The 236,363-nt window shown below is 38.6% G+C and overlaps 6 protein-coding genes and 2 long non-coding RNA genes across 24 annotated transcripts; 5 read left to right on the forward strand and 3 right to left on the reverse strand.

The window, feature by feature from the left end:
* The first annotated feature begins 8,688 nt into the window (after nucleotides 1–8,688).
* On the forward strand, nucleotides 8,689–96,366 carry fndc3ba (fibronectin type III domain containing 3Ba). 2 transcript variants are annotated; one of them, XM_041971149.1, is made up of 27 exons: nucleotides 8,689–9,230; nucleotides 29,820–29,965; nucleotides 33,043–33,118; nucleotides 50,907–50,983; nucleotides 52,793–53,024; nucleotides 53,155–53,326; nucleotides 53,755–53,882; nucleotides 68,066–68,124; nucleotides 69,695–69,846; nucleotides 69,942–70,001; nucleotides 70,146–70,284; nucleotides 70,760–70,813; nucleotides 70,948–71,072; nucleotides 71,774–71,948; nucleotides 72,459–72,545; nucleotides 73,701–73,836; nucleotides 74,027–74,098; nucleotides 74,640–74,758; nucleotides 74,941–75,046; nucleotides 75,701–75,873; nucleotides 76,598–76,711; nucleotides 77,051–77,200; nucleotides 77,778–78,058; nucleotides 80,929–81,147; nucleotides 89,558–89,724; nucleotides 90,701–90,828; nucleotides 91,711–96,366. In XM_041971149.1, the coding sequence occupies exons 2-27, from the start codon at nucleotides 29,849–29,851 to the stop codon at nucleotides 92,020–92,022; spliced, it is 3,630 nt and encodes a 1,209-aa protein (XP_041827083.1). In that variant the 5' UTR covers nucleotides 8,689–9,230; nucleotides 29,820–29,848; the 3' UTR covers nucleotides 92,023–96,366. The 2 variants fall into 2 exon arrangements, with proteins under 2 accessions (XP_041827083.1, XP_041827082.1); XM_041971148.1 differs by having other exon boundaries at nucleotides 8,689–8,823.
* Nucleotides 17,173–25,230, reverse strand: LOC121630720. The gene is made up of 3 exons (XR_006008582.1): nucleotides 25,220–25,230; nucleotides 23,242–23,244; nucleotides 17,173–17,600 (listed from the first exon to the last, which is right to left on the reverse strand). It is a non-coding gene; the product is annotated as an uncharacterized LOC121630720 (long non-coding RNA).
* Nucleotides 96,367–98,249: 1,883 nt separating the features above from the next.
* Nucleotides 98,250–101,464, reverse strand: ghsra (growth hormone secretagogue receptor a). The gene is made up of 2 exons (XM_041971111.1): nucleotides 100,597–101,464; nucleotides 98,250–100,423 (listed from the first exon to the last, which is right to left on the reverse strand). Exons 1-2 carry the CDS (start codon nucleotides 101,432–101,434, stop codon nucleotides 100,110–100,112), a joined length of 1,152 nt encoding a protein of 383 aa, XP_041827045.1. The 5' UTR covers nucleotides 101,435–101,464; the 3' UTR covers nucleotides 98,250–100,109.
* A 3,886-nt stretch (nucleotides 101,465–105,350) lies between these two features.
* On the forward strand, nucleotides 105,351–130,832 carry pld1a (phospholipase D1a). 3 transcript variants are annotated; one of them, XM_041971481.1, is made up of 27 exons: nucleotides 105,351–105,516; nucleotides 114,231–114,446; nucleotides 115,043–115,212; nucleotides 115,376–115,518; nucleotides 116,374–116,485; nucleotides 116,671–116,736; nucleotides 117,175–117,233; nucleotides 117,405–117,497; nucleotides 118,164–118,316; nucleotides 118,773–118,922; nucleotides 119,979–120,062; nucleotides 121,299–121,380; nucleotides 121,941–122,051; nucleotides 122,216–122,401; nucleotides 123,006–123,219; nucleotides 123,426–123,554; nucleotides 123,820–123,938; nucleotides 124,392–124,505; nucleotides 124,776–124,886; nucleotides 126,469–126,557; nucleotides 126,720–126,833; nucleotides 127,000–127,049; nucleotides 127,142–127,276; nucleotides 127,742–127,895; nucleotides 128,125–128,242; nucleotides 128,706–128,974; nucleotides 129,140–130,832. In XM_041971481.1, exons 2-26 carry the CDS (start codon nucleotides 114,263–114,265, stop codon nucleotides 128,928–128,930), a joined length of 3,165 nt encoding a protein of 1,054 aa, XP_041827415.1. In that variant the 5' UTR covers nucleotides 105,351–105,516; nucleotides 114,231–114,262; the 3' UTR covers nucleotides 128,931–128,974; nucleotides 129,140–130,832. The 3 variants fall into 3 exon arrangements, with proteins under 3 accessions (XP_041827415.1, XP_041827414.1, XP_041827416.1); XM_041971480.1 differs by having other exon boundaries at nucleotides 128,706–130,832; XM_041971482.1 differs by lacking the exons at nucleotides 128,125–128,242; nucleotides 128,706–128,974; nucleotides 129,140–130,832 and having other exon boundaries at nucleotides 127,142–127,301; nucleotides 127,742–127,872.
* Nucleotides 130,833–133,118: 2,286 nt separating this feature from the next.
* On the forward strand, nucleotides 133,119–191,037 carry tnika (TRAF2 and NCK interacting kinase a). 14 transcript variants are annotated; one of them, XM_041972103.1, is made up of 37 exons: nucleotides 133,119–133,514; nucleotides 142,746–142,811; nucleotides 159,710–159,766; nucleotides 160,813–160,938; nucleotides 163,254–163,364; nucleotides 164,582–164,672; nucleotides 165,115–165,245; nucleotides 165,407–165,461; nucleotides 165,943–166,021; nucleotides 166,135–166,310; nucleotides 167,941–168,007; nucleotides 168,115–168,313; nucleotides 168,999–169,115; nucleotides 170,536–170,622; nucleotides 171,542–171,730; nucleotides 172,037–172,594; nucleotides 176,314–176,478; nucleotides 176,882–177,148; nucleotides 177,744–177,850; nucleotides 178,069–178,184; nucleotides 178,930–179,030; nucleotides 179,186–179,209; nucleotides 179,548–179,556; nucleotides 180,084–180,152; nucleotides 181,505–181,611; nucleotides 181,787–181,889; nucleotides 182,098–182,247; nucleotides 182,330–182,426; nucleotides 182,584–182,754; nucleotides 182,868–183,011; nucleotides 183,244–183,378; nucleotides 184,087–184,187; nucleotides 184,347–184,496; nucleotides 185,775–185,792; nucleotides 186,666–186,825; nucleotides 187,840–187,979; nucleotides 188,460–191,037. In XM_041972103.1, exons 1-37 carry the CDS (start codon nucleotides 133,455–133,457, stop codon nucleotides 188,541–188,543), a joined length of 4,587 nt encoding a protein of 1,528 aa, XP_041828037.1. In that variant the 5' UTR covers nucleotides 133,119–133,454; the 3' UTR covers nucleotides 188,544–191,037. The 14 variants fall into 14 exon arrangements, with proteins under 14 accessions (XP_041828037.1, XP_041828038.1, XP_041828039.1 ...); XM_041972104.1 differs by lacking the exon at nucleotides 185,775–185,792; XM_041972105.1 differs by lacking the exon at nucleotides 179,186–179,209.
* Nucleotides 153,859–174,941, reverse strand: LOC121631296. Its single transcript, XR_006008715.1, has 3 exons — nucleotides 174,866–174,941; nucleotides 164,841–164,845; nucleotides 153,859–153,870 (listed from the first exon to the last, which is right to left on the reverse strand). It is a non-coding gene; the product is annotated as an uncharacterized LOC121631296 (long non-coding RNA).
* Nucleotides 191,038–191,480: 443 nt separating the features above from the next.
* On the forward strand, nucleotides 191,481–197,498 carry slc2a2 (solute carrier family 2 member 2). Its single transcript, XM_041972118.1, has 12 exons — nucleotides 191,481–191,591; nucleotides 191,872–191,967; nucleotides 192,326–192,531; nucleotides 192,719–192,843; nucleotides 192,970–193,085; nucleotides 193,177–193,339; nucleotides 194,642–194,748; nucleotides 195,665–195,745; nucleotides 196,008–196,112; nucleotides 196,503–196,604; nucleotides 196,802–197,005; nucleotides 197,114–197,498. Exons 1-12 carry the CDS (start codon nucleotides 191,577–191,579, stop codon nucleotides 197,303–197,305), a joined length of 1,512 nt encoding a protein of 503 aa, XP_041828052.1. The 5' UTR covers nucleotides 191,481–191,576; the 3' UTR covers nucleotides 197,306–197,498.
* A 1,635-nt stretch (nucleotides 197,499–199,133) lies between these two features.
* Nucleotides 199,134–203,157, forward strand: LOC121631295 (eukaryotic translation initiation factor 5A-1-like). Its single transcript, XM_041972119.1, has 5 exons — nucleotides 199,134–199,215; nucleotides 200,488–200,662; nucleotides 200,785–200,889; nucleotides 202,244–202,375; nucleotides 202,782–203,157. Exons 2-5 carry the CDS (start codon nucleotides 200,501–200,503, stop codon nucleotides 202,842–202,844), a joined length of 462 nt encoding a protein of 153 aa, XP_041828053.1. The 5' UTR covers nucleotides 199,134–199,215; nucleotides 200,488–200,500; the 3' UTR covers nucleotides 202,845–203,157.
* Nucleotides 203,158–236,363: the final 33,206 nt, after the last annotated feature.

Genomic DNA, 236,363 nt, shown 5'->3' on the forward strand with positions numbered 1-236,363 from the left:
ACCCACCAGAGGGTTTTAAAGTTTTGGCTATTTGGTCATCAGTCATCATTCCTTCCTTGTGCACACACACTGCATAGTGTGTCTGCATTGGTGTTTTACATGATTGTCCTCTCATGGATTTAGTTTAAAAATACTTGATATTTTGATGATCTTCGATTGGAAATATATTTTATTTTCAAAAGTATTCGCAGTTGCATGTGACTCAGGCTGTGCATGACAAGTGGTGTGTAAGCGGCTCAACATGACAACACTGTGGACAAAAACAGGGCTGGCTGTCGTGGCAAGTTTTTTGATTGTTCCTGTGTCAGGAACTTTACTTTTGTTGAAGTTATGTTTTTCTGGATACAAACTCAGCAAAAGGAGTTAAAGGTTCAATGTCATTTCTTTTGCAATATTTTTACTCTCACCACTTCCCAGAACAATTTGATCTTTTTACATTTCCATGAACAATTAAATAGTATTCTATACTCTTCATACACTTTTGTGCATGTGTCTGGTATGTTCTTGTTAAATCTATTCAGTTCCACTGGTGTAAAAAAACATCCACATTAATCATTTATATTGTAACAGTTTAAGACGTGTATTTATTGATTTGGTGTGGACCCCAGTACAAACTATTTCCCAGTGCTCTTCTGAAACTTCCATTTGTAGGTCTTTTTTTCCATATATTCAGCCACTTCTATGTGTTTCCAAATGAGTATATTGTCAAAAAAAATGTCTAAACTCTGAAATAATTTCTTGGCATGTCCTGTGTCAGAATTTTTTCCAAAGCCAAATAAGAGGGTTGGGTGAGAGCATTGTTCTGCATTGCGATTAAGAAGAAGGACATCATAATATTTCAATGTAGTAACAATAAATCTTAGATCTTTTAAATTTCTCTTATATTCCATAGTTTAAATGCTGCATCTGCTCTGTTTTTATTTTATTTTTTTTAGATGCTGTTTAACATCACACCATGTCCTAATCATGTGTTTTAAAAATGGATTTTTGACTTGCTTCTTTCTTTTATTCTCTCAGAATGAGCCTTTTCTATTTACTTTCTATGTAGATACTTTCTATCTACATGCATGGCATCTGCCATATTAGTGCCACCATTTTTACTACAATGTCTCTGAATAGATAAACAACTCTGTATGAAGTGAGACCCCTCTGAGCTTTTTAACTACCTATGTTTGATAGGTTTTAGAGCACCATTTGGAATAAGAAATGGCTTAAAAGGCACATCAAAGAACACAGTATGTGTACTGAATTTTGAAGTAGTTACCTGTAGTGCAGTCCAAGCTTTACCTGAGGCCACTGGATCCACTCACAGATGAAAACATGTTCATGTTTAGAGGAATTTTGACTAGTGATGGCCTCTGTGCATTTACAGCTGTGCTTGGTGTTTTAAGTCCTTGCTGTGCCCATCTTTGCCACAAGATGTCAGTAATTCTTGCACACTGCACTTTAACGCAACATGCTAATATACAAGATCTGCTCAATGAAATATAATCCAGAAACATGTTTTTGTTAGATTAGACTCTCATCTAAAGAAAATGTGTTGTATTATAATTCCCTTGCAGAGGCCTTTTTTAAGCAATTGATCATACTGCAACCCATTAGAGGTTTTTTTTTTTATTATTTTTACATTTTTACCTTTTTTAAAATATTTTTCAGTGATCAGTGTTAATCATCCTACACATAAAAGGGTGGGTAGGGCAGGAGATATTGAAATGCTTACAATTAGCAACTGCATCACTGAAAACAGGCCAACTTAAAGAAACTTTTGACTTTGGGTGATTGCAAGCAGGAGTTTCTTCTGAATGCTTATTGTTCTGAAATGCAACAATTGTTCTGGGAATGTTGTAATAGTTGGCATGCACCCATGCTGTGATTAGTCCATGAGCAATCTGCCTCCCATCGAAGGTCAGAGTGGATTGGTCATTGTTTGAAATAGCACTCTGCTTGTTTTCCAGAAATGTCAGGGGACAAAAAAAATTAGCTAGCCAGATTGCTGTCCTACCTCCTGGAGTCACTGGCATTCCACTGACATGTTTGTCCACACCCACCACCCGATGGTGGTAGTGTGATTTGACCAGTGTGATATCACCCGCTGTGATGTCATGACTAGAGGGTAATTTGTAAGAAGGAACATATGACATGATTGGCAGAGAGAGAACAAACACAGATAGAAGCCAAACACTGAGCTTTAGATAAAGCTATCAAGAAAACCCACAAAAATGTCAAGGGAACAACTGGACCATCTCATCAAGGAAAGAACAAGAGAGGCAGAAGGATGTGCTTGGGCACTGCAGGGTCTTGAATCAGGCAGAGCGTTGTGCTTGTTCCACACATACCAATGATACCAGAAACATGAGGTTTGGGTTTCAGCTGTCTGGGAAAAATCCTGAAAACAAATGGAAACACTTCATCAGAGTGACTGAGGCATAGAAAGATTTCAGATCAGCTGCTTGTTTCAGATGTACCGGAGAAACAAGGTAGTATCTTAAATACTGGTACCAAATGTTTAAAGGAACAGTACACCACAAAAAAAAAAAAGAAAAAAAAAAGACTCGAGCAGCAATTATTTGCTCAAATATGAAAGTGACCAACTCCTACCTTTCAGCAGGTGTGATGTGGTCTTGATTGATTGGCTGAAAATCTCTGACAGGTGACTGAGCAAAGACAGAGTGAATTTATTGAGTCTGATGAGAGATTTTTTTTTCAATAAATAATGTAGCTGCATTTCTCTGTCAAGTCTGAAGTCATATGTTTGGGAACCAGTTACAGTTACTTTGGCCAGACAGCATATTTTACTGTCAGCTGTTGTCGGCATGATGACCATCAACACTAGAACCAGAAGAGGTCAGCATATATGCTGATAACAACAGTCATACCAGGACTTGCTAGTTTTTCTTTTTCCATTGAATTTGTACACATGTACTTACCTACAGTCATTCCTCTGCTGTTCTAATGAAATACCTAACGTACGGCATGCTGATACAAATGCACATCATATTCTTTCTTTACTATTCCCTTCAAGGATTACCACCACATATAATCTGCCTCCATCTACCACTATTCTTTGCCCCCTTTTCTCCTACACCAAATAACTTTGTGCTTTCACTACGTCCATAAATCTCCTCTTTGGTCTTTGTGTCCAAAACATCAAACATGTGCTGTCCATCTGATGTACTCACTCCTGGCCCTACCCATCCTTGTCACTCCCAAAGAGAATCTCAGTATTCAGTCTCTGCTACCACCAGTTCTGCCGCCTATCTTTTCCTCAGGACCACTGTCTCCAAACAATAAAATGATACAAACAAACACATCAAAGACAGAAAAACATAACTTTTGACTTTTAAGCTCTTCAGAATTGTAAAAAGTTCATTTTTGCTCTGTTCACTGTCTTTCTGTTAATGTTTGCATGTGATTTAATTAACTGTAGCACCTGCTGTATGTCCTGTTAGGTGGAGGGGTGTAAGTGAGGCTAACAAAGAGACAGAGCCACTGAAAGAAAGAAGAGAGGCAAGTCTGTTCTTGTTGGTATGCACAAAGCTTTGGGTTAACTCTTTTTTAACTCGTGGTAAAGTAAAATCCATCCATGAATCTATGGACGTTCCTTATACACACACACATATACACACACACACACATTCGCATATATGGCTGCATGCATACAAAAGCATGCACGCTCCATAATGTTCCATCCTATTCCTCTCTACTGTCAGACAGTTATTATCATCCATCCTCTGCTGTCTATGAACATTTACATACACACAAGGATACATGTAGACACAACATACACACATGAATGCATTCATAAACACACACACACAAACATACTTGTAAGATGTTAAAGCTGAGGAAGGTCATAATTAGCATCTAGAAAACCACTCTGTAGAGCTGGCAGTGATCCGATAATCCTTTTACCGCTTTCTCTTCATTGCTTTCTATCTGCCATAAGAATATACAGTGCATCCTATCATATGGCTGGACACATTCCACCTACTTCAAAGACCTCTGGTGAACTGAGAGTGCATGATTATAGGGAGGACTCGCTTTAAAGAGACTTGGAGAAAAAAAAAGAAAAAAATTCTAAGAAGCGAGATGAAGAAAAAGAAGGAGCGAGTGAGAAAGCAGCTGGGTTGGTGGTAAACATCTGGTGGTTGTTGGGGCCTGGACCTCATATACACGGGAAATAGCTGCATGGCTGTTCCACGTTCTGCTCCCTCCAGTCTTTCCCCATCCGCTCTCCTCCTCAGATCTAATCTAATGTGCCTGGCTGTCTGTAAAGGTCCAAGAAGTCACCCAAAGTTGCCCCACTTTGCCCAGACTTTTTCAGATCCAAAAGAGTTTTTGTTTCAAATTCCCAACCAAGTTGTACACTCTTTCCCCTGTGCAGAATCGGGGTGAACATCTTGTTGATATTGAGTTACAGACTCAGCTGCACAATTCACATCTCACTTATTTAAGACTTTCTAAGCCCCCCCTGACTCATTTGCTTCTTTTCATTTACATCTCCTCCGTTGTGGTGGTCTATAGAATTAAGACAATAAAAGTCTTCAAACATACACCGACTGTCTCACTGACTGACCCTTTTGGCACAAACACTTTGCCCAACTCATCTATTTTACAGGGATAAGGTACCCCTTTTCTTTTGGGGATTAAAGTGCAGTGGTCACTTAGTCTTGTAAACAGGTTGTTGGAAGCCATTTGGATGGCTAGATGACCATTATTCCTTAATACCCAAACAAAAAGAGCACTTGGGATGACCAAGTGCTAAGGCCAAGGTCAGGGATTGGGCCATCATTTTGCTGAGGTTCTTATGGTGGTAGACTGTATTCCAACAGCCAGTGGGCGAGGGACCTGAACAGATCACCAATCCACCCCAGTGGTTGCAGCAAAAAAACAAAAAACAGGGGTGCTCTAATCAGTGTGACTGTGGTTTAAGCAGAGATTTGTTGTCCCATCAGGAGATCAGTGGTAAAGTCCCCATGTCTAAAGTGTGCATGCATTTGCAACTGACAGGTTTGCAATTATGTCTAGCAACATTATGGAAAGGATCCAACCTTTACTGCATCATACCATGACAGTGCTTGAAATACATCTTGCAAGAACATACACATTACATACCATTTATGTACACATGAATGCAAACATTAAACAGACATAGCAAATCTGCGAGCAGTTTTCCATTTTCTACTAGCTAGTTGGATATTGTGGACATATTTCTGACTACCCCCAAGTGGCAGTAACATGTTACAAGGGATAGATGTGATTTAATGAAGCTTTTTGAAAACCAATGGAGCGTGATTGCAGCATTCTATCGGAACAACTGAAATCCCATTAGATTTTGGAGTGGGACTTTTCCTTGAATGTCTAATAGATGATCTCAGATAACTACTCAAGCAGCAAAATCAAATATAGTAAAAGCGAAGTTTAAAACAGATCTAAATTTTAAGGGAATAACCAAGTAAAATTGACTCTGATCCTAAGGTGTATTTATATTTTCATGGAAACATCAGCCTATGTTGCTCTTAGCCGCTGCAGGTGGATGTTTTTAAACAAAGAGATTGAGGCTCAGTTCTCCAACAAATCTAACAGCGAGTGGGCTGTGGAGTTGATATACTGTTGGTTGGAAGTTAGCAGAGGCTAACAACAACCAATTAAAAAAAAAGAAAGTAAAATACAAAAAATGACAAACAAAAGATGAAAATCAAGGACTACAGCTGCACTACACAATCCTCATTTACACTTCGTTTCACTCCAAAAAGGAGACAGCTGTCCCTTTTTAACTCTGTCTCTTCTGAAGCAGAGCAAAGTTAAAGCATTAACAGTACATCCAAGCAGCTCAGATTGTTACATGTTATGTGAGTTCTAACATATAGACATGCATTCATTAGTTTCCTGTACTGCTTAAACCAATTAAGGTCGTGGGGAAGCTGGAGCCTATCCCAGCATTTAACAGGCAAGAGGCAGCGTACACCGTGTAACAGGTTGCCAGGCCATCACAGGGCCAACATAGAGAGACAAACAACCACTCACACTCACTCCTATGGAGAATTTAGAGAGACTAATTAACCTAACATGCATATCTTTGGACAGTGGGAGGAAGCCAGAGTACCCGGAGAGAACCCACGCATACACGGGGAGAACATGCAAACTCCACACAGAAAGGCCACTGCTCCAACCTCTCCCCAGCCGAGGCTCGACCTTTTTACTGTGAGACCGCGATGCTAACCACCACACCACCGTGCAACTCAACATATAGACATGCATTTGCAAATCCCAAACATGGTGAGCTTGGAGAAGCATGTTTGGGTCTTGAACCATTGTTTATTGCAATACTTTCCACCCATTCAGTGAAGAAAAACATGGTAGTTCACTTTCTTGCATCCACTTACAGTTACACACATGAGCACACACACACAATAGACACAAAGCTTATCAAGAATATAAATGCAATGTTATATCCTCACACAGGTTGTGGTTGGTTATTGCTGTTTGAAGGTTTGAAGTATCATAAATCTTTGAGAAGAAGAGATGGTTTTCCAAAATATTACCAGATAATAACAGTTGCAGTTATAAGAACTTTTACACCCTTTTGCATGAAAACCCCCCAGTTATTAGATTACAGCTGTTTCATTACAGTCCATGGCTTGTTTAGTATGGGTTTGATGCCAAAGATTTTGGTGTCTGTCAAGAACTCATATGAGAAATGGGGTCTAGTTTGGAAAATTTTCCTTTACTAGCTCAAAGAAAATTCTTGCAAACCTTTATTCCATCATCTCATCAATCCTTGATAGTTCCAGATTCATTTCCAAATATTACTCAGAATTTTGACTGATGCCATGTTTTGGAGGACTCATTTATATTAAAAATATATTTTAGAGACACCAGCTGCAGATCAAGTTTAAATAATATGAGCTTGCACATGCTGTGTTGATGTGGAAAAACCACATAGTGCATTTCTGTGTGAGTGTGCCACTTAAAACCGAACATTTATTGACTTAAAAAAACAGACTATGTGACACAAAATGTTAATTTAAAAAAATACATTGTAGATGCTGTGTGAGACCCAAAGCAATTATAAGGGATAATAAAATAATAAAATAATAAGAATGGAATGTGTGACTAGAGCGGTGAATAAACATGTTGCTGACAGTTTCAAGTGAAGCAAGTACTTCTGAGCATTTTCCCCGGTGACAAACCCTGTTCCTTTATTACATACAACAAAGATGTATACAATAAACACTCTGGCTACTGTCATCAACTGTGAGATTATTGATTTTAAATGGTGCAAATTTTACCACATGATGCATTCAGTGAAGAAAATGCATTTAAATTTGATTCTTCATTGTAAAATACATCATTATAACACTATCAGCATAATAAGAGACAACAGAATAAATACTTAAATACAGGAAAAGGCATAATTCTATTAAACTTTTAATTAGTAGCACATTTGTAAACATGAATGAACACAACAAAGGTCATTTCAATGCTACAGTACTCCTTGTGAGGGGCTTCACATTCTACCTGTGCTCACTGTACTGATCATGATATGGCTGATTAGTTTTCATTTAACTAAAATGAATTCAGTTTAATTCCTTACAGAGAATTTGTTTTAGTAAGGAATTACACCAGGGGCTGTTTTCTTAGCTCAGTTGCTGGAATGTGCGCTTCTGTGTGTTTGTTTTTGTGTGTGTGTTAGCAGAGAGAAACCTAGAACTCAGAATCAGTGAGCATTCGGCTATGCAATATGCCACAGCTGATAATTAGTATTCAAGTCAAATTAATTTAATCTAGTCATTTTTTTAAAAAGCTGCTTTCATTAAATGGCAGACATGTGGATCTGTAATGTAAATATTTTAATTATACATCTATCACCGGCATGTTTACTACTACATGTACAGAACATGTCTGCATTAATGTTTTCATTTCAAGCACCAACACGCCCGTATCTTCCGCAGAAGAAGATTACTGTGTGAAACGTGCAGTCAGATATAATCTGGCATATATTCTTCTGAAATGTATATAACATTCACTTTACTTGTACCAAAGCCAACATAGACTGATTTTAGTTATAATTTATTTTAATAAACCAGGCCATAACAGGTTTTATTGGTTTTCGTTTTATTTTTAAAATAATAATAAAAATAAATAAATAAAAAAAACAAAAACACTGAGCGTAAGTATCAGACATGTATATAGCAGTCAGCTGGGGGATGCTGGATTCCATAAATGAAATTTTCTCCTGCTTTAAAGGTCCCAGGCCAAAAAGTATACTAAATGAGCGGATGTAACGAATGTAATGAGAGCGAGCTCAGGGTGACACGGGTCAGGGTGTCAAAAGCAAACCAGAGTAAACTGGATTAGGCCTGCTTTTATTTGCAGAAAAGTTCACCCACCTTTTGTAAGTCGATTCTTTTTCATTTACATATATTTAAGTAGTACAAACTTTTCAGAAGAAGGCATGATTGTCAAATGCATTGCATAATTTTTTGTCTTGGTTGTGTTCACCAGGACAATGACACTCATGACACATATCTTGCTAACCTTATTCATCTAAGAATGTTAAACCGCTTGCTCTAATGGCAAAAGAGTGACTGAGACTTCTGTTTTGTCTCTTTGAATGCGCAGTGTATTACGGTAACGGGGGCGGGATCTGACCTCCATGTGCGTCGCGTTTTGATTGACATGGCGGAGTCTCCCAGTACGCGTCGCGCCGCGCCAGCAGACAGGCAGGACCCGACCCTGGGAATTAAAACAAAAAAAAAAAAAAAAAAAAAAAAAAGTAACGCACAGCCCTGTGCTTGAAGATTATTTTATTACAGCGAGGTGAGTTCTTTTACACTTCTTTCACACTACGAACCAACCCGGAAAGAAATCAAATCGAGGCCAGCAGACTCGATGTTTGGAAAAAGTTTTCGAAGTGCGTGTCTGTGTGTGAGTTTGGAGAGCTGAGCGCTGACGCCGGCAGTCTGGGCCACTTGGCCAACGCAAAGGAAAAAGGAAAACTGCTTCATAGCTGTGGAGTGGGGGTGAATCGAAACTTGTGGACAGATTTTCCCCGTTTATTCTCAAACAACAAGGAAGAGCACAAAACACTGGGGACGGCCGTGCTGGTTCTTCAACACCAGACGGGTGAATGTGTCGGGCTGCGCGCTTGGAGTCTGCTCTTTGTGGTCCCGATTTCTCAGCTTTCACGAAAGAATGTGTTTTTGTCTCCGAGGACTTCAGATGGAGTGAGTGCGCAACAGGAGAAAACCTTTCCCTTTTCTCTGATTTCTAACAGATCACAGAGCATTGCGCTTCGACTTGTATCGGGGAAATTGTCGGGTGTGTTGGTATCTGCGTAAAACTATGAAGGAAGCGCTTTTAATAATACTTAAAAATAAGTTGGAATAGAAGATGCTGATGCAGTCAGATTTGACAGAGGAGGTTGCGAAATCACTGAATCGACACTATATGAGGTTATATTGCATTGGATAACTGTTGAGAAACGCTGAAGGGAGTAGTGTGAAATCGTCTATCTGTGGAGTTTTTGTGCGGTTACAAAAAAAAAAAAAAAAAAAAAAAAAAGCTTTGGAGAGGAAAAAAAATCCCAACTCCAGCATATCCTAGCATTCCTTCCAGCCAGTCTGTCTCCCTCTCTGTCTCTCTCTCAGAAACGACTACGTGTCTGTTTGTGCAGAGACAAATCCCTCTCTCAGCTTCTGTGATGCAGACGTGGAAATCAAACATTGGCCTCCTGCCTGAAACGATCGATTATCTGACTTGTACGTACCTCAAAGTGAGGGCAGCTCACTGTGGAAGAAGAGCCTTGCCCCATCACTGAAAGATGGCCAGAGAATTAAACATGAGTTGATTTGCAGATTTTATATTTGATTGACAGTTTTTCTTTTCTTTTGATGAAGGGGCAGAGATGTTAGTTGTCATGCTGACATCATTGGTGAGTAATTTGAAATTTGGAGTTGCGCATCTCATGGATCCAGTGGGCACGTTTGGACAATATAGGCTTTGAGGGTTGGTATGGGAGTTAATAACACATTATATACACTTATACCCCTACTTTTTCATGCGTGGTGGTGGTGGGGTGACTGGAGACTCAGAAATCTGATCCTAAATATATGACGTCAGATGACATTCCTTTGGTAAAGGCTGATGTGGTCATGCAGTTTTTTTTTCTTTTCCTTGGAAAAATCTGATTTCAGACTTTTTTTTCTTTCTTTCTTTTGGTGGTGTTGGGAGGGGGTGCTGGAATTGGTTGGGGGATAAATGGGGTTGGCTTCCAGCTGAAAAGGTGTGTTTAGATTTAGAGTGCAAAGGAATTCTCCCTGTGGTGCATGAATGAGCAATTTATTTTGCTTTCAGAAGTCAGGAGCCTCAAAAAGTCTGAGCATCAGAGGATTGTGCACAGTACAGGACATCAGGAAAGCTTTAAATAGGATTCATTTTAGGGAATCCTCGAGCATCTGTAAAGTGATTCATTCCCTTGACTCGTTCTGAAATACTTTCTCAGAATTCCACCTTCTAACTGTGATCCTAACTCAGATTTCAGGAGTTACTTAACAGGTAAGATAGGATTTCTCATGGGATTTGGGAAGGCCCCGCTCTTCAGCCGCAGGATGTTCCTGTTTATATTCAAGATTTTTAACAAAGCCTGCAGCTTGCATTAAACCTTTTACACCTGAGACTAATTCTGAAATCACTGTGGGATTCTGTAATTAATAAATCACTGCAAAGCAGTGGAAATAGCGCATCAATGATGCTGTGATGATCACCAGTATGATCTTTATTTGCCTGTGAAGTGCTCCTGATAAAAGCTGAATAAGGTTTATATCTATTCTTTTCTCTCTTAACATTAAACCTTTGTTGCCTTCAACATTTATACACTAAAAGAATGTAAACAAAGCTCACAGGTTTGTATTTGAAAAGTTATGAAAGCTGTTGATCTTCTGTTTAAAGCAGATTAAATGAAAAGAAAAAAGATCATGGTTGAAAACCTTCTATTTGGCATCTTTAGATGATGTCCTGTCTTCTTGAGTTTTTCCTCTTAATGATCTGTCTGAGAGCTAAAGATGTGTAACAGCATAATTTAAGCAGGTTTTTGGAGTTGAAGTAATGCTGCTGACTGCATGGGACTGTTCTTTTTATTTTTGGTTTAGTTTGCGTGTCATAAAAGTTCCTTTTTCAGGTTTGAATCAAACCCACTGAAATTATATAACAGCAAAAAAAAAAAAAAAAAAAAAAGGAACAGTTGAGGCTGGAGTCAGGTTGAAGGGTAGCTTTTGTTGTTCTGGCCTTTCTGCAACTTACATGAATAGGAAAGGGGTTTGGTTTGAATAACACTTTATATAAGTTAACCTGTTCTGTGACCATTTCAGCTTTCTCACACACACTTCAGTGATGGTGTGTCATATGCCTAAGGGGTGAGAATGTAATACAACGTCTGATCCCATTTAAATGGTGTATCAGTTTGTTTTCTTTCAACTAAGTGTTTGAATGTGGAACTAATTAACAATTTCTTATGAGTAAAAATCTGTTTTTATCAGCTCCTTCCATTAAAAAGAAACAAAGGACTGACGTAAACTTATCCAGGTTTAATTGAGAGGCTATGTTTTAGTGGAAAGGGCAAAATGTTTTCCTTAAATTTTTTGTGGGGATGATTATTCTGGGCACAGTGAGGAAGTTATGTTTTATAAGGACTTGTGTCTCTGGCTTAACTTGGACAAAATTTGCATTCTCTGCAGTCTACCTGCACTGGCTTGAAGTTTGCTACTGGCCCAATAAAACCTTCTGGTACGCCTGGTCAAAACGGGGTCAGGGAGCGGGCAGGATGATACTTGCCTTTGTATGTACATACTTGTGTATCTGATGGTAACCTAGAACATGTTATCCAATGGGTAATGTTACTAAGCAGGGCTTGTGTATCATGGACAGAAGCTGGTGAAGTGATAGAGTTACACAGTCCAAACAATGCTGTCCTGGAAAGTGTGTGAGAGCATGTGAAAGAGCTGATGAAGAGCAAGAGGAAAAAAATAAACTCATGATAAATGCCTCTAAAGTTTTCAGGAATAGCTCTTTGGGCTTCTTGAAGAACATTACAAAGCTCTTCTTTGGATGCTGGCAGCCTATTGTTCTCTTCTCTGTCAAGATGATTCCAAACTGCTTCAGTAATGTTGAGATCTGGGCTCTGGGGAGGACTCATCTCTCCATTAGACCTGTTGCCACAGATTTTTGCTCCAGTTCTTGTATATTTGGTGTACTTTAGCCTTTTATCCTTGTTTTCCCTTTTTTAAGAATGTGTTCTTGACAGCCATCCTTCCACAGAGACAATGTCTGTTGATGTTTTTGCCAACGGTAGAAATGAAGGCCCACATGCATCTCTCAGGCCCTGTTTCAGGTCTTTTGCTGGATTTTTTCCTATTTCTTAAGGCCATTTGTTATTGTTTTGTCCCTCTCCTGTGCAGTTTCCTCAAAATTTTTAGGGACACACTACACACAATGCTGAGATATGCTACGTTCTTGACTGCTAGATATTTGGGAATCAACTTGTGGCTAAACTGTTTTATATTTGTCAAACTTGCAGAAGAAAGGAGCAAATAATGTGTATTAGTGAAGTACCTTTTAGTAAAATGTTAAATGGGTTCTTTGCAAAAATTGTTATGTGCAGAGAAAATAATGGTTAATCCCTGGAGTTAGGTAGCTTTTCGTTACTTAAATGATTCCTAAGTTGGTGTCAAAGCTTAAAAAGCAGAAAAGCAAACTTTAATAGAAATGGTCAATACAGGAAAATGTACAATGAAAATGAGAACAAAAGCAGCCAATGTCCAAAGAAAAGCCTGGAGAACTGTTGCTCCAGATCACTTTAAAAGGTAATAAGAAAGCCTCAGTAGAAGCAAATTACGGAGAAATGAGAGTTGGTGCCCTGCAATGGACTGGCGACCTATCCAGAGTGTACCTGCCTCTCGCCTGCTAGTTGTTGGGATGGGCTCCAGCTTCCCAGCGACCCTGAATTGGACTAAGGGCTATAAAAAATGAATGAATGAAGTTGGCTTAAGATTTTTGCACCGATGCTGTTATTTTTATTTTTATTATATTTATAATTACTGATTACAACCATTTGAAACTTGGCTCGTATCAGCTGTTCGTATTTGGAGTATTTTATCCCAGATATTGGTTCACTTTTTAGCCATGTCTGCCGTTTTATAACACCTGCTGTCAGTGGTGCCGTGCCATCTGCTTCTCCAAATGCAACAGGTGTCCTCAGAAAGATTGCTGCCTTCAGTATTACTGTAGCTAAAGCACTGTTTGGGTCAAAGTGAAAAAGCTGCTTCCTGCTTCCTTGTGTGTGATGAGAGGTCTTGGAGTGGATGTGATCAGGCGTTCCTCTCCTGTGAGGTAAAGGCATCACACCTGGAATGAAGGAGGAGGACGACTAAGGCAGTTTCTCTTCTTCTTGTCTCTCTGGTCTCTTTTCCTAGTGGAAGATTATAAAGCACACAGGTTTTCCCTGTGGTGAACCAGCTTGTTGCATAAAAACTGCTTAGTTGTGATTTGATGATTTGCAAAGAAGCTCTGGAAGGTTCACCAACACTGAAATACTTGCTTGTTTTTACCAACAGTAAATGAGAACTGCTGGACTTAATACTGTATATGCATAGCAGTTTGCATTAACAGCGTATGATCCATGTTTGTATGGATGTTTTTTATTCCTTCAAGATAAGAGGTTGTGTTGCATTTCCAGTTCACATAAACACACAGAAATTAGGAGCTGCATGGAGATGTGCCTGAGGAAAAAAAAAAAGCTTTGTCTCGCCTGTTACCTGCTGCATGATGCTTTCACTTTCGATTTCCCAGCTTTTGACTTCTGTTTGCTGTTGTCTTTCTTCTTTTTTTTCTCCCCCTCTGTTTCTCAGCCCTCTTTTCTCTGCCATATAAATGGAGACTTTTTGTTGAAGTATCCCAGCATCCCATGTTTGCTTGGCATAGAGATGTAATGTTTACCCTCCTCCTCTCTTTTTTCTGTTTCCCTGCCATCCTCTCTCCTTCCTTGTGTCTGCGTCTCTACAAAGTCCCATTTCCCCCCTTTTTTGTCTCCTTTGATAATTTCCTGCATTGTTGGCAGTGGGTTTAAGAGGAGATAAAAGAGACCTTTCAACTTATTATCCCATCCATCTTCCTCAGTCTACCTCTTATTTTTAATTCCTAACAAAAAACTAATGTTTAATTTAACAATGAGTCTGACCTTATATTTTATCAAGTACTTGTTTAAGTAAATAATATTCATAACAGAAATACTATTTAAAAAGGGTTTTGGTCCATAATGATAAATTAATGATTGATTTATTATACCCAATATAATAAATAGTTGCCATATTTAAAATAGATGACTGATGGCTTACTGTTCGGGACAGCATTATTTATTAGAGTATACAGTAAGTATTTGTCCAAATGACAATTTTTAATAGCTTATATGCATGTGAATAAAGCATGTCTGTCTAAGATGTGACTACACCAAAAACATTGCTCCAGCTGAATGGTGATGAAAGGAAAAGGCAGTCAGAACATGACTGCAGCTGTATAACAGATATTATGTTGATCAGGCTGTCAGGTTTTCTAATCAGTTGGTGAAATTTTGTGGACATCAGCATGTAGAAAAGCTGCAGAGATTCTGATATGGTTTATTGCTGTTGGGTTGGCCCGCTCTGCTTGTGCCCTTGTACAGTTTCTCAGGGGAGTCATTCATGGCAATGACTTGCTGAAGAGCTGCCCACTGCTCTCTCTATGTGTGTGTGTGCGTGTATGTGGGTGGTTGAAGGGATAAAGTGTGCACCTGTACATACACAGCTCTGAGTTAACACACATGCATGAAACATACACACACACAGAGTTAGCTTTACGTGCCTGTATTAGCATGCCAGGCGTGTTGTTGCTGCTAGTTGGCAGGCCCATGGAAAGTTCCGTCTGTCGTTAATAGCTGTTTTTATGCCTGACTGTGACCATGTTGAGTGTGTATCTCAAGCGTCTTGAGTCTGCAGGGAGTTTGGGTTCTCCTGTTTGTGTGTGTGTGTGTATGAGTGGTTAAGTGAGAGAATTGAATGTCTAAATGATTATATATCTAATACTAAGCTGTTTTGACTGGAATTGAAAGTTATACATGCACATAGGTTTAAGCATGCCTCTGCTTTATGTATTGCTCTCTTTTTGGATGCAAGTGATATAGTTGTGTGTGACAGTGCTGTAAATGCAGTATGCACATGTTGAGCAGGCAGGACCAGAGTTGGGGGCTCAGTTGAAGGAGGAAGTAGGTGCTCTTTAATAATGCAAACCGACATTTTTTTATTGCTTTTCCTTGTTAAACCACCCTCCCTTCTACCGCTGCTCTGTCACTCCTTTCATGGCCTGCAGACACTCTCCCTCCCTTGCCGCTGCCATGTCTACCCCCCACCCGCCTCAACTCCACATACCTGTCATTTTTTCCTCTTTATTTTGCGTTTACAACCCACATCTACTAGACTAATGAATGCAGATGAAAATGGAAAATACGGATGGAGTTATTAATGCCATTTACACTGAAATTAATTAATTAAAACTACAGCCTATTGTTTTGTATAAAATATTCTGTTTGATCATGAGTCTTAAAAGATCCCTTTAAACCACAATGACAACAGTCAAATCACATTTTTCTCCTCTTTTAAGGCCACTTTTTAAGATTCAAAAAAGCATTTCTAGAGGCTTCTTAGATTTCTCTGTACATGGTGTAGACACGGCCTCAGGTCTCCTTTTTTTCCTTCACATATCCCCTCCCTGCCCTCAAGCCGGACCCCCCACAAATCACCAAAATATCCCAAACTTACATCCCCACACACATACACATGCACACCCCTGAACTAGTGTGTGAAATCCTGAGGCTGATTGAGGAGGAGGAATGTGACCTTCTGACCCTGTGCTGTGGGGAGGGGTGTTATAAGTGTGTGTGTGTGTGTGTGTGTGTGTGTTTGATGCCAGGGAGCAAGTGATTGTATGTACACTTTCCATTGGCTTGCTATTTCCAGAAGTGTCTTCTCTCATTTTTCAGCCACATTTTCTTCTAATGGATTAAACACTGACACCTGCATGTTCCCTCTGTCTGTGTCTCAAACACACTCACAAACATTCATAAATAAACCATGAGCTAGTCATGGAATTAAGCATGTAGAAAGGATTCATTCATGATTTGCGTGCTTTCTTGTACATTTAAAGAGTGTGTGGATGCAGAGGATTCTGTGGGTGTATGTATGTGCACATCTCTCAGACCTGATTGTTGTCTTGTCTGTGAGGGTAGACAGGTTTCTCATGTAGGTGTGACTAAATAGTGTTTCTCTCTCAGCACCCACACACACATGCACACACAAACACACACACCACCCACTGAGCAAGCTTTTTCATGGCCCATAAAACTGATGATCTGAATGTCTCTTGGGGGTTTGTCTGCGTCTTCATGCTCCTTCATCCAAAAAAATAGTGTCTCATGCATCTGCGTGTGTCTGTGCCTGTGAGAAGAAGGGGGGAAGGTAGAATTCACTTTTTGACTCGGCATAGCTGTCTTAATTAAGACTCATGGCATCCAGCCCTGATGGAGCTCGGCATTAGTGGCAGAGGCATGCTGTGTGCAGGCCTGGACGGCAGCAGGTCCACTGGCAGTGAATGTGGGCTTATTGTCTGGACTCTGTGGTTGTCCTCCCTCACTCCTCTTTACAAGCCGCTTGTAATGTAGAGCTGATTACAGTGATTGTAGGTCATTGCACTGAAACACATGGTAATGCCGAGGTCTTTGAGCCAAAGAAGCTTTAAAGCAAACTTCGCAGCTGAAGCCAAAGATTGAAAATGATTTTAACAACTAAAGCTAAGTGATAGTCACACAGTTTTGTTATAATATTCTGCGTGTATGTGTATACCTTTGGTTCCAACATGCTTAAAAAATAGAGCTTTTACTCAACCATCATGCCTGTAGCTCCACTGCAGAGAATACATTAATCACAACAAAGTTGTTAGTTTAACTAAGAAAATGAGCAATAGACATGTTTGTTGTGTATGTATGTTCAAAATGGCGTAGTTTCACATTCCATCACTATGAATTGTAAGATGGTCACGTATTTGTAAGCCATTGTTTTCTAAAGAGCAGCGCTTACTGATGAACAATAAAATGTGTAAGCTGTAACCATGTAGGCTTAATAACTCCCTATCCTTGCATTTTCTAATGTTTAGACCTAAGCATGTACATTAATTGTAACCTTAACTTTTCAAAGGTGAGAGAACAGTAGAAAAGTAGGAGTTGGGAGAAGTTAATAAAAGTTCAAGGACTGGAACAATGCACGTGACAAGTCTCAAGCTAGTTATCTGTTGTATGGAGGTTCATGGATAAGAAGCATTTAAGACCATATGAACCCTCTCGATGTATTGTGACATGAACTGTTGACTTGTTAAATGAACTAACACCAAAGTTGTATGGAAAACGTAATTATGTAATTTTTGTGCTGTGGACCAGTGTTTCTACTTCATGGTCTGTCATGACATTGGGTTGCACAGTATTGATGTTTCAGTTTCAGAGAAGACTCCTAAGCTAAAGGCTAAATATATTGTGGATTATGGGGTTAAAGTTTACACTTTGTGCATATAAAAATAAAATGTATATACATTTTTCTTTATGATCATCTGTGTAATGAGTAATTTTGTCAACAGCCTGAAACTTAAAGCTGTAGATTTTTTTTGTCTGTAGAGCAATAATGAAAGTATTGTCTGTTGCCTGTGAGGGCATACATTCTGTTGTGTGTATGTGTTCATATTTTGTCTACCCATGCTTGTTTTTGTGCATCAATGTTCAAACATGCTCAGTAGATTGTGTGTGCACGCCCGTCTGTGTGTCGATGTGCGCAGTGAGGAGGAAGTGGCTGTGTTTGTTTAAACTAAGCACGCTCAGCCATGTGGGACAATTTAGCGGGAATGAGCGCCTTAAACTCCCCCCTCCTCTCAGCCTTCTCCAGTGCTACATTGCACTCCTCCTCCATCTCACCCCAGCCCAAAACCCTTCTGAATGGGCGGCTGTCTTTTGAAGGCTGAGGGGTTGTTTGGGAAGTTGGGCCAATAGTGTGCGTAGTGGGGGAGGAAGATGAGATGAAGAGCCGAGACAGGTTAAAGCTGGAAATAGGGTGCAGGAGGAGTATAGGAAGAGGATGGAGGCAGTTTAGGAGCTGGTGCTTAGAAATCAAAGTGTAACTAATGTTCATTACCCACTGATCCTTTCTTGTGAAAGGCATGCAACCACTAAAGTTATACATAACACACTCTCTGCTTTCTCTGAGTTGCTGTTTGGAAATGATCCAGCTACACAAGGAAAACACCATATTTGTGCTAAAGGGCTGTATTACATGGAACCAACTGTATTACACACTTATAAAGTGGAAGGACATACAGTGGAGAGATGAATGAGGATGTGTAGCTAGTTCTGTATAATGTTAAAGTAGAACAATATTGTCATGGCTGGGATGCAAATGCATTTCTGATGCCTTTGTAAGGTCTACTGAAAGCCCACATAGTGGATTGTTTTGTATTGATATATATATATATATGTGTGTGTGTGTGTGTGTGTGTGTGAAGGACAAAGAATGAATGTTTGAACTTGAATCCACTCCTTTCTTTAAATCACTATGACAACAAGGATAACGTACTATGGATTTTGTATAATGTCACACATTACGGAGCTTAAATAGAAACACAAATGTGTCAAAGAATAAAGTTTCACAAAAATCTTAAAGTATTAATCAGTTCTGTAAGTCTGAAAACTACAGGTCAGTTCTCCAAAGAGAATACATTTGTCCCATTTCTTTTTACATGTCTAAGTACCTAATGAACATACTCAGTTTGGCACTTTAATTAATACTACCCCCGAATGTGGTATTACTTTTCCACTTGGTACAAAGTTTGGTTGCAGACACAGAGGCCAACCCCCCCCCCCCTGTACTGTTAGTGATTAGATAAATCTGATTGGTGAGTCAAAACTTTGCATCATTGGATATTCAATCAGGAATGAAAAGGGTGGCATAAAAGTTTTGTCCTTGCAGAACTGACTTGTATTTCAGACTTGCACAATTGATTAGTACTCAAATTAAGTTCAATTCATCTTTATTTGTAAAACATCAACTGACAACAAAGTCATCTCAAGGAACTTCCAGAGATACAGTTCATTGTAATTAAATCAAATTGAGAATATTATCCATGTTAGTGCAATTATTGATAAATTTGTTAATGTAAAGCAGATCAATTTTAAAAAAGGATGGCTAAGGAAACCAGTTGATTGTATTTAATCTTCTCTTTGAGTCAATTCTGTGATGAGCATGCACGAAGTTGCAGGTGACAAGCTGGTTCCCAGCAGAACCAGCTTTAGGAAGGCTGGCCATCTGCCTAACCTGGTTAAGCACGGTCCTTGTAGACTTGATAGATACTGTACTATATTGGTCTATAAAGTTCCACCTAGTTCCTCCACAGAGATGTAAGGTGAGGTGTTATAGCACCTGGAGAAAACGGTCTTCTGTGCATGCAAATCATTTCTCCTATGATTCATACTCACTGTATGAGTATGAGTATTCATTTAATCTTGTTCCATTGCTTCAAGTTTTGTGAAATCTGGACTGGAGTTTTTTTTTCCATAACCATGGTGAAAAGAATCAAAATATTCCTCCACCAGCTTTCTTCATGGCGGAGGAAAAAAAAATCATGACTCTGTTTCGTTTTCCTTTATAACTGTGTTTTTTATGCTTTTTGTCTGATCTTCTTTTTTATTCTTTGTATGTTGTGTATAACATAAAGAGACAAGGTGAAACATTTCTGTTGCCTAGCATAACCTTCATTTATTCAATCTGAGTTATTGCTTGCACAACAGAAGCTTACCTAAAGGCATGCATAGTTTTTGGTCAAAAGGTTAAAGAGCAGTAGGGTAAGAATTTGGGAAAATGATGTATGGATGTTAAGACCGAGTAGATTTAAGCTGGTCACTTCTAGGTAGTATTATCTACAAGTTAACCACTGGAAAGCAGTACGCAGACTGTATGTATGTGCGTACAGCCTGTCATGCTACCAAAAGTCAGCCCAACTTAGCATTTAGTCTCCTGACCTGTAAGACAGGCTTTCTGCGTGTGGCCAGACTGATCCATGAATATCCAAGGTGTTAGGAAAGGGTTAGCTGTGAGCTCTGCTCGAGCTCAGTGCTCAGTGCTCAGCGGAGAAAATCTTTTACTGTGGTGGGCCAGGAGGAGGAAGGGGAGGGTGGTATGAGTTAGGGAAGGAGAGAGACGAGAAGGAGGGGGAGAAAAGGACAAAAGGAGAAGAAAAATCTGGAAGCACTGCCACGAAGAAGAGTGAGTCATGTTCATGCGCTTGTGGGAAAATAGCCACTTCCTCTGTTTTAAACACACACAAACAGCAACAGAATTCGGCTTGTTCTAAGGGCAGTCTGCCATATTGGTCTTAAGAGTAATATTGAAGATGAAGTTGGAGATATCATAGATGGAAAAGATGTTATAGATATTGATGAGTCTGGTGGATATAACAAGGACAATGACTGACATGAGTTTTACCTCACCTTTACTACTATGATAATATGGGGGTGGGTTTTTGTTTTAACCAGTCTGAGTTGTGTTTTATTGTATATATGTGTATGGTCATCTGATTGTGATATCAGGCTGAGTAAGCTGGTAAAGCTCAGATACTCTCAGTTGGCATAAAAGAGTGCCACTCTGGCTGCTAATCGAGATGAAACCATATTATAAAGTCAGTTTGTGTCTGTGTTTGGCTGCTGTGTTACTTGTGGTTACTCTCAAACTCCCACACAATGACCCACATTATTTCACTTTATTAGTTTCTTGCTTCTTCTTGCATCCCCCCCCTCATACACTTGAATATAAATCTGCTTTTCCCTTCTCTCGTCTGTAGTTACGTCGTGGCTACGTGGCAAGCGTTGGACTGTCAGGGCCTCTGCTGTGGGTTTACTGCCTACTGGCCCCCAGCCCAAACACACACACACACACATACACACATGTCCAACTCATAGTTGTACTGCTGCAGGAGGGAGGGTTAGCCTCTGCAGATGTGCACATTTGCTGGAGATAGCGGCGCTGTGCTAATGTGGAGCTAGCTAGCTGCGAGCACAAAACTCAACATAGACAGTGCAACATAGAGCTTATTGTCAACCCTGTTCTCTTATGAAAAGTGAAGAGCGTGTCTTATACTCTTGGCTTGATGCTTAATTTGCCGGACTCATTCAATTTTCTCTTCCTCTCTGTCACACACACAAACATTTACTGCCTGCTGTCTGTGGTATGACAGGCAGGAATAATGTTTGCTCTGCAGCAATAACACAATTAGGATTCCACACATTTCTCCCTCCACACACACTCTACCTCTGGGCCCCTTGTCTTCCTATTCCAATCTTCCCCATTCTCCTCTTTTCCTCCCCTTTCCTCTGGTATTATCTCTTTACCTCCCTTCTTCTTTCAGCTATACTTTGTATCTGACCTTCTCTTCATTAACAGATTACTGTCAGTTCCATCCTGTGCAGACAGGCAACTAATAATATTGATATGATAACACCTGATTACTTTGTTTTTCATAAAACTGCAGAGCTGTGTCAATCATGTGTCCCTCTGTGTGTGTGTGTGTATGTGTGTGTGTGTGTGTGAATTGTAGTACTGTTACAGTCTTTCTTTCCAGTCCACTGCTCTTCCGCTTGGGGTTTGATGCAGGTGATCTTCCACCAAACACCAATTAACCTTTCTCTGTCACACACACACACACACACACACACACACACACACACACACACACACACACACACACACACACACACACACACACTTAACCGGAAGTACTCTCCCACAGTTCCTGACCTGAGTGTAGTCATTTCCCCTTTATTTTGTTCCCAAGGAAAATTGATGCTTTAATTACCCCTCCCTCTCAACTTCTACTAATTTTTCCTCTACTCTCCATCCACTACATTGTCATCTTTCTGACCCTGTGTTGTGTGTTGCAGGTGTCATCTTGATTCTGTGTGCATATATGTGTTATGTAACAGCAGTCTCTCCCTGGGAATGGACTGCTGCCTCTTTGGGATCAGCTTTTTACTTCCACCCACCCAATACTGTGGCAACTGCCTATGAGGGAAGCCGATGGTACACCATCAGCCACTTGGAGAGGGGAGCTGCATTTTCACAGGGTACTGGAATGTAATGAAGGCGGGGTCTTTCCAGGAAGTGGATGGCAAGAGTCAGATCCTGGATTTTTTTTTCTTTTTGCCCCAGTTACTGAGTAGGCACCTTAAAAAAGGCTGATTTTTTTAAAGTAATATATGATTAATTTAAAGTTATTTGCATTGTGTATAATGACAGCTACCATAGTAATGTAAGAATAACTTCTAATCTTAAAAAGCTAATTGTGGTCAAAAAGAAGAGAGAGACAAAGAAAGAACTGATTTAAAGTCACTGGGTCATCTGTTTCTTTGCCCATGTCCCTGGAAACTTGTCTTGATGAGAGGATTGGCTGGATGGATGGACTTAGATGGATGGATGGGAGGATGACAGGGGAAAAAGGCTTTGCTCAGGGTGCTCATCGTGTATGTGTGTGCGCACACATACACAATGAGTGGAGTAGAGAGGAGTCCTGAGGGTGTCGTTTACCAGTCATGACTTGCCTGTGCTCTGATGCCCGGCATTTGGAGGAAACAGGGAAAAAAAATGAGACAAGGAAAGAGCGAGAGAAAATGAAAGAGGAAAATAGTTTGAGCAGGAAATTTGGACAAATGGAGTAACCGACACTGGTGTTTTATGCTCTCTAATCTTGAATTAAATAAATTCAGAGTGATAATTTTGGATTTAATGTGGAGTGAAATACAATGACAGCAAATTATGCCACGTGGCTGCAAACAGAAAAAAAAAACATTATAAATTGTTGTAATCATACAGGAGACAAAGGCCTGTGGCAATAAAGTGTGAATATTTTAAACCCATAGCCAGGCAATTATCTTATCTTTGCCATCAGAATGCTTTTTTCTGTGCAGATATTCTCAATTAAGCAGGTTTGCAAGGCACAACAGGTTTAACTAGTTCATTCTCACTAAATTTGCGCTGAAAATGTGAAGTAGCATGCTGAGGACATATCTACATCTAATAAAATAGATTAGTGTGCTCATTTCATTGAACAAGGACTACATTGTTTTAGCACCCTCTACTCACATAGTGCCATCAAGGTTAAATTACCTGATTAAAAGTTTAAGATGCTTGTTAAGAAAATTGAAAGTTCTTAAAGCAGCAGCTGGCTGGTGGAGATTTTAACACCATCAGATGTGTTTTCTTTTTTTTTTTTTTTATGTGCTGCATGTCAACTGTTTAGGAGTAAAAAAAGGTGCCTTAAAGTCTAAAGTTTAGGAAGTTTGGAGAAGAGCTTGTTCATACACAGTTTGCAAGGGAAACACGTGTGCACTCGTATGTGTCCATTGCATTCCACCCCACCCCGCTTTGAGTTCTACTTCTTGGATGACATATCATTACAGCAATTACAGGGCAGGAGGACTTCAGCCATACACACGCGCTGAGGCGTGCACACATAAAGGTGCTGTACAAATGCATGCACATGCATATGCAAGCCAAATGCAAATTGAAGAACAAACTGAAATGCTGAATTTTGACTCTTTGCTGTCCCTTACTTTGGGCCGCTCGGTGCCCTCTTGCTCTCTTCTCTTCTTGGTCTCTTGCGCTATCTCTTTCACACACACACACACACACACACACACACACACACACACATGCACATACCGTCTGTATATGTGCTGAAAGCTGCTGGTCAATGTGGGAAGCAAAAGAGGTTCCATCATTTATAAATCCCCTCTCTGTCGCTTCCAAGTGTGTGTGTGTGTGTGAGTGGAGTGTGTATCAGTGGAAGCCATGCACAGCATTCCTTTTTTGTCTTCCTCTCCACCCTACTTTTTCTTTTCCCACCCCTTCCCTAATTTTTAGCATCTTCCCTTTTTTACTCCACCTCTCTCCCTCCTGGTGAAAAGGTACCAACTGAGTCTATGCATTTTTTCTTTTTCTTTCTTTCTCTTTTTTTTGTGTGTGTGTGTGTGTGTGTGTGTGGTATTAGAAAGAGGGTGATTGAGAGAGAGAACCCAGGTCTCTCCTAGACTGAATAACTTTTGTAAAAGGAGCTGGGGTTGAATGGGAGTAGTGTTGGCAGCAGTTTCCCACCATATTTAGAAGCTACCCCCATTTCCCAAACATTCATGCACAATTGCACATTTCAGTGCATCTGTGCATGTATTAAATGCCATCACAGACTGTTATTGTCAGCAGATAAGATGAGTGTAAAAGGCCCTGGATCAGTCCTAACCATGCTTTGTTTAACTGTGTTTGTGAACGAATAAGATTTTGTGTGTGCTCTGCCATGAAAAGTCATTCAGTTAGTTCTGAGTACGGACACATGAGAGCTTTCCTATTCCTAGCTAGTCAACACACCCACTTTGAGAAAGTGGATACCTTTTACCTGTTTCACTTTTCTCTCTGTTATCTCTCCTCTTCTATCACTTCTACATGCACATGATAAAAATATGTTATTTTAATCCAAAACAAAGCATAATGGATGCTCTGACTTAAACAGGAAACACTATGAATGAAGCATTTCACCTCCATTGAAAATGTATTCATTTTTAATGGACAGGGTGTTGCAGTTGGTTGGTGACAATTTAAAAAAAAAGAAAAAGAAGATGTATTCATCCTATTTTCGACACACTAATTGGAAGCTATTGTCCCAACTTGATTTATGGGTCATCACTGAGATCAGTGCAGGAAAGTTAGATCTGAACTCATGACTAATTAACCACACAGTGACGGACAATAACATTGACTCCCAGATAGAGTTCAGTTTCAATTCTCCATCTTGCTCACTCATTTCTCCTTTGTCTGATGTGCCTCTAGTAAAACCCACTCTTAGTAAAGTTCTCATCTCTAACAGAGGCAAGAAAGTCAGGCAGTATTTGCACTTAGTTTTTCCTCCACTCTATGTATGCTTTTTACATGCATAGAAAACCCAACAAGGCTAAAATATTGGGTCTGTAAATGTGTACAACTTTTATATTGAGAATGTGTCGGGAATCGTGGACATTTTTTTAGCTAAACTGTGTGTGTGGTTATTTTTTGTGCTTAACAAACATGCATGCTAGAAATTTACATTAGCTGACAGCTGATTGACAGCTTGGTGTTTAAGGGTTTTCAGATGCAAAAATGACAACGTTGAAGCGGCCTTCTTTCCTGTATTTAGCATTGTGGACAGGTGGGACCCATTAATTTTCAGCTTGATGATAGTAACTTGGTTAGGAGGCAGTTTTACATATCAGTCTAGATGTTTTTTTTATCTTTTTGCTATGCGTAGTTATGCTGCAAATGCTAAAACAACACTTTAAAAGACACACCAACCAAGCTATTTAAATACACCACATCTATGCAAATATTCCTGTGTGACAATTACAGATAATCTCTTTCATGCTACTTTGTCACACACACCCTCAGATGAGAAATCAAGGTCACTGCCCTCTTGGACATTAAATGAGAAAGGTTCAGCCTTCTTTCTGTCCAGCTTTTTAGACATTTATAGATTGCCATCTAATCCACTCCTTCTCCTTTGATAATAGATATTTTAAGACTGCGGTATTACATCTTAAAAATCAATGCTTGTCTCTTTTTGTGACACAATCACTTTTAAAAAGCGCTATGTCTTGTCAGTCATGATTCATCATCCTCAACTAAGAAAAAATAAAAATAAAAATACACACTGACCAAAAGCTAAACCTCTAACAAACTTTAGTGATTCAGTTTGTGATGTTGGTCACATGTTCAGATCACTGTGGACTGCACAGAAAAATGCCAAAGTTACAAATAAATTTATGATGAGCCCCTAATGTGACAAAGACCAGCAGTTGTCTGTTGTAATTCTTATCAGGGCTTTGATTTGTCATTCAGAAATCATTTCTTTACATCATGAACAAAATATTTGTGGCTTAAAATAGAAGAGGAAGTGGACATGTTCAGTTTCTCACAGTCTTTATTTAGAGTTTTTGTTTATATGATGGTTAGAATTGCTTCATCACCGCAAGAAGGTTCCCTGTTTAAAACCTTGACTGGTACCTTTTTGTGTATCAGTATAATGAACTGGCCACTGAAAGGAAACTGGAAATGCCCAATTATAGTGGGTGAGATAGACTCCATCTGACCCTGGGCAGCATAAAACATGCAGAAAATGGATAGATGGAGATTCTGAATGAGTTTAATTAGGCTAAATTCAATTAAAGTTTCTAAGATCAGACATAATAAGAGCCAGTAATACAAGCCATCACATATTTTTATTGTTTAGAGGTTGCTCAAGTTTGTGTGTGTTTTGGTTTCTTTGGCTGTGTGAATGGTTGTAGGGAGACAGAGGTGTGAAGCAGTCGACTGGAAATAAGTCAGACAGTCTGTTAGGTGGCTGTGAATATCTACTATGCTTCATCAGGATGGACAAACTGGAGTCACTGGGTGTATATGTGAATAACGAATGGCTGTATGAGTAATGACTGTCGTGTTATGAGGTCAGAGCTGCCACTGGGGCTTCTGTATGTCTGTCTGTCTGTGTGTGTTTTGCATCTTGGTGTGCGCTTTACTCTATGCATCTTTTATGTCAGAGAGGCAGTTTTCACGCTTATACAAGGCTTTCTGTTTAATGACAGACACGTGTACATGCACAGAAACAGTCTTTCAAACACACATTCACACAAACATTCATACACTCATACAAGCGGCTGATTGTTTTCTGCATCCAACATGGAACGTTGCAATTTAACATTTTATCCCTTTTGGGAATCAGCACCTTATTCCTCCAACATTCCACTGTGGAACGGAAACCACTATTTTTATATATATATATATATATATGTGTGTGTGTGTGTGTGTGTACAACTGTATAATTGTAAAGATGATGATTTTGAACCAGCCCTGACTTCAGTTAGCATTCACGTTTATTACCACCTCTATCAGTGTGCCTTATGAAACACACCATTAGCAACCTTTATTAGTGTGCAAATTTGTACTGTTTGTATGTACAAAGTATTATATATACATTTGGTCATCATTGCTTTGAGGTTTTATGCTAAGCTAATTAGCATGCAGGCTCCAGCTTTGTATCAAGCAGACAGGAATGAAAGCAGCATCAAACTTCTAATTTGAGACCCAGCAAGAAAAACTATAAAAGTACAGAATTCTCTGTGTATGTATTACATGGTTGGGCTCACTCAAATTATGAGTATATTTTCTCATTTTGTCTTCAGGGCATTTTCCCAGGCATATAGAACAAGTCCTGGAAAAGTGCCAGACCAAAGTAAGAAGACTCAGATTCTTTGGTAGAAGTTTGTTTTTAATCTTTAAATCAAATATTTTTTTTATTGTGGGAGAGTTGTTAAAACATTTTCTACATGCCTATATGTCCCGAGATGTATATGTGAAGTTTAAAACATCTACTTAAAATGAAATCTATTAGAGAAGTTGGTGCAAAATCACATCAGTGATGTGCATTGTTGGTTTTATTCATTTCCACTTGTGATTTGAGGATGTAATTATGAGTAAAAAGATTATATGAACCATTTTAATCTGGTAAACACTGTGATTTAAAGAGAGGTCTTTGACTGCCCTATTTTATCATGAGCTACTTACTCCCACCATCATCCCCTCAGATTTCTTCTCAAACTTGGTCTCTTCTCTTTTTCCTGGCAGAGCTGACAGTGGTATTACCATCTGTCTGTGAAGCATCCTGGACGTGTGTGTGTCTGTGTGTGTGTGTGTGTTCAAGGTAGGATGGCCAGGCTGAGCCGGGAATGGGGCTCAGATGGAGAATTAAAGAGGAGAAGAACAAAGTCAGTCATTTAAAAGAAAAGATTGATTGAGAAACGGTAAAAGATGTTGAAAGGGCTGTGTGAGTGTGTGTTTGTGTACAAGCCCCAGCTGTATGAGGCACTAACCCTTCCAGTGACCTTGTCAGAGCTCGAAGAAGACCAGCTGAAAGAAAAGACACACAATGACACACAGCTGTTTTTGCAGAAATGCTCTGTACTGTGTGTGTCAGTGATGGATATCTAATGGCTTTCTTTTTGTTTACCAAGATTAAAAGAAATCCCTAACACATACATGTGTGTGTGCATGTGTGTGTGTGTTAAAAGCAGCTTATAGCCATTAATCAGTAGATCTTTAGCAGTGGTTTCTTTCACCAAACACCTATGTCATATAATAATCTACATCTGGCAATGAATGTGTGTGTTTGAATATATGTTTGTGTGTGCAACTGCAGACCACTTTTGGCAGCAGTTCTTAGCTTACTCGTGTATATATTTCCCTTAGAAGACAGCATATGAAGCTTTTGTGATTTTAGTGTGTTTATCCGTGTGGTTTTTGCTGTGTGTATGTGTAAGCACACACACTTTGTTAAAGGTTTTGTTTAAAACCCTGATGAGGACCACGTGCACAGCTGACACATGCCTTTTTGGTTTCTTTGTGTTCTTGCCCTATAGCCGGTTTGGTGATGCCATGTTATTTTCCACTTAAGATGAATGGCATTGGTTGCTGTTTTTATTTTTATTTTTTCACTGTGATGCTGTTTGGTTTTTACTCCTATTATTATGCAAGCAGAGAAGCATCGGCAGATTTAGCTTCCACTCACTCCGCATAGAGTAAAAACACAACTGACCCCAGAGAACCTTGAAAGACCTCTTGTTTGCATGTTTGGGTGAAATACTCGTCTTGTGTTGTATTTCCAAAGCGAACAGCGGGTGCAGTTACCTCAATTCACCAATAAACTGAGACCTTTTTGTTATCCTGTGTGTTTTTTTTTTTCATTAGTTTTCTAAGCAGGATATTTAACATAATCCCTAAGACTATTGTTAATGATGAAAAGCTTTGGCTTTATTTCACTCTCATTTCTATTTTATTCTTCCCCTTTAATCTTATCTTTTATTTCATATTAACATGATATGACTTGTGGAGCTTACAAAGGCTAATGTACCCATGCAAACCAGTGTACAATGAGACACAACAACTCAGACACAAACTAGAAGGATTAGTGTATTTTTCATTTTTTTTCCACAGGTCTACGTGTTCACCTTTGTTAAAATAAACTCTGCATGTTATTCATTGTCATTTAACATAAATGTGCATATCCTGTATTTCATTCTCTTCTATAAGGCTGTTACATTTTGAGTTTATCAAAATTAGGTTGAAAATTGCATGACTGCTGTAAACCCATTGGAAACAGTGAGATGTGATAAAAGCTCATCATCAATGCAAACAAGCTTTCATGCTCACATGAAGTGGAAAATTGCTTTGTCATTTAGAAAATTGCATCATACATACTGTTGGAAACACATTGTCTGGTGTAATAGAGGCATAGCATAATCTAGATATAATTGCAGAGTCATTTTTGGAAATAAGACTTTCTTTGTTGTTCAGTGAATGTTTGATCGATGATCAATATTACGTTTGTGTCTATTTAGTATGTAGCTAGCAGCTGTAAGCAAGGTGAATCTGGGCCTTTTTACATTTCAAGTTTTGTACAGGAGATTAAAGAAGATTTAGTGCCAAAATTTTAGATTTTTGACTGTAACACCTATCCATCTTTTTCTTTTAGTTTATTATAAGGTCAAAAAGATGCAGATGTTTTTCTGACATTTACTGCCATCATGACTGAACAATAAGAATGCCCTGTTTGTGTCTCTCTCTGTACTTTCCCAGGTAGGGAAGTTCAGTCAATTTCTCCATGAATGTACGTCACAATGATGATGACAGACCAGATTCCACTGGACTTGGCTCCGCCCCCCCTCCTGAACGGGGAAGTCCCTCTCATGCCTCACATGGTTAACGGTGATGCAGCGCAGCAGGTAAAAACAAACAAACAAACAAACAAAAAGCAAAACAAAAACACCTTCTCACACAGGTGTACATTTGCATCCAGCTGCAGGGTGAATTTGCAAATGCCTCAAACTTCTTTCAATATTCAGTACCCCTGTTGCCTTTCACATATTCTGAGTCATGCTAGAATACACATGAAGCTCATTTCTTTGTTGCCATTTCATCACAAGCACCCAGAAGTAGCCACTACCAGGAACAAGGCTGAGTACTGAGGGATAGAGATTTATTAACATTCATACAGTCCTAAAGATACGTTTTAAGCAGCTTAAGCTCACTTGCTCTACTGATGGTTCCCAAGTCTGAGCTTTAAATACTTTGGAATTCGCTGCTTCTGTGACTGTTTTATCAGATGCTGCAGAGCCAGCTGGATCACCATCAAAGTACAAAACCCCACCCGAGCTGTGCACAGGCAAAAGGAAGCAATCAATGTAATTAAAAGCAACACAGTCAGTTGACTTGGATTTAATCCTTTTGTCACAGATACAGTTTCACATTGTGTGCTTTTTGTGGATGAGGGATGGTAAAGTTTTTTTTTTTTTAATCAACCCTGGCCTCTTCCTCACAGCCAAGAGGAAGCATGGTGGGAGCGTTTTGACTGTGACACATAACATTTATGGGGTTTTTTGGCTGTTGTACACAGCAGTTAGTGAGCCCTTTTTATTGTAACACCCTGCAGTTTAAACTTGGTTCCTAGTGTGGAATCACAGATCTTGACCGATGATTATAAAGATTTGAGTCAGCAAGTGTGCGTCCACTTGTGTGTATATTTGTTTCTTGGTCTGTCATACTCTGTGTGTATAAGAGTATATGTGTTTGTTTCTTCAGCTCTTTCAACATCTGTGTGGGCATACTAGTGTCTGTGTTGAGTCTGAGTGTTTGTTTGCTTGTCTATGATCTTTCCTGTCTATCTGCATTTACTTGTCTACGTGTGTTTATCTGTGTCTGTTCCTGTAAAGGATTTTTTTCAAGTGAAATATATTATTTAGATATACAATTGGAATTTTAAGCCCAACCGATAATCTGTATTCATTGAAATTGAAAAGCTGTTTTTGGTACTCAAAGTTGAGGTGGTAAAGTACTATTACTTTTTACAGTAGACAAACCTCCATAACTCACATTTGTTGCATTTTGTTGACTCAGCATAAAATATTACCAAGCAAATGATGAGTAGAAGAAGTCATTTTTGTTACGTTGATAGAATTTAGTTTTTCTGCCTTTGACTGTGTTTTCTCTATGGCCGTCATGGCTGGGACCCATGGTAACACTAGTTTAAAAAAAAAAAGAATATTGGAGTTTGCAACATAAGGCAAGGCAATTTATTAATTTGGCAGAATCCAACAAGGAAATTTAAATAGCTAGAGAGCAAATATAAGATGTAATAAGACATATTATCTCAACAACAAAATAAAATAAGATAAATAAAAGTATGAGGGACAATACAGTAGAAGTCACTAATCAAAGTCCATCAATTTCATTCAGCCACTCGAGTGCAGTGGCAAACATGAAAGTCTAAAAATTGGATTTAAAGAAGCAATCATTGCAGCAAACCTGCTGTTCTCTGGGAGTTTGTTCCACATATGTTGTGCTTAAAAACTAAAAACTGCTTCTACTTGTTTAATTTTAATGGTGGGGACAGAAAGCAGACCTGTTCCAGATGACCTAAAAGTGCCTGTAAGGATCAGATATTAATTATATTTGAGCTGTAAACTATTTAAAACTTGGCTTTTAACAGAATATGAAGAGTCAATGTTACATACTACCCAGAACCCCATATTGGCTACATAACAAACTTTTGCTAACTTTTTTTCTTAACACTTGCATCATAAAATACATACTGTTATTTATCTGCCTGACAGAAGGAAGGATGGACAACAAAATCAGCATCAGTTGTAATTTATTTTTATTCAGGGAAATCCTGGAAGCCAAGGTTGATGTTGTTTTTATGGAAAAGGGTAATTTAAAAGGGGTGTGACATATCAGGGAAAGACATGAACCAAGTGGTAAAGCGAAATCATGGAGTTAGCGTCGGTATGGATATCAAGCTCTATAAAGTATTCCTCTCAAAACGTTGGTGTTTCAACATAAAAACATAGTTTTAACAGTTTCTAAGGTTAAAATGTCTTTTTCTTATGGTGCTAAAGTTTTTAATCTGTTAATCACATCTCTTGTTGATTGATCTGTACTGACTGCATCGTCATAATGATTTTAAATACAGCAATACAGATCTTAGTGCGTGCAGGTTTAAGCATTCCCTTCACACACTCATACCCACATGGTCCGATATTGGGATTTTCTCAGTCTTTAGGTCGCCATGTACTATGCTGAGGTTGCATAGCAACAGCAGCCGCTGCAGCAGACAGAGCAGGAAGTATGCGAATGTGTGTGTGTATGTGTGTGTCTGAGGGAGAGGATCAGGTTAGTGCTGAGATGGGAAAAGATGCAGAGACAGCAGGAGGAGTGAAGGACATGAGACTTCTACAGCAGCACACCTGTGGAGCATAGGCAGAGCTGTGTTTGTGTGTGCATGCATGTGTGCCTAGATATATGTGCAATGGAGGGTCACCTGTTTCATGTCTACAGCCACGTGTGCACTCTCAACAGTCTGTACGCGGAGAATATGACGGTAGGGAGCATGCATGCTTTTTTTTTAGCCTCGCTCAGGAAACAACACTCAGAAAGCGAAACAATGTCATTTTGGTTTCATCTGTGTGCATGCTCACCTGTCTCTGTGTTCACTTAAGATATAAGCGCCTCTGTACATTTTGTTTCTGTGTACTGGTTTACTAGCACAGTTCAAAGAGAAAGGCTTCTCCTCAGATCAAGATATTTTACCAGTGGCTTATTTAACACCACATTACAAATGTGTGAACTCTCAGTGCACGCCCTACTCCAAGATACAATGGCTATCATGCCACCTCTGCAAGATGATTTGCTGCACAGTAGGGACTCTGTCATGTTGTGTTGTTGTTTATTGCCTAATTTTTATTTATTTTGTATTATTATCATGTTTTCTTTTTTCTAATAATGATGTTTTTGTGTTTGACAGGTGATTCTGGTGCAGGTGAACCCCGGGGAGACATTTACTATCCGGGCAGAGGATGGTTCGCTGCAATGCATCCAGGGTAAGTCTCTTCTTATATTATCATGTTATTATATTACCATGTGACATGCTCACCACCCATATTTGAACTTTATGCTTGCTGCATGAGATTTTTGGACTGAAAATGCATTAAACAATTTGCTGGTTATTTATTTTATTTATTTTTATTTGTTATTTTTGGAAACCATTGGGCTCCATTGATTTCACTTAATAAAAAAAAGCCACTGCTAATGCAGCATTATCTATTGATTAATTCAGGGCAACTTCTGCTTCCTCCACATAGTTGTAGTTTGCTTCCTGCATTTGGTTGAATTGAAGTGAACCGAATTATGTTTTTAGGTGAAGCAGACTTTACTTTTTTGATGCACAAGTTTGTGCATTGACACCTCCATCAAATGAACTTTACTTTTCAAGCACACCAACTAAATCAAGAGTAAAGGTGTCCAGAAAACCTCAGAATTCCAGTCAATAATGCAAAAAGTAAGGGTGAGGAGAAGGAAGAGGATGGGTTGGCATCAAAGGGTGTAATCTCCAAATTAAAAACTGCTACTTGAAAGCAGTTTGCTTGACGGCAAACTTGGTGAGACTGGGCGGCCGTGGCTGAACTCAGGCTACGTCCCATGCCAGCACATGAAAAGACTGGAAATGGGAGCCACTTAAAACCTCTTAAGGAGGAGGGAGGTGACAGTAACATGGGATTTCCCCCCAACTTTTCTTGTCTCACTTTGATGATGTCAGAGACTGTAAGCTGCTGTTCAGAAACTTTGAAAGGATGTCTTTGTTTTCCTTGCAATCTCTTTCCTTCTCTGACTTAGTTCAGTCTTTCTTCGCCCTCTCAGTTGAGAGAAAGCAGTTTTGGCTAATACTACTGTATAATTCTATTTTCACTGAAATCAGAAGGATTGCCGCAGGTGGACCTACGGGCAGAGATAGTGGAAATGGTGTGATGGGATGAGTAGATGCAAAGATGTGCAGATACAACTAAAGATATTGGATATGGATAATTGGCTTGTGGAAAAATGGTTAAAAGATAAATGGTAGAATGCTTTCATTCATACCGGGAACAAATGAGAGGGGGACCAGGTTTTGATTTGCTATAAACTCACAGTATTGACACAGTTCTGGTCTGGCTCTGGTGGTTTTTCTGTTTATTGTATGGTTCCATGTGTGCAACTGTAAGCAAAATTTAGCATCGATGGCACAGTGTGCACATGCTTGCCTGTTTCTGATGCCTTTTACTACAGTTGCAGACAGGTAATTGGCTGGAAGGTTGGTGGCTAGAGGTCAAATTTGAATGCAGATGTTATTAATGTGGAGCCACACACAAACACGCCCACACACACACACTTACACACACACACACACACACACACTCCACTCCTTCAACCTTCCTCCAAAGGAGGTCACTGAGTTTAATGAGAGGTGGAGTGTGGTGTGTTTTGAAGACGAACTGAGCCGCTCTTTAGACTGACTTGGTGTGATTACTGAGACCTCAGAGCTTTGTGTTTGCACATGCTTGTGTACTTGTGTGCTTGTGTGTGCGTTAGTACTTAGGGTGCAAGTGTGTGTGACTTTACAGAGTGAGATTACAGAGACCTCAGGGCACAGCCGGGGAGCAACTTTTATATAAAGTAACCTCTGTTTAGCTGCTACACTGCGGTGCATGCATGCAAACGTGTAGACACACACGGATGCTCTGCCACGACAGATCCAGTCTGGAGACATCAATTCAGCAGCCAGAAGAGACGCTTTCATGTAATTCTTCAACTCTTATACACTCTCCACCCAATATCTTCTCCATTAGTCTCCTCCTGTTTTTCTTTTCCTCAATGCACACCTGGAGCAGAATAGAGGATATTGTATTTAAGGTATTTATGCTAAACATTAGCTCCATCAATGCTAACTGCTTCTGGATCAGTTCAGCTCACCATCAGAGCTTAAGAAAGTTTTAGGAATCATGCTGACATGTATGTGATTAAATAATTCATTTCTTTAGTCATTTAAGTAAATGTCAGTGAGCTGCTGCGACCTTCCCTCTTCGGTAGAGATTGCTGCCTTCCTTTGTTTGTCATTGCTTGCATCTTTTTGGGTGTTTCTTTGTGTCCTTTTTAGTAGTGAATCACTTTATCTTAATCTTATCCTTTCCTGTATCAGTCAGCTAATTAGCATTTTCTCTGTGTGTTTGCAAGTGCCAGCGTGTCTCCATCCGCTGCTTAAACAGACTGACCTGTCAATGCTCCAGGGGTCAACTTCAACTAGCGCCCCACACACCCTCAACCCCCCTTTTCAGCTCCCCCTTCCCATTTTCTCTTCCTCCCCCACTAAGACCATTCCCCTGAGCTTTCCCACACTCACATCAAAGGGCAAGACTCTAGAGGGTGTGTTAGAGCACCCTGCTCTGGAATGTGAGTGTGTTACCATGAGTTTGTGGGCTTGCAAGTGTCTATGTGTGTTTTACAAGGCTGTGTTGGTTTACTGTGTTGTTTGGTCTTTGTTGAAATTTTATGGGGGGATGATGAGGCCAGGAGGTGAAGCGCAGGAAGGTGTGCCCTGCCAAGGAGGATATGACATCATAAGTCTTGGGTGGCAGCAGCTACATTTTTCATGCAGCTTAGTAATAGGTTGTGGTTTGGTTAGTCATAGCTGTCTGGCAGCCTAGCTATAAGTTCTCAGTTTAATGGATATAAAATATGTATCTATGTTTTAGATATATATGGAGATATGTATGAAGCTATGCCATATTTTCTCAAAAACTGACATTTAATTGTAGCTTTTATACTTTAAAGGTGAATAGAAACTAAATGTAGGGGGATAGACTCGCCACATGATGTAATTTCTTTCCACTGATGCCATATTAATTTACTCCTATTTTTTTCAGTTGTTTGTATGTAACTATACCTATATAAACATATGAGCAATTATTAAGTAATTACTAAATAATTATTAAACCAAATTTAAATATACACTAACAGAAAATTTTGATTAAATTTGGGCTTGTGAGGCAGATTGATGCCTTAGTTCAGTCTCAGTGCTGCTGCATTGCAGTGGCATGCTGGGAAATGCAGTCCTTCTCTCTGCTGCAGTCCTGTTTGCTTTGGCCATTTTTTCTGAATAACACATGGTTGTATTCAACACTGCCCGTGTGACTTCTGTTGTGTGCTGCTGCACTGGCTGGGTGCGTGGTATCCTCATGTCATTGAACAGAAAGGTGAGAATCAGGGGTCTGGTTTGTGTTTTGCCAGCAGATGCGTGCAGTTTTTGCTCACTTTTCTCTCTCTGATTAATGTTCTCTGTGCTTGTCTGGGTGCATCCGGATTCTGTTATTTCACGTCTTCACGCTTCTCCCAAAATCGATCAGCCCTGCTGTCATAAAAGATGTTCCGCTGACCTTAATGCTGCTCAGAATGGCTTTGATAAGACATCTATGAGATACTCCTCTTGTAATAGTAATGGGAAGCTGTACTGTAACCACAACATGACAGCACTTACCAAAGAAGTCATCTAAATGAGAAGTGGTACAAGAATTTGTAGTCTTTATGGTTTTCATGGAACTTGCATTTATTTCATTGTTGCATACTCTAACCACCATGTATGAACCACAGACTCTTCTTGAAATGTGGGTTCTTTGCAGGTTATACAAAATTATTTGGACTACTTATGAGGCATCATTGTGAACTAGACTGTTTGATGATTTGTTCAAACTCATGGGCAAACTAAGCAAGAATGAGAAGATTAGAAGAATTAGAAGAAGCTAAACAGAATGTGGATATCTCCCTTTTTTCCCTTCTTTCCTAGTGCTTCTCTCTTCTCCTCCCTTTGTTTCACTTGGTTTGTCTCTACTTTTCCTTGCTTCACTGTTTACCTCAGTTGGATGGACAATGCTGATACTGCTCTTGTTGGGTGCACTGCCTTGCTACAGAAGTTTGCTGAGGTTTTCTTTGACTAGCCTTCTGCCAGAGTGTGCACTTCTACACTCTCAGCCCTTTGATGTAAATGGAAATTGCTGGTTGAGAGAAAAACGATGGAAAGTCTCGCGGCCTGTGTTTACTTCGAGCCAGATGGCTCTAAACAAACTGGGGTAGAAGACACAAATACATTTTTTTCAGAAGGGCTTAATTTAGTGTGCTGTTTTGGACAGTCCTATTGCTGCTTGTAACCAGAAGTGGTTGTTTTAGGATCTTTTTCAAACCTACTTTGAAATCCAAATCCCACCCATATGGGGCAGTGTGACTGGGTCGCTGAAATTAAAATTGCTGTGCAGTAGACAGAAGGGTGGCTGATGTCTATATTCCAGTCAGCTGAAAGTAGCATATACAGAGCATATGACAAATCAACTGTATTTTAATCCCTTTTTTTGTGAAAATGAAAATAAAGTCCCATAATCCCAAAATAGAGTCCCATTTTCTCTTTGCTTGTCATTATGTGTAAAGAGGTGTGATTAGAAACACTAGTGGGTGCTAATGTTAACGTCAGATTCAGTTTAAGCCGCAGAAATTAATCTTTTAACCAACTGAATTATATTCCAAATATATAGTCATTGTCTGTGGTTGCTTTGCTTTCAACTACTAACATTATTATCATACTGGTTTATTTGTCCAATAAAACTGTTTGTCTAATATCAGAGCTTCCCTGGCACTAAAGAAAGCAGGGCTGTTTTCAGCTTTGTGGTAAAGGATTTTTTAAGATAATCAAATGGAGTTGGGAGCTGAGAATTTAATTCATCAAATTGAGTTGAACAATTTTCAGTCTACTAACAAATACAAATTTCCAGCTGCAAGATTTTCATCTGGAATCCGCACACCCTACATAAATGCTTTCCTAAAACAACCAGTTCACCATATTTGTCAAGCTCATTCAAATGAATTTGCAGTGATGTCTCAGTCATAAATGTGTTGAGTAACTAACACTGCTGCAGATTATTTTCTCTGCTTAACATTGCATCTCGTTGACTTCTGCTGAGTCTGTGTTTATGGTGCATGCTTCATATCATGTTGGAAAAGAGGAATAGGTGGAGAAGTTCATGGCAGAAAGAGATCAAATAATGGAGAAATCCTGTGTGTGTGCTGTGTGTATTTGGGTGTACATATGTCTCTGTGTGTACTTAATATTTATGTAGTCTTGGCTTGACAGCCGGTGAAGAAAAATCTTTTTGCAGAAGATTTACTTGCGAGATTGTATGCCCTCAGGGCAACTTTAAAACTGGTCTGAGGGGCGTGTTTGGCGCATATATCTTAATTTTGTGTTATGTCCCATTGCATTTGGGAAACTGGTCACCATGGTAACTGACTCTCACTCCAGGTGGTGTGTAATGGAATGTGATCCCTCAGGGCACAGTTTATGTGTACTTTGTGCATGTGTGTTTGTGTGTGGCATACATGACTTTCTCTTTTTCTTCAACCAAGAATTTTAACCCCAAAGGAGTTTTTAAGAAAGAAAGAAAAGGACAGAGATGACTGGGTTGATGCAAGGTAGTTAAAACCTATACTTCAGTGTGTGTGAGGCAGAGAGAGAGTTGACTGCTGTTGCATGCCCTGCCCGGCACTTAATTATAAACTCAATGCCCTCACTCAGTAAGGCATGAGGAGGCAGGGCAAGGATGGGAGAGGGGAAGGAATGGAGTTTAAATAAAATGACAAAATGTATGAAGGTAAATAAAGGAGGAAAGGCAGTAAGAGAAAGAGGGGTAGAGTAAGAATAGGAGAAGTAGACGTTGCATGTCTGGTCGTGCCTACTGCCATGCATTCCGGGTGAGGCCACTTCCTCTATGCGATGACCCCAGTCACCTCTGTGCTGCAGCTGAGCCGGTCTAGTTTGCCAGCTCATAATTTCTGTTGCGACTGGCCCACTTGGGTAACTTGGGAGTGGGAGTGGTTTGGAAGGGTAGAGGAGGGTGACTGCAACCCTTGAGAATACAGTGTCTGTGCAGAGGAGAGCATTTGCCAATTTTTCCAGACATACAGAGGGAGAAGGAAAGATCTTTTCCAGGGATGAAATTCTTGGCTCTCTTGAAGCTCAGGGTACAGCTGGAGCACTTCTCTCCCTTTCTACACCTTCAATCCCTCCTCCTCTCTTTCTCGTTAACTCTTCCACTTCCTCCCTTGCTTCCCTGTCTTCCCCTTGTGATAAGTTTTGCTGATATGAAGGCTGTTTTTAAACCTAATAGCACTGTGCAAAGGTCTTGAGGCCCCTTCCTTAATTTATAAGTTGTCAGGAAAATGGAAAATAGGCGCAGTGATTTAATAAAACATGCACAAATATAAACGAAAATACTAAAGCAGAGTTTTTGTTTACAAGCCGTATAACCATTAAAGTCAATAATTGATATAAACACCTTTATATTTTAACACAGCCTGAACTGTCTTACACAAGCTTTCTTTTGTAACTTCTTTACATTGTATTAAAGAAAACTTCTGCAGGCTTCTTGAAGGATGCCCTAAAACTTTTGCTCTGCATTCTGTCAAAATTATCCCACACTGCTTCAATAATGTTAAGGGCTCAGGGATGGATTCATCACTCCAAAAGACCAGTTGTTACTAATTTTCCATCTAATTTTTGTATAATTTGGCATTTAAAACAAGCCATTTTTCACTGTTCCCTTCCTTAAGAATGGCTTCTTAACAGCCACCATTTTTAATCAGGTTTAGGCCAACAGTAGATGGATCAGGCGAAGGGTCAGAAGCATCTCCAAGGTCCTGTGCCAGGTCTTAGCTGTTTTGTCCCTCCCCATTTCTTAAGGATATCACTTTCAGGTACTGTTCATCTGCCATAGATAGTTTTTCAGGTCTGACACTGATTTCTCAGTTCTTTTAAAAATATGCTGCACATCATGCTGACATATTCCAAATTTTCATCTAACAGCTCTTTGTGAACAAATTGTTGGTGCAAAAATATTACTTTGATTGTCAAACTATGTCTATATTTTAGTATATTTCATAGATGCAACCAAAGATACGAGATTAACAAAATATCTTTGCAACAGGATTTTGCCAAAAGTTTCAACTTAAAATGTTTTGCTTAGTTATATGTTATATGTGGACACAGTACTGATTCATCCCTTGAGTCAGGTGTCCTTTTAAACCTAAAGGATTTATAGTTCATAATATTAAGAAGCTTCAATAAGCAAAACGTTTCTTTAAGAGTGGTCAGATACAAGGACTGGTTTTAAAAAAATGAATGAAAACACGGCCAACGTCCAAAGAAAAAACTTCAGATAACATGGAGACCAATTGCTTTAGGCGATTTTTAAAGATTATAAGAACATCTTTCTTCTTGACTGCAAAATATAAAGAAATGATAGTTGTCTCAAGACATTTGCAGAGAACTGTAGCTCCTGAGAGTCATTTTAAAAATGTTGTATCCCCTTATACATGCTTACACATGCTGCTGTGTGAATCATAATAAATTATTCATCAAATGAGACCATTCAGGCAGCAAATTCTGATGATACACATCAATGAGGAGTCTGTATTTATCAAAGGATGAAGCAAGTGTGCCTGAGTCCTCTTGCACAGCTGCACAAGTTCCACATGTGATTGTTTACATCATGTGTATTTAGATTTCACAGGGAAGCCCTGTTTTTTTCTTTTCCTGCACTGATCTGATTGGATGGGTAGAAGTGTGTGTCAGTCTATGGGTGGACTTAACCAGGGAGGTCAAGGAATGGTTGGAGACAATGGCCTGGAAGAGAATTTAATCTGACCCAGATACTTTTCCTTATTTCTATTCTTTTTACATATAATTGCAATGTCTAGCATGTCTTCACTTCCTCTCTTGTCAGATCATCTAACAACTATAGAGCATGCACACGCACTCGTGCACAGGCACATACTGTTGAAACACATACAAAAAGAGTGGAATTCATAGTTGGAGAATGGGGGAAAGTCCCTGCTAATCTAGGACTTCCAGTCTTGCCTCCTGTCTTTCCACTGACATTCACAATTCCTCTTCTCTTCTCTTCTCTTCTCTTCTCTTCTCTTCTCTTCTCTTCTCTTCTCTTCTCTTCTCTTCTCTTCTCTTCTCTTCTCTCATCCACACTTTCTCTGCTCCTTGTGGTGGTGGACACAGACTTGGTGCTGTTCAGACTGTGACTCATACCCCAGGAATGCCCCATATTAACATGTGGAGAGATATGAGAAAAGTAAGGGGGAGAAGTACAGCTGCTTACAAACACAGCACATCGAGTACAGAGGGGGAAAAAATGAGTAAAAAGTACCAGAAGCTTTGCTATGGCTCGATTTCAGGATTTTTGGCATCCTGAGGATTTCAGAGAGTGGGGAGAAACAGCAATGTGTAAAAGAAACAGAGCAGAAAATGATTCCATGACTTAGTGTCTGTTTACACACCAACAGATGTTGCACTTCTTGTCTGTCTTTCTCTCTTTTTCTTACTTTCTTTTTTCTAGACATGTAGAGTTAATTAGAGAATGAACACAATGAGTCACCAGTGTCTGGATTGTGTATATTATTGTGCACAGGTGCGTGCTTGCACATCTTTGCCAGGAGTTTGTGCACACAGCCAAATGAATTTGTATATTTGTGCTAAGTGAAGTATAGTATGCCAGAACCATGCAGTGTATGTTGCTTTGAAACCAATTCTAAAACATTTGTATCTCTGTGTCTGAGAGTAGTCTCATGCGAACAAGTAGTAAGACTGTGTGTGACTTGTTATGTCCGGATTTATGCCACACTAGCCTGAATGTGTATTTGACTGTTGAATGTTGTTTGAGCTAAGGTGACCGTGATTTATGTCAGTGTACACTATCCCAATGTCAGTATGTTTTACAAGTCAGTTGTGTCTCTTTCATGTCAGTGCAACATCCAAAGAGTTCATTCACATATGTCCAGGTGTGTATCTCGAGACTTTACTGCAGGTTGAAATTTATTCATCATAGTGTGTGTGTGTTTGTGCCTTGGGAGTATGTGTGCAGCTGTTAGAGTGTGTGTTTGCACATGTTTAAGATCTTGAGAACAAAGCATGGCTGGGCTCAATGTCCCTCCAGACATTACGTTGCTCTCTTCTGGGGCAGATCCAGCAGCCGAAGTAGGTCAGCTGACAACACCCCTCCTCTAGGTGGGGGTGAACTGGAGAGAGAACTGGGCTGGGTGGAGGTATAGGCTGGCACCCATACAACATGCTCAACACTTAACAGATCAAGGTTTGTATGTTAGCAGGGTATTTACACAACAATCAGGATAAAATGAAAATAACATCATAATAAAAGAAATGTAACGTTCTTGGAAAGTTTGGAAGGACCATCTCCATGAGGAGTTGACTAAAGTTTATTTGCCTAAATAGGAAAACCTTATTCCAGAATAACTGCAGGAATCCAGTTTTATGAAAATTTTTTTTTTTTTTTTCGAAGTCTACAAGTGAAAAATTTAATTACTGTATCTTTTAATAGCGATGATGTTTATATGTTTATCAGGAAACAAAACCATTTGGAGCAAAATTTTCTTTGGCACCTGGCTCCATCGTGAGCGTCATTGTTTACATTTTTGCTTGTGTACTACACTGGTTACCATAGGACTGATTTTTTGCAAGTCAAATTCAACTCTCAAGTCTTAGAGTGGGAAGTCCAAGTCAAGTCACAAGCTGCATTTAGTTGTAATGTGTAATCTGCCTGCAATGCCTATCTGTTCTGTAGACCACTGCATTTTAATATTCAAGGAATTTAAATTCCATACACACCTTAACATTAAATGTAACAGCACTGATCTACCATTTATTACCATGTGATATATTAAAATATTATAATATGGTTTTCTGCTTCTGGGTATCTATTAGGGGACATAAGACAAGTATCAGATTGTGTTCAATAGGATTTTGAGCAAAGTTTATACCATAAATTGAAGCAAAATGTCTCAGAAACTGTATGTGACAAAAATGTCACATCAGGCTCTTATGTGTTAAGGTGGTAAGTGAAGCTGGGTGTGGTGGATCCAGTGTCCTATATTTTTATGCTGCAGACGTTGCAGTTTGTTACTCTTTTATTTGTCCCTTTATGAAGTTTTCAATACCTGAACGTTACAATGACAGATTGTTTTTACTTATTGTGGATGAAACATCTGTGTATGTGTAATGTTACGTCACCATTACATCTGGGGAAATGACAGCAGACAGGAGATCAGACAGAGAGAAAATCATGAAGAAAAAAATGAACATTTTTTTTACTAGTTTTAAATCACAAGTCTGAGTTGAGTCTAAAGTCTTTTGAGTGCGAGTCCAAATCAAGTCTGAAGTCAATGCAGACTAAGTGCAACTTGGGTCCAAGTCCCAGACTCAAGTCCCTATGTCTGCTGTAGGATTCCACTAAGGGGCACATTAGAGAGCTTAGATAGAGTTGCCAAATTTGTTGGGTGTAAACAAAACAATAAACATGTTGACAATGAGGAGGTTGCATGTATATTTAGCCTTTGATGGCACTAATGGCATGTGTCAAAATACTGAGAAAGAAATTTTAAGTGCTGAAAAGGGAATGTTATGCCGGAGGTCCTCGGTTCAAATCCCGGACGAGCCCCCGAATATGTTACTGTTCCTAAAACATATATAAAATATAACATCCCCTCAAATCAGTAATAATGAAAAAAAGTTTAATATAAATAATTACTTGACAAACCAAAACTATAAGGGAGAAGAAAGTCCATGCCAAAGCAAACAAAGGTGAGAGCAGACCACAAACCAGCCACACAATGAGCTGTAGGATCTGAGTTGCCCCCCTAACATGATATCCAAAACTATTGGAAAAGAATAAAAAACAACAACAGAATTACTGGTGACTCCCAACTCAACTTAAATACAACCATGAAACAAGAGACGACAACATTATCAGGCTGGTGTGGAGACTGCCTCTCTGCGGCTTTTTTCAGTCATGTGAACCTTTCCAGCCAATCACCAAAGATGGAGAAGGCAAGACTGGTTAGGCACAGGGAAAAACACATTGAACACACCTTGACAATGGCATGTGTAACAGGAGGCAAACATGTATAAAAATTACAGTAATTACAAGTTTGATTAAGCCAATCAACCAGTGGTGTGCTTGAGAATGTCAGTGCACAAGTTTGGCTATTTGTCAGCAAGCAAACCTCCCTGGTGGCTGACTCCATGCAGCATTTAACATGGAGAAGTGATTTTGCACAAGTAAAGATTCAAACTCTTTGGTACTCCCCCCCATCATCTTCATAGAAAGGATCCCAGATGAGATTAAACCAGTGGACCAGTAAAATACAGTGGTGATCTTACAAACCACCAATGCTGATGTTTGATGTTGGTGAGATCATCACACTGTTGATAGTTCCATCAGCTGGCATAACAGATAAGAACTTTTGCTTGTTTCCTTATGACGCAGTTATGCAACATTGAGCTTATCAGCTTAAAGTAGAGTGGCTTACTCATCCTAAGAAACATGTTTACACATACCTGCATAGAAACACAAACACGCACACACATAAATACACACAACATATACATTCAGTAAGGCTCTGTGCTCAGACGTTGCAATTCTCAAGCTTATGGTTTACATTCCACTGCAAATCAGCTGCCCGCTCAAATTACAGCCTGTTGAGCAGAACATAGATTTAAGATCCAAAGTGTGGATTTGCACTTCTTTACACTCATCTGAAGGTGTTTGTCACATTGGACACCAGCTGTGTGTCCATTTATCCATAACTATGTATGTGTGCTATATCCTACCTCACTCTGTAGAGTGTCAGTGTCATGAGAGCAAAGGACTAAAGGCAGGGCGGCGCAGGAAGTCCTCACTTCCTTCTCGATCACCAAGCCTCTGCCTGCCTAGGGCAAAGATGTCCGTGGGATTTGACTTAAAGCAGATAAACTGGAGGCCTTTGAATCGTGTGCATTATTGTTTGTCTATACACATATAATTAGCATCAAGTGATACAGGTTGTGTGTATACTGCACACTGACTGTGCTATTTTTAAGTTGTCTCCCATATTTCCTGCTGAAAACAGTCTCTCCATCTTCCTCACTCTGTTTCTCCTTTTATTGTTTCCCTCTCCTTCATTACACTTCCCATTATGCTCCATACTTTGTTCCCTCTCTGAGCATCTAGTAGCTAAATCAGCTGACTGAAAGATCCACTGGGATTTGTTTCATTTTTATATAAGGCATTCATCTTAGAAGTGACAATAGACCATGTGCTCCCAAGTGTGTATTTTGTGTGTGTGTGTGGATTGGCTAGGCAGTAGAGGAAGCTGTCGTGGGAGTGACTTGCTCTTGGAGCTCCAAGGACAGATAACATTACCCTGCTGATGCTTACATAACTTCCAGGCAACGCCACGTCACAACTGACCCAGACGCACACACACACATACAAATGTACAGATGAACACTTAGATATACACACATACAGGAATACAGCTTCCCATCTAGACTGAGTATCTACCTCCATGGGGCACAGCTAGGGTGAACAAAATTTGTATTTTTGTGGGAAAGTTGTACTGTTGAAATAAAGAGAACATATTGTTTCAACAATACAACTTTCTTATACTTTTTAATTCTTTTGTTTCTGTGTTGTTGGGAAATCCATTTGAGTCTAGGTGGTTTGTATGTAGGTCAGCTCACTAACAGGCTCTGACACTCGACACACACAAACAGACACATGCACACATGCTTTCCCAAGAGGGTCTGTGTTTCCTTTCAATGTGGTGACCACATGTGCCGAGATGAAGGGAATGAAGGGAAAGACAGAAAGTCCTTTGCCTTTTCTTGAGGGGGCAAGCAGGCACAGCTTCAGGCTGATACTCACAGTTGGCATATATTGTCTGATCTATAGGTGTGGATGAGCGTGTGTGTTTACATATTGAGCATTACAAAGGACGCAAGTAATTTGGTGTGTGTGAGGCCACTTTTTCTGTGCCGTGCTTTGGGGGCCCTTACACAGCTGTCTTTGACAGCTGCTTCATGGGAAACATCTGATGAAATGTTGCTTCATCTCCTCTTGTCTGTGTATGTTTATTACTGTATTCATGGGTACATGTTGGTCCTACTTTTTTATTTATTTATTTAATCATTGTTTAAATTGATTTGATTTATATATTGAATGAGCCAGTTGATAAGCAGGTTTGCTTCCCGCATGAGTTTGTATGTTTGTGCCTGTGTGTGGTGGTAAAGTCTGAGACAGGATGTTTACTGTGGACATGTGTATATTTCTTGTGTAAATCTTTAGCACCAAAAGTTTAACTTTGCAAGGTGACACTTAAATGTTAAATATTAGCGTGAACATGTGGCTGTCGTGGGTTTCCTGTTGCAAGTTGTAATTTCCAGTTCCAACCAAAATCTTTTATTTTTATTTTAGTGATTTGCTTCATGACAATGGAGTTTTATCCCAGCTGTTATAGAGCAAGAAGCAGGGTGCAACACAGTAACAAACAGAGACAAACAGGATGAAAAACCACACACATTCACACCTATGATCAATTTAGAATCACTAGTTGTAGTTGCGAGTAGAAACCAAACTCTCCAGCTGAGATCTATCTTGGTGTGTCAGTCCTAACCAACATACCACCATGCCACTTGACATTGCATGTGATTCACATAATAAATCAAGCCATTTTTTCACACTTGCATTGCTTCCCATTAACATTTATGTAAAATGACTTGTCATGAGGAAAATGTAGGATCGTTTGAAACACCTTTCTGGACCTAAATCATAACAGCAAGATGCTCTCGATGCAACGTATGAAGCTCTATTATGGCAAAATCTACATGTCTCTGTTCAGACTTTTTATCTTACCAAACTTAAAGGATGAATTAAAATCACAACATAAATATTATTTGAATTTAGCTTTGTAATTTAAATTAATTTTATTGTCAAAACATGTAAAAAAATATTGCTCCAATTGTACCCATCCTTAGTTCTTATTGTCTTTTTTTAAGAAAAGATACAAGCAGTTTTTGGGGGGAGTCCAGAATCATTCATTGTGTGGACCGAGAGTAATTATGAGAAAAGCTGGACTTCAGATTACAAGTGCTGATGTGCAGTAACAGTGACATCATGCTAAATGCAGGAAAGGACCTCATTACTGGTCCTCTGATCTACCTCCTCCAGCAGTCGGAAGCGGAAGAAGCAGCAGATGGAAGATGAGTGCAGGGAGCACACAGGGGGAATGGAGTTGGTGAACTGTGTTGTCTGGGATTCCAACAGGATTAGGCAGAGGAAGTCAGGACTTTATTTGTGGTGCTTAAAGGGTAAAGCTGGAGACAAGACCACAGAGTGACGTTTCTACAATGCGGATCAAGGACCACACTCACTTATTTGACTTATCTGACTTATGTGCACCCACACATGCACACAATTACAACCATTTCGATGCACATGTACAAACACTCGATTATCCTGAGCTGTTCTAAATGGAAGTCAGTCTAATATTGTATGACTTACAGCTGTGTGCGTATGAGGGATAGCAGGACAAAGAGTGTCTTGTATTTTTGGGAGGGGTTGGGGGTAGTTGGGCCTGTTGGGTCCAGTCCTGGGGGCCATGGATGGGAATGTTCCCTTAGTGTGCGTGTGTGTGCGTGAGCAGAGGAATGCTGCTGTTTGCTGAGTGAAGAGCACAGAGGCAGCAGAGACTGTCCAAACACACGTCTGTTTGCCAAGAGTGTGTGTGTGTGTCTTGCAGTGTGTGTGCAAGCAAGAGGGAAAGTGTGCTATGAACAGGGATGGAAAGAGGTTTAGGGGAAATCTGTGTGTGTGCTGTGTGTTCTCCCTAAGCTATGACCTTCTCCTCAATGAGCACTTTCATATCCACTCCTGGTCTCTATGCTAAGGAAGCAGATGGGACAGAAGAGGCCTGTCTCTGCTTACCTGTGACCCACTCACTACACACACTAGTCCACATTTCAGACTTTGCTAAGGTTATGTTTGCGTGTGTGTAGGTGTGTGTGTATGTTTACTGTACTGTTACCTGTTTGTTTGGCCGATGAGTGTGGTCAGGCCAGTGGGTGAGATGTGGAGGAGTGGAAGGGAAAGCTGATGGAATGAAGTGAGAAAGAAGGATGAGAATTAATGGGGGAACAAAGTTAGTGAGGGTGAAGTGAGTAATATTTGATGTGAGTGAGAGATGGAGTAAAAAGGGTTTCATACTGGAGGAATTCTTGAAAAGGAGATGAAAAGATGGAAATGAAAGCAGGATCAAGTGAGTGAAAGCAGAGGAGTGAAGGTATAAGAACTGATAGTGAGAGAAGCTGTTAGCGAGGCCTGTACTGAATGGAGGAAAAAATGGATGAGATAGAAAATAAGAACAGGATCAATGGAGAAATACCTGAATATAATATTTTTTGAGGGAGGATTCGTTCCACTCCATAAACCTCCATAAGACCTGTTTCCACTGGTTTCCACAGTCCAGTTCTTGTGTGATTTGGCATACATCAGCCTTTTTCTCCCTGTCTCCCTAAGAATGGCTTCTTGACAGCCACTTTTGCATATGTTTTATGATGAGGCTTTGGCAAACAGTAATCCAGGTCATCTCGGGTCCTGTGTCAGGCCTTTCATGGATTTGTTTTCAATTTCTTAAGAATATCACTTTCAGATCTTGTTCATCTGCATCAGATAGGTATTTTAGCCTTGCCACTTCTTTTGTTTGTCCTCTGCTCATCCAGTTTTGGCAAACTTTTAAGGTCACAGGGCAGACCATGCTGAAAAATGCCAAGTTTTCAGCTAACAGCTCTTTGGGCATAACCTTGTTAATGCAAAAGTACTATTTTGTGCCTGTCGCACTGTGTTAGCTTTAGTATTTTTCATATGCAACTAAAAATATGGGAACAAATTATGTCTTTGCAGCATGTTGCAAGTAACAACATTCATAAAGATAAAGATACTAATTTAAATAGGTTATTTGCTCATAGTGTGTTATGCAGAGACACGGTACTGCCTAGTTGTTAGGTATGAGGACTAGACTAAAACTGGATGAAAAAGTAACCAATGTCCAAGGAAAACCTTTAAAAAAATATATTCATTAAGACCACTTTAGGAGATTATGAGTCTGGTTCCTTGGACAGAAAATTTATACTATTCTGCTATACTAGGTGAGTGATATGCTGCCTTATAGCTTGTTCATTTTTTCGCTTTTCCAGATAGGTCACATCACAGACTAAAATAACTGACAATCTAGTGAAAATTTTGTACCATGTCTAGCAGAACTGAGCAGCTTTACAGCATTGTATATTTTGTACCTATTGTTCCAGTAAACGGCCCATCATGATTTTATATTTCACAATATTCTTAGCATTGTTGTTAAAGTACGCTTCTCCGATCATACTTGTTTAAACAAAACATTTCCGTCTGGAAATAGACTTTTATCCATCTGACATCAGGATTTGTAAATATTTGAGCCTCTCGGGGTAACTAGCAGATGCTAGCTGCCTCAGGTTTGTGTGTAGTAGAGTAACTGCAGCTAGCTTAACTTTGATTTACTGTACCTTACTGCAACTGTTCCTTCATTGATTAATTACTGTGTTCTCAATAAACAAATTAAACCACATCAGGATTTAAAGTGTCTGGAATCTTGATAGTTATTTCCTAGCTTGCGATGTGATCCTTTACATTTATATTGTTGTCTCAGCTGACTTTTACTCGCATTTTGTTAAGTAAGTATGTAAGTAAAATTTTACGCAATGGGCCTGATTTACTAAGATTCCCAATAAAGCGCACAAAATTGCCATCGCACATCGATTGCATGTGTTGTTTGTTTATGATTTGCTGGTGATCAACTAAGAATGTTTCTTTTGTATGATTTTAGTTAGACGAGGGGTGTCCCGCTGCGGTCCTCGAGGGCCACAATCCTGCAGGTTTTTGATGTGTCCCTGCTCCAAATCCACCTGACTCAAATTAATGAGTAATTGTGCAAAACTTAATTGGCAGTTGGATCCATTTTACTCAGACTAACAGACTAACTTCCAAAATTAAGCAAAATCATGACTTGTACCACTAGATGAAGTTGTAAAATATATATTTTTTTGTTTGTTTGTTTGTTTTAATGTGTGACAGTTACTTTTAAGGTAGAACAGACTGAAGAAATAATTTTCAGTTATTTAGCACATGTCAACACAGACAGAAAATATTAGTGTGTCTCCATACTTGCATGTGTGTTTGTAGTTAGTGGGGGCCTCGGTTCGTGTGTGTGTGCTTGTGCGGGTATGTGTGCCTGTACTGTGTGATTTATTTTGAGGCCAGGTCTGCCTCCAGCTGTCCCAACAGGGTCCCAATGACTTTAACAGCTTCAGACCTCCATCACAGGGAAACGGAGGAAGAGAGAGACGGAGAGTTTTGGGAGGAAGAGATATGGATAGTGGAAAAGTCAACATAATTTTCAGTCTGCTACTCTATTTAGATTTTCTTCCTTTTCCTTTAGATTGTAATTGCAAAGTTGCTATGTATATATATATATATATATATATAGAAAGATAGATATAGCTCATAGATTTGTCATCTTGCCATTGTTGAAACACATGGTTGACTTCAGCTGCTTGGACAAAATGAGGAATAATGTACCTACATTTGTACTTAAATTTGCATGTGGTTTTTTGGTTATGCAGGCAGGTTTTAAGGTAACTGCTTTTTACTTAAACATCACACAAACTCATACAATTGGGAAATTTCTAATTATACTAAAAGTATGAGAGAATTCATTGCAGCAAAAAGCATTGTAATACAACATGTTGCACATTTGTGTTGCACTTAATACTTCATTCAGTGTGTAGGCTGTATTTGTGTCTCTGTATGAAAATTCTGTATTATAGAACATATATATATAAATATATATATATATTTATTTATTTATTTTTGTCCCTTGCAGGTCCTGCTGAGGTTCCCATGATGTCCCCAAATGGGTCAATCCCCCCTATTCATGTACCTCCAGGATACATCTCACAGGTTAGTCATTGTCTGTATGATTTTCTTCAATTTGATGCATTAATCATGTAGTGGTTATCTTTTTTGCCTTTTCTGATGGATTAGCTTTGCATTATTTAATGTGTAATGCTCACAATTGCCACATTGCTACAGCACCTCTTTAAATACAAATGATACACTATTAATTTTTGAGGAACAGTCAGTGTGGTGGTCATCACTGAAAAATGATAGACATAAAAAAAGAAGTGAGACCATTTATAAACAGTGTGTGCTCAAATCACACACATAGCATATACTAGGCATTCCACCTGTCCTGTCAGTTTTAGTTTAAAAGCACGAATAACCATGGCTGCTTCTTTCATCAACAGCAACAAGAAGGAATGTGCTACTTTTGGGGTCTCTCACATGTATGTGTGCCTGCATTTGCCTTTAAATGCTCCTGTATTTATGAAGAAAAGACAAAAGTGGGGTTTGAAAAATAACACAATAAACTGTCCTCACAAGTAGAGTGTTACAAATACATCTGTGGGTTGTTTGTGGTGGGATTGTGCTCCTACGCCAATGGAAGTCAGGTCATTGGCTCACCATGGGTGTGTGTTTGTCTTTGCATGTGTGTGGGTGTATGTTAGTGGAGAATGGGCCAAGCATGAGCGGGAAACAGTGTCACTCTTACATAAACAAGCCTGATAGGGGAGGCAGGCGTTCACTGGGCAGTTCTTTTGGTGGGGGGATGGCTTGAAGAGGAGATGGATGGAGAAAGTGGTGCAAACACAAGATGGACTTTGCATGTGTCTATATCTATGTGTGTGATGTGCACATTTGTTGTTGCTTTGTGTTTAAATGTGTGTGTGTTTGTGTGTGTCATTTCCAATAAAAAATTACACGTGGTGCTGGTATGTGGGCCAGTTCCACATGTACTTGTGCAGGAACTTTGCTCTTGTTTTCCTGTAAACATTGCCTTTCTCCTCTTTAGAAGTGAAGGGCATGAGGGGCCTCCCCTTCCTTCTCATCTTATTCTCCCCCACTCTTTATCTTTCTCACTCTGATTAATTTTGCAACCCTCTTTGTCTCCTCCTTCTGACCCCCTTTTATATACACATGCTTCTTTCTTTTTAATCTGTCATATCATGAAAGCCTGTTACTTCTCAGTTTGTGTTTGGGGTTTCGGGGTGGTGCTGTTTGGTGTGTGTCTGATAGTGTGTGTTGTTGTTGTCAGGCTCCATATATTGCTTCCCCTCTCTGCAGGGAGTGTGTGTTTGCTCTCTCCTTGGAATGCAGGCGTGTGAAAGTGTCTGAATAGTTGGAATGTGTGTTTCCCAAACCATGAATGTGAAAGGGAATACGTGTATGGAATCTATGGTAATTTGAGGCAGATATTTGAACCTTGTTGTTATTGAAATGTGCCCATATCTGATGACAATGTTGCACTTGTTTGCACCAATTTAAGGGACAACACATCCTGTTGGCACACCATCTTAGTTGTCAAATGCTTTCTGCAATTAATTCCTTCACTCGGTGTCCTCATTTCAGACACAGAACACCTGCTTTTCACTAAATAAAGGCCAACTTTATCCTGGGAAACATTTACTTCATAATGAATAAAGCAATCGTAGATTCATGCCGTTTTCCAATAAAACAAATGTTTGTGGGCACGAAAAATCTTGATTTTCCAATCACATACACACAAACACATACACATGAATTGCCTTTGTTTAGACAGTCTGTATGTGTTTGTGTGTAAAACAACCAAGTGAAGCATTAGATGTGAAAGCCTATGTGCTATATTGTTTTTAAATCTCTTATTAGTTTTCATTCTTTTTTATCCCACAGGTGCTGGAGGATACAACAGGGGTCCGCCGAGTGGTGGTGACTCCTCAGTCTCCAGAGTGCTACCCTCCCTCCTACTCTCCAGCTCTGTCCCCCACACACCACCTGCCCCCGTACCTGGCTCACCCTCACTTCATCCCCAACTCTCACTCTTTCTATCCCCCTGTAAGCCCAGGGGAGATGCCACCCCACCAGTACTACCAGCACCACCTTCCCCCCATGTATGGCGATCCAGGTACTCACATGCTGATCAACCATCATCTTTTTATGATGAAACGAAGACATTCTGTTAAAATTGTTATAAGTTATAAAAATATGTTTTTAAGATTTTTTTTTGTTTGAATTCTTCTCTATTCTCTCCTCAGAAATAATTCCAGTTTATGGGATGTCAAACTACATAGGCAGAGAGGAGACATACAGTAAGCCACAGCCTAAAAAGATAAAGGAACAGAGACAACTAGAGCGACAGAACCGACTTAATTCCCCTCCCTCCACTCTCTACAAGGGCAGTCTGGGGCCAGCACACAACGGATACAGGTGATCACATTGCGTCTGGGATTCTTGAGATGGGCATGAAGATTAGTTTATTGATTTAGAGATGTTCTTTAATGGTTTTTTTGTAATAAAATCACAAGGATTTCAGTTATTATTTACCTTATTAAGTCATCACACTATATCAAATATAAAAACACTTCACACATGTCTATCTATCCATCTGTTTAATCATTTTTTTACCTGTTTGTTTTCTTTTATAGCTAATGTTTGGAGCAAACTTGCTTTTTTATAAACTTAACTTCTTTCTTGGTCATGACTGTCACTGTTCTGTTAAACTGTTATTGTTTATACTTAATGTTCAAGATTAATCTTGTAATCACAGTTCCATGTTTTTCCACTTTTTTAAAAAATTTTTTATTAAAATAATGTTTTAATAAAGTGAATTCTGTTTAATTTTGTTTGCGATGCAGCAACAAATCACACGCCCCATCGCTGGGGTCAGTGGGGTCAGGCGGAATCAGCAGTCCAGGGGGCAAGAAGCCAGAAAGACGACTCCGCAGCAGTCCTAGAAACAGCGAGCCAGAGACACACACACAAGGTAGGACATTCACACATGTGCAAAGCAGGGAGGCAGACTGGGAAGGTTTATAGGGGCTTAAATGCCTTTTTTTGCTTTTGAATATTGAAAAACTCAGACTTGTCCCAATCTATTATTGCAGTTATACACTTGCAGTTATATAACTTGAATCAGTAACTCTCTAATATACAATATGTTAATTTCTTGATTTGACATGTCTGTCAATAGACATCTAAAAGAACTGTGGAGCTGTTTTATTGTCGGAATAATGGACATGTCACCAAGCAACAAAGTCACCCCTTATCGCTTTGTGGGGGAGTAACCTATATTCTTGCTGCCCGGTCTTTCTGTTGGTCCCTGTGTGACTGGCTGTGTTGTCTTCAACCTCAGTGCCTCTCTGCATTCACAAAGGCCAGATAAAACACACCTTTCGTTCCTCTCTTTCTATTCCCCTCTATCTTTTTTCCTGCACAGAATATCGCCTAAAAAAATGAATGGATGAGGAATGAATGCAGCTTCACTGAGGTGAAGAGCTCAGAAGGGGGAAGGGGGAGGGCCTGAGGTGGGAAGATGGGGAAGGGGGTAAGAAAGGTTGTCTGGGTAACCACATAGCTGAACCCGTCCCTGAGCGCTATCGTTTTACCCCACACTACAATACTGGCCTTGTTACTGAAGGCTCAGCCACAGAGAGGGGGGTTTGGTGGGAGAGGTGTGAGACAGATAGGGGGAGGGGGGAGTCACATACCTGTAGAGTCCTGCTTGGGATGAAGGAAACCTTTGAGCTTAGGGATTTAGACACCAAGGTTCAGCTTCATCACTTGCACAACCATATACACACGAGCACATGTGCTATGACAGCGCTCACACACACTTACTTGTGGTGCCACTTTTCTTTAATAAAAAGTCTTTTTCACATTAAAGTTATGAAAAACAGCAGAATTATGGAATGTATGTGCTTACACGCATAGCACACAGGGGTGTCTGTGAAAGTGATGACAGAAAAACATGAAGAGACATCTATGAATTCATTGTCTCACTAATTAGATCTGTCAACTGTAAATTTACCGTCCCATCAAACAACGGTTAGTCCTTCATTTATCAGATCAGAGGAAGAGTCCAGCTGGGACAGGTGTAGGTAATGTGTTTCCCAAAGTTTGTGATTGAAAATGACAAAAGACAAACACAAGTATACCTTCTTTATTTACGTCAGATTTTCACAACACAATATATCACAATAATGACGTCACTGTGATTGCAAAAAACTTCAATAAAATATACCGCTATCAGGCTAAAACCCACTAACATCTGGCTCAAGTGCAGTGGGAAAGTGTTTAATTAGCATTTAGTCCCACGTCAAATAACTGCAGCAGACGTGGGATTTAATTGGCTCCAGCTTGGCGCTGCATTAATAGGAATACACCACCCAGGTATACTTTCTAATTTTAAGTAAGGATGCTGCGGTCAGGGCGACAGACACGTGTCTTCCAGCTTTAACATCTCCCAAAGTCTAAAACTAAGAGCAACACCTATAGGAGCAAACGATGTGTTGAAAGATTATTGTCTGTTTTACTGTGTGAGGTTGATGATGATACATCAAAAATAGTAAACTAGCCTACACGGCTTGTAAAATACACTAATGTTGTTCTTTTGTTGTCACGCGACAGCTATACTCTGGGACGTAAATGTATAATGGATATATAAGGTTCTTCCTTCAGCTCACTGATGATGAACATAAGAAAGGCTTTCATTTGCTTGTACCAACTTTAAAGGCAATATTTTTATTAAAAAAATGTAATTTACTTTTTTTTCCTCTCTACTCTTTTTTGATTGGCCGTTTTAAAAACACTCAAAATGTGAAGTAAGGAGCTGTAAAAATGAACGAAAACCCATTTTCTATTCAAGTGTTCTGTAAATAATCCACAGAACACAGTTAAGTTTTCTATGTACACGTTTATGAACTAATCACAACTTTGTCGACATGCACAAACAACTGACCACTTTATCAGGTGTTATTTTTTACTTTCTTTTGAATAAGAACTCTATAGGCATTTGCATAATTAACTCATACAGTCCATATGGTCACAAGGGGGGCCTGGTGGACCCATACAATTGCAGATGACAAAATTTATGTTGCAAAGGCATCAGAATAATCTTAAATTTATCTTAGTTTTATTTTATAAAAATTAGTGTGTTGACAAATTTAACATGAAATAAGCATTACACAAATGTCTTTAAATTGAACAAAAAATTGTGCTAATATAAACAAAGCTCAAGTTTATGTTACACAGACTATGAGAAAATGGGAAATGTAGTAAATGCAGCTAAGAGTCTTTCATGCACACGCTGGTGCAGAATAGATGCATTGTTTTTGTTTGCCAGTATTTTTCCATTAAACAAACAAAACGGTGCATATTTAGGTCATTATCTTTATTGTTCTTCAGGGCTTTGACTCTTAAATGTTCAGTTTCCCCCTGGATGTGAATTAAGAAAAACCCAATTCCAATTGAGACAAGGCAAAATAGGATCATAGAGGATAAATATTCTGTAGTAAAGTTGCAGAAAAAAAGGCCAAGTACCCAAGATGATCTGCTTAAAAGTTACAACAGGAAATAAATTTAGTTACTTCCATCCCTGAAAGTCATTACTTGCTGCCCCTGTGTCCATAATGAGGTCTGTGGCTTATCCAGACTAACTGGAATATTGCTTCTCACAAAACACAATCCTATTTTGTAATGCTTTAGAAGGTAACTGTTTGGGCACAAATAAAACCACCAACCAAAGTTTTAGGTAAACAAAGCACCTATGACGTACTATGAGGTTTAAATGGACCTTTCAAACATACTTCTCTCTACATTATACACACTAAGCTTACAAAAAAGGAGAAAGAAAGCAGATTTCACAGCTAAACCTATGAATTTCATAATTTCTTGTGCTGCAGACTGCAGTGCCCAAACAGCAATGACACACATGACAAAAAGGAACATGTCAGCATGTCATAGATTGCATGTTCTGGTCTACCAGGGTCTCAGTACAGGGCTGGAGATCAGGCTGACTCAGCTAGACATATCACACAACACACACACATGTACAAACACCCTGTGACTGAGTTTTCTGTGAAACAATTGGAGCATGAGAGTCCAGAGGATAGGAGGCAGCCAGAATGAGAGGAGGAAGGCATGATTTGATGGACACATGAGAGAGGAGAGAGATGGAAGGATTATGAAGCGCAAAAAAACTGATCCAGAACTCCTACATCACAAAGAGAGGAAAGATGGAAAGGCAAGAGAGACAGAGAGCTAAAGAGCAGAGTACAAACATTCCGACAAAGTTGCTGCTTGGCCCAGCAGATCCAAGTACACCACACACATGCACACACACACGTACGCACACATAGCCGCCTACGCTTTGCCCCTGATGCCCTCTCTTTCTCTGTGTGTGTGGCGATTGCCCCCGTGCCAGTAAGGCAGCAGGCTGACTTGGCCAGAGCAGTGTCCATTCCCCAGTAAAGCCAGCTCTACAGGCCTTTTTCCTCAGAACTGAATTGCTTGCTGAGGAGAAACAGATGTGTGCTTCGTCGTCTCTGTTCCTCCATCTTGGCTCTGCATCACCACCACCGCAAATCCTGTCTCTCACTCAGAAAACTGGGATTTCAGCAGAAACAGATGGGCCGGCTCCCCCAGCCCCTCCATCTTTGTTGCTACGTCATTGCCAAGTGCTGTGAGTTGTGGAGAAACCAGATGCGTGCTGTGACTGCTATGTCTGCCATGTTGGCTCAGTTAGTGGATAGAAAAATAAGGATGGCTATAGATGTAACAATGGTCTGAGATGTTATGGTATTAGAAAGTGCAACCACATGAATCTGTTACACAAAGGAAAATATTCTTAACAAACAAAAAAAAAAAAAAAAAAAAAAAAGACTTTCCAAAAAGTCAATTTTGGCTTTCACTGGAATTTTTGAGGTTAAGCTTAACTTGCACAATCCTCTTGGCAGAAAAAGAAAAAAAAAATTGAAAAAACATTTCACGCACCCTCCTTGTTGACATAGAAAACCCAAAGCAAAGAAATGACTAAATATTTTTCTGTAATTGCCTCTCATATTGACAGCTTTCCAAGACAGATGTTTTGAAATGAGGAAAGCACGACTGGAATTAAATGTTTTCTCTGTGGCACATTCTCTGCTTAAGACTCATTTTCATCTAGAATACACACTTCTGTCTCATTCCACTTTCACCTCAGTTTTCTGATCAGTTGTGTCTAAGACACTACAGAGTGTGTAAATTCTCTTTACCTTCAGATTTTCCTTCCTCAGTCTTCTTGAAGCATGGCTAACTTTAGCTGAACTGTGGCCAAGCTGCAATTACAGGGTAACTGTAAATGCTTAAACATATGGTGCAACAGTAACATAAGTAGAGAGGAGACATAAAGTCAGTGAACTGGGTCAGTAGCACCATTTACACATCAAAATCTAAGTTCACTGCTTTTCTGTTAACTTAAACCATAAGATATTGTTATTATCCAACCAAATTAGATTATGGCATGATATCCAGAATTTGTAGAGTACAGGTTTGTTTTATTAGCTCAATATTTTTGGAAGGTAAGAATATGTTAAAGTCCATTTTAAAGTAAATGACTTTCAAATGAGGCAGTTTTTATTACCTTTTTAGCTATTTTTACTAGTTTTAAAATTTAGGAATCGTGTATCACAACTTTTTCTAGTTAGTTTTAGTAATTACTGTGGAAACCATTTGTTGCCAGGACTGGAAAAAATTTACTGAATCATCATTGGTTTTTAGAGTGGAGTCATGACTCAGCAGTTAAAGTAACTATTAAACTCCTCTCTCACCTCCTCCTGCTGTGACCGTAGTAACAGGTCTAGAAATGTGCAAAGGCACTCTCACTCTTTTCTTACCAGACTGTTTCAGTAAATCACCATGGTGATAATCTCAGTTCTCCCCGCACCCCATCCCTTTTCTTCCCGCACACAAACTCAAACCTGTTCCCACCAACCCAAATACGGCCATGTTCATAGGGCTAGATGGTAAGATGCAGGGCAGTGAGGTGGAAAAGAGACACTGGAAGGAGGGGAAGTCTGGAGACGAAAAGGCAAGAGATAAGACAGAAAATTAAAAAAAGAGGGGGGGAGAAAGAAATTTTGGAACTTGAGTCAAAAGGAAGCATGTTCAGAAAATAAACGGGGAACAAGGGATGGATTTACGAGCAGAGGAATGCCTTTCCTGCTCATATCATGTAACAGGACTATAAGGGGATTAGAAAGGGAGGTTGTTCGCAGCAGTCACAATGGGTTTTACATCAAATCCAACTGAATGAATCAAGTAATAAACTCACAACACTATGGAACGGCAACACCTTACAAGTGGGTATTAACCAGAAGTGGGTTACATAATATCTTATGTGGTAAAACATAGTTTCACTCAATCATAATTTACTGTATAAGTGTAGCTTAATTGATTCATGAACATATTTTAATGCACTGTATGTAGGAAGATGCAAAGTTGCACTTCATTATATGTCTGAAAAATAGAAAGAGAGCATGGGGCGTTTTTCTTTCACATCATACAAACACAAATCCAGCTTTTGTAATTCATGGAAGACGATCTTAAAAGCAGAAAAATTACTTCTAACTAGGGACAGGCATTTTAAGTGATCTTTGAAGTCGACTAGTCAGGCCAGTTAAAATCAAGTAGTTGATTAGTCATGGTGTTACCATGACGTTATCGGTAATGGAATGAAAAATACTTCATTCCAAAAAGGAAATTGGACATTGTGTAAGAAATTTTTATTGTCTAAAGCTGCAGCTAGTTTCAGGGTTAACTCCCTTCACTTTACACAACAGTGGTAAAGCAGACACAGGACTCTGCTTGTAACCAGAAAAGCTGTGGTATTTCTTTACTGAAACCTGTAGCAAAAATTGTACATTTACTGCCTAACAGGCAGTTTCTCACAGCTAACTTTCTCCGTGCTAACCCCTCGCTCTGATCAGACCAGCACTGTCAGACCAGCTGACGTTCTGTAATTCTCTCTCTCTTTGTAGTTTACTCTTAAAGGGGCCGTGCCATTCTTTTAACACATCACTGTAAACAGTTCTGCCTCTTTGTGCAATGAAATATAACTCTCCTCCAAACAAAACAGTTGACTGTTAAAAATAACAGTCGACTTTGTTCGCCATCATGACTAGTCGATTAATCGATTGGTTGTTCGCATCCCCAATCCCAACTTTGAGTGAAAGCAGTAATCCATCATGATGGAAAACGAATAATTATATGACAATAATTTTGTAAAATGTATCTTAAGAATATGCTGATGCTCTGCAAGAACATACACATTACACTATGCTTTTTTAAAGAAATGCATTATGTAGCAAGTTAAAGTCAAGCAATATTTACTCTACGCAGATTGTTTTGGTTAGCAACAACTGGCATCCATTAGGAAATTTGTAAGAAAATACATATGATTTGCAGCAGGTTTTACTAAACAAAACATCAAATGATATCTATGAAAGTGCTCTGTTACTTACACATGCATCTGCACTTTTTAAATGAAAGTCCAAAATGAGCCCTAGAAAACGTCAAAGAAGCAAAACAAATCGTTGGTGTTTAGCATGGACAAACCACCAGAACCAGAATACAACAATGTAGATCTGTTTTATTACTCTACCCCTTATTGTTCGTTGCAGTTGGAGCTTTTAAATGTTTGCATTTCAGTCTGTAAAGAAAGATTGATCTTTGTTGTCAATAACAGCAGTTTGAAATGAATGGCAGCTAAAAACACGGTAGATATGTTATTAATTTGTTTTGCTTTAGTGTGGGCCTGTCTTTGGTCAATCTGTCTGTCTCATCCCTTCTACCTACTGTGCTCTTAGTTTCTCTAACTTCTTTTTCTGTCTGTGGATTTGCTTTCTACAGTCACTCTCAAGATTTTTTTTGGCTGAGCAGGGTTGAATGGGGTCAGGGTTCTGAAAGCCGCATCCCCATAATCATTCTTGGTCTGGCTGTGCCATTCATAGCACACACACACACTAGCACAAACACACATGCATACATTTGCAAAAATTCATACAGTGTTGTTTTTTGCCACTCTTGGCAGCTGAAATGCTTATTTCTGTGCTGAGTGAAAGGGCTGCAGTGGACGAGGTCTCTGTCTCTGTCTCTGTCTATGTTTATATGCACACATGAAACCTAATTATTGAGGGAAATCAGTTTAAAACAAGGAACTTGGGAATGCAGTTATATGCGTATATACTGCCACTTATTTGTTTTAGTTTCAGAGCAAGTTGAAATTTGAAATCATTGTGTCTATTTTGGACATATGTTTTTTTTTTCTTGCTCTGCTCTGAAATGCTGACTTAAAAAATTATGTCTTGTAGTCTTGCATACAAAAACATAGTGAAACTTGGATATATGTAGCCTGGAAAGCATGCCCCATCTGCATAAATCTAACAATTAACCAGATACAAATAAGGAAAGCAATAACAGAGGTTCTTATTTTTATTAAGATTTTTTTCTCTGTTTTGCAATTGCATTTTTTTTTAGTTTTAAGTCTCTTTCTTACTCTATTTAACAATTTCTCTGTGCCAGTCTCTCTGCCCACGTCTGCCTTTCTAATCCCCTCTTTATAAACGATTAGGGCCCTGGCCATGAGAACCAAACCTTCACCATGACAACCACAATTTCAGGCACGTCCCAACAACTTCTCCACTGTGTGTGTTTGTGTGAGTGTGTGCGGCCCAGCTGTGGAACACATGGAATGCTCACTATGCAGCAGATGATAATAGTGTGGGATTCAAGGTCTGTACCCCTTTCTATCTTCCCTTTTCTCTTACCTCTCTCCCTCTTTCTCAGCTCTGTCCCCACATCTTCCTTTCGATTCTCCACTTAGTCTTGCATCGTTTTCTTTTTCCTTTCTTTTCCAGATGTTTCCATCACTTTGCTTTGTTTTCACTGATCAGATGCTTCCAAAGATCACATTGTTTCCTTAGCGCAACACACCACACGCACCCTGTGGCCCAGTATTTGTGTGGAGTGGGGGATAAGTGAGCGGCCGTTACCACATTTTTCACATTTTTTTCTCCAGGCCTTAAAGGTCTTTTTCTGTCCCAGTGCAGACAGACTAAGGAGACACGCAGGCCGTCATGCAGGAGGAATGCAACCTTCTCAGTGTCAAAGTTATACATTTTTTACTGAAACTTTGATACTAAATCAGAAATTTCTGTTTGTGTGATATAAAATATCTGTATGTTATTTGCTTATAAACCCATGAATATGAATAGGAATGAAGCAAGCAGGTTAGGGCTTGATGGAAATTAAAGAAATTAATTTGACTGAATTAAGCTAATTCTACACATTTGAATCTGTGCCTCCTTATCATCCAGTATGTGTTTGGGTCATTTCATGTGTCTAGGGTTTTGGAGAATTTAAAAAAAAAAGATATTTTTATTTTCTATGCAGATGAAGGCAAATTCCTGAAAGAAACACTTCACTTTCAGTAACATATATTGGGGAAAAGTAGAATTACTCTGTGAAACAGCTAAATGTCACCACTCTAGCTAGTTGGCACCAAGTGATGTCTGAATTTATGAGTATAGTAAACAATGAAAAACATAGATAATCACTGGTAAGCCAGCATGTACATACTATACTGCATTGTGCATTAAACAAAAAGTGTGACTGGTGCAGAAACACTAGACAAATACACAGGTTGTGGTCCAAAATTTAAGTTGATGAATGTGAAAAAAGCAGTACATCAAAACACAAACAGCTCAGGGAATTTTGAATTTATTTAATTGGGAAAACTGGTAAACTATTCTTGATGTTTTAAAAAAAATACATACAGTACCAACCTGCTTTGTTAAATGATTTGATGTCAGCCACATCATTCATTACAAAGAAAATAAGCCTGTTAGTGGCCAAAAGCAACAATTATGTAGTCGTTTTTAATTAATCTCCTTAAATAAGTGTGTGATTATAGACACGGTGATTGTGTTAGTATTAACAGGTAAAACTAATGATTAACAGTTATATAGTTAAGGTGATGAAAACCCATCACCACCTCACTCTAAGGCCTCAAATTATCTTGCAATGATTAACCAGCAAAATAAAGTACAAGGTAAACTACATTTTGTAGAGGCAACGCAGTTTATTAGGATTTATTAGGATATTGATTTTAAATGCTCTTTTAGGTTAAGGACTGTTAAGACATTTGGGGATAAAAACCTATAACTGTCAAGATTTACATTGATATCACTGCAATAATTATCAGGCTCTGCACTGCAGATGCTTCACAGTAGCTTTACATACAAAATGGCATATGTCAGTGTAGATTCTCGGTCATCTGGGTCATAGTAATCCTAAGTACTTAACTGGAAAGCAGCTGGACTTCTTTTTTGGAGTGAGCCAAAAGAGAAGACCAGCTGTCCTCCACTTAGGCACATAGCAGAACAGCTGGAGGCAAGGGTAACCTTACTGTCACTTGTTTGTCTGCCTAACAATGAGATTTCTAACAGTTTTGGGTCTAACCACATATTTAGGGCTCTTCAACCTTACCAAGAGAACAGGAAAAAAAAAGTTGCAATGGTTACACCAATGATGACATTAAAGTCACTTTCTATTGGGGAAGAACAAAGACACCATCAGAGCAAACTTTGAAGTGGACATTTGCTACAATAAATGCATATTTTCAGTATGTTTTTGTGACTATAAGGAAATTCAGCCTGTATTTGTAAGCAGTGATTCATACAGTAACTGTATTGCACTTTAACTGCACTACTACTTTGAGATCAGTGGCACTCATCTGCTCTGGATATTCTGATGATGTCACTAAAGTTAGTGTAATCCTCGCCTCACATCCCCTTAAATCCTTTCCCCCCTTTACCCTTTCATCCTTTCCTTTCCCCTCCTCTCTGTTGATCCCTGGCTCGCTCTTTGTCTCTCAATTTCCTTGTGTTTTTATACCTAATCTCTTACCCAGACTCCTCTTACCCGTCCTTTTTCTTTACACTCACTGTCCTTCACTGTCTCTCTTTCTTCCTCTAAATTCCCATCTCGCCTGGTTTTGGCTTAGCCCGACCACCCCTCCCTCCCAAATTCTCCCTCGTTCCTCCTTTTTTTCCTGCCGTCCTTTGCACTCCCTCACTCCGTCTGGCTGTCCTCAATAACCAAACGCAGGCGGTCAGAAGCAGACAGGATGTGAGGTCAGACGAGGAGAGGAAGTAAGGGAGCGTGGGCAGCACAAAAACAGACAGAAAGGACATGAGGGACTGTGTGGATAAAGTGTGGAGTAACACAGGGAGGAGGTTCGATTTCTGTCTCAGCCGTCAGCATCAGCTCTTTGTGGTTGATATCTATATTAAACACTTAAGCAGCTGGACTCAACATCCACAGCGAGTCATACCAGTCAGCTGTGAGGTAAAGCAGAAATTTTAGACCTGTGTCTTTGGTCTGTCACAAGTTGAGCTTGTGGGTTGGCCATGTTTATTCACTCTGCTGAAATATTGTTGTTTTGCCTACAACTGTTAGTGTCATAACTATATTCTACCTCAAATTCAGAAATATTGAAAGAAAGAAATAAACCGCTTTAATTTCAGATTCAGTCCAAGATAAGGAGCAAGTCACAAAGTGGCATTTGGAACTTAATTTCTTCACACAATGACGTCTCTATCATTGTGTGATGTGGGTGTTTCTGAATTGGGATTAATCAGTATTTATTTAAATGACAAATGTAGAGATCTACAAATTTGTAAGATGGGATTTCTAACAAAATGTCAAGTCTTGTCTTGGAGCTTTTGGATACACAGCTCCGAGCAGACTGTGTTCTTCTTTGTCACTGAGCCTGTGATAAATGTGTGGAATAAGCTGGCTCATGTCTGGAGTCGGGAATGTGTGTTTCTGTGTGTGTTTTCATCCCATAAAAGACAAAAGGTTCAAAATAAATGAAAGAGGACAAGTGCACAAAAAAAGAAAAAGAGGTTTAATGAGTTGATGTGTTGAGCAGTGATGCAGAATGTGCTCTTCACCTCATGCACTGCTTCACACACACACTTAGACACACACACACACACACACAGTAGCTTAATTCTCCTCCTCCTGTTGCCCATCACCGATCTCCTGTAACTTGATACCAAGATACACAGTCTTTCTTTTGCTCTTGCTTTTTATTCTAACACACACACTTGCAGGGAGGTCAAGTTGAGGTTGTGATTCCATGACATCACTGTTGCCATGACTCATAAGTGAACCCCCAGGCACAGTAAGGCCCTCTCTCCTACTGAACCTGTCAGAGAGACTCACACACATACACTCACACAATTTGTCATTCATCACTTGCACTAAGTATACACCCGTCACAAACTACTTTGTATAAAAATACACTCAGCATATTAGTACATAATCAGTCCAGGCGAAGGTTTGAACACACCTGTTCACAATTGTGAATGAGTTAATGTGTAAAAACCTATCACTGGTATCGTATTAGTGTGTGCGTTCATGTGCACATACACAGTGGCATGTAAAGATTTAGTCACTTACAGTAACCATTTCTGTTTTCATTAATAGCTTAGTGATTAAAAAAAGGAAAGCTGACTTTACAAAGATAACCCAATATTTTCAACAAGATTACTACATCATATAAATTACTTTAGTTTAAAATAGGACTGCCCAATACATAGAAAATGAAACACTACTGCGGTATCAGTACTCTTCCATCTTCTTTACCTGCTTAGTCCAGTGCTGGGCCACAGAGGGGCTGGAGCCTATCCCAGCAGCTACAAGGCAAGAGCCAGGATGCATGTTGGACAGGTCACAACATCAGTGCAGAAAACAAGACGTCAAGCTTGAAAGAGGTCAAGCTCAGGTGTATCAATGAGGGTGGCTTTCAGTTAGTCCTGCTTTTGTACATGTTTTACAGCCACCTAGCATCAACAGGTGCATGAGCAGAATGCAGCCCTTCTCAATATACCTTGGATTAGCACAATATATTGTATTATATGTATTGTATATGTAAGTTTATATAAGGCATGTCATATTAGCATTTCAAAATTCAATCAAGATGTCTTATATTTTATGTTCTTCTAATATGATAATGATATAATTCGATATTTATTAGCAATCCCCTTTAACATAACATAACATAACATAACATAACATAACATAACATAACATAACATAACAATTCATTCATTCATTATATGTACCGCTTAGTCCATTACGGGTCAGCCTGTCCCAGTATTTTAACAGGTGAGAGGCAGGGTACACCCTGGACAGGCCACCAGTCCATCGCAGGGCCAACACAGATATGTACAAACAACCATTCACACTCGCACTCACTCAATATAACATAATAATATAAAACAAACAAAAAAAAATTTTTTAAGAATGTGTAATCTTTAACGTTTTGGAGATTAGTTCTTATTCAAAATTTTGATGAGAAGTGGACAAATATTTTCAAGCCACTGTATGTACAGTTGTGTGTAAATTACCTGACTGACAGTCTTCTCAGTCCTGTGACACACTTGTCAAAATCCTTAGTTTCTTACTTGTATTACTTACTGTACCTTCATCACACACACAGACTCACAAGCACATCCTGTTTGAGTTAGAGCAGTCAGATCGAGAAAGCAGGTCTCCTCTGGTCGGAAAATCCTCAGCTTGGGGGATCACACGGGGGAAATACTTCCATTACCCACACATGTGCACACACATATGTTTGTGTTGGCCCTTATAACAACCTGAAGCATCCAGTAAATCACCTTCAGACATGTGTCAGTAGACCAGACCTGTGTGTGTGTGTGTCTGTGTGTGTAGATGTGTGATTGTGTGTGTGGATACGCTACAGTCTCATTCTGAGGCTGACTAGCACCCTGTGGCACAGTCACCTTTATGGCACATTGGGCTCCAGCTATTAATCATTTCTTATCTTTTCAGGAAAACAGTTAGTATTATCTCTATAAACCATATGAAAACAGCTTATCTGCTTCTCCTGGAGCCTGAAATGACCCTCCTCATATTTCTTGTTTTTCCCAGTCCAACAAAGCAAATCAATGCTCAGTGCAATCAAATGAAAGGGAGAGAAATAGTGAAACTTCAGACCAGATAAACAGGGACAATGTAAGATTGGTATTTTTCTGTTATAAATTACACGAAGCGTGAACATTTCTTCAGGAATTAATTAACTTTTTTAAGCCTGTAAAGAGTTTTATATAATTATTATGCTGAGTTCCAGCAAAACATATATATAGCAGCACAATCGTCACAAACATACATCATTGTACTGCATAATGGAAGACCTAATAAGCTGTATGGAAAAGCCACAACAACAACTCTGCTTACGTCAGATATTTCTGTGAATTATCGTTCAAAGGTGTGTATGGACAGTGGCTTGAAAATGATGCGTAATAATGACAGAATAATGATTTCCAGGAAGAAATTATATCACAGATAATTTATAGTTTCTATGTACAGAACAGAACACACTGCTGAATATAAGTCATGTGTTACGCTTTTGGGATCGCTGTGTTATTCAATCTCAGAAACGGGTGAATAATGCTTTTCCGCGGCACATTGGAAAATTTTGTGGTTTTCTATTTTTCCCCCCCCCCCCTACGAGCTGTGTTTACTGCAGCTTGATGAGATGAAATAGGTACATGTCGAAGAAAACAAGCGTTGCATCACACACCATTAGTCAAAATGCTCTCTTGAGAAAGTCTGTTTTTAGCGGCTCCAGTTGTATTTTTTGCAGATGATTGAATGACGATAGAACATATACAGTCAGTAATAGGGTTGATGAAGATATTTTAATTGCTGTTTTTTTGGGGGTTTTTTTTTGTGTTGTTTGTTTTACAGTTTCACAATCAAAGTGCAGCCTTTGGCTGAGCTTGGAAAAATAAATGTGTGATAGATTTTTGGATATAAGAAATCACAGCTTTGGGCAGGTGTAAGTTAATGGCCCTTTTATACAGGAAAACTGCTGAGGTGCTGTTTTGAAACTTTGAAACTTTTCTTTTTTAATTTAGTGAAGAAGTCACCAAACAGAATTATATTCAAGGATGCAAAAAAACAAACAAACAAACAAAAAAAACAAATTCCTCCCAGTTCATGCACTGTCCGTCCTCTTTGCTTTATCTTTCATTTGAACTATTTCTTCATGCTGATTTATTGTTAAATACTCTGTTTTCTCTCTCTCTGTCTGCTCAGATCATGATTCAGAGGGGAAACGTGTTCAAGAAATGTTGTCTACAATCGACAAACCGCAGGTTGGTATGCATACCTCTTCCCATTAAATGCACACATACACACACACTTGAAACCACTTCCATCAATCAATCTTGTTGTCTGATGAAGCCATCGCTGGAATGAGCATTAATGTCTTCTCCATATGTGTATCTTGTCTCATCAGTTCATTTGAAAATCAAATGCTAACACTGACAATAGTAACTTCAGTGGCTTGATTTTATGTGCTGTGCCTCATCTTCAAGTTATTTCCAAGAGTTTGGCAGCAGACATAACTGATCTTTTAAAGCTGCGCTCACTGTAGCCACATGAGGGCAGCATCCTCTCATCACTGCCATTCACTTGTCACTGTACCTCCATCACACTGTAAATGCTGTTACATTTTTTTTTATTTTATTTTTTTTTGGCCATCCTAATAGGGATGTGAATGATTGAGCCCATGTTGTTCAAGCATACATGGTTTGGTAGAGAGGAATTGCTCACTTCCAGTTAAAAGAGTTTGGGAAGCAGTCTGTGTAATTGGATTATTTAACATAGCAAGTTTGTAACACGGGTTGAAATTGACACAGAAAATGCAGTACTGACAGATAGAGATGTGTTTGGGTAACGGGAGATGCTGAGAAAGACTGGAAATTTAGTAGTTATTTGTCAGTTTGCATGTCCTCAGCTGACCTCTGAAGTGATAAAGCCTGCAGATGTGAGATGGAAAATAAATCGTAAAAGGAAGGAAAGAAAGAGTGGAATTAAAAAAAAAAACTGCTTTCCATTTCTTTGGTCACTGTCACTTCACACTTAATAGTGAAGAAACACAGACAAAGTGTAAAGAGCCAGATTACGGTTGAGCTTTGTCAAGATATATTTTCAGAAGTTTCTAGATAAGGATCAAAAGTGTAATACTGTACAGAAGGGTCAAAGTATCCAGTGTGATCAGACTAGCATCATTCATGCATGGTGCATAAATTTAGCCACTGAACTGATTTCTCTCAAGATCGTTTAAATATGCAGTTTATTCTCTCCACATAATATGTGACCTTTGTATAGCAATCCATCAGGTGGACAATTTGTCTTTTAGGACTGTAGAACAAATGATCCGAAAACCTCTAAAAGGTTCCCTTCACCATCATCTGTTCTGACCCTCTTTTTCTCATAAACTCTTGTTTCCTGGTGCCCTTTTCTTGATGTTCTCTGCTATAAGCGCCTCATCTGTCTCTGTCTTTGCCTCTCAGGCTGTTGTAAAGTAAATCATCACATTTATTAGCTGTAAGTTATGGCACTGCGTTACTGCAGCCACAATGTACGTATTGTATTAGCAAACAGATTTGTAGAAGGAGTAAAGGTGTTAACGTAGATCTGTGTGAATTTCATTGAAGATACAAGTTTGGTTTCACCCACAGTTTTTTGTGTTTCTGTGTTAATTCCTGTTCATATTCATATAGGTTCCTAGCACCAATGCACTAGAGTTCTTTTATTGTATTTTCCCTGTTACACACATATATTGACACTTAAAATTAAACACACATGAACATTTTTTTTGCTTTGTTTGTGAGACTAATTTGCAGCATTTGTTTTTTTTTGTTTGTTTTTTTTTTACAGGCGTCCAATGTTCAGGCGCGCTCTGCTCGGCTGTCCTGGGTCCCCCCAGCTGGGCTGGTAAACAGGCATAATAACGGGATGCCAGTGTCCTGCTCTTATGAAGTCTCTCTTTCAGATAAGGGAAAGGATGGAAAGTATCACCTTATATACAGGTAAAAAGCCACTTTAAGCTTAAATAACACACGGTTAGCTACAAATATGCTTCATATACTTAAAGTTCTTTATGCTTTGTCTGTGTGTGTTTCAGTGGTGAAGAATTGGAATACCATCTTAAAGACCTACGGCCAGCGACGGACTACCACGTACGGTAAGGAGTCAAGCTTTTAGATGTTAATAAATATCATTTCTGTGACTTTACTTGTCCTGTTTAGAGTTTCAAGTCATGCAGGACCAGGAATTATGTGAGCGTTATGGAAAATTGTTGTTTAACATATGACTTGTTTTGCATCAGGGTGTCAGCAACATACAACTCGGTTCGAGGTTCATGTTCAGAGGCGGGCTCGTTTACCACACACTGCAGCGTCCCTGATATTCCGTTAGCCCCAAAACTCACCCACCGCTCCAAGAGCACCCTCAGTCTACAGTGGAAGGTACAACCAAATGTTGGATATACTAATATCATATCACTATATTAGATATCAATCTAATTCTGCGAAAATCTGACCACTTATCTGATAAATGCCTTCTTTAGAGTGATGTAGTTGGAGGGGAAACTTAACTCTTCAAGGAAAGTCAACAGAAAGATTTGCTTCTCCTGGTTTATCTTCTAGCTTAACTTTATCAGGCCTGCAGCACCTAATAGAAATTCTTGCTTTCTTGCACAGTGCTGTCAGGGTGCATCCCTGATGTCCTTTCTGACCTCTCCTGCACAAGTAATTTTTATCCACTCACACTGCCGCTGATAAAGTGTAACATCAGTCACTCAGACAGGAAATTAGGTCAATCCTGAAAACACAGCGGGTATTTTGTCAGTCTCCTTGTCAAGAGTCTTTCATCCTTGGCTAATCTCTCAATCTCTCTTGCTTCTCGCCGGCCTCACTCCATCCGACTCTCTGTCATCTGCAGCCCCCAGGTGACAACGGATCCAAAATCACAAACTACCTGCTCGAGTGGGATGAGGTAAGTCTGCTTTCACCCCTTACTATTAAAAAAAATACAACAACAAAAAACAGACATCTTGTAACGAGTGTTGCTACAAAGCTCCTCAGACAAAATTCCTCTTCTTCTGTTTTCCAAATTGCAATCCTCATCAGGGAAAGAAGAACAGTGTTTTCAGAGAATGTTACTTTGGGAGCCAGAGACACTGTAAGCTGACACGACTTTTCCCCGCCTGTGGCTACACATTCAGAGTGGCCGCACATAATGACATTGGCACAAGGTACTGTATCCCTATTGTTGAATATGCAAACACATATGTTATACTGTATATACATATGCAAGCAAGTGAAACATGCATTCATGCACAGCTCTTTGTTGAGCTTCACCATACACCGACATGAAGATTGACAGAGACAGAAGCACACAGCCCATTTAACGCTATTATTCTTTATGTGGCAAGTCGTTTCCCTCTTTCCCATTTTTCCTCCATTTCCCCGCTCCTCGCCTTCTCTTTGTCATTATGGCGGGGGACATGAAGCCTGCAGTAACTAAGGTGACAGAGAGGATGGAGGAGGTGATAGGGGGAAGTGAAAGCAAGAGATGAGATAAAAGCTGCTTTACAGAACTCAAACTAACCTCAGTGTAGCCTTATTTAAAGCTACGCACAAGCAAACTTGCACAAGCCTACCATTATTTTTGCTTGATTAAAAAAAGAAATGTTTTCCAGGTGCACCCTCCTCCCATTGTCCTCTCCACTAGGACTCCCCAACATCCTCACCTGCAGCCCCTCACTACCCTTTCATCCCTTAAAATGAGGATAAATACACTTTTTTAAAAAACATATTTTCTCCTCCTTTTTTCCACTGCAATTGCAATTCATGACACGTGAAATCTTTTTTCTCTTGCCTAGGTTAGTCTTATGCTTTAGTTTTTTGCATGAACATATAGGATAGAAATTAAATGTAAGTGTGTTCTTTGCAGTGGCTTCAGTGCAGAGGTAGTGTTTTATACCATGGGCACACTGCCTGCCCTGCCTCTGGCACCACGGCTGGTCAGGGCAGGTGTATCCTGGGTGACCCTGGAGTGGGGGCGTCCTGAGGGCAGTCCCAGTGAGGAGCAGCTGAAATACACACTCGAGATCCAGGAAGACAACAGCGTGAGTACCACAAACACACACATTAATATTTTTTTTCTTTAGCGCCACATCTAAAACAGAAAGTAATGGTAAACAATACATAAAAAACATGATCTTTCAGTAAATGGAAAATATTGATTTTGCTTTGATCTTTCAGATTTCACAGGGCTGTGTTTTATATAATCTATGGCTGTCAGTCATTTAATTCCCCCAGGAATAAAAAAAAGAGAAAATTAGAAACACTGGAAAAACTATCAATTGTAAAAGCATTTAAACAAATATTAAAAAATACATATAGAATAATCCACTGAAAAGGAGTTTGGATGAATAGACAGCATGCCCAGAGCTGTAAATCCTATAATACAGAGGCATATTGTGTTTGAGCCAGGTGCTCCTGCAAACGAATTCTGTATCTATAAAATCAGGACGTTTATTACATCCATATGCTCAGTGTGTACAGTGATGTTAATACACAAAGAAGGAAAGAAACCCCAACACACACAAGGTGTACTTACAATGTATCTCCCACAGGGAACGGACTTTCATCCAAAGTACACTGGAGAAAACTTGACCTGTACTGTACAATGCCTGAAGAGAAGCACGCAGTATAAATTCAGGGTAAGAGACATAAATGTGTCTTTTTTTATATATATTTTCCCCATGTTGTTATAATTTCATAATGTGCAAGCTGAGAAAGTTATTTTTTCACAGTGTCACACTCTAATATAATTATTATATTATATTATATTATATTATATTATATTATATTATATTATATTATATTATATTATATTATATTATAAAAATAACTATAAGTAACTACAAAATGGAAAAAATATTTCTGCTTTGGCATACAGTACAAGTAGGATTTCATACATAGGATATAATACAACAAAATCTGCAAAATTAAGCTTGAACTGTTAACCTCACCAGTTAATACAACATTTAGAGTGTGAAACAATTAATTAAATGCACGGTTTAGTACATAATCCAACAGCTGTGCCTGATTACTTTTTTAACTAGCTCAAATTCAAGTCAGTTTCTGTTTCTTCCTGTTAGATTTAAAAAAAATGTTTCTAAAGAAGATAACCCATCCAGGTGTCGTTCCATGGTAATGCAACAGCTATCAATCAAAGAATGAATACGACATTTTGCCACCAGAGAATTGGCTGCAGTTTAATGGAGGAAACAAGGCAATTTAGCATCCATTTATCAAGCAGAGAACAGGCTGGTTCCACTAAAAGCCTTGATCAAAAATGTTCATAATGAGAGGACACTGTGAAACATGATGTACCTATGGTTCCCCTCCGTGAGTGTGTTTGCATGTGTTTTGTAGTGCATTCATCTCCAATAACACTTCACATGTGCATTCACACGCACTGCTATATAAAGCTTCAGATGTTTGAAGACGCAGACACACATGATTACACACAGAGGCGAGTGTGTTCTTTCTGTGTTTTCCACCCTGTGCGAACATGTGAGAAGAACGCAAATTGATTGCCTAGTGGATAGGGTAATGGAGAGAGTAGAGTGAAGAGAAATGAAGGGAGAGAACCAAAAGAAACATGAGTGAAGGAGCAGAGAGTAATAGCTTCTATTATTTAGGACAGCTAGTTTGCCTTTTGATAGATACCTCTGTGTGTGCACTTCTCTACTTATTATGCTGGTGTCTTTTGACCAGCACACCACATCCGTTCTGTTTGTCTCCTTGCTTCACAGAGGCTTTCCTCCATTATTCTCATGTTTTTGACCCTCTGCTCTGTCCCCCTACAGCTCATAGCATCAAACACAGAGGGAAAGAGCAATCCCAGTGAAGTGTTGGTGTGTACCACCAATCCCGACAAACCAGGCCCTCCATCTACACCCTGCATCACCGGAGCGACACCCTATGGCTTTACTGTCACATGGGGTAAATACTAGTCAAAACTTGTCCATTCTATGGTGATGTATTGAGTTATGTTTTTGCTTTAAGTAATAATAAATCAAATCTGCACCGTCCACCAGATGTAAATTTGTTCACACCCATTTTTTGGAGAATGAAAGAGCTGTTCATGTGAAATTATTCCAAACTAAAATCTACCCATCAATTCTTCCAACAGATCCTCCCCAAGACAACGGAGGCTCAGAGGCTCTCACGTACCTGCTAGAGATCTCAGAGGGATGCTCTGAAGGTACGATTCCACCTACAATTTACTCTGTCTCAATAAGTTCATGTGACTGTATGGAATATGTTTATTTCAGCTACTTCAATATTATATTTATTCAGTAACACCAAGAAAACCTAAAACAGATGCACTATTAAACAATGTCTGTTTGATGAGGCATATATATAATATTATTTAAACTTTATGGAACCAGAATATGTAGATAACCGAAGCACATTTATAACGCAGCCACAGTACAAGTCACTCCACCAAACAATTTCCTCCTGCACCATGATGCAAACAGTGACCTATATTTCCATGACATAATCGCTGCATTACACATGGAGTGTTGTGTTTTGCTGGCCCATACTTTCCATCAACAAGCTAACACCAATACAAAGTGCTGTGTGGGTATCAATTAGGTCAATGGGATTCTTTTTCTGGGGAAATGTGTATGCTAACTACAAAAATACATACAAAACAGCAGGAGATTACTTGAATGCACTTTAACTCATGAATGTGATCAGTTGTATAATTGTGCTTTCTGCGTGTGCACATATTTTTGCAGGGAGCCAGTGGGATGTAGCGTACAGTGGTCCAGCAACAGAATGTGTGTGTGAGCGGTTGACACCTGGGACCTTATATCGCCTACGCGTGTGTAGCATCACTACAGGAGGACACAGCCCGGTAAGACACACATGCTTGTGCATGACTCCCAAAAAGTAAACTCTAAACTTTGTAAACCATGATGATCTAGCTTGTTTGGACTAACCAAAGTTAAAATATAGCTTTACTCTGTTCTTAGTAAGTTTGATGTATTATAGAATTCCTTGTCTTTTGACTTCCCATCTTTATGTCTGCCTCTGAAGTGCACCGCCAGTGTTCCGGTCCGTACATTAAGTGTCCCACCAGGGGCCTGCCAGCCGCCAAGGATTGTTGGGAAAGCCAAACATAAGGAAGTGCAGTTAGAATGGGGTGAGTACAGACACATGCATACACTGATTTACCCCAGCAAATTTAAATTTTTATATAAGACTGCTAAATCACCTTCTGGCTGCCTAATATGTTTGGCTGGACTGCTCTAATGTAAGCTAAGTCAACAATGTTTTAGTCTAATTGAGCCCTAATTCAAGCCATTAAATTCCTAACCTACCCTCATATCTGGCTTAACTCACCTAATGTCAGTCCATTATTGCAGATTAGTACTGTTATCTCTTGGCAGCCCAAAGTCTCGCAGTTTGCAGTGCTGGGGAAGTTCTTTCCTTAACCAGTTTGATACAGCTGGTCACATCCCTAATCAGCTCAAATTTAGGCAGCGGGGCTGCAATTACTGGCTCAAGTTGAAGGTCAGGCATAATATATTGAAGGGTTTTCCCCAGTGCTCTCATCATTCCCTATTTTAATCATTCTACAAGCGAAGTGAAGCAGATGGTGGAAAAAAAAATGTTTCCTAAAAGCTAACTATCATATAGAACTAACCAGTCCTGAATAAATGTTTAAAAGTTCAATGATAAACTATGCAATACTATGATATCTGCTATGCATCCTCACATTCTTTTAGAGATTCTGTGATTTGACTGGTTTGATTGTAAACTAATTGCACCTTTTTTTCAATATCTTTTATTTTAGACTCCGTTGTTTCTGAGGGAGTGTGTGAAGAGTGTGTGTACAGTCTGGAGATGAGTGAGGGAGACACCAAACCAACAGAAGTGTATCATGGCCCGGAGCTTCAGTGCACCGTTGCGAGTTTGCTACCTGGTGCAACATACAGTTTCCGAATGAGGGCTGCCAACGAAGCTGGGGTGAGAAGTTCACCTAGAATATAATCAATAATAACAAATACTGCAAGTACAAAAGCTCCATTAACTAGTCATTTTTCAGGCAAGGCTGTTAGCACTAATAATTAAAAAAAACTTCCCACATTTAAAGTAGCACGAACATCACATCAGGTCAGCCTGTCAAATCACAAAAGTAATTTCTGTCTTCTGCACACGAGGACCAAAAGATTGCGTTTAATGTTTTTTTTTTTCTTAAAGCCGCAGAGTATTTAACCCTGGATGCTCTCAAAAAAATGCAGTTTTAATAAAAAGTTAATTGAACTTGTAGCAGCACAAAAAGACACAAAGGCAGAAGTAATCAGGCCAGAATGTCCTAGGCAGTTTAACCAGAGATGCATTTGGATACCAAAATGCTGAACAGTATGAACAAGAACATCTGGCTAGTTTGATCATTCACTCAGTGAAAGGTGAGCCAGCACTTAAGCTGGCGGATCAAAAGCAGGCACAAACACATTAAAAGACAGAAAGAACAGCTCTGACATGCACAGACAATTAAGTATAATTTGTACTGTCTGTCCAGCTTGTGTTAAATCCATGCAGAGCACATTGCAAAGATACTGAATGTGTGATCTTGTGTGACAACGACAGCATGAAATCATTGTTCTCTAACAACTCAAAACACCATTTTTTGTGAGGTTTTTGACACTTTTGATTAAAAATTCTAATAAAGCATATATTTGTCTTGCAGTTCGGGCCATACTCTGAGCCAACAGAGGTAACGACGGCAGCCGGACCTCCTGGTCAATGCGGGGCGCCGCTCGTAACACTCACGAGTAACACCTGTGTAACGCTGAACTGGGAGGTGAGACAAAAACACTTACCTCGTGATTTATTAGAAATAGAAAGAAAATTTCATTAAATAAAAAAAGAAAAAACTTTAATTTGACATGCTTTGAAGTGGCACTAAATTGTTCTTTTACTCTCTGCTTTTTAAAGACTTTAAAAAAGAAAACCTAAGGGTTTACTGGAAACTACCAACTTAAACCTTTTGCCCGTCAGGCTCAAAAGAAAACTAAAAGTCTTGATAATGATAATCAGCCTTGAACGTTTAAAGGTTGCACATGATGCACCAGGTCTGAATGGGTTAATGTCAGGATGCTATTGATTCCATGGGTTGATTGTGTGTTTCTTTGTGCTGTAGAGCCCCGAGGGTTCGGGTACAGACATCTCTGAGTATAGATTGGAGTGGGCGAGGGAGGATGGATCCATGGAGCTCATCTACTGTGGGTCTGCCACGCAGTGTGAACTGTCAGAACTGACGCCTGCCACAGATTACTGCTGCAGGCTACAGGTAACACATACACCAGAAGATAAGAAGGTGGATAAACGCTTCTACACAGTAAAAATATACAGTAATACGGATAAATGCAATAACACAGAAAGAACTAAAATGCAGGAATAAGACAGAACACATCGCCTGGAGGAGCATCAAAAACAAAAAGACAGACACAAACACGCAGGAGACCAGTGATTATAGCTGATTTAATTTGTGCTCCAGTTGTTAATGTGGTGCATAAATAAGCTCCCTTTCTTGTGTGAGTGTGTGTATGTGCGTGTGTGGTTGTCTAACACAATCATGCACATACTCTCCCTCACTCGCTTGACGTGTTCTCCGAAACTACGAATCCAATAAGCATGTTTTATGGCTCCCGTCTTATTTGGCTCATTTATTAACTACACAAGGTCAGCCTAATGTCCTCATCACTGCTATTGTGTTTTTTTCTGTGCGCTATAATATGTAGTGTGTACATACGTGTTCATATATTTGACTTAAAAAGACTCCAAGAGAGAAGAGACACTGTTTTGGTTGAGCTCCTTATGATTCCTTTCTCTACTGACTTAATATTTGTGCTTTGTGTCACACTCAGGCAGTGAATCAGGCAGGTGCTGGTCCATACAGTGAGAAGGTGAATTTCTGGACCCCAGCCACAATTCCTGACCAGGTCTCATCCCTCACCCTCCTGGATCTCCCGACCTCCTCAGAGTCTGGTCACTCCTCGTCTACCTGCCTCCTCCTGAAGTGGGAAGAGCCAAACAGTAACGGTGCAGAGATCAGCTCCTACATTATTACTCTGGATGACCAAACCATCAGTGTGGAATCTGGGACAAGTTATCTTGTCACAGGCCTGCAGCCAGACAGCGAATACAGGTACTAACTTACAGGCAGCAGAGCTGATAAGCATAGAAACTAATCTTTCCTTTCAGTCAAAGTTTGATTTCTTCTTTCTGACCACCACATCAAGGGGTTATAATATGTTGCTTCCACAATGGCCACATTTACATGAGAGTTTTAGTTCCCCTTTAATTCAGAATAAAATTGAAATCTTCTTTAAAAAGATTAAAAACGCCCCTGTAAACATCTAATTTCGAATGAAAACCATTTCAAATTAAACTTAAATATAAAGGAAGTGGCTGGTTTATTCTGATTTTAAATCCTAATTGAATAATTCCTTCATCATGTATTCAGTCAGTCTGCCTTAAATTAATTCTGGTTGTACTGTGCATGCTCGTTCCCTTGTCCTGTTGCAGTGTCGCACATACAATACTCTATCGCCCTTCTCCTCCTCAGCTAACAAAAGTGAAGTAGTATGATAAAGTAGAGCTGCTGCTTCAAAACTACAATCAAAATCAAAACGAAAATGGTTCTTGTGTGATCCTCCTTGTTGTAGTTGAAACAAAAAGAAACCAGGAATTGGAGTTTGTTTTGTATACTGGTAGATGTAAATACGTCTGTCCAATCGGAACCCTTCCCAACCCCCAGATTTAAAAAATGCAGTTTAACATGTTTTCCATGTAAACCTCCATTCGGAATTACTATTTCCATGTAAACACGAAGGAGAATTCTTTAATTCTGAATTATTTAATTCAGAATACGAAATTCCAAATTAAAAAAATATCATGTAACCGTGGCCAATAACAAGTTTCTCATATCATTGTATTGGAAATGTGTCACATGTGTTATAGAAGTGTGCAGGCAGCTTCCTTAAGATCCCAGCACAACATTACAACCAGGTTCAGGTCTGGACTTGAACTAGATTTTGTAACATCTTAAATCTTTTCTTTCTTATATTTGTATTTGCTGATCTGTTTGGGATCATTTTCCAGCCTTTACCTTTCAGATAAATGGACTCACATTTGACTCTAAGATACTTTGGTGTACTGATGAGCAAACTTCCAGTGGAAGCATTGAGGCTATACATAGTTTTTTCACACGCTGCATCTAATTTTTATTTTATTTCTGTTAGGTGTAAATATATACCATTTTGTGTTGCTGTTCATCTGATGTTGTTTTTACCTAAATTTAAGACCTGATAAGGACCCAATAGGCCTGTGCATTTGATATTTACAGAAATTGTGATGTGATATACCTAAGAAGCAGTAAACAAGTTCTCAGTCATCTGTCACCTTCTGTTGTGATGCCTCTGAGAAAACCACTTCATGATTACATGTCATTGTACGCATGCATATGATTGTGTGGTGAGTTCTCTGAATTGTGGTTTAAATAAAAACAGGGACAATGCCTAAAGTAGGGTAACATGTGAAGAGGCAGGATGATCACACACTATTGTTTTCACTGTGAGGTTGTTTATGTCCCAGTGTCACTCTGCTCTGTTGCATAATGGCTGCCACTGAGAGTGTGCACATGTTTGTTTGTGCATGTCAGCATGCTTGTATGTGCGTAAGTCTACCTGTGGGAGTTTTTGTGATTGCCAATGGCTGTAATTTTGGTTGTTATGTATAGTGTGGAGTGGCACTGCATGTTTTATTTAAATGGCCTTGTTATGCTTTGCTGTCTTACATGCAAAACAAACAAAAGATGCATTTCCAAGAGAAAGATAGTCATTTGGATTTTTTATTTTACATTTTATGCACATTCAATATTACGTCAGTTTGTCACTAAGATAGATGTGTAAGATACATGTACTATAAAATTTTTATCAGTCTGGCTTGTGCTCATTAAGTTGATGTTGAATTGAGTGGCCAGCAGGAAGGTTCAGTGTTTTGCCAGTTACATAATTACCTGAAGATTGTAAAGGAATTGCAGACGTACTATTTGCTTCACTTGTTTTTTTTATTTCACCATTAAACACAATGCAAAGTGACAAAAATCTATTACAAACTTTGACACAATACCCCATACTTGACTTAATCTGACCCTTTATCAAAAGTGAAACTTATTTACCTTCCATTCTCCTCCTTCTGAACCTCTCGTCATCTTTTATCCATACGTTAATTTCCGAGTGGATGGATGAATATTGCCCTTTCTCCCCCGTCTTTACTCAGCCACATGAAAAGGTTACAGTTACAAGGAATCATTGGTTAAATGTCAGATGGTAGATGTTCTGTTGTTCCGATGCTAATCAGCTGATCAGACAGGCTGACAGAACAAGGGTGGAGAAGGGAGGGGAATTCGTAGAAGTGAGCCAGCGGGAGAGTTTGAGGGAAAGGAAATCTATTTCTGGCAGTTCTTTTTAATAAACTGTAGATTTGTGTCTTTGTGTGTCTCCATGCAAGTATGTATTTTTTCATGATATTGGTACATGTGCATACACACTTGACACTGTTCTTTAATAAGTGCATTGCATGGCACAGATTTTGGTTTGTGAAATGAAGAGTCTCCCTAGCAACCAGTATAAAACATTATCGGTCAGTGAGTTCACTTTGTGAGACACATTTAAGTCTCGTGGTGGTGAGTACAATGAGTTGTAATGGGGGAGTGGAAATGGGAGAAAGACTCTTTGCTGAAATTTACCTCCCTGCATTAGATAAAAAGGTCTGCCAATACCCTTAAAGCATAGTTACCTGGTACATGCAGTTTCCAACATTTTCATGTGGATGTACCTTTTGGTTATGATCAAAATCCAGTTGTACGTTCCTGTTATCTACAAATCCCGACTTAGCTTTTATTTTCCCACTGAAATATTACCCTAAATTTTAAATCTGTATTAAACAATAAATGTATAACATGATTTTTTTTTTTACAGCATGATATAACACGTCTTTTCTTTTAACCTTTAGTGTGCAGATCCAAGCAGTGAATGCCATTGGTTCTGGTCCATTGAGTCTGCCACTGCTAGCAAGGACACGCCCCCTCCCTCCAGCTCCGCCTCCACTTGAATGCTCAGCTGCTGGCCCTCAAAGCCTGAAGCTCAAGTGGGGTGAAAATGCTGGACACACACGAGCACTGCTTGCTGATGAAATGGTCTACACACTACAAATGGAGGACAAGAACCATAGGTAGAGTACAAACACACACACACACCAAGGTACTGCAGGATAGGTTGTTGCAATAACTTTGTGGTGTGGCATAAATTAATTCCCCAGGTGCCAAAACATGGCAGTCACTGCTCCTTAATAAATATAGAGATGGGTAAAATGCAGAGGGTAATCTCCCAACAAGGCACTTTGGTTACTTGCTACATTTACCCACTTGCAGTTGAATGACTTTATACGCATAGACCTACGCACACACACTCTCTCTTATGCCACTTCTGACAGCCTCACCTTATTTTAGTAACAAACATATAAACAGGAGTAAATTGCCCTGCAGCATCTTTTCCTATTTCTTAAGTTTATCCAGACCAGCTGTTGAATGGTTGCTGCTTGTAGAGTTATCAGGACATCTCTGCTGGAAGCTATCCATCACAGACCTTCTTTGGAGGAGGAGGACTCTCTGAACCTGGTTTGTCTCAGGCTTGTCCTGAGAACCATCACACACACACACACACACACATATATATGTATATATATATATATATATATATATATATATATATTAAACTTTGCTATACAGAATATCAGACTATAGAAATTCTTTATGTCAAAGTTTCATTTCTAGATAGATAGATAGATAGATAGAAGTACTTTATTCATCCCAAGCTGGGAAATTTAGGTGTTGCAGCGGTACAGTCATTTAGCAGTTGTGCTTCTTAAGGTAGCAAAAAAAAAAATAGAAAACAGTATAAAAATTTCAATATTTACAAGACTTATACAAGGAGATATTTAGCTATACACAGTAAGAGTGAGAATAGCCAGCAAATAATATAGTCCAGTGCAATGATTAGTAGTGAAGATGAGGAGTTTAACTGTGCAATGTTGATCCAGTCAGTGCAAAATTCACCAGTTACAACAGTCACTCATATTGTTATCTCTGACACAACAGTCACTCATATTGTTATCTCTGACTCTCTATAGTGTTGTCTCATGAAAAGATATACTAAAATATTTGCAAAAATATGCGGGGTGTACTCACTTATGTGAGATACTGTGTATATTCACACAAACACACACACACACACACACACATATATATATATATAAATATAGTTGGCAAAATAGAGAAGAGGGACTGTAATTCATAGGGATAAACTAAAATCAGGCATAAAATGACAAACATTCATACAAACATTCATACAATTAAGCTGCATTTAGAAATTATATGCTTATTATGTACCTCTGGTTGGTTATGTAAAATTTCTAACTGAGACAAAACTTGTGCATTCATCATTTTATGAGTTGACTCATAAATTTATTTACTTATTTACTTTTAAATGTATTAAATCACTATGCAATGTATTTTTGAGCATTTCATATATATATACATATATATATATATATATATATATATATATATATATATATATATATATATGCAAGTACACTTTAATTTATATTAATACATGAATATTGTTTATTTTTGGGGGTATTTTTGGTTAAAAAAAAGCAGCTTATAAGTACTTTAGTTTAGCACATATTTTAAACCTAAAACCTAAAATCTTGAAAAATCATCTGTCACAGGGCATTGAAACAAATACTGTCTAAGTGATTTCAGAGACACTGCTTGCCAATTTTCTCTCAACCCAGTGCCAGTCAATACAGCAAATCAGGAGCTAGGTCAATACCACAGATACACCAGTGAGATGCAGGACTATAGTGGCTTGAGGAAAGCTGAGGAACTGCGAGTGTGCAAGTGTAGTTAAAGGTAATTGGGCAGATCTCTAAATTTGTGTGCATGTGAGTGTGTGGGGAGCAGTAACTACATGTACCCATGAATAGACATGTTAGGGACATTTGCAGCCAGCTGGGAAACAGTCTCCAATAATCAACTCTCCACTTAACCAACCGACCAGACAGGAGTAAGAGACAAGGAGGGGTAACAGCAGTCTGAGGAGGATTGGAAGGATGGGATATAACCTTTAATATTGAGTTAAATACACAACTAGGAAGAGTACAAGTTATTTATTTATTTATTTAAAACTTAATATGTGTTGATGCTAAGAGAATATTAACCTCATGAAAGTAGAAACAGTGTACTAAACAGCAATAAAGAGCCACTTCTATGAGCTTTCTGAACGCTTTCTGTCAGATTTTCTCCCCCTTCCTCTGTGCAGCCTTCTATCGTTCCCATCGGCATGTCAGGGTTAAATTAAAGCTTGGCTGGCATCATGTTGGCAACAATATAGCCTGGCAACACTGAGATGGGACAGAGTGCAGAAAGCAACAGATGGAGACAAATACAGCAAGCTGGGTTCTATTAACCTCTGTAACACACATATTCACAAATGAAGACAGAGGACACACACACATATGCGCACACATTATTGCTAGCCAAATGGAAACAGCTTTCACAGTTTAGAGAGTTTTATTTATCTTTTTTTTTTCTTCTTTTAAGCTGGCACCATGATTTTATGTGACTTGGTGACTATGTTAGAAGCATTGGCACATATTATCAATACGGCTGAATGCACTAGTGTTTTTTTTGTTTTTTTATGGATCATTCTAGCATCTGTTGTCACATTAAGTTAAGTATTTAGGTGTTTTTTTTATTATCTGTCTTGAACAATATGCTGCTTATATAGCTGTATCTGGCACAAAATAAACAAAAATGCTTAAGGTATTCTTAATGACTTTGTTAAGTTTGCAATTTCATAAACAATGATGTTAAAAGATTTTTATTCCTCATCCTGCACTAATCTATCCAATGAAAGGCTTTCTTGAATTTTAAGTTTCAGCTGAGAAGCAATCAGCACACCACTTGCTGAAGAAAACTTCTTATGGAAGTAATAGGTTGAAGAAATGTTAGATACATTTAATTAAATGAAATGAAAATAAGTTTATTTATGCCCTAAGGGGAATTTAACTGCTGTAGTAGTTTCTTCTTCTTCTTCTTTCTAATTAGAAATAATCAATAATTAATTGACAGTCCAACTGTTGTTGCTGAGTGCGATGGTTGTTGACAGGAACAGTCTCCTACCTTTCAGTCTTGTAGTGTACTTAAAGAAACCTCTCATTAAACACTGTTATTTCTTCACTGTGTTATGTAGAGGGTGTGAGGAATTATGTTCAACTTGTGCAGCGTTCTTTACTGGACAATCATCTCCAGCTGTTCCAAAGTTACCCTCAGCACAGAACCAGCCTTCTTGATCAGTTTGCTGAGTTTCTTTAAGCTCTGATTCGGCCGCCCTACCACATGGCTGCAAAGCATCCACAGCAGACAATGGAAGATATGCAACTTTTTTATGCAGGACCTTAGCCTGAGAAGCAGAGTGTGCTTTATCTTTGCTTGTAGATGGTATCTGTGTTGCATTTCCAGTCTAGTCTGTCATCTATTTGAACTTCAACTTGTATTCCTCCACTACCTCCACCTCTTCTCCCAGGATGTAACATGGCTTTTCTTACTCCTGTTCCTCCTGAAATCTACAATTATCTCTATTGTTTTATATGTGTTCAAGATGAGGTGAACACATATAAAACAACAGTCACAAATTGACTGATAATTTCTCAAGGTTCAGGGAATCTTTATTATCCCGTGAGAGTAATTTGCTGTACAGCAACTAGTAAAAACAATCAGTCAGTGTACAATCACAGAAACAACAATAAATATCTAAAAAGACTATGATAAAAACAGGAAGTAGAGCTATTTGTTTAATTTGTTCAATAGGGCAAAAATTTGTGTCTGTTTATCCTGAATTGTCCATCACTGATACACCTCACAACAGCAGAATCATCACAGTATTTTCATAGATAAGTGGACTCAGAGTTTAGAAAGCAACTTGCTTCTTATGGGAGCAATAGGCTGGAGAAAAGTTACATGCAATTGATAATCCATTTAACATTGAAAACATTCAGTTCCAACCCAGTTCAGGTTTAATTAGAATAATGATAATGCATTTTCCTGTCTTTGTTTTTCTTGAAAAAAATAAAAATAAACAAAACAAACAAATAAAAACCCAACTGTTAATTTTTATAAAAATCTTTTTGTCCTTACTGCTATATTTATCAAATCATAGATGTTGTATTTATTATGATTTTTAATAAAAGACATAAAATGTTCAAGACCCCAAAATAGGGTTTTTCCTTTCATTCGAATAAAATGCAGCTTGGTCTGAGAATAGATTTAAATTGGAGACCAATTTATTCTGTGTCTTGCTAGTTTATTTCTGTCCTAGTCTTCATGTTCCCTCTTGCTGTATTTTAATAGACTTGGGAGGGATGTCAAGCTTTTTGTCCTCTCAATCCAATCACCTAAAAAACCAATGCTTTTCCAAATAGCTGTGTGCTTCTTAGAGAAAACAATCCTGAGTTAAGAGCTCTATGTTGAAGCTTATAATATAGTCTATAATTAACCCTGCTATATAAATCAAGATAGAGCTGCAGGTTTTAGAGTGGTATGTTTGGCAAGGAATATAATAATAACTCCACATTATATTAAAATAAATCATTCCACTGTGACAACAAATATCATTAAGTGCAGAAAATTAATTAAAATTTTCAAAACATTGCCTTGAGAAAAGCATTTGAAGTTATATACATATATATATATATATATATATATATATATATATATATATATATATATATATAAAATCTCCAAAAACTCATTAGAAAACATGCAAGGAACTCCTACAACTACTGTAGTCAAAGTGCACCAATCCATCATAAATGCTCCCTATCCATGAAGTATGTCAGCAAAATAATTTCAGAGCAAAATGACGGTTTGGAAGTGAACACAGAAGCAGAAAACCAGCCCTGTTTCAAATAATAAGGTCTGGACAGACACTCAAAGTGTTTTAGGAACATTTATTGGTCTTATACTTAACTGAATCACTCCTTAATAACTGTGTTCATGGTTGGTTCAACCTATTCACCTCTGCCTGAGAGTCATTAGCTGCAGTTGCTGCTGGGTATGAGATGATGCATTTGGTTGTGTTAGCTGCTGCATTAGTGGCGCATCATCATTTGGTGAATTGTGTGTGTGTAGAGGTAGACTGTGTCAACAGATGAATGAGCAAAGCTGGTTTCCAGTGGATGCTCCTCATCTTTCCCCTTTGCACTCTCATCACGCTCTGTAACAGATAAATTAGCATTATTGGTTTTTTGTCTTTTCTTTTGCCCTTCAGATGCTGCTTTGTGTATATTATGACAAGAAGGATTATTTCATAGAACAGGAAATTTAAAATCTTGAAATATTTAGTTTGTAAACAAACATATTGAATATCCAGCTGTAATTTCCGCTAATATAATTTGGGATTTTCCATAAACCTAGTTGTCTTTGGCTGTCCTCTGCTCTCTGTCTTGCTGATTTCTCGTTCTGTCCTCTGATTTAATTCTTATTTATTAATCCCATTTTATTTGTTGGCAGGTGACTTCATCAGAACCTCATGGGAAATAAATGTGCCTTTCATATTTCTTTCACTACTCATCCTTTACCCACCTTGTTTTTTCTCCTATTACACCAGCAGTGTCTTTGTATTATGGGTTTATACGATGATAAAGAAACCTGTTTTCTTTGCTTTCCTTCCTTTTACCTCCCATTTCTCTTTTTGCTTTCATTCCTTTGTGAAGACTTGTAGTTCATGTTCTGACCTCCCACTACTTTTTCATGTTTTCTCATTTTCTTTATTCTAATGTTGCCCCCATAAAGCTGGATGAGTTCATTTGTTTTTTTTCATTTCACTTTCTCCTTATCTGTAGTACCCAAAATGCCTTCTGGCAAGGCTATTTGGAGTTGTAAGGATGCCATGGTAACTGGTGGCAATGCCGTTTAGAGAAGGAAGGCTTTAAGTGTCTAACACAAAGAACCAACACGCAATTCCTGCATGTTTTTTTTTCTTCTTCTGTCTTTAATCCTTTTAACCAACATGTTCCTAATTTCTTTGTCCCTTTTCTTTGTAATTGTCCATTTTAATTGTGTATTGCTGTCTGGAAAATCCCATATTCTCCGTCTCTAATGTTTATCTTATCAACAAGAACCAAAATGCTAAATTATACCATTTATATTAGATTAGACATTGATTAGTTGCAAAATAACTGGAGCACTTATATTTATTTTAATTATTTATTTATTTATTTACTTTTGCTTGCTTTTGATAAATAAAATGCTAAAACAAAGATGATGTTTTCACACTGCTTACGTGTCAAAAATGGATTTCCACTTCTCGCAGTGAGCAGTATGATTGCAGGCCCTTAAAAACAAGACTTTAAAAATTACTGAGTGGTGCAAAAAGGCTGACTTTGAGCTTGGATTTAAGGTTGAAGAAGAAAACTTTGCTGTTAAAAGAATTTTAAACTCCTTTTAAATAATATTGCATGATAACTCAAGAGCATTGGAAAGCATCAAACAAAGCAGTAGCCTGTCCTTGTCAGCTGCTTTTTGTGGTCAGTTGGTTGGCTTTGGCTCTGAATCAAGGATGCAAATTATCTCATTAGCTGTGTCCTGGTGATGTGGTGGAAGGGTGTTTATTGTCTGTGCCATATTATGTGTTAATTGTTTTGACATCCTGCCTCTCAGCTTTATCCAAATGAGAGAAGAGGTCATGCCTCCTAATGAGGGAGACTCACTGATATATTTGTACTTTTAGATATCCAATTGAGAGTATACAAGGAGAGATTCAGATGCATGTTACATCTACACTGGTACTCAGTCAGGTTATTGTGCTGTAACTGGGTGTGAGTATTTACTGTATGGTCTAGCAGTGAGGCAAAGGATTAACAACACCATATATCAGCCATGGAACCACATCAACTTCCTGTAGTGCAGCGACATAAAGAGCTCATCTGGAGTTATAGTCTTCTACTAAACTGTGACCTCTCTCGTTTCACTCTCTCTCTCTTTCACTGTCACTGTCCCCCCTTGGATTCTCCATCTTTTCTTTCATATAATTAACAGCCACCCCCCTTTTTCTGTTCCCTTCTTTTTTCATTGCCTCTTCTCTTCTCATGTGCCCCATCATCTTTGTCTATATATCACTTTTTCCTTTCCTCCATAACTTTCATCCTACACCAGACCTTGACTTTATTTTGCTGCAGAATGGATGCAGAGATAAATCACCCCTCAGATCTACTGTTCTTCATTTTCCTACGTATCATTTCTCCTTCAATTCATCAAGCTGTTCCTCTAGCAACCTGCAACAACTTCTTTGGTTGGTTTCATGAGATTTGTGACTATGATCCATCAGTATGTGTTAGTGTGTGCCAATAAATAATCCATTTCAGGGCCAGCAAATGGCCAAAAAGAACTAACAAAAAAACAAACATGCATACTCACGCTCATTCTAGGGTAAATTTAGAACCACCAGTTATAACTTAACATACATGTTTTTGGACTGTGGGAGGGAGACAAAGTATCTGAATGGAAGTCACAGAGAGAACATGCAAACTCCACACTGAAAGCCCCAGCTGACATTCACACTAACCTTTATGCTGTTAGGGTGCAGTGAAACCCATCATACCACTGTGCAGCCCTTCGTAAATGCCCACTTTTTATTTCTTTGAGATGTGCTCTTTTCTGCTCCTGCTGATTTTGTTTTTCAAGGTCTCCACTACTTATTTCTCAAGCATATGCTTACCCTGTGTGTCATACACTGCTGAGCTACTGATGAGATTTTCCTTGTAATGCTTATTGCATTGTCACTGAAAGTCGAGGAAAACTGTGATAACCTAGTGATAAACTAATGAATGAATCATACTTATTAATCCCTGAAGGAAGATTATATCCTTGCAGGATAAATTCTGAGGGAAAAATAGTTCATTAATAAATACAGAACAAAATATAACGTTTGTTCCCTGGTAACAACTTAGGTGGGGGCAAGATGATGTCATGGTAAAACAAATATTTCTGCATTCCTAATATTTTCACTATGCTAGATCTCTTACTCTTCATGACTTTCAAAGGAAGATATGATTACACTTCCAGTTCCTTGCTCTCCATTTAGTTCCTGCCATTCATCCATGAAGTCTCCTCTTTAACTTGTTTTGATTCAGGATCTTGTTTGGACATGGAAATCTCAATCAGCTACTCGCACAAGTGAACAACTGCCCTTGTTGTCATGGTTACTCATCTTAAGAGATGATAGAAAGAATCTGAATAACCATCAGGAAGAATTCCAGTACCACAGTGGCCTTAAAAAACTTCCACAAATCTGTATTTCCATAGAAAAAAAATCTCAGTAGAAAATTTACAAAGGTATACAAATAAAGACACAATATATCCAGAGTTACTGCAACAGGTTGACAATAGTGTGGCACCACTATAGAACTTTAGACTCTAGAAATGGGTTTGTAGCAGCCACATATAGTTTAGAGCCCAAATTTGTCCAGATTTGTGACGCAGTGTTTCCTCCTTCTTCGTCTTTGTAATTATTTTTAGGTTTGTCACTATCTATTGCGGTCCCAGCCACACCTACAAAGTCCAGCGATTGATTGAGTCCAGTAGCTACAGCTTCAGAATACAGGCCATCAGTGATGCTGGCGAGGGTCCCTTCTCTGATTCATACACTTTCTTCACCACCAAATCTGTGCCACCTGCTCTCAAAGGTAAACCCACCCATGGAAAATGTCTTGTCTTGTTTTGCTGCTTTTTGTAATGGCGATAAGTTCTGTCTTCTCAAACTACACAGATAGAGTAGAATTTTAGTTAAAAACTGTATCATGATGTGTATGTGTTTAAATGTCTGTAGTTCTTCAACTGAAAAGAAACAAATAATCTTATGTATTAACTAAAGGGGAAAACAAGACAATAAAGGTTTTTCTTTCAGGCTGTTAAGGATGGCATGTTTACTGTAACCATGCTTGATTATTGGCCTCAGTGTGTGGGTATGTGGTCTTTGCTGTAAACTAAGATGAACTACAAAATACAGCAGAAAGGAGTATACACTCAGGTGACATTACCTTAAAATATTATCAGTATTACTGGAAAGCTGTAAGTGTGCAGCACACCACTACATATCCATAAACAGCCTCAAGGGTCCACACAGCTTTTCTAAAACCCTCAACAGTGCGTGCACCTTCAGGATTTTAAATCATAAATGTTTGTGAAACTAGTTTCTTCAAACTGGCATTCATTTGGAGCTAAAGATGTAAATAAATCATTGGTTGACTACAATATGCGCTGTTATTAGCACATGAATTAATGCCATCAGATTTGTATTATCTGTTGCATTTTAGTGTAAAATTACGTTATTCCCAGAGGATGTTTCTGCCATCCAAAACAATTTCCACAATTAGTAAAACAAAATGAATGCACATGGAAAAATTTCTTTCATTTTAATAAATACTGCAGCTCCTAATCTAAACAGCCTTCCATTAACAGCCATTAACAACTGCAACCATTACAGCTAAAATGGAGCAATCAATAGATTCTCACAGGGACGTTGCAGGTCATAAAGTGAGTAACAAATGGCAAAAATTTACATTTGAAGGGGGATTTATTTCTGGAGGAAATGCTCCTCATCTGTTTTGTGAGCCTTTTCAAATGTTCGATATAATGCTGAGATGTGTTTCATTCCAACAGCCCCCAGGGTGCATCAGCTGGAGGGGAACATGTGTGAGATCACATGGGAGACTATCCCACCAATGAGAGGAGATCCTGTGAGCTACGTGCTCCAGGTGGTGGTGGGACGTGAGTCTGAATACAAACAGGTTTGTCTCCCTCTCTCTCTCTCTCTCTCTCTCTCTCTCTCTCTCTCTCTCTCTCACACACCCACACACACACACAAAGAGAGAGAGCCTTGAAGAGGTGAATGCAAGTCCTTTAAAACTTATTTCTAATCTGCAGATGGGTAATTTTAGTTTTAAATAGAAGGCAGTTAGACCAAAAATGAACAAAAATGTTTACAGTTTTTACAAAGAGGTTTTGTAAGCCTTGTTATTTTTATTAGTTGCAACACATAAACAGGCAAAGAACGTTTTGCATGCACTTTTAAAATCTGAGATTGGATTGGTGGAATTGTAGGAGGAGACGAGAAGACAAGAAGTCATTTGTCTTCATGACTGTCATTGTTTTCCGTACCTGAATTAGGGAATGGCTGGATGGAAGGGCTGTTGATGGTTTATCGCTGATAAAACCACAGTTTTGTGGGTATGTGTGCGAAGGAGATGGGTATCCAGCCATTTCATTCCACATGCACGTATCAGATGTCAATACAGAAGTCAACAGTGCTTTTTCCAGGATGCATGTTTTCCTACTTTTGTGACCTATGAGTTCTCACAAAGATGTATATTTTTCTTCACTTTACAAACTGTAAACTGAATCCTCTTTAAATGCTCAAAATCTAATCCACATTTCATTGCCGTTCTGCTGCAAGAAAAACATCCAAACATATGTAGTTGTGGCCTTAGCAAGGATGCAAGTCTGTTGGCTAATAACGCATCGTATAACACTGGACGTGAGAGGAATATTCAGTAACACTTAAAAAAATCTTCACACTCGCTGTTCAAGCTGTTGTATCAATTGAATTCTCATTGCTCAGGCATTTGCTGCACAACTTGACAGTTAAACTTCCATTTGACCTCTCCTTACAGGTTTTTAAGGGAGAAGAGGGTGCATTCCAGTACTCTTGTCTCCAGGGAAACACAGACTATCGTTTCCGCGTGGGTGCCTGCCGCCGTTGCCAGGACACGTGCCAGGAAATGTGCGGACCACTGAGCCCCTCAACTTTGTTCACGCTGCGTCGCCAAGAAGCAGCATCCTCGGGAGAGCAGTGCGCCATGGAAATCGGCAAAGGGGCAGGCCTCATCTCGAGCGACGAGCGCTTTGCGGCGCTGATCGTGTGTGTGTTCGCGGTCCTCTCCATCCTCATGGCCTGCTTGCTACAGTACTTCTTTATGAAGTGAGGGAATTTTTACCTATAGGATAGAAAGAGAAAGCAAAATCACAGAAAAAAAAAACTTTTTCAAATGTCTATGAATGAACCGAATGAAATCAAAACACTTGAGATGTACTTTTAAGGCTATGTATGTTTTTTCTCTTTCTTTTTTTTCCTTAGTCAAAGTATTGATTCAGACTATTCCTGTTTTATTCTGCCTTCACTCAGTTTGGTCTCATTTTCTTCTACTTCACCGTTGTCTTTGTATGATTGTCATTTGTTAAGGATTTCTGTCAAGGGAAGCCTTGTCTTGGCTGTACCTTGGTTGGGAAAGAAAACTGATAATCAAGCCTTAAAGTAACTGTGAGCAAAACACTTGCTCCTCATACTGACTTGCATGTTTTTATTTTATATAATTTTAAAACATACTCTTTAGAGAAAGTGTATAATTCTTGACAGTCATTGCCTTACTTTTTTTTGTTTTGTTTTCCTGTGTTTAATTTGCCTATGTTTTAAAACTACAGTCTGTATTCATTCAGCCATATTCAAATGTAGGCCTTCAAAGCTTTAGCTGTTCATACTTGCTCAGATTTGTTACTACTCTACAGGCTGTCGTCAGTTCATGCAGTCCGCACCTGCTCTCACATACAGTCTGACAAAGACCCAATGCACAGATGCACATGCAGACCTCCGTATGTAATCATGCACACATATAAATTTACTCTTGCAATGACAATGAGAAAGACACATTTCCTCCGAAGAATTCAATCACATATCTGCTCAGCTTTTACCATTCAGTCACTCACTTTTTCAGTTACCAAAGTGATGCAATCCGTGTGTGGTGTTAGATGCTGCTATCCTGTGATTTTATTATATCTAAGAAAGAACCGGTTATCTAATATATACATATATACAATATATGTATTTTATAGCAAATATCTGTTATGCTATAAATGATGTAATATAAGTAATGGCAATGTAAGGATTTGAAGTATAGATAAAAATAGGAGGAGTGAACTAAGTGCTCGTAAACAGCAGCTCTGAGGTCAGTTCAGCAGCTCACACAGAAGGAGCCATTAAACACTGCTCTTTTATCAGAATCTGAACCTTCATCTGTAATTATACGCTGGGTTTAAATTGGCTTTAGGAATCCAGACTGGGATCATGATTGGCTACAAATTACTGAGAAAGGACTTGGCCAGACATGTGTTAGGTCTTTGGTCAGGCTCTTCATATTCTACCATCTTAGACACAGTTGCTCCAGCCTATTTACCTCTGGCTTTAGTAATGATATGTCCACAGTGTCATGGACCTAGAGATGCTAACACTCTGCCAGCTAGCCGCCCTTCTCAGAGCTGTTTGTGTAAGCCATTAGGAGTTAGCTTAAGCTTTACCCTGCCTGCGATTTATCCAGTTGCCAGAGCAGCGCTGAAGCTGTTTCTTTTTCCAGCTCATCTGTGAATCGATGCATTTGAAAACTCTTCCCCTCGTTTCTCATCTCCTGCCCATAAATATCTGTAATTACCATTTTGCTCTGGCTGTTTCTTTTGTATCTGATCCATTCCATCTCTCTGCCCGTGCACCAATCTTCCTTTCCCCTCTACTTCTCTCTTTAAAAAAGGTGCTGTATTGACATGTAATCAGAGCAGTAGCAAGTCTGTGATCTCTACTCAGATGGACATGTTCTCTGAGGACTTGAACTAATGTTCACTAACCAAACAAGCCTTTGACAGAACACAACTCAACAGAACAGGGCATTGTGACAGACAAAATACCCCCCTCTGACCTCCTGTCCGAGCTCCACATCCGCTTCCCCCCCCCAAGCCTGAACATCAAAGCCAAGGTACAATCCATTTCATACCCTGATAACCCAAAGAAGTCACCCTGACCTGAGCAATTAATGTGTGACATGTCCACTTCTGTCGGGTGGGGTGTGGAAGCGGAGGGATTGATGGGAGACAGAGGTAATGATTATCTCATGTTGGCAGCCTGTAACGTACCTCAGGGATAAGGCCTTACAGAGGGGATATCTAATCCTGTCATCCCCATTGCTGTCATCATCATCATTGTCATCATATAAGTGTCTCTTCTTCTTGTTCCTCCCTCTTTTTCTCCTTTATTTTTTTCTTTCTTTTTGATGCTGTATCTTGTCTCCTGTCTTTGCTGTGCCTTGCTCCTGTGTGTGTCAGTAAGCAAAGTGGTTTACTAGCTCAAAAAAAACAAAAAACAAACCTTTGCCAAAGTTGATGGGAAAGTTAAGGTAGAGTTCTTTTCTAGGTTTTATTTATACTATATATTTGCATACAGTACTTTACATGCCAATTACAGTGCAATCTTCATTTATTTATTGTTTAAAGATTAAGAGACAAGTGTAGTTATATACTAATTTTTTCTTGTAGCATGTTTTTTTTTTTTCTTTTAAGATTTTTTTAATGGATGTATGTTAGATTGTATGATTAAGGCCAGCATTCCTTATCTCAGTAACCCTTTAAGTATTTCTCTTACAGCTGTTGGGAACCTGTAGCTTATCAGTCCATGCATTGCAATCATCATTGCTGTTTCAAACATGTAACCAAATGTATTTAGTTGTGTTCATCTCCTGTTTCGGCCGTGCACAGGCGAGCAGTTCTTGTAACGCTTAGAAAGACATGTAGCAAGCCAGGCCTTAGGGTCAGTTCAAGTCCTCTGTATTGGGATAAATGTTTCTGCCTTTGGCTTTTTTTTTTTTCCTAAATAGTGTTATAATGAAGCTTCTGATACCGTTTTATTTTTTACTGTTTTAATGCCAAAGTGCAGGCTTTTTGTGTCCACTAGATGTTTGCAGTTGTCTAAAAGGTTCTGTGATGTTCTTCTGTAACGACACAGCATTACGATTATTATTATTACTCTTTCAAAAGGAAAAAACAAAAAAACATTAACTTGATCTGTGATTATGCTTCCTTTCATATTATCTTTTATTATTTTATTTTGTAAAGCAAAATGTGCCATTTTTAAATGCGTAGCCCCTTTTGGAGGAGAGTTTTAAACACAAACTGATTTCACACTGAAAGATAAAGAAGGCAAAAAAAAGTTAAAAAAAAAAAAATACAATCATACAATGACTTCCGGCGGATGTCGACCATAATATTCCTTCTTCAGGCTAGTGCTGGTATAGCAATAGTGATTGTTTTGTATCCCGTATTTTGCTATGAGATGATATACAGAGATATCTATAGAGCTATAGAAAGAGATGGTAAATGCATTATGACTAACAGATTTGAAGCACTTTTTTGTTTTTATGCCGAGCATTAGACGTGATGAGGTAATGAGTGCGAGGAGAAGGATCCTTTGCTCCACCAAACACTACTGCCAATGATTACTGTTACATTATTGGCATTATTCTGTCATTGGCATCACTGTGACGCTGGCATTACTAGAGTGTGTTTCTGTGCTACCCAGATGGCACCCTGCGCCCTGCAGAATGCAAAAACAGCACCAAGGAAACTACAGTTTATAGGGGTACGGTGCCTTTGCCAGATGTGCTTATTGTGTGTCTACTTAGCCTGTTGCATTGTAATTGGCTGGTGGCATGTAACGTGTCCTGTCCTTTAATCCACAGATGTTATGTTGCCCAAACTCAACCCCTATTATCACCCTCTCTTCAAGCCTTAATGCCCAAATGGGAAAGCAGAGGTTTTTTTTGTCATTGTCAGGCCAGTTATATTCGTGTTAAATAATCTGAAGTTAACCGAGTGTTAACTGAGAGGCTTTGTGTTTGTGGGCTGGGTACTCTCCCTATCTTTTTTTTTTTTTTTTTTTTTTTTGTGTGTGTGTGTGTGTGATTTTTAAACAATCCCACTCATAAAACCACCAGCCCTGCAGGTCCTGCACATTTGGTGGCCACGTCAAAAAAAAAGAGACAATGTTTTGCCCGGCAGCCCCACGTCTGTGCCTTCTGATCAGTTTCATTTCTTTCAATTGTTTCGTTTCTTTGTTTTTTTGTATTTTTTTTTTTTCAATGTACATTTTACAGTAAGTAGAGATTTTTTCTGAGAGATTGGCGATTTGACAAACGTGCAAGAGCCTCATAGGTTTTTAACTATTTTTTAAGCAAGACAAATAAAAACAAAACATATTTTTACCTCACGATTTAAAAGTGAACATTCCAATGTTGTCATGGTCTACGATTTGACAAAAATAATAAAAAAAAGAAATTCATGCATTTCTTCTTGTATTGTAAATGTTAGACAATTTCATATGCATTATATAAAAGAAACTGCCATATCAATTTTAATGTATAGATTTTTGCAAATACTACCCTATGTATGTAAGACGTAACTGTATCGGTAGCGTATATATAATATATTTATGCCCAATAAATGTTTTAATTTTTTTCTGACTTTGATTGCAACATTTTTTTTTACTGTTTGTCATTTCTCACCAAACCTTGTTGAAACATCTAAACAATTTTAATGTAGTCATGGGTTTTTGATGACTCCCATCACTTTTCTGTAGGTAAATAGTGAAAAAAATTATATTTTTATAGCACCAGGATTGCCACAGTCAAAATCAGTGGACAAACACTTCACCTTACATCCACTCTTATGTTGCAGTATTGATTTTTATCATCAAGATTTAATAAGAAAATTATGATTCTCCCTTTAACTGAGGATAAAAAAAAACCCCATAAATCAATATTTATGGTTTTAGTGTTGAAAATTGAATCAGTCCATTTGAGTTTTTTCAGATCAATTCCATTAAATGTCACAGATGCATTTAATACTTTTTGGCACTTGTGGATGTAGAATGAGTCTAACTGTGTGTTTGTGAAGATTTGTCCTTTAGATTTACTTTCCTTTCGACAGCTTGAAGCCAGATAGCAATGAGAAGAGTAATCACATGTATTATTACCCCCCTGCTGTCCCTGAAGGCGACAGCACAGACGACACAACTGCACACTCAACCTAAAGCTACCAAAGAACCACAGAAATGAGTCTCTGTCTGTGGTGCATGAACATCCTTTCATTTAAATGTGTGGAAAGGAAACAGCTTCCACTAAACCCAAGTGTCAACTGTACCCAACTGTAACAAAAAGAAAAAAACTGTGTTGTCATGAGATAAATCCTTCATCCAGATGTGAGGACCGTGATAAAACACTGACTGCACCAGGTGGCTTTGGGAACATGGATCTACTGGGGGAGGAAATATTTAGCAGAGTAAAGTCCTGAAAAAAAATACTACATTAGTTAATGTTGAAGTAATAATATAAAACTATGTTTTTTAATCTCCTCTGATTGATATATTATTATGTATTACATTTATCCATCCATTCATAGCAGTATTCGTTTGAGCGGTGAACAGCTATGGAATTTGAAATGTGATCTCAGACATGTAGAGTTGAGATCATGGACATCATATCATGCAGACTAAAGAAGAGGAACTATCTAATTTATTACCAGCACTAATGATAAAGTCTGCATTTCTGACACTATGTGGTGGCAATAGTTTCTATGGAACTGGCAACTTGCACATCTGGACAAGCATGATCAATTCTGAAAGGTATTTAACGGTTTTAGATCAAAGCTTGCCAGTATCAGCAAGACAATATAAAAAAAAAATATGACATCTATTATGACAGCATGGCTTTCAATTATAAAGACCCGCGTGCTGGACTGGACTGGTTGCAGTCCAAATCATTGAAATGCAAAATATGACAAGATCCACACCTGATGAGGAGCTATCATCCTTTATCAGACAAGATTTCTCTCCCAAAGGTGCATGAACTGGTCTCCTCAGTTCCCAGGTGTTATGGACTTTTGTTAGGGAAGAGTATATGCTACACAGTGTTAACCACGACTCTGTCCCCAACTCTTACTGAGACATGTTTCTGTCATCATATTCAAGATGAGCCCATATTTTTTCATGAAATGGTAAATATTTTATATTTTCTGTTGTGTTTGTGAGTAAAATCATGTTTTGTGAGAATTGCAAATGATTGCATTATTTGATTCACTTTAAACAGCTTCCCAACTTTTTCTGGAATTGTGGTTACAGAATCTAATCTACTGACTTGGGTTAAACCCTAACTTTATATAACAGGGTATAGGATGACATTAGCAAACATGTCCCTGTGGCTAAATATAGTCATATTAATACTATATTAATACATATTAAAAATATAAATACTGCAAACAAGAGAAAAAGAAAAAAGAAACTAGCCTTGCCTTTTAAGTTGTCCTTTTCTTTTTACTTTTACAAGATTTATATCATAGACACATACATTAACCAGCAGATGCACAGACATTAAAAAAGACATAGTACCTTATCATTTTTTACAACTTTTAATTATTATACATTCAGTAGATCAATTAATAGTCTAGCCTGTTGCCAGTATGTTCATTTAAAAACTGTCTTTTTACAGAAATACATTCTTCATTGCAGGAGGCCATGTTTTAAACCTATTGCAGATGAGAAAATGGACTTAGTGAGTGTTAAGCCTTGCAAAGCATCTATTTACATTATCTTTACAGATTGTTCACTGGTCCTCTGAGTCCAAAAAATGACACACAGATGACAAACTTTTCCAAATATTTTTTTATGTTTAGCATTTTGCTATCTTACACAAGGTTAAAGGCAGAAGGACTCCAAAGCAGTTTCGTTGAGCACAATTGTGACATTTGGTATGAGTTGAGCACATTCAAAATTATTTAATTTTGGTCAACGTTGCTATTTACTGAATATTTTACATCAGACACAGCGAATTATCAGAAAGGATAAGTCATACAGTGTGTTTAAAAAAAAAGTGAGGAACACGCTTGTTGTGGTTAAGCACACTGACTTCTGTTAATAACACATCCATGTTCTGAGTGCCAAGTGACTTACCAGAAGCATACTATTCCTATTTAGCTGTGAAAAAATGTTTCAGTACTGAATTTTAAGGTGAGTGCCATTTACCTGATGACATCAATAATAAATCAAGAACGTTTCAAGAATGAACAGATCCCAAGATGCGGAGACAATTAGGGGTTTCATCACTGAAGTGGTGATTTATATGGTAAAACTTTTTTATTGTATCTCCTAAAGTGTTGTGCATTTTGGTGAAATTGGACTATACTTAATTTGACTTATATTGAACTTTTTTACTTTTTCTGAACAGTGCCCTGAGATGACGTTTGCTGTGAACTAGATCTATACAGTAAACCTAAATGGAAATCAAGGAAATCAACTGAACTGAAATTCCAATTTTTAATGCACTGGATAATGAGAACTGACCTTTACAAAAATAATGATGATAATAAGTGACACTCTATCAGAGGCACCTTATTTTGATACTGACATTAACTTGGTATAGTGAGCGAGATGGCCTCAAATTGGATGGTGTGTATTTAACACATAACTATAGCGGCTAAAAGCAATGACTGATACATTTTTAAAACGTTGTAAACTCCCGGTCACTACAAAAACCGCTGCTGTCCTCCAGTCCCAGTGACCCCTGTTGGCAGCATCACTACAGAATGGAAATGTTTTAATACAAGTCATTGATAGGTTAAAAAGTTGTTTACAGAGACATCAATCACACCCCATTACACAACACACACTGTGCTAATGTATCTCTCAGGCACACAAACACACACACACTGCACCTCTGTCCCTCCCTGAAGGAGAACAGAGCAGTGCCACAAATTCTACAGTGCTTTCTTTGTCATCCAGAATGCGAATTCAATATAAGGCAGTTGTAGATGTCTGTGATGTTTATGTACAGTAGGCCTATGCACATGAGTGCATGAGCACTTCGGAGAGGTGTGTAGGAATTTGCATCCCATCTTGTTTCTCAAATGTTACTGATTGTGTTGCATGGACAATGTATGGCACTTGCTGAAATGATGCGTGTTCATCCCTTTTGAGTCAAAATAAAGAGGAGAACTTGCATGGGTATTTTCCCTCTTTCTTTCTTTCTTTCTTTCTTTCTTTCTTTCTTTCTTTCTTTCTTTCTTTCTTTCTTTCTTTCTTTCTTTCTTTCTTTCTTTCCTTCTTTCTTTCTTTCTTTTTTGCCCTTGTTTTACAGAAGTGATGGCTTTCAGGTGAGTAGTCTAACAGTCAGAACTCTACAGACCGACAGTTTTGATCGACATGCAGTCAGAAGCTGGCCATGGATTCCGTCCAGCCGTTCGAACCGTCTCCCTTCACAGTGCTGGCTGTGCGGCTCCGTGACGGCTGGTTTTCGGTCAAGCCGAAGAGGCGCGCTGCTGCGCTCCGGTATTTCCAGGACATGGTGTTGTAGAGGATGGGGTTTATTGCCGCACTCAGGTAGAAGAGAACCACTGACACTAGGTTGCAGTACTCAGACAGCACAGACAGCAGTGGAGATGGTGCGTCCAAGAAGCGGAACTGCAGGTATCGACCTACGTGGAACGGTAACCAACACAGGACGAAGGCCAGCACAACCACCACTTGAGGAGATGGAACAAAATAAACAGACGCATGATAAAGATCAGAACATGTTGGTGCAAAACTTTTCCTTCTATGAATGTAGGCATTGAAAATATTTTAAACCCTCATTTATATGGCAAAAAGACCGAAATAATTTATACACTTTGTGTATTTTGTGCACCTGTGAACTTACCCAGCATCTTGATGGTCTGTCTGTTGCTTTTATCCCTGTGAGCCACACGGGAGCTCATGTTTGTCTCCCTGTGTCTCTGCCACAACCGGCGGCCTATAAGGCTGTAGAGCACAGTCAGACAAAAAACTGGCATGAAGAAAAAAACTGAGCTCAGCCACACCATGGCCCCCATCAGGCCTGATTCTACAGCGTACTGCGTCATCCTACACTCCCGGGTGTCCGCAGCTTCCAAAAAGTCAGTCTCATTCATCCAAGAGTTGAAATGTTGTGGTTCCATACTGTCCCTCTCAACCCCCACTAGGACAAATACGGGGCCTGCGCTCAAAAGGGACACTGTCCAAAGGATAAAGATTAAGGCGCGCACACGCCTTTTGGTAACCAGAGCCTTTGCGCGCAACGGGAAACAGATAGCCAGGTAGCGCTCCACTGAGAGTGCAGTGATGCTCAGGATGGTGGAGTATGTGGATGACTCTGACACGAACAGGAAAAGTTTGCAGAGTGCGTCCCCAAAGCGCCAGGGCCTATACTTCCACATGCGGTAGAGATCCAGCGGCATGCAAAGGAAAATGAGTAGGTCTGATACAGCCATGCTACACAGGTACAGGTTAGTGGTAGTGCGCATGTCCCGGTACTTGCTGACCACCAGGATGGTCATGACGTTTCCAGCCACTCCAACCAGGAACAGCAGTGTGCAGGCAATGGTGATGAACGTAAGGACTGGGATTGAATAGTAATTCAGGGGAGGCAGAGAGTGATCAGCGTTATTTGTGGTGTTGTACGTCTCTTCCCAGCTGCAGTTATGGGAGAGACACTTCGAGTCATTTGGCCAAGAGGGCATGCTGTCGCCGCCCGGTTATTCGCGGGGCCGCGCCTGCCCCCGACTGCTGAAGTCACCTCTAGTCTGAGACTCCTCATTCCCCTTGGCGCTGCTATCTCCTATGTTCATCACTATCTAAGTTCTGTAGTAAATTGCAAAGCTCAGGGGAAGATGGCACGCGTGCGTAAAACCAAAATTCTTGGCAGTGTTGCATGCAAAACGTGTCTTTTCTATGAAGGGGGGATAATTCTCTAATTTATAAACTGACAGAAATCACCTCAAATTATCCGTGAAACAACATTTTTAGCCTCTAGGACAAGACTAAGGCTTTATTTATGGTTTCAACATATTAAAAAAAGGCATTCTGTTTTGGTCCGAAAGTACCTTACAATGCAAGGCGCTGGTGGTTTAAGAGAAAGAAAAAAAGTATAATTTCAAACATTTAAATTACATACTGGATAGTTGTAAGCTACACAGCGCTTGTTAAAATATAAGTGGATTTGTTTTCCAGAAAAAAAGGCCTACATAAGAAAAACACTGCACTGATATATTTAGTTTTTTAGTTTAATTTTACTTACAATTTATCTCCTGCATTGCCGTGAGAACCAACAATAATTTAGAATCCTTTATTCGTAAAGACTTTCTAAAGAGTTCCCATCGCCACCGCCAAGTTCCCGCAGGGCAGACCAAAACAGTGGATCGGTTAAAGAACAGGTGATGGTGAGTCAGACTCGAGGTCCTGTGATGCGGCAGTAGAGATCAACATCTATCCTGGGAAAGACACCGAGGTTCAAACTCACCCGAACACAAACGGATAAACAACCACCACCGTGAAAATAAAAACCCTGTGACGGAAAGGTGTCAATTTAATAAAACTCACAAAAATGACAAAGGAGCGACGCATTGTCAACATATTCAGGAAAAAAAAGGCAAAACTTCACAAGATTCAAGTCAAATAAATTTTAGACCGAATAAGAAATCCAGACTGATGCTCAGTTTCGAGGCTTTAGTTATGGTGCATATCCAGTGTGTGGATCCTGATTCCCAGTGCGCACAAACATCATAGCCAGGTGAAGCGGTGCTGCTCAAAGGAAGGAGGCGCGGGGGTCTGCAGTGAGCCCGACGCTGTGACACCACCTACTGGAGCAGTTAGGACAGTGATGACTTGGAGCTGACTAAAAAACAGTTTCAGCAAAGCTTTTTTAGCGAGATAGTTTTTAAGATGGCACAGTGGGAGGAAAAAACTGAATTTATTTTTTCAGAAAGTTTACTTATAGGAGACCACAGAGCAGATTCTGGAGCTGGAGGGATTATATATCCCTTCTGGACTTAGAACACCTTGGAATTCCCCAGGAGGATCTAAAGATATCTTTCAGAAAAGGGATGTCTGTGTCCTTCCTGAACAAGTTGTCTCCGTGAAATGACCTTGGATAAATGTTTTTTTATTCCTTTATAAACCTGAGCCTCTCCCTCATGACTATGCTCATCATCCTATCTAAAAAGAAGTGAACCCAACCACACTCTGAAGGAAGCTTATTTCTGTTTGTCTTTGTGATCTCAATCTTTTGATCCCTATCAACCACTCACGACTGCATTTAAGGGCTGAGAACGTGGATTATCTGGTAAATACAAAGCTTTGCCCTTGGGCTCAGCTTTCATAACAGACTGGTGCAGCATCAACATCACAGCAGATGCTACCCCAATCCTCTCAATCTCATGTTCCATACTAGTACTACCGCTTATGGATGACACCCTGAGACACTTAAACTCCTACACTTGAGGCAGCGACTCACTCCCAACCTGGAGAAGTCAATCCAACCTTCTCCTGTTAATCAATCATGCTCTAACTGGGAAGTCCCCATTATTTGGCTGTGCCTACAAATTGTGTACTTAAATTTTATGAACTGAACATACTGATTGGTCAAGTTCAGGCGCCTAGCAACGTCCTAGAGAGGGTAATAAGCAGATCCAGTCTTGTATAACTAGGATGGGGACATCGTTGTAAACCTCGTCAGACATCATAGTCTCCATAGATGCTAAGAAGTGTAACTCACCTGTGGTTGTATGACATCCCCTGGCCCCACTTTTAAAAAAGAGGGACAACCATCCTGGTCCATGTCAACCTTGGCAGTTCAACAACATTCAGAGGCTTAAGAAACATAGGCCACACATGTGAGGCTCAGCCGCCCTTAGGTTTGTATATTCACTTCAGTAAGATCAGTCCCCAAGATCATCAAGGCTTCAGGTCCATGGCTTATGCTTCCATTATGGAAGGTATATCAATCAAGTTGAGAGACTTCTCCTGAAATGCCTGATGGGTCCCTTTGAGGCAGATTGAACAAAAAGAAAGGCTGGCTTTAAATTTCTAAATAGCTTTTGTACCATAGGTTGTAATGTCATAGGTGAAAGCTTAATAGCCAAGATTGACATTTTAAAAATGTGTTTTTTTTTGCTAAAGCAAAATGCCAATGTCAATACAAGTGTGTCTGGTCAAAATTTGACTTGCATCACATTTCTGTTTTTATTGCACTGATGTAAATCTCCTGTTTCACATATTATCTCTCTGCCCTTTGTGCTGTGTTTAACAGGAGAAACCATTATGTTTATGACCAGCGAGTCGTGCTGTGTGTGTGTGTGTGTTTTCAGGGTTGGAAAGAAAAGAAATAAAACGAGCAAGAGGGAGATCTGACATTAGCAGGGCACTGGACAGGACAGCTGTGCATTTAATAAGATCTTTTCATCGTATCTGGTATGTACAGTATCTGCATGTGGTCATGTATATCCAGACTATAGCATGTATGTGTGAGTGTGTATGTGTGTGATGTGGCCTTTTTTTCTAGTTTCTTCATAAATATTAGACATCAATACTGTTCAACGAAGTTATACTTCATAGAACTGAGCTGTTTGTGGGACAATAGGGGATGATTATAGTTGTGATGAAAGTCTTCCCTGTAACGCCATGGCTGTACTTTGGTTTGGGAAGCCATTTTTCTCTTTCTCTTATGGCTTTGAGTTGAGTTTTTCATATGAAAATGAAACATCTTGTTGTTTCCAGCACTTTATGTCTGTGTCTGATCTATAATTGCTTTGCTTTCTGTTCATGAATTGCATCTGCCACCTCATTGTCTCGGTCCATTATTTCTTTATTTTTCTCGGCCTAGTGAATGTGTTGGAGTATGCTGTGAAGAGAAATCTTAAGGTATAATTTTATCTGAAATGGGTTTCCAAGGTGTGGTAGATTGCGGGTTAAAGTCCTTGCCATGCGAATACATGTAGAATCCATGTTGATCCATGAACCTTGCCTGATATGTGCTGCAATACTTTACTTTATCCTCTAGATGGAGAAAGAGTTCGGTTTTATTTTCCATGAGTTGAATTTGCGGCTTTGTATGTGCATTTTTGGAGTCTGCCAGACTAATGAATGGTTTAGTAGTGGAGGCTGGCTCGAAATCGGAGCTCTCTCAGTGGAAACACAGACTCTACTTTAGGTAAAGACAAAGCCTAATCAAATTCTTATTGATAATTATTTCTATTCATAAACTCTTTTGGGTGGGTATTTAAATGTTACAAACACAATCCAAAGTTGTTTGTTTTTTTAACTGTTTCATTGTTTTGTTGCCAAACCTGAAAGGGTTCAGTACTTATACATGTAAATGCACAAGCATACACAAAAACACATGCGGGTAGACACACATACCAACACAGAAACAAACCCTGATGGTGTCTGAGTGTGAAATGGTGAGAAAATGGGTAGGACCCTGTTAGTATTTTTTCCCAGTGGACTCCTCCTACCTCACCACAAGCCCAACACTTTCTGTAACCCAATGATGAAAGCTCATGGGGAGAATCTTGTCCTGTGATTGGTCTAGAGTTTCAGAGAGCCCTCCCTTCCTGAGGAGTTGGAGAGTTCACTGTTAGTTTTTCTCAGCCACACAACTGAGTAGCAGAAAAAGGAGAGCAGAGAACTGTCTGCTACTTCCATCCACTGCTTTGTCTGCTCAGGCGGAGTGTATGTGTGTCTCAGTTTTGTCATCCATTCAGTGAAATCAAGAGGATTGATCAGACTAGCCAACATGTGGACTGCGTGTCCACAAAAAGAGCAGGTTGGTAATGTCTCCCTCTGCCTCTCTGTTTGTCTCTGTGTCAGCTCTGTTCTATTTGTGTCCATGGACTTTAAAAGAAACAATCTGGGTCTCTGTGACACTTCTTGCTTTTGCTTTGTCTACTGAATTATGTGCCAAGCAAATGTTAAAAGGTATGCCTGAGTCTGCCTTTAATCTTGCTGGTCCCAGGATTTGGATCTTTTGTTGTTGTTGTCTTGTGCATTGCAAGTATATAGATAACAGGACTTGTGTATTCATTTCTCAGCATAGTAAAAAGGGAAGTATTTGTTTAAGAGTTGTAAATATCCGTTACCAGATGGGTGTACTGATAGGTTTCTGAGTTCTTTAATAGAAGATTTGCACTTTTTTTTAAACTAATGAAGTACTGCAACAAGTTGTGTGTTACCTGTTGCACAAGATAGCATAGGTGTGTGTTTGTCCTACTGTTGCCGTTTCTCATGCCCTGTTGCGAAAGGCTTTTTGTGGAAGCTGGAATGTCATGGAAACGCTGGAGATATTTTCCTTGGCTGATCATCTATACGGACCCAGCGTCCCCCTGCTCTTCTGTTGTCTTTGCAATTTATACATATAATTTCGACCTCTGGCATTTTGTAATCTTTTGCACATGCAGCGAAATAGAAATGATCTCAGCACTTTCTATTGTTGTGGTGCCAGTATGGTAATACAGACTTTATTACTGTTACTCCTGCCTAAGGCTTTAAGTGTGTGAATGTGTACCTGGTTGATGCAGTCAATCATAAAACTGGACAGCAGCTGGAGAGATTTTGTCTGTGCCACCAAATGTTCTTTTATATCCATGCAATAGTATGATGAAATTTGCATTCATGCAATGTTTTTATTTTCCCAAAAGATGTTGGAAGGATATTAAAGGTTTTTATCGTGGAAGGCAGCTTCTGAACTGTAAGTCTATTCCAGATGTGTTCTGCAAGCTCATATATTCTAGCAAAAGTGAAGTGCAAGCAAAAACTGACAAACATCAGTTTGATTTTGCAACCACTGATGCGAGTTTTAAACCCCCCCCCCCCCCAAAAAAAAAGTCTAAGCTTGTCCAGCTTCATTGTACATTTTGGCTCTCACACTATGATTTATTGTAATATATCACACAGTAGAGCACATATGCAGCCACAGTATGCTAACACTTTCAATGCATGAGTGTGTTTTGTGTAATAATATGGAGGAACAATCCCTTTAAGTCAAGAGCACAAAATATCCTCTACTGCTATAATCATGAGTCACTTTTGTGGTTTGTGCACAAATTCTAGATTTTGGATTTTCCAAGCTGAAATTTGACCACCCTGGTCGAGCCGAGTCAGGTTTGACAGAAACAGACAGAGGGAGCAGTTCCTTCACTCCGTCAGTACAATGATGGCCTGTGTTAGAAGCAGCAGAAACCACTCTGGCAATGATGACGATTGCTTTCTCTCTTTTTCTGGCATCTACTGTATGTCTTGCTTTCTTTGCCTCTGTGACGGTCCCAATCCCCCTATCCATGGTGTGAAGGATTAGATAATAGGCAGCTTTAGTGTGGGCAGAGAAAAAGAGGTGTCACAGACCTCTCTTATTGCCTCCCTCCCTCCCTTCCTCTATCTATCTTCTCTCTCTTTGTACCATCTGCACCATGAGGAGGTTGGCACCACACAGTCTATAAATGCCAAGTGACATTTATGTTATCTTTGTTGTGATGTATGTGTGTGCATGTGCAACACAGAGTGTGAACACTTGTTTCATACACAAAGATGGTGTTCATGTGTGTGGTCATTTAGAAAATGGTTTAAATATTTTGCCTTAGTAAATGTCAGGCTTATTATTACACATTCAGGAATAGGTGACACATTCCACAAGTTACCTATTTTTCTTTGTGCTCGATGGTTAATCAGTGACAGTACCTCTGTTGACATTGATGTTAACTTCCTCACTGTACGTTTCAGTAATTTGACACTTTAAAAATGGATTTTAAGCATCTACTTCAAATTATTCACATAATACAAGCAGATATATTTTAATAATGTTTTAGAACATGACATTTCCCATGCATGCAGCATTACATATACTGGACATAGTCCAGCTGATATTAAAGTGCTGGTGAAGATTACTGGGAAAGAGCAGACGCCATTAACCTGAATATGAAGTACGCCTCGACCCCTAATGACCTTCAACATCCAAATATTTTTTAGCATGTTTGAAATCTGACACCTCTCCGCACAGCTCTCTTAAAGGCATTTAAGGTTTAGATTTTGCTCTCTTGCTGTGAACCCAGCCTAGCTCCCAGAGGTTTCCACAGCATGTTGAAGCCCTGCCTGGCAGAGCAAACTAACTTGCTGAGGGGAAGATAACAGTGTTTACAGACCAGCCCAGAATGCTTATGTTTTTTTTGTTTTTTTGTTTTTTTTTGGAAAGTCAGTGAAATCTGAAAGGAAACATTTAAGTCATACATTGTTACAATTAGTTAAAAAGGAAAGTAATTTCAAAAAACACAAGTCTGATTATTTTACATTTGAACCAAGCTTTGGGTCTTCCTACACAGATCCCAAAAGCTTAGCAAAGAGTCAAAGTTTTGGCTGCAAAACTAACACATTTCTGGCTTAACTCAAATTTGGACAGCTACAGCCACAGAGCTGATATGAAATGCAGACTTTTTCCCTCCTCTGTAGTGGTTGTAGATACACATGGCCACAGTGACCTCGTCTTCTTTCCCATCTGTCCCTAATGGGCCTCATCATGCAACAGAAGCAGGGCAAAATAATAAGTTAGACGTGTCATCTGCTTATACTCTAAAACTACAGAGGGAAGTGATGCAAACAGATTTGGTATTGTAAATTTAACATAGTGACTCATGATAAACACACGCTGAATAAAATATACACTTACTGCTGTTCCTGTTTCTTCCTCCAGCTTCTTTTTTTGATATTACTAACTATAAAGTAATGTGTGAGATGAATAAATCAACTGTGTGATGAATACAATATTGAATAGCTTTCTGTAATCTAGAGTAAAACTAATAATACCCATTAATGTATTATACATTTTATACAAACTACTCACAAGCAAGGAACAGTGCAGCACCATAAGCAATTCTTTAAATCATAAATTGCCGCCTTATGGGATGCATTAAATTGACTTTAATACACATAAGGATAAGTGGCAGCAGTTTTTATCAAGTAGACATATTTTTCAGCAATGATTAACATACATTGATCCAGATGCCCCGCAGCTCTTTTCCAGAGGCTCAGAGGACAAATACCTGTTTTTTATTATTATTATTATTATTATTAATAAGCTACAGACAAAGGAAGTGTCCTATTTAGGGAAAAGAAACACCAGCCAGGATGAGTCTTTCCAATATGGCCACTAAATCTTGGTATTTGTCTAATCCACAGTGATCGAGTTAGTCCTGTTAGAATGGTTTATCCCTGCAGGATTCTTTTTGTCACTCTATGGTGCATGGCAAGATTTAATTTCTTGAGTCATGTTGAAAAGCTTGATGAGTTCCCACGTTACTTTTTCTGATTCCTCTTGCTTTACCACGCTCTACTTAAGCTCCACCATCATTCTCCCACTAATTGACATTTTAAGGATGTTAGCACATGAGGGGAGAGGCGGATATTCCTAGCTGCTTCTGTTGATATTTATGTATAGGCAGCACATTAGCTGTTGAAATTATCTCCATGACAACATGACAGGAAGCAGGAAATATGCAATGTTTTAGTAGAAAGGAATACAAAGATAGCTCTTCTCTCAGGTTGCGTATTGTGGAAACTGATAACCATAGCCACTATTTATTTTTCTTGTATGTTTGTATGAGTGTGTGTGTGTGTGTGTGTGTGTGTGCATCTAAGGCAACCTCTATAAAAGCAGAAGTTGTGGCAGTTTTTTCCTCTGAGGCATTTTTGTCCATGTTAACACTATACTGCGAAGGAAATTAAACCGGAAAGGGTTTTAGAGATTCAATTGTTAGCTGCCTATCAGTGTGAGGAAAGTTGAAAGGTCATTTCAAGTCTATTTGAAGTGCTTCATTCTGTCCTGAGAAAGTTCAGAATTAGAAAACATTCTCAGCAAGTTCTCCCAAGGCCAGACCGTGCAATGTTTAGAGCAACTGCAAAAACACAAGAACTACACTTCAAACTCTGCAGGCCTTAAATAGCATGTTAAGTTTTGAAGTTCTTGACAGTAAAATTATAAAAAGGCTGAACAAATAGGATTTGTTTGGAAGAGAAAGCCTCTTCAATGGAGTTAGGTGACTAAACAGCATGAAGTGTGTGTACAAGTGAACATGCATGCATAAAGTTTTACCTCATTACTACCAGTTTTATCATTTGTAGTCTATGTCTTATGATATAGGCTGGAAGATTTAATAAAGTTTATAACTTTATTGCAACTTTATTTCTCCATTTGAGGTTCAACTGATTCTAGACACATTCATAATTTATGGAATCAATTTCTCCACTACTCCATGGATTCTGGCAGGACGACCTGACATTTTTTTTGATTAAATAAAATTCCAGATGTCATATAATGTAGAAACCCTAACCACAAAATCACACTTCATATTTGTAATTTTTTCAAAGTTGTAAAAAAGTTGATGCTGTTCTTACAGACAAAACACACCCTAACCATTTTATATGTGATTTTGCTTATATAAGAATATATACTTTAGACAAATATGCATGTATATTTATGTATTTATATATTTATACTATTGTCTCTGAAAAGAACATGGCAACACAGTTGACATTTGAAAAAGTTTAATCTGAATAAAGAAGACCTCTGGAACTATCTTTCAACAAATGAGATGAAAGTGATGATGTTTTGTCTACAATGCACAGCACCATGACCTTTGAAAACTAAATACAGCATATCACAGTCCCACAGTTTTTTAATCACCACAACAAAACGATCTGAGCAGAAAAACCTCAAAAAAAATGTAACCTACATTATCCATTTAGTTACCAAAAGTACTGATAACATTTGGAAACAGCAAATATCATCATTATTTCGAAAGTCTTTAAAAACAGCCTGAATGCTTAAAAAAATATCAGCATTCAGATTTATGCAGAAAATGTATAGTTTTATCGGAACAACGACTCAGTCAGACATGTCACTGCAGGGAGGGACCGCCGGTGACTCCTGCATGTGACTGCTAGTCAGATCTTGTTCAGAGGAGTGGGAATGTTTATTGTCAGACTGTTATCTGTTGGTGTCGTGATCATGTGTTGCCTGGACATTTTTAGCCCCAAACTAAAGAATTTAACGCTTTTATAGGAAAATAAAAAAAAAGTCTTCCTTAACTGAGTAAAGTACATTTTATGTGCCATTAAAACTGTGGAAATTTTCAAATGTGTTCAAAATAACTTGATAGAAACGACTTATTTGACCTTCTCAGTTCATCTTTTCTCATACAGAAAAAGGTCTCATCTTCAGGTGCCGTTTTTCCTCCCAAAACCCCCCTTTGACTTCTGTTCATGGCTGTGTAATTAGTGTTTGCCCTTTTTTTAATAAGAGTACTATAAGATATTTCCATATAAAGTCATTTCTGCACCCTTTTTTCATTACTTTACATAGACTGTACTCTTTAACACTGTGATCTAGAAGTAGATAAAAAGGGGAAATGCTTTTTCTGGCAGCAAACACTCACATGTAAATCTTGTAGACAATTAAGCTTTGCTTCATTAACATTATCTGAAGTAGTGCATAATACATTCTAGTCAAGTTATTTAACACACCCTGTCAGATATTAGATTTTTTTGGGAACTAAAACACATTAGAAATACAACACATAAAAAACCCCAGGGGATTAGCTCAGAGTGCAGTAATGCAGAATAATAGGTTTAGAATGTAAAACGGAGAAAGCTCCAGTCATCCTACACTGCCCATCACTTAATAGTCTTTTCAGGGTTTTTCAGTTGGATCAGATTCCTGCCTTCTTTCCTTTTATCCCTCCTCTTTTCCTCTTGAATCTTAACATATTTCTTCTTTATCTACACTCTTAGGGAGGTTTGTAAATGGATCACATGTGAATGGGTAGACTTGGATGACTAAGCGTGTAGCTCAGGGGTATTGCACACATCTCCCTGTCAACCCCAAAGCCTATCCCATATCCTGACTCATATTTGGAAATAAAGACACTCTGTTGGGACTGAAGATAAAGTTGATGTAATTAGACTATGGGAAATTTTTTTAACGGGTTTAACAGGTTTTGTTTTCCAGAATTCATTCTGAAACAAAATTGAGTGGTTTCTTTAGATTTATTTGTAAAACACAAAGAAAAATGGAAACATAAAACAAGTAAGAAGCTACAACATGTTCCAAATTATTCTACATATGCTGTTTCTGTTCATTTCTCCTAAATAAGCATAAATAAGCATTTTTTACCAATCACTCAAAATATAGTGTTCCAAATAATTTTGCATAACAGTTTCAAATCGTTAAATAGATTGTAAAAATAGTTTCTTCCTGGATCTCGTTCAAGGAAACCAGATTACCTCCCAAAGTTGCTGTTTAGGTATACTGCCACCCACTCTTGTAGATCTTTCCTTTAAGGATGCTGTACAGCAGGGGTGCCCAAGTTCAGTCCTTAAGATCTACTATCCTGGAACTTTTAGATGCAAACCTTCTCCAATACACCGGAATCAAATGGCTCAATTCTCTTATCCACATGTCATTCAGCTTTGCAGACACCCAGTAACGAGCCATTCATTTGATTCAAGTGTGTTAGGGAAGGGTTGCATCTAAAAGTTGCAGGATAGTAGCGATTGAGGACTGGACTTGGGCACCCCTGCTGTACAGGTTCTCTACAACATTGAGGTCAGGAGAAGTTAGTGGCCACACTATGAGTTTTTCTCCCTTTTATACCCAAAGCAGCGAAAGATTTATTGGTATTTCTACAGCCTCGGATAGTGCATTGTCTTGCATGAAAATGATTTTACTGCAGAAGGCACACTGCATGTCATTTGCAGGTCATTTTGACACCCTCAGATTGATGCTGCAGCCCTGTTGGGATGTGGTGGTCATCCACCAACCATCTAGAACTCTATCCAGTGTAGCATGGCATTCATCTCTATGTATTTCTGAGCCCACTTCAAACATTTCTTTTTGTGAGCACCGGTTAACGGTGGCCCAAATACAGCTTTATGCACAACTGCAAGCCTCTGGAGTGTCGTGCATAGAGAGGTTCTTGGGATTCTATAAACACAAGCAGCTTCAAATATCTGCTTGGTTCTCATCACTGTTTTTTTTTACTGCTGCTGTCTTAATACAATGCATTTGCCAGAGGAAGTTTCCAAGAAAAGTCCAATGTTGTCATTCCTTTCCCAATGCATTGCACATCTTCACCTCTTCCTCTTGTCAACTCTTACATTTTATTGTTTTTACCTCTTCAAGTTTTGTTGTTTTTATTATTGTTTCTATTATTCTTTTATCACTTCTATTCTGTAAAGCACTTTGTGTTGCTCTTATGTGCTTAATAAAGTGCTATTTAAGTACAGTTGAATTGAGTTAGTAGTTTCCCTTTCATTAAGCTTATCTGGGAAACTTCATCTAACCTGTCTGAGATTGCTATCAGTGATCTAAACAGACAGGAGAAACAACACAAGCAAAATCTTTCACAATAAAACTAAAACCCATTTTTTTTAACTGAAATCTTACATGTAGAAAAAATATGGAAAACGGTGTAAAGGGAAAGGTTAACTTGACTTCTAGTTAGAAACATGCTGTAAATGACTAATGTATTCAGTTGCTAGACCTGACTGTATATTACAACATCAGACTCATGATTATACTCTCTTATTTGGACAGGAAAAAGGATATGAGATCATTTTCTTCTCTTTGTGTCTTTGTGAGTGTGTGTGTGAGTCAGTGCATGAGTGTGTAACAGTAATGAATGAAACTTCATGAGTAACTCTTGAAACAAACAGTATTTTAACGGTTCACTGAGGCCGATATGATGAAAACACTCATTAAAAACTTCATCTATTTCATCTATATAAATAAAACCGGTAGCGTTAAAACTGCAGGTTAGATATGTTGGCGTGTTAGAGGTATTAAGTGGGGAGATATTCTCGAAGAATGGCCTAGATAGAGAGGGAATCACAAACAGTCTGGATTAGGAATCCCTTGTGCCAAATTTACTCAGAGGATCATAGTTGCTGAAAAGCACAAGCCTGTATGACTGAATTTAGATATTTGTCTGAAGAGCCTGTAGTTGCTCTGCATGAAAGCATTAATGACTAAAAGCCTGTGGAGTTCAAGAGTAACAGAATGACATGTGTCTGTTTTGGTTGATCAAACACCAGACGTGCTGCCACGTTTTGGACCATCTGTAGAGGATTCAGTGTGCATGCTGGGAGACAGTAGCTGTAGCTGAGTGAAAAATAAGTCAAATACAGTCAGATTTTATTTAATTATTATTTTGACATAACCAAAAGACATATACACCATGGTATGATCATGGTACTGTTATTGCAGTTGTGTCCAAAGTATATGTGTCTATTTTTGGACACGTTTGTTAAAGCACCTGTATATTTGCTGGTTATCTGACTCGTTATTGAACAGCTGGGACAGAATTTGGTCATCGGAAGGTTAGAGGTCAGATGACTGTCCCTCCCTGTGGGAGTGCACACTCCAAAAAACACTTACCAAAAACTTAAATTTATTGCAGCATTCACTTCTACAATGTCATGATCATCTCCTCACTCTAGGCACACCCTGCTCCAGGGTCTAACTGCTAAGCATGCTGGGTAAGGCTCAGCCAACTACAAGTAACCTCAGCCTGGTGAACTCTGAAGTTTCTGATACTACGTCGGCCTCAGACATACTCGACGGTATCAACATGGCCGACCTTGTGGAAAGCCTGGATGCCAGAGAACTAGACATAGAGGAGGGAGAGGAGATGGACTACGATGGAAACTACTTGGGTATGTGTGTGTTCATGTATTATTTATTTTATGGTAGGATATAGAGTATATAGTATAATCATACACTGACTTCTCCAAGTATCTAGGCAATACCTAAAAGACAGCACAGTCTTCAGTTAAGCAAGCAGCTGAGAAACATGGTCAGTCTGAAGGATTGCAAAGTATCAAACCAGTTCCTTATTCATAAGTAGACGAATGTGGTCATATACTGTACGCCACAAAATGGGCCTGCGACCATCCCCACAATCTCCAGAAATGTGAGAAGTAGTAACCAGCCAGGTTAGGGTAAAGTGGGGGAACAAAAAGCATACCCCTTCTAAATTCATTGAGCTTCCAAAGTGCGATTTAAGACAGCATATGTCTTAAGATGGATGCTGCCTTTACATAATTTAGATCTCTCAAACTTAACTAGGGAATAAACATAAATATTTGCTCTCACACTGAAAACCCAGTGAAAAATAGTGCACAAAAAATCTTGAGCAAAAGCCGGTTTCTCAGAAACGCAGCCTACTCGTTCCTAAGCAGCCTGAGTAACTCCTACACATGCAAATTCAAAAGAAAATCACACTTACCACCCGCCTGGATTTCTTTCCCAGGGGATTGTCGTATCCCATTTTCAGCCGTGTATGCTACAGTGGGCTTCAAGGAGGCCAATGCTAAGGTCTACCTACCCACTGTGCCCATTACTGTTCGGATCCTGGAGGTGGAACGGTTCACCACAGCACAAGATCGTTTCAACGTGTCACATCACAGGAGTGTCAACAAGGTACTGCGCACACCTGTCTAATTACAAAAACAGTCATTTCTGCAAAAACCAGAATAGTAGTCCCCCTGTTTATTCATGGCAGTAGCAAGTAAATATGAGAATTCAAATAATGCTCTTATGTTCTGCTCAGAAATGTGTACATTAAGCTTGTGTGTGTTTTCAGTCTCTGCCAGCAGTGTTTCGGATTGAGCTGAAACATGGAGAGTTTACCTGGGTGGTTAAGAGGAAAGAGAAGCATTTCATGGAGCTGCACAGAGAGCTGAGGACGTACAAGACCTTCATGAGGATTCCACTGCCATCCCGCAGGTTTGCACCCACACACACATAAACACAAATACCACTCAACAGATAAACACACACATATGGACATGCTCATGTACAAAGAGCAGTACACAAAAATGCACATGCATCCACGTTTTTGAAACCCACTCATTGAGATTTAAAAACAACAAATGTGCTTTTCTGTAGAGCCTGCGTTCTGGGAGCAAGTACATTTACTTTTAGCTGAGGTACTGTAAGCTCAGGTAGTAGCTAACCTCTGTAGCTTCATGTTTGGCATGCAGACAAACATAAAAGTGGTATTGATTTGTTCATCTGACTTCTGGCTAAAAAGCAACACATTTTGTAACATGGCAAACAATGGAGAGGGCAGGAGTTTTCTGGTACTTAACATTTTCTGGTTCTAATTTATTCATTTTCCAACACATTGATCATTTTTACTGAAATGTTAATTAGCATTCTTTTTAAAAACTTTTATTCTTTCTTCTCAAGTGTAAAAGTGTAGTATTTGTATCATCAAACTGTTTTTCTATCATTGTCTCAATCCATCATGTTGACTTTATCTTGTGTTATGAATGAAAGGAGGTGCGTGCTGTCTTTCTGAGATAGCTTCTTTTAATGTAACAGCCACAATTAAATAGCTTTGCTGTTTTCAAACTGAAAAACAATGAAGGGACTCAGTGTTTAAGCTTTTAATTAGACTTTCTAAGCACCTATTGAGAGGAGACTTCATAGAAAATTATGTTTTAATTTCTGGAGCAATTCTTTCTTTTCTTTCTGATCTTCTGGTCATGTAGTTCAAAATGTAAATGTGTGAAGTATTCTTTTGAAAAGCATATTTATACTTTTTCTGATTAAGTGTTTAAATTTCCTCTCTTCCAGTCATACAGTGAGGAGGAAGACTGTGAGGAAGAGCGAAGTGAGGGAGATGCCCTCCCTGCCCAGGGGGGGAGGAGATGAGCTGGTGCGAGACGAGCAGGTCTCCAGCAGGAGGGTACGTCACGTTATTATATCTCAGCCTCATTGCATGGAGCTCTTCTTACAGTCTTTTGTTGCCATGGCAGTCTATGCCATGCTAGCATGTTTTTTCTAAATCTCCCCCTGAGTGTGTGTTTCTGTGCATGGATTTTGACATTAATGTACTCACAGTGGTCAAATATAGTGTATGTGTTTCTACAGCGACAGTTAGAGGACTATTTGAACAAGCTGCTGAAGATGGCCATGTACCGTAAATATCACCATACTGTGAGTAATTATATTAAACAACGTAAACACTTACAGCCTCCAAATCTTTGTGGGTTGTGCTTCTTTTTAGTTTAACTTTAAACGAATTTCAGTCAATATTTTCTTTCTGTCAGCCACTGTGGGAAGTTCTGTCTAAAAGTAAATTATTAACAGGATTTTTCCACTTGTTGCCTCAGCCTTTATGGTTGAATGTTTAATTGTAACAATAACAGGGGGTCATAATGCTTTGCCATGGCACCGGGCTTGTGGTGTATTAACAATAAAATAATAATATGATATCATTTCAAGTCAATATTTGAGATGATAAAACACAATTTCACGAGTCACATTACCCGTCAGAGTGTGTGGATCTAACACTTGCCTGCTGTAGTTGTATATTTCACAAGTTGTGGTTTATCTATGCAAGAATGACCCTCATTTCCACCTATTTATTCTCAGATGGAGTTCATTGACGTCAGCCAGCTGTCGTTCATTCATGATTTGGGACCCAAAGGACTGTGAGCGTTTTCTTTTTTTTTTTCCCACTTCCTCATTTTTTTTCAAATCCTATAGGATCAGTGTCACAAACAAGTTTTTCTTTCTTCTCACATCTGCAAATGCAAAATTCTAGTTGTAACACCTCATGATGTAATTTGTAGTTTAAAAAAGTTTTTTTTAATCTACTGCAGGGAAGGGATGATCCACAAGCGCTCAGGCGGACATCGTATCCCTGGACTGAACTGCTGTGGTCAGGGTCAGGCTTGCTATCGCTGGTCCAAACGGTTTGTTTATGTTGATATTTCTCTTTAGCTTAGTTCATGTTTATTCTCCCACCCATTGTTCTAGTTGTCATGTTAACATGACTTTTATCACTGGTTGTGGTTGATTTCCTTATTGTCACTGACTTCATTTACTTTTTGATTTATGCAGATAAATTGGTTCTTAACACTTCTTCACCACTTTAGTAAATGAGGGAAATTCCTACATGTTAATGGTTCTAGAATCACAATGAGACGATCTGAGATGTTAAAGTTACATCTTACATTTCTATACAGTCACAGTATTGACCAATTAATGCAGATATTAAAATATGACAGTAACATCTTAATAAATGTCATGCAAATAGTTTTTTACAAGTAAAATCAACCATTCACTTCTTCTTTATCTAAGGCAAATTATTATGTGAGCAGTTTGTATAGTTATTTTTCTAAAGACATGAACAAAAAAAAAAAAGAAAAGAAAAATCCCACTTGTTTGAAACGATCAGCATCCACCTACATCCTCATGATGGTTTCTCTTCCTACACCCTTTCCTTTAAACAAGAAGAAAAAGAAGTGCTCCACAGCAATCAGTTGACAAGTCCAGTGTTTACATAAAAAATCCTTTTATGATAAATATGTTGCTGATAATTGTGTGTGTGTGTGTGTGTGTGTGTGTGTGCATTGTAGCTGGCTTGTGGTGAAAGATTCATTCTTGCTGTACATGAAGCCAGACTCGGGAGCGATCTCCTTCGTCCTGCTTGTAGATAAAGAATTCAGCATCAAGATGGACTCCAAAGACACAGAAACCAAACATGGAGTCCGGATTGACAGCCTTTCCAGGTTACATTTTAACCTCTGTGTGTTTGTATGTGTGTTTTGGTGTTGTAATTGTTGCCCACACAGTAAACACACAAAATTTGAGTCAAGCCTTCCATATCACACATTATTTCATATTATCCTGATATTACACAAAGACAATCTAGTCCCTGCAAACCTCAGTCTGTCTTCAAAAAATAATGAGAAATGCTACATTTTAAAGCTAAAAAAACTTAATATGTTAGTCTATAACATGCTGTTAATACAACAAGGACTAGTTATTTTTGCTTCTGATTTTCCAACACTAGTAACCCAACCCTGATTTTATTTTAGGAATAGTTTCTGTTTTGATGAACAGCTCTGTGTATCTTACTTAGATTTATGTATGTTTTCACATAATCGACTGAACAACATGCATCTGTGTGTTAGCTGAGCTTATTTGACTCCATGTATGGTTATATCTGTATATCCTGCCGGCAGGACCCTTGTGTTCAAGTGCAGCAGCTACAGAAATGCACGTTGGTGGGGTCAGAGCATTGAGAGCTTCGTGAGGAATCATGGGAAGGCGTTCCTCCGAGAACACCGCTTTGGATCTTTTGCACAGGAACAGGAAAACATTCCTGCCAAATGGTAACTCTGCTGGGAGAGAAAAAAAGCTTGAGCTGCTACTTATGTGTCTTATGCTCATGTGAAACTGGAAAGATTGACAGACAACCCCCCCTCCCAAAAAAAAAGAAAAAAAAGAGGGTTTTCATCAGTTTCAAACTGCCAGATTAATTAAGAGATACATTTACAATATTTTTTTGAAGCTTTTAAATCCTTCAGCTTCCTATATTTTCACATATACAATATGTAAAACATAAACACACAAATCCTATTAGCAGGTAAAGCTAATTAAATTCATCAGATGTTTTGGTTGTGTAAATTGACGCAATACTACATGTCAGTATTATCTTATCTGTTTACCTGAGCTATCTTTCTCAACTTTTAGGACCTTTAAGAAAATTGTTTATGCTTTTCTTATGTTCAAGAACAAATATAGATGATCTATTTATGTTGGGTTCACAAACTTTCACCCACCACTGTGATTTACAGCTTTAACAGACTACATCTGGTAATGACTTTTCAGTTGCACAAAAATTAGTCAAATATGTGCATTCTTTTTATTTAATGGGACTCAAGCCAGCTTTCTATCTTGGTTCTTCATTGGTAACTATGGAAACATTTGACAGCACTGAGCTGTTAACTCTCTTTTGGCTGTGTTGTCATTTTTCTTTATTTTCTCTCTCTCCCCTTCAGCTGGCAGATTCTATGATACTGAATCATAAAATCATTACATTGTCTTAATGCTCCGTACACAGGAAAAATATGCTTTAAATAACAGTATTGCCATTTTGAGCTATTGGTGTAGAGTCAAGGAAATGAACAACTTCCTTTGGTCACCTTTCAAACCACTTTTTATTTTATTTTTACCCCACAGATAACTTAATTGCTATTTAGTGACAGTTTTGAGGCAAGCTGTGATCACAGAGAAGGCTATAAAAGGAGGAATAATTACTCGTCGGCTGTTGTTAGTCAAAATAAAACACACTGCTTTTTAACATGTGTGTATGTAACAACACAACCACAGCAGGTAAGCTGTGTCTATTTTCAGTTCCCCAGTGTGACTATGATTATCCTTTGCAGGTATGTTAATGGAAAAACATACATGGAGGATGTGGCTGATGCTTTGGAAGAGGCTAAAGAGGAAATCTTCATCACTGACTGGTGGTGAGTTTTAGTGTATTAAAACAGAGAAAGTGAGATTGGTTAAGGAGTGTCCCCTGTCAACCCCAAAGTATGAGAATTAATGACTCTGTCAGTTTGGGTCTGTTAAAATGAAATGCTTCTAAATTTCATGTAGCCTCAACCATTTCCAATGATGTAAAATAAAAAAAAGAAGTAAGACAAAAAGACAAAAGGCATCCAGTGATCTGTGTAGAGCACACGGGCTATCTGACCTAATCTCTTTGAAGCTGTAAATCCCCAGCCATGGTGTTGATGGCTGATAATGATGACTAGTAACACATAAAACATGTCTTTAAAAACCTAAAAACTTTTTTATAAGAACAGGACTTTAATAGTAAAAAGTCATTTTGTCTTGGGTCAAAGATAGGCACCTACAAATGAGGCAATAAAAATATTTAAATATTCTAATGTGTATTTTTCAAAATGGCAACTAGAATAGTTGTAATGGCTTATTTATGTATGGTTATCATCCTGCTGCCAATTAATGAGAGGACTGTTTAACTCTGGTTCCAGTTAGTGTAGCACATGTTATTCCCCATTACGTTGCACATTACCCTCACGTCTGGGCCTGTCAGAGAGCCATGATGTGCTACTGACTCCAATTACAGCCACAAGCCTAGAATAGTAATACACAGACAGTCTCCATATCTATTTACACATCTGGTACAACCCCTATGTATCACTATACTAGAATGGTAGCCTATACATTATTATACCCTGAGGGTACTATAACATTTCAAATGGTTAAAGGTCTCTAAAAAGTTTTCTAAGGGTGCTATGGGAAATAACACCATATTTGTCATTACTAACATGGCTCTGATGTCCCTATGTCTGTCATTTTAAACATAATAGTTTATAGTCCCATAGAGCCAAATGTGGAAATGTTTAATGTGGCTGAAACACCCTGTGTTCCAAGGCTATAATCACTGGGCTTATGGTCTTTACCAATGAGGTGTTAGCCTGTGTAATCTGAGCCAATGGTATTATAGATGTGTAAGCTTGGGATGCCAATGTGAGTGACTCATGAGGTTATATCATTATGTCATGTCTGTTATACTCTATGTAGAGATATGCTGGTGACTGATTTGTGAAAGTTAGCACCCCTTATGTATGATCAATGTAGGTAATGACTTGCATTTCTTAATTTGTTTGTTATTCTTTACATTTTTCTCAATGCTATTTTTTCTTCCTTTTTGGCTTTGTTTTTGGATTTGACAGGCTGAGCCCAGAGATCTTTCTGAAAAGGCCTGTTGTAGAGGGCAACAGATGGAGGCTGGATTGTATCCTCAAACGCAAAGCAGTAAGAATTCATCTGTAAATACTATAGAAAAAAGACAATAAAACCAAGTAGTGAGCTCTTTAAACTGTTCTCATTGTAAAAAGATCAGCCTTTTCATGAAAATATGTTCTTTTCTTTCAGTAAAATGCAATAAAATACAGCTACCACAGTTTGATTTGCAGTACAGTGACAGATTTTCCCACAATGATCAAAGACTCCAATTTCTCTCACTATTTACACATTTTGCTTCATGAAACTATTGGAACTTGGAAGGCTTTGCATTAATCTGCAAACAAATAAAAATAGAAGTTGTTCAGCTTGTAAATAAGTTTGATTAATGATGTAGAAAGTAGCAGAAAATAACAAATAATTTGTTGTACCCTCTAGAAGCCTGATGCAAATGTTTAGATCATAAATTAATGCCATACATCTCATTCTTTCAAAATGATGAGTACTTTAACTTCATATTTAAGGTTCACATGCCAGTACTTCTTACTTTTACAGATTAATCACATTCTTAACATATTTCAACCAATGTAATGTGTAAAAATAATATGTTTATCTCTATTATTTGTCCATAGCAACAGGGAGTGCGAATCTTTGTAATGTTGTACAAGGAGGTGGAGCTTGCACTGGGCATTAATTCAGGCTACAGCAAAAGAACCCTCATGCACCTGCACCCCAACATCAAGGTAAACTGTTGTTTTATGGATATAGCATTATGTGTTAGTTAGGGGAACATGGACTGTCACATAAACTAGACTTTTGATACAGTTGCTGTTTTTGTAATGAACAAAACACACGCTATGTCCATGTGGATGTGTGCTGTTTTTCATGCTATTTGTTTGCATTCCAGGTGATGCGTCATCCAGATCACGTCTCCTCCTCTGTATATCTGTGGGCGCATCATGAGAAGATTGTAGTTATTGACCAATCAGTGGCCTTTGTGGGCGGGATCGACCTGGCGTACGGTCGCTGGGATGACAGAGAGCATCGGCTGACGGATGTGGGCAGTGTGACACGCTCCGTGGCCCTGGAACAGGTCAGACATGCCCCGCTTAATAAAATGTTCCATTCATACTTTGGATTTATGGGCAATAATCTAAATCTCATTTCCCGACAAATCAGAGAATATAGAGAAAAAGTAGAGGAGAAGAAATGGAGAAAAATATTGCACTTGCAAATACTTGCAGACGGGGAATGAAAAAGGAACACTGTAGTATCCTCAGTCATATCCTGCAGTAACTGTGTGTACAGTGCAAACACTATCACATATTATGTTGTATATAGTAACTAAGTTTGTCAATCCAAACACCACCTATGAGGCAACACTGCAATTTTTTAAGCTAATGAGAAAAAAAAAACAACCTCATTGCGAGTAATCAGTTGATGAAGTTTAATACAGATTTCTGTCAGGTGGAAATTTACTATTAAATACTAGTTTCCAGTAAAAGGATTTGGGATTCCACAATTAATTTCTTCAAATGACATTTTCCATCTTTTTTTATTTATTTTTTTAGTCATATGTATACTTAAAATAACTACTGCACTAACATTTTAAATTTTTAATATGCTTAAGTATTAGTATTAGTATTAGAAATCTGTAACATAAAATTTGTATCTGACTTTCTCCATGTTTTCTTTAGTCTGGCTCCACCAACACACCATCTGGTAAGGGAGTGTCCTCTGCTGATGCCGTCTCTCAGAGCAATGGGCGAGGGACGGCGCCCAGTGAACCTGTGGAGTTACCGAAGTTGAAGGGAATCGGTCGCAACAGGATGGTTCGCTTCAGTCTGTACAGACACCTGCACAAACACACTCTGCAGCACGTGGACAGCGTCAGCAGCATTGATAGCGCAGGTGTGTGAAGGCAGAAGGAACAGAATTACTGAATATATGTGATTTCTGTTATTTTATTTATTTATTTATTTTTATTTTTTACCAAAAACATGCTTTACTTTTACTGTTTTTTTTTGTTAGTTTGTTTTATGTATATAAGTGGTGAATATATCCAATGTGAGGCTTTTTCTAGCATGTTTATATTCTTCATATGTGCATGTGTGTAGGGAGTGGTTCTGTCAAAAGCCTTAAGACTGGCATTGGCGAGTTACAGGGAAACACTCGCTTCTGGCATGGAAAAGACTATTGCAACTTCGTCTACAAAGATTGGATCCAGCTGGAGAAACCTTTTGATGGTCTGGTACACAAATATATACATGCATATAGTCCAACATTAGCTCTAAAATGCTTTCATGCTTCAGTTTTATGTAGTCCCCTTTAAAAGTTATACAAATTAGAAGTGAGAAAACTTGCAGCATTTGTGACACTTCTTTTTTTCATCCGCCCTTTAACTGTCAAATGTACTTCCATCTAAAATCCATCTTTTAGCTGTTCTCTTTTTCTCTCCCATTCCTTCACACATTTATATTTATTGATATTTTCTTGGTTTTCTTGGAACAGACTTTATTGACAGATACACCACTCCCAGAATGCCTTGGCATGACATCGCCTCAGTGGTTCATGGGAGAGGTGCTCGGGATGTGGCGAGGCACTTCATCCAGCGGTGGAACTTTACAAAGGCACGATTTGCTCACAGTTAACACTAATAAACACATAAAGATGTAAAGCAGGATCAAAACATGAAGCTTGACATTTCCTATTAACCTTTTTTTTTTTTTGCAGTTAGAATTTAGCTGCATTTTTAGTCTGTCAGACCTACTGCAATGATTGAAGTATTTCTAAGTCACAGTTCTAGTGGCTGCAAGTCACTGTAAGCTGATGGAAGCTTTAAAGGGAGGTGGTGATTTAATGGCAGGAAAATAAAACTGGAAAATAAGCAGAAAAATGCCGAAAACCTATTAAAGGTTTAACTGGAGCAATGGAAAACATATGTCAGTCCTCATGTTCATACTTTCCATTGCACCAACTTTTTACTGCTGTTCTCCTGTTTTTGACCCTATCCAAGTTTTCCTCTCTGTGGCTCCAAATTGACCCATTTCTGTTCCCAAATTCTCCAAATGTCTATCATACAGATCATGAAGCCAAAGTATCGTTCTCTGTCTTATCCATTCCTGCTGCCAAAGTCTCATTCCACAGCCAGTGAGATTAAATACCAAGTTCCTGGATGTGTTGATGCCAAATTGCAGGTAAGAAAATACCATCTGCCTTTTTGTTAATTGTGTCTGCGTTAATATTGAACATTTGTACAAATAAGGTAAACCTTACAGATTTTAGGGTCCTTCTTTTTCTAGTTATATAAAAAAGTTAATTCTGTTACTAAAACTAAAGTACAGAATTATACAGTATAGCAAAAGAAGTTCAAACAAAAATTTTTCAAGTAACAATATAACGAAACGCATATGTATATTTACATGGTGAGAAGTTCTTGTAATAACTCAGACCTCTTTGTGTACTAGGTGTTGCGGTCAGCAGCAGACTGGTCAGCGGGCATAAAATACCATGAGGAATCCATCCATAATGCCTACATTCAGGTCATTGCCAAGAGCAAGCACTACATCTACATTGAGGTATGGTAAACCATCAACAAAGTTTTACTAACATGTAAAAAAAGTACATCTGGTCCTCAGTTCTTAACATCAGATAAATACACCCTTTTATCAACAATAACAAATTAAATATTCCACTGTGTTTTATTTCTTACTAAAACTAACCCAACGTGAGGAAACAGTATGTGAAATAATAAGGACATGTTTACTGCTTCCATTGGTATTAAGAGGTTTAGGATCAGTCAGGTGCTGCTAATGAAAGGCTTTTGATTAATTAAGTGATCACCAGTAAGTGTGAGTACCCCTGTGAAAGCAGACGTTTTGGCAGTTTGCTGCTCTGGATCTTCAGATGTATGTAAACACAGTGCTGAGGAGGACAGACATCAGCAATGATCATAGAGAAGCAGCTGTTGCTGCCCATCAGTATGAGACTATGAGTCCATCATTTTGAAGACAAGGATTATTCACAGGCAGAAAACATTCTAGATCGATCAATTGGAAGGGAGCAACAAAATGTATTGATGTAAAGAGTTGGAAAATGTTTTATGATTAGACTTTGATGGGATGTCATGCAGACAATGCATTAATAAAGACAGGGATAGGACAGGACTCTTAGAGTCTAGATGGTGGTGGATGAGCCAAGACAAGGAGATAATAACTTCCAATGAGGCACCTCCTTTCTGGAGGTGGAGATTCGAGGAGGTGGGTTGCATGAAAGCTAGTCTGGAGGAAAAATGATGGAGCAGGAGAGAGATTTTAAAGAAAGGGGAATGAGGGATTGGCTCTAAAAATCTGTGCAAGAAGATTACAGGGTAACAGCAACTTAAGAATTAGATTCATTTAAGCTACACAGTCTGGATGCTTTTCAATTATCAAGTCAACCATATGCACAATATAGTGTGCTGTCTTTAATCTGTTGCCAGATTTTAATTATTTTAAGACCTGGTTATGTCTTTTTTTTTTTTTCTTTTCACTTTTAAATAATGTTTTGACAAATAATTCCCTAAAAATGACAGAGGATTTTTATGAGTGAATCTCACCACATGGATCAGTTTGTTTTCATATGACAACACTCTGGGATACTAATGATCAAAGGAAAATTGAATCTTCCAAGGATTGCTTTTTGCTCCACTTCAACACTCTGTTACACACTGAACCCAACTCACACATAACAAACAATGCTGCCCAGATAATAACCCACCGCCTCCCCCTATTATATCTGTCGGAGCTGAATTATAGAGCCATTGCACACACTGAAAATACAACTACACGGGACATCAAACCTCTCCTTAAATAACAGTTCACCGCAGTGCTGCACTGGACCATTGAAGCAGGTTCAGGCCTCGCAGGTGTAGAATTGCTCTCTTTGTCAGAAACATTGACCCATGTAGTCATAAAAGTCATAAACACAGTTTTCCATTTCCAAAACAAGACCCCTTGTTTTGCTATTAGGTTGTACCTATAATACAGTTTTTTTTTAGATCCTTCTGTGATGAACAGATGGTGTCCATTTTAGCTTTTCTACCCTTTTTATAATCTGTCATAGATTCGTTACTATTTTCATTTTTTTATTTGTGTCATTTTTGTCTCAATCCCTCCTTAGAATCAGTTCTTCATCAGTTGTGCTGACAACAGGACGGTTTACAATAAAATCGGAGACGCCATCATCGAAAGGATCCTCAGGGCACACAAGTACTTCCCTCAAATTATTTGTTTATATAAAAAGCATTTGATTTGAGGAAGGATATTTGTAGTGTATATGCACTCTGTTTCTGTTTACACACATTTTCTTTCTTCTGTTTCTTTCAATGTTGCACTCAAATCTTTGTGCAAATGATGCACATTTGCTTCCAGGGAGGGTAAGACGTACCGTGTGTATGTGGTCACGCCTCTGCTTCCTGGCTTTGAGGGCGACATCACTACAGGAGGAGGGAATGCCATCCAGGCTGTCATGCACTTCAACTACAGGTACATCACACAATTCTTTTGATACTGAAAGAGGAAGAGAAATGGGAAATGAGAAAACAGATGAAAAGGTGTCATCAGAAACTGAATACATTCTGTTTCTAACTGACTTTGGTTTAGGATCTATTATCATATACTTTATGATGGGTTTTTACTTTTGCTTCCTTAGAACCATGATCAGAGGAGAATATTCCATCATCTCCCAGCTGAAAAAAGAGAGTAAGTTCAAGATGTTAAGGTTAGAGCGTGAAAAGTGCTATAATACTATTTTATCATGTATTTTTCTGTTTCTTTTCTTCTCCGTTCCCCAGTGGACAACGAGTGGATGAAGTACATTTCTTTCGCTGGGCTGCGGACTCACGCCGAGCTGGAGGGACGCCTGGTCACAGAGCTCATCTACGTCCACAGCAAGATGCTCATCGCTGACGACAACACAGTCATCATCGGTTAGCCTATCACTCGTCACAGCCTGTAATTTTTCTTTCTTTGTGCCGTTTTCACCATCTATTATTTGAGGCAGCTACTCTGCCTTGACACCATCAAAGTGTGAGAAAGTGGAAATTCTGGAAACATTTCTCAGCCTTGTGCCATGTGTACAGTATGTGGTGAATGTTTCATGGCTCTGCTGTGCCCTCTGCTGGTAAAAGAGGGCATAGCAGTGCAACATACCCACTTAAAAAGCTAATATCTTCCTAAAAATGCCACTCTCAAAATGTATATTAATTAGATTTTAGAGGAATTATGTAATATCAATAAGAGGAATTTAAAAAAAGATATAGAATTCATAGTATAGGTCATTAGATTAGCTTAGAGCAAGCTTGTTATGCTTTGTATAACTAACAGACAGTATGGACAGCAAATCCTGTCAATATATAAAATAAGTTCAGTTTGATGTTTTGTTCTTTTTTTAGGTTCAGCTAACATCAATGACAGAAGCATGCTGGGTAAACGCGACAGCGAGGTGGCAGTGATCGTTGAAGACTCAGAAAAAGTCGCCTCAGTGATGGATGGACAGGAGTATGAAGCTGGACCCTATGCACTTCAGCTACGCCTCGAATGTTTCAGGTTTGGCTTGAATTGAAATGTTGTGAACATTTTTTTCAACAAAGTAACTATTTACTTTAAATCTGGCTCAACACAATTCTTAAGAACAGAAGAAGAGAAAGAAAAAGAGCACAATTTAAAAAAAAAAGTGTCTGAAACATTCAAACTTAACTTTTATTTATAAAGATTTCTTTCTCATTTACTTATTTTTTGTTATCTGAGCTTTTTATTCCTTTTTCCTACTAAACAGGACTATCCTTGGGGGACACACAGACTCTAGCATTGACCTGTCTGATCCCATCAGTGATTCTTTCTACAAGGAGGTGTGGATGACTACAGCTGGCCGCAATGCTACCATTTATGAGAAGGTAGAGTGGATGTGTTGATTTTCAAGGAGAAACAAAACTGCATTCAGTTGCAAGCAGCATTCAGTAAATTATGATGTAAAAAGCCAACTGTTTGGCATTTGACAATTCCCAATTTATTTTCTCATATTCTCACATGTTACATTTTCTCCTTTAAATGCTGCAAAACTTTAAATTTATATTCAAAATTTAAGAAGTATTTTTAGACCAGGTTTGCTTGACACTGGCAAAAATCATAACCCCTGATATTTTCTTGAATAATGCTATTTAACATGATTACTGACTGACTTTGGAAATATTTTCTTTGGATCAGTGGTGAAGCAGTGGATTTGTCTGTGGATGTTGTTGCCTGAATCAAAAGCATGCATCCTTTATAGAAGCTGTTGTATCTGCAGTATTTTAAATGGCACATCTCAGATGGAGGCAAAAGCAGAGGAATAAAAACTGAATGTGTGTTTTTCTGCAGGTATTCCGTTGCCTGCCTTCATCCCTGGTGAGAAACATGGCAGAGTTGGAGCAATACCAGTCCAAGCCAGGCTTGGCCCAGACTGACCTGGCCCGTGCTCAGGAGGAACTGCGCAAAATCCGAGGCTTCCTCGTCCAGTTTCCTCTGGACTTCCTGTCTGAGCATAACCTCATGCCTTCTGTTGGAACAAAGGAAGCCATGGTCCCAACGGAGATCTGGACATAAGGAATGTGAACCCACATCCTCTAGCTTTCACATATGAACTTTAAGTATGTTTCTTGAGTGAAGTCTCTGGATTGTGATGACCTTTGGGAGATCACATTTAATTTACAGTCCTCTTTTGGCCTCATATTCCTGCTGGGAATTGACAAATCTATTAAATCAGTTTAAACTGAAAACACTAAATTGTAAAAGTTCCTGTTTGTTATTTGCAGGAGAAAGGACATCAAAAACAGCTAAAGTAAATGCTTGGTGACTACATTTAAACTGAAGAGAACTGTGGGTTTTGGGAATCAGCTGCACCTCTGGATGCTGAGATATTTAAACTGTGGAAAGACAGCGAGCATTTCTACGGGACCAGGTTGAGAAAACAGAAACTTCTTTTCACGATGCTTACAAATATTCAGATCTCCATTGAATTATAGATTATAATGCATGATGCACTGAGCTTGTGATGAAGATTGTGCTATATGGGCCTGCGTATATGCTGCTTTTGACAAATTCCTCGAGTTTTAGGGCTTGTCCACTCAGTTGTATCATGAAGATCTTTCTTTTTTTTAGTAGAAGGAATTATAAAATTGATCCACCTTTGACTGTGTTGCACAATCACAGAGACAGTTTTACTGGTAGGTTTTCCACAAATCTTAACACGACTGCTATGATACATGTCCCAAATGCAACTCTTTATTTCATAAAGAAACTGCAGACATTATATTTCTTGTTTAAGATGTATTGTGTCAGATTTGTCTCCAGTGTGAGATTTGGATATCCTCTAATGATGCAATCAGAGTGAATCAAGAAAACCAATTGTGGTGGCTTTTATTATTATTGTTTTAATTATAAAATTTGGAGGGTAAGATCAGAGTGAAAGCAGCAGGGTAGGACAATCAGGCTGTATGTTGGAAGGAGTCATTTCCTGTTTGTTCAGCAGATGGTGCTATCTACAAAAAAATTCAGTCTGCTTACAGTCAAACAGAAAAAAATTATCTGGAAAGTTTTTTTTTTTTTGTCTAATGGCGGTTTTTATAAGAGTAAAGTTTCTGTTAGAAGTAAAAGTAGAATAAAAGAAAAAAAAAACTACTCATCTCCATTAGGGACACATCTCATTATTTGTAAATTGTCACAGTCTGAGGAAATTAGGAATTTCCACTCTTAAGGTGCGACTCGGTCATTAAGTGGATGTACATGTATATATCACATGATTTGAGTTTAAGATGAAATCGAAGACTACTTATTTAGAAAAGCCCTCGGCTTACTGCACATTAAAGACTGCAGGAAATACGTAGTTAAAAAACTTCACTAAGGTTATGAAACAATAAAGTTTGACTCATGCCAGACTGGATCATGTCAATCAACAAAATAATTGGCTTCTTTTGGCAGAGAACATCTCTGTCAAAAGATCTACATCACACACCCAACACATGAATCACTGGTATTTCTGTAAAAGAAAACAACAAAACAAATGGCTGTGGAATATTGCAGGATCAGATAAAGAAAATTGAATTTTTTGAACGGGACCATGAAATGTAAATGAAGTGTTAAAGGGCAGAAAGAATAGTTTTGTTTCTATAAAGACACTATTTTTGCTTTTCCTTTTTATTGTAATAGATAATGTCTGTAATGTTTACCTTTGCTGTATTTGTTTTATTTATGGACTATGAAGAATTTAACAGTTTTTAAAGGTATATTTGAATTAATAACATGGTTGTACGGCTGGTTGAGAATTTATAATTTAACTTCTTCTTCTGTTTCATTACCACCGCGCACCTCTTTTTTGTCTGTTAACTCTGTGTACTACTGTCTCTGTGCATGTGCAATAACGTTTTTGTAAAGTTGAAAGTATTTCTAATTCCATTTAAAACTGTGTAATTCACATGGCTAAAGAGTAAAATTATCTTTGACGTTTTACTTTCTTTCATCCAGTGTGTAAAATATTTCAGAAAAAGTAAAAAAGTATCAAAATGGATGACTGTGTGTTCCTGTTTGAAGCTTTTATATTCATTTCAAAATCTGAGTTTCACTTCTCTTAACTAGAAATTCAAGCCAAATAAAGATGGTAAACAGTTTTGGTCACACAAGGAAGGTCATGTTTAACCTGTCTGACGAGGAATATCCTTTGATCCAAATTAAGCCGACAATAACCTTTTATATCAGTTCATGCTGACAGACATTTATATGTTTAGCAAGAAGATGTTCATTTATCTTTTTAAATTTAGCAAAACAAATAGCGGCAAGACAATTGGCATTAAAACTTTATTTATCCTGTTTAACTTGTTATTTTGATTTCTAATGAGTTTAAAGCATTAACAGAGGAACTCTTAAGAAGGATTTTGTAACATTTGAATTTGATATGAACAATACAAAGAGCACAAATGCAAAAGTTACTGTTTTATAACAGAGAAAATGGCATCTACAGCTTAAATGGGAACGCTTGAAGAGAAACAAGACATAGTCATTAATGTGATTCAATGTCAGACCGTGATTATGATATTCTGGAACAATTTGTCTTGCAAACAGCTTAATTGCTTACTGTGGAAACCCTTAAGCAAGGTGAGTCACAAAGGAATCCAATGTCGGTGCCAACTCTCAGGTTATGAAACTTGGGAAGCGTTATATAAAAGAACTCCTGGGAAATTCTTACTATACCTGAGGGTTTAAAATGTCACATTTTACTTAAGCTTACCCAACTTTCCTGAAAAGTGTTCAGTTATCAATCAATCAAATTTTATTTATGAAGTGCTACAGTTGATCAAAGTGCTGGACAGAAATAATAAATAAAAAAAAAAGAATAAAAAAAATACAATATGCTTATAAATGATTCTGATTAGCTCATTTCATAAGTGACACCACTCTCAGGTGTCAGAGGCTGATCTAAATAATGGATCTTCAGCCTGGCTTTGAACAGAGGAAGGTCCATGATGAAGTGCAACTCCAGGGGCAGAAAGTTCCAGAGTTTGCCTTAATTATCTCTTAATTAAAGCTTTAAGATTGTAGGTATTTGTACTGTTTACTAGCATATACCACACCCATCATATAGTATTTTAAGCCTGTTTCCTTTGAATATAATGACGTGAGGGAAGATTCCTTTCTTTACCAACGGATTAATGTGGAGATTAAACTTGTTTGGACTGTCAAACTGAAACTGTCATCAACTGAAAACAGTCTTTGTATTAGCTTTGTTTGCTAGGAAAGTTAGGCTCATGGCATACCTGTTGTAAATGATTGTAAAAATATTATTTTTGTGTGCTTAACACACTAATTGGTTCAAATCCATTCCCAAAATCTCCCCCTAAAGTTTAATGAAAGTGGTTCAGGAACCACTTAATATTTAATTTGATCCTGCATCATAACAGTTTGATGGAAACAAGGTCAAAACAATGACTTACCCCATGAAGACAGCATTACTCCCCCCCCCCCCTTCTCTGGAAAGAGGATTTCCTTTCTTTTAAAGGGAAGTCCACTTTTGATACAATCATCACAGGACAACAAAGGGAAAACTACCTCTAATGTATTTCATGTCAGGATATAAGAACAAATAACGACACCCTTTCTAGGTCTTAAAATTAAATGACAAAAGCTTTATAAGCGAATCAAACCAAGCTCTAGCTGTCAAAATGTCAAACATTGTCTCACATTTGAGTCTAAAATACTTTGGAATTCATGGTTTTGTTAGTAATTGTGAGGTGTTTGGATTCCGTGGTGTGAAAAACAACTCATAATCATTACCCTTCCACCACTGTGCTTGACAGTTGACATTAGCTGCTTGTGCTGCTTTTAGATTTCAATAAAATCTCCTTTAATCCTCTAATAAACATTGTATTTCCAATAAATTGAGGGCTGGTTTAGTAGTGTTACTTGTTATGTAGTTTTTTGTTTAATTCTGTTGTGACTTCCCTCTTTCTTGGAAAATGAAATCAGATAAAAAGAGATTGTTTCCATTCGAGAAAAATAGATGTAAATTAAATAAATTTATTGTCTTTATCTAATAACATTAAAAACAGGGCAACACCTGTCATTCTGTATAAGGTTATTGCTTATGTAACAATCCTTGCTCGGGTAAAAAAAAAAAGTTTTTGGGTGTTTACAGCCTCAGCTTCAGCAAACCACGCCCGGTAACAGGCGTGGTTTGCTGAGGCGGTAGTGCGCTCCGCTCCTATCTCCCTCCCCCTGCATATTTACCGAGTGGCTGTGACAGCAGCAACACCAACAGGAGCAATCCATCCTCCGCAGAGCTTCACCTTCCTCTGTACTGTCTACATCCCGCAGACATGGACGTGGAAGTGCTGATGTGCACGGCGCTCTTGCTCTCCATCCTGCACGCCTTTGCGCTCTAGCCGTGCGCTCCCGGTTCGAGGCACATTCCACTGCTGACCAGAAAGGGACTGTTTTTTATTCTTTGCTGAGACATCACTGTGTAGGAGAGAGAGGGGGGACAGCAGAGAGCGAGCAGCAAAGGAGACCACACTGTCGGTCGTGACAGCAAAGGCCGTTTCAGAATATCTGGCAACTGAGAGTGGCTTTTTATCCTCCATGATGGCGAGTGACTCTCCAGCGCGGAGTCTGGACGAAATCGACCTATCTGCTCTGAGGGTGAGATGATTTCAGCATTGATTTCTTTGAAAGATCTAAGAAACAGATGTGTGCGCGGTCTTCCTTCTCGTGCACCTGACGGTGCGCCCTGAATAACAACCGGCGGGAGAGCAGCGAGAGCTGCACAAGGCGGATGTTTGGGAGACGGCCGCCACAACGTGTCAAATAACGGATCAAATTAGAAATAAACTAACATGACGGGTGGTTCGCAGACTTGAAGCCCCGTTTATTCATGACAGTGATAGAAAGGCTGATAATATGGATGATGCTGAACTGAGGCTGTAGCTATTATTTTTGCTGACCTGGATAGGGGCTTGTGTATCTTTATTCTCTGAGCCAGTATATTATAGGCTTATCAGCTTTGATTCAGAGTTCAATTGAACCTATTTCTACCACTTACTGCACTTACTTCTCTTGAGCCACACAGGAAACACAAACTAGTTTTTCTATCTTGTTTTGCTGCAAACAACCTACCTGTGGTAACTGTAACCCACTGAATGAAAGCTGAAGCCTTGCATGCTGCAATAGCCAGTTCTTTTGTTCATCTGCTGTGTACTGGGGGTTAACAAGACAGAAAAAAACAAAACAAACAAACAAACAAAAAAAAACAACAACACCAAAAACAGAACAAACATGCATGTAAACAAAAAACAAATAAAAAACAAAACAATATACACAGTCATACATACAACCAGCTAACGATTGTGTTCATGCGTGGATACATTTGTTTTTACTTCACTGGGCATTATCTGTGTTATTCCAAGTCTTTTGTATGTGTTTCTAACGTGTGGGTGTCTGCCAAGCTTACAGTCGGCTGCATACAAGTAAAGGATGCTGCACATGACAACAAGGCTTTAGCTTAAGATCTGTTTTTTGCTTTGAGAAACAAAAAACACATCTCCTCTGCTCTCCCTCACACACACAATGCAGTTGTGTGCCTGCCTGCATTCACCAGGCTCCTCATCTGCTTGATTGTACCCATATGCCCATTTTTATACCCTCACTCCGTCTTCTGTCTGTGCTTGTTTACTTCTCTTTCATCATGCTTGCTTGCCTTCATTTCTGTTTCAACCACAGCTGCTCATCCGTCCACCTTCATGCAGTTTCATCCTTTTTCTTTTAATTCCCCCCCCCCCAGCATCTTGTTTTGCCTGTCTGTCTGACTGACTGAGTGCACCACCCTGTCTATCTGCCAGCCGCCTTGTCTCTTAGCATTATGTCTGTTTGCCCACCTCCCTGCCCTGCCTGTGTAAGAGTAATGTCTGTTTCTTTTGAGCTTTGCATGTAGCCAGTTTACAGCAGTGAGAAGAAGATTGGCACAGACAGAATGTAACAGAGAACACGAAACAAGAGGAGAAGGATGTGCAGGGGTTAAAACTTTGTAGGGATGAGGAAGAAGGAGGGGAAGTGTCCATATATTCAGAGTCATGCATATCTTGTTTTTTTTCCGAGGTATGACACTAAGTGCTTGTCACTCACTGTGTCTCAGAAGCAGCTAAAGGAGACACATGCACAAATGCAGTCTCTTCCTTCGTGATCATCTAACAACTTCTCTTATCATGTGATTTTTGCATGTTTGTTTATTTGCAAGTTAAGCATGTTCTTGGAGAGAGAATGATCCGGTAAGGTTTTCTGGTTTGTTCTCTTTCCTCTTTAAACACATCTTTGTATGGAAATATTTATAGACCCAGACTGATCTTAGGCAAAGATAAGTTATGTTTTAAGAGACGTTTTAAGGAATCCGAGGTTCACTCCTAAACATGTCTAAATAAGACCCATTCTATCTATTTACATCAGATAAATGCCCACACAAAAATACAGACACAGTCAAAGATGAGAGTAGAGTCAACAACTGGACTGGCTAGACAGGAAGTAGGTCAGCTGTCTCTGACGCAGTAAGGGGGGGGGTTGGTAATTATAATACTGACATTAGTGGGGATGATGGGGCATTGTGCTTTTGTGGCTATAAGTGTGTGTTAGTCAGCCTTAACATCATGCAGTCTAATACACATAAAGACACAAAGAGACAGACAAAACTGAGTGGGAAGTACAGTGGAGAAAGAAGTGGAAGTGGTTTTTCATGTTTGCTGTCTCTGCACTTTTTCTCTCGGTCTTACTTACCCTGCGGCTTTTTTCTGTGGGTCTTGTCTGCTGGCTCTCTGCGACATTTGCTGCTGTTGCACATCAAACCCCATCAGCACCTGTGTAGATGCAGCATGTTTTGCTTGAGTGGGAAAGGCCAGACTTAGTAGGGGCAGGCTGCTGTTACCTACCACGACGTGACTCACAGTGACAGCCAAAAGACACAAGGTCGAAACACTGCGGTTTTCATACAGACAGTGGTTTTTATGTAAAGGGATGCGAGCATGCTTAGGTCAGAGGCATCAGAAGCACGGGCTCATGCAGTCAGCTGATGAGAGCAACAGATGGCAAACCAGCAGGAAGTACAGCCACTGCGTTATGCACACACGCACACACACACACACACACACGTACTGGCAATAGAGTTGTGTGCTGTGCAGGGACTCAGGTGTGAGAGCTGAGATGAAAGAGAGGAGCAGGTGAGTATGAAGGGATAGTAGCATGGTCATGGAGAGGAGAAAGAATAACAGTAGATGAGAAAATGAATGCAGCTCAGAGAGTGTTTAGAGTTAGAGTGGGAGAGCAGAAAGAGAGGAAGAAAACAGCAGAGGCTGGGCTCGGGCCAAAGGTGGAGATGTGACCAGTGACTAAAGTAGTCCAATGCAAAGACCCCCTCTCCTGAGCTTCTCCCTCCCTCCCTTTCTTTCCCTGTTGCCCAGTAAGGCCACATTCCTCTGCCCTCACCATGGACGCCATAGTAACGGGGCCACCACAATGCCCAAGGCTTACATAGAGCTTATTCATGAATAGTCTATATACTGTATGGCAGTTTGTCGCTGAGAAATGACGCTCTCCCTCCCACCCTCTCTTTCACGCTGCCTGCCTGCTTCTAGTTGACCTATTTTTCCCCCCTGAAGTCACTGATGGCGTTTTGCTAAGTGTTTAATTCTCTGCTATGCAACTTCAGAAATGTGTAAGGGTGTTGTTGGGCATGTTTGGTTAAATTCTGTTATAGGAACTGAAATAGTTTAATATTTCTAAAAATATCCGTTACACGCCACAGCGTCTGATTTACACATGACTTTTTGGGGGTGTTTAACATAAACAATACAGTACAGTATGCCAAAATATTAAAAGATAAGACAAAGTCCAACATGTTTAAAAGGCATTTAGAGTTTTGATAAAACCTGAGGATGTACAACACCGTGCCACTGTCTTTCTTCTACTTTGTCCTCAAGTACACACTTGCACTCGATCAGAAGTGCTTGAGAGAATCATGCACAAGTAAAAAAAGTTCATAGTGGGAGCCGAATCCCTCCTTTGTGCCTGAATCACATGACACAGTGCAGAATGTTAAGAAAGATGGATTGAAATGACAGAAGGAGAAAGTGGCAGTCAGAAATTGAGAAGAAAAGATGAATGATAAGGGCGACAGATGGATGGGTGAATAGATGACAGGGAGAGGTGTGAGATGACAAGTTGGCATAGACGGATGGAGAGAGGCGCAGAGCGGATGGGTTGTTTAGCATTGCAGAGCAAACCCTGCAGCATGTATCGTCTTCAACAGGCTGTAAATCTGTGATTAAGAGTTGACTGCTGTTAATGTAGTGTACATGTCTGGATGGGATGTACTAGGAATTAGGCTTCCACCTCATCTCCTTGTAAAAGCAAGCTGGGGTGAGCCATGTCGTTAGGTGTAAGTGGTTTTATAAGAAGCAGACCCAGCCCCAGCATGACTCCTATCATCCTCTTAGGGTCTCTAATTTAATCCACCTCACTTTTCTGAAATTCACTTTCTGTAGATGACAACTGCATTCACCTGGCTTTTGTCTAATAGGCAGAAACATATCTTAAAGATATACGGTAAAAGTCTTGTTGAATTTTTGTCCAAAAAATGTGAAATGAACTCTCTACTATGGCAGCTTGGGGACAACATAACGCAAACTTTAATTATACAGTATTTCTGTCCATTAAATATATACCAGCTGGCTTTGAACCATCTGGAGAACATACATCTGATATTCACCCCCTTTTGATCGGTATTTTGAATTTTACAGCTGCGTAAAATTAGCTAGTTTCTGACTTTGTTTATCATTTAGTGCTGGGATGTTAGTGTTTTTACAGCCTTCTGGAAAATAAGATGATAAGGTGATGATAGAAAGTACCTCTGCTACACTGCAAAACGTTGTTCAGAAATGTCTTGGGATCAAGGTGAAGAGTTAAAGAGACTGACTTGGCTGCAGGAAAAATAAGTGCATTTTACAAAGGCCCCATCTCATAACATAAAAGATTTTAAGTATCTGCCACTGACTTTTGATTGTCTGAAACTGCAGAAGACCTTAAGAGGTCTTGTGAGTCCATGCCTCAGTCAGAGCTCTTTATGTGCAACAAGTGAGATGTACACAATGTAAAACAGGTGTTTTCTTTATTTTAATCTTGTGGCTGATGGGTTTCTAAAATCAGATAAAATTTCCATCTTTTTCACTTCCTGTTTTCATTGTAATTGTTCATTTGAAATAATTATCTTTATGTCTCCACTTATTTTTCTTCTATAATTTCCTCTTAACTTCTGCTTCAGATGATAAAATATTTCCTTGTGTGGCTTGCATGAAAGAGCTGCAAATGCTGCTTAACTGAAAGGAGATTCCACAAGGAATTTCTGTGGAAACGATGTTGTGTTACTGGTGTTAAAACAAGTTCCCACGCCCATGCCACTCCTCTCTGTAAAATATCACTTCAGGAACAACAAATATTAAATGCATCATACTGTTTCTGTAGAACTAAATCATGTTTATACCTGCCATAAGTAACCAGGACTATGAAGGGTTTTGTTCTGGTTGTAGTGTTAAGGTTTGAACTTAGATTACCGGTAGTTTTTTTTACACTTAAGAGTTAAGGTTAGAAGTGTAGCGGATGGGATTGGAGCTGGTAAAAGTCTCTACACGTTATAAAATGGCTTTAACAAGAGCTGCAGCCCTACACTCTTAAATCCATTATTAATGACCTATACTGCCCATGGACCAATATTCCCTGTTTGGAGAAAAGAGTGGAACAAGTGCTGTAGTCATCTCAGTGCCCATGTTAGTGCCCAAAGTGAAATCAATTCCAACTTACTTGTAAGCAAAACCCAGAGGAATTGGTGTTGTGTCCAAAAACCAAAAGAAGGGGAAATCACGACACATCCTTTATTTTATTAATTTATCTTTTTAGTGTAGAGTTGGACACAACAAGTCCAGGTGTATTAGTGAGACCTGAATTTCACGTACAAGCTCTGCTTTTTGTGCATGAGTAAAAGCTAACCGGCATGCTTGGGTGCAGAAGTGGAATTCAGTCCTCATTATTCATAAGCCTTCTGCACTGTATTTGTTTATATTCACAAGTCATATTATCATTGCAACACTCAACAGTAATATTGCACCTTTATGTGCTTTCCTAATATTTTTCTATCAAATGTTAGCATAAAATGGAATGGAAATTAGTCATGTATGACTAGTCAGAGTCATGCTTTGAATGTTGCAATGTGTTTTTAGAAAAATGAAGGAAGTTGGGGTTTTTGTTTCTATGTTTGGAAAATTCTTATATGTCAAGTCTGCCATGAACCTATTTCATCAGTACACAAAGTAAGAAAAAAACCCTAAAAAAGAACCCTGTCATCAGTTTTATAGCAAATCTTCCTTGGATATGTTGACATTTAGGAAAAGTCATGTGTCTGCATTCTTACATGATGTCTTAATTTGATGATTATCATTCTTTTCTCTTTCATCTGGGATTACAAGGAACAGTAAATCTAATGGCTGATGCTTCAGCATCTATATGTAGACACGCACAATGATTCACTGGCCATCATTGAGGTCATGTGGCAGTCATGTGGCAAAAGAGAAAAAGAGAGAGAGAATACGTTTCTTCAGTCATTTGGAACTTTAAAGCAAAGACACAAACATGCATGAACACACACTAATATAAATGCACTGACAAAGGCTGGCACGTGCTGAGAGCTCATTCTGCAAGTGGCCTATAAAATATGAATGATACTGCACTATATTTTTATCAGCCAGCCTAAGGACATACATAAACTGGAACACAAAAATACTCAGATTCTTTGTCTAAAAAACACTCATTCTTTGTGACGTGGATTCAAGAGAGGCTCATGTGTACCAGCATGTGTCTTCTGGTGCTTGAAGTTCCTGTATACATTTACATTTACAGCTATTTCTTTTTTGCATATGTGCCAGACTATTTTTCTAGAGTGTTTCTGTTGAGTATAAAGGGAACAAGAAGTGCATCTTCAGATATGTCCTGGGAATTACTGTCAGAACTTTGTATGCAGCTCTGAGAGTTAATTCACACAGCTGCCAAATCCTCATACACACTCACTTGCAGAAAAGCAACTGATGGGCAAAATATATATATATATATATATATATATATATATATATATATATATATATATATATATATCTACCTGCCTCCTTGGAAGCCATGCTAGTGAGGTAAACATCTTACTGTCTGCTAACAGTCCATATCTGACTTCACACACGTACTTGAGATTGAGAGAACGTTTGTTGACGTCTGTGTTTGAATGTGAGAGGAAGTGCATGTGGGTTGGCATCTGCAAAACACAACAGAAGATGAGGGTTGAAAAAAAATGACAAAGAAAGGAAGGAGAGCAAGAAAAGCACAAGACCCTGTCTTCAGAAACAGCTGACAGGTTGACAGGTCTGCTGAGACCAACAGAAACAAACGCATGGAGACAGAGCAAGAGAGCAATAAAAAGAGGGAGGCGGGGATGGATTTAGAAAAACTGGAAAATGAGAGGGGAATGAGCCAAAGTTCAAAAATATTCCTTTCAAAGATATAAACAAACACATGAAAACACAAAAAAACGTTCTACTATGCCATCCAACTACTGTTTCAAGGCGCTCTTCTTTTAATTTGACCATACTTTTATATTATTTCCCGCAGTGTACTGTGGCAGCACAATGATAACTTAATGCCATTAAAGTGGTCTGCAAGTTTAACAGCAAACCTGCAGAAAAGACGTGTGACGTGCAGAGAATTAGAAAGCGGAAGTGACTGATGCAAAAACAGACAGGCTGTGAAACAAGAGAGAGAGGTGGTAAAGATTGAGAGGAGATTGAAAGAGAGTGCATGTGTAACTTTTCAAAATGGAAAAAAAGCTCTATTAAAGGCTTTTGTCATTTTTTTTCAATGTAGCTTGTACAACAATGTTGTGTATTTCAGTGAATCAGTAATTAAATAATTCCTAATAAGTTGTTTGTGGCTTGTCCCTGCATGCACAATTATTAACCAGATGCAGCATTATTTCTATGTACATTTTCCAACTGAAGTCAATAATAATAATAGGTGAAGGAACAATTAAAAGGCCAGTACCGAAGGAACTCAGGATCCACAAGGGCTCATAATTTAAAAGCATGTCAGATTAATAAAAAAAGCCCAAGACCGCTAAGACATTCTGAACCCAATATTTAGGACCTTAAATCTACCTGGTAAGATGAGTAAGGCTGAAAAACAATGAGTCACAAGTTTTAATATCAAGATTGGGCCACAAAATACCTCAAAATACCTCATAATACTTGACAGACTTTACAAATATTTCATGGACTGATAAATTCTGAGTTATACTGATGAGCAGAAAGGTGGGCTCATGACTGGATAGCAACTGAATGTAGGAGACCAGTTCAAATCAGGCACCACTGAAGTGGAGGATGACTGGTATTGGCTGATATTCTTACACCTATGTACAGTTTCTGGAAGATACCTCCTTCAAGTAGGTGTGCTTTTGCAGGATAATGATCCATCACATAAATCCTAATACCGTATGTAATTTAAATCCTATCAAAAGATTCAGACTTTATTTGATATGAGATTCAAAGATGGCAACTTGAACTGATGGATGGTAATTCATGAAATGAGAGGATGGCTGTACTGGTTACTGAATAATCTTTTTTTAGTCTGCATCACTTTTTAGATCTACATACCCTACCTACTTTATATTTAGTACACAGAATTTGTTAATGGTAAGGACACGAAGAGACATAGCAGAAACTGTTAAAAGGTCCTGAGTGTTTCTGGGAGTTGGAGAGTCATTCACTATTGGAATGAGAGGAGTGTTGGCAAGAGGAACATGTCCTGGATACTGTCAGGAATGAAAGAGGATTGTGTAGATAAAAGAGGGAGTGAGAGAGACATAGATGGACTTGGTCTGGTTGGAGAACAGAAGCTGGTGAAGCAGAGAGGATGTGGAAGAAGGAGAGAAGGAAGGAGAGGGTAAATACCAGCTATTGTTGGAATGCCATAGCAACATGCGACAGAGGGAGGGGGAGGTGTGTGAGTTTGTGGGGGTCAGTGGGTTTTATCATCTGTTCGAGGTGCTTTCAGTTCTGTGTTGGCAACCTAGCGACTGTGGGCTTGAATTATTAGCTAGTCTGGAAGGAAGCCTAAAACAATCCAGCACTGCATTTCAGAGCAGTACATGAACACTTGGAGAGCTTAGTAGGTATTGCATGCTGCTGACTTAACCAAAGTCCAGTTATTTTGGGTAAGCAAGATAAGGTCCCTAAGCAAATTAGTAGTAAGAGAACCATAACAGCTGTTTCAGTGCTTAATGGAATATAAAACCTAATGTATATTTGGTGCTTTAAACACTATGCCTATGTCTCCCAGTTTGGCTGTTGAAAAACAGATCATTGGCTTTTAGGAAGGGAAAAGGAAGAGGCATTGCCATATAATTATAATTGTTTTGGTTCTTCTTCAGGTGGTTTGCCTGCTCTTTTCAAAGCCCTTTATATGTCCAGCATCGTTTTGAATACCAAAGTCCACTATTACTACTAGCCTATTGCTAGTTATGCTGCACCAAAAATCAGCCTATTCCCCTGCTTTCGCTGACGGTGTCGACAATGTGATATTTAGCAGGTCTTGTGTTTCTGTGTTAGTTTTGTTTTTTATTCTGTTAACACTTGCTAATTGGTAATACCAGATTGGTCTAGCTTTGGCTGAATTCTAGTCATTTTCCTAGCATTTGATCACAAACTCTTAGCAAAGCTTATTGTTTTGCTTAGTTTGCTAAGGATTAGCCTGTCTGAATGTCTAAATCTTAATAATTCCATCGTGTTTCCTTTGCTTTTGCAGGATCCTGCTGGCATCTTTGAGCTGGTTGAGCTGGTAGGGAATGGCACCTACGGGCAGGTGTACAAGGTAAGGTACTCCCATAAACAGACTTTGATACCCATTAGTCTGCCATTCTTAAAGCATGTTCCTCCAGTCTACAAGCTTTTACTGTTACTCTTATGACATGAAGAAAAGAAATAAGACTGAAGGAAAACAACAAACTGGAGATAAAAGCAGCCCACAAGCTTTGGTGAAATTGAACATGAAAAAAAAAGAAAAAAAAAAAAGAATAGCAGAATCTGCAGGCACATCTTCCAGAAGATTTCACTTGTATTTTTATCTTTTTTTTCTCCTCCTGTCTCTATCTCTACTTTGGCAATTGTTTTCTACGCCAGCTCTTCCAAATATGGCATTTTAAGGGGAAATGTTTCTTTGGGGTTTAGGAAGATCTTGTTCTAAGTTGGTCTGCAATTGTAACATCACTGTGGTTTGAGCAATGCAGCTGTCAACTGGTCTCAGCTGTTTCCTACAGTTTTTTAACCAGTATCTCAGTCCTAGTCACTGGCTTCCTCTTTTATTTGTGATAGCCTGTCACTTTCTAGTCGAGGCTTTTGTCTTCTACTACACAGCATGAGGTAGCACCAGCCTTTTTCATTATTTCGGGCTGCATTAAACATGTGTTTGTTTAGATACATGTGGCTGGATTTGACATATGTAAACTCTGTGCACAGATGTATTTGTGTGTAAGAAGGTGGGTTTAATGGGCTGCAGAGTCAAGGTCAGGTGGTGATGAAGAGGAACTGTTCTTACAGCTGATTGGAGCAAATGAAAGGTCAGACACAGGTCGAGCATGCATCTTCATGCTTAAAAAAAAATAATCTGACATGCTCACGTGTGCATGCATGCTTGTGTGGGACAGAAAGGAGAATAAAATACAGAGAGAAGATGGAACAGGAGCATTAGGTGTAACCACTTATTGCTGACGTGAAAGTCATGGTTAATTTATTGGCTGATATTCTTCCAGTAGCTTATGTTACCGAGTCACAGAATGGCACTTTCATTACTTGCCTGTTGAGTCTGAGGCCCTTACAGTTGATCATCACCACTTTCTGACTGGGTGCTACATGCTCATCAGAGTTATGATAAAATTTATTTTCTTACTGCTACTCTAATGTAGTCTAAAATTTAAGAGGAACATGCAATCATTAAAATATTTATTGTCATTTGTGATAGGAAACAGAAAATTCTCATGTTTTAAAGCACAAAATGTGGGTAGAGAAAAAAAAAGACACACCACACACTTGGTAGTCATATGTTTCCTTTCACTGCTGTAGATAAACTGTTGTAAACCAGAAAAGTCTGCACTCATACATACAGATAAGGAGCCGAGTCACTTGAGCAAAAATGTCATCTATTTAAAACCTTTCGAGTGGTTGAGGTCGCTCGTCTAGGCGAGTCACCTGAAGAGAATCTCTGACTCACTGAGATGATAAATGGACCCTCAGCCTGCTGGGTATTAGTGGACAGGAATTGCTTGGCTTTCTCAGAATCATTTTCACGCCTGTTATATCAGAAAAATAACATGCGAGAATATCTTTCGGTATGATCTGTGGCAACTCAAATGTAGTATTCTCATTCTTGATCTGTGGTTTTTTGTCAGTGTGCTGTGGAACAGGCGGCAAACATTACTTTGCTTTTGATTTTTTTTAAATTAAATTGAAGTTTCTTGGTGTCTAGTTACCAATTTTAATGTGATGTTTATGTTGTCATAGACTGTGAGTTAACTCCGTTGTAGGTGTTGATTGCAGCCTTTTAAAACAGCATAAGCTGCCGTTTGTGCCAAGCTGAATTTTAGTACTATTGACTACAACTGTCCAAACTGCAAATTTACACTTTCTCTTTACCTCAAAATACAATAGCAGTTCTGTTAGGAAAAAGGTAGGCGATCTTTGAGCTTATTGAAACTTTAATAAGCCTGTTGGATGAAGTGGAATATGCATCAGTTAAAGCAACACCACCTAACGTTCCAACCTTAAAACTTCATACCTTTGGACTTATTGTGATGTACGCTGGCATTTTTTATGCACATTGGAGCTGTCATTGCCCTGCAGCATCCAAAAGGCTGAGAAACAGCTTTTCACAAGTTTTATTTCCAGCCCACGGCATAACGTGATAGTTGCGTTTTGCTTTATAGCACCGCGTCACTACTGGATATTCACATATTGACTGTTTTGAATGGCGGCATGACTGATTTAGCAAAGAAACGCATAAGGACATTATTGGAAGAGGCAAGGAAAAGAAAGAGAGAAAGTTACAGAGCAGCAGATAAGACAAGAGTCAACGTAAGACTGACTTTTACTAGCACCAAAGTGCACAAATATGTTTCAGTCAGGTAGAAACTTTTGACATTTCACCTACAGTGAACATATAAATTACTTAAAATAACATACAAAATATTTTTTGCCCAAAAATTAATGTAGTAGCAGCCCACCTAAACCCCCCTCAGTACTGTTAGTCCCTGTATGTGGGATAAAGCCAAAGATATGCAAGTTTAAAAATGCTTGCCTTCTTTGTTCTTTGTATATGTGTGTAATTGTCAGCACAGTGTTTTATGTTTTCACTGATAAAAGCTCAATAATGTGTGTTGAAGCTGTACTTTCATGTGTCTGGGTGCAACAGATACCAGGTTTATCAGTTATTCCATTACCCCCATCTAGTTAAATGATACAGATCTGCTCTTAAGTGCTCTTTTTTATCTCTGTTTTCCTTCCTATGTGTAACTAAAATCTTGTTTCAGTTAAAAAAGTCTTAAAACATTTTTAATTTTGTTACAAATTCTATGTCAGCAAAAACAGTAAGGGGTTAGGAACAGGAAAAGTGAAATAGCTGCAGTCAAAAGGTTATTTTATTTATTTTTCATTTTGCCTCTTCCTGGCAGCCATGTTTCCTTGTTTTTCCCTCTTCTTCCTTGTCTCTTTGTTCACCACATTTTTCATCCTTTGTTCTTTCTATTTCTCAAATCAATAAGTAATCACATTCTTCTTCTTGGATCTCCTGGTTTTTTGGGTTGAAACTTCCCCTGTGAGTTGTGCTTATGGGAGCAGCCTACAGTATAAGTATATATAGCTTCTACTTGCTGCTTTAAAAGGGCCATAAATATAGAACATGGGTAATGCTGAATAATTAAACATATTCTATCTCCACTCCCTCCCCTGTCTACTATTCTCTGTGTATTCACTTTCTTTTTCTCTCTGCTGTTATCTGCCTTTCCATTGCTCCCTTCTACTTTTCCATTTATTTGACTACGTTAATCTTCTCTATGTTCTCTCTTTTTTCATTTTATCAAGTGCCTGCTTTTGTAATGCGTCTTCCAGTGTTTCTTTCTTGTAGATGCCTGTGAATATGGGGTTGATGGTTTTTGCCCTTTTCTAAAGTGAGGAAGCTCTTGCTTGTTTCACAAGGTGCAATGGTGGGAGAAAGAGCAGAAATAATCCCTGTCCAGCCATTGGCCGAAACAGCTACTGACAGGCTTATTGATTGGCTAATTGATTAATTACAGATCTTTCATTCTTATTAGGAGAAATAACTTTTTTTTTATGGCTTTAAGGACGTGTTTAAAAAACTGCTAATCTGGGAAACTGGGAATGATGACACATGTAAGCTTGTTACATACTACGCAAGAAGAGAGAACTTTGCTCTTGTTCTCGAGGCTGCATGACCAAGAAAAAAAGGTTTGTTTTAATCCGATCAATTCATATTCCGAGACAAGGTTTGCTCTTGACGGGGCGGAGATTACTGCGGAGAAGATGTCTGTATTTATGCGCGATGAACAAATTCACGTGAAAGTTTGTCTGTGGCAGGGCAGGGTTGTGCATGCGGTGGTGTCCGTGCCTTTAAATGCCACATGCAGTGTATACATTTTTGTACTTTCTCAGCACCTTGATCAGCTGTTCATTAATACTATCCATTAAACCTTGCATGCGGAAGTGACAACTTTCAGCTTCATGCTTTTTCGCATTGACCATACCCACCTCAAATGTCCAACCAATCACACGCTACCTCTCAGAGCCCCACAAGATAAAAATTCTGCTCGGCATTAAGAATATGTCGCAAGATGTCCCCAACCATGGCTTCGAGAAAAAGAACAAAGTTCTCACTTCTCACGGAGTGTGTAACAGGCGTTAGGCCCTCATCTCATCACATCTCCCTTCAGGTGCTCAGCTTTAACAACAATAAACCAAGATTGTCTGTGTGCGAATATTTGTGTGTATGTTGTCTTTGCATCCCACACACACTCTTTCCATCACTTTACTGTCTCCATGCAGCAAAGAGGCAGTGGAAATAAGTGGAGAAGAGGCTACTGGTCTCCCTGATGACAGGGAACACTCACTGAGCTCCTCCTTGAGCAAAGTGCTCCACATTCTCTTTAAATATTCACCAGTCAGTCTAAAAGACAAGCTTTCGCACATATGTATATACACACATACAAACACACACACTGAAGCAGAAGTGGCCATTGGGGATCAGGGCCATGTGGCTTTTATACAGTATGCACCCGCTGTGACAATAACCCATTTACTGCTGTGAAATCTGCAGGTGTATCTGAAAAACTGATCCAACTTCGCCCAGTATGCCCAGTTATTTTCTTTAAAATGAGAAGATTTCACAACATGTAAAACAAAACTGAGATGTTTGCATTTACAACCTCATGTCATTGTTGTCATTATGACCTTGCGGCCATGTCAGGCTGCTGATGTAAACAAGCAGATGGGATGTAGATTAGGATTAGGGTTTAAAGGAATACTTCACCTGTTTAACCAGTCACACCTGTATATTTCTCTTTCTGTTTATCACCATGCCCTCTAGCTGTTGTTTACTTATAGTGCTGCACCTGTTTTGCACCAATTCTCCACTCTCTGTTTTTGCTGCCCTCTTAATAACTGAACAAAACTGAAAGTTTTTCCTTTTCTACTAGAAGTCTCTCTGCAAAGGACCATGGGACATTTTTCTCTCTGCATGCCTGCCATGTCTTTATCATATATATATAGGAATGATTCACATGCTCACTTTACATGCACATACACACACAATATATGTACATTTTAATGAAGCAGTGTGATGTCAAATCCATCCATCCATCCATGCATTATTCTCTGTGTAATAAGCAGTAGAAACTGACAGAATGATGTGGAAGCTCTCCCCAGTCACATCTTCTAAGTCCTTTTGGAGGACACCAAGGCATTCTCTAGCTAGCTGAGGGACGTGTCCTTGATCTGTCCCAAGGCCTCCTCCAGTAGACCGGTACAGCATTCATATCACTGTAGAAGTTGTCCCAATAAACCTGTCAGTCTCATGTCTTCTACAATCAATCGTGGTCTTAAACTTTATCATTTGAGGTAGCATCTTATTACCAACACAGAGAGGGGAATCCATACATTTCCAAATAGTGAGCATTGCCAAGGACTTAGAGGCACAGATTTTTCATTCTATCTGTAAATTGCTCTAGTGTGTATTAGAGGTAAATTGGACCACATCATCTGTAAAAAAAGCAAAGAAGCAGTACTAATCTTGACTGTGAAACCCTCCACCCCTTGGCTGTGCAAAGAAATTCTACAAAGCTTGTATACATCAGAAACTAGTGTCAATTACTGCAAGGAGCCAAATGAGTACAATTTAAAGCAGATTTTAATCTCATACACATAGCCTAAAATCCCCAAGAAAACAGTAGCTTGTCATATTTTATAAACTTAAGATAGTGTGAAAACATAGTGAAGGAAAAATTAAGAAGTCCGATTTATGTTAGTGATGATGTTCTCATAGGGTCTCAGCTGTGGCGCCTGCAGGCTATAGGGTTCAGCTATAATTTGCATTTATCCACATCAACAACAAGACCACGCATTGTATGCATGTTACCATATACAAAAGCATCTCACTGTTGCATGGGCATTGTTGCAGCTGTTCACATTGTGTCATTGCTCGTCTTTATGGCTTAATTTTTCTGTTTGGCTACACACAGTGGCACAGACACATGCACACTTCAATCTCTGGAGTCTTTATGAATGAACTGTTAACCGTGACTGAGGTGGATGTTGCCTGTTACCGTGGGAACAGCAGATGGACTTGCTCTGCCCAAATTCGGGGACACACACATGCCTACACACGCACCCACACCTGGCAGTGTGTTCATTAGCCTACATCCATGCTCTGTCTTCCCCAAGGCCACACGGCCCACTTACCCACAATGCACTCCTGCCACCCAGACCAGAGTCAATTAGTCATGCCTCATGTCAATAACAATCTCTGTTGTTTTTCTCTGTCTCTTTTCACCATATGTTTCCCAGACTAATCTTAAACTCTTGAATTGTACCTCAGTAGTAACAAAAAAGTATTTAACTGGGGCTTTCCCCACTATGTGGATTACTACTCATCAATAATTAAGTCAATTATTATTACATACCCTGACTCTATCTACAATTCTTTATTGCTTCGGTCATCTCTTTTACCACAGATTTTAGTCTTCCCTTTCTTTCCATCCCCATTCTGCTTTTTTAGTCATGTTTTCTGTCCTTCCTCACACCCTTGTTCAGCTGTTTCCTTCCTATCTCTTTCTCACCTTCAGTCTGTACAGTAAATCAGCTTGGCTGTTCTTTTGACCTCCAGAGCTGCTGGAGCATGATGCCAATGTGCTGAACCTGCCGCTTTCCCTCCTCACTGCAACCCTCCTCCTTCTCCATCTCTTCCTCCACCTTTGTAGTGTTCCCCCACTGGGGTAAATGCTGACGCTTTTGCTCTCTCTTAGATCTGGTTGTCGCAGGGGGGGGATTTGTTTCTTTCGGGGAAGATGAAGGCAGTTTCATTTGAAATGAGAGATGAGGGTGTTAGCAGGCAGACTCACAGCTAACTGTCAGTAAGCGAGTGTATGAATGAGTTTTGGTATGAATTGAGTTTGATATCTATCTGGCCATTCTCCAACCTGCTTACCCAGACATATTTGAATGATGAAGAGATTTGCTGGTTATGTAAAATAGGGTTGCAAAACCACAAAAATGCAGAAGTCTTTTCTGAAATGCTGGAGGCATGCCAGCTTAAGCTATTACACCGGCCCCAACTGAGACGTATTCGTGGGAAGTGGAACTGAGCTGTGAATGTATGCAAACTTAAAAACTGACATAGTAAAATATACAAAATATCTGTCACTTTACAGCTGTGGAACACAGTGCCTATACTGGCATACATATACTCCTAGGTAGGCATATAAGGCTGATAAAGGACCAGGTGTAATTAGGATGATGGCTATAGAGACTAAATGTCCATTTGGTCCATTAAATACATGCCAGTGTGAGATCACTCACTGTTTTTTTTAGATTCACATACTAGATTTTCAAGTTCAGTATGATAATAGTCACCATCTTGGTCTTTGAATGTCACATGCTGACAATCAGAAGCAGCTTTTTTTTCCGCTATTATATTCTAAAACCCTTTTTAGACGTGTTCATATTATGTTCATGTTCCACAATTAGTTCAGACATACCAGTAAATATTACAGAGTTAGCCATAATGAAATATTTGCCTTTTCACACTGGACTGGATGATTAGTTATGATCACTAGTCCTCAGAGTCACAATAAACAGCCTATTCACACCAGCTGTTATTTATTCGAATCCGAGTCTGTTTGCTTGGAAAGTCGGCTTTGTTTGGGTATTGTGAAAACGCAAACAAATTCTGATTTGAATCAAAGAAGTGGACTCTGTCCGCCTACAAACGCAGGTCTCGGTCTGCTTCAAGCAGTCCAACATATCCCGTTAAGCTAACAAATGTCAAAGCGGCTTGCCATAGGAAGTCATAGGACTACAAAACAAAGTGCATTTTGGGTTCAGTGACTGGCATTGTGGATAAACACAACCAAAACATAAGCACATGTGGGACGGTAGGCAACTCTAGTTTGCAGTCAGACATGGACGAATCTGGGAAACGTTTTGACAAAATACGATCAACCCAAGATTCCTGGTAGCTGATCCAGCTCTATATTATAGAGATGTGACGTTCATGAACGAATTAATTCTTTTGAACGACTCTTTTAAGTGAACGATGGGAACCGATTCACAGCTGTGGGCCATTCATTTGTGAGCCATTCTTTTTATATACAAATTTTTGACACTGCCTTAATCAAATCAAATCAAATCAAACTTTATTTATAAAGCGCTTTTCATGCTACAGGCAACACAAAGTTCTTCACATGATTAAAAACATTTATGCATATCTCAGTTCATATCTCATTGTTCAATAAAACAGGCCTTTACATACATCAAAGTAGAATAAGAATAAGAATAAAAACACTCAAAGAAATCTTTCACACAGGCACACGGACACATGTATACACACACACGCCAAGCCCATTTTACTGACTGAAATAACAAATCTGTGGGATTCTTTCAAACAGCTGATAACATGATATAAGGGATACATAGCATGATAAGAAGCAAATTTCTATTTGCTTAGCACAGATTTTAACCTGTGTAAATGAGTTTTTTGTGGACAGCTGTTTTTATGGGATTCAGCTTCCATTATAGGGGATAGGGTCATACATCTGTTTGCTTGGATTTAATAACATCAACAACAAGCTTAAAAAAGCTATTTGTTTGTATTACATCTGTTTATACATAAATGTATGTTTCTGTTAATCTGGGTCACTCATATGCCTATCATGAATGAGCTTTGCATGGAAGAGAGGTCATCCTGTTAGTTGTGATAGGGCCATCACATCAAAGGATATATTATCATTATGACGGCAAGCATTTGCTATTTTTTGACCTTACACACAAACAATATGCATTTACATGCAAATCTTCTTTAAATAGGCTACAGTAGAATACAATATTAAATTATATAATTGTGATATGGACAGGTTTGCGTATTCTCCCTTTATTTTAGTGCCAGATATGCCTTTGATCTAATTTGCTTATGATCACAAGTGAGTGTATTTGCTTGTGTTTACTGCTTTTTTCTTGCTAAATCATTTGGTGTGCATTTGTGCTTATTTAGTAGCTGGTTGTTCTTTCAGCAGGCAGGTTAATGAGCTAAGTAAGACTTATGAAAGATTATTTTTTCAATGAGCTTCAGCTGATAGAAATGGGTCATTCAAAGTTGAATAAACACTCACTGACCATCTGATGCAAAATCATGCATCACCCCCACCCACACTTCAATAAATGCCCTCTATTCTGCAGATGGTTGCGGTCATCTTTCTTTGTCTCATATTTCTTTCTTTCTCACTTTCCTCTCCCACAAACTCTCTGCTTGTATATGTTTCCTTCATCTTTACTTGCCCCACTTGTTATGTCTTTTTCCTTTTAAATCTCTTCCTGTCTCAATCTGTCTCCCTCCTCTCTCCTTGCTCATGCGAGTGTAAGAGCAGCCCCGGGGTGCTGCTATATTTCCAAGGTAATGCAGTAGTAGATTGGAATGGAGGCCTTTGTCACTTTTATTTACAGCCTCACTGATTTCACAACAGCAAGTGTGCACGGACATGCATGCGCACACTTGACTGTGCGTATTGGTTTGTGTGAACACGCACGGATGTGGAATGATTGCAGGTGTTTGAACTGCAATGAGGTGTGTCTGGGAGTATTGCCCTCGTATTTCTCTGGGTTTCTTCCAGCAGAACTGTTTGTAATGTTTGTTAGACAAAAGTAGCTTTTATTCTGCATCGCAGCTTCTGCACCCTCTGCCAAGCTGGCTGGGATTTGTAAGGCTACAGTCTAGAACCAGTGGGTGTTGATACGAAGGTTGCTGACTGAAACACCAGTTGTCTGAAATCCTTCAACCCTGACACAGTTGAAATTGTGTTTATGTGTAAGTGTGTGTGACCGCAGTCTGCCTCCAGGACACATCTGTCACAGAGAACAAATAAAAAGAAAAATGTATTTGGGAAAATCCTGGGGACATATTCCATAGCTCACTTCTCCCAGATATTCTGTTGTTAAGGAGTCCTATAAGGGTTTATATGATGCATTATTACAAGTCCGAAGCAAGGGAAGCAATGCTTAGATGTCATTTACTTCCTGATTTTCTGAATATAATAGTGTTGGATTACCAAGAGGGCACAGCTTAGGATTATGGGGTGACCCATTTCCTTTCTACAAAGAGTTTGCAACCTAATCTGTCAGTCTGCTTCTACTTTAGTGAGCTTATCTATGCATACATTAACATGGTTAACCATATATGTTTTGCTTTTTACCTCCTTGTTTTATTTCCAATTGACACGAAGGCTGAGGCAATATGTAGAATTTTTGGAAATACATTCAAAACAGTTTAACTCTATTATATTTAAAAGGTAAACATAAAACATAATAACAGCTGTAATTTTCAACTGCAATGACTATCAGTTTAAAATGCATGCCACTGCACTATTTATGTGCTTTTAGTGGCTGCTGAAAAGTGATGCATTAAGTGAACAAGGGTGGAAATAAACCCACATAAATACTAAGGAACCACTGTGGAATGATTTATTGGAAAGTTTTAGCCATTTCTGAAATGTCAGATGTCAAAGCACTTGACACACAGACAGGCAGAGTAGGGTTTCTCCTTAGTGTCTCCTTAGTGTTTAGCACAGGTGCAAGGCCACTCAAGTGGATGCAGCTTGCCTTGTGACATGTTTAGTCTTTAGATTTTGGTACATAGCCATAATGAAACATTTCCAAGAATTAATATCAAAGAGTTCATTACTGGATTATTAAAGCGATATATGTCTTATTTATTTTAAGAAAGAAATTCTAGTGTATAGTACTTATTTTTTAACATGTCAATAAAAGTTTTATTTCAAGGGAAACAAGCTCCTGAAGTTACTACCAGGTCTCCAAATCCCCTTTTAAACTATATGAAATGTATAAAATCCTTGAAAGTGTGACATCAGTCATATTTTTTGTAGGAATGTGATAACTCCCAAGTAATAGTATGTCTAGTCAATGGACAAGAACCTCCAGAATCATCCACTAAGCTTTTAAGTTTTCATCATAAAATCTAAAGGACCACAGGTTTTTAAAATACAAGGCTCATTCTTTTCATAATTACAAAGTAACATTTCGATAGCCTCTACTGACTTTGCCTCTTGACCACATCTTTTTTGATGCACTGTAAATTCAGCTTTCTTACTGAGCCAGCTTTTTCCTCCATTCATTTCTCCCCCCTCCTCTCCTCACCCTACTTCTGCTTCTTCAAAACAACTCAGACAAATCAAGACAGTACTCACTTATTCCCTGTCCTCTCCTTCTTTGTGTGTTTGTGTGTAAGTGTGCATATTAGAGTGTGCATGTGGGTTTATTTAAGTGTCGTGCCCACTATATTCTGTTCAGCGGAGACTGTTGCTAGGCTACAACAGGAAGTGTCCTGCATAGTAAATGTGTCCGAAGGGGGGTGAATGTGTAATTGTCTTGGCAAGGGCATGGATGTGCACACAAAGAAACAAAATACACACCTGCTGCTGAAGCATTGCATTGCTCTCCTTTTTTCTCACACACACACACACACACACACACACACTGACACCTTGAGTATCACAGTATTCACAAGCAGTTTGCACTGAGGCTTTGGTTTGCAGTTTAGTCTCTCTGAGGCTGCAAGCTAGGAACGATGAGGAGATGCTTCTCTCTGCAGCCTGCGGTGATAATAAATGTGTGGCTTTGTCAACATTTGGCTTAAAAAATAAACTTGCACAATGATATCTGACATTAAGATGGATTTTGTATCACTACATAAGCAGTGTTATAATGAATGGGTACCTGAATCTAAGCAGGATACAGTAATACTCAACAAAATGTCAATCACAGTGCCACTTAGTCTGTGGGAATTTGGGAAACTGTCATATTTGAACTATTTTTAGTGCATTATTCTCCTGAAGGATAAATTATTACCCAGCCAATAGTTCAGCCTGAGTTCAGGAGATCTGCTTATGTCTTATGTAAAAATGCAATAAACCTTATGTGTTTTGCTAGAAAGACAGATTATAAAGGTAAAGCAGTTTTTATGGGCTCGGGCTTAGATAGGAACACTAAATTTTACTGAGCATGTTTTGGTCGGACGTACAAGAATAGGAGCTTGCTTTCTCTTAACAGAAACATGGATTTATTGTCTGTAATATCTCACACAAAGACTCTAAACCCACAACAGCAACTCTAAGACAAAAAGAGAAGAAATTCAATCAATTTTGCCATTGCTAAGACAGCTAGCTGCTCACATTCTGCACTGTTGTTTGGAGTTGACATTTGCGGTTTGGTTAATATGATCAAACTAGGTTTATTTATTTATCTATCAAACTAGAGCCTTGCATAGAAAAACATTTTCTTCATCAGCAAAGTTGGATGGTTTCATCATATAGAGAGCTGTACTTGGTTAAAGGGTTTTTAACCTTCAGTCTTTTTTTTTTTTTTTTTTTTTTTTTGCCTATGCACTGGTTTGAGGAAATCGACCTGCAAGGACGATGCCAAGTAATAACACTTCCATGATATAGCAACCCGTAGGCTGATTGGAGAACAGTTTATTATCAGTTTTCTGTCCCCATCACAGCATGGTCATCCAAGCGGAACAAATGCAGCCAGTTTGGTCTGTTATCACTCAAACACACCTGGCCTAGTGGCATCACAGCTTCCTTATGGATGTGTGTGTATGTGTGTGTGGGTAACAGATATGCTTTTTGGTCAAAATACCCCCAGTGGATTTAAAAAAAACAAAACAAAAAACAGGTGATGGTTTGATTATTTGAGGGTACTTTTGTGTAATTTGACAGAACGGTGATGCACAGCATTCTGAGTATAATTACTGTTCAGATATAACAGATAAAAGCATTTGTATGCCAAAGCACACAGTTTGTGTGTTTGTTTTGCTTTGCGTAGACAGTCAGGCTCATGTCAGCACACAGGGATTTGCAGAAATCTTTCCATGCATTAGCAGCAGCAAACTGAAAGGGTTGCATCGGGTCTTCTGTTCGTGTCATATTTACCCATCGAGGTCAAAACTGAACACTGTTTCGTTGGCATTAGAGTGCAGTTCAGTCATGTTCATGTAGGACCAGCATTTCACAGGCCATTGGACTGCGCTTTGAGGCATGAGAGTGACAGAGATGGAAAATAAAAGGGACAGGGAGGGAAAATTAGGCGAGACAATCTGAGAATTAATGAAAAGGCATAAAGAGGAGATTGTGAGAAGTTAAGAGGGTTTAGATAATGAGCAAGAGAATCAGAGGGATATGAGAGGTAGGCAGAGGGAGAAACTGCAGATCTAGGTCAGAGAGGCAAAGCAGTCAACAAACGAGTGGAGGAAGGGATGAACAAGCCTGTGAGACTCAATGGTGCTCAGTCTGAATGGGATGGATCAGAGAGTGAGTGGGCCATCCCTTTGAGAGACAGAAAGAGAGGATGACAGCATACTGTGTGAAATCCGTTGCATTATTTATTATTATAAGGGCTGCAGCTATTTTCATTTTTTATTAAAGGAATTGTATAAATAAATGCATGACAATATATGTATGATGAAGTTGAACTGTCTCTTAAATGTGTCACTCTAACGTGTTTCAGAGTTGTTTTTACAATTTTTCATGTTTTATGACTAACAACCAAAACTGAAATTAAATTACAGTCATTATGGGATATGGTTTATAATCATGGATTGTGACACTGTGTTTTGGGAATGTGAGCAAACACACCTATTGCACATTTAGATGCATGTGCACAACAAATCAAGTCAGCTGACAGGTCACATAAAATATCCACGTTTTCTCCAGAGAGGTGATGATAACAGCATTTATCTTGTGCACACTCCACAGCAGCTTCATGGAATTTCATTTGTCTTTAAGACTAAGATTATTTACAGGGTTTTTGCAGTTATTAGATCTGCAGCTTTGCACAATCAAGAAAAGGTGACAGAAGAAAACACATCCATGTTGGTGGCCTGTTGTTTACTGACTTTTGCTTTGGAGATCAGGGAGATAAAAGAAAAAAATCTGCTTGGTAAGGATTAGGATAAAGCTAATGGTTTGGCCAAGGTGTCTTTACAAATCAGCAGTTTGTAACGTGAGGAATGGCAACTGTCTCAAATAATGTCTGGCTAAAGAAACAATGAATGCACTGAGGGCTTTAGTAGTTATCATTGTATCAGTTTTCCTCATGAGTTGTTTTATGTGTTATTGTTGGAGGCATTATCCCTTTAACTGCTCTAGCAAAAACTATTTCAATCCAACCCTGTCTCATCTTGGAGTTTGCAAATAGATGAAAAGGGAGAGGACAAAGACAGAGCAGAAGATAAAGATAAGCAGACTGTGCTAATTCCTTTCCGATGCTCCTTTCAAACTTGGTCATTTAATAAGGCTGGATGATATTACTGCTCCGAGAGGAATGATAAGGGGAGATGGAGGGAGGGAGGTTGTCAGGTGGCTCAGAGTAATGAATCTTTATCCAGCTCTGATGATATCCATGTCTAATGTCTGTTTGACACATTTACTGTCTTGCTCTCTTTGTCACCCCCTGACTCTTTCAGTCATTCTCTTCTTCCATCTGCATCTCTTTGTGTGGGTGTTTGCAAGACTTCTTCTGTCTGTGTGAGTAATAGAAAAAACAGGAAGATTTTTTTTTTATTTTGTGTGTGTGAGAGTTTCTGGTTTGCAAGTGGCTGTAATTCTTTTGTTAGTTTTTAACAAAGCCAGTCCTTGTGCTTGTGGAATTGGGGCAGTCTGATCCTAATGAGAAATCCCTGCTCAATCTTTCCAGCTCTTTTACTCTCACAGAATCAAGGCTATGGTGTGTATGTGTGTGTGTGAGAAAGGAAAAGACAGGCTGATTGCAGCGTTCAACCAGCCAGCAGTGCTTAGTTTGCGTTGTGAAGTGCAGAATTACCATATTAAAGCCCGGACTTTCTTTTAGCTTTAAATCAGCAAGTTTAAATGTTGAGCTGTTTAATGACTTGTGGCATTAAAGTCATTTAAAGGCCCGTCATGATTCTGAAATGTATGTAGATAATTATTTATAATACAAATATCTAATATTCCTTGTCCATTTTTATACCACTTCTATATAATATGCCTACTAATGTTTTAAGAACTTAGATAAATTTGAAAAAAAGTAGAAGTAAAAGAAAATTATGCAGTATGTTTGTTTGTCTTTTAGGCAGAAAATATGCCATGATTTCAGCAGGAAACAGGCATATAATAAGCTGACAAGCTCAGAGGATGGACAAAAATGGGAAAATGACATTTTTATCAACTTTATGTGGCTGTTTCTAAACAGATAATTATGATTTTGTAAGCATGATTACAATGATCTAAAATAATTACCTACTTGCCCTACTTTGTTTTCCCTTTTTCAAATTGCTTTCTTTTATTGAAACATGCTATGGTCACTTTTTGTACAGTTACAAAGTGAAAAGTGAATGAGGTACTTGTTATTGTTGTTAATATGTGGTCAAAATGAACCCATAAAATCAGCATTTGACAGTCAATGATTTGCAAGTCAACCTCTTGTTCCAAACATCTTGAGGACTGATGCTTAATAAAGATGTATGTATATCCTCATGCTGACCACCAGCCAATTTGACTACACTTCCTTTGTAACTCCCCTGCTAATAATTATGTACAGTAAAAAAAAAAAATAGTCACAAGCTATTCATCAGGTAAATTGAGTTTTGGCAACCTTGTAGGTGCTATTGATCTGTTAAAACGACAGGAAAATACAATATGAAGTGGCAAGAATGACTAATGGCCAATGGCAGGGTGCAGGGACCTGCCCTGCATGCTATCAATCCAGCAAACCAACTCCAAATAAAAGAAGCAACTAACTTTTGGTCATAATTTAGCTCCTGCTCTTGCCATGGCATTCCAGCCTGTTTATTAGTTGTAGCACATGTTATCAGAACCACCCATCCATTAAAGCCCTAAGGAGGTGCTGTAGAGCCAGACCCTTAATGCCATCTGGTTTATAACAATTCCAGAAGGAAAACAGTCTTACCCTTGTTTGGTGTGTGTTTTGGCCTATGTGTGTATGGATTTGTTTGTTTGTATCACTGCTGCTAAGCTGTTCTGATCAGACTATAACATGCTAATCAGTTGAGTTGAGACAGGTGGAAGTAATAGCCGTCAGTGGTGTTAGCGTCTCTATCCCTGTTAGCTTCATTAGTTAATCACAGCTACAGATGCTCTGTTGCAAATGAACTACTTAGGCTTTCCAATTGCCCTCCAGCTTCCAATATCCTGGTTCCTTGCCCCTAAGATTCCCCAGGCATTTGCCTAGCCTTGATATTACACAATTGTTGGGTTTGTGAATCTGTCTTCTTTTTTTTTTTTTTTCCTCTTGTGAGATGTCTCAGATGTGGTTAAATTTCTTTCTGGTGATATTCATGAGTCTTGAACAGCACTTAATTGCCACTTTCTTGCTTGAGACCTGTTCACATGAGTTCAGAGCAGGTTAACATTTCACAAAAAGATAGAAATGTTTAAACGTTTATCATTGGAGACATGCTACATTTTCATCTTACAGATATGAGCAATAAAGGTTAATTCGTTTACTAAATCTACTGGTGTGAAAAACAACTGATAATCATACTCCAATTACATCTGAATATGTGTTTACTCTTCTATTGCATACAGATGAGGAAAAGATAAATACATGTCTGAGCTATGAATTACTAAGGGTAGTCACAATATACATGTACTGTATTAATTTGGACAGAATTTATGTTAAAATATATATTATTAAGTAAACTTAAATGCAAAATATGTAAAATTTAGAAGATACTACCTTACATTTGGACAAGATTCAGATCACTGAGTAAAAATTTGACATAGTTGAGTGTGATATCTAAAATTAAAAATGTGCAAATATATTTTTTTCTATTGAAAACTTGTTCACTCACATTTCTCCCCTCTTCTGTCTTTCCTACCGCTCTTCTCTGTCTATTTGTCTTCTCATCCTCTATCTGTCCTTCTCCTTTCCTCCGTTCACCAGGGTCGCCATGTTAAGACGGGGCAGCTGGCAGCCATCAAGGTCATGGATGTCACCGGGGTGAGACACACACACACTCACACATACATGAACGCTGAAACACACGCACACACACCCACATACCCATGCACAGAAAATCATCTCCAGCGATTATACGGCTGTCAACCATGTCATCTAATTATGAGCTATGAGTCAGTGCTCATGTGTGTGTGTGTGTCTCTTTGTGTGAGCATGCGCGTGCACGTGATGCGGAGGAGAGGAAATGAGGACAGGCCTATTGCCATGGTAATATTAGCTGGAGGTATTAGGACAGCAGTGTGGTCCCAGGCGTGTCTGTAAAGCAGGAGGGAATCTCAGCTATATTTAGAGATCCTCTCACCTTACGCCTCTCTGTCGGCACTCAGCTGCCAGCAAAAGAATGAAGGAATGCAGCAAATAAGCAACATGGGATCTTATGAATGAATCAGTCAATAGGAGCATGAATGAATGGATAAGGAACTGGACACATGCAGGGTGTGACAATTATGAAGAGTAGTGAATGCACAATTTATAATAAGTTCATATAAAAATGAATTAACGAATAGATTGAACTGTATGAATGCAAATAAATCTGCTTGAATACAATAAGAATGGATGACTATTAATTAAGAATGAGAATTAAATGAAGGGTAAACACAAAAATTAAGAAGTTAATGAGATGCAACTGCAAAAAATAACAAAAACAAAGCTCGCTAAAACAAATTAACCCTAAATTTAATTAATCATGGCTCAGTTCTCTGACATTTTACATTATGAATAAGTGACTTCACATTTGCCATCATAACAACTTATTTAAGTTATAACAAGTTATTTTTATTTTTGGGCTTTGTAGCAGGAACCCCCCCTAATGAATCAAATTAAAAAGTAATGCTATTACTGTGGATAATTTAGGGCCCAGCTGTGTGCTTTGCAACACTCATTTTTCCAAATTTAAATGGATTCAAAATGCAAATCCATGAAGAACTTGATTGCTTTGGTTCTATAAGCATCTCATTAAGGGGTGTGTAAAGGCTCAGAAGTGGAGGTCCTGCTCTAAAGCCTGTTGATATGTCTGTTGTTTGTTTCAGGATGAAGAAGAGGAGATTAAAGCAGAAATTAACATGTTAAAGAAGTACAGCCACCACCGGAACATCGCCACCTACTATGGAGCTTTCATCAAGAAAAACCCTCCTGGCATGGATGACCAGCTTTGGGTATGCATTGCTTGTGTGTATGTGTGTGTATGTGTTTATTCATGCCTTTTTTTTCACTTTTTTATATTTGTGTATTCACAAAAGATGCAGATAGTCTATGCATCTTCCTGCTGCTTATTTCACTGTTACATCACTACATGAAAAGCAAGAGTAAAGTGCACTGATGCACAACTGTAGGTTTTCATTCACTTGGAGATATGTGTATTTGTGGGCAAAAGATATAAAAAGTGTGAATCGGCGTGTTGCTGACTCGCCGCTGCAATAAATCATGTGTTAACAAGAACTAAACGCACTCTCTTCTCAGATGTTGTTACATTCATCACACAACAATGGGATGACACACGCACATGCACAAAACAGTCAAATTTACTGCCTGCATAATTCTCTCTGACTCTTTTTTTTCCTTCAGTGTGTTCGAGTGCACAACTGTCTTAGAAATGGTTTTATTTCTGATTGTGACTTTTTGTATTTGTGCATGTATTGTGGGAGCATTTTGTGTTTGCGTGTCATAGTACACGTTCACAGCCTGGATGAGAGGAGTTTGGCTTCTTCTTGCCAACTGCTTCTCTCCCTCTAATCTAAAGGGGTTGATTAGTTGGACTTGAAGCAGAGCCAGAACTGACCAGCTGAACTTTTGTCCACCAGTCTCTATGGATGAAATGCTAAAATGAGAGGGAAAAGAGGGTGTGTGTTCATTATCCTCCTTGGAATTGCTCCCCCTCCACCACCACAAAGATCTTTGAATCCTCTAATGTGCCTGGATGAGTGAGGATACGGGAGGGCTGTAGGGGAAAAGGTGTTAAATTTTGGCATTATTTAAGTTGCCATTAAACCAAGGATTTTCCATTTCCGCTCCTCTTTCCTTGTGTTTCTTCCTGTCTCTCACATTCGCATTTTGAGGGGTTTAAATTGCAAATGAGGGAAAGAAGAGACTTATTTGCATAATGAAAAGCATCCATTATGTTTGGGGCAAGACAGACTTGTTTCAATCATTTGATCTCATTACTTCATTGAGAGCGTTTATGCCAGTTGTTTCTGTAATTTCTGTGGAGTGTGTAGAAAATTGTTCTGTAGATGAGCTGTGGATGAAGAGTTACCTCCATCATACTGACTGTAAAAGCCTGTATAGGCATAACTATGATCTGAAGTTGCTTCAGTTGGTCAGGTATAGGCGTAGCAACATTGTGTGCACCAAAGATTTGGTCAGCTGGGTATTTTACTAAACTCAATGACCAGGTCAGTGTTGTTTTTTTCTTCCCTAATGCCACATATTCCAAGATGATGATGCCATGAGGGAGTTTTAATGGCTAAGAATCTCATGGAAATCCTGGAGAGGACTATACGCAGCCAGCTGATTCTTCCGTCATCAGTAGAAGATCTTAAAATATTAATGTGGACACAAATAAATGTAGTGATATTACATAAACTTTGCCAGTCAGTGTGCAGTATTTTTCATTATGGTTACTTTTTTTTTCCTTCGGTCATGTTGAAATTTTTTCTTTTCTTTCTTTTTTTTTACCTGTATCTGGACAAAGCATTTAAATGAAATCAACTTAGAAATGTTTTTATTTTGTTCTTAAATGAGGCTGAATGGATCCTTGCATTCATCTTCTAGCTATATCAACTTTTTCCTGTAACATGTAGCAGGAGACAGAGATGTAGCTGGGAGAGAGGCAGATTACAAACTGGGCAGGTCAGCCATCCATCACGTACTAACACGAAGCAAAGCACACCACTGGAAAAAAAAAACCCCCATTAAACTCAGTAAAAAAAAAAGACTAAAGCTTACAAGATGGTTCAAACATAAAACTGTTTTTACTGGGAAATGACAGCACTAATCCCTGCAGCCCTGTGCTACCCATCAAGCCACTTACTGTTCTCTTAAGGGAGCTGATAATTAAGCAGCAACTTTCTTATTTCAGTTGTTTTTGACAGTTTTTAAGACAGAAAAGCTTATGACATTTTCAGAGTTCAGTTATTGCCAATTATGCGGAAACAGCTGAGAAAAAAATGTAGCTGCCAAAAACATGCCAATTCAAACTCATCTTTATTATCTTGGTCTTGTCACTAGAATTACCTGTTTATGTACTAAAGGGTTTGAGTACATTGCTAAGTGGGAAAAGACAGAAGTCTTTTTTTGTTATTATATTTGTTCTTGGAATCGTACACATAAATAAACTAGATGTTATTTAATAGTTTTACATCACGTGAAGTTTTTTTTTTTTTTTTTACAAAAGTTTCTGGCTTTTCTGAAGCAGATTGTTTCCTTTTGCAAAACTATTAATAATCAGCCCTGTTTGTGTGTATGTGTGCAGCTTGTGATGGAGTTCTGTGGAGCTGGTTCAGTGACAGACTTGATCAAAAACACCAAGGGCAACTCTCTGAAGGAGGAGTGGACGGCTTACATCTGCAGAGAGATTCTCAGGGTAAGTTGCAAGTAGCTTAAAGTTACATTAAATCAAGGGAGGATTGTATGATTAGAAAATCCAATCATAGTTAAAGCATCAGCAAACAAAAATCTGAACATAAAATGTGGAAATGACTCAGTTTCTGCAGGCCAACCAGGGAGACAGATTAAATAGGTTTAGTGTTTCACTTTTTGAAACAATAATTTTCTTTCTGGATGGAAATGCTGGCGAGTGGATCATCCACCTTCTTTATCCCTTTTGCAGAAAAGAGAAATAATTAATGTTTACTCTGCTTGAATGAAGCAAAGTAAACATACATCTTTTAAAGGTATAGGTAGAAAATAAGATTAAATATGTCTTAAATGCATTTCAGACATATTTCTAATATTTTAGTAATAAAGAAAATCTCTTCAAACTATGCTTCAAAAACAATTTTGTACTGCCATGTTTTGGTTCCAGGTTTTTATGTTTATTTTTTTATGGGTACAGCCTATAACACTGACACAAACCTGTTCTTCGATAACCATCATGACTCACCTGTCTTCCAAATTTTAAGGCCATTTCTTGGGAAATGAAATTCACTCCCACACCCAGTCTCAGTTATCTGATATGGTAAGTTATGTGTGCTGAGGGCAACGGCCTCAAACAGAGCACAGCAATATCTCAACAACTTGTCAGTGGCTTAATCTCAATCTGTTTTTTTTTTCTTTTGTTTTTTGTTTTTGCTGTTTTTCTTTCTGCAGCCTCTGTGTCTGAACCACTTATAATTTAATCCTCTCTTCATGTTGTTTTCTGCATCTCTGCCTTTCCAGTTGCCTCATATTTCTCTGTATTCTAGCTTTGATTCCAATTAGTTTACTGTCAGTAAAGAGCCTCACTTAAAATTCTAAATACTGAAAACATGCATATTTAACTAATTATTAACTAATGAAAATCTGCATATTTTGTGGATTAATGACACCAAATTTTGCACACGTGTATTTACTACAGTATGAACGCAGACTACATGCACAGTGCCACATTTTCTTAACATTTATTTTCTCCAGTCAGCCAGTCACTGGGAGGCTAGAGGTCGAGATCATCTTCACATTGCCAACACTTTAGCAGCTAGTCCTTTAGAACATTCACGTTTGGAAATGAGCTTTTTTTTGTCTTTCTTCTTGAATAATAAGTGCAGCTCGGCCCATTGCTGGGGTGGCTTTTCCTTCATGGCATGGCTCTGTCTGTGTCTGCAGGGTCTGACTCATCTCCATCAGCACAAGGTCATCCACAGAGACATCAAGGGACAGAACGTCCTGCTGACGGAGAACGCTGAGGTCAAACTAGGTCAGTCTGTCATCTAACCTCACTTGACAAAATGGCCTCAGGATTGGGAGGACAGTAGAAGCTATAAGGTTTCTGGGGGCTCAGAAGTGTGTGTGCATGTATGTGTGTGTTTGTGCATGGCTTTTCCCTCTTCTTTTATGCAGAACAGCCTACTCATCCTTTTGCAACTCAGCCTCTATTCACACTGCAGACTGCTGAAGAAGGGACTGTCTTTAAGCCCAATAAAGAAAGGATTATGTAGAGTGTTTGTGTGTGTGTGTGCGTGTGTGTGTGTGTGTGTGTGTGTTTGTGTGTGTGTGTGTGTGTGTGTGTGTGTGTGTGTGTGTGTGTGGGTTATTGTAAACTGGGCAAAGTATTGCAGGTTAGATAATTGAATTCTATTAAGAGCCTCTTCTGGATTTTCATCAAGCCGATTGGTTTTGTCTGTGTGCTTGCATTGTAGTGGACTTCGGGGTTTCAGCGCAGTTGGACAGAACAGTGGGAAGGAGGAACACATTCATTGGGACCCCGTACTGGATGGCTCCAGAGGTTATCGCTTGTGACGAAAACCCTGATGCCACATATGACTTCAAGGTGATTTTTCTTCTTCTTCTTCTTCTTCTTATTTTTATTATTATTTTTTTCTCTTTGTATGTTTCTCTAAAAATGCGCACGTCTCACTCTTTTTTTTCTTTTTTTTTTAAATAATTTAATTAAATAATTTAATTTTAATATTCATGCTTCCTTCATTACAGAGTGATTTGTGGTCACTTGGAATTACTGCAATAGAGATGGCTGAAGGAGCTCCACGTATGTACATAGTCGATATCCCACACCTCTGTTACACATCCTACTGCATCATAATGTTAATAATGGCAAAGATGTAAATGTGAAATCGATCATAATGCTGGGCTGCTGCCTGGTTCATTAAAGTGCACACAGTTGTCATCAGTGGTGAATGGACTGGTACACGTTTTGGTGCCATCGAGTTACAACTTATAATGAAAGACTGTGATCACAGTAATCATGGAGATTTTTCATAGTGAAAACCGGATGGACTCTGTAAACACATTCATTAGAATGCTAAGTCTGTTAAACAGCAGACACCAACTGATAAAACTGAACATGAGCAAATGAAACCAAATTATATTTGAATACACGTGGAAGTGTCTGTTCAGAGATGGATAATAATCACTAGTGTGTGTTAAATTAAATGGTTATTATCAGTATTGACAACACATGTGCATGATGTGGCCAACTTTGAGATGCTAACACTTGCTTGATTCTTTAGCCCTGTGTGACATGCATCCAATGAGAGCCCTCTTCCTTATTCCACGCAACCCAGCCCCCAGACTCAAGTCAAAGAAGTGGTGAGTATTTACAAAGATAGTTAAACTCCATATTTGCTGATAATTCAGAACAAGACAAAGCAGCTACTGTTCTTACAGGAAGTTTTTTCTGGTGCATGTGTATCTGCTTTCAGGTCAAAGAAATTCCAGTCTTTCATAGAAAGCTGCTTGGTGAAAAGCCACAGCTATAGACCCAGCACAGAGCAGCTCCTCAAACATCCATTCATCAGAGAGCTGCCTAACGAGAGGCAAGTCCGCATCCAGCTAAAGGACCACATCGACCGCACCAAGAAGAAGAGAGGAGAGAAGGGTAAGGCAGAACTTGTGTTGTAGACATGGGCAGCTGTGGAATTTAACTGATGTGTACACAGACTTTGGCTAATGTGGCAGGTGGAGCAACAGTTTTATTATATAGTTCCGCTTGACATATGGTGACGGGCAGGAGCTGGTTGACATTTAGAGGAGAATTATGTTTTCTAGCAGATGCAACTTCTGCTTTGACTAATTGGAAGAAAGCACAGTTTAGGGCACACAGTGCATATACAGATTACAAGGAAGGTGAATACATCACTGTGCAACAGATCTGTGGTACTTCTCAGTAACACATGGTTTCTAAGTTGATGGGAAGTGCCTTAAGTTCTCAAACAAAAGACACAGTTAGAAGGCCTGTCATCACTAGAAACCAAACTGTGAGTTCCTACTAGTACTGTTTGTCTTGTTGGAACTCAGCAGAATGATTGTCTCAGTATTGGATCTACAGCTTGCGTGCACCTGCATGTCTACAAGGTGACTGCACATGGTAAAAGAAATTAGCATTGAATTACAGGTAGCTCCTTCTTGTTGTGCAATTCTATCTCTGAAAAAACTAGACAAGTGTATGGGAAATGGCCTAGAGCTTCTTACTGAAAATCTATTAGTCTTAGAGACAGCTCAGACTTGTATGGAACATAACTAAGATTAACAATCCTCTGCTCAAAAATACAAGGTTCAGTTTTAATTAAGATCATGAAAAGAAGTCTGATGAATAGTGGGGGGAACTTTCATTGGTTACATAAATAAACAGATGGGGCCCATCATGTTTGGCATAAAGCTGCCCAGAACTAACAGATAATGTGTTAAATTAAACACAGTGAAGTACAAAAATAAGAGAAGGATGAATGCATGCTTGGATGAGTCATCAAAAACCTAAAATTGAATATCAGTAATAAAAGAACAGGAGAATTTGTTCATTTTATGACTGAGCTGCTTTCTCACACAGAATATGTACTTACTGCATTAAAGAAGTCCCATTGTGGGAGTTAGATATTCAGATATGCACACAAACACATTTTCTCACACACATGCTGTCACAGTCATTGTCATCAGTGAGGCGGTAATCAGAACTGACAGACTTCCATTAAACGCCACCATGACACAAATGCACACTGGTGAGTGATAGACTGACGCTTGGCATGCAGAACAGCACATGCAAGGACTGCATTAATCGCTTCCAGAAACAACATCCTGCAGGGCCGACTTGGTGGTAATCTATAGAAATGTCCTGCTACTGTAGAGACAGGGATTTTCTCCAGCTGACGCCTTGATATTCAGAGGAAAGGTCTGTGTGGATGCGTCTCAGGAAGAGCTGGGCTACTTTCACCACCATTATGCTGTAAGCCCTGTTGGAGTGAAAGAGCTCTTGAGCTAATGTTCTCCACCTCGCTACACACAGTAAAATTACAATTTATACTCTTATTCAAAGCGGCTAAAAGAGAATGCCTTGAAGGAATGAGAATTCGGGAATGCCAAAGTCCTGAGCTCTTTGGTAATGAACAGAGGTAGTTCAAGTGAAACATTCAGAAATGGAATGGCTTTGCTCTCCGCCTGTTATTACCTTACCTACTTGTGTTTTTTTCTTATTTCTCCATTCTATTCCCGTTCTTCCTCTCTCTCCCTAAAAGATGAGACAGAATATGAGTACAGTGGCAGTGAAGAGGAGGATGACGGAAGAGATATGGGTGAACCAAGGTCAGTCTCTTCACAAATGTACAAAAATAAACCTCCATCTGTACAACTTTATATCCCGCACATGTTCAGCATCCCTCTGACTGACACAAAATGACGCTACTTCCCAGCTCCATCATCAATATCGCTGGCGAGTCGACCCTGAGGCGAGACTTCTTGCGCCTCCAGCTGGCCAATAAGGAGCGTTCCGAAGCACAGCGGCGACAACAGCTGGAACTGCAGCAAAATGAGGAGCACAAGCGCTTACTGTTGGCCGAGAGACAGAAACGCATCGAGGAGCAGAAGGAACAAAGGAGGCGGTTGGAAGAGGTAAGAGTCCAAGAAGAGATGAGAGTCCAACTTGAATGCTTCTGTCTGCTCTTTTAATGTAATCTCCCAATCATTCTCTAATTAAATGGCTGGTAATAAACTCAAGGCGCAACATGTGTTGAAATCCACATGACAACAAAACTGACTCCAGTTTTCACTGTTTACACTAAAGAAACAGTAAAGGTTTGCCATTTCAGTTGAAGAGAAATTGAGTGTGCGGCATTGAGGCACACACACGCTCACGTCCTTTTTCCCTCGTGCCCCTCTCTTAGTTCCAAAGAGCAGGCTTACAGAAGGAAATCCTTAGTCTATAATCTGTGTGCTCTCTGCGGGTTTCCACCAGGGTTTGCCTCCCAATGCACGGCTAAGCACCATGACTTGACTCAACTAACATGACCTCACCACTCAGAGCCAAGTGTATGCCTCTGAGTGAATGTGTGAGCGCCAGTGCACACACTGGTAGCAGTGGGAATTCAGCTCCTGTGTGGAAGCACTGCAACATTTGTTCTGAAAGGAAGATGTAGAAAGTGTGACTTTAGAAGATGTGAGATATCAAAAAGGGACAAAAACAGATGACATACATGTGCATTTAGGAATTCTTAACCCTTTTTTTCTTTTTTAGAAACAGGCAATTCATCATGTGCTGATGCTTAGTTTACATGTGCTCGTGTTCTTCTGTCAACAGCAGCAGCAGCGGGAGCGGGAGGTGCGGAAACAGCATGAACGTGAGCAGAGGAGACGCTATGAGGAAATGGAGCAGCTCCGTAGAGAGGAAGAGAGGAGGCATGCAGAGCGAGAACAGGTTCACACTTTTAACTTTATATTCATGATCCATATATTCATTATACTATGATGATAACTCTAGTCTGAAATTTCTCATTTCACCTCAACATCCCTTTTTTATTTTGTTTTTCTTTCCTGACGTCTTGGTCTGTCTTCCTGAGACACTTTATGTTGAATATTATTTGATAAGTGGAACATTTTTATTTAAGTTCTTGTATTTGACCTTTGTGGCGTTCTAGCTGTTTCAAGCGTGTGCACATGCATTTTAAAAAAAATTTCCAGCACCTGAAAGATGTGTTAAATTGCATTTTACATGGACTTGTGTATTCCAAAGGATCATCTTACTTTACATCAGATGTTATTGTGTTGCAAAGAAGCAAACTTATGCTCTGTGATGAAATTCAGCAGATGGTGAGAGAAAGGATGCGTCACCAGCTGTTACAGTGGAACTGTTAAGATCATCTTTCATCACATTCATACAAAGATAGATGAGAAAAAAATCTGATTGCAACAATCATAGTACACAAATACTTTACAGGAAGCTACTCTTTTAAAGAACTATTTGTGGTTTTCAAGTCACCATTAGAATGGCAACCTCCCACTAAAGATGTCAACTCTCCCTCAGTGTTGCATCAGGGGGCACACATCAAAACAGACTGGCTGAGAATAACTATGGAGGCTTGCGCAGATTCGGCCTTACTTTATCCGAAAGGCTAAAGCATTTAAGCAATGTAATTAAAATGTCAAAATCTGAGCACTCTCCAAGCTTTTGAAAAGCATTTTCAAGGCTTTACAAGCTCCCTTAGCAAGCCAATATGTGTGTCTGCTCTACTATTATGTCTAGATGGTTCATTTATTCATTTTTTAAATAATATTTAATGGTCTTGTTGGCTTCCAGTTGCACTTGTGATTTCTTAAAGCATGTCAATACTGTGGTCAGATGGATTTTCTTGTGTCTGTGGCTTTCTTAATCAGTTTTCATACAGAGATATTGCATAAAACTTTAATGAAAACTGTCATTTATTTTGTTGGTAAGTCTTTTTTCCTCTTCTAGCTCAAGTGTCTCTACTTTCTTGAAAATATGTATATTTCATATTTTCTGTTTATATTTTTACTTTATGCCAAAAATGCCACCAAAAGTTATCTACATTTTATTTGCCTTGTCATCTGTTGGTCTCACATCTTTATTCCTCTGTTCCTTCTCTCCCACATTTTCTTACTGCTTTATCCTCAAATTTCTCAAATAACTGTTTGAAGGCACTGTTTTCTCTTCATCTAGCCTTTTTTTATTTTCTTCTCATTCACAGCCTCCTCAAGAGATTATCTCTTCTATTTCTTTTCTGTCTCTTTCTTTTCAGCTTTTCTGTGTGTGGTTTTTTCCAGATTTCCAGACTTTCTCTCAAAGTTTTTCTCTCTCCTTGTTCTGACATGCTGCTCAGGAGTATATCCGTAGGCAGCTGGAAGAGGAACAGAGGCAGTTAGAGATTCTCCAGCAGCAGCTACTGCAAGAACAGGCATTATTACTGGTAACCAAAGCCCCCCCCCTTCAAGTGTTACTACTGCTCCTCATGTGTGCCGTGTGGTCCCCATCCTCACTGCATGCACCCGAGGGACGGTTGAACAGAAGGAATTGGCTGTGGGGAAATCTGCAGCTTGAGCCCCTCAGCTAGTTAACTGATTTGATGAAACATGTGAAGCTGATGCTGAATTTATTCAGATCCCTGATTGCATGTATGGTGTTATTAAGTTGGCTGAGTCTCAAAGGATTCCCCAGTGGGTGCAAATATACCACTCTAGCCTGCACAAATGGAGAAGAATAGGGCTTAGTTGTTCTCCACAGTGTTGATATCAGTACCCCAGTCTCAAATTATGCAACAGCTGTGCTTTATAACTTCTCCAACCACCACAGTATGTCTTATAGTTTTTAATCAGTTCTCCTTTCATCCGGTTTAAAGTTAGATATATGCTTAGAGCAATGAAGAGAGTTTTGCCAAGAAGAAGAAGAAAACCTCTGAGATCTAGCCAGCATAAACACCACAGGTCACAGCAAAGACTCCAAGGATAAAAACCTTGGCCTATATTGTGATGTCCTCTCTTCACTTTATTCTGCTGGTCTTCCAGCCTCCATCTCTCCCAGCACCAATCCACGTCTTGCCTATATCATTGTGCACCAAAGCTTTATGTTGGATTATCTGATCTCCCTTATTTGTTATTATTAACTGCAACTTGCGTGCCAATGATCCAAATGTGTAATTCTCATTATCAGTTTTTGTGTTTCTCCCCCACTGTTTATCAGTGCTGCCAATTGCATAATAATCACTTACCTGCTGCCATCCAAATCTTACTTTCTGCCTTTCCTCTTTTACCAACCCCCATTTTCATTTTTACTGCTCCACTTCGTAACTGTTCCTTCCTCTCATTCACTCACCGCCTGTCTTTCTCCAGGAGTACAAGCGGAAGCAGATTGAGGAGCAACGGCAGGCAGAGCGTCTACAGAGGCAGCTCCAGCAGGAGAGGGCCTACCTGGTGTCTCTACAACAGCAGCAGCAGGAGGGAAGGCAAGCAGAGAAGAAACAGCTTTACCACTACAAGGATGTCATTAATCCTAATGACAAGCCTGCCTGGGCTAAAGAAGTAAGTTCCAACATGCATGGGAGAATGCATGCAGACATGCATGCTCATTTGAATGTGAGGAAAAGTTGTCCTCTTAATATGAACATGTCCAAAAATGTTCTGAAAATAGAGCTTAAGTGGTCTTCATTTGTTGTGAATAATTGTGAATTATTCAGCAGGTCCTATTAGAAGCACCAGTCTCATGAAAAGAATAGTTGTGACACCTCACAATTTGACATTAATGACATATAAGAAAGTGTTGCTGTCTTATAATCGCATAGTGTGTGTTTGTTATACTGCTGACCCTCCTCTGACTCTGACTCCTAGGTCCAGAAGCAGCAGCATGCTCATGGTAACTCACCTTGCTCCCCCCTTCGACATCACCAGTCATTCAACCAGCCAGCTTCAGCCTTCAGCTCTCATGGCCAACCCAGATCTCAGCCCCCTAGGCAAACCCCATCCCATGGTGCCCAGTTGTGCCCCCCTTGCCTCCCTCAAATATGTATTTCATTAGATTCTGGGGAAAACTTAGACAAAAAGTTGAAGGAGGAGATTAGTCAGCAAATCAGAGAGTTTAGGAGGCAGAGCCAGAAGGGCCATAGCCCAGGGTCTGTTCAGGAGGACAATGAGGGCCCTAATAAGAGCAATAAAGAGCGTTCTTGTCGAGGGCCAGTCAGTCAGTCTGTTTCAGTTCCCAAACCTTATCCACCTGGGCCAAGTAATAAAAAAAATAAGCCCAGAGACAGACCTGTATCTGCCCCCAGTCAGGGCGTAATGTCTCCAGACCAACAGGTTCAGGCTCTTCAGCTTCATCCTCAGGCTTCAGGACAAGTCCAGACTTCCCAGTCCAGATTCAACCCTGTTTCCACTTCTGCAGTCAAAAGGGTTCGTTCCCAACCTCGCTGCAGGTCGCATTCACCCTGCTATAGAATAGATGTAGACGTAGAACCTGAATATCAAGGAGGGTGGCAGAACAATTTGAAGCCAGCTGTCAGTCAAGGGAACCTTACGGTGTCCTCTGACTGGGAGGTATTTGATCAAAGTGACCCTCTCTCCCAGTCCTTCCCTGTAAATGCCCTCCACTCAGCCCTATCCAGACAAAGGAACTCTTGTTCATCTCTCTCAAACAGTGGCAGTTTTCTCAAACTTCCTGATGACAGCAACTTCTCTAAGCCTCCTGATATGAACAGGGGCAGAGAGAGAGTCAGTCAGGGTGCAATTAGAGGTAGCTCCTCCATGTTGGATCTTAGTGCTTCTGCCCCTGCAGGCTCACTCAGATTTGGCTTGGCTGGCCTTAATCTAGTGCACGCTCGCTCCTCTGAACACTTGACCTGTCAAAATTCTCCAGTTCTTCAGCTGGGTGTTTCTCCTCGTACATCTCCACAAAACTCGCCCTCACTCTCCCCCTCATCCTCATCAACATGGTCCAGCAGTAATTTCTCCTTATTGTCCCCTGACAGCCCTTGGCTTCTCAATGATTGTTCTCCACCTTTCCATGCCACCCTCGTCCTACCCAACCAGTCCGTCATTCCCATCCTTATCTCACCTGACGTTACACCTCACTGTTCCCCAAGTGGCTCTCCCTTTGGATCCCAGACCCAGATTGTCATCAAATCTGTGGGAGCAGAGTGTTAAACTCTTCTCCAAAAGCAGAAAATAGAAAAGAACACGCATACACCCCCACATACACACACACACACACACACACACACACACTCAAACACACACATATGTACTTCTATGTTTATAATTAAAATAGTACAGTCCCTGGTTGCTACCACAAGAAAGGTTTTTTTTTAACAATCTTCTTTTGTGGCTTCAAATTCAAATGTCCTTGATGTTTATGATTGATGATAAAAAAAATGTACAATCAAATGTAGCCTCGTGCTTCAGAAATTCCCTCACTTTCAAGGACATCAAGCCATCAAAATGTAGAAGTAGAAGATGATACATAAACATACAAAATGTGCATAAAACATAACATATTTACTTTTGTCTTTTTAAACTGCATTGTTGTATTTACTTACCTATATTCCATTTTAATCCATTATTGTTTGTGTTGAAAATGTCCTCAACTGGGACTGAGATCCAGAGGAGGGGTGCCAGGTTTCAGAAGTAGTCTGAGATCAATTTAAAATGTAAATAGCTTAGTTCACTCGAACCCAGCACCAGTTCCCCAGATCCTTATCTTAGGCGTTATCACCTAGTGGCCCATAATACTCCATGGTGGACCCACTCCTGTACGTACTGTGTATGATGTCATCAGGGAAACCCACCATCCTGTATTGCTCTTAGGTCAGTGATCCACTTAATCTAACTCTAGTTTGGTGATGGGTGATGGCCAAGTGGTGGTGGGATGCTTTTATACAACAGATTCTTCAAAAGATTCTTTTGTTTTTTTGTTCTTTTTGTCCACAATTAACTTTTTTTCCTTAATACAGAAAAAACTTTTGGGTAAATAAAAAAAGATTCATGCAGTACTACCCAAAAGTTTTTTCTTCTCCAAAGGGCTTTACTAACAGTAATTTCTCAATTTCATATAGGTCAGTTAATGTTTTTCCGACCTTTGACTATACAATGCTTTCACAGATCAACCTCAACTACAACTGGAGCACTACTTCTCTCGAGCCTCCAAATGATTCTTTCCCATTAGTTCTTTGCGCATTGTGTGTCGACAGCTAATTCCTTCATCAGTAGTTGCATTTCATGTGAACAACTAACGGAAAGTTTGTGTGCTGCCATCACTTTCATAGGTCTGTAGACAATTTTTGGCAGGCACCTTACACTGATTTGAGCAATGACACAGTACTGCATAGTTTTTTTTTTTTGACCCAGGTCATAATGTTGAATAATCCTGCTAGATTATGAGCTTATGTGGATTTACAGAAAGCCTCCAAATGGGATAGATCTCACTGCACACGTAAAGTCAGCTGAAAAGGAAAATAAACCCTCTCAATGGATGTGATGATAAAAAAATCATCTGGTTCTAACCAGGTAATCAGACATTAGTGGTGATCTAAGAGGTGAATGTTGCTACCTATCAAAGTTGCATCTAGACAGCTACAAGACTTCCCTTTTTACAGACAAGAGCAAAGTGGAGATGTTTGGCTATGATGCACAGTGTCACATTTGGCAACAAAACAAACACAGCATAACACAAAAACCTCATACCACCCGCCAAGCATGGTGGTGGAGGGGTGATGATATGGGCTTGTTTAGCAGCCAGATCAGGGCACCTTAAAGTCATTGAATCAATCATGAACTCCTCTGTATATTAAAGTATTTGAGAATAAGTATTAAATTGAGTATAACAATGGAGCACGTATCCTTCTCCAGGTAATCTACAACAGAATGGCTAAAAAAGAAAAGAAAAGAAAAGCATTTAGGTGCTGCAATAGCCCAGTCAAAGTCCAGACTTTTACCTGATTGAAATGCTGGGGTGGGGCAATCAAAGAGCTGTGCATAACCAAATACTTGCAAACATCAATAAAGCTCGAACTGCACAAAAATGAAAAGTAAGCCTAAATTCTTCCATGATGATGTTAAAGATATTCCTGTAAATAGTGCTTGTAGAAACTACTAAATCATGGGGTGTACTAAAGTTTTCGCACACTACTTTAGTTGGTTGTATTTTCCTCATTTAAAGACCTGGTAACAAACCACATGATTTTTATAATGTATTTAATAATATCTAAGACCTTAGAATTGAAATAGTGTCATTTTTTCACATCAGTGTATGTTTACCTGGGTTCTACTAAAACTATGCTATACTGAGCCATGATTCAACCCCCAACCTATTGAGTAGATTTTTTTTGAGTGATAGAGTGTGATTTTGGCAGCTGGGAGTGTCCCTTGGAACCTTCCCTTGCTGCACATAGATAATCTGATAATCAGATTACACTGGCAAGAAGAGCTTCCTGACTTTCACACAGACATGTCATGTGCCTGTGCTTGTCCTCACCTCTCTGGAAACAGATAGAAACACCTTCACAAATACAAGCAATAAGAAATGGTTTTGTATATGTGCACGCTGCCCTTGCACAAAATTAAATCCATTATTCTGGTTTGAATGTGATGCCTGCTAAAGAAGATTAAGGATCATTCTTGACCTTTTCCAACAGCCATCAGACTCTCTTACTCCTCAGCTGTATGTAGGACATGAAGACACACAACCACGATTAAATGAAAAACAGATATTTGGCAGATTGTAGTGGACATGGAGAAGCTGATGTGACACCCTTACCATGTCAGTTTAGATTATCCTGATTACCCTGTCAACTTTCCAGTGAATTCTTGATGAGAAAATGATATGGTAAAATTGAAGTTGTGTAACAAGATTTTCATGGATTCCCTCAGTGGAGACGTGTGATGAAGGATGAGAGTCAAAAAACTGGAAAATCTGATGTATATCGCAGTGACAAATTCTAACCGACTGATTTTGCATTCGTTATATTGTCCTACAGAGCTGAGAGATTCTAAGATAGTATTGTGGCTTGTAGAGGTTTATGGGGTTGTGGGGGGTGATACCCTCTGTGGGTGAAGTGTGGTGATTGGTTGTGCTGTGTGCTGTGCCGTGAGTGACAGTGGTATGTGACCTGTCTCAGGTGGAGGAGCGATCTAAGCTGAACAGACAGAGCTCCCCAGCGCTGCAGCACAAAATGTCCAACCGCATCTCCGACCCCTCCCTCCCTCCCCGCTCCGAGTCCTTCAGCAGCGGGGGCATGCAGCCCGCCCGCACCCCACCCATCCACCGCTCCATCGAACCACAGGTGTGTGTGACTGGGTATGCGTGAGCTAATGGAAGCTTGTGAATGTGTGGTGGGTTTCTCAGACACTGGTATTTCCAGACAGTCACACACCTCTTTGCTCCTTGTTGCCTTTTTCTTAAAGGTTCAGGCCTTCTTATCCGTTAATCTCTGTCATTTTTCTGTCCCTCCTTCCTGCCCTATTTTTCTTTTTTTCTATATATCTCCATTTCACTTTCATTTCCATTTTTTCTACTCATCTGTTCTTTGTTAATTCTGTTGCTGTCTTCAACCAAACCTCTTTTGTTTTCTTCACTTTTTACACCATCAAACAACTGTTCCAACCATCTGCCATCTTCTCCAATCCGCCTCACCCATCCTCTTCAATTCTCCCTTTTCCTCCCACTCCACCCTTTCCCTCCCACAGATGGCTCACCTGGTTCCTGTGAAGACCCAAACTAGCTCCATGTCCGGCTCTCAATCTCTACAGGACCAGACAGGCTCCGCTATAAGTGAGGGCATCAGTGCGGCCTCAACAAGGCCCGAGATGCCACGTCAGAACTCAGACCCCACTTCAGACACCCCTGGACCTCCTCAGCGCATCATCGGCAGAGAGGAACGGGATAGGGACAGGGACAAGGACAAGGATCGAGACAGGGCTGCTTGGTTGAGAGAAGAGGATATCCCACCCAAGGTTGATAAATGCCAGCCTGTTATGCTCTATTTTTAGCCTTAGTCTGACATTGCCTCCACTTGAATCCTTTTCCAAGCTGAGGACAAATGATCTTTTTTTTTAATCCAGTCACTACGAGCCAACATAACTGCCTAAATTGAATGTCATTTTGGATCGATCCTGACACATTATCTTGCCAACCTGCAGGGTTTTCTCAGAATTTTAGAAGCAAGGTGGATGGCAGTGTCTAAATCACTGCCATGAGATGATCATAATGTAGTAAGCAGGAAAATATATGGACACTAAATTGTAAAACTGATTAATTACAGATATGTAAAATAACACAACGCTGCAATATAATTTATTTTGCTATTGACCATCTCAGATATATGGACTAATTAGTGGTTTAGTGCTTGATATCATTCTGAAATCAAATATCTTTAATCACAACTAATCTTAATTAAGTCTATTTTTTCTGATTTCTTTCACTAAATCAACACCTCTTCCTTTGTAGAGCATCACTATTGTAAAATGTTCCTGTCTTTGTGTTTTACAGGATTACCATTGACTGTGCTAATCTTTCTTTTTTTTGTGTGTATTTTGTGTGAATGTCCAGGTCCCCCAGAGGACCACATCCATTTCTCCTGCCCTGGTCAGGAAGAACTCTCCGAATGGGGGTGTCGGACTGGGCCCTCGCACAGGTTCTCAGCTCATACGTGCCAGGTAGACCTTAATAGCAAACTTCTTGTTACTCCTTATTATGTTTAAAAATAAATTACTAACATTTCATCTTTGAACTGGATTGAATTTTGACATTGTTTAGCAGACTTTTGTTTTCATTGAAATCCCACTATACTGCGCTGACTATTTTTGGAAGCAGTTGCCTTTGATGGTGTGAAGCACACAACAAAGGAAGTGAAAATGTTTTTATCCTGTTTCAGTAATCCAGACCTGCGGCGCTCTGAGCTCTCTTTGGACGCCATGCTACAAAGAACCTCCTCCAACTCATCATCCTCCTCCTCCCCTTCATCTCAGGGAGGCTCAGCCGAGAGGAGAGGTACATTAAAAAAAAAAAAAAAAAAAAACTGATGTTTAGGAGGCACACACACACAGCTGTAGAAACACAACCCGACAAGACAAGACACTTAATCCCACGTTGCCTCCCGATGTGCCTATCGGGGTGTGAATGTGTGTGTGAATGGGTGAATGTGATAAGTAGTGTAAAGCGCTGTGAGTGGTCAAACTGGCTGGAAAAAGGCTATATAAGTACAAGTCCATTTACCATCCATTTACACAAGAGCTACACTCTTAACACTAATAAATACATGCACACACCTGACCTGCCATATCTACATGTTTGCTTGCATGAAGACTGTAAAAACTGGTGTGCGTGTAAAAGATTTTGTGGAAATGCAGACAGAGAGCTGAACTCACAAGGCAAGTTTTTCAGCAGGATATTGTCAGTTTCAGTTCTGCTCTGATCAACCTGTCTGATGTGCCCTGCTACTCTCAGCCTCCGGAGAGATACAGGAGAGGAAAGGAGACAGGGAGATAGAGGGATGCGTCAAGCAACAGGCCAGAAAGATAGCTAAGATATGCACGGACATATCTCTCACACATGTCCTAGAGACAAGTTGAAGTACAGATTAGTTTTCCTAGATGTTTGGTGGATGTTATATTTTGCAATCATGGTCAAAGCTAATAATGAAATTTTAGACAGATAGAATCAATAAAGGCTAATAAAAGTAGCTTTTAATTACCGTGTAAACTAATATTTGAGCTCTGGTTTTTATTTCTCATAGGCCAAACCAAGCAGGAAAGATCCCCTCCAGGAGCCAATAATCAGGAGGCTAAACCCAAACAGGAGGAAGGTCGTGAATCAGCCAGACCCAGCAGACCTGCAGTGAGTTTTAACCTTTAAACACACTCACACACTCGCTTTTTATCAAAGCCATCTCCTCTCTGGGAATCTTTATCAGGCCTCTTCCTCTTTTTTTTCTACTATTTACCTGCTCCATCTTTCTGTCTCTGCCTTTCTATTTTCATTCCATTCTTCAGAGCTATAAGAAAGCCATAGATGAGGTTAGTGACAATCAAGTCCCCTTTTCTCTGTCTTCAGTTTTCCTTTGCCTCAATCTTCAGAGCCCCTCTTTTTCTCCTGGCATGATGGAGTTAGTAGGTTTCATGAGACGTTGGCTTTTTCCCCCCTTTTTTTTCAGTTAACTGAAGTACCAGGGTGCGATGGCAATGACAGTGCATGTGTGCTTTGACACACATACCTGAGAGAGTGTATGTGGGTGTGTGCTTGAGCGGATTTGCCTGGATAAATGCATGAGTGTGCGGAAATGTGTGTAAGCTGAACTGCCAAGCACCTGAACAATCTCTTTTCCTGTGTCTTTGTTGTCATGGTTACTGGTCAGGAGGAGCTGGTAAGCTAACCGCGTGTGACGGTCCTCTCCCCCTCCGTCTGCATGAATTGGTCTGATCCATTGGCTGGGGTGATGGGGGAGGAATGGGAGGGGAGGAACCATGGGCCAGTCAGCATGCGGATGATTGTTAAAGCGGGGCAGAGTAATGCGGCCCATCAGTAGAACATCAGCCTGAATTCTGTCTTTCTCTTTTCTTATGAATTGTCTTCTTAAAGTCAACATTTGCTCATGAGTGAATAAAAGTGCTGATTCATCATCACTCCAAACAATTCTGTTAAAAGTTTCAAATGCTCTCAAATCAGCACTCTTGTTCTGTGACAGCTATGTTTACAGGCTCAGATGTGTGTGTGACAACACATTAGCTGACCTCTTGTCATGCTGCTGATGGCTTGTCCTACTTTTTGATCCTCTTTGCCCCATGTGTCCTTGTTTGTGATGATGAGGTTTGCAGGTTTGTAGACTAATAGTACAGAACTGATGAACTGAAGGACCTTTTCCTGTTTCTCCTCTTCTGCTCCACATTTTAGGACTTAAGTGCTCTGGCAAAGGAACTTAGAGAACTGAGGGTGGAGGAAGGAAGCAGACCTCCAGTCAAGGTAGGGTGTCATTTGTTACATAGATAATGATAAGTGAGATATATTCACTTGAAACTGTTGTTGTCACATTGAAAGATGAATACAATAACCCATTTTCATTAGCTTTCAAAACCTTGATTATATGTTAGTTGTGCCATCCTGAATTTTAAAAACTAATTTAATAAGTGAGGAGTAGATTGTATTGATGACTTTATAAGTTTGTGACCTGTCAGCTGTTTATTTTTACCATAAATCATAAAATGTACATCATCACACTGTATTGGAGAAGAAATTAAACAAATTGAAAAGACTGCAGACTCATTAGGAATTGTTTGATTAGTTAAGAAATCAAATGAGAATTTCCTTATTGAAATGTCCATTTATTTTGAAACCAGAGGAGTTTCCACTGGAGATTGTAGGAAGAAATACTTTGCAGATACTTCCATATCAGGTAAATTTTTGAACTCCAGAGGTTATCTTCAGCCTAAAGTTACCATGAAACAGCTAGCAGGGTGGGATTTGCTTTCAGAAATTTTGCAGATAGCCAAAGCTTGAAAAGCCACCTTCACACAAGACCCAGTTTGCTCTGATATAAAATGAACAACTGGAAAAATGCTTTAATAAAAAAAGATGGAAAATGACAAAAAGATTAAATCAGATTCAATTTCACCATGCATTCACAGAAATTACTAAAGATGCAAACGTAGCAAAGCAAAATGCTTATTTTCTTTGTGATCTTTTGTATAAAATAAAATGCCATATTTTGCTAATGTCACAGCTTAAAATGCTTTCTGCAGTTCCTTCTAAAGCAGTTTTAGCTTTTTTTTTATTTCACTTCTCTTTTGAGGTGAGGTCTATCTGTTTTGGTCTGAGGACTGTGAGGTGCCATGTGTATGTTACTTTTATGAGCCCATAGCTGATGACAAATGCCCTAGAGTTGTTTTTTAAAAGATTTTTATTACCTTGTCTTTTTAGAACAAACTGCACCCCAAGCAAGCTAATCAGGTTTGACACCATAGTAAAAGTTATGAAAGTAATGAAAGAGAAATTAACTGCTCAAAGATTCAGATTAGCTTGTCTAGGACTGAAGGAAACATACACTTTGAGCAAACCTTTTTCCTCCGAGTTTTTTATTAATGAATGCTCTGATTACTGACCTTTGTCAGAAGGAGAAATATAAAGTTGCATAGATTAGAATTAGACTCGGCCAGTTGATGCTTTTAAGATAATTTTCTGAGTAGACTCAGAGATTTTCAGAGATAACTGAGACATAACCTCAGTACATGCCTTGTTTTTTTTTTTTTTTTTTTTTTTTTTAAATATTGTATCCTTCTCAAAGGTTTTGGACTTTTCTTCTTGTTGTTCTATTAAAGGTCACAGACTACTCATCCTCTAGCGAAGAGTCAGAAAGCAGCGATGAGGATGGGGAGACGGTGGGGCATGATGGCACTGTTGCTGTTAGCGACATCCCCCGCATCATGTAAGTTGTCTTCTCTGCTTGTTTTCTTTATCTCTCTCTGTTTTCATGAAATCCGACCTGTCACTGTTCATTAATTCTAAGGCGTGCTTGTGTCTGGAATATGCACCATGCCGGAAGCTTGTCAGTGTAGCTGTAGCAGAATTTGTTTGTAAATGATGGAGTGTGTGTGTTGCAGGCCAGCAGTGCAGAGCAGTAGTGAGTCGTATGGAGGGCTGGCAGAGGACACTCTGGGAGATGCCTATAATAGCACCAAGGACGGGACTCTAGTGATGGGAGAGGTGATGAATGTGAAGACACATACCCGTTCACACTCAAGCCTGCACACACAGAAGCTACAAGGGTTTAGGCAAAAAAAAAAAGGAAACAAAATGATGTGTTTGGTAATATCCTGGCATCAAGCTAGGCTCATTTTTGTCTTTGTTGTTACGTTATGAAATTTTTTCTCCACTCTTCCTTGACATTGACTTTAACTTTTCTTGCATGTAGTCAGATGAAAGGAGGAGAGGTGGTCACACTGAAAGCAATGGGTTTGGGAATCATGGTAACCATGGAAACCTCCCTGACCTGGTGCAACAAAGCAACTCTCCCTCAGCCACACCTACCTCTGCCCTGCAGGAGCTGAGTGACATGCCTGAGGTCAGACACGCCAGATGTAGCAAACACACTCATTACTGGAAACACTGTCTGTTTGTAGTAATCACTGTCTTGTGTTTTTCAGTTCGGTATGGGTGGGTCCAAAGCATCATTCACCCCGTTTGTTGATCCGCGGGTTTATCAAACCTCCCCAAGTGATGACAATGAGAACTCAGCTGCAGGTAGCATTTGAATCCTTCTTTTCTATATTCTTTCATTTCTATTATAAACACAAATCTTTCTTGTTTGTATTAGTTTTGCAGCTTTTGTGCCATGTTAGTTGTGAAAAGAAACAAAACGCAAACGTATATCTTTGCTAATCTTTCTGTGGAATCCCAGCTATGTTTGCCAATGAGCTGCTGAGGCAGGAGCAGGCCCGACTAAACGAAGCCAGAAAGATCTCTGTGGTGAATGTCAACCCTACAAACATCAGGCCCCACAGTGACACACCAGAGATCCGTAAATACAAAAAACGTTTCAACTCCGAGATCCTGTGTGCTGCACTCTGGGGTAGGATGGAACATCGTTTATCCTCAACAATATACAATAAAATCCTAAATATCCCCATCTCTGTCTTTATATTTCACTTTCTGACCCTCTAAATATTGTTTGTGTGATTTTAGGTGTGAACCTGCTGGTGGGTACAGAAAATGGTCTGATGCTGCTTGACCGAAGTGGACAGGGAAAAGTCTATAACCTGATTACCAGGCGGCGCTTCCTACAGATGGATGTGCTGGAGGGCCTCAACGTGCTAGTCACCATATCTGGTTGGTTTAACATCAGTGTTTATACTCTGTGCATGCTCATAGCTGAACACACTTCCACACAGTTTACTGAAAGAATAGAGAAGTGCACATTTTTCTTTACTGTCACATCTTTTGATTAAGGATGAATCACATTCACATTCAGTCACAGCTGCTGTTAACTGCTGAACTGTCATTTATATCTTTACTGCAGTTAATTAGATGTTTGTTTCTCTGTTTGTTGGCTATCTTTCAGGGAAAAAGAATAAGCTGCGTGTCTACTATTTGTCCTGGCTGAGGAACAGAATATTACACAATGACCCAGAAGTGGAGAAGAAGCAGGGTTGGATTACTGTAGGAGAGCTAGAGGGCTGTGTGCATTATAAAGTTGGTAAGAATCTTTAAAAACATATAAGTGTAATATAATGGCCTTATTTATCCAACTAAAGTTTAACAAAGCAGTTTAATCTTTGTTCTTTTTTGTCACTCTTTATTGTAATGGCACAATTATGGACTTAGGTTTTGCAAAGTTTTTTGTTTTATAATTAGTTCACATTAACAAAACCCCCAAAACACTATGACATATGCAGTTATATATAATAGGGAATGGGAATAGAATAAAATATTAATGATGATGAATAAGAAGCGTGTGGGTTCTATGCATTACAGTGGAAAAAAACACAAAGTCATCCCACCAAAAATAGGAGATGTTCATCATCCTGTAAAATGCAAATTCTGCTTGAAGACAAACAGCAACCAGACCTTTAAACCTGAGCTCAGCATTAGTCACCACTGTTCCTTTCATGTTGTTCCTCCTTGTTAACCAGACGCATTTTTGCCTGACCTATGTAAAAATTAATCAAGCAGATGTGTTTTCTTTTTTTTTTAAATTTTTTCTTACACTGTATCTGGGGCCAAAAATTAAAAAGCTATCGTGTAAAACATAATCACACCCCACTAAGCACTCAGTAAATCAAACAGAGGAACCAGGCTGCGACAGCCAAGTCACGTACTGTACAGTTAAGAGCAGCAACAAAGATGAACATTTCTACCTTATTATGTCTTGAGAAATGTGTATTTGTCCCTGTCATGTTTCCAGTTAAATATGAGAGGATTAAGTTCCTGGTGATTGCACTGAAGAACTCTGTGGAAATATATGCCTGGGCACCCAAACCCTACCACAAGTTTATGGCCTTTAAGGTACAGAAGTAAAAACAAGCATATTTTGTCAACACAGTAGTCTGGAAAAAAAACAGGAGTTCAGCATGAATGATTAGCATGTTTTTTGGTTTTAATGAGATGACTATCTCTGTGCTCCAGATTGGTTCCTTAACTCTCCTTTTCCTGTCTGACTTTCAGTCATTCACTGAGCTGCAGCACCGCCCGCAGCTGGTTGACCTGACAGTGGAGGAAGGTCAGAGGCTAAAGGTCATCTACGGCTCCAGTGTGGGTTTCCATGTAATTGATGTGGACTCAGGCAATCCTTACGACATCTACATCCCCTCACATGTAAGCACAGTGTGCTGTTTGTACATATCCTGCTATATTACCTGATGTTTTGAATTATGAAGATCACCTGCAGCTCATGTTGTCTTGTGGGGGTTGTGATCTAAAAATGTCCTTTGATTTACTGTTGTACAACTCAAGAATTTCCACCAGTTTTTATAGATGTTTTAGTTTTTCTCTTTTTAAATCTGTTTCATTTTTAGTTAGCTAAATATGGCGCAATGAGCTTGGACCACCCGTGTTGGGAGATAGAACACACACAGTTTAAGAGGTCATGTTACAGAACATAAAGAAGGAGCTTCCAAGTTTTCTATGGTTACAAAACCAGGAAGCATTATTAAGAAGTTGGTGTGTTGCTTTTCATTTTTTACTGATCATTTAGAGACGCCTTAGTCACACCTGAAAGCTTTGCAAAGATTCCTGCTCCGTGCTGCATGCTTAAATGCAGATTAGTTTGTTTTCTCTGGCCACTGTTTTCACATCTTAGCTTTAAATGCATTGAGTTATCATTTTCATCATATTTAATTTTTAATCATTTTAAATATTAAAATAAAGAAGAGAAATAAGGACAGGTTTAAGTTTTAGGCACCCGATGGCAAATATAACACCATATTTAGCAAATATAACCGCTTTAAATGCTTTCTGCTGTCTATATTCCTTCTAAAGCAGTTTTAGCTTTTTTTAAATTCACTTTTCCATCCACAGATATTTAAATCTGTTTTGGTCTGAGGACTGTGAGGTGCCATGTGCCTCATTTTGTGCCTTTTAGGTGTCTAAATGTGGATATTCAATTTTTTTAGGGTCATTACCTTGATTTAGAGACCACTCTCTTAGTATTTTAGCGTCTTCCCACACTGTGAGATGTTGCTTTTATGAGGCCATAGCTGATGACAAATGCTTTTGAGTTGTTTTTTAAAAGATTTTTATTACCTTGGAGATGGGAAACAAACTGCAGTCCAAGCAAGCTAGTCAGGTTTGACACCTTTGTAAAAGTTATATAAAAGAAATTAACTGCTCAAAGCTTTGCCTCATGCTCTTTTTCCCCACTCTGAAATCCAAATTGTACAAAAGAGAAATAAATTAATCTTGTATAACATGCTGAGACGTTTTTTCACCATCAACTGTATGCCTTCAGGTTAGCTCGTCTGTGACTGAAGGAAACATACACTTTTTTCCTGAGTTTTTTATTAATGAATGCTTTGATTACTGTGGCCTTTTTACCATTTCCATCCGTCACTCATGCCTCTTTTCTCTCTCCTTCCCCGCCAACCTCTCCTCCAGTGTGCCAAACAAATGAAGGTGACATGCTGCCACCCACCCGATAGACTAGATCAGTAGATGTTTAGTAAAGCCCCCGTCGTTGATACACAGGAACATTACATGTGTATATGTGCAGTCCAGTTCACTAGAGTAGATATTAACTCATAACTTGCCAGAAAGTGGTGATTGTGCGTGAATAAATTTGTCTTACCCACAACAGACATCACAAGGCTCTCAACAAATCTGTTTACTGCCAGTAAAAACAAAGAAACAAAAAAAAACTAATAAGCAAGGAATTGCAGCATATAAATCACATATTCTTTTGGATGACTTGCATTAGCAAAACTGCATGTATCTTTAATAAGACATCACCACAGTTTAACAAAGTATACACAAACTTACTTCCTTAATGTTGTGGTGTAAGCAGAAGTGTGGCAATAAATATGTGCCGTTTTGCATTTTTGAGCTCTTGTGCAAAAATGTTTTTAATGGGATAAGATGAGTTTTTTCCATGCCATGCTTTTGAAATGTAGTCTCGCAGTCACCTCACAGTAACCTGGTAGGACAAATAACAGGTTTGTTCATTAGGTCACATTCGCTGTATGTGTGCAGATTTAAGCTCTGCTGGAGTGTGTGTTCTACTTTCCATGTCTTTCGATGTTATTTGTATTAATTGAAATCTGACGAAACTACCTGTGAATAAGATTCTCAAGCAGCAAACCAAAGTTTCTTCTTCATGTTCGGCAGCTCATTTTGCAGATTATAGCGCACAGATAAGCCAGCCAAATTCAGCTGCATTAGAATTTTACAGATGAGGCTTCTTATAATATTTTAATCTAAAGCAGATTAGGATTAAATTTGACAGATTTAATTAAAGCCTCTGAAATGTTTGTGTGTCTGTATCTGTGTTAGATCCAGAGCCAGGTGACGCCCCATGCCATTGTGGTTCTGCCTAAGACTGATGGAATGGAAATGCTGCTGTGTTACGAGGATGAGGGCGTCTACGTCAACACCTATGGTCGAATAACCAAGGATGTGGTGCTACAATGGGGAGAGATGCCTACCTCTGTTGGTATGTCTCGCACATGCTTGTACTGCATACTTGTATTAAGTGGACATGAATAGATTATATCAGCTTTAAAATCATTCGTCAGCTGCATCCACTTTACCCTGCAAGGACCTATCCCAGCTGATGTTGGGGTACACCAGCTGTTCCTATTGCTCACCAAAAGAAAAACAAAAAAAAAACAAGTCAGATTTGGTACTTCCTCTACTGCAAATGCCTTTGGATTGCACAAGGAAGCTGTGCAGTAAAAATAAACATTGAAATCACATGGCTAACTGCAGTATTGTATAAAAACTTGTTTAATTCAAGCACTCATTTTATTATATGAATCCTGAAGTCTGCTGTAGATCAAAAGTGTTTTGAGGTTGCAGAACTGCGCTAATGGGGTTCATTCAGGGTTTAGTGGTATTCAGACTCAGTTTATAATATCATCCTTCACTGGAAGGGCTCACACGCTGCTGGCAGATAAAAAAAGGAAGCTTTCATGAGTGAGGGTTACAGATTAAGAAAAAATTAAAAATGACACTACATTGATTATTAATAGGAAATACAGATAATGAGAGTGTCATGCAGGAAAAGAGAGAAGCAGCAGTTAAAGGTTTGGTGGACTGACTTGAGTCCTGCAGCTGTGAGCCCTGTTTCAATAAAGAATGCTGTCAATTTCCTGTGTTTTACTGGCCTCTTGTGGCAGGCTGGGGAATTACACTTGTAAATGAGCAAATGTTCTTCCAAAATGTTAATATCTGGTTTGGATCTACTGTAATGACATGCTATCCCTGTAAATAAAAACTTACCTCATGAATTGCCAGATCCACAGGTCTTCTGAGCTCAGAATTCGACCCAAACAACTGATATTGGTGTAGTGTGGAAAAAGCACTACCTAATAAAATAGAGCATTTTTGCTTATTATTAAAATCTCTATTAATTTTTTTTTTATGATATTAAAAATAAATACTTATTATTTAAAATATGTCTTTCAATTTTCCACAATGAAAAGCATTGTTTTTGCTTTTCTTTCAGCCTATATCCATTCTAATCAGATTATGGGCTGGGGTGAGAAAGCCATAGAGATCCGCTCTGTGGAAACAGGCCATTTGGATGGAGTCTTCATGCACAAGAGAGCCCAAAGACTCAAATTCTTGTGTGAGCGGAACGACAAGGTAAATTACAAGGTTTAAAACTTTTCATTTTCAGCAAGACGTTTGGTTTATATTCCACAGATGTGACTGTGTATTACATAAATTATCAACATGCTCATTAATCAGGAATCAATCATTTTGAGCTTAAGTAGAAAAAAAATTGTCCATAAAATGTAAGTTTTATTTCCCAAAAATTTGGGGAAGGAGAGGAAAACTGTAAGAAAAATTTAAATTTGTTGCACCCTTTAATATTACTAACACTGACTTTGGCAGATTTAAATCATAACAACCTAGAAGAGAGCATTAAAACACATCAAACAAACACAAAATGATTTATTTTAACATACTTCTTACCTAGGAGGGGTACCTGTATTTTTCTACTTACTTGACACATGATACATAAAAATAACATGCCTGCCTTAATATTTACTTTTATTATGATCAGAAATATTTGTATTTGTGTGTTAAGTTCATTGCTTTTTCTTTTCTTCATTTCTCCAGGTATTTTTTGCATCTGTGCGTTCGGGAGGTAGCAGCCAAGTTTTCTTCATGACACTCAACAGAAACTCTATGATGAACTGGTGATGTGTGTCCTTGTCCACTCTGCCTCACTTCTCCATCGGCCAGACAGACGACTCACCTTCGGCCCACCGCACATCTCACAAGAGAAGCCGACTGGCTGAGACGCCATATATAAACTCCTAACAGTGGAGAGACTCCTAGGAAAAAATAAAATAAAAAAAAAAAGATGAAGAGACAAGTTATTCTAGATTAAGCCATTGTAACTCAACTGACTGGCAAACTGGTGCCACTGGCTTTCCAAATATTCTCTTCTCTTTTTCTCTGTAATCTTTGTTCTTCTTCAATTCCCCCGTTTGTCTCTCTTCTTACCAAACAGACCGGTGCATTCAAGTGTTCAGTAACAGTAGTGATACACTGTACTCCTTCCTCTCTCTGTCTCCCCCTTTGTTCCTATCTTTCTAGGTCTCCTCTCCTCCTGCCTGGTAGATTTAGTTAGCACGTTTCCAGTCCCCCAACACTCAAATCCTCCTTTTTCCTCACTTTATTTTCCCCAACATGTGTGAGCTTGTTCCCCCGCAAGCTACACCTCAGAGGTTGGAGCAGAAAGGAATTAATAGAATTTCATCCAAATTTAATTATACTTCTGAATATGACAGCGCTGGGAGGGCAGCTGTGAGATGACAAATCTAGTCTGAATGTAGCCGAGGAAAGCAGTCAGCCTGATGGATTTTTCTCTCCCTGTCTGCCACTCCCCTCTTCCTCCACGTCCTCCCCACACTAGCGTTTCATTGTCTGACTAAACTGAATTATGATTTACTGTTCAATCGTATTTCACTGATAGAGATGCTGTGACACACTCTGCTGTCAAGTGTGTTGTAAAAAATATGCAAGTACGATGTATTTGTCCCTTTAAAGTGAAGTCACTGGTCCATCCTGTCATCATCCCTCCTTTTGTCTTCTTCTTGTCCTCCTCCTGGCACTCCTCCCACCAACATCATGACCTCTGTCTCTTTACTCTTTCGTCTTTAAATTCTGAAGGTGCTGCATCAGATATACTGTAATATTAAATGAACAATGCGAGTGTCATTCTGTTCATTCTGTCACTTTCTGTTCTTTTTTTCGTGGAACAGTTTGGAGTCAGTCAGTCTCTGAAGTTTAAAATGTACAGCACATCTGTGTCTCTGAAATCAGGAGTGGATGTTAGTATGTGTGTGTGTGTTTGACTTGATATTGAATTGGATCCTGTTCAACTCAAGTCTGAATCAACAATTGAGTAATTCATTCTTTATATGTGAACTTTAACCTGATGTGATCAAAGCAATGTTGAGTTTGTTTACATGCGGAGGTATATTATCTTCTTAGTGTGAAGTTTATGAGTTGGTGTGTCTGAACAACAGCAACTGAACACAGCAAGATTGGAGCAGGAAACATAAAGATGCATATAAACAGCTCATCCTGAATGGACCTCGACAGGATTCGAGCCTTCATCCCAAATACTTGCGTGCATGTGGAATCACTCATTAGAAACTTTGGTGTCCTCTTTTTTGGATCATTGTCCTCCCTGATTGGTTCTTCTGATTTTGGCTCCTAACTGTTTGTACAGTGCCTAGCATGATGTAAGCAAAACTTAAATGGAGGCCAAAAGATTGATGTGCTCACATTATAATTAATTTTTTATTTTTTATTTTTTTTTTTAACGGGTGTTTTGAGGTCTGTGTATTTAACACATTACTGTTTAATTTTTTCCTCCTCTACTGCAGATGTGCATTAACATTTTCAAGACTTAATTTGGTCTTTGAAAGGAGCAACTGAATTTGGTGTGATTAACCCCAACCACTTCCCTCCAAATACCTCATACAATCCCTGAAGTCATTTAAGATTAATTTTTGAACACTAGTAAAGGTGGTAAAAATTGTGACCTGTCCTCCTGGAAGAGCTTTGTACTGCAGATTAATGTTTTCTGCTCAGTGGATTTCTGCTCTACTGCAATAACCAGGAGATCCACTGACTGATGGTTTCAAGATACAACCAGAGAAACCTGGACAACTGCTGCCATTCTGCTTTTTCTCAAAGATACTGCAATATATTTCTCTTAACAAATGAACAAATTCAGTAACTCTTTTAGTGCTCATTTCAAGATCATTCTTTTAAATTATTAAATGTTGTGTTTTCAAGGGGTTTTTACACTTCCATACAGTAGCCGTACTTAAGGTGCATTGATCTGAACAGGCTAACATTTTAGCAATAAAGAGCCGAGCTGAAGAAGCCACTGTCTTCCCTGGATTTGCACGCATGCGTCTGAGTGTATGTTTGCTGATCAGGTGTGAATGGGGCATTATTAATGTGTTTTTTCACCATGGAAGTCACTTTTTTTTTTCTTTTTAATGCAGACCGTCATTAACGCTGAGGTCTCTCCTTTCAAAGATGAAATCACTTATTCTGGTTTAATTTTGTGTTTTCTTTATTTTAAAAGAGCATTACTAATGTCCTGTTTTTGGGATTTATTTGTTTTGTAAAAGAGATGCCGTAAGAGAGAAATAAAATGAAACTAGCATTACAGGAGTCTGTGTCTGCATCTGTTTATGAGAAATTTTTGCAAGTGTGCACATTTGTATCAGCTTCGACCCTCAGACTTTGTCCACCCCCTCAAGTATATCATTAACAGCAGGCGTGTGCATGTGTGTGGATGCCTGTTTTTGAAAAGTGGACAGGCAAAATTAACAGCAAGTATCTGTGTAGAAGACACTCAAGGGAAGACAGAAACATGAGTTAGGTGTTCTTACAAACAAGAAGCCACTTTGAGCTCCATAATCAATTGCAATATGCAGCACGTATTGTTGTCCACGTCTTAGCAGCAAACACCACAGATAAGATACTAAAACAGCCTCAAAAAGTTATTTGTATTTGTGTGTAGACTATATTGGGACACTTGTTTATTTGCTTTGCAAGAAGTCTATCTACCGTGAGGATGTGCGTGTGTATCCATGTGCATGTGAGCTTGCGTGTGTTAGTCGATTAGCGAGTGGACACTGTGTAATCAGGTATGCAGCTTTCATTGATCATTACCAGCCTCCTGGCTAACACTTTGGACACATCATGGAGACAGGAAAGGTATAGTACGTGATTTCTTAACATGTATTTTTTTTTTTGTTTGTTTATAAATTTTTAAATATTGAGTCCTATGTTGAATCATTTAGGAGATTTTGGAAAACCAGTAAAAATAAAAAATATTTAGATATTTATTTTTCTTCTCTGTACTTTTCTGTAGTTATTTTTAATTGTCCATATGAAAATATTCATGTCCTTGCTGGTGTATATCTGCATGTTTATGGGTGTGTCCATGTGTTTTTGTGTATGTCTTTATCAAACTGCTTTGCTTTCACTACTGCAGCAGCTAACAGGTACACTGGCTGTGGCTGTGTTCACAGCAGCTCTGGGGTCTCTGCAGTATGGATACAGTCTTGGAGTCATCAATGCACCCCAGAAGGTAGTGAACGCTCTGCTCTAACATCAAAAAAGGCATCTTTCCCCCTGTGTCTTCATGATGCTAAATTGCTACTGATTAAACCCCTTTTCTTGACTGTTAAGTTAAGCTTTACTGTCTTTTGCTTTTATTTATCTATTTATTTCAGGGTTCATCTGACGGTCTGTCAACCACTTTCAAAGTATAGTGCTTTATTGGCCATAGGGTAAAACAAGTTGTAAAGATGATTCTGCCTTGCTGAAAAGCAACAGATGTGCCACTTTAAATGTGTAAAAGCCATCCAGTTGTGTTTTGGTTATAATTGAGAGTAATATAAAACTGATATTAGTCTTCATAATGTGTCCATGTATGTGTGTCCCAGGTCATTGAAAGGCATTATGCCCGATCCTTGGGATTGTGGTCAGACAGATCTGCGCTATCAGAAAACAGCACAGAGGAAACAGACTCCCCCGGTGTGGAGCGACACTCTGCTGTGGTCATGTACTGGTCATTGTCAGTGGCAATCTTCTCCATTGGTGGCATGGTATCTTCTTTCCTGGTGGGATTTGTGGGAGACCTGAAAGGGAGGTGAGACAGGAAAAAATAAAATAACATTAACGCTATGGGATGAATGACAGATAGAAGCAAAAAAAGGACAAAAAAAAAAAAAAAAAAAAAAAAAAAACCCAACTATTCCTGGATTGGTATGGAAATATAAAACCCCATCGCCTGGTGTGCATGCTATTACCAACAATCCCTCTTTTTTGTTTTGCAGGGTGAAGGGCATGTTAATGGTAAATGTTTTAGCTGTAGCAGCTGGATTGTTGATGGGTCTTTGCAAGATGTGGAAGCCCCACATAATGGTCATCTCAGGCCGAGCTGTTATGGGCTTCTACTGCGGTACATTAAATTCCATGCTTTCACCTTCAATTAATAAAGTGTAATTAAACAGATGAAAGAAAGGAATCATTTCCATATTTTAACAAGTGAATGTTTAAGTCTATTAGCTTACAATGTGTGTTTCAGGGTTGACATCTGGGTTAGTACCTATGTACATAGGAGAGATTGCACCCAAAGCATATAGAGGTGCTCTTGGAACTTTACACCAGCTTGCTATTGTCATTGGCATCCTAATCAGCCAGGTGAGTCACTATCAAACACATATACACATGCATAGTATCATCTTTACATTAAAACACACATAACGTAACTCAGCTGTGTGTGTGTGTGTAGGTTATAGGCTTGGACTTCATACTTGGTAATGATGACATGTGGCCCCTGCTGCTTGGTCTGTCTGGTGCTCCAGCAATATTGCAGTCCCTTCTGCTGCCTTTATGTCCTGAGAGCCCTCGATATCTTTACATCCTACTGGGCAAGGAGGAAGAAGCCAGAAAAAGTAAGAATTCCATATGCTCACAGATTTTCTATATGTTATTTCCTACTATGTTGTCTTATATCTAAACACTATTAATTTGGGGGAAAACATGAGGTAATGAACATTTTATAGTTCTCATCTGCTAATTTTAAGACAATATTCAGTAGCTGGTTAGCTTAGCTAAACACAAATACATGAGACAGAGGGAAAAAGCTAGCCTGAATGAAAGAAATTAACTTTAGACATTTCTCAAACTCACTAAGATGTTAAATCATATTAAACCTGAACTAAGTTTTTAAGATGAAGCCCCCCCTATAATAAAAATCCAGTTTTCAACCATACTGGCATGTTCATTCATTGTTTTTAAAGTGTTATAACAACACAAACAACTATTAGTGCTTTGGTTGACTTGAATCTAAATAGCACAACTTACAGTCTTGGAAAGGCAGATCACACTGTCCACATATTTCATATAAATATAAATATAAAAGTTTGCAGAGTGGGGGCTTTACAGTTAATTTACATATACTTAATGTATGAAATGTGCACCTAGCATAAGTTTGGAACAAAGGTTTGACCAAGCAAAGGTGCAAAAGACAGGTGCGTAGTATTTGTGGCAGGTGCAGATGTGAGCTGGGCCACATTGGCATTTTTAATAGATCTGTTTAGAGAATGTGGAGGCATGTGTTACATGATGGGGTGAGAGCACCATCTTATAAGGAATCATTTCCTATTTCCTCCATTTACAAGCATTGTAACCTGGTTGGAGTTGGTTTGATGGGCTAAAAACCAGAGAAGAGATGGAAAAAGAAAGGAAAATAAACATGGATCTCAAGACTAACTGAAATACTTTGTTGAATAAAAGATCTGCAACAAACAAGTCAGTATTGTGCCAAAATTTTGTCCTCTGCAGAATCCAACCCATTTTTATTAAGTTTATTAATGCAAGCCAATTATAATACTTTTTAATATTTCTGGCGTTAGTTTATTTAACTGAATAACAGATTTTATGAATCATTATATTGACAATAAAGATGTGTTTTATTACTAAAACAAAAACACACACTATAGCATCTAAGCTACATGAATCACAACATCAGTCTGAAGTTTTTCTTTCCTCTTTGTCTTTGAAATCTTGCAAACATATCTATTTTTTGTTTATTTTTTGTTTAGTTAAGAAAGAAGACAAAAATGAAAGTAATATTTATCAGATGAAAAAAGTCATTTTAACTACTTTAAATCAAATAAAGGATTTAAAAATGAATACTGTCATTGCACTTGAGTGGTTTCCACAGCTGACTGCATTCATTCTGCATTTGCAAGGTCTGCATCGTCTAAAGGGGGCGTATGATCCAACTCCTGATCTGGAGGAGATGCGGAGAGAGAAAGAAGAGGCAGACAAAGAACCAAGGGTCTCTATTCGTTCTTTGGTAGGTCTCAATACATGCAAGTCATTTAATGTTATTACTTCCTAATAATATAGTTTAAATGTAAGGGTATAATTTGTGTACAATTTTGAACAGCACCTTTGAATAACATCTCATTTGTCAAGGTCTTTTAAAGGAAAATTGTTGGACAGCTTAAAGCAGCACCTATAACCCTTGTAACACACCACTTGTCAATAATATGCCTGTTATTGCAACATAACAGTGTTACAAAATGTAAGCACACACACACACACCCTTTGAACTACCCAGAATAAGCTGTAACTAAAGATTACAAACAGTGACTCATATTATAAATCCTTGGTTAAATCTGAGATATAATAACTTTCAAGTACGAAAGATTATCATGGAATTGACATAAACACTGTTTTTATATTTTTATATTTAGGTAATTTCCCGCATGGACATCAGGCTATCTCCTGTGTAACATTAACACTCTATTTTGCACAAACTGCTGTTATTCACATTTCCTGCTGTAATTATACCCTGTTTGTTTTTAAATGTTTCCTTTGAACACACTTTTCTTTTTTTCCTTCACATCTGTGTTCAATCAGATAATTCCGGCTCAACTATGCCGTTAATCATTACACATCACTCAGTTTACGAACTCTGTTTATATTTTTTATTGCTAGATTGTCTATTCTCTTGTACTCAAGCATTTCAATCATTTCACGTCTTCATTTTGAGCCTGTATTTCTTTAACATTGCCTGATTTTACACTTTGTTGCCTACATGTGCTTATGTAGATTTTCTGTTGTTTGGAATTTTACCCGTCTTGTGTCCACTGTTGGAGTCCTTCCCTGCCAAAACTATTACAGTTCAACAAAAAAATGGATTTGCATTCTGATTTGTGTTTTAGAAAAACCATTTGACAGTATTTTACTGTCATTCCTTTTCCCAGATCTTCTCCTCTGTTTATAGGCAGCAGCTGTTTGTTGCCCTCATGATGCACCTCTCCCAACAGTTATCTGGCATTAATGCGGTGAGTGGCTAAATCCCTTTTAAGTTCTGCCTTTCTCTACGTCAGTATTAATGAATTATCTTAATAGTAATAATGAATTTGAACTGATTTATTAGACAAACTTAGTGTTTTTGCATTAAGCCGTGTAGCTCTGTTTAAGCCTACAGTGGCGAATTATCTCCTTATTTATTGTTATTCTTAATCAATCACAAACGGTTCTTTTACATTTAAGTTTGTATTTTGGAAAAATCTACATTTTTACTTCTTTTGCTTTTTCCTCCAGATTTTTTATTACTCTACAGACATCTTCTCACAAGCTGGCGTCAGTCAACCAGTCTATGCCACTATAGGAGTTGGGGTCATCAATACAGTCTTCACTATGGTGTCTGTGAGTATCTAAACACAAGACACATACAAATGAACATAAACTGGGAAAATGCACTAGCATTTATTGTTCTTTTTATAACCCCTTATAACTGATTCAGTCCTCCACAGTCCACCATCACTTCTCTTTAGCCCACTGGAACCTTGTTTTTTTCTGTTTAGGTGTTAAAGATGGTTCATGTCTGTTTTTCTCTGTATGTAAATCCTATTTACTTCAGCCAATTAACTCTTGTTTCTGCTTCTTTGTTGTTGTTTTTTTCTTCTTCTTCTGTTTTTTTTTTATCTATTTATTTTTTGTACATTTTCTGTATTATATTGCCTTAAGTTTTTCGTCCAGGTCTTTCTTGGTCTACCATTATGTTTCCACAGATAAACAGTGCACTGTGTGTTCCAGGTTGCACTGGTGGATAAGGCTGGCAGGCGCACTCTGACGTTGGTTGGTCTGGGAGGGATGTGCTGCTGTGCTGTAGCAATGACAGTTGGTCTCAGATTCCAGGTTTGTTTAATCTAGTGTCACACTTTGCTTTGAGGCACAGAGACAAATGTAATGTGAGCATAAGCAAATATTAACAAACAAAAAGAAAACAAAGCATAAATCATGGAGGTGACTCTACTGAACCAGCTTTAGTAGCAGATGAAGTTTGCTTAAAATTGATTTTGAAGGCCAATAACTCACCTGTTTATTTCTCTTAGTATGACTTCTCATGGATGAGCTATGTTAGCATGTCAGCCATCTTCCTCTTCGTGAGTTTCTTTGAGATTGGTCCTGGTCCCATTCCATGGTTCATAGTGGCTGAACTGTTCAGTCAGGGACCTCGGCCTGCAGCCATCGCCCTTGCAGGCTGCTGTAACTGGACCAGTAACTTCATCATAGCCATGGCCTTTCCATACATACAGGTATGTAGCAGGTCTATAAACTTGTGATGTTGGTTGGCATGTCTTTGTTTCAGTAACACAAAAATCAAAACCTCTCTCTGTTTTTCTCTTTGTAAATGTTTTCATCAGGCTTGGATGGGTTGTTACGTGTTCATCCTCTTTGCTGTGTTGCTTTTTGGCTTCACGTTGTTTATTTATTTCCGGGTCCCTGAGACAAAAGGCAAAACCTTCGAGGAGATCGCTGCTGTCTTCCACAAGAAGCGTCACATCCAAAAGGACAATACTGAACTTGAACAGCTCAAAACATCCACAGATGCTTAAGATAGTTGCTAGCTGCAAGTTTTCCATGTACTATTGATTAAATATAAAATAGGTGTCATTCACATGGTGAAAAAAGACACCTTTGACTTACAAATAAATATCAGTTACACCTGAAGCAAAGTTTACAGAAACTCTAAATATCACCATTATTGCAGTATTGTGGGTTGATAAATTGGATGTAATCAGTTGAAAACAAATTATATAAGTAATATTTCTTTGAAAGAGGTTAAATATGTTGACCTTGTGGCCCAACTCTACAGTTCACCTCTGCTCTGATCTTTATAGGATCTTTTATTCCTGCGGTGCAGACATCTTAGACTAAGCAAAAGATTTCTGGTTCAAGATATATCTCTCACTCAGCTCATTCTCAGAATTAAAATTAGAATCAGAAATAGACAAATATAAATGGTCTTGAATTAAAAAGGTTTATTATAATTAGTTGTAGTTTCCATCACATAATATGGTGTTAGCTTCCACAAAACAATCACTGAATAAAAATGTCATTTTAAAAATGCTGAAGTCTATTTTGTAACAATTGCACATATTGTACGTACGAACAAATGTTTAAATTTAATCATTTCTGATGAGAATGGTCCGTACCTTCCTGCTCCTAGAAGCAGAATAAAGTAAACAACTACCTAGTGAAAACTGTTACATGGTTAGGGCTTAAAAATCTACATTTCCCCTCAAAAATTGCTGATTGGAAAACTGGCTTACAAAAAAAAAAAAAAAAAAAAAAAGAGAGAGAGAGAAAGAGAGAGAGAGAGAGAGAAAGATCCTAACAATCCCATCTACTTCCTGCCTGCTCAAAAATGTTTTTTGTTTGCTGTTATTTAAAAAGGGTGTTTCAGTTTAACTGTGCAGAACGATGTATACATATGTGGAATTCTTTCTACACATTTCTATACTAAAGGGGGAACTTTCATGTGCCCTAGTTAACATTGTGTTTTAGGCCAGAATGATTGATTATGACTTTGTGATTTTAGAAGCAGGAGCGTAATGGTAGTATGTAACTGAAATAAGTTTAATGAGGAAATTTAGAACTGAATTCACAGTTTTAAGGCTTTTAGGTGGATGAGTTTAGAAAAGAAGTTTTGCTTTATAATGGCTGACAAATCATATTATCCCAAAAGGTACAGACTTTTATACAACTGCTAGAACATTTCTTAGAGTAATTTAACACAAAACTGAATCAACTGTGCATCACTTCTCTGTAAACACTGCATTTGTGAAAATATGTGCACAATATTTGTTGACCAAGAGCACATAACCTGATAAAAGTTAAGCTGTTATTTCCAAATCCAATATTGTCTTGTTTTTAATTTTATGCAGTTGAAAAAATCTGACAAGTAAAAAATATAATTTATATGTTTTGAAGAAGTATCTTAATGGAACATTTTTTTGGATGAAAATAAACATTTCTTTTTTTCTTTTTTAAACAACTTGAAAACATGTTTGTTTCTCTGTTCATAACAGAATAAAATAATTGCTATAAAATTATGTGGAAATTTATACATTTGTCTTTTCCCTGTTTGTTGAGTAGCAGATTAAGTATCTTTTTTTTTAAAAGCATAGAGTTTCAATCCTCTATCCACTGCTTCAGCAAATGTGCATCATATAACAGTAGAGCCCATAAATGCATCAGTAATGCATAATCTTAAATCACTGAGAATTACAGCTGTTTAAATGGATGTTTTGTGGAGTTAGAGTATAAAGTTGCAGTAAATAAAAACACAGCTGCACAAGTGTGCATGGCACTGTGTGTCTTTACAAACCCAGTGATCTGGGCTGCTGCCTGTGAGCGACACCGCCCCCACCTGTACCCCCCCTTTCTGAGTCGCCCCTGCGTTGCAGAACCTCCACGCATGCTAAGTGATTCTCTTCCTCCTTTGGTGTAAACGAGACAGAAGGTAAGCCAAATGAGCAATCTTAACTGTAACATTTTAGACAATGACTCCAGCGTCATACTGGTTTGCATCATAGCAAAGCCTTATTTTAAGTGTAATTGAGGGAATAGTGCGTCATGTTGGGTGTTAGTAACTTGGAACTAGTTAAACGACGTTTGCTGAGCGGTAGAAATAAGTGGTTTAGCTAACATTAGCAGCCGGTGTCTCAATGCATTTGTGCCCCGTTGGCAAGCTAATTGGGCTAACGAAGCCAGAAAATGCACGAGGTTTGAGCCTAGAGCTAGCTTACTGGTTAAAGCAGCCGAGTCAAATGCTAATCTGACCCAGCTGCCACATATTCTAAGTAGCCCAGTTAAGGAGTTTCTTAGCTTTCTAGCCTAAACTGCTTAGCCACGGTCATGCTAACTTGAACTTTTGTTTAGACTACTTTCCAAAGACAGTGAACTAATGGTAACTTATTTGTTTAACACCTTTTAGTACTATTCCACAAAAAGTCTACAAAAAGAAACATCAATCAGCTTCTCGTGGTACAACGGATTTGCCACATTAGCAAGTTACTAGCTGTTAGCCTGTAGGGTAAATGGCCAATGGATGCTCCACCTTGGAGAGGTGTTGGCACATTCTTTTTGAAAAACTGGCAATGAAATTTTAGCAACATAAGATTCTTAGAAACTAACTGTACGCTCAGAAAAATCATTTAAAGAAAACAAGGAAAAGGTAATGAGAGTTAAAAAAAAAAAAACAGAAAAACGCACAAAACGTTAATTTTATATATTTATTTTAACAAAATGAGTATGTATGATTGTTAAATAATCATCAATGATAGATTTAAAAGGGACTAAATTGCAATATAACTATATAATTTTATTCTGTATATAATATTGTCAGCCCGAACAATGTGTCAATGAACAACTAACTAACTAACTAAGTAACTAATTAAGTAACTAAATAAAGTTCTGTTGTGGACCTACTTATGCCCCACTATAATGAACTGTTACTGTCATATAGCTCTTTATAGCCCTGAAATACATCCTAGTTTTACATTCTGTATCTTTCTACTCCACCTAATTGGTTAATCTAATTAATAATCTGTGACTTTTTGGGATAAGTGCACTTAGCTTAACATCCCCACCATTTTTTATTTTTATTTTTTATAATTACTTCACAATAAACAGCTCAATATTCTATTTGTAAATTTGCAGAATTGGTTATTTATGTCATATAAATCATGTGAAATGGCACTTTTTCTGTTCTTTTTCTGATGTTGTGGAGCAGCCTTTGTTCCATTATGGCAGATGATGACTTCTCCACTGCGGATGCTGGGGCTTCAGCAACTTACCCTATGCAGTGCTCTGCACTGAGGAAGAATGGCTTTGTCATGCTTAAAGGGCGTCCCTGCAAGATAGTCGAAATGTCTACCTCCAAGACTGGCAAACATGGGCATGCCAAGGTACAAACAACTTAAGCAATTTTTTAGAATTTAAAGCTTAAAGGAATTTCCCGGTTTCTCAAGTAAACCTCAATGCTTATTAGACCAAAAGGTGGATCTAATTTGTTAAAATTTATTCTTAGGTGCACCTTACTGGACTTGACATCTTCACCCAGAAGAAGTATGAAGACATCTGCCCATCTACCCATAACATGGATGTTCCAAATGTGACCAGGAAAGAGTATCAGGTCAGACATTCCTCTTGAACACAGACACATGGTATGTAGCTTTTATTGAGTTAGTTCAAACAGGGCACAGCAATATTGACAATTTGTATGTATCCAGAATTACATTACATTAAAGATTACATGTTTTTCTACATTATCAGAGAGATTTCTAAATCAAGCACACTTGTTCTTTATTAATGGTATTATGATGGAAACTTAAAAAACATCCAGCTGATGTGCTCTTCTTTTTTTACTTTCTTTTTTAATGTTAGGAACTCCAGATAAATAATCAAGAACTTTGCACCTTTTTGCTGATCCTAGCAGACCTAGGGGATGTTTTTCAGACCAACTCTTTAGCAAATTGTCATTTCACTCTGTTGTGCTGTGCTGCATTTCAGGTTGTGTATTTATCTCCATTTTGTTTAATTGGGCTTTTTATTTCTGGTACAGCGGGTTATTCTATAGTGCAGTGTGTTTGAGATGGAAAATACCACAGCAAGAGAACAACGGAGAGATAAATCCACAAGTCATGAACACAGTCTGTGATTAGTAGAGAAACTCAGAGCAAACCTTCATGGAGGGTTAGCAGATGAATAACAGCAAATTAATTATGGCGTTGCTTCTTCTTTTCACTTCCCTGATTGAACTATTGCATGTGACTTTCTATTTGCTGAGACACTGATTTTATTCACACCAGGCAGTTATTTTATGCCCTGGATAAATTGTTTCTTCATGCAAAGACATTCAGACATAAAGTAATACTACACTCTACATACCTATCCTATAAAATACCTACTGTATGAACAATCCTGGTACATTAAAACAAAGACAAAAAAGTAATTTCCTGCTGCATGTAGTATTTATTGCATCGTTTATTGTATGATGCAGATATTTAGAGCAACCCTGAACAAACAAGTTCTGTCTGTTGAGTGTTTTTCTTACTGATGAAGATGATGCTGAAAAATAAGATTTGCATAACATTAAAAAACATACCATGGATGCTGGAAAAAGAAGATAGTGGAATGGAGTTTGATCCATTCCACATCATGTAGAATCACAATCTGAAACACAACTCTCCCCACAGATTTGTTCTCAATTTGTTATGTTTATAGTTGCCTGAATGAGAAGCTGTCAGGATGCTACAGGGCCAAGACAAAAATCCCTGCATCCTGTTTTAACAATTTTAATCCAATGAAATTTGTAGCGAGCCAACTATACTGAAGGAAGCATTTACAGGTCTATTGATGCAGAAAAACCTAATAAGTGATTATCTGGTTTATTCAGCATAAAATCTGTCTTTGCTGCTTGCTTTACCTCAGTGGGGTGTCTGAGATTTTGCTGTGTCTGTGGATGGATTTCCTGGTGGCAAATTTAGGTACTCGATGTCTCCGATGGTTTCTTGGCCCTGATGGATGACAATGGAGAAACCAGAGAGGATCTTAAAGTGCCGGATGGTGACTTGGGCAAGGACATTGAGAAGAAGTTTAGTGGCGGAGAACAGTTTATGGTGAGTTTGTGTGTTCTAAGGATGCCTCATCTGGCATTATTTGAGCCCCCCCTGAAATAAAGTCTTTTATTTTTTGATAATTTTTTAATTGGAAATCTTATATCATCCAATCCCTTTAGTCATAAGTACACCTTTGACCCATTTAAAATGGACTAATCTTTGAATATGCAGATTATTGCCACTTTTTTCTATGTAGCACTCACCAGGTTGTCACCTAGTTTAACCCTGCTCAGACATTGTTGACCGACAATGTTGTCAGAAAGCTAATAATGTGATACCAGTACTGGTGTTAGTTAAATGTTATTCCTTTAGCAAGCTTGCCTTTGAAATTTAGGCAGATGAATGAAACTTATGCTTTGATGTGAAATGATTTGTTGAAAATCCTAATTATTTTACGTTTTTTCAGGTCTCCGTGCTGAAAGCTGTAGATGAAGAGCATGTCATTGGCACTAAGAACATGACTTCTTAATTAGTCCAGGACAACGTCAGAGACCTCGTTTTTCCTATTCTCCTTTATGGTTTGAAGCCTCACCAAAGCTACTGGCCTTCACCCCACATCTCCAGCAGTCACTGCTGTCAGCTAAAATCTGGAAACTTGACTTGGTCAGCTTTGTGTATATCTCAGACTCAAGCAAGAGTGTTATTCCCCTCAGTTAAATTATCCACCCATAGATATTAAGGTATTATTGCAGTGCACACTGGTGTTATTCCAGAAATTCCTGATTATATTCCAACAGTTCAGAACATTCCCATCAGTGTAAGGATGTGCGATGTATGGGTGAGATTTTCTTTAGAATGAAATCTGTAGTTTCCCAGTTGGATACAGTTTGGATGCTGTTTCTGACTTAAAATCTTTGAATTTCCCCTATTTAGATTTATTATATGTAGCATGACAACACCTAAAGCATGTTGCAGCTCTACATGGTACACAGCAGAAAATCCATAAACATTACTTCACTAATAGTCGTATTCTGCCTTCACACCTCTGATGAGTAACACAAACATCTACATGGACACAAATGACTCATATACACATGCCTTAGCTATTGTGTATTTATGTAGACAGAAATTTTTTATTTACTCTGCACTTGCACTGCAGATCTGCAGGTGAGTTTTCTACTTCATATAGCCAGGTCTCATGGTCAGCCTTTACTAGCTGTGTCAGCAGCTGGGGCAGAGATGGCTGGGTGAGGCCATTTTCTCCTCTATGCTATAAAACTTTCTTTTCACTTGTGGCCTTTACAAGCTGACAAATGAAAGAAAAAAAAAAAAAAACATTAAAAACCTTTACATTATACATAATGGTCCTAAACTATTATCTTTTAGTTTAATTGCTAAATAGTAAAGCTGGTTAAAAAGTAAACAGCATTATCAGAAAGTTACAGATATAGATTCTTTTGAAGGACAACGAGAAACAATTTTGAGATTTATATGATTTAACCAAATCTAATGGAGTAGTATGTCAGTGTTATCATTGAGTCACTGTTAGGGTTGATACAGACGTGGACAAAACTCACAATGGTCACAGAAATAACTTGAATCTGACAAAAGTAATAATAAATAAAAATTCTATGAAATTTAACCAGTGAAAGTCAGACATTGCTTTTCAACCATGCTTCAACAGAATTATTAAAAAAAATAAACTCATGAAACAGGCCTGGACAAAAATAATGGTACCCCTAGAAAGGACTGAAAATAATGTGACCAAAGGCACACGTTAATCCAAAGTGTGTCCACTAATTAGCATCACAGGTGTCTACAATCTTGTAATCAGTCAGTGGGCCTATATGTAGGGCTACAGGTAGTCACTGTGCTGTTTGGTGACATGGCGTGTACCACACTCAACATGGACCAGAGGAAGCAAAGGAAAGATTTGTCTCAGGAGATTGGTAAGAAAAATATAGACAAGCATGTTAAAGGTAAAGACTATAAGACCATCTCCAAGCAGCTTGATGTTCCTGTGACTACAGTTGCACATATTATTCAGAAATTTAAGATCCATGGGACTGTAGCCAACCTCCCTGGGCTTGGCCGCAGGAGGAAAATTGATGATAAATTAGAGACGGATAATACGAATGGTAACAAAAGAGCCCAGAAAAACTTCTAAAGAGATTAAAGGTGAACTTCAAGCTCAAGGAACATTAGTGTCAGATCACACCATCCGTCGTCGTATGAGCCAAAGTGGACTTAATGGGAGACGACCAAGGAAGACACCACTGTTGAAAACAAATCATTAAAAAGCCAGATTGAAATTAGTCAAACTACATGTTGACAAGCCACAAAGCTTCTGGGAGAATGTCCTATGGACAGATGAGACAAATATGGAACTTTCACATCAGTTCTGTTTACAGAGAAAAATGAAGCATATCAAGAAAAGAACACTGTCCCTGCTGTGAAACATGGAGGAGGCTCTGTTATGTTCTGGGGCTGCTTTGCTGCATCTGACACAGGGTGTCTTGAATCTGTTCAGGTACAATGAAATCTCAAGACTATCAAGGGATTCTAGAGAGAAATGTGCTGGCCAGTGTCAGAAAGCTTGGTCTCAGTCGCAACAGGATAATGACCCAAAACACAGCTAAAAACACACAAGAATGGCTAAGAGGAAAACATTGGACTATTCTAAAGTGGCCTTCTTTGAGCCCTGACCTGAATGTTGTTAAGCATCTTTGGAAGGAGCTGAAACATGCCGTCTGGAAAAGGCACCCTTCAAACCTGAGAGAACTGGAGCAGTTTGCTTATGAGGAGTCAGTTATATGAGGAATGGGCCAAAATACCTGCTGAGAGGTGCAGAAGTCTCATTGACAGTCTCATTGTGATTGTCTCAAAAGGTTGTGCAACAAAATAAGTTAAGGGTACCATCATTTTTGTCCAGGCCTGTTTCATGAGTTTATTTTTCTTAATAATTCTGTTGAAGCATGGTTGAAAAGCAATGTCTGACTTTCACTGGTCAAATTTAATAGAATTTTTTATATTTTTTTATTACTTTTGTCAGATTCAAGTTATTTCTGTGACCATTGTGAGTTTTTCTTTAACTGAAGGGTACCAACAATTTTGTCCACGTCTGTATGTGAGTGTGAGGAAAGAAGTTGTTGAAAGAAATATGGGATTGAATGTCGGCCTTTTTGCAGTTTAATCAAACTTTTAAGGGTTTTGTGCAGAGTTTGCACTGATAGATTTAAAGATAGTGACTCTTGTGGGTTTAATTAAATGACTAAATTGTTATGCTAGCTTAAATTTGATGTGGTTTTGGATGGCATTGTCATGCCAGGAAATTTGAGTGTTTACCTGCAATGCATTTATGTAATTGCATTACGTTGTAGAATGTTAGTTTTCTCCCCTACCTCCTCTTAAAATTTCAACTGAATGGCACATTTTAATTGTATTAGCAATATAATTGAAGCACTACAGCCTAAATTTTTTTTTGTTTACTATATTCCGAAAGCAGCATTTGGATTAAGTGAGAGTGCCAGTCTTATAAGAGTGCATGTGTTCCGAAAATATAATGAACCATTCAGTTGTGGAAATGATGAATTTATAAAGTTAAACAGAGTTATACAGTTGCAAGGGTGCATGAGGATAAATAAAAGCAATACTAATCTATTTCAAGTTTTTGGTCATGAACCTGCAGTCTTGCAAAAATGCCTCTGGAAGCTCAGATAGGCATAAACATCAAGGAAACTGATTTCTGTTGCAGAAATCCCCTAATCCCTTACAGCGGGTAAGGAAAATGTTTACATGATGTTAATGACATCAGGATACTGTTGATAATCAGATTTCTTCGTTACGTATTAATGCACAGATTGTAATATAGACATTTGAAGGTATTCTGTTCAGCTTTCCAGTTTGGACAACAGCAGCCGGTTTGTCAGTTCAAGGACACCAAAACTTTTTTTTTTTTCTCTATTCTATCAAGACACTTAAGTTGTCTGTTGGGTGTTGTCTTGTCTTTTTGTTTCTCTTCATTCCAATCTTGTTTAGAATACGACGTTATCAAAGGAACTGCGACATTTAAAAAGTTTAAACTCTTTACACTTTACAGATAATTGTACAACAGAAGTGCTCTGGATTACCAGAGAAAAAAATGGAAGCCATATGACTATATATACATTTGACTATGACATGAATACTAAAAGTAGCCGTATTGTAGAAACCTGTGTTGCATTGTCATGCTATGTATGCATGGTATTGGGAAGGGTGACAGCCTGTGACAGATGGGAAAATGCTGGACAACTTGAAGCCCCAGCTTGCTTTCATAAGCACATAAATCCTCTCAAAACTTCAGCCCTAAACATTTTACTCCGATTCTACCGTAACTGTGGATTTACGTGCAAAGAATGTGTGAAGAACATAATTTGTTGTTAACCTCTTTAGCTTAAAGAACTTTTAGTCAAGTACATGACTGTACATATATTAATCAAGCACACATTAATATTGTCCTTTGTTTTGTTTTTTCCTTGTTTTGTTATTTTTTTTTATTGCACACATGTTGTGCCTCTGAAAAACAGATGTGGTCTGCCTCGTTCTGCCTCCAATTATAATAGCCGTGGATTTTGAAATCCTTATATCTAATTAATAATGCAGTTTAAAAGTAATGATGCTTCATTGCTTTAACTATTCCGCCATCTATATTATCTTACAAGAGGTGTCTTCCTTAAGCCATATTTTTGAGTTAAATGTATCCAGACTCTGTCAACCCCACTTCCATATAGTTAACATACTTGCTAACTCACTTTGCAGCAGATAACAGGACTTATTCTTTTAGACAGTTTAAGGTTGATGGTCCTAAACTTTTGCCTTCAAGCACTGATCTAGGGTCAGGGTTGTGTATGGACGGGGGCCCTGGATTGAAAGATTGTGTCAGTGGTCTGTTTGACTCGATTCTTCAGTCCCCTGGTTGTGGAAAATATAAACCCTTTTAAATTTGGACATTTGTAGCTTCACATTTTATTTCTCTTTTAACCAGGCCACTTCATTTCTATTGGAAAACAAAACAATGGTTTATTTCTTATGTTTTCACCACCAGCTGTAGACTGCATTGTATTATTTGTAAGCCAGAAAAAGAGGTACCAAACCATATACTTGTGTTTGTGGGAGAAGTTGTTTTAGGGCATTTTCAGAGCTAAGCACAGGTCTCTTTCTGGCTTTGTTTTTTCCAGGGGGAAATGCAACCTTTAACCTATTCTGGAATATATGGACACCTCATTTCTGTGTTCTGACTAATGTATGGCTACTGTCTAACAAAATGTTTTCTTTTGCAAAATAAAATTTATTCCGATGGGACCGGCTACAAGAAATGCAGCAGTTTTTCTCGTTGTTTTATTCAAACTGACAAATATCTGTATGAAAACGACTGAAATTTGTGTTGTTTGCAAAACTGGTTTGACAGAAATGATTAAATCAGAGCAAAATAAAGATTATATTGGCTGGAAGGGATCAAACAGAACAATAATTATTGATACATAAATAGAGTAAATAAAGCAAAATTTCTTGGTGTAATTCTGGACCACAAAATCTGCTGGAAACCTCACCAAAGCTGGCAAAATGTACTGCAATTCTTGGAAAAATAAGTCATTCTGGATCCTTAATGACTACATACTGTATTCTGTTTGTACCGTATCTGTCATTCTGTTTGGGGAAATGTCTATAAAAGCACTCTACAGCCTATATGCACACTTAGAAAAGAACAATATGGATAATAAAACAAGACACAGAAAACACAAACCTGTTATTCATAAAATACATAGTGAAATTTATGGATTTGGTTAAATTTAAAACGGTGCATGTAATGTAAAAAGCAAGAAATAATCTGCCAAAAAATATTCAAGGGAGGTTTAAAGAGAAGGAGGCTGTAAACTGTGGGGATTAAATTTTTAAAATGTTAAATGTTATCAAGATGTGGGGTTACTTCGTGCAACAGTCTGGAGTATGGAATAAAGCAGAGTACAGAGATGAATATATTTAAAATGCATAAAAATGACCAAATAGTATCAAAGTACTTAAGGTCAATGACCTTTTTATTTCAATAGGCCTTGACTTTGGCTTTGAATAAAGGCAGGTCAGTGAATGGAGCATAACTTGGGGAAGAATATTCAGAATGTTGGACCGACCCCCCTCATTGCTTGCTCCTGGATCGGGGCACATTTAATAGATGTTGACCTGCAGAACGCAAAGCTCTGCGGGGCTGGTGGATTTTCAGAAGTTCTGACAGATAAGGTGGTGCAAGGCCATTCAGAACTTTAAAAACAAACAGCAGCAGTTTAAACTATATCCTGAACCGACCTGGGAGCCAGGGCAGAGATGGGACAGGAGTGATATCTTCCTGTTTATGTGTGTTGGTTCGGAGGCGAGCGCAGAATTCAGAATTTTTTTGTTGTTTTTTTGCATCAGCGAGAATGTAACCCAGAAGAACTGAAGCAATTCGTTCAAGAGTTGAACCTAAAAATGACCCTGAAATATAACCAGCAACCATGGAATAATATATATATATATATATATATATATATATTGTGGTTTTATAGCTGGTTACTCCCAGCTTTTCCTTTTTCTCTCTCTCTTTTAGACTTCAGCTCCTGTTGCACATTGAAACTGCACTGTCTCTAAGCACTTCCTTTTACTCACACCCTTCTCAAATGAAAATTTAAATCCAGGACATTCATTTTAAGCACTCAGATTAGATCATTCACAACTTTAGAAAAACTTTCACAAAGTTTACACAAATTATAAGTTGTAGAAACTTATCCTGAACTTACCTTTTTGTACATGCTGCTCCAACAGCAATCCCTCAGTCATGCAGTAGGTGGCAATAAAACATATTTAATAAGAGAAAGTTAAACTCTTTTTTTTATTTTTTTTATTTTAAGCATATCTGCCTGATGATCCTGTATTGTAGTGATCTAAGTGTTTAAACTTTTTCATTGATTAAATTCAGAAAATCCCCAGACTTGGCTACAAACCACAGTTTGTGATTAGCTGTTGCTTTGGGAGTCAAATCAGAAAACAACACAAATGGCCTTAAACCTAAAACACTTTATGTTTGGGTTCAGTATTGACCTATTTAAAAGAAACAAGTCAGTTGTTTCGCTGTGGGACCTTATAATTTATTTTTATTTGCTATGGGTAAAACAAACGAAACACACTATATACAGGGTGGTCCATCAGGAGATATTGTGTAATTCATGAAATATCCCCATTTTCAACCAAGGGAAAGTTCTTACCTTTTACCAATACTTTATAACACAAATTGGGCTCTTAATTTGGACTGGAAAACACCTTTTTATTTTGAAACTACACCCACTGCTGTCCCATACACACAAAAACTGATGCATCCCAATGAGGAAAACATGTGGAATCATCTCACAGTGATTGGAGACTCCATAACACAGGCTTTAAAGCAATTACAGTGAAACGTCCAGTGCTTCTTTCCTCCCAGAGTGTTTTGCTGGGATATTCAGAACTCTTTCAAGGCTCAAGTGGAAAGTGAAGCTGGGATTGTGGAGAGGATTGGCTAAGGTTTTACAGACCATTCCACAGCGCTCCAGACCTGTTTATCCAGACAGCAAAGCTGCTGGATCCTTGGCTGATTTATGGGCAAGATGAAGTAGTCTGAAATGGTTAGAGATTTGATAGAGTTTTGAAGCACGAAGCTTGTCTTCTAAATCAGGAAAAACAGTGCTTTCAACACACAGGGTGCATGCATCAACAGTTTGGTAGGGTCAAGCATAGAAAGGGCCTTTGTGTAACTGCGAGACTTATTTCTCGAAGCAGCATGAGGTGGAGAGGGAGAAGAGATCAAAGCATTAGTGTGAACCATGTGCTTTTATTGAAACTGTACGAGATTAACTGTGTTGTCTGTGTGAGTGTGTGTGATACTATAGAGCATCATTTTAGTTTCTTCCAGCTGTTTCCTACCACTGCCACCAAACACTTTATTACAGTTAGACAACAGGTAACAGATGAAATCAGCTTTTCTAATTAACTTGAATAACGAAATTTATTTATAAACCCTTTTCCCCCCAAAAAGAGAGACTTTTTTTCCTCAATAAATAGAAACTTTGTCCACTAGCATCTGTAAATTTTTCATTTACGACTTAACTTGACCACTTTTGGATGTTCAGGCAGCTGCATGGATACTAAAGGCGCATGCCTCTTATAAACGTAGCTCTGTAGGCGGGTTGTTCTTATATATTCATCTATGTAGGGGGTGCATGAGTGTTTTTGAAGATGAAGGATCATATAGCATACAGATTGACAGTTAAAAATAGAACTACCCGCAGAAGCACTTTTCATCACTGTCTCTGGATTTGGAGGATTGATGGAGGGCATACGGAGGCGCTCTGTGTTCCTTTCATGTGATCAGTCCCACTGAGAGATTAGCAGCTGTTTGTGTGCATGGAGAGGATCTCAAGGTGAAGCCTAGATGACCATTTACCTCTCTGTTTATAACTTGTTTTGCTTTTTGCAAAGATCTATTCAGTGTAAAAATATTTAGGAAATATAGGAAATATGGAAAACCGTGCTCTTCTGTCTCTGTGTGAGTTTGTAAGAAGCTGTGATTAAGACCAGAAGGGAAGGGGAGTGTCCTCCTTCTGAACTAGCAATGATAACACATGTTCATATGAGAAAGGGGCACACAGCATGCACTTTCTATTTTAGCTCTACACTCATACTGCTGTGAATTCTTGAAAGACCTTCCAATAAATAATCAGTCAATGACTTCATGGGCAAAAAATCTGGACTAGGGTGGTTTTTGGTTGTCATTTAAGAGTTTGATGAAACAAAATTATTGTACATCTAGAATGAAAGCCTCTGGCTAGTATAGCATTACTATGACTCATCATGTTAGACTCAATTAGTATCAGTCTGTCCAACAATATGGAGTAAATCTGAATATACAACAGCTAAAATAAAACTCAGAGTACACATGTATCACATTACATTCACTTTGATTGAAGCTTCTTTTCCCGTCGAGTCTTTTTAGATAAACCAAGTTCGTTCAGGACTGTAGCCCCCTGCTGCCGAGTGTTTTTTCTGGCCACCTGCTCCCCTCTGGCACAGCTTTGAACTTTCCTGCGTTTGCGTGTGTGTTCATTGAGTGTGTGCGACCTACGATGTATGTGTGTATATTTGTCAGGGCAGTTTGTAGACTAGTAGTTGGAATGTTGAAAGGTTGAGTCCAACATCTGGAGGTTGACTCCAGCAGGACTATAAAGAAGAGCTGCTAGATCGGACGGATTGTTATTCAAACCAGATGAGGATAGCTTCTCATAGCCGAGGAATAACAACACTACTGACTCATATTTTTATCAACTTATAAACGCTTTCTCACACATTTATTTCAGTGCAAGAGAGTCAGCAGTTTATTTTTTGCATCTTCTCATTAATAATATTCTGCATCAGCACCTCATGATGGTTTTGTGTTTCCAGAGGTATTTTTTTTTTAATGAAGGGTGTGTAAACAGCTTGCAGTAATAGCTTGCAAAGTAGCAAGTGGGCTTAGGTCTGTGAATAAATGGTTTGTAAATGTAAATGTAGTATTTTGGTTTGTTCATTTGCAAATTTACTAACCTAAATTCAAATCTTTTTTTTTTTTTTTTTTTTTTGAGAGGCTTTCTCCTGAAATCCCTCAGAAACAAACAATACATGTCTTTTTCTAATTGTACTGTCACAAACTTTAACATTTAACCTGGTAACTGAAGCCCGTAGAATCTGAGACGTAGTTCTTGGTTTATTTACAATTTGCACGCTCCGACCTTGTCCTGAACATGCTGGGGCGTCCACTTCTGGGATTGGAAGCTGTCCTAAATGTTTCCACTTGTAAAACATCTTTTCCCTGTTGAACAATGCACTCCATATTGCTTGTACACATCATCACAACCATTTCCAGACTGAAATAATCATCTCTAACTTTATTTTATTTTAGTTTCTTTTTCCATTGACTTAGATGTTATCACAAAACTTTTCTAAGCAACAGTTTCAGCGTATTTGTTCTTGCACCATGGAAAATTAGGAATATTACACTGCATGAGTCAGGTTACAAACAATGTAGAGAGTCAGCAACCATTGTCTGGAATCTTTCTACATTTATCTCTACTGATGCACCAAGGTAGGTGGGCTGGAAGACGTATTTTGGTTATTGTAAAGGAATTCTGAGGCAATGCTGTCATATAAATAAGCAGGTGTCTGACACTTCACTCCCACCACTATTAGTTTCCAGGGTAGCCAGACCCACAGGACAGCTGCTTGTAGAACATGTTACATAAGATGGAAATAACACTGTTGTGTGTTTATTTTCAGTTAAGCTGGGGTGGATTTCTGGTCATCAAGTTTTGGTTACTGTTTTAGAAAAACAACTAAAACTCAAAATGTTGTGGAAAGTCTCCCTCTAATTAATGTATGAGAGGTGAAGCTTAAGATATATTTCATTCAACATCTTTGTATTGCTCCAATGAAATGAAATCTTTATCCTTCCAATACATTTTCTTCCAGCTTGTGCGTGAATTTGAGAGCGATGACAGTACACACTGCCCTGAAAACAATTTCAAGGACATCCAAAGAGAGCCACTTTGTCCCATCTGCAGGCTGTTTCTGAAGACAGCTCCCTCATGTTTAGTCTTTTCATGGAGGAGAAATCCATGAGAAAATGGTCATGTTGTTGTTACAGAGGTCCTATCTTACTTCAGGGAAGTGACTAATAGTGAGTAACAGTGTGTAGTCACCCACTTTTAATAATCTGTAGCCATTGTATTTTGTGCTATGAAGAATGATTACTATACAGACACACACACACACTGGTTGAGACGAGCTGAAACGACCTTGACTAGATGAGATGATGTACATTTAAATGTGCCTTAGCAACATACAGTCGGCCCACTTTCAATGTTGTCTTTTTTGCATATATGTGCATGGCAACAAAGAGCAAAAGAATGTGTAATGTGGTTCATATGTTCTGTGGCTCTGTATGTTTATGTACTGAGGACTGGGAGCGGTTATGAAAACACTTACCCAGAGTACAGGTCCCGTGGATCACAGGTTTCAGCCCCAGGGGGGTTGTGGGATAGGCTGAGCCACTGTAGGGAGCGGATCAACCTAACAGTGACTCTCAGACAGTCATTGTACACGTATGTGCTGGAGTGTATTTTTCTGACCCTAAAAGAGCGGGAAAATGGAGGCAGATGCAAGTGACGTCATGGTAAAGCAGAACAAGCTGTTCTCATCAATCACTGCTGGCATTCTTATTTTGTGTACGTGGGTGTCCACAACCAAAACTGTATGTAATAAAAATGCATCTTTACGATGTGCTGTCATCAAAAGTTCCTCCATCCATCTATTTACTATATTCACATTTCTTAGTAGGTTGTTTGTGTGATTGTGGTTGTTTTAAATAGCACAGGGAAGACGAAGTCTGGATTTGAAGACCAGAAATATTGTCCATTTCCTGACAAGTCATTAGACTCTAGCTGGGTTTCCATATTGTAATAGTAACATTCACAATATTTTGCAAAAACTAAAGCCAAAGAAAGATAAAATATTGTCAATGAAGGCAGCATATGTTTCTTTTTTTTGTTGCGTCACCATATTTTTCTTCATCTTATGATGGTTTTATGTTCATCAAACACTTTGGTTTGAAGATATTTGAACTTTTTACTGAAATTCTAACTTTGTTCTGGTTTGTTTTTAACCATCTTTACAAGCAAAATTTTCTTTCTTCTGGCAGATAACTGTTTATTCTAATTTGTATATACACTGTTTTTGTGTTTGAATGCTGGGTTTTTGGAATTTTGGAATCATGAATAAACTATTTGTGGTTTTGGACTGTAGGGGAGAAACTAGAGCACCTAGAGAAAACCTACAGGAGCACATGAAAACAGAAAAGGTTCAGCAAGAATTTCTTAAAAGTCAGAGCTGTACACACCTCCTTACCATTTACACTCAACTCTCGCTCTGGGATTTTAGGCCGCAGTTACACTATATCTATAAAATATTACATGGATGCTAGAACATTAGACAGAGTGCATCATCTTTTGGATATTCCAGCAGTTAGTCCCATTAGAGTAGCTATGAGTAGAAATTTCTCTTCATTCACTGAGTGGTGGACATGCAATCTCTTTCTGAAACACCAGGTGGCACCACATTGTGTGAAATATGGAACATGGTCAGCATACCAACTAACGCCCATCTGTTTTTATTTTAAACTAAGAAAGGTGAAGGAAGGGGTTACAGAAACAGCTCCAGTGCTAGAATAAAGTGAACATTTTGCTGCTAAATCAGAATACTGATTTCACAATCTAATTTATAAGCTTCACATTGTACAGCTAATGTATGCGTACCCTTTTCCAAAAATCTTTTAGTTTGCTAAATTCACCAGTCACAGTCACTATTTTCCCACATCCTCCAAAACTCTTGTCTCAGCCTGATTACTATTGAACTAAATTAGTTTTAAATAGTCTCTTATTGTTTATACATATTCTTTTTCTGTGTTTTAATAAATCCCTCTCCTGCTTTACCTCACTATCATCTGTAAAGTTCTCTGATCTGTTTTGGCTCCAAAACCTCTTGTAACATTTAGGCTCTTCACATCTGGGATGCACCTGTCACGGTGGGGAGTTGAGTTTTCCCACGAGACTCCAGTTCCTATGAAGTTAAAAACCCTTCTGCCCATTTAATAAGTGTAAATATTTACTCGCGCTATAACGTGCAGATTCTGGAGATATTTTTTTGGCTATGATTTTACATCAGCCTAAAATATTATTGTCCAAAATAGGTAAACTAAATAGTGTAGAGTGTACACACAAAGCAAACTGCAGAAAGTATCGAAAGAGTAAAAAGTACAACTTAAAATGTTTGTTTCTGATAATTTGTTGAGAATCTGCTGCTTCATTGCAGCTGTCTGCGGTTGTTGTTTGTTCAAGGGTCCTTGCTTTAGTTTTGTCCAGTTTAAATCAGTTGGTTGAAGCAGTGTTAGAAGAATATACCACTTTTTTATTTTAAAACTCCTAGGTTGCTGTCACCATATGTTTTATAGCAAGGTAATTTCACCCTGAAGCACAGCCATTTGACATATAATAGTAGGTGGACTCTCAATTTACATCATCAAAAACACGTATTATCTGCACATATCTCTTCAAGGTAGACTTGAGTATTATCAGGGTAAAGTAGTTTCAGAAAGTACTACTTTAGCTACTATGTTCTCCTATTACCTCCAGTTTGTCTTGTTTATAGCCTAAATATGACACGTTTCACTTGAATTGTGAACTCCTTTGGATGTATTATTTGAGAACACAGCAACATCCATCAGTATATTTGTTATATATATACGTATATATTTGAAAAGATGTTACTCCTAAATTATTTTTAAGTGCTTCATAATAACACACAAGATGATATGGCAAGCAATAACTCTTCCTTTTTATGAGACCAGACTGCATTAGTGTGCAAGAACTCAATGATACTAAATGCATAAACAAACTAACTTGTTGTAATTAAGCCAGAACATGTTCATTCTCCAATACTTTTCTTCTGGATATTTTACCAAATGTGTGAACTTCTTAGATTTGCCTAAAATATATGTAATTAATTTGAATGTATGTATGAGAGACTTGTGGCTGCTGGGGTCTGATACATTGGATCAGCCGTGGGCCTCTCTGAATCATTGTTTCCAAAAGCTGGTTGCCGTGGCAGCAGGAAGACTAAAGGATCTGCCTCAATACAACCACATAAATCTGCACTTAAAAGAGAGCTGACCCATGGCCCGGGTGTGTGCATTCAGAAAACACCTTTAATACGATGTCTGTGCTTTGAAACCAAATTTGCTTGGCAGTGAATTCCTGACTCAAAGGCAAAGTGAATTTGCTGAAATAACATCATTATTTGTTCTAGGATTATATTAGTATCTTATGGAGGTGTTTATTAATAATGACTGAAAATCAATGTAAACAATGTATCCCCTTCTTTTCCTCTTCTTTCCTTTGAAACCATTTCTTAGTGTCTAGGCCAGAGATGGGGTAATTAAAGAGGGTGGTGGGGTACACAGACTGCTGTCTTTTAAAGTAGAACCATGGCTTGTTTTGAGAGGAAAGATCCAATGGAAGATGCCTTACTGAACAGACTTACCGCATCCTTTGTTCCATTTGTGTGCACGCCTGTGTGTTCTCTTGTACTCACCAGCATGCTAACGTACAATCTGTCATAGCTTTGTTCTCACAGTGGGAAGGATGGAAGCTACACATTGATTGGAAATCTGCTCTGTGTCCTCTATTGTTAAGCTGCCAATCTGTCTGCATCCAATAATAAACATCAGCTAGAGTGTGTGTCTGTGCGAACTGGAGGTCACTAAGCAGCCTCTTCCTTACTGCTTCCAATAACATTAAGGATGGTTTTGAAGTGATCCAAAACACAAACACATGCACACACATGTGTAAAGGTCAGTATTGTGAGGCCTTTGTTACTGTCTTTTTCCCACAGTGGTGGAAAACTCCAGATGTGGGAGCAGGACTGGAATCAAGTGTGATACACAGATGATTATGAGGCTTAGTAGGTTGATAAAGTATCTTGTCCTTCAGCGTCAGTGATGTTGTCTCAGGACTAAATGTACATATTTGTGCTCATTTGTGGCTCATTTGATAAGCTGATGATTTGACAGACTTAATCAGTTATCTTTGGAATCCTTGAGGCATTAGCTCTGGTTATGAGGGCTGAGACAACATGTATTTTAAAGGGGAACTAATTTAGAGATTCACCTCTTTAAAGGGAAACTCATAAGGGTGATGCATAATTAAGGGTCATGACAAAGGATAACAGGATGTAAACACCAGAGACCTGGGAATGCAGGTTGATTTGAGGGAAAATTAATTAGTTTTCTTGAATTTGTGCCAATTTTAATAAGATCCTCCAAGAAAACTTGGAAATAAGGTCTTAGATTTAGTGTAGGACTACAGTCCTCATGTGTTAATGCTACAATTTAAGACTAGGCTACTTGCTTCATTTTAATGTTTCTCAGTTTAGTTACTCATCTATCAACTGAAATGAAATTAAGTTTTTGGAAAATGTGAAACAATAGTCAAGATTCACAACAAAACCAGATGTATTAGCCCGAACTTTAGCTGCAGTCTGTCTTTTCTTGGTCTCCAGAGGCTGTAATATGGTTATATAATGGAATCTGTATCAGGAATTAAAGTTTTTTAGCTATATTGATTTTTGTTATAGCTGCAGTTATCTTTGTTATCCTCTGCCAACAATTCACCCTCTGAATTTTACAGAAAGCCAGAGCATTACACAAGACCATCTTACAGACAATGTAAGGATTTAGTAGGGCCAAGATAGAATGAATGTGAAGATAAAAGACAGTGTTGGGATGAGAGGGTGGGTTTGTGAAAGATGGGAAAATGTCAGAAGGCTTGACTTCTGGTGTGTGAGAAACCTAATTGGATTATTAGACATCATACATGTCACAGATGGAAAATGCGAGGGAAGTTTGACATTTGACTTTCCAGCTTAAAGCAATCATTCTTTCTTTTATTTATTTTTCTTTTTTACTTGTTCTTTTCTCCTAAAAAATGTCATTATAATAAATTTGCCAGTGGAGACACAGTATTTGGTATACATGCACAAAAAGGCATGTCTGTATTTTTTTGCAGTAAAGTAGTAGAAAAGCCATTTTGTTGTAGAGCACTGGTAACAATGAAAAACACTCTTTCTTTTGAAGACTATTGCAGCCAGTCAGGTTTTGGAGCTGAGCGATAATAATTCCAAGCACAGCGTCCACGTCAGGCTTTTATTTGTGGAGCAGAGCCGTTTTGTGCCTGTGTGTGTTTGAAGAAAAGGTGGACTTGCATCTGTGGGTGTGCTCACTATGAACATAACACTCAAATCCAAAACATGTTTTTCACTACTGTGCACCGGTTACACATTAGAGAAAGGATGGAACAGTGAGCACGCTCTCCCTCTCTCTCACACACACACAAATAAACATTATGGTTGTGGCTACATCATACAGTCAATCGGTGGTCTTGCTTTCTTAGGGCCCCATGCCTTTTCCTTTGTTGTCCCGCTCTCCATCCCTTTACATGGGCCATCTTCTCCCCTGAACTCCATGTCTGGCTTTCTTTTATACTTCAGATCAAAGACCTACCCCCTTCCTGTGTACACCCATTTTCATCATACCATACAAAAACAGAAGTGTGAGCCATACTCCTAACACTCCCCCTTGGTCTTCAATGTTCATACATTCACACATTTATGTGCCACCTCATGGCAACTTTGTTTTTAACTTATTTAACATTTAACATCACTTTACTTCCACATTAAACTTTTGCAATCAGTGGAAAAAACACCCTTCAGCACCAACTGTTTTGTTATATAATAGATGGCTTTTGTCCAAATTCATGTCTGGATTTTAATAAGCAGACAGAGTGATGAGTCTCCAGAGAGCAAAGACTGTTTGCCATCATTTCCTTTTTAAATTCTTTCTCATTTAATTTTTTTTTCACTTTATCACTTTCTTCTCACTGAGCTTAAACCAGCTTCTGGCTCACTCTATAAACATAAAGCCTTTTGGCCAATAAAATCCTCAACATCTGCTCTACAATCCCTTAAAATGTTCTGAATTTGCCTTCTCTTAGTATCCCTTCTGCTCCTATTATACCCTGTATTTAAAAAAAGTAATTTGATTTTAAAAGTTGTATTTTTCCAAATTCTACAGCTGATATAAATTAAGCGTAGTGGCTCAGAGGGTGAATACAACAGTTTTAATGGAGAAATGTCACACTGTGGAATAAAATCCAAATGTAATGCAATTACAAAGATGGGAGGGTTTATTTTACTATGCTTGGTAGTGGGATCAGTGGGTCAAAATCTACACTTTTGCTTGTAATTTCTGGACTAAAAGTTTGGACCTAAAAATTTTACAAAATACTTTTTCCTCATACTGTCCCCTAAAATTCATCATCATTTCAGTGTCATGCATCACAATACCTTTTCCAGAGTTATGACATGCGCTCAACATGTTTTGTTAGTACTTCTTTAGTTACAAACACTTACAAATAGGAAGTAGTCTTTGTGACACTGAACACCTTTGTGTTGGAGGTTGTTGTTTCAGCACCTGTCCTGCACACGCTGTCAACAGTTAGTTTACATTTCTACTTTCTTTTCTTACTTCTCTCTTTTCTACTGAGCTCTGACAAGTAACTAGTTAGGCTAGGTATTAGAAGTATACTTTAGGTTGGGATAAGAAATAATTTAGAAAGTTAGATCTGCATGTTACAAAATGTTTGATTATACAATAATAATAGTTATTTTGGTTTACACTTCTGTCATATCATGTGAACACTTCACCAGAATTTGCAAGCATGATCTGAGCCTGCAAATGAGTATTTGTTTATTTTCTTGTCAAATTCACCTAAAAAAAATTTTGTATGGCTTTAAATCACATTTAAGGAACTATCAGAGGTAGAGCAGACAAAACACTAAAAGTCATGTGATGATTGTTACAATGTCTGAATGGTGAAACTGGCAGCATTTTTCTGGCAAAAATAAAATGTATCTAATTGAATAAACAGTGGGGACAAAAGAGATAAAAGTAATGAATGAATTGATGCCCAATGTAGAGAAGTAATGCTTTTTTCTTTACAAATTTACTCAAGTAAAAGTGAAATGTGTGGTACAGTAAAACTACTCTTGGAAATATTATATAATATCAAATTAATGTAGTGGAGTAATTTGTTAATACACACTTCTAGATACTATATCTAGCAATGCTACATAACTTTCCAACCTTAAAACTTTGTGCTTCTGATGTGTTTTGATAGCACACTGACATTCTCAGTTCTGGGGTTGACATTGCCCTGCAGCGTCCTGTGGCTGAATAACAACACTTTGTGTTCTGGTCTGGAGCATCACATGGCAGCTGTGTTTTACTTTATTGCACTGTGTCACACAACGGCATCTAGATATAAACACATCATGTTGTATGTGTACCTTGGCTAAAACCCAGGAGGACATCATTGGAGGAAGCAAGGAAATAAAAAAGTAACATAGCAGGAGATAAGGCAAGTGTCAACACTGGAATGGCTTTATTGGTTGGTAAGAGCTCAGAGAAGAGACAGGGTGAAAGGAGGATGCAGAATTAGCCTTTGTTAGGTGGTGCCAAAGAGAGAAAGTCTGCCAAAGCTCAGCAGTGCTACTTTAAATGATTGTATAAAAGCAAAACAGCAGAATTTGTAGCTCGATTGAGCTGTTTCATTTGAAAACAACTCCCCGCTTTCTTTGTCTGATCTTGATAGATGAGGACACATGGGACATTTGTCTTTGTCTGGTTTCACAATAATTCATTTTTTCAACAAACACATGTGTTAGACATCAAAGTAACAGTGCGATTTTGCCCCCCCCCCCCCCCGTTTTATTTTTTTCTCACAGTTAATGCCCTCTAAAGGCAAACCAATATTCTCACATTTGTGTTAAAACATTTGAAGCTGTTCTTGCATTACTATCCTTTATTCTATGTCCGTGTTTGTGAGCATGTGCAGTGTGGCTCAGACTGCATGCCTACGTGTATCCACCTCTTCTCCATTAGCCTGTATGTGAGATTCTGGGCAGCTCCATGACTGTTTTATTCAAGGAAGTTGAATACTGTACTTCCTTTCTCTGTTCAAATAAACCAGCCACTTTCTAATCAGATAGAGGAATCAGTGCTCAGAGAGGCAGGTATGTGCACACTCAGCGTTGAGTATGAGAAGACATACACTTGCACATTCTCACATAGTTCTCACGTATTTTGCAGCTGAAAACAAAAATATTAAAAACCATGTGTTTTTGTTTGCCCCCCCCCCCCCGCCCCCTTTTTTTTTGGTCTCTCAGGAAGCTGATAGAGAGTTCTTATTTAAGCAGAACCCTCTTCCTTTTATTTATCTGATTCTTATCTCAACACAAAAAACTGATGATTAATCTTATGCCAACCTGTTTTCTGTGAAATCAAATTAGGTAAATTGGGGATTCACAACCTTAGTTTGACTTCATAAGAGAGAAAAAAAAGAAAAAAAAAATCACAGCTTCTTCTTTCACGCAGTGATTTCTTGCACATTTTCTTTGCCTTGGTTAACCTGTTTGGAGTTGAGAGTGAAATGTGTTTGATTCTCTTCTGAGGGCTTACATAAGAAGGAATAATTGCACCAACAATTTAAGCTTAATATGGTAAATTATACAGTGATCCTGATAAGCTGATATGCGATCCAGACTTGTGTTGCAGTATAACAATACTCCTCTGTCTGCAGAGTGTGTGAGGAATCTAGCACTCAGCAGTGGTGATACCATCTGAACTTGGAAGAATGTATCATTTACTTCTCCATTGTGAGTGTCTGTCATTGTAATACTATTGTTTTTGAATTATTTTTCAGTCTACAGTATATATAGTATAACCTAGCGTAAGTGTTTATTTTGCTTAAAGAGAGTACGTATATAAATCATGTGTGTCTGTTCTTTTTCTTGGTTCTTTTCCTCTTTTGTTTTTGCATGCATGTGCATGTGTGTGTGTGTGTGGTTATGTTGGCAGAGTGTATGCTGTGCTAGTCTGACCTCAGTGGTTTTTGATGATTATCAGCCAGCTGCTCAGTCCCATATCCAAAAGATCAAAAATAGACGTCTTGAAAGCAAAATGGTGGCTGCAAGATACAGTTTCACAAAACTGTGTGTAAACGTTTGCACACAAACGTGTACAAACTACCAGTTACTTCTGTTTCCAACTAATGTTCCTCAGTCTGCATCGACCTTTCAGCTGAGAGGTCAGATAAAATCTCTGGGGATGTGCTTTGCTGGCTGAATTTTCCTTGAATTGTTGACTTAGAAAGAATAATTGGTTTGAATTAAACTTTATGGCGGCATTTCATGGTGATCTACTCACCGCAGATATTTCTAACTTGGAGGTTTGGGGGATTTCAGCTCCCAATATGTTGGTTTTATTCCTTGCCTCAGGCTTTTTTAAAGAAGGAATGAACATGCATACTGTATATAAGCATGTCCATTATGTTCCTGGAAACTGAGGGTGTACTGAATGTCCTATAGGTTTTAATGTTTGTTTTCAAAGACAAATGCTAATCAGAAAACAACCTCTTTGTCCTTCTATTTTGAGGGAATAAAATCAACAGATATTGTACTTTTTATCCAAAAACCACAGATATTGTGTGCACAGGGCATAGAAAGATACACACATATGTGGACAGATACACACACTAAGCTGCAAGCCACGTCTCAGCCAACGAAAGCTGATCCATGTCATCTGGTTTTGGTTTAGATAGACCCCCATTTCAGGACTGATTTGATCAAAAGTTCACCCTGGTCAATGACTCACTCAATCTCTGCTTTTCAAGCTCTACAACACACACATGCACAAAAGCTCGCACTGTTATCAAGACAAAAAGAGATGTTTCCTGCACACTCTTCTCACTTGACCCTGTGTTCTGACATGTTAATCATTTCCTGCCGTTTAATCCAATGAAATGGTTCAATTCACTGACTTATTAGATTAGTTAAACTAGTGTCCATGCTGGGGCAGCAAAGGCTGAACTGGATCCAGACTGCATTCGATTTATGTAAAAAGAAAATTTCCATTACAAAGTTTTCTTTCTTTGTAATGAAAGAAATCTTTGTAGGAAACTAATTGTGCATAATTCCTTCTTTAATCTTTAAAGAATTGCCTGTATTCAAATGTAATTATTACTATTTCACTGGTAATAAACTTCAAAATGTTTAATTTCTTCATTAAATTATACACTTTTACAGCACAATGGTAAATATTTTATCTATCCCGTGAGGGAAAATGTTTTGTCATAGCAGCATACAACAGAGTAGTAAAGCAAGCATGCAAATGACAATGGCAAAATGTGCAGCGTAGTGTTATAAAAGAGATTAGATGAACAGTGACAAATAGAAAATAGAAACAGCCATCAGTAAAGTCAATGAAAAACAGTAAATTGACATTAGAAGAAAATTATTAATGTGTGATGAAGTACTAAAAAACAAAACAAAAAGCAAAGTTTTTTCTTGTGAGGCTCCACCATCAACACTAGTCTTTTAGCGAGCAGAATAATGGAGGGATTGACCTCTATGTTTAGTTCATTTCCATTTAAACTCTGACCCCCTAGTTCATCAGCGTAATGCCTTCCTCCTTTTAACCTGGACTAAACAGCAGGGTCTGGTTCTTCTGACCCCCCCTTGGGCTAAAGAAGAATAACTGGAAAATGTGGTCATGCTTCATAATGTTAGCTGACACAGCTGAGGGGAGATACAGCTGCTGAGTTATACTATTTGAGCCAAAAAGTGCCCCATGTGAATAGATAGAAGAGAGTAGTTGAAATGACTAAATGCGTTGGATGAAAATGCTTTCCATTAATTCAACAATTTTACTTCTACTTTCCTTTCTCTCTGGTTCAAAGTGCTCCCCTTCAGCACCTTTCTAGTCCCTATTTAACAGCTTAATGCCATCATTTATTCATGAACTCTTTGCATTACTGTAATATGATCGGTCTTTTTTTGTAAATTTATTTATCTTTTTACTTATTTCCTAGAGCCACAGAGTGTGTTTCTCATCCTCCACTGCTGTTTTAATATTGAAGTCAGTGTGCACTGGTGTTACGTGAAGACACAAACACAGACAGCTAAAATAAATTAAAAGAAACAAACCAGATGATAATCTAGACACCCAGAAGAGGACCATAAAGAAAATGAAGGAGGTGATATGCAAGAGTAGATGAAACAGAAAAAAAAAGGGTGTTTGCTGTCTGGCTCTAGTCCTTGTAATGAGATCCTGACAGCTCTGTTTATTCTTCTGCACCTGGCTGGGAGGGTTCATGATAGCCTTAGAGGCAGATGTTGAATGACCCCCTCTCTTTGTGTCACAGTGTGTCTGAGTGTGTGTTTTAGTGTGAATGTGTGCATTTAAAAAGAAAAAAAAAAGGTTCCTCTGTGCAATGATACTGCAATTCAGTATCAGTTTTGCTTACAGTAAAACAGGCAAGTATGTGGTTGGCTATGTAGTACATGTCTGTTTGCTCATCTTGTTATCTCTTCTTGTGTGTCTGCAAGGACAAATAAAGGCAACTGTATAGAATCAGCATTAAAAAAACGTTGTTCCAAGCTGAAAAAGAGCTCAGATTTTAATAATACAACACCAAAAATCTCAAGATCAAATTCAGACCTATAGGTTAAATTTAGATGAATTTAAACTATATTTATGCAGACACAGATCTAATTGGTTTCTGGTGGTAGTTGATAGAGAGCAAATGGTCATATTTTGAAATTCTTGATGAATGAGATCTTGATAAATTAAATATTCCAGTTGAAAATCTATTCATTACATAGTGGAGGATGTTGAGTATAAAATTACATAAGGATGCTCAATGGAAACCAAAATCATTAACCCATGGAGGTGTGGATTCAGAATCAGATCACACGTCTGGGCTCCTGATGAGATCACGGATGTTCTCCTTAGGAATCTTCTCTTAGACCTGGATCTGAGCATCAGTTAACCACTGGACAGTTTGCGGTGAGATGTGGCTGCAGTGGATGAAACAAGACATGATGTTCCAGAGGTGGTCGATTGGATTCAGGTCTGGTGAACTGGAAGGCTAGTCCATACCATTAATGCCTGCTGACACACTCCAGCCACATGAGGTCAAGCATTGTCATACATCAGAAGAAATCCAAGTCCCACTGCAGCAGCATAGGGTCTGACAGTGAGTCTGAGGATCTCATCCCACTACCTAATGGCAGCCAGGGTACCTCTGGCTAGCACATGACGGTCTCAGCAGCTCTCCAAGGATATGTCTCCCCACAACACCACTGAACCACTGCCACTGGTCTTACTGGAGGATGTTGCATACAGCTGAATGTTCTCCACATCGTCTCCAGACTCTCTCACAACTGTCACATGTGCTCATTGTGAGCCTGCTCTAATCTGCAAAGGGCACAGGGCACCAAATGTGAATCTGCCAATCCTGGTGTTCTCTGGCAAATGCCAGTCGGGCTGCACGGTGGTTGACTGTGAGCACAGGCCCCACTTGTGGACGTTGTACCCTCATACAACCATTGAGGAGTATGTTCCTGACAATTTGAGCAGAAACATGAAGATAAGGTGTTTGGTGAAGGTAATTTTGTAGAGCTCTGTCAGGGCTCCTCTTGTTCCTCTGTGCAAAGAGCAGAACTGCTGGTGCGTTGTTGTCCTCCTACGGCCTGCTCCACGACTCCTGGTATACTGGCATGTCTCCTGGTATCTCCTCCATGCTCTCCACACTGTGCTGGGAAACACAGTGAACCTTCTGCACTACCTAAACAACTTCAGTGGGTTACAGACACTGCCTCATGTTAGCACTAGTGTTGTTACTTCCTAACTGAACAGACTGATATCCCAGAAAAGTGACAGACGTTAAGTTACATGGTAGTGATTATGTCTTTCCTTTATTTATTTATTTATTTAATTAGATGTTCAAAATTACATGGTTAATAAAACTACACAGTTTATTACTCACTGATCATAGCTCATGACGTGTGATGTAACAGTATCTGACATAAAATGACAAAACTTTACCATTTCACAATTTACCAACCTGGATTGTGACACTAAAACATATTCAGCATGTTGACAAACAATTACATTTCACAATTTCTGGTGAGATTGGGTTGCTTCAGGTCAAGTGTGCTCACATTGTTTTTTTCCTCACAGTTTTGTAGGTGGTTCAGTAACACACGCCAACATTCATCAACCAAGTAGCAAGCAATAAAGCCACTGCAAAGAGCCACTGTGCCAGTGCGAGGGTGGTATATCTTTTTGGTTAGGTTACCAGTGGATTAGTAAAGTATTCTCTCTCACATCGATACCTTGTACATGTCAGCCGTTTTTACAAGAGCTTATATAAATATAATATGCAAATATAAATAATTCCTCCATGATGGCTTGAACAAAACACTTCTTTTATTTTGTGAAAAAAATGTCCATACATAAGAATATAATGAAAAAAATAACTTGAAATGATTTTTTTCTGCTAGTTAATCACTGAATGGCCATGTCACCATATGTTGCAATAAAGTTGGGAAAGGGGAAATAGACTGACAAAATAAAGAGCCCCCAGAAGAATGACAAACAGTGGTAAATCAGGGGTACATGAAGACAAATGGAGAAAAATAAGGAAGAAAGGAAGAGAAAATTTGAGAGGATTAGATTGAGAGTGAGGCAACAACTTCATTTATGCTTTGACTTAATTTTGGTTGTGTACTGTGTAATATATAAGCTACTGTTTAACGGATCACCACCAAGGTGTTAAATAGCTATACATTATTTTGTTTCCAGGAATGATAATAATCTTCTACAATAATCCCAGAGTAAATCCAACGTAAACTCAGAATTTATACTGATCCCATTCTAATTTTTTTTACCTTGACACAGTCTTCTCTTTTCTCTCTCTCTCTTTTTTTTTAGCATAACCAGAACAATCATGGATGTACTGGCACACACTTCAAGAACATAAGTGCAGCAGTCATGATCCTCACAGGATATGAGACACATGTGCGTGGAAGCACAATCAAGTGTACACAAACTGCAGTGCTGGTCCATACAGGATATGAAAACAACTGGTATAAACTGACTAAAAGATAAAGGGGTACTGCCACTCTCAAAGATGAAACCAGACTGAGATATAGTATAATAAACATAACAGGACCAATGGTTTAATGTTACACAGTTAAAAATGGTGAGTGCCATCACAGGGTAAAAAAATTGGATTGTAGCCCTTATTTTTAATTTTTTTTAATTACTGTTTATATTAGTTCTTCCATATAGGAAATATGGTTGCTGAATATTTTTTGTGCATCTGAGACCTGCCAAGAATTGCACTGATAGTACATGTGGCTTGGGTGTTTTGATGGAAGAACTATTAGGCATCAGCTTTTTTCAGGTCTGAAAGAGAGACAATATCTGAAGCATTCTTTCTGAAAACCTGCTCCTTAAAGATGTAAAACAAAACACCTTAATATGAGTTGGAAAAGACAAGAATGCAGGACATATTAGGGTAGGACTTCAGCCAGTTATGGAAATCTATTTAAAATGACCTCAACAATCCTATTACCATTCACCTCTGTTTACCATACACTGGATTTCATCTCTGTAAATGTGCGGGTGTGTCTGTGTGCGCACATGCAGGTTCTGGGAGACGTGGTGTCATCACCCAGGGTAAACACTAAATGAGTCATGCTGGCCTTAGGTGGATTTCATTAAAGGGAGAGCAGCATCTATCTTTATCTCAATAATCTGAAAACAAGATGAAGAGACGGACGTGGCACACGCGGCTTTAGAGGAAGGAGGCTGAATAATGATGTCCAATATGGCAACGTGGCAAATTAAACTTGTGCACGGCGCAATAAGAAGGAGAATAAGAAAAAAAAAAGATATACTAACAGAGGAAGAGTTACAATCATAAAAACTGGATGATGGAAAGGCATGAGCAATGTTTTGTCCACATTTCATTAAAACAGAAAACTCACCTCCCTCTCTCCTCCATCTCCATGGTGATGTGCAGCTTGTTAGCGGGTAGATGTTTGGAAGAGAGATCAAAACAAGCAAAAATATTAACAGAAATGATATGAAAGAGTGCAGAAGAGCAAACCGACCAATTTCCCAAAGATAGAAGTAGTAATATTATTATTTCCTGTCTCAGAAAGAACAATTTAGCTGCAGCTCATTACGACAACTACAACGGGTGTGCACAGTTACACACCGTGAAGCGCACAACTTCAAGTGTATTTAATTATAGCAAGCCTGACAGAACTATTAAAACACTTCAGTGTGAAATTAAAAACGATGCTTCTTTCATGTACTCATTATTTTGTCTCTTTCTTTTTATTCATTACATTGACCAACCACGAAGTGTCAACACTGAATCAGTAACAACTTGGGTAGAAAGTGATTACAAGTCTTCTCTCAGTGAAATTAAACAAAAGACAGCATTTGGATAAATAATGTTCTCACAAATAAAATATGCACATACACGATTACACTCAGTCTTGCCGCCATGAATGCTCATAAGCTGGAACATAATTGAGTCATTTATTAGATCTGGAAACATATTTTCTGAGCTTGCATGCTGGAAACCACAAACATAAGAAGACATTTTCTGACTAGAAATTCAGAGAGAAGATTCTGATTTCCATTGCTTCTATTTGTAAAGTAAAACTGGCAACTACTATCTTTAAAAACACGTGAAACCCAACTCATAAATCTTGTGCTCTTGCTGTGCTGATTGGTTGTAAAGTAAGCCAGCTGCAACTACAGCTCTCTTTTTTCAACCATTCATTTTTTAATTCTTTAAACGTCTGCATTTCCACTCCTTTTCTGTTAAGCATACAAGAAAAAAAAAAAAAAAGGAGCAAGAAAGGAATTTCACTTTAATCAACTTTGCATCTTTAAATGAATATTTTATGATATTCATCATAGTACTGTCCCTTTTTATGTGATATTACGCTTCACATGAGCTGCTTAGCTTACAGAATGAACCTTTCATGTCTTCATGTCGCACACAAAATGCCTGTCCAATAGCATTACATTACAGATCCTTCTGCACAGGCCTGCACACCCTTCAAATATCTTTTATAGATTACTTTTTTGCAGAATTACCCAACCTGCGTTTTTCTTTTCTTTGCATAAATGTAAGATTAATTACTGTTTATTTGATAAGTTATTGTCACAATCATCTTTTAAACATAGTTTAATGAACTAAGGCAACTGGTACAAATATCATGAGATTCTTATTTATTTATTTATGTATTTTTATGCATGCTGCAACTCAGAGTACTGCCCTTTATTTAAACTCTGGAAACTAGCAGATTGAGAATGTGAATAGTTTGAATAAATGGAATTTCATGATTATATAATGGGCAAATAATTGCATCGTTTCAACAACAATCAAATAGTTAGCAAACACATTTATGCACACCTGTGCTTGCATTTATTTTTCACACACACACATACTCATACACACACAGTTACCATGGTTACCCTCTCAGTGTGCTCTGTGGATGTCAGGGTATCACTGATCATCTGCATTTCTGAATATTGAAGGCAATTAGAATGAACCTGACCTCACACACACACACACACACACACACACACACACACACACACACACACACACACACACACACACACACACACACACACACACACACACACACACACACTTGTAACATACACCATACATACACAGTTGAATAATGACACTTCTGTCCAAAAAACCTGTCTCAACATAAAATGTGAAGAAGTCATCAACACAAGAAAATAAGGCCTTGGACAAAGTTTAGTTATCTAATCGCATTCAGCATTATAAATTCTAAAATGCACACACATGCACTGTGTGGCTAGTTTTTTTCCAAATAAACACACAGTGAGTTTCTGTTAGTGCTGTGCTCCTGAGGCTGTTTATTTGGCCTATTAGTGTGTGTGAGGTGTGTGCAGCTGCTGAGCTCAAGCACCAGTGGAATCAAGTGCTAATGGCCCCATGCATAGGACAAACACCTGTGGTGATGGATAACCTCAAAAGGGCGGCAGAAGATCATAGGACTGGACTCTCCATGCCTCAAAGAATCCCCAGAAACCATGGAATTTACTCACAGCACTACCAGTTAATCATCTGAGCCTCTCCGAGTTCTTACTTTTTACAAAACAAAACTATAAAATCTAATTTACACATACTTAACATGATGACTCAGCTTGTTTAGGTGCCAGTTGAGATGAAGTCTTTAATGACTTAATGTCTTTATAGTTCACTTCAAGTACATAGTAGGATGTACAGACTTTGGTATGTGCAACATTCAGTTTGTTAACAGCAATGTGCCTATCAATAAATAGGATCAATACATGATTGGCAGTGGTTGATGTTTAACTGATGTGTCTTGGTCATGTTGGATTGACTTTATAATGAAACTGAGAACATTTACGTATATTTAATTTTGTTAGACACACACACACACAAAAGAAAAAAATGTAAACACTGAGGAGTCAGTAAAGCAATGGTACATAAGTTTGCAATATTCTGACTGGTTTTGATGCATGCTGACATTCATTATGCACATTCCTGAAGCCATGGGCTGAGAAATCTCATTTAACAACTTTACAATAGTCCAGGATATCATGTGAAAGCTACTTTTTGCATACACCAGCAACTGGATATCAACATACTGGCTGTTTTGAACTTGATTCAGCAAAAAAAAAAAAAAGAATAAAAAAAAAAAAGAAATATTAGATATTTCTTTTTTACTCTTCAGTTTGTCATGATCTGTGGGTTTTTGTTCTTGGTCTGTTGCTGTTTATTTAGTTTTTTAGTCTTTTTTTTTCGTATTATCTTGAAGAGTTTTTCACATTGTGTATTCTGTCTGCTTTACTTCCTGTTCCCTGCTTCCAATCATTGTCACACCTGCTTCTCATTTTGTTATTAGTCCCAGGTTTTCCTTCATTCATTGTGTGTGTCAATCGTCACTCTGTCAGTAAGTCTGGTCAGTTCCATAGTCTTCATGTGTGTATTAGTTATGTCATCCAGTCTTCAGTTGTGTCTTTTGTCCAAAAAAACCTTTGTACTACCGTCTTCTGCCTCCAGTGTTTCAGCCCTGCATTTGGGTCCTAGTTCCTTGTTTCCAGCTTCCACAATCCATGATAGTTATTTTTTTTTTTATAAGTCAAATGTCAGTGTTTCCTGCCATTGAAAGGACAATAAAAGACCAAATCAACTGGTGATTGGTCATGAATCAAATATTACTTCAATTTTCTTAAGATGAATAAGATACATCCTTAATATACCGTAATGGTGTTATTTGGAATCACATTTATTCAGATGCTAATTCTGGAATTAGAAGTTTTTATAAATGTGTTTATTTCATTTTTAATAGTTATGATATTATACGGGCTGCACGGTGGTGTGGTGGTTAGCACCGCAGCCTCACAGCAAGAAGGTTGCTGGTTCGAGCCTTGGCTGGGGGGAGGTTTGAACCTGGGGGGCGGTGGTCTTTCTGTGTGGAGTTTGCATGTTCTCCCCATGTATGCGTGGGTTCTCTCTGGGTTCTCCGGCTTCCTCCCACCATCCAAAGACATGCATTATAGGTTAAATGATTATTCTAAATTCTCCCTAGGAGAGGGTGTGCATGTGAATGGTTGTTTGTCTATCTGGGTTGGCCCTGCGACAGACTGGTGACCTGTCCATGGTGTACCTGCCTCTCACCTGTTAAAATGCTGGGATAGGCTCTAGCTCACCTGCGACCCTTAATGGAATAAGCAGTCAAGATAATGAATGAATGATATTATACACTGTTGTCCTCATGATTATCTGTTATGGTATGGAGGCTGAGAGCAGACATTCCTGCAATGATTTCTTTTTCATTCCATTATCTCGGATCAAAAAGCTGGTTTTTCTGTGTTAGCAAGTAAAATGATTAAGGCTCAAAATGAGTGGTTGGTTCATAATTTAATCAGTTATTGTCCCATTTCATTCTATTCTCTTTCTGACAATGGCTTTCCTGAACCATAACAAAGAAAGACCTCTTTATTTTAATCATAGTTTTAAAAAAATAATTAAACTATCTTGATATAATGAGATAATGATGTTAATATGATGTTTTTGGTTTCCATAGTTACAGACAACTTGGTATCATTAAAAGACTCTAAAAGGAAAATATAAACAGGCCATCTCCTTATAAATATTTGCTTAATTAACACAGTGTTTGTTTGATTACACACAAAACCCTGTAAAAACTGACTTTCATAATTTTTTCCATTGAATTCTGTGCTTGTTTTTCTAATCTTACCTGTGCCTGCTGGGTTACCTCTTGAATCTGAACCTAATACCTATGTTCCAATACAAAGCAAATGATAGCACACACACAAAAATACAACTGTTAAATATTTAAACTAATTAGCATAATCATGATTGTGTAAGCCGTTTGCTTCCCTCTTACTTGCTGTGCTCGTGTATTATATTTTCATAAAGTTGAGTTCCAATTATTGACATATTTTCTGTTTCTAGTGTAAGAAGGTAAAACTAGCTATGCCTGAAAAAAGGCAATAACATGTAGCCACTGCTTTTCCAGGCTAATGTTCTGCTCTGATAAAATCTTCTGAAGTATAACTGCAGATTTACCTGAGAAAATCTCTGTCCACATAAGTTAGAGACAGCAGCTTTACTGTGATTTAGCCTATATTTATTTGTATATTAGCTTTTCTTTTTCTTGTAGCTCATGGCCACTTTCTGAGACTGCTTTTCTATCCCACTGACAGAGCTGATTGGAAACAGAAAGAGATGCTACTGCAGCAGAAGGACAAGCTTCTTCTCTTATAGGGCAATACTGGAGACGCTCCAAAATATCACGCATATGATGTAAATCCAGCCTATAGCCTTCTGCTATATTTGGGTTTAAATAACAAATAGACACAAAAAATATTTCCATTCCAGTTCAGGATATTTTGAGTGAAAATGCCATGAACAGGTGAATGGTAAGGATGCCCACAAAGATGGATATTTATGTCTACTTTTACCTCCTTCTACTTACTTTTGGATCATCCCTTTCTGTGTTTGTGCTATTAGCTCAGGGGGGCATGTTATGTGATGCTTCCAAAAAAAGTTCTCACTGAGTCAAATTAGACCTGACCCCTATGTGTTGGTTTTTATAGCCTCAGACAGAAAGGAACTGCTGGCATTGCGTAATTTTTTTGTTTACATGCCATGGCTGTGAATTTCTTAATTCTTTAACCTTTTGGTTGATTAAACATAATTTGATGGTGAATGCTATGTACTGGAGCCAGGGTACTTCGATGTGTTTATAGAGGGAATGAAGGTGAAGTCACAGCCAGAGGAGGATGAACTGTAATGTGTAATATAACTTCCACTTCATCTGCAGCAGGTCTCTTTGCTCATTGAATAGCTTGTTTTTCCTCAGGAAAAAACTACTCTTGTGCAGGATTTGTTCTGCAATGTGACTGGCAGTATTCAGTTGTATTTGAGTGTTTTTTTTATCCATTTCAGGGACATAGCTATGCAACAACTCTGAACTGCTGTTTGTTTTCAGAAAACACAGTATGTTTTGTAGTCTAACTATAAAATATTGTCTCTTTTAAGGTTAGCGGAGCCCAAAGTCTGTTATTTTCTCCAGTAACGCACCACCCACATGATTTCAATGCAGGGTTTTTATGCAACACTTCTTCAGAGATCATTTCCATAATGTTGTCTGACACTTGCAAATGAAAGCCTTTTAACTTTGCTGCATCCTGTCTTACATTATATCTTATTTAGTGGGTACATGTCATTATTTAATATGGATGCAGTGTCCAAGATTTTTGGTGTTTATCAATATTTCTTATGCTCATATACAGGACAAAATATGACCTAGCATGAAATATCCTAAAATACAGGTTATCCATCTTGTCTCTCAGCATTCCTTATCTCTTTAGCTGAACTATAGCTTCATCCCCGATTACATGTATAGTTTCTTTCATTTTTAAAATGTCTAAATTGATTTGAATCAGCAGTTTTTTTTGGCAACCTTAGGCTGTTTTAGGAAACCCTTTTAAACTAATCTTAAGGTATAATTCTATAAATATGGCACTGCTGGCTGAAAGGAGGTAAAAAGACTGCAGTGTTCCTGAGAAACTTCACAGCCAAGCTGCTCAGAAATGCATAAAACACCTCGACTCAGTCTTTCCCTCACTCAGTTTCTTTTCCAACTGTTGTTCTCTTATCCTTCTCTTAACTCTCATTTCTTATTTGCTGCCCTCACTCTTTTCTTTTTAATGAGTTCTTTGCTCTTTTTTTGTAGCTCCCCTCCATTCAGTGGTAAAAGCAAGACTTCTTCCATGGATTTCTGTTGAATAATACATGCCTGTTAGAGCAGAGCCGAGGAGGTTGACGTGGATGGAGGAGAGACTCTTGAGTAGGATATAGAGTTTTTATAGCTTGTGAATGTGGAGCATTTATTATGATGAAATATGAGCAGCCAGGTTAGTTACAGGGTAGAAATGTGAGATTCTATCAATCTGTTGGAGTGACTTGCAAAATATAGAAAAATGTAATGATACAAATTTATTTCTAGATGTGTATGCATTCGTTACTGAACAAACAGAAACATCCATCAACAATTCAAGTCTTTGAATCAATAGCTGAATGACACTTCACTGTGTTATGAAGGTATTTTTCCTATGGCATAGGGAAGCAGGACATCTTGTGTGTGTATGTGTGTTGTTATTGTTGTGGGTCCAGATCTGACAGACATGAGGGGTCAGTCCAGCCCTGTAGTCCTGTGACCTCATCAGACAGCGCTGAATTATGGGTAGTGGCACATAGGTCTCACAGCTGTCTCACTGCTTAGGGCACAGCTATAGTGACTCATTTCTCCCTCACACACATGCACACACACACTTCCAGAAACTCCCACACTCAGCCAGCAGCTGGACTGCAGGGTAGTTGACATTTAGCAGTGAAGATAGAGCAGTGTGAGCTGGAAAGAAGCAAACATAAATGGGTTTAAAGGCATCAGCATACAAAGAAGTAGATGCACAACAAATTATGTATAAGGAAGTGATGACTCTTGGTTGTTAGTCTGCTCTGACAAACTGAGCTGATGTTTTATGTGATTTGTGGCTTATTTAGTTTCTGTCCTGAGATTTTTTTCCTGAAGGGTATAAAAAAAAAAAACTACCCAAAGTCAACATATGAGGCATTTTACTGCTGTCCCAAATGCTTATTTGACATGCTCTGATGTGTCTGATGTGTCCTACTGTCCTAATAACGAGACAAATGGTCATTTGATGCCCCAATCTTTTACTCCTTTTGTATTAAATCTTGTGTTTGCAGTTGGCCGAAATTTGATCAGTTCACTTTAATATAGTTATATATATTCATTGCTTGTTTTGATTTTAGGATATTTATATAGCCAATTTAATTCTTGCTTGTGTGAAGGACTTTAGAAGAAACGTTTAAAGCTTGGTTTTTATTAGGATGGTCTTTCTTTGGATTGTCTATCTTATATTGTTGTAAAACCAAAACTTGCCAAATTGATAGAGTGGACACATACTTGACAGTTTTTTCCAGAACTATTTGTTGTCATGATGAAAAAGCCTCTGATAACACATCTCTTTCCTCTATGAAAGTTTTTATTTTTTTTTTTAAAGCAGCATGATTGTTCCAGTTGAGTTGGGTCACAGCTTAATCATTGCCATTGCTCACGTGGGAAATCAAAGTCACATCTGGACACACAAATACACACAATACAGCTGACATAAATAGGCTATCTGTGGCAAATAAAATGGCCATCTGCTAAATATTTGATCAGAAACCAGCGGTGGATAAATAATTTAGCACCAGACCTTTGCACGACTCTCAGTGCCACTGCTTTTGTGAAATGATTGGTAGATGCATCTTCATGGCACTTTAAAACTCCAGTGCTGTTCTCCAAGATACTACTTGTGTGGAAAATGTCACCTGACGAGAAAATGTCCAATTTCTGTTTAATCCTGACATCATCATGGTTGACAGACATGCTCTGTGTGACCTATAACACACTGCACTAGGGAGGAGGATGTCTTACAACAGATTTGTGTGGCACTAACTATTGATGTCTTTCATGACAGAGATTAGGTAGAAGTGATCAGATCTTTTGGTGAAAATTTATTCTTAAGTTAATATAACTTTGAAGCATTTTGCATAAGCGAAAAAGCATTTGCATTCTGATCATCAACACTATAACATCTGTGTGTTGGCATCACTTACTGCAGCGTATTTATTTTGTTTTTGTTCGTCTATTTATTGTTTTGTGATATTTGGCTTAAAAATATGTTGACTGAATCCCATAAAGATAAAATAACTCTTTTTACTAAATAAATACCTGTTAATTCACTTTCTAACTTGTGACTTTGGTATAAACACACACAAAAAACAACTTTTAGATATCTGGGGAATATATAATGTGGACAATTAGTACA

This window comes from Melanotaenia boesemani, chromosome 20, assembly GCF_017639745.1.
Source record: "Melanotaenia boesemani isolate fMelBoe1 chromosome 20, fMelBoe1.pri, whole genome shotgun sequence".
Taxonomy (NCBI): domain Eukaryota; kingdom Metazoa; phylum Chordata; class Actinopteri; order Atheriniformes; family Melanotaeniidae; genus Melanotaenia; species Melanotaenia boesemani.

Excerpts from the sequence above, each read along its gene's own strand:
- fndc3ba (XM_041971149.1), top strand. The coding sequence starts at position 29,849 with ATGTACGTCACAATGATGATGACAGACCAGATTCCACTGGACTTGGCT. Across the intron at positions 70,285-70,759 it reads CCCTCAGTCTACAGTGGAAG|CCCCCAGGTGACAACGGATC; the intron begins GTACAACCAAAT and ends TGTCATCTGCAG. Across the intron at positions 81,148-89,557 it reads ATGGAGGACAAGAACCATAG|GTTTGTCACTATCTATTGCG; the intron begins GTAGAGTACAAA and ends AATTATTTTTAG.
- ghsra (XM_041971111.1), bottom strand. The coding sequence starts at position 101,434 with ATGCCCTCTTGGCCAAATGACTCGAAGTGTCTCTCCCATAACTGCAGC. Across the intron at positions 100,424-100,596 it reads ACAGACCATCAAGATGCTGG|TGGTGGTTGTGCTGGCCTTC; the intron begins GTAAGTTCACAG and ends CATCTCCTCAAG.
- pld1a (XM_041971480.1), top strand. The coding sequence starts at position 114,263 with ATGCTGGGTAAGGCTCAGCCAACTACAAGTAACCTCAGCCTGGTGAAC. Across the intron at positions 116,486-116,670 it reads AGCAGGTCTCCAGCAGGAGG|CGACAGTTAGAGGACTATTT; the intron begins GTACGTCACGTT and ends GTGTTTCTACAG. Across the intron at positions 127,050-127,141 it reads CTCCCAGCTGAAAAAAGAGA|TGGACAACGAGTGGATGAAG; the intron begins GTAAGTTCAAGA and ends TCCGTTCCCCAG.
- tnika (XM_041972103.1), top strand. The coding sequence starts at position 133,455 with ATGATGGCGAGTGACTCTCCAGCGCGGAGTCTGGACGAAATCGACCTA. Across the intron at positions 165,246-165,406 it reads ATGCCACATATGACTTCAAG|AGTGATTTGTGGTCACTTGG; the intron begins GTGATTTTTCTT and ends CCTTCATTACAG. Across the intron at positions 179,031-179,185 it reads CCAGACCCAGCAGACCTGCA|AGCTATAAGAAAGCCATAGA; the intron begins GTGAGTTTTAAC and ends TCCATTCTTCAG.
- slc2a2 (XM_041972118.1), top strand. Across the intron at positions 193,340-194,641 it reads GGAGGAAGAAGCCAGAAAAA|GTCTGCATCGTCTAAAGGGG; the intron begins GTAAGAATTCCA and ends TGCATTTGCAAG. Across the intron at positions 195,746-196,007 it reads AGTTATCTGGCATTAATGCG|ATTTTTTATTACTCTACAGA; the intron begins GTGAGTGGCTAA and ends TTTTTCCTCCAG.
- LOC121631295 (XM_041972119.1), top strand. The coding sequence starts at position 200,501 with ATGGCAGATGATGACTTCTCCACTGCGGATGCTGGGGCTTCAGCAACT. Across the intron at positions 200,663-200,784 it reads GCAAACATGGGCATGCCAAG|GTGCACCTTACTGGACTTGA; the intron begins GTACAAACAACT and ends ATTTATTCTTAG. Across the intron at positions 200,890-202,243 it reads TGACCAGGAAAGAGTATCAG|GTACTCGATGTCTCCGATGG; the intron begins GTCAGACATTCC and ends TGGCAAATTTAG.